General features: G+C 42.4%; 5 protein-coding genes and 1 long non-coding RNA gene across 13 annotated transcripts; 4 read left to right on the top strand and 2 right to left on the bottom strand.

The window, feature by feature from the left end:
* Positions 1 to 45,862: 45,862 nt before the first annotated feature.
* On the bottom strand, positions 45,863 to 106,844 carry LOC112252632 (ankyrin repeat domain-containing protein SOWAHC). Of its 4 annotated transcripts, XR_006083627.1 has the most exons (8): positions 106,653 to 106,844; positions 98,940 to 99,990; positions 90,552 to 90,839; positions 75,655 to 75,711; positions 72,406 to 72,528; positions 70,690 to 71,716; positions 69,047 to 69,049; positions 66,364 to 66,445 (listed from the first exon to the last, which is right to left on the bottom strand). XR_006083627.1 is itself a non-coding variant. In XM_024424054.2 (7 exons), exons 1-7 carry the CDS (start codon positions 70,756 to 70,758, stop codon positions 46,524 to 46,526), a joined length of 540 nt encoding a protein of 179 aa, XP_024279822.1. In that variant the 5' UTR covers positions 70,759 to 71,640; the 3' UTR covers positions 45,863 to 46,523. The 4 variants fall into 4 exon arrangements, 2 of the variants coding, with proteins under 2 accessions (XP_024279822.1, XP_042179260.1); XM_024424054.2 differs by lacking the exons at positions 72,406 to 72,528; positions 75,655 to 75,711; positions 90,552 to 90,839; positions 98,940 to 99,990; positions 106,653 to 106,844 and adding exons at positions 45,863 to 46,729; positions 47,004 to 47,099; positions 55,926 to 55,999; positions 62,009 to 62,013 and having other exon boundaries at positions 66,359 to 66,445; positions 70,690 to 71,640; XM_042323326.1 differs by lacking the exon at positions 66,364 to 66,445 and having other exon boundaries at positions 69,048 to 71,716.
* An 894-nt stretch (positions 106,845 to 107,738) lies between these two features.
* Positions 107,739 to 111,226, top strand: LOC112253383 (iroquois-class homeodomain protein IRX-5-like). The gene is made up of 3 exons (XM_024425364.1): positions 107,739 to 108,239; positions 108,727 to 109,129; positions 109,350 to 111,226. Exons 1-3 carry the CDS (start codon positions 108,000 to 108,002, stop codon positions 110,057 to 110,059), a joined length of 1,353 nt encoding a protein of 450 aa, XP_024281132.1. The 5' UTR covers positions 107,739 to 107,999; the 3' UTR covers positions 110,060 to 111,226.
* Positions 111,227 to 123,671: 12,445 nt separating this feature from the next.
* On the bottom strand, positions 123,672 to 160,052 carry LOC112252631 (ankyrin repeat domain-containing protein 27). 5 transcript variants are annotated; one of them, XM_042323322.1, is made up of 27 exons: positions 159,902 to 160,047; positions 152,539 to 152,661; positions 144,237 to 144,347; positions 143,649 to 143,805; positions 143,345 to 143,499; positions 140,129 to 140,188; positions 139,187 to 139,240; positions 138,987 to 139,052; positions 138,811 to 138,887; positions 138,350 to 138,471; positions 136,757 to 136,835; positions 136,416 to 136,554; positions 135,502 to 135,594; positions 134,816 to 134,940; positions 134,223 to 134,305; positions 133,909 to 134,024; positions 133,618 to 133,710; positions 132,997 to 133,194; positions 131,107 to 131,163; positions 129,128 to 129,244; positions 127,805 to 127,969; positions 127,350 to 127,544; positions 127,021 to 127,140; positions 126,582 to 126,755; positions 126,164 to 126,323; positions 125,830 to 125,911; positions 123,672 to 125,523 (listed from the first exon to the last, which is right to left on the bottom strand). In XM_042323322.1, exons 1-27 carry the CDS (start codon positions 159,986 to 159,988, stop codon positions 124,920 to 124,922), a joined length of 3,612 nt encoding a protein of 1,203 aa, XP_042179256.1. In that variant the 5' UTR covers positions 159,989 to 160,047; the 3' UTR covers positions 123,672 to 124,919. The 5 variants fall into 5 exon arrangements, with proteins under 5 accessions (XP_042179256.1, XP_024279819.1, XP_042179257.1 ...); XM_024424051.2 differs by having other exon boundaries at positions 127,350 to 127,547; positions 159,902 to 160,044; XM_042323323.1 differs by having other exon boundaries at positions 126,230 to 126,323; positions 127,350 to 127,547; positions 159,902 to 160,044.
* A 5,320-nt stretch (positions 160,053 to 165,372) lies between these two features.
* Positions 165,373 to 193,307, top strand: LOC112252630 (asc-type amino acid transporter 1-like). The gene is made up of 12 exons (XM_024424050.2): positions 165,373 to 165,539; positions 171,031 to 173,645; positions 181,001 to 181,205; positions 181,410 to 181,561; positions 184,342 to 184,467; positions 184,782 to 184,935; positions 186,258 to 186,381; positions 186,605 to 186,708; positions 191,464 to 191,560; positions 191,803 to 191,952; positions 192,189 to 192,366; positions 192,640 to 193,307. Exons 2-12 carry the CDS (start codon positions 173,474 to 173,476, stop codon positions 192,762 to 192,764), a joined length of 1,587 nt encoding a protein of 528 aa, XP_024279818.1. The 5' UTR covers positions 165,373 to 165,539; positions 171,031 to 173,473; the 3' UTR covers positions 192,765 to 193,307.
* Positions 193,308 to 218,213: 24,906 nt separating this feature from the next.
* On the top strand, positions 218,214 to 242,845 carry LOC112252629 (nuclear factor of activated T-cells, cytoplasmic 3). Its single transcript, XM_024424049.2, has 10 exons — positions 218,214 to 218,906; positions 219,697 to 219,834; positions 226,009 to 227,200; positions 227,574 to 227,736; positions 229,493 to 229,692; positions 230,477 to 230,649; positions 232,108 to 232,248; positions 232,639 to 232,694; positions 232,806 to 233,874; positions 241,524 to 242,845. The coding sequence occupies exons 2-10, from the start codon at positions 219,750 to 219,752 to the stop codon at positions 241,628 to 241,630; spliced, it is 3,186 nt and encodes a 1,061-aa protein (XP_024279817.1). The 5' UTR covers positions 218,214 to 218,906; positions 219,697 to 219,749; the 3' UTR covers positions 241,631 to 242,845.
* Positions 242,846 to 250,970: 8,125 nt separating this feature from the next.
* On the top strand, positions 250,971 to 254,234 carry LOC112252628. Its single transcript, XR_002953867.2, has 3 exons — positions 250,971 to 251,253; positions 251,407 to 251,517; positions 253,375 to 254,234. It is a non-coding gene; the product is annotated as an uncharacterized LOC112252628 (long non-coding RNA).
* Positions 254,235 to 288,358: the final 34,124 nt, after the last annotated feature.

The following is a 288,358-nucleotide window of genomic DNA, read 5'->3' as shown; positions in this document are numbered from 1 at the left end:
TTACTGCAAAAAACAAAATGTATAGCTGTTGACATTCTGAGTTATAGGTTACTTTAACTAAAATCTTAGTTTGCTCATCTTACTGTCTTTTGTTGTGTGGCCAAGTTGGGATAAGTAGCCAGTTCAACCATGCATAATAATAACAAAGTACACGAAGCAGCCCTGGCCTGATGATCTACTGTGTTGATAAATCTCACCATCGAATTACAAGATGTAATAATTTTGCACTCAAGTTGGTAATGAGGTCTAATATCGGTCCATGTGGTAATTCCCCTCCGGATGCTAGGCTTGATCAGATGTTGAGAGCTTTGTGATTAGACTGGCACAAAATCATTATTTGCTGTTCAAATAGAAAATGAAGTTGGTGGGAAGTCAATTTGGTTACGGTCTGTGAAGCGTAGACAAGAAATGAATGATTTAATTACAGTTGTAAGCTCTTTGGATGAGACTTCAATTGAGCTGAGTGTTTCCCCAGCCTCAGATTTCTGTGAAATGCAGGCGGGCACGCCAAGCTCTTGACATCCGTTTAGGATGATAGGGATGCCTGATGCTTCTGATGAAGGGGAAATTGTTGTCTTGTGATAAAGTCACAAATGATACTGAAAATAAGGTTAGATATTTATTCAAAATTAGGGAATCCTGATTTTTTGTATTATTTCTATAAACAAGTGAAAAATCTTGAAATAAACTTCTTCAGATCTTAGTGCTTAAAACAGTGAGTCTTGTATTTGCCATTAAACGTGACTGATTATTGCTTTTACATGTACACTCCCTGCATGTTTATTTGGACAGTGAAGCTGACTCCATTTTGGATTTGAGATGAAATGGTTGATATGAGGCGACAGTTCAGATTGTCACCTTTTAGTGACGGTATTATCATACATCCGTTTTACCATTTAGAAATAAAAGCACTTTATGTATCTAGTCCCCCCATTTGAAGGTGTCATAAGTATTGGACAAATTCACTTATAGTGTATTAAATGTAGTAAAAATGTTGTATTTAGTCCCATATTCCTAGCACACATTTACTACATCAAGCTCGTGACTCTACGCACTTGTTGGATGCATTTTCAGTTTGTTTTTTGTGTCCGAAAGACAAGAATGGTAAGTAATACCATGATTACTGATAATCATGAATGTATCGTGAATAATGATGAGTGAGAAAGTTACAGAGGCAGAAATATTGTACCCTCACTCATTATTTTTCACGATTATTGTGATTTTTTACTCAAACCACCCGCAGGCCAAATTGAATGGGCTCATGCACCGTATGTTTGACACCCCTGATTTAGACAGAGAGACAGTGGCTGCATCCCAAGTTGCACCTATGGGTCCTGGTCAAAAGTAGTTCACTATAGAGAATAGGGTGCCATTTGGGATGCGGATACAGTGTAACATATGAGGTAGCTCAGTCTGTGATCATGTGATGCAAATCACAGCATCATATGATGCAAAATGATATCGGCTGTATTTCTGTATTTTGAAAGTAATATATCTTGAAAACTTGATTACGGACATGCAAAACATTTTGGGACTATATAAACAGTGGACTAATGAAACAAGTACCAATATATAGTTTTTTGGGGTGGAGTTTTCATTGAAGCAAATAACATGAATTCCTGGTGTATGTACGTACAGATTAAAGATTTTTATGCCAATCATTCCAACAACAGAAACCAAGCAGTCATCCAGCTCTCGGAAAATAACCTGGTGACATTTTACCAAGCATTAGCCAGATTGGGTAAGCTAAGTATAATGGGAGCCGTGATTGTTTTCCCATCATTGGAATAAACTGTCTCATTTATTTCCTGTCACCTCTCATACATGTTAAAGCTGGCTGTGAGTGTGTTTGTGGGAGTCCAGTGTAGAGCTGACTGGCTATATTAGATCAAAACCATCCGTGTCAGAGCTAGCTTGGATCATTACAACAGACTGAAGACTGAAAACATTCTTTTTACCCTAAAACCTTTGACAATACAGATACTGTAGCTACTGACAACAAGCATTTCACTGAAATGGTACACTATAGTATAGACTAGAGATTTTTGAAATGCTAAACTCAAGGCATCTTATGAGCATCTTATGTTTAAAACACAGTGACAATGTTTTGAGGGTAGTTAAATGGATGGACATTTTATATCAATCCAAATTGACAAACATGAAGATGTATTTTGTTGATTATTTATCAGTTTTCGGGAGACCCCGATGTTGGTCTTATCACATGTGAACAGTAATACGGTGATATACACTTTTGCGTAAGTGTGAAAGGTTTTCACATTTTATCACAAAAAAGTGCAAACCTCCGCACCTTACAGTACCTTTCTCTCAGATAGAAGTACAGTAGATCTTACGTTTTTTTCTATCAACTACAAACAGTGTGATGGATATAAAGCCAGCATATCAAAGTCTGCATTTCACCAATGACCTTTAAATGTCTGCCAGGTACATTTTTTTAACCATGCCCAAATGGTCTCTCATAGCAACAATGGGACTCAAATGTAGGCTAAATGATAGTAGGGATACCCTAAGCAGGCATAACAACAGAACAGACTACCGTGGTTGCTTACACCACTATTAGCATAAAAAGCCTGCCACAGCTCCTAATAGTGAGGCCTTAACAGAAGCAGCTCTATTACAGCCTGGAGGCCTCTGCTTTTCTTTCTGGCCAAGATGCAGAGATTAGTGTGACATGGTGTGTTAGTTACACTAAATGCTATCTACTGTATATATCTGTGATGCTAAGGCCTTGATTCATCTTTGGGACACAAGAGAAATTCATCTTAAAAAAAATAAAATGTGTTCAATTTCTCTCTCGCTCTCTGGCACATGTAAACGCACACATACACACACACACACACACACACACACACACACACACACACACACACACACACACTGTATTTTTTCATTAGACAGAGTGATGCGGGTGTCCTCAATCTGAAGTGGCTTTGTGTTTCAGTTGTCGCCAGAGGGTTCTGTTTGTGGCCTGGAGTTCCCAGTCTCTTTTCTTGAGGTTCGTTTTCAGGGTACCTTTGTATTGTTTCTTATGCGTCTTTCTCCCCTCTGCCAGTTGCCTGTACAGTAGCTGTTTTCGTAGCCTTGAGTCTGGCGTGCGCCTTGTATACACAGTATCCCTTGTTCAACTTACACATTTCCTTTTCTCAGTGCCAGGAAACTCAACAGTCTAGTCACTCTGTGGCTAACATAAAAGCTAATTTCTTTAACCAGAAAGATAATATTATTTCCATAATATCTCAGTGAACATAATACAATTTTACGGGGTCTTTTATGGTTGGCGTACACTAGACAATTTTCTCCCCGATTTAGGTGTCCCAGAAAAGATTTTGAGATCAGAGACCAAAAACGAATCTCATGTAACGTGCATGGGTCAGAGACGCAATCTGAGGGCTACCGATCCCGTCATTGAGCCGTCATGACATTTTCAAACATTATTGGCACAAAATCTGCACTTCTCTTGTAGTGTGAAATGTGCATCAGCAAATTTTGAGAACTGTGATCAGCAATAGTCAATGAGAGCTCGCCAAAAAAGAAGCCAATGAGATGATGACGTATCGCATCACCCAGAATGTGTAGACTCTCGAAAAGCGCTATGACTCCCAATAGTATACGTTTGTACTTGCCTTTCACCAAAGTGTCAAATTGTTACAGCTCTGAAGTTCACAAGCAATGTTATTCAATTCAAAATGTATTTGCTAGATATTTCAACTCCGTATGGTAAGTGTGAATGTTGGACTGAAAACGTTTGAGGCAGCTTTGTGCCACAGATCATTCTACACTCTTGGAAAATAGGGTTCCAGAAGGGTTCTTTGGCTGTCCCCATAGAAAAGAACCCTTTTTGGTTCTACCTAGAACCCATTTGGGTTCTGTGTAGAACCCTCTGAAAGTTGTGTAGTGTAGGCCCGGTAATGTTCATCTTGGTTGAACAGACTATTTTGGTTCAGATCAGTAGCCAATTACAGTAAGAGAAACATAGTCAAGAAAGACTAAAAGGTAGACTCTGCATTATGAGGTTGCCACAAGCAGCACCACCGATATTGTGATGCAAGACTTTACTCTCACACAGTCATATGGAGTATCTGTGCATATGCACAGGTTCACTTCATACTGCTACAACAGTAGCTATGGGACCAAAATAGCTGAGAAGTTTAGCCTTGTACTTCAACGCTCTTAGTTGTTGTGGAAATTAACCCTCTTTGTGTTTACATTGTGCATGCAATGTCATCTTGCTGGGTCTACCTTTAATTTTGGCAACCCAGAACCACTTCCTGATCATTTTTACACTTCGGCCCACAAGAGCTTAAGGGTGAGTTCTAGAACAAGGGTACCTTTGAGGCACCTGTGTAGTTATCCCTCCCTGGCATGCTGCCTACCTCACCTGGAACAACATAACAGATACCTGTTTTTCTACAGTCAAAATATTTTTATTTTTTTATTTATTTTTTTACCTTTTATTTAACTAGGCAAGTCAGTTAAGAACAAATTCTTATTTACAGTTACGGCCTACCAAAAGGCAAAAGGCCTCCTGCGGGGACGGGGGCTGGGATTAACAATAAAAAAAATAGGACAAAACAGCACATAACACAAAACACACATCAAAACAAGACACCACAACACGACATAAAGAAAGGCCTAAGACAATAACACAGCATGGCAGTAACACATGACAACACAACATGGTAGCAACACCACATGACAACAACATGGTAGCAACATGGCAGCAGCACAACATGGTAGCAGCACAAAACATGGTACAAACATTATTGGGCAAAAACAACAGAGCAAAGGTAAGAAGGTAGAGACAACAATACATCACGTGAAGCAGTCACAGCTGACAGTAAAAGTGTCCATGATTGAGTCTTTGAATGAAGAGACGGAGAGGAAACTGTCCAGTTTTTTTTTTTTTTTGCAGCTCATTCCAGTCGCTAGCTGCAGCAAACTGAAAAGAGGAGCGACCCAGGGATGTGTGTGCTTCGGATAACTTTAACAGAATGTGACTGGCAGCACGGGTGTTGTATGTGGAGGATGAGTGCTGCAGTAGGTATCTCTGGTATGGGGGAGTGATGCCTAAGAGTGTTTTATAAATAAGCATCAACCAGTGGGTATACAGAGATGACCAGTTTACTTTTGAAAATGTTTATTTATCCGTTATTTTACCAGGTAAGTTGACTGAGAACACGTTCTCATTTACAGCAACAACCTGGGGAATAGTTACAGGGGAGAGGAAGGGGATGAATAAGCCAATTGTAAACTGGGGATTATTAGGTGACCGTGATGGTTTGAGGGCCAGATTGGGAATTTAGCCAGGACACCGGGGTTAAAACCCCTGATGGGTTAGCTGACAACATCACAAAAATGATGTGTGGGCTTCCAAGGGGCAGCAGTCAGCATGTTGTTGTGATTCTGGAAGGCCAGATTTCTAGCAAGAATGACAGGAAACTGCCATGTGGGGAATTGTAAGTGGCTCGTTTCAACTCCTTTCATCTTGTTTTTGGTGCCATGCCTTGTTTTGAGGTGTTTTCACTTATTTCATGTCAATGATAATATGGCAAAAAAAATTGCTAGCTAGCAATAAACAAACAACAACTCTAACAATTTATTTGAGAGAAAAAAGTGCTCATTGTATAAATGTTTTCAATAAACATTGGAGATGAAATATAGCTTACATGTGGTCAACAATCGAAACCAACTCTGTCTGTTTTGCCCCATAGTTGCGCAGGTGTCGGTTTTGTTACCAAATAACCATCCCATGTCACGAATCCCGCTTCCTGAGTCTGTGTTTGCCTGTGTTTCTGTCCTGGAGTGTGTTTCCGGTGTCCTGGAACGCATCCTGTCTGGTTGCCGGGCGAATTAGCTTGTTGGGAGATCGATGATCACCCGCACCTGTATCCCATCAGTAATCTGCACACCTGTCCTGATCATCACCTCTCCCCTTCAAAAGCTCTGACCTGACATCCATTCCCTGCCGGATCGTTAGCGATGAACAGTATGTTGTGCCATAGTATCAGCCTCAAGTTGGATAGAATTTGTTTTGTTGTTTTTTACGTATTGGTTGCCTTAAACTTACCTCCGTTTGTTCTGTCTTCAGTTACTCACCCGGATCATTTACCCCATTCCCGCCTGGTCGTCGGAGGATTCCGCTACCCCATTGGATCCACCTATTTACTCCCATCAACTCACCACCGCTGCCCGCTACGCCACCTGGATATATCTACCCATTCACATTCACTTGTAAATAAATACTCACCTTCTTCCTACTCTCCTTGTCCTGGTCTGCTTCTGGGTTCGATTTTGAAAGAACGTGACAGAACGATCCGGCCAAGGATGAACCCAGCGGACCTGGACTCCGTTTGCCATGCCATTACCCAGCAGGGGAAGACATTGGGACAACACAAGACGGCGCTACAGGAGATAGCGGGTTCAATCCAGAACTTATCTGCTAGCTTGACACAAATCCAGGATCAGCTCAGTTTGCCAGCGATTCATTCACCACCTGTTTCACCCATCTCACCTGCCGTGTCTGGTGCGGTTTCCTTCCGTGAACCCAAGGTACCGACGCCTGATAAATATGAAGGGGATTTGGGAAGATGCCGTTCTTTTCTTATGCAGTGTGGGTTAGTGTTTGATCTGCAGCCCCATTCTTACGCCACTGACAAGGCTAGGATAGCCTTTGTTATTGAACTGCTGTGTGGAAGAGCTCTGGAATGGGCTTCAGCCGTTTGGGAACGACAGGAGACCTGCATAGCTTCATACCAGGAGTTCACGGGAGAGATGAGAAAGCTTTTTGACCATCCAGTCCGAGGTAAGGACGCAGCTAAACATTTGTTCACTCTTCGCCAAGGAGCTCGCAGTGTGGCAGACTTTATGATCGAGTTCAGGACATTGTCTCTGGAGAGTGGTTGGAATGAGGAGTCACTACAAGCGGCTTTTTACCAGGGGTTGTCGGAGCAACTCAAGGACGAGCTGATATCCTATCCAGAGCCTAGTGATCTAGACAGCTTGGTCACCTTAGCTATTCAGGTAGATAATAGAGTCCGAGAGAGAAGGAGGGAGAAGCAGTGGGGTCCATCTAATCAATCTGAGACTCGGTTACCATTCGGGTCAGGAAGTGGACCAGAACGGGTTGATCATTTTCCTTCACACGGGATTAGTGGAGGAGTCCTGCCGCCAGATCCTGAACCTATGCAAGTGGGGCGGCACGGGTTAACTAAGGACGAGCGCCAACGTAGACGTGAGACCAACAGCTGCCTCTACTGTGGTAGCTCGGGACATTACATCTCCGTTTGTCCTCAGCGCCCGTTAAACTGCTCGGCTCGTTAAGTTTGGGAGGTTTGTTAGCGAGCCAGTTTCAACCTCTCAAGAGCCCTGTCAGACCTCGTTTTCCTGCTACCCTCATAAATAAGAATCAGAGTTTAGCGATTAACGCTTTCATCGATTCAGGTGCCGATGACAGCTTCATTGATGCCGACTTAGTGGAACAGCTGGGGCTTTCCAAGGAGCAATTACCGGAAGCCATTGAAGCAACCACTCTGAAAGGCAGTATTCTGGCACGGATCACTATGAGGAATGAACCGGTTAAGATGTTGTTGTCGGGAATCATTCAGAGGTTATTTATTTTTTCATTTTGCCTTCCCCCCATGTTCCTCTGGTTCTTGGATACCCCTGGCTAAGAGAACACAATCCTTCGTTCGATTGGGTGACTGGTAAGGTAACTAGTTGGAGCATTGAGTGCCATGCTAACTGCCTCAGGACTGCCTGTTCTCATGCTGTCCCCAGTCGGGTCAGTGAGTCTGCTCCTCCTGATTTGTCCCTGGTTCCTGAAACATATCACGAGTTGGGTGAGGTGTTCAGTAAGCAGAAAGCTCAGTCACTTCCTCCCCACCGACCTTATGATTGTACAATTAAGCTGTTCCCTGGAGCTGCCTTTCCCAAGGGACGGTTATACAGTATTTCTCGACTTGAGCGGGAAGCCCTGGAGAACTACATAAAGGAGTCTCTTGCTGCAGGTCTCATTCGTCCTTCGTCATCACCCCTGGGAGCTGGATTTTTTTTTGTGAGTAAGAAGGATGGCTCTCTTCGACCGTGTATTGATTATTGGGGGTTGAATGATATTACGGTCAAGAACAAGTACCCCTTGCCCTTGATGAGCTCCGCTTTCGATTCTTTACAGGGTGCTACTGTGTTTACGAAGCTTGATCTACGCAATGCGTATCATCTGGTTCGGATCAAAGAGGGGGACGAGTGGTTGACTGGATTCAATACACCTATGGGACATTTCGAGTCCCAGGTGATGCCGTTTGGACTTTCCAACGCTCCAGCAGTGTTCCAAGGTTTGGTGAATGACGTGCTGAGGGATATGATCGGTCTGTTTGTGTTCGTTTACCTGGATGACATTCTGATTTTCTCCAAGGAGCTTTCCAGCCACATCCAGCATGTTAAGCAGGTCCTGCAGCGGTTATTGGAGAACCGTCTGTTTGTGAAGGCAGAGAAGTGTGATTTTCACGCCCACACTACATCCTTCCTCGGGTACATAATCTCCAGGGGTGAGATCAAGATGGACCAAGAGAAGGTTCGGGCGGTTCGGGATTGGGCCCGGCCCGGTACGAGATTGCAGCTCCAGAGATTCCTGGGATTTGCGAACTTCTATCTGAGGTTTATCCGTGATTACAGCCGGGTGGCCGCCCCTTTAACTGCTCTGACGTCTTGCACCAGAATTTTCTGTTGGACTCCTGAGGCAGACCGAGCATTTCTGAACTTGAAGAGCCGATTCACCAACGCGCCGATTCTCTCTCAACCTGACACTTCCCGCCAGTTTGTTGTTGAGGTGGACGCGTCTGATGTGGGGGTGGGCGCCATCCTGTCCCAGCGTAGCTCCACTGACGGTAAACTCCATCCTTGCGCCTTCTACTCTTGTCGTCTTTCACCAGCTGAGAGAAACTACTATGTGGGTAACCGGGAGCTTCTCGCTGTGAAGCTTGCCTTGGAGGAGTGGCGTCACTGGTTGGAGGGAGCGGAGCAACCGTTTATGGTCTGGACTGACCACAAGAATCTGGCTTACGTGCAATCGGCTAAACGTCTCAACTCCCGTCAGGCCAGGTGGGCTTTGTTTTTTGGACGCTTCAATTTTTCCCTGACGTTCCGACCTGGGTCGAAGAACGGCAAAGCGGACGCCTTGTCCCGGATGTTCTCCAAGACGGATGAGAGTGGGGCCAAGACTGAGACGATTCTTCCCCAGAACCTTGTCGTGGGAGCCGTCACATGGAGGATTGAGGAGGATGTGATGGCGGCCCTTCGGACGCAGCCCGGCCCCGGTAACGGTCCACCCGGTCGGTTGTTCATGCCTGAGTCGGTCTGTTCTGCTGTTCTTCAGTGGTCCCACGCCAGCAAGATAGCTTGTCACCCTGGCGTTGCTCGGACTATGGCGCTACTGCGCAGACGATTTTGATGGCCTGCCATGGGAGAAGATACCCGGAGGTTTGTTGCTGCATGTCCTGTTTGTGCTCAGAACAAGAGTACCAATCGGCCCAGCTCTGGGCTTCTTCACCCCCTACCTATTCCTCGGCGACCTTGGTCGCATCTGGCCCTGGATTTTGTCACGGGATTGCCCCCTTCTGTTGGGAACACGGTCATTCTGACCATTGTGGACAGATTCAGCAAGTTTGCTCATTTTGTCCCTCTCTCCAAGCTTCCTTCTGCCACGGAGACGTCCAAGATCCTGGTTAGGGAGGTTTTCAGGGTCCACGGATTGCCCAGTGACATTGTTTCTGACCGTGGTCCTCAGTTTACCTCTGCTGTCTGGAGATCCTTCTGTTTGGCCATTGGAGCTACAGTCAGTCTCACTTCTGGATTTCACCCACAATCTAATGGTCAGGCGGAGAGAGCCAACCAGAAGATGGAGTCCACGCTGCGTTGTCTTGTCTCCTCTGATCCCACCTCTTGGTCATCTCAATTACCCTGGGTCGAGTATGCCCATAATACCCTTCCTTCATCTGCCACTGGGATGTCCCCCTTCCAATGCCTGTATGGATACCAACCTCCCTTGTTTCCTTCTCAGGAGAGGGATCTTTCGGTTCCTTCTGTCCAGGCCCACATTCGTCGTTGCCACCGGACCTGGCATCGGGCCAGGAAGGTCCTCCTTAGAGTTTCTGACCGGTATCAGATCCAGGCGAATCGTCGCCGTATTCCTGCTCCCGCTTATACCATCGGAGATAAGGTTTGGTTGGCTACACGGGATCTTCCTCTACGGACTGAGTCGAGGAAACTGTCACAAGTTCATTGGTCCATTTGTGGTGGAGAGAATCATTAACCCTGTTGTGGTCCGACTCAAATTGCCGGCAACGCTTCGAGTACACCCCACCTTTCATGTCTCCTGCCTCAAGCCGGTTCTCCTCAGTCCTCTGTTGCCCCCTCCTCCTCGGATGATCGGAGGTGGTCCTGCCTACACGGTGCGCCACATAATGGATTCCAGACGGCGGGGTCGAGGTTTCCAATATCTCGTGGATTGGGAAGGATATGGTCCAGAGGAGTTGGATTCCTCAGCGTCAGATCCTTGATGACGACCTGCTTCGTGACTTCTACCGCCTCCACCCTGGCGCTCCAGGTAGTCCGCCCGGTGGCGTTCGTCTGAGGGGGGGGTACTGTCACGAATCCCGCTTCCTGAGTCTGTGTTTGCCTGTGTTTCTGTCCTGGAGTCTGTTTCCGGTGTCCTGGAACGCATCCTGTCTGGTTGCCGGGCGAATTAGCTTGTTGGGAGATCGATGTTCACCCGCACCTGTATCCCATCAGTAATCTGCACACCTGTCCTGATCATCACCTCTCCCCTTCAAAAGCTCTGACCTGACATCCATTCCCTGCCGGAACGTTAGCCATGAACAGTATGTTGTGCCATAGTATCAGCCTCAAGTTGGATAGAATTTGTTTTGTTGTTTTTTACGTATTGGTTGCCTTAAACTTACCTCCGTTTGTTCTGTCTTCAGTTACTCACCCGGATCATTTACCCCATTCCCGCCTGGTCGTCGGAGGATTCCGCTACCCCATTGGATCCACCTATTTACTCCCATCAACTCACCACCGCTGCCCGCTACGCCACCTGGATATATCTACCCATTCACATTCACTTGTAAATAAATACTCACCTTCTTCCTACTCTCCTTGTCCTGGTCTGCTTCTGGGTTCGATTTTGAAAGAACGTGACATCCCATCCATATGGATAGCCTAACTATTGGAATGGTTTGGAGAGTGTATTGAAGCAGTGGGCAAATTTGTTTTGCATGGCCCGGGTAGGTGGAGATTTCTCTGTAGGATCAATGGAATGGTAAAAAATGAATAAACCCTGCACATGCGGTGCACCGGGCCATTCCTAGCGAATTTGCCTAAAACATTATTGGTCAAAACCATTTATTTTGGGGAGAGGGAGCTGCCAGGCTCTAAAATGCTGTCATATCATGCCATTTTAACATTTATAAAATGGTTATATATATTTTTTAATTGCAGACTAGCTCAAAAATAAGTGAAACTTTACAAATGATCCAAAGGATTATGGTAGTTTGCTGGTAAAAAAGGGGAGATACAACTGCACTGTTGGAACTAGGAACACAAGCATTTCGCTACACCTGCAATAACATCTGCTAAATATGTGTATGTGACCAATAAAATTTTATTTTATTTGAGGTGGAAAAACTTGTTTGCACCCCCTATTTTGATTTGCTCCATGGCAAGGTGGCCAAATGTAGGGTCGTCACTAGTTAACACAGCCACAAAGTCATAAACCCCATCTATTTCTACATTTTCTCTTCTTTTAAATCTAACTCTCACTTTAACCCTAACCTTAAGCACACTGCTAACCTTAGCCTAACCCCAGTGCAGTGGTGGACAAAGTATCCAATTGTCATATTTGAGTAAAAGTAAAGATACCTTAATAGAAAATGACTCAAGTAAAAGTCAGTCAGTGAAATACTACTTGAGTAAAATTATTTGTTTTTAAATATACTTAAGTATGAAAAGTAAATTGCTAAAATATACTTAAGTATCAATAGTAAAAGTATAAATCATTTAAAATTCCTTTTATTAAGCAAACCAGTCGGCACCATTCATTTTTTAAATTTACGAATAGCCAGAGGCACACTCCAACACTCAGACATAATTGACCAATGAAGCGTGTGTTATAGTGAGTCCGCCAGATCAGAGGCCGTATGGATGACCGTGGGTGTTCTCTTGATATGTGCATGAATTTAACCATTTCTTGTCCTGCTAAGAATTAAAAATGTAATGAGTACTTTTGGTGTCAGGGAAAATGTATGGAGTAAAAAGTACATTATGTTTTTTAGGAATGTAGTGAAGCAAAACATATATATAAATAGTAAAGTACAGATACCAACAACAAAAAAATACTTAAACTCTTAAGGATCTGACCTTTTTTTCAACTTTTGCCTAAAATGACATACCCAAATCTAACTGGCTCAGGACCTGAAGCAAGGATATACATATTATTGATACCATTTGAAAGAAAACGCTTTGTAGTTTGTGGAAATGTGAAATTAATGTAGGAGAATTTAACACATTAGATCTGGTAAAAAATAATACAAATAAAAAACATATATATGAAGTTTTGTCATCTTTGAAATGCCAGAGAAAGTTCAGTGTATTATTCCAGATTAGGCACAATTTAGATTTTGGCCACTAGATGGCAGCAGTGAACGTGCAAAGTTTTAGACTGATCAAATGAACCATTGCAATTCTGTTCAAAATGTTGTATCAAGTCTCCCCAAATGTGCTGAATTGGTTTATTGATACATTTTTTAAGTTCATAACTGTGCACTGTCCTCAATAACATGGCATTATTTCACTGTAATAGCTACTGTAAATTGGACAACGCAGTTAGATTAACAAGAATGTAAGCTTTCTGCCCATATGAGATATGTCTATGTCCTGGGAATTTTTCTTGTTACTTACAACCTCATGCTAATCACATTTGCGCACGTTAGCTCAGCCGTCCTGTGGGGGGGACACTGAGTGTTTTTACTTTACATGACTGTCGAAGTGTTGGCTACAGAGAAAAGCTGTTTGGTTCTCAATCGACTCACGAATAGGAAGACATTTGCAGCAGGTGTTTCTGATTAATAAACATTGCTATGCTGTTGACTGGTAACATTTAATTAAACCCAGCTCTGAAAGGAAACATAGACTGAAAATGATTTGCAAGTCATCTCTTAGGAACAGACACATTAGACTCACGGAAACATCCAAAGACAAACATTCGGATTTCGCACTTCAAGCCCAAATATATTATACTTTGACTGAAACAATTACTTAATGACTTACAGTGCATTCGGAAAGTATTCAGACCCTTTCACTTTTTCCAGATTTTGTTACATAACAGTCTTATTCTAAAATTAATTAAATTGTTTATTTTCCTAATCAATCTACACACAATAAGCCATAATGTCAAAGCAAAAACAGGGTTGTAGAATTGTTTTGCCGTTTACACTACCGTTCAAAAGTTTGGGGTCACTTTCCTTGTTTGTGAAATAACATCAAATTGATCAGAAATACCGTGTAGGACATTGTTAATGTTGTAAATGACTATTGTAGCTGGAAACGGCAGATTTTTATGGCATATCTACATAGGCGTACAGAGGCCCATTATTAGCAACCATCACTCCTGTGTTCCAATGGCACATTGTGTTAGCTAATCCAAGTTTATCATTTTAAAAGGCTAATTGATCATTAGAAATCAATAAAAAATTGCAATTATGTTAGCACAGCTGAAAATTGTTGTTCTGATTAAAGAAGCAATAAAACTGGCCTTCTTTATGCTAGTTGAGTATCTGGAGCATCAGAATTTGTGGGTTCGATTACAGGCTCAAAATGGCCCGAAACAAATGACTTTCTTCAGAATCTCATCAGTCCATTCTTGTTCTGACAAAAGTTGTAGAAACATCTCAAGGGTGATCAATTGAAACAGGATGGACCTTAGCTCAATTTCTAGTCTCATAGCAAAGGGTCTGAATAATTATGTATACCATGTATTTCTGTTTCTTATTTTTTGTCAATTTGCCAAAATTTCCAAAACATGTTTTCACTTTGTCATTATGGAGTATTGTGTGTATATTGATGAGGAAACAATTCAATGTAATCCATGTCATAATAGGGCTGTAACGTAACAAAATGTGGAAAAGGGGAAGAGGTGGATTTCTACAGGTGTGGGCATTTAAAAAGGTAGTGAAGTACAATACTTCATTCAAAACTTTAAGTAAAAAGACTGACAGAAACATACTCAAAGTCCACTCTGAGGAAGACATCAGCTTGACATGGAAAAGTCAGTCACCTGTTCACATCCTGTACAATGGATTAAAGTGAGCTAAAATAAATGTATCTCTGCTCCTTTTTTTCTGGAGTGCTCCATCTCCTTTCTACATCGAATTAGTCCCTTTGGAAGTTTTTCTTGGTAAGCCTCATCATTTCTCTCACTGTTGTATCACACCTCTCCTTTCCTTAATTTGCGGAACCGCGAAGAACCACCTGAACTCGGAAACGCTACTCGATTACAGTAACGAGAATATTTGTAACTCGTTACTTCCAGCCCTACATCTGACTACAAGTTGAGGACAAAGACATGGGGAGCAATGGGTCCAAATGTGTGGGAGAATGTGTGGGAGAAGACTTCTTTGCGTCCTCAAAAAAAGAGGTGAGAAGAGAGGAGGATTACTAAGGAGAGGAGCGTAACGAGCAGCAACCAAACGTGAGACTTCCCTGCTATGCATTAACATTCCGTCTTGTAACACCAGAGTGGGGGACACTGCATACTGATTTACCATAACCTGGCACAGACATAGGAGTGTAAAAATCTAGAGTAAAGAAAAGTGTTAACAAATGTTGATATAATGAGTGTTGTCTAAAGTTCTACAGCATAACAGGTCTCTCCAGGATCACAGCTCCAGCTGTATATCATATATAAACAGGTCACTCCAGGATCACAGCAACAGCTGCATATAATATATAAACATCATACATTAACAGGTCCCTCCAGGATCACAGCTCCAGCTGTATATAATATCTAAACAGCAAAAAGGCGGTAACTGCTCGTTTGGTCAAAAATGAGTTAATGTCATTTTTAGCTACATTAAATACATGCTTAATCACAAGGACAAATATCCTGCCTCTATTGTATTGTGTTCAGGAGAAAATGGGGGTCATGTTAGCAGTAACTGCATAAAGTTACTGTGAAACCAAGGTAAATAAAAGCCATTTTTCTCAGTTCCACGCTATGAGCAGTTACTGCTTTTTTTCTTGGTAGGGCAGAATGTACTAATAACAAAAACAAACTCCTGTGGCGTTGCATTTATTTTTACTTTGTACAAAACAGTAGACCATCCTGTCGAGGAACACAATGCAGCTCTTGTCTTGTCCTTAAGCTTCATCACAGCTGAGAAAAGGGAATTTACATTGTCCAACAACTCAACCAAAACACTATTGGAGGCGATGTGAACATCAACGTCTCTGTACCAGCTCAGAAGAAAGGTGAGTACATTATTGTGGCTGTACTGATCCCAGGAATCAATCAATTCACCTTCAGCACTTAGTGAAATTATCATGTAGACTCTGTAGGCTTACAATATTGTACAGCAAGCATCACTGTCTATCTTTTGCTTTCAAGAGGACACATCCTAGGCCCCAGAAAGCAGTACCATACAAGGCTAAGGTGCCCGACATTATTCCTATGACAGGAAAAATCTCAACAGCATTCCAAGATCTTAGATCTTATGAAGAGTAATACATGTTCATGTGTCCTTTAAAGCTAGAGTCCTTAGTTGCTACATCCATTTTTGGACTTATAAATGAATTGTACATATATTCTTGAAAAACATATCACTCATAAATGCCTCATGAGCTTAGTTCAACTGTCGTGTCCATTCGTAACCCCAACTATAAGCTTGTTTGACTCCAATGTTTGTAAGCAATTTAAATATAAATAAACACTGTAGGCCTATAGCCTCAAAACATGGTTACAGCTATACTTTAGAAATCATTGATGGTCAGTCCTTGCATCTGAAGCGCTGTCTATGAATTTGAAAGTGGTTACATTTTTCCATGCCCATCCCTCAGCTTTTTACCAGAACACAGTCGGCGTGACCGCTTTGTTATTATTTCAACTAAGGATTCTCGCTTTAAGCAGTCAGGTTTACATCTCCGGCAGGATAGCCTAGTGGTTAGAGTGTTGGACTAGTAACCGAAAGGTTGCAAGTTCAAATCCCCGAGCTGACAAGGAACAAATCTGTCGTTCTGCCCCTGAACAGGCAGCTAACCCACTGTTCCTAGGCCGTCATTAAAAATAAGAATTTGTTCTTAACTGACTTGCCTAGTTAAATAAATAAAAAATAAGTGAAATATCATTCTAAATTAGTTGTTTGTTGTCTAAAGTCTGTTTCTCACTCAGTTGAATTTAAGGGGCTTTATTGGCCTGGGAAACATATGTTTACTTTGCCAAAGCAAGTGAAATAGATCATCAACAAAAGTGAAATAAAAAATTAACATTACACTTACAAAAGTTTCAAAATAATAATAATATCAAATGTCATATTATGTCTATACACAGTGTTGTAATGATGTGCAAATACTTAAAGTAAATAAGCATAAATATAGGTTGTATTTACAATTGTGTTTGTCCACTGGTTGCCCTTTTCTTGTGGCAACAGGTCACAAATCTTGCTTCTGTGATTGCACACTGTGGTATTTCACCCAATAGATATTGGAGTTGATCAACATTGGAGTCGTTTTCAAATTCTTTGTGGGTCTGTGTAATGTGGGGGAAATATATCTCTCTAATATGGTCATACATTTGGCAGGAGGTTTGGAAGTCTCTCTCTCTATGCAGTGGGTGGAAGGGTAGGGTGTGTAGCATGTTTGCATGAACCAAGGGACCCTGTCTCTGTCACCTTTGACCACACAGAGTCTGTAGACAATGCCTGCCTATAGTGTCGAGCCAAGAAGCCAGACTCCCTGGGTTATTTGTTCAAATATTTTAGCTGGGCTTGATTGAGTTTGCCTGGTGCAATTAAACGAAAGGAATAATTCCAAATGTTCAAAGTATTTGAAATAAATAGTATTATGTTGAGGAAAATATATTTCATTTGAACCTACAGGACTATCTATGATCAATTTGCTTGATTTACATTTCATCCTGTAACGTAACTAAGTTGTGTTTTGGTTGCACTCTATCCTTAGCAGCGCATGATGTCATACAGAGAGTTAAAGAGGAACATACATCTTGTCTGAAGGAGTAGCTTGGACATGAAGGCACATCAACAAGAGTTCTACATTACAAAGGGAGAGAGAGTAATGGGCTTAATAAAGAACATGAGGTGTGACAGATCGAGGATAAATCCAGAAGTAAAACATCACCAGACACCCCAATCAACTGCAATGGCATCTTCAAATACGGAGAAGGAAACACATTAGAACTGTAATAATGAAGGGCATCACTGGCATTGGGAAAACATTTTCAGTGCAAAAAAAAGTTCATTCTCGACTGAGCCGAAGAAAAAGCCAACAAGGAGTTTGTCGGTTTCATATTTGTGCTGAATTTGATCGAAGATGATAAGTCTTTCTGAACTTCTTTCACCCTGCACCTGAATGGATAGGAGAATTACAGCAATCTAATGATCTGTTCATCTTATCAAGGAAATCAGATTTCCTCTGTCTGCTTCCAGCTCACACCCTCAAACACCTAGATCCCCTGAACGCAGCTCACTCCAGATCCCAATCACCTGAATTCTAATCACCTGTTCACACACCTGTATGTCATTATCGCACAATATTTAGTTCAGTTCTTTGCACCCCATCACTGTGAGGTATTGTTTGTTTTCTGACACATGTCTTTCAGAGCGCTTTTGCTCCTGTGATTTACTCCCGTGTATGATAGTTTTTGCCTGCCTCACTAACGACGCCTTTTTTCCTATTCCCTGCCTGTACTTCAGCCTATCGGATTTCCTGTTATTACCTATTGCCTGATCTCCCGGACTACGTTACTAACCTTTTCCCAGCCTGTACTGTTGCCCTTTTGGACCCCCTGTGCATGACCTTCTGCCTGCCCCTGGACCCAGCTACCTGCCTCCTCCTGTACATGACCTTCTGCCTGCCCCTGGACCCAGCTACCTGCCTCCTCCTGTGGTCCTTTGCAATAAACACCTGCTATGCCCTGCGCTTGAAACCAGCTCTCCCTCGTGTTCATTACACTCTGCCTGGAGGAAACCTGGCACCATCCATACAGGGAAGCATGGTGGTGGCAGCATCATGCTGTGGGGATGTTTTTCAGTGGCAGGGACTGGGAGACTAGTCAGGATCGAGGGAAAGATGAACGGAGCAAAGTACAAAGAGATCCTTGATGAAAATCTGTTCCAGAGTGCTCAGGACCTCAGACTGGGGCGATGTTTCACCTTCCAACAGGACAACGACCCTAAGCACATAGCCAAGACAACGCAGGAGTGGCTTCGGGACAAGTCTCTGAATGTCCTTGAGTGGCCCAACCAGAGCCAGGACTTGAACCAGATCGAACATCTCTGGTGAGACTTGAAAATAGCTGTGCAGCGACGCTCCCTATCCAACCTGACAGAGCTTGAGAGAATCTGCAGAGTAGAATGGGAGTAACTCCCCAAAAACAGGGATGCAAATCTTTTGGCGTCATATCCAAGAAGACGCGAGGCTGTAATTGCTGCGAAAGGTGCTTCAACAAAGTACTGAGTAAAGGGTCTGAATACTTATGTGAATATGATATATCAGTTGTGGTTTAAAAAATAAATTTAAAAAAATAGCAAACATTTCTAAAAACCTGTTTTTGCTTTGTCATTATGGGGTACTGGGTGTAGATTAATGAGAGAGAAAAAAATATTTATCAGTTTTATATTAATGCTGTAACGTAAGAAAATGGAATAAGTCAAGGGTCTGAATGCACTGTAAATGCATCAACCAAATCACAGCTCTACTTCAGTAGTAGAATCAATTTTGTTATTGTTATATACAAATATTTCTATTTCATTTTTATATTTTTTTGTTTTAGTATTCGGGGGAGAAAGCATGAGTGGGAGGATAGGATCAATTTGTGTTGTATAGTTTTTTGCAGTGTTAATTGGAAACTTTCTTGCCCATGTTAACACCAGTCTTCTTAAGTTTAGTACAGGGTTCCAAAGGGGTTGTTTTCAGAGGGCTAGAGTTGTACCAAGAACTGTTTTGATCAGTTCTACATAGAACCATATCTAATATTTCCCAGCATGCTCTATTGCAGTGATATTTTCAGCATGGTTTATTTTACTGTAATTTCTGTGTTTTTGCATGTACATTGCTTGTTTGATTAATTGTATGCTACACAAAGATAAAACCGTTTTCAAAACTGTTGAAGTTACTGCACCAATTACTGCGATGGTTATTCCAGTTTAGATGATTGAGAGTCTCACTATTCAATATTCCCTACACTGACAGTAATTCTGAATGCGGATGCAGGTGAATAACAATTCCACTTGTTGGATATCATAACTCTGTCTAGATTCCAATAGGAAATACACATCACCTTGCAAGACAGCATTATGTGACTTACAGGCCTTATGTGGCCTATAAACCAAATGAGCAATTACATTTTATGTTAACCAAATTCGACACTTGACCTCCATACAAAATATCCCCACTCCCTTTGCTTCTCGCTGTATTTTCGCTCAGACAGATTTTGATGCGGAGTCAAGCCTCTCGCTTCGCCTCTTCCTCTCGGTAGTAATTCACCAGCTAAAAGAATGCTGGCCCTTAAACTCCCCAAAAGCTTGAAAACCTCATTCGGTTGCCCAAAGTTGAGAAGAAAAAACTAAAACATAATTCATGATGGTTTTATTTTATTTGAGTTAGTTTTGGAGTCAAATATATTAGTTTCAGTATAGTTTGCATTTTTCCAATTGGGTTTGTTCATATGTTTTTCATGATTAGTTTTCGTTTTAGTGTCCATTTTCGTTTACTGTAATAACCTTGGTGCACAGAAATCTTCAAAGCAGAATCTGTGTTGTATAAAAAGGTGGTTTGTGCACCTGACCATTCAAGAAAGATTTAGCTTTCCTTCATGTGCTTCACTATCCTTGAAGAAGAGCCTATCGATCTTCCCTTGCATGAGTTGATGGATATTAATATGTATGACTCTGTGGAGAGAAAGAATGGACAGTTCGACCTGTTCCTCTGGATCCTTGTTGGTATCTCACTGGAGCCTGTTCAGATACTTCTAATAGGCCTACTGCCACAGACAGAGGATAGCTCAGAGACTGTAGAGGAAATCAAGACATACCTTAACGAGATGGATTTAAAAGATGTCTCCCCTGAAAGGAGCCCCAATCTTTTCCTCCGCTTGACTGAAGTGAAAGACGATTCCCTACATGAAGACATTCTGAGGTGCCTGAGGTCAGAAGATCAGACAGAAACGGGACTCTCACATGCTTACTGTTCAGTGCTGGCCAATGTGCTACTAACGTCAGACAAGGTGCATGATGAGTTCTACCTGATAAGATACAAAACATCAAGAAAGGGTTTTTATTTTTATTTGTACATATTCCAGCTGTGAGGAACTGCAGAAATGCAATGTATTAATGTAAAATTCACACTGTGCAAAATAACAACTGTTTGAATCGTGTCCAATTTCGCTTATACCGAATGTTAATGTAGGTGATTTTCTTAGATATGTTTAATGCACCTCTATGACCTTGAAGGTAGCTATGGGTCCACACTTTACCCCGCTATCCCCACACTTTACCCTGCTATCCCCACACTTTATCCCCACACTTTACCCCGCTATCCCCACACTTTATCCCCACACTTTACCCTGCTATCCCCACACTTTATCCCCACACTTTACCCTGCTATCCCCACACACCCTTTATTTACCCCACTATCTATCCCCACACTTTACCCTGCTATCCCCACACACTTCACCCCCTGCTATCCCCACACTTTACCCCGCTATCCCCACACTTTACCCTGCCCCCCACACTTTACTATCCCCACACTTTACCCCGCTCCCCACACTATCCCCACACTTTACCCCGCTATCCCCACACTTTACCCCGCTATCCCCACACTTTACCCCGCTATCCCCACACTTTACCCCACTCTGACCCTGTCTGACGAAATCAAATCAAAAAGCGTGTGGGTGTTTGCATGTAACCCTAATCCTCACGTGAATCGTATTTCCAATGCTTCTACAGAGTCACTAGTGTTTGGGATGGCAATTGGATTGGTGAAACTGTGGCCTCAGCTCTCCACTTTACAGAACTCTCCCCTGAGAGAGCTTGAGCTTAGAAACAAAGACCTGGTGGATTCAGGATGGAAGCTACACTGATGGACTGTTGAGGCCACACTGTAAACTGGAGGCTCTAAGGTCAGTACATTCACATAACAGATAAAAACAAGATGTTATGTCAACAGAGGGCCTTCAATGGGTCATCAAATGATGAAGAGCACATTACTGAGATAAAACTCACCCTTCTGCTGATATACTTTCATTTTTTTTTACTACCATGGTCGTTACATAACAATGTATATGCTAATTCTGCCTACATAGAATTGGCATACACATGACTTTGCACTTCGATTGAGGGTAACCATGTATTTTGTAACCATTGATATTCAAATGATTTTCTCTACCTTTATAGTCATTTTGGTGATGGACTCTCAGCAGATGGACATGAATACCTGGCCTCTGCTCTCAAATCAGTGAGTCCCCACCTGAGTGAGCTGGACCTGAGTGGCAACACACTGCAGGAGTCCACACTGTAAACTAGAGAAACTGAGGTCAGTGTTTTTGCTCTCACTTTTGTGTGTACAGTTATGGCATAAACCATGTATTCGCTCTTGTAATACTTACATATTATAACGAGGTCAAAATGACAAATATATTAAGTGTGTTTTAATGTTTTTAATGGATTATTTGCATTGTTGTCCCCCCCACCCCCATTTTACACTGCTGCTCTCTGTTTATTATCTATGCATAGTCACTTTACCTCTACCTACATGTACAGTACATATTACCTCAATTACCTAGACTAACCTAAATGACCTAGACTAACCTCAATTACCTAGACAAGCCCTGCGACTGTTATTTTGATGCTCTTTAACAATTTTATTCTTATTTTTATTTAGATTTTTTTTAACTTCAGTTTATTTTAGTAAATACTTTAACACTTATTTTTCTTAAAACTGCTTTGTTGGTTAAGGGCTTGTAAATAAGCATTTCACTGTAAGGTCTGTTGTATTTGGCACATGTGATGAATACAATTTGACTTGATTTGAACTGCTAGGCTCAACTCTTAACTTGAACTCCAAGAGAGCTGAACCTGAGTTCCAGTTACCTGAAGGATTCAGGAGTGGAGTTTCTTTGTGCTGGACTGAAAAGCCCACACTGTAAACTGGATACATTTAGGGCAGTAATGAATTTTTGTTCAAAATTTTGAATTTAATAACTAGGGCTGTCAAAATGTTACACGTTAAAAACACTTGAACTCATTACATGTTTAATGCTGTTTCTTCACCCTAAGGAAACTTTTAAGCACACGGGTTTCCTCACAGAACCTTTTAGGTGCAGAACACAATAATTAATATAACTACAGTCAATGCTTGCACCTTTACATCGCTGAAGACCGTGTGCCTTCAGCCAAAATCTTGTAAAGTTATGCTCAATTAGTTGTGGTGGGTGACGTTTAAGATGAGGGAGGACGATATTTTTTCTATTACAGCATATTGGATGACTGTCATTCATATTCCATTTACCCAGCTCAATGTAACATCAATAGGTTTAGGCTACTACATGATACTTCCATTTTTGCTACACCCATCATGAGGTTGCTACAATCAAGCCTACGAATGAAGTTTACAACGTAAGTGCACAGGTCAAGAGAAAATATGTGAGTAATCAAGGTGACAGACAGTGACACATTCAATAACACCTTGCACACTCTTGTCTGAATCTAGCTAATCTAGGGTGTAATCATTGGTCTAACAGTTGCAAACGAGAGTTTCTATTGGACGAATTCAGGTATGTTTTCCCCCGTTCTGTTTGCTTCCGTTTATGAAAAGTTTTTCAACAGAACCGGCGGAATGAATACACGCCTGATCACACGCAAACACAGTTCACTTTCATAGCAGCAACATACTGTAACGCTCTAGGCGTAGTGGGTGCGAAGTCAGGTGCAGGAAGCAGAGAGTACAGGGTAGTGCTATTTATTGCACACACGGCGAACATGAGCCACCCCACGAGACACAGGGCGCACACAAAACAAATGCCCCAAACACGGGGACTCAAACAGTCGGGAGAAAAACCCACGAACGAAACACGTCAACATCAAACGTGCTCAGAGCAACACAAAACAATCCGGCACAAAGACCAGGCGGGCCTACTGGCTAACATTGCCCGACTAATCAGCCTACACACAAAACAGGTGAAACCAATAAACAGAAAGGGGAAAAGGGATCCGTGGCAGTTAGTAGGCCGGTGACGACGACCGCCGAGCGCCACCCGAACAGGAAGGGGAGCCACCTTCGGTAGGAGTCGTGACACATACAAACAGCATGATCATTTTGCTCATTGTATAACTCCTTCTCGCATCTACCCGCTCTCCTCCTCTCACCATTTCCCTCCGCTTGTGGACTTCAGTGCACAACACATCAGCTGTCTGTGACCAGGCGAAAAAACCTTTCCAGGCCAAACCTTCATATCATAACCACTAACCACTACACAGAGACTATATCATTGTCACCATTATTAGCTAACGCCATAGTCAACATAGCTACTAGAACCAACGCATTAGTAAACCTGTTACAATCATGCTGTACAGTGTACAGTCACCAAGCAGTTTAGCAGTTACACACATAGGGCCCATCTGTGTGTGTGTGTGTGTGTGTGTGTGTGTGTGTGTGTGTGTGTGTGTAAGACGTGTGTGTGGGCTAGGGCTACTTAAACATTGGGAGCATTAATAGCTGTAACATTGACTGTTGTGTTGGTTATGGTGAAAATGCTATTAAAACATTCTGATGTAGATTATTGTGTTTCCATCCCTTACAATTAAAGCATAGTATGATTTTAACTCAATACACTGCTTTTTAAATGGACAAATCTTTATTTGGGGCCAATTTTTTGCAAATTCCAAAATGTTAAAACTTTACGATTAATCGTGATTAACTAATGCCATTAACTCTTAATTATTTTCATTATTTGACAGCCCTAGTAATTACCTGAATTACCTATATTACCTTATCTATTTTGATATGTTTATTTCTCATTTTGCCTAAATCAGAGGTAATGGCTTCAGCTCTCTGGTCAAACTCATCCTGCCTAAAAGAACTGGACCTGAGTAACAATGACCTATAAGATTCTGGAGTGAAGCTGCTCTCTGCTGGACTGAAGAATACATGCCGTACACTTGAGAACCTAACGTCAGTATTGATACAGATGCTCATGCTGTAAGTGACTGAAGCAAGAGTTTTGCCAAATAATCCCATCCCATGACTTTTCTGCACAGTCTGTCATTCTGTAGAGTCACAGAGGTAGGCTGTGCTTATCTGGCTTCAGCTGTTATGTTACACTCATCCCATCTGAAAGTGCTAGACCTGAGCTACAATCACCCAGGAGACAAAGGAGTGAAGCTGCTGTCTTCTAAACCTTGAGAAACTGAAGTAGGTGTAGTTGATGGGAAAATATATGAAGTACATGATGACGTGGGGTTTCACGTCTGTCTCTCTGTCTGGACCATAATGAAGAGTGCTGGGTGAAGTTGGAGCTACTGAGGAAGTGTAAGGATATCTGTCTATAAATTCTGAGCTGTCACGTCAAAGGCCACACACACAACCTAGTGTTGCGCTGTACACCGAAACGTCAGTACTTTTTCCGACACTACAACATGAAAAACGGTTCGTTACTAGAATTTTGTTTCTTCTGTCATATGTGTCTCGTTTGGAAATCAACTAAATCTATTGAACTTATTGGAAATATTAATAAATTAGCCTAATTGTATCATAAGACATTAAAAGAATGCATCAGTAATTCGTATACCCAGCAAACTTTCTGAAGAAGCAACGGCACGGGAATCCCCCTTCTCTGTGTGTGTGTGTGTATGTGTGTGTGTGTGTGTGTGTGTGTGTGTGTGTGTGTGTGTGTGTGTGTGTGTGTGTGTGTGTGTGTGTGTGTGTGTGTGTGTGTGTGTGTGTGTGTGTGTGTGTGTGTGGGTTCGCGTACGTCTACCACTTTGTGTAGCCGTCAGCGTGCTAATGATAACCGTCTTCGGGTAGGCTTTCCAAAAAAAAACTTTTCTATTAAAAGTTAAAGGTGGGTAACAATTCATTTCTGAGTAACATTTAACTATCTTTCTGTGATTGTTTTCAATTTTTTCAATTTTTTTCAAACAGCTCTTACACTAAAAGAGCATCATCATTTTCACAGTATTATTACAACCTCATCGTGTGGAAGTATATATAAAACACAGGTACGTACAAAGCAGCCTATGCCTAACTGTCAGAATCATGATTATTTGGCCATTTGTTTTGCAAACTCCATCACATGTGCGGTACAGAATCACCACTAACCAAACAACAGTGCTAATAGATTTTTCCCAGACCTCAAAAGTGGTCCCCTGATGAGGTTTAAGCATTGATGTGAACTTCAAATTTAGTTGTTTTTCCCCCCCAAAAAAAGATGTGATTTTGAGAGCAAAAACAGGGGGAAAAAATCACAGTCCTTCTCCCCGCTTTCTTTTTTTTGTTGCCATGGTATCGTTGTGGTATCGAGTATTGTGATACTAAACCTGGTATTGAAGTCAATGTTCAGGTATCGTGGCAACACTAACCACATTATGCGCGTTGTGTTCTAGCTGACTGCCAATTATGTTCTTCTTGTGTTCATCTTGTCTGTAGATACTTATAAACTCACATTATAAGCTCACAACTTTTTGCTTAAGGAGAAACATAATAAATAGTGCAAGAACATTTCCAATAATCTTTTTAAGGAATAGCAACGTTGCTTAACTTTCTTCTTAAGTCTTTATTTAAGGGAAAAAAATGCATTTAAGAATACATTTATTCTTAAGAAGGTTTTGTGAATCTGGACCCTGGTGTATAAGTCCCAATATGAATATGTACACGTTCCATTATGATGAACTTAAATATACTTTCAACAAATTGTGCGTGGTTCATGGAAAATGCAGAGTAGAAGTGTATCTGGACTCACTGGCCGGCCCTCTGTCCTGCTACATGGTACACTGATAGAGGCACACTGACCCACCTGTATATAACACACTCCATATTCTCTAAGGCCCTCTACACAGCATTTTATTTCTATCTCTACCTTGCACATTATTCCACTGTATATCTACCATTCCAGTGTTTTACTTGCTATATTGTATTTACTTCGCCACCATGGACTTTTTTTGTTTTGTTGCCTTTACCTCCCTTATCTCACCTCATTTGCTCACATTGTATATAGACTTATTTTTCTGCTATATAATTTTTACTGTATGTTTGTTTTACTCCATGTGTAACTCTGTGTTGTTGTATGTGTCGAACTGCTTTGCTTTATCTTGGCCAGGTCACAATTGTAAATGAGAACTTGTTCTCAACTTGCCTACCTTGTTAAATAAAGGTGAAATAAAAACATTTCAGATGAGTGTAAGGTCAGAATTAATGCTCAGTGATCTTAATTCCAGATGTTGACATTGAGACATCAATGATGGCACTGTGGTACCCAAACATGTATTTGTTGCCTATCCCAACCCTGTCACAAGAATAGCCTATGAGTAGCTGTGGAGCTGTGGATTTAATGTTGCTGGTTGTGGCTGTGGATTTGACTTGATTGATGACTGAAATTTAGAATGGACCTCTGTCAAATTGGATATTTTGTGTTTTTCCTACCCCGTCCCCTACAGTGGTGTAGTGGAGGGTAAACGCAAGTAAACACAATTTACCAACCTTTTGTGGGAAAAATGCATTAAAAGTATAACGTTACTTTTTTCACCGCGACCAGTGATTAGAGTTTAACTGCTCCCTGACCTTTGTTAATGATCCCAAATAAATACTTGAAGGGAATTTCTTATGTGATGGATATCACACTTCCAGATAAACTTTACTCACATCATCGTCTTGCCAATAAGTGTACATGGCCCAAATCTTCACTGGAGATCCCCTGACTTTTGTGTAAAACATGCATTGGGAGAATTGTGCAAAAACTCTAGTAGTCCAAAGGTTTTACTCACATTTAGGCCTACAAACCGACAAAGTAGCAATGCATGTAAATCGAATTCTCAACTCTACAGCACGAATGCTGAACACTAGCCTCAAGCTAAGTACACGGAGTGCACAGTAGGACACTGATGACAACTTTATTGAATCTCAGCCTTCCTCAATACAGCTAATTGTCAGTCTAATTCTTCACACAGACCATAAATCCATGTGGTTATTGGGGTTCCTGAGTGGGTTAGTATTGAAACCTGCCCCTGTTTTTGTAACTACTTCTTCACTAATGGACACACACACACACACACTTATATGAACCCCTGTGTTGAACAAGCCAGTGATCCACACTGACTCTACACCAGGATGCCTACGGTATAACCCTGCCAAGTTGCCGACGGCTACAAATAGATTGAGACCCCTGGTGAAGGCATTGTTTTGGGACCTCTGCTGTTCCTGGAGGAGGGGTGAGTGAGGACAGAGAGCAGCTAGGAGGGAGGTATCGGTGTCATACATACTCACTCTATACCCACTATTGAAACTGCAATCTTTCCACAACCTTCATTTTAACCAAACTGTGACAATATGGATGAAAGTGTGCCTACGTATTTGATTGTTATAATAGTATAGATAAGGAGGATAGTGGGAGGCTGCTGCATTGCAGGAGAGAGACCAGACGAGCACAGTGGCTGCTATGTCATTGTGGATTTGCTGTGGCGATCTGCGGGGCCCTATCATTTGCGTGCGATTTGTCACTCAACAGTGGAGTTTTATCCATATGAAAATATCAAAGATTTACATAGCAGCGCTGAGGAGCTCACTCACACGGAGATACATTACGTCACCAGTCTCCATCAGCCTGCATCTAATGCAATAGAACTGTGACAACAAACCATGGGAGGATTTGAATAATAATAATGAAGAGGAGAAGACTGTCACACGGCCGGGAGTGGCAAACCAATAACAAGGTCACTCCACCCAAGAGAAGGCTCTCAAGTCTTTCCAATATCAGTGTTCCAATTCAAATGAACATATAAGTCAAGCCACATCCAATACATATGATAATGGAAGCATACATTTGAGGTCACCAGCAAAATGATTGAGGGCCTTGTACTGAGAAGTGCAGTATGTTACAGCCAACACATTTTGTGGCTACCTTTGACATTCAGTGGCCTTGTGTGTTGTCTCCATAACATTGTGATTTAGAAAAATAAATACCAGGATCAAAAGTTAGCTATTTAGTAGAAGAAAAGATCAAACTACTCAGTTCATTTGTGCTGAATATTAAATGTGTCAAAACATGCTCTCTATAAAATCGTTATCTGTTATTTTGGCCCATTGAAAACTGACAGGACCCACACATACATACACACACATCTTGACAATAGAGGCATTCATTGCAATGCCCATGCAAAGACTAACACATCAGTGGACTCTTTGATGTGGCTTTTCAGCTCATTAGGCTCCATTTCCCATTGACTGGAAGCCACTGTGACAGCCATTTTGTGCCAAACAAAGGCCAGTGATGAGTTAACGCCTCTGTTTTCATTATCAGGCTTTAAACACTCTGTCCTCAATGGCCCGTAGACAGACCCTTACTGGCTGCCCTATTAATGGTCATTGTATCTAGTGACAGCTGTGGGAAAACACTAGGGTCAGAGTGCAGCCATGCAGAGAGGGAGTTCAGAGGTCACAGTGGCATTGTTGTAGCGCCACGGAGGAGTGCATTGAAGAGCCCATAAACATTACTCATCTCATTGGCTTCTACAGCTGCCTCCGCCGCCCCTTTGTGCTGCGACATAGATGCTACCAATTCCTATTCGGCTTCTGAATGGGGTCGATTTCTATCTGTTTTTGCACTAAATGGTCCTTGATTGGCTAAGGTCACAGAATTTATGATCAATGAGGACTGACAATTGTTTTTTAGGACTGGGGAATGGGTTTGTAAATGCAGACAAATGTAAAAATGTGTATGACACAGCCATTGAAAGGATATCTGGCTGGTAACCTTGGTACGGAGGTCATGACCAACGGAATAAAGAGTTGTGATGGACATTTACACAAACATGAACTTTTTATATGAGCAGGCATGTGAAAGACACATCTGCAGCTGCAATGGTAACGTCTGAAGTCTAACTGACATTTAATTTAGAGGGTTGAAGACTCCTTTTGAGGCATCGTGTGCTCGGTAACTCTCCATCGCTGGTTTGAGATGGCTTGAGAGAGACCGAGCACTAGCTAACTTTTTTAACGAGCTAAGTGACAGCTCCTTCAACTGTATAACCCGAGAGCAACCAGGTCTGATAAAGTTCTGACCATAAGAGAAGGGCAACAATTGAGATAAGTCTGCTGAAGTTTTGACCAAATAGCAACAACTGACATGGGTAGGGTTGACAAAGTTCTGACAAAACTCAAAGACAGCCACTAATCACTCCCCGTGATCTAGTGGACCTATGGCCCTCTCCTCTGTGGCACTCTCTCCTCTCTTCAATCTTAATTGAATCAGTCTGATAGAAGACTTGACACTGAGAGATGGCCTTAATCTAGGAGGCCCAGTCTAGGTAGAGAGAGAAAATGAGAGAAACCGTCTTCACGCCTCCATTCACCTGTCTGCTGTCTCCCACCCACAGATTCCCTCGTTATTCACTGTCTGTCACAGATAACATCACAGTGACAATCAGATAGCAGAGAACGTGGAAGACCACTCAGATCTCCTATATATGCACTGGAGCATTATGTTGTGCCAATAGGATTTAGTGGCTGTGGAGGACTGATTTAATTGCTTGTTGGCTGTGGGAGGGCCAATTGGATCTCCTGTATATACGGTGTCTCATGTTGTCAAGGGTCAATCAGAATTTACTCGGTCATACAAGATTTTAAGGCCCCGGCAGAGTTTTCGAGCACTCTCACTTAACATAACCAATTTCCTTATTGTGTCTTGAATTCATGAAACAAATTCTTAATAAGATGAAACACTTATTGAACTTACAGAATCATGTCAAAATTCCTGTAGGGTCCATACTAGTTGTAGTCTATCGCATGAATGTGATTATGAACCAGGGTCAGGATGTGACCCTAAGCCATTTAGTTACAATTAATCAATAACTGCAAGAAGATGTTTTGCATGAACTGGCTGATGGTTTCGGTCTAGTTGTCTAGCATCTAATCAATCAGGCCATAGATATCTGCTCATCATTAATCTTGGGCTTTCTTATCAGCTGTGTGTACCTGAATGGGTATCTGATCTATTCCACTGATAAAACTCTGCCCTATCAGATAATAGAATGCAGTGGAAATAGACATTATGCTATAGGCCTATGTTTTTATTCACCTGAATAGCAGATGAAGTACATATTTAATGTGTTGGATGATTTTCTTATTGTCCATCAAGATTGTACATTTAGCCTGCGTAGGGATATTTTTTTTTTTTTTTTTACTAGGCAAGTCAGTTAAGAACAAATTCTTATTTTCAATGACAGCCTAGGAACAGTGGGTTAACTGCCTGTTCAGGGGCAGAACAACAGATTTGTACCTTGTTAGCTCAGGGATTTGAACTTGCAACCTTTCAGTTACTAGTCCTACGCTCTAACCACTAGGCTACCCTGTTAAGAAGGTCCTTGGTTGTCTCTGAACCTTGATTGTCATATTAGTCTAAATCCATCTTCTTACCAGGTGGTATGACCTGGCTTCTGTTCCACCCTCAGTGACATTACACTATAGAACTATGATCAATGGCGCCGGATGGAATGGCTGCCGTTTTACAGGCTCCTAATTAACTGCTATTTTGTGTGTTTTTTTCGCATTGTTTGTAACAAATTTTGTACATAATGTTGCTGCTACCGTCTCTTATGACCGAAAAGAGCTTCTGGATATCAGAACAGTGATTTCTCACCTCGAACTGGACAAAGATTTTTTTTCATTAATGAGTCCGATGCGAGACCAGGCCCAAATCCCTGTCATTCGCGTGAAGAAAATATGGAAATACAGGGAGCGGAGATCAGTGTGCCTTGTTAGAAATAGAAAAACATACAATCACTAGAAAATAAACTGGATGATCTCCGTTCGAGACTATCCTACCAACGGGACATTTAAAACTGTAATATCTAATGTTTCACCGAGTTGTGGCTGAAAGATGACACAGATAATATACATTTGGCTGGGTTTTCCGTGCATCAGCAGGACAGAACAGCTGCGTCTGGTAAGACGAGGGGTGGGGGTGTGTGTCTATTTGTCAATAACAGCTGGTGCGCGATGTCTAATATTAAGGAAGTCTCAAGGTATTGCTCGCCTGAGGTAGAGTGCCTCATGATAAACTGTAGACCACACTATCTACCAAGAAAGTTTTAACCTAAGACTGTACTCAACGGGCTGTATAAGGCCATAAGCAAACAAAAAAATACTCATCTAGAAGTGGTGTTCCTAGTGGCCGGGGACTTTAATGCAAGCAAACTTGAATCCGTTTGACCTTATTTCTACCAGCATGCAACTAAAGGGAAAAAAATTCTAGACCACCTTTACTCCACACACACAGACACTCTCCCTCACCCTCCATTTGGCAAATCTAACCATAATTCTAACCTCCTGATTCCTGCTTACAAGCAAAAACTAAAGCAGGAAGTACTAGTGACTCGGAAGTGGTCTGATGACGTGGATGCTACCCTACAGGAATGTTTTGCTAGCACAGACTGGAATATGTTCCGGGATTCATCCAATGGCATTCAGGAGTATACCACCTCAGTCACCAGCTTCATCAATAAGTGCATCGAAGATGTCGTCCCCACAGTAACCGTACGTACATATCCCAACCAGAAGCCATGGATTACAGGCAACATCCGCCCCGAACTAAAGGATAGAGCTGCCCTTTTCAAGGAGCGGGACACTAATCAAGACGCTTCTAAGAAATCCCGCTATGCCCTCAGACGAACCATCAAACAGGCAAAGCATCAATACAGGACTAAGATTGAATCCTACCACACCGGCTATGACACTCGTCGAATGTGTCAGGGCTTGCAAACTATTAGGGACTATAAAGGGAAACCCAGCCGTGAGCTACCTAGTGACACGAGCCTACCAGACGAGCGAAATGCCCTTTATGCTCGCTTTGAGGCAAGCAACACTGAAGCATGCATGAGAGCACCAGCTGTTCCAGACGACTGTGTGATCACGCTCTAGCCGATGTCAGCAAGACCTTTAAACAGGTCAACATTCACATTCTGTAATACCTACATGTTTCAAGGAGACCACCATAGTCTCCTTGCAAAAGAAAGCGAAGGTACCTGCCTAAATTACTACCGCCCCGTAGCACTTATGTCGGTAGCCATGAAGTTCTTTGAAAGGCTGGTCATGGCTCACATCAACACCATCATCTCATCATCCCAGAAACCCTAGACCCACTCCAATTCGCATACCGCCCCAACAAATCCAGAGATGACGCAATCTTAATCGCATTCCACACTGCCCTTTCCCACCTGGACAAAACACCTATGTGAGAATGTTGTTCATTGACTACAGCTCAGCGTTCAACACCATAGTGCTAAACACCTCCCTCTGCAACTGGATCCTGGACTTCCTGACAGGCAACAACACATTTGCCAATCTGATCCTCAATACGGGGGCCCCTCAGGGGTGCGTACTTAGTCCCCTCCTGTACTCCCTGTTCACCCACGACTGTCTGGCCAAGCATGACTCCAACACCATCATTACGTTTGCTGATGACACAACAGTGGTAGGCCTGATCACCGGCAATGATGAGACAGCCTATAGGGAGACCTGGCAGTATGGTGCCAGGACAACAACCTCTCCCCTCAAGGTGAGCAAGACAAAGCAGCTGATCGTGGACTACAGGAAAAGGAGGGCTGAACACATTCCCCATTCACATCGTCAGGGCTGTAGTCCACGAGTTCCTTGTTGTCCTCATCACCAACAACCTATCATGGGCCAAACACACCAAGACAGTCTTGGGCTCGACAACACCTTTTCCCCCTCAGGAGACTGAAAAGATTTGGCATGCGTACAAAGACCCTCAAAGAGTTCTATAGCTGCACCATTGAGAGTATTCTGAATGGTTGGATCACCGCCTGGTATAGCAACAGTTATGCATCCTACCGTATGGCACTACAGAAGGTAGTGCATACAGTCCAGTACCTCACTGTGGCCAAGCTTCCTGCCATCCAGGACCTAAATTTCAGGTGGTGTCAGAGGAAGGCCCAAAAATTGTCAAAGACTGCAGTCACCCAATTCATAGACTGTTCTCTCTGCTACCGCACGGCAAGCGTTACCGGAGCTCCAAGTCTAGGTCCAAAAGGCTTCTTAACAGCTTCTACCCCCAAGCCATAAGACTCCTGAACAATGAAACAATTTGCCACCCGGACTATTTACACTGCTACTACTCGCTGTTTATTATCTTTATTATCTAAATTACCTCCAGTAACCTGTACCCCCGCACATTGACTCGGTACTGGTAACCCCTGTATATAGCCTCGCTATTGTTATTTTATTGTGTTACTTTTTATTAAATTTTTTTAGTTTCTCAACTCTATTTCTTGATCTGCATTGTTGGTTTAGGGCTTGTAAGTAAGCATTTCACGGTAAGGTCTACACCTGTTGTTATCGGCACATGTGACAAATAACATTTGATTTGATTTATAAATGTACCTTCTTATATGTACCATGACAGGGTTGTCAGTTTGTTGTCAGTGGTTTGTTATAAAATGCCATGACATATGTCAGACATTATGTCAGACGTTATGTCATGCAATTTTAAGTGAAGACTTCACAGCATATGCAATTCGTAAGTGATGATAGCGTTACACTCTGATGGATGTACATTAATGCTCTATGGGAATCTTAACACTATTTCGAGTCAGTCAGTGTTCATTAGCAGTGCACAGTGTCTCTAGCCACTGGTCGCTTCATTTCCCACTTATCGTTTATGCAAATGGTTTTGGCATACCTTATTAAACCACATAATGACCTTAATGCTATAAGGCAACCAATGAATTGAAACCAAATTGAGACTTTTAAGATATTCTGTGGAGGGGGAAACATGAAACATGCTTCTCTATTTCAAACAGAGCATTTTAGTTCTCAGTGGAAAGCTATAACACATCATGTTAATGCTAAATGAGTTTACATGTAAATTGATTATCAGGAACACTGAAATAAGATGTCCAAGTCCAGCTTTGAAATGTAATTTTCCAAATACCAAATCAGGAGAAGTTAGACTCTAGACTAAGGAGTCTTTCAGCAGCGGGTGTGTTCAGGCAAAGATCTAACTGAAGACCTTCAACAAAATACACAGCTTGTTCAACTGGATCACTCTCACACACACTCACTCTCACACACACTCACTCTCACACACACTCACTCTCACACACACTCACTCTCACACACACTCACTCTCTCACACACACACACACACACACACACACACACACACACACACACACACACACACACACACACACACACACACACACACACACACACACACACACACACACACTCAAACAGTCCGTAATTAGCAGTGCCATTTATGTACATGAGAACAGATGAAAACAAAGTGTGTTTTATTCTGTAAATGAAAGCAAAACACATAGCTACATAGGCATCCCAGAAGCATGGTTTCCATTTCAATTTCTACTTCACAGAGCAGATACAATCATAGAGGAGCCCAACCCAGCAGTGGGGAACCGTGAGGGCCTTCAACGCCATCAGAGAAAGCCAACTATAATAGTGGTAGTTTTCAAATATATATTTAGGTTTAATATTTTCTATTTTGTTTTCTATTTAATCTCTTCACTAAAATTTCAATGGTATTCTAATTCTATAATTATTTTCAATTATATTTTCATTTAATCTCTTCAGTATGGAAAGGGGTAACACTGAAAAGAAAAAAAGATCCAATCAGGATTTTTCTTTGGTGGTCTCTGGGTTAATCTAGCTACCTAAGTCCGCCATTGGCTAGGCCCTCAAAAGCTAGATAGAAGGCATTAGGGCAGAATTTTGGAGTGACAATGGAATCAACCAATCATACATTAACTTGGAATGTGTGGGACCATTTTACAAAAACGTATGGAAACTTCTGCCTTTTCGAAGGTTAACCGGTCACTGTGCCATAGCCAACAGTAGTTTTGTCATGGTCTAGCTAGCTGTGTGTAACGGATGGAAAGACGCAAGAAAACTGTTGTAACTGAAATAACTGTTGGCTGCAACTGTGTTAATCACGGTTACAACAGTGCACAGTAAGTGTGTATATAGCATTTCTGAAATTATTCTGATGTGATATGAAATTAAAGGGCTTTATATTTCTATAATTGTATCGCAATTGAGTCTCCCTCTAAACATAACATATAAGGTCAATGGACGTTAAGGAGCAACGGTAGGCTCCACCTACACTCCTTAACAGAGCATGTTTGGGGTAGGTGTTATTGTGATAGTCATGGTGTTAGGCTACCATACAGGACAGTGACCTTTCAGGGGGCAACTGCTCAAATAATTAATTCATAATACAGCTTAAAATTCATAATGTTCTAACTCATGATATACAGTATGGCTGGCTGGTTAGTTACTTGTGTGGATGGTTTAGCTAGAGTCTGGGCCAGTGTTCCAAAATTGGCGGCCCACGGGTGGTTTTAATTGGCCCCCCAAATTTTCTGAGCAAAAAAAGGTAAACAAATAATAATATACAGTTGAAGTCGGACGTTTACATTCACCTTAACCAAATACATTTATACTCCGTTTTTCACAATTCCTGACATTTATTCCTTATAAAAATTCCCTGTCTTAGGTCAGTTAGGATCACCACTTTATTTTAAGAATGTGAAATGTCAGCATAATAGCAGAGAAAATTATTTATTTCAGCTTTTACTTCTTTCATCACATTCCCAGTGGGTCAGACGTTTACATAAACTCAATTAGTATTTGGTAGCATTACCTTAAATTGTTTAACTTGGGTCAATATGTTGGGTGAATTTTGGCCCATTCCTCCTGACAGAGTTGATGTATCCAAGTCAGGTTTGTAGGCCTCCTTGCTCGCACACGCTTTTTCCATTCTGCCCACACATTTTCCATAGGATTGAGGTCAGGGCTTTGTGATGGCCACTCCAAAACCTTGACTTTGCTATCCTTAAGCCATTTTGCCACAACTTTAGAAGCATGCTTGGGGTCTTTGTCCATTTGGAAGACTCATTTGCGACCAAGCTTTAACTTCCTGACTGATGTCTTGAGATGTTGCTTCAATATATCGCCATAATTTTCCTGCCTCATGATGCCATCAATTTTGTGAAATGTACCAGTCCCTCCTGCAGCAAAGCACCCCCACAACATGATGCTGCCACCCTCGTGCTTCACGGTTGGGATGATGATCTTCGGCTTGCAAGCCTCTCCCTTTTTCCTCCAAACATAACGATGGTCATTATGGCCAAACAGTTCTATTTTTGTTTCATCAGACCAGAGGACATCTTTCCAAAAAGTACGATCTTTGTTCCCATGTGCAGTTGCGAAACGTAGTCTGGCTTTTTTATGGCGGTTTTGGAGCAGTGGCTTCTTCCTTGCTGAATGGCCTTTCAGGTTATGTCGATATACAGTAGGTCTCGTTTTACTGTGGATGTAGATACTTTTGTACCTGTTTCCTCTGGCATCTTCACAAGGTCCTTTGCTGTTGTTCTGGGATTGATTTGCACTTTTCGCACCAAAGTACGTTCATCTCTAGGAGACAGAACACATCTCCTTCCTGAGTGGTATGACGGCTGAGTGGTCCCATACTTGTGTACTATTGTTTGTACAGATGAACGCGATACCTTCAGGCATTTGGAAATTGCTCCCAAGGATGAACCAGACAGACTTGTGGAGTTCTACATTTTTTTCTGAGGTCTTGGCTGATTTCTTTTGATTTTCACATGATGTCGAGCAAAGAGTCACTGGATTTAAAGTTAGGCTTTGAAATATATCCGTTTGGAAACACCTATTTATTGAAGGGTTTTTCTTTATTAGTACTATTTTCTACATTGTAGAATAATAGTGAAGACATCAAAACTATGAAATAACACATGGAATCATGTAGTAACCAAAAAAGTGTTAAACAAATAAAAAATAATAATATATTTTGCTGTGTATGGGCTATTTGACCAAGAAAGAGAGTGATGCAGTACTGCATCAGATGACCTGGCCTCTACAATCCCCTGAGCTCAACCCAATTGAGATGGGTTGGGATGATTTGGACCGCAGAGGTGAAGGAAAAGCACCCAACAAGTGCTCAGCATATGTGGGAACTCCTTCAACACTGTTGGAAAAGCATTCCAGGAGAAGCTGGTTGACAGAATGCCAAGAGTGTGCAAAGCTGTGGCAATGGGTGGCTACTTTGAAAAATCTCAAATCTAAAATGTATTTTGATTTGTTTTACACTTATTTGGTTGCTTCATGATTCCATATGTGTTTTTTCATATTCTTGATGTCTTCGCTATTACTCTACAATGTAGAAAATCGTACAAATAAAGAACACATATGAAACATTCATGGACATTTAGCTAGCTAGCTTGCTGTTGCTAGCTAATTTGTCATAATATAACCATTGAGTTGTTATTTTACTTGAAATGTACAAGTATTTTTTTGTTGCTGGATCTTTGTAGAATATTGACAAATTTTTAGTCAGACAAAATTGTGTGTTCTCTACTCGGACAATTAATCCACAGATAAAAGGGGAAACCTAGTTAGTTTCTAGTAATATCTCCTAGTTCAGTCTCTTCTTCTGTGGATTTTATATGGCATTTGCAACCAACTTTAAGGTGCATTACTGCAGCCAACTGGACTGGAGTGTGGGACCTCGATCGTCTTTCAATCACCCACGTGGGTATATGCTCCTAAAAACAAATGAGGAGATCGGAGTGAGTATGTCGGTTGCCCTGTCTGCTACTCAAAGACCGAACAATATTAACCAGGCGCGCAAAGGATTATGGTAATTTGTTGGAAACTACAACTCCCTACTACATTGCACAGTTCAGGCTTGATCTGATTTATCTATGCAGAAACTGCGCACCGAGCTCACAATTTAAAACAATTTTTGATTGTTTCTGATCGATTCTGATCCAACCATAAATTCATACATTGTACCCCTGGCCTGAGTGGAAGTTCAACATATGTTAACGATCTGGCCTGGCATTGTACTTTATCATAGACCGTTTAGACAAAATTAAACAGGAGGATGGCAATGGCATTTCTCTATAAGAAGGGCAAGTCAACACATTTTTCTACTTGCACAACCCCCCCACACACACACACACACACACACACACACACACACACACACACACACACACACACTGATTGGTGGAGTGCTTCAGAGATGGTTGTCCTTCTGGAATGTTCTCTTATCTCCAGAGGAACTCTAGAGATCTGTCAGAGTGACCATCGGGTTCCTGGTCACCTCCCTGACCGAGGTCCTTCTCCCCCGATTGCTCAGATTGGCTGGGCGACCAGCTCTAGGAAGAGTGTTGATGGGTCCAAACTTCTTCAATTTAAGAATGATGGAGGCCACTGTGTTCTTGGGAACCTTCAATGCTGCAGAAATGTGTTGGTACCCTTCCCCAGATCTGTGCCTCGATAAAATCCTGTCTCGGAGCTCTACAGACAATTCCTTCGACCTCGTGGCTTTATTTTTGCTCTGACATGCACTGTCAACTGTGGGATGTTATTTAGACAGGTGTATGCCTTTCCAAATAATGTCCAATCAATTGAATTTACCACAGGTTTACTCCAATCAAGTTGTAGAAACATCTCAAGAATGATCCATGGAAACAGGATGCACTGAGCTCAATTTCGAGTCTCATAGCAAAGGGTCTGAATACTTATGTAAATGAGGTATTCCTGCAAACATTTCTAAAAAACCTGTTATGGCTTTGTCATTATGGGATGTTGTGTGTAGATTGCTGAGGAATTTTATGTATTTAAACAATTTTAGAATAAGGCTGTAACGTGATGAGGAAAAAGTCAACGGGCCTGAATACTTTCTGAAAGCACTGTCTATATCACAGTGTCAAGGGATATGAACTAACAGGTTATAGAGCACACAATGCAATAATCACAACACATAGGTTGTAATTGGGGCTGTTACGGTGACCATATTACCGCTAAACTGCAGGTCACGAGTCATGACGGCAGTCAAATTCCATGTGACCGTTTAGTCACGGTAATTAGGCTTCTGTAAGCTCTGATACTGCTGATGGTCATTATTAGCCTACCAACCTTGCTAACTGCCTGGTACTCAGCACTCTATTGTCCCTCTAATCACTCTGACATCAATGCAATCAAACACTTCATGAGAGCCCATGAGCTCATATTGCTCAACATTTCTATAGGATATGCAATTGTGTGAGAAAACAGAGTGATGGACTCTATGAACTTCTTCGGGATTGGTGTCCTGTCCACGGCACGATTGAGCTAGGCTAATGCGAATGGCATGAGGTTATAAGTAACAAGACAATTTCCCAGGACATAGACATATCTGATATTGGCAGAAAGCTTAAATGATTGTTAATCTAACTGCACTGTCTAATTTACAGTAGCTATTACAGTGAAATAATACCATGCTATTGCTTGAAGAGAGTGCACAATTTTGAACATGAAAAGTTATGAATAAACAAATTAGGCACATTTGGCCTTTCTTTTGCATTCCAAAGATTATGATACAAAACAAATACAAAAGAACGGTTGTTTTTCTCTTTGTATTATCTTTAACCAGATCTATTGTGTTATATTCTCCTACATTCCTTTCACATATTCACAAACTTTAAAGTGTTTCCTTTTCAAATGGTACCAAGAATATGCATATCCTTGATTCTGGGCCTAAGCTACAGGCAGTTAGACTTGAGAATGTCATTTTAGGCGAAAATTGAAAAAAAGGGGCGGATCCTTATTAAAAAGAGGAGGATCCCATCAGCTTTCTATAGGCTAGACCTACTATATTTATTTATCAATTTTCCTAATATTAACCACATTGCTTCTCTTTACAACAGGAGTATAACCTACCTGGCTGGCATGAAAATGAACCACGGAAAAAGTGTCCTCCGTTCGCTATTTAATTACATAGATTACGTATTTTTTTACACTGCCCAGTTCGAGACAGTACGTAATAATGTTCCCTTCAAAATAAAAACAATTTTCACGTGTATATTATTTAGTATATGTAAAGACAAGATTAAATCAAGAAGTGTGTGTGTTGGGTGACATTATTAGCCTATCACTGGTGAATGATATATTTTCACTTGTGAAACACGCATGCATTTTTAAAAACGTTTTCAAATCATAGTCGCACACCTCATGTGCACCCATAGGCCTATATGTTATGATAAGGTTTGAAACACAACTAAAGTGGCCAAATAACTTCTTAAAGTGAACCGCATTAATCTGCTTTACATGGGTGTAGAGCCTAATTGGCATACATACACAGCACGTTTTATGTTTCGGGCAGATAATTTTCACCCAAAAAATGCACCTTTATAATAAAAGCGTTACATGCATAATTGCATTTGTGGTCACTTTTGAGAATGGTGTTTTCCTGCTAATGGAACGTTCACACAGGAGTAATATCATTTTGTGAATGCATTTACATTTTTAAATGTATTTATCAGAGGTGCTGCAGCACCCTACCTCCCATATGCCATGATTGCTTTCCAACCCCAATGCAGCTCAGTGTAAACAAGCATAACGGTAGGGTCAAAATCTTCTGGCAATGCTGACACATTGACTGTGAATCATAATCTCGGATTGGCTATGTTCAACCGTGTATTTACTGTTGGCTTCCATGACTGTATGGTGACAAGTGTTGGGGAGGTAGTGAACTACATGTAGTTCAACTAGTAATTTATCTACATTTTGCAGTAGCTTGGTGGTAGTTCAACTAAATTCAAATCTAGGTAGTGTTTTGGGCGCTTGATTGCAAATAATGTAGAGGGAGTCGAAAAGAGAACAAACCGAACAAGCCTGTTGTATAAAACACCTGTCTACGGATTACATCTTCAAACTAAGGGCAACCACATGGCATCCATGACAGAGAGAGAGAGGAGCATTCATCCATGTATATGGGTAAAAGAGTCTGGCTAGCTACCTTTTCAGTTATTATACATTTCAAATTTTGTCAGAAGTCCTTTTCATTGCAAGTTAACGTGTACAGTTAGCTAGTTAGCTAACATTTGCTGGCTGGCTCTCTAGCTAATGTTACGTGTATGATCTGTGTAGTAATATGATTTGTATCTCAGAACCATTTGCATTGCTAGTTATAGCCTAATGTTAGCTAGCTAACATTGAACCCAGCTAGTTGGTTAGCCTTAGCTACCAGCAGGTTCATGCAGGCTACTAACATTATGAATTGGGATTATGGTTCATTGTTTAGCTAGCTAGCTTCATGTCTAAACAAAAGACTCCACTATGCAAGTAACCATTTCACTGTACTGTTTACACCTTCTGTATCCTGTGCATGGGACAAATAAACATGACTTTTATTTGATATAGTGTGTGTGTACCAGAGATGGTAATGTGAAGAACAACATGACCTGCACCAAAATCAAATTAGGATATAATGTTAGGCCAACGAGACAGTGTCCAAGTTCTAAAATTCTCAGGTAGAAAGCCCTGCTTATTTTCTGTAGTTAGCTCACCCTTAACTTGTAAAAAATTATCTTGTTGTGAGTTTATTTTCCTGTAATAATGAATACAAATTAGCTAAAGTTAAGACAGCTGTATGGTATGGTCATTATTTGAACTGGCTAGCCAGCTAACTTAACGTTCGCTAGCTAGCAAACAAGCTAGAAACTAATCAAAACATTGGTTAGAAAGTTGCTTTTAGTTGCCTGGTTTGCTAGATTGACATATACTAAATTCATTTTTAAACGGTTCGGTTTATTGGTGTTAAAATACACCAGTTATGCTATTTTGGACAACCAGGCTGCTGATGTCATGCATCCTGTCATTTTGTGTTTATACTTTTTCACAACATCAACTGCAAGTTTGATGTCGAGCGACAATAGAATGTTCATGATGTCACCACGACAAGTGTCTATAGACATATAGATAGAAGTAGTATAAACCAGTCTTTAGTCTTGAAATCTTTGGTTGTTTAGTACACTACCATACCCACTCTGAATAGCACATTGCCTCACATGTAAATCCTTAAGGAGATGGATGGGGCTAAGGCTTAAGATGGTGTGAACGATGCTGAATGGGTGTAAACGAAGAAGAGCTCTCCAGGAGGTGTACCAAAACAAGGTTCATTTTCTCAAAGGTGGGGTTACAAGTTTCAAAGCAGAATTACTTTCCCCTTGTTCCTCAACTGTCGTGCATGATATACCATTTTCTAGCTCTGTCTATACTTTTATCCAATGTAAAAAACACAATGTTATATATAAGACCGAATCGAGCCAGTTGGTCACATATTTTTCACTAAATGGTAACTTTTAACTAATGTATCTTTTTCATTGGGGTAGTTTATTGTAGCTTAACTTCTTTCGTTGTGAAGTAATTGGTAGCCTGGTAAAATATATTTTCGGAGTAGCTTCCCCAACACTGAAGGTGAGTCTCTCTCTCTCTCTCTCTCTCTCTCTCTCTCTCTCTCTCATAGGAGATGGATTGGATCTGTAAGTCAGGATCTTTCATGAGCAGTATCTGTGACGAGGGGCCTGGAGCTGATCTACTGGCACTGGAAAACACCTCAGACGGGACAAAAAGTGATTACTAAGAAGACAGGACATCACAAGTGTTTAGTAATATCAGAAACACCTTTATTCGCCCAATAAAATAACATCAAATTGATAAAAAATACAGTGTAGACATTGTTAATGTTGTAAATGACTATTGTAGCTGTAAATGGCAGATTTTTTTATGGAATATCTATATAGGTGTACAGAGGCCCATTATCAGAAACCATCACTCCTGTGTTCCAATGGCATGTTGTGTTAGCTAATCCATGTTTATAATTTTAAAAGGTTAATTGATCATTAGAAAATCTTGCTCAGTTGTGCCGCGGGACCTCAACTCCTCTTTCTATTCTGGTTAGAGCCTGTTTGCGCTATTCTGATTTTGATTTGTAAAGTACAATGTAGGCATACTGACATTTACAGCAGAAAACTTAACACAAACACATCCATCAATTTTTGTTGTTGTTGATGTATCTACACTCAAGCTGGGCGATGTTTGTGCAATGTCCATATGTAACCTACACCTGTAAGGTGATCTAACAGCGGACACAAGGAGAGATGAGACAAAACTAGCCAGTTATAGAGTATTTTGCTGTAGGACAGCTGAGCTGACTGAATACCCCGACATTCAACTTGCAGTAGTTGATATCATTTCCACAGTAACATGTATTTACATGTCATAATGAAACATTGCAACTAAGTTGCAAGCTACTTTCGTAGCAAGGTGTTGTAGAACAAGTTTCATTTGAAACACATTCCAGACACTGGCTCTTGCTATCTTGCCATAACTGATTTGACAGAGAAATATCAGCTAGATAGGACAGTCAGCTGCAGCTATCACCAAGCTTTGCTAGCTAGCTGCCGTCAGCTTGGCTAAACACAAGGTCGCACGCTTTAGCCTCCACAAAGAACTGAGAACTGAATTAGCTGACCATCTTGAGATGGTCAGTCGGGAAGGGAGAAGTCCTCAACTTAAAACTTTGTTCTCTCCATAGCAAAGATAACTTAGTTTGCCTCGCCATACTCACTACTGCACGTATTTGTTGTGATTGAATGGCAAAGACACACCCAAGAAACACCACATCAAACCACACCCCCAGACAACTCTTGTTTGCCTCCAGTCATGGGCCAAATCTGGAAGTGTAGTTCTCCTTTAAAGGAGGCTATCCCCTATTTTGACGTGTAACTATTTTAGCAGTTACCTACACTGTTTTTTGATATCCCAAGACATATCCCACATATTTAGATACTTTATAGGAAAATCATGTTATGCCATTTTCCCATAGGATCCCATTCAATTAAAAAAATACATCTGAAATACCTTATAACCCCACATATCCAAGTCCTAATATACCAATATTACCTAAATACCTTTATTTATACGTCACATGTATTGTTATTTTTTAAATACAAGCACGTAATTACAGTACTTATACCTTTGCTAAAATAAGGGGTATTTTTGTCAATTGCATTAAGATCAGTGACTTTATTATTATGCAAGTCATTTGGGATCAGTGTTGGGATTAGTTACTTGAAAAAGTAAAATATTACGTATTACCTGTTACATTTAACAGAAGTAACATGTTACTTTACAATATTACTTTGTCTGGAAAGTCATGCGTTTTATTTAAGCAATAAGGCCCAAGGAGGTGTGGTGTACCGCCAATATACCACAGCTAAGGGCTGTTCTTGCCTGGATACTGGTTACCACCGTATTTTTTTTCTTCATATCCGTGGTACACCGCAGATTTCAGACGATCAGCATTCAGGTCTCAACCACCCAGTTTATTATACCCGTTATATTACTTTGCATTACTTTCATGAAAAAAAAATCTAAAAATCGCAACGTTTGTTTGACAGTCGGAGCGAGCAACGCGAGCCGCATGCGCTCTACCAACGATAGTCTACTTACTAACGCAGGTTTGATCACGAGTTTCTCCTTTCATCTGTGACGCTGCTTTCCTGTGCTAGTCTACAAGGGCTGCACTGTCATATGGGCTGCTTAAGTAGCCATAGAACTACATGAGAAAACAGTTGGATGGGAGACCAAAGGGTAGCTGTAGATAGATACATTCTCCAGTAACAGGTGCTGCCCAGCCGATTGTTTTTTTTTGTCTGAGAGTGGATATAACGTTGAAGAACTGACGTTGTTTGAATGGTAGACATTCAACATATTTTATTCAAGGTTTGTCTATGTTGAAATGTAGTTACCATGATGACATAATCCTGTGGTCCCAATTTCATTCTCAAAACCGCAGCTGATTACTTTTTCAAATCCAACGTAGTTTCCACGTAGATTGTATGTCACAATACATTGACAAATTGCATTGAAACAATGTTGATTCAACGAGTTGGTGCCCAGTGGAATCCAATCATGAATGCAAGGAGAGCGTTCATAAATCTAATACACTTCTGAAAATATATATCAACAAAGGTAAAAGCGAGAGTAGCTAGCTATACTGAACACGCAACAATTTCATTGATATTACTGAGTTACAGTTCATATGAGGAAATCAGTCAATTGAAATAAATTAATTGGGCCCTAATCTATAGATTTCACATGACTGGGAATACAGATATGCATCTGTTGGTCACAGATACAGGTCTCCAATGGGCATCAGGATCTCGTCAAGGTATTTTTGTGCATTCAAGTTGACATCAATAACATGCAAGTTCTCTGTAGCTTATGCCTGCCCGAGTACCATAACTCGACCGCCACCATAGGGCACTCATTGACATTAGCAAACCGCTCACCCACACAACGCCATTCACGTGGTCTCCGGTTGTGAGGCGGGTTGGACGTACTGTTAAATTCTCTAAAACAACATTATGGTAGAGAAATGAACATTATATTCTCTGGCAACAGCTCTGGTGCACATTCCTGCAGTCAGCACGCCAATTGCACGCTCCCTCAAAACTTGAGACACCTGTGGCATTGTGATGTGTGATAAAAATCAGCATTTTAGAGTGGCCTTTTATTGTCTCCAGCACAAGGCGTACCTGTGTAATTTATTATAATGTTAACTATTATTTAACTAGGCAAGTCAGTTAAGAACAAATTCTTATTTACAATGACATCCTACCCTGACCAAACCTGGATAACACTGGGCCAATTGTGAATTATCTTGGCAAAGGAGAAATGCTCACTAACAGGGATGTTAACAAATTTGTGCACAAAATTTGAGAGAAATATTATTTTTGTGCATATGGAATATTTCTGGGATCTTTGATTTCAGCTCATTAAAAAAATGGGACCAACACTTTACATGTTGCGTTCATATTTATGTTCAGTGTACATGCTAAATTCCATAGTAAGGAGAGAGACCTGTGCCAGACAGTTGAACAACTTTAACTTTCAATCAATCAAATCCTTTTGTGCTTCTCTGAAGTGACCAATCATACTTTATAGCCATGATATAGCCATGATCGTAATAGAAAAATAAGATTACGTCCCAAATGGCACCCTATTCCCTACATGGTTCACTCCTTTTGTGTGTGTGTGTGTGTATATATATATATATGCACTATATAGGGAATAGGGTGCCATTTGGGATGCAAAATAAAATAATTATTATCTATCTTTAATCAGAAATGATCTCCATAGAGCTGTGGGGATTGGAAGCTGTGGAAGTCTATACTGGATGGGGAGCGGGGGGGCCGTGGGGTCTGAGGCGCAGTCCCAAACTCCAGGTTGTTGAGGTTCCCCTGGCTCCGCGAGCGAGAGAGGAGCAGAGAGGGTAGGTTGGTGTAGCGCTGGACCTTTCTTCCTCCTTTTGATGACCATTTCCCACCTGAGAGGGGGAGGACCAAAAAGGCATGTTTCATCAGTATCGGCATGCCATGGTCTACAGAAAGCGAGAGGACACATGAAAGGACACTTGCAACCCATTAATTACAACAGCTCTACTCAAACTATACCAAACTACACCATTAGTGGATGAGACGCCTGAAACAACACCACCCACTATGCCTACTACATGGATTGACTAACTGTTGTGGTGGATGTGGTGTTCCACTTAGCTACAAGAGGAAACCACAGGAAGGCCACACAGTAAAAGCACTTACATGACTGCGAGCCTGGTTTGTTGAACACATCAGCATTGCCACTCCAGTAATGGGCTGCAAGCTTGCCATGGTAGTCCCTGATGTTAGTTCTGGCATCTGATCAAATGGGGAAGAAGATATTTTCTGTATATCGATACTTAGACATACAGTGAGGCCCAAAAGTATTGGGACAGTGACAATTGTTTGCAGTTGTTTTGGGTCTGTACTCCAACACTTTGAAATTATACAATGACTATGAGGTTAAAGTGCAGACTATCAGCTTTAATTTGATGGTATTTTCCCCCGATATGGATGAACATCTCAAATTAAAGCTGACAGTGTGCACTTTAACCTCATAGATATTGTAGAATTTCAAATCCAAAGTGTTGGAATACAGAGCCAAAACAACACAAAAATGTGTCACTGCCCCAATACTTTCTGAGCTCACTGTGCAAGACACTAGATTTTGAACATATCTGACTTGCAAAGTCAGGAGATCATTTGATATGGTCCCAATAATTCATTTATTTACATATAAATCCATTCATAACATGCAAAATAGCAAATAATATGATAGTGTATTCCCTAAATCCCTCACTCACACACACACACAGTAGACTAGAAACTAGGCTAGAGGCAGTTCAGCTGGCTCATACTGTAGGCCAGCAGCACTAATGGTTTTGAGTCGTATCTCAAACTGTCAGTGAGTGAACAGGAGTGAAGGACACAGGAGCGACTTGCTCCTCAGCTCCTGTATCTGACGTTTTTTTAAAGAAGTACCTGTGGGGTGTCATTAAAACTCATCTCCACAGTGTGATGGGCGGGAGGTGGTGCGGTCTCTGGCTATTGGCCCCGTGTTTTCCCACAATGCTCATCACTGTTACACTCTTGTGTACGGAGGCTCTCAACTGGGAGGGGAGCCTCCACCACCAATACCTGAGAGCCTCATTAAGAAATAGCTTGTTGGCTAGCAGGAAGATGGGCTGAAAACTCCCCCTCCACTCTCCTTTTTACTTTCCTCTTTTCCTCCTCCATTCCCTTCCACAATGGAGCGGCTGAGTGAGAGGGAGGGAGAGAGAGGCCCCCAGGGACTCTGGAGAAAGGCGGCAGGTAATTATCTGAGATAACATGCAGTGGAGGAGAGGGAATTGTGCTTTTGAGAGGAGGGCGGGCAGAGAGAGAGTGACTGAGAGAAAGGTCAGCAGCTCCTCTATTCTTTCTGAAGGCAAATCAACAGCCTGTAATACCTCTTCAGAATGAATGACACAGGATCCACCGATTTTAAAACGTCTCATTCTGTATTCAGGTTCTCTCCCTCTCGCTGCAGACGCACAGTTACCATCTGCCAGCCCTGCCAATCCAATCTGAATGAATAAGGGTGTGCTGTGTCTGCTTTGATTGCCATTTTGGGGCTGCTTGATGCAAAACAGCATTTAAACCTCTCATGACCATATGCAGATGAGGGGCAAGTCCCCCCTGTCCATGTAATCTTATTAATTGTGATCTAAAAGGCAAAACTGATCCTAAAACAGCTCTCTTACTCCGAGATGCTTAATACATACAGTCCTAGGGCACTGTAGATAAAAACAGGCCAAGGGTAAACAATATGTCCATTGGTATAGTTTCAGAAAGGAATGCCAAAAAGTCAATCTATTGGATAATATAATATAAACATGAGTATTATGAAGATCATCCTGTCTGTGTAATTGATGCAAATTCCTGTTATTTGTTGATTGGACTGTGAATATGATACATTTACAATAGTTGGGTAAAAAAACTGTAAATTCAGTCAGAGTACTTATTTCCCCCCACAAATGTACATGATACTGTAGATGTACATATCTGTGTAGACCAAGCAATTATAAAGCAGTTTAAATGAGGTAGAGGGCCCACAGAGGTTGTTTTCTCGCTCACACAGAGACAGTAATGGATGTGTAACTGACTCTGTTCATTACCGACAGTTTCCTCCTACTGACACTCCCTTGCAGCTCTGGTAAACAAGAGTTAGACAACTACTGCTGCGTGTCTGTCTGCAGAGACTCACCTATCTCTCTACAGTGCCTTCAGAAAGTATTCACACCCCTAGTCTTTTCCCACATTTTTGTTGTGTTACAAAGTGCGTTTAAAATGGATTTAATTGTTGTTGTTTTTTTGTCAAAGACCTACTCAAAATACTAACATTTGTAAAGACAATTATGAAAAATAAAACGCTAATATATCTTGATTAGATAAGTATTCAACCCCGAGTCAATATACACTATACATACAAAAAGTATGTTGATACCCCTTCAAATGAGTGGATTCAGCTATTTCAGCCACACCCGTTGCTGATAGGTGAAAAAAACAAAGCACACAGTCATGCAGTCTACATTGACAAACACTGGCAGTAGAATGACCTTACTGAAGAGCTCAGTGATTTTCAACGTGACACCGTCATAGGATGCCACCTTTCCAACAACTTAGTTTGTCAAATGTCTGCCCTGCTAACCTGCCCTGGTCAACTGAAAGTGCTGTTATTGTGAAGTGGAAATGTCTAGGAGCAACAACGTCTCAACCGCGAAGTGGTAGGCCACACAAGCTCAACAAATGCGATTGGCGAGGGCTGAAGCGCGTAAAAATCGCCTAGTTCCAAACTGGCTCTGGAAGCAATGTCAGCACAAGAACTGTTCATCGGGAGCTTCAGATGCACACAAGCCTAAGATAACCATGTGCAATGCCAAGAGTTGGCTGGAGTGGTGTAAAGCTCGCCACCATTGGACTCTGCAGTAATGGAAACGCGTTCTCTGGAGTGATCTGGCAGTCAGACGGACCAATCTGGATTTGACGGATGACAAGAAAACACTACCTGCCCCAATGCATAGTGACAACTGTAAAGTTTGATGGAGGAGGTATAGTGGTCTGGGGCTGTTTTTCATGGTTCTGGCTAGACCCCTAAGTTCCAGTGAAGAGAAATCTTAACGCTACAGCATACAATTACATTCTAGACAATTCTGTGCTTCCAACTTTGTGGCAACAGTTTGGGGAAGGCCCTTTCCTGTTTCAGCTTGACATTGCCCCCATACACAAAGCGAGGTCCGTACAGAAATGCTGTGTCGGGAAGAGTGTGGAAGAACTTGACCGGCCTGCACAGAGCTCTAACCTCAATCCCATCGAACACCTTTGGGATGAATTGGAATGCCGACTGTGAGCCAGGCCGAACCGCCCTACATCAGTGCCCGACCTCACGAATGCACTTGTTGCTGAATGGAAGCAAGTCCCCGCAGAAATGTTACAACATCTGGTGGATAGCTTTCGCAGAAGAGTGGAGGCTGTTATAGCAGTAAAGGTGGGACCAACATTTTGGTAATGTAGTGTATGTTAGAATCCCTTTGGCAGCGATTACAGCTGTAAATCTTTATGGGTACGTCTCTAAGAGCTTTCCACACCTGGATTGTGCAACATTTGCCCTTTATTATTTTCAGAGTTCTTCAACTCTGTCAAATTAGTTGTTGATCATTGTAGGATGACCATTTTCAGGTCTTAACTTAGATTTTCAAGCAGAAAAAACTAACTCGGCCACTCAGGAACGTTCACTTTCTTCTTGGTAAGCAACTCCAGTGTAGATTTGGCCTTGTGTTTTAGGTTATTGTCCTGCTGAAAGGTGAATTCATCTTCCAGTGTCTGGTGGAGAGCAGACTGAACCTCCTCTAGTATTTTGCCTGTACTTAACTCCATTCCGTTTATTTTTTTATCCTGAAAAACTCCCCAGTCCTTAATGATTACAAGCATAGCCACCACTATGCTTGAAAATATGGCGAGTGGTACTCAGTAATGTGTTATATTGGATTTGCCCCAAACATAAGTTAAAAACGCTGCTGCTTCTTTATGGAACCAAACTCTTTCAAAACTTTTTAAAGAGACCGGCCCGTAAATGGAGGCAAGTCTGAATCGCGTGAGGGTGACAGACAGTCAATTGACAGTCATGTCGGGGAATGTTTGGAGAGTAATCTGGCGAGCCTAGCTATACATTTAGCTGGCTATCTACCTTGAAAGGCAATAACAGAAAAGCTTAAAAGATATGGACTCTGGTAGAAATCTACGCAGTGGTGAGAAAAGCATGGAGCCGAATTTATCAAAGAAAGAAAGTGCCAATAGCATGGAGCCGAATTTATCAAAGAAAGTGCCAATAGCACGGAGCCGAATTTATCAAAGAAAGTGCCAATAGCACGGAGCCGAATTCATCAAAGAAAGTGCCAATAGCACGGAGCCGAATTTATCAAAGAAAGTGCCAATAGCACAAAGGTGCCAGCCGAATTTATCAAAGAAAGTGCCAATAGCATGGAGCCGAATTTATCAAAGAAAGTGCCAATAGCATGGAGCCGAATTTATCAAAGAAAGTGCCAATAGCATGGAGCCGAATTTATCAAAGAAAGTGCCAATAGCACAGAGCCGAATTTATCAAAGAAAGTGCCAATAGCATGGAGCCGAATTTATCAAAGAAAGTGCCAATAGCATGGAGCCGAATTTATCAAAGAAAGTGCCAATAGCATGGAGCCGAATTTATCAAAGAAAGTGCCAATAGCACAGAGCCGAATTTATCAAAGAAAGTGCCAATAGCATGGAGCCGAATTTATCAAAGAAAGTGCCAATAGCATGGAGCCGAATTTATCAAAGAAAGTGCCAAAAGCATGGCTAATCTCATGACGGAGATAAGGAGTCTAGGTACAAAAATAAAAAAGATGATGGACGAAATGAAGCTTAGTATTGAAAAAGGAATGAAAAGTAAAGTTGATAATCATACACCTTTGCTGACTCAACTGGAGAATAATAACAAGTAGCTACAAGACCACATAGCTCTTGAAGTTGGATGTCTGGAGTCCCGTGTATAATTCCTAGGATCTGGGAGTATAGGTGCTGCCAAAACAACAAAGTTCTATCATGTTTGCTGGACTTCCAGCTGATGAAAACGAGGACCTAAATCTCCAAAGTGAACCAGTTGACGTCGGTAGGCCTTAGGATGCGAAACAGAGGTGATTGCAGTTGAGAGGATGAGGGGCAGAGGTAAAGGTCCCGGGGTTGTGAAGGTGGCGTGACGGTCCGTGAAGGAAAAAGTGTCTCTGTTATGAAACAAAAAGAAGCTGCGAGGCCATCCTGATTATGACAAAGTCTTCCTTCGATCAGCCAAGTCCCACACCGATCACCTGAACTTCAAGAAGCTGCTGAGGGAAATACCAGGAGGAAAGGACTATTTCGTCATGGGAAGCGGATGGGTCATGAAACGAGATCAACCAGAGGGACAATGTGGACAAGGACATGGGGTGGACAGACCTACTACATACTGAGGGGCTTCCCATCCCCTACGAGATTCGATTTCAAATCCGCATTGAAATGTTAACGGATGGACTACCTTAAACAATAAATTACAAATAACGATACTAAAATACTTAAACCCAGACAATATCTCAATAAATGAAAAGCATTTGCATCTGCAAGAAACTATTGATATTGGAGGGTATGTAATGGCATGGACTCAACATCAAAACTAATGTGAAATCCCCCAGAGGCTCTGCGGGAATGGGAATATGTGTAAAGTTTGATATGATGAATGCAAATAAAATTGAAATGATCAATAAAGCCATAGAAGGAATTATTGATTTGTGCTTTGAACATAGGGAGCCAGAATATTGTTTTCTTGTGTTTTCATGCAATTTGCCACCTGAACAGTCCACATGGGGTAGAGATGCATCCTCCCCCTATAGTAAATGGTTAAGTCAAGTACACCTATATACAGAAGCAGATGCTATTTACATACACTACTGGTCAAAAGTTTTAGAACACCTATTCTCATTTGTTGTTCTTTATTTTTACTATTTTCTACAATGTAAAATAATAATGAAGACATCAAACCTATGAAATAACACATATGGAATAATGTAGTAACCAAAAAAGTGTTAAACAAATCAAAAATATATTTTATATTTGAGATTCTTCATATAGCAACCCTTTGCCTTGATGACAGCTTTGCACACACTTTGCACAAACAGGTACTATGTCCATAACAGAGCAGTACGTTACTTTTTAGGTGTCCATACGTTTGCACCTGTACCTGCAATAACTGGGGACATGGGCTGGGAACCCTGTGAGGTGAGATGGAAGGCATGTATGGTGAGACTTTGGAATAGACTGTTGGACATGCCAACTGCCAGAATAGCTAGTCAAGTTTTTCAATGAGATCTATCCATAGGTGGAGCCTGGGGCAATTGAAATGTCTGACCTTTTTCAACAGTCTGACTGTGAACATCTGTACGAAAACCAAATTAAGGGAGACATAGATATGATTAAAAAACTGTTGATGCAATATGAAAAAAAAAATGGGTGGAGGAGATTAATCATAAACCCAAATTGAGAACCTTTTGTTTGATTAAGGGTGAATTTGTGTGTGAGAGATATGTTATGTATAACCTACCTAAAAGCAAGAGATCGCTATGTGCACAGGTAAGATCAGGGATATTGCCTCTGCGTATTGAAACAGGTCAGTATTGTGGTGAAATGGAAGAGAAAAGCCTATGTAACTATTGTGACCTCAAAAAAATAGAGAATGAAACTCATTTTATCCTCTATTGCCCTTTCTACCACAATATACGCTTGCTCTTATTCTAGAAAGAACACCAGGTATACCCTGGTATTCTGTGGCTGAGAGATGAGGAGTACCTGAAATGTTTTTTTGTCCATTGTGTATTTCCGTTTGCAGAATATTTAGATAAAGCATTCACACACATCGCCACAAGCTCACATTACCCTCAAAGTAATGGCCTTGCTGAAAAATCGATGCAGATTGCATGGACAAAGCAAATGCAGACAAGATGGACCCCTACTTCTGTCTCCTTGAATGCTGAATCACTCCAGCTGACAACTTCAAATCACCAGCCCAGCTATTGATGAGCAGCAGAGTTCGCTCAATCCTTCCCAGCACCAACCAGCAGCTGTAGTCTGAAATCATCAGCTACAAGGAAGTCCATGCAAAACGTGCACAGAAACAACACCACCAAAAGCGATCCTACAACAGGTCAGCTAGACCACTGCCACCACTGAACGGCGGAGAGTCAGTTAGAATCCAGGAGCATGGCCTCTGGAGGCCAGCAGTCGTCATCCAGCCAGCTGACACAACATTCATATCACGTCCGCACCGCAGAAGGAGCGGTGTACCGCCGCAATTTTCGTCACCTACTGAACACAAAAGAACAACACACTGACGAGATTAACTGTTTCCCTGAAAGAGAACGCGATGGACTAAACACACACACACACAGCACAACATACACCATACTTACCTGCAACACCACAAGAACTGTTGACTGACACAGAAGCATGCTCAGCTTCATATCACACAAGGTTCAGGAAGAGAGGTCAAGCCTAGAGCTGTCCTAAATCTGTGAAATGTCAAAGGGTGTAGTTTGATCGCTGCCCTAAAAGAGTTCCAGACTATAAACTTGTTTTTAAAAAGTTAACTTGAAATGCTTTGGTATTGAATTCATTTGAAACGTTTTGATGTCATTGCTACAGTGAAAAGCTGAGTTGCTGAGAAATCTTTATTTTAAAAGTAACAGTATGTTGAGTCATTGTTTCAGAGTCTGTTATGTTGATGCAGTTGGTGCAGTATGCAAAATAAATGGTTACTTACCTTGAGTTCAAACTACAGAGCATGCATTGGTTGCATTCTACCGTCGTATTATACTGTGATATGATTGGTTAAGACCACCCAGGTCATGAGGTCATTTTTTCCAGTTGATCATGGCCGGAGACACATGAACATGCCAGTTATAGCTAACTAATAAACAGCTATGTTTAGAAAGATCCTGTCGTCTTGTATTTTATTATTTTGTACAAAGCGTGCAAAACAAGACACAGCACACCTGGTCTTTCAGGTTAGTTCAATCAAAAACATGAAGTGCCCGCGGCACTCCAGGACCAGGGTTGCCTATCCCTGAGCTAAACTGTCACACAGCAACAGGAGCACTTGACTGACAGGCCAAACGCCCATCCTCCCTCCCTCCCTGCCTCCCTCCCTACCTCGCCTCAATCTCATTGACTCTGAAAGACACAAAAAAAAGGGATTTGTAGAGGGGGGTACTTGGCAGAGAGATACCAGACTCATTATTCTCATTGGCCATATGGAAACATGCTTTTGTGTACAGAGAGAGTGTCTGAAGACAGCGACGCTGAGGGCCTGTGTGTCTGGGTGAATGGTACAGGCTGACTCTAAGCATATGGCTGTCTATACTGGCAGGAGGGTTCCACAACCAAGGCCTCTGACCTGGCACACCACCACAGGGATCCTGCAGATTTGAGTCTGAGTCCCAAATGCCACCCTATTCCCTATATAGTGCACTACTTTTGACCAGGGCCTAGAGGAAGGGCCCATATGGCTCCGGTCAAAAGTAGTGCACTATATAGGGAATAGGGCACCATTTGATATGCACAACTTGATCATGAATTGCTCCACTGGGCTTCATAGCTTGGTTAGACACATTAGAGCCCATATGTACTTATCCGCCTCTCCTTTTGCTATCTTTTGAGAGTTGGCTCGGCAGCGTCTAGCCTTGTCGTCTGATGGAGGAGTTTGGTGCTCTGTTTCAGCTCTAACCAAGGTCATTTGGGATGCGCTATTCTTTAGATTGGCTTTCCGACAAGCCTCGAATGCATGATCTGCATATCCAGCCTTCTCTCGCAGTGTCCGAGCCTGAACCCATATGTCATATCCTGTGTGCAATACGCATTTTAAACACTTTACAGCAGCTACAATGTAACACATGTGCAAGAACAGTAGTCGTAGGCAAACAGTTGTAGGAACGCGTTTCTGGTGTGCGTTGAGGGTCTGATTACGGCAAAGATATCAGATAGACAAGCTGCATTATGATTAGAACAAAAGTAGAGTAAGCGAGTCAGGTCGGTGTAATCACTTACTGTAGATGTTGATCAGGAGCTGGATGACGTGCTGGTGTCCATGTATAGAGGCCAGGTGAAGCGCTGTGTAGCCCTAACAGTCCCAAACAAAACAAATCAGTGTTATGAACTCAACTCTCATTTTGCTCATGCTGTGTCATAAAATCCAACGGGGATCTTAGAGCACCAGGTCTGTGGGCAGTGCTTTGGAATATGGATTGCGAACGGCAGAGTGAAGTATTTGTTAGCAGTTTTTTAATTTTTTATAACCGGTGTGTCTCTCATTCTGTCCATCTGCATCAGTCTGAACGGTTCTATCTGTACATTCTGATATCATCCCTAACCAAATGACACGTCGTGCTTTGACGCGTGAGGAATCTGTGTGTTTACTCCCATCTAATGTGGGCTACTACCCCTGACTCACACCGAGTCATTCTCTGGCGCCATTATCATACGAAACACAGTGCTCCGAAACTTGAACGCCGTTTTCTTCGTCAGAGAGAAGTTAAGTGACAACCCGGGTGAGACTTTGATGTCAGTATTGATAGAGTAATGGGTCTGTGTGAGGCCCTGGAACACAGTCATGCTGAACTCTTATCACAACAGAGACTTTATACGGGGCCCGGGAGACTCTTTGATCTAGAGTGCATCTAGGGAGCTATCAGACAAGCTGAAACACCGTACTGTGACTGTTTCCTCTGTGTTTCTTTCTGGTCACTTTCCTTCCAAATGGGTCTTTAAATACATTTATCCAATTGTCCACTGAAAATAGGTGTGGATGGATGTGAGCGTGTGGATGTTGAGCAGATTAATTTGCTGTGCATAAACGTAATGCACTTAACATTCTGTACTGTGTGAGTATGTATTGTGAGGTCTACATTTGTATGGGTATTAAAGACATGCTCCGGTACTTTGGCGACTAAGTATGTTTTACACCTCTGCTTTGGGCTGGGATGTGTCAATGTGTAGTTCATACATGTAGAATTACTGTTTTAACTCAATTAGCCACAAAATCCCTAGTTTGAAAGCAACTGTTTTCTTGAAGTTGTGCCGCGCCATTTTCCCTACATGTCCCCCCACGTGGGCCAGCCCCCTAGCAATTCAAGTTCAAGCCAATGAGCTCCAGCCCCTCCCATTTGAGTGACAACTAGTTAGAGGCCTGCCCAGCTTTATCCAATGAGGTTGCAGGGGGGGCAACGGCTCAGTAGACACAGCAGAGAGAGAAAGAGCAATGACGTGATGCACATATCTGCACATATGTGACATGGTTAGAGCTGTTGCGGTGACTGTATTACCGCCACACCGGCAGTCATGACCGCAGTAAAATTCTACGTGACCGTTGAGGCAAGGTAATCTCCTCTTATGCACTCTGGACATCATCAGGTCGCTAATGGCCTGGTACGCAGGGCTCTATTGTCCCTCTAAAGGACTCTGTCATCGATGCAAATGCAATTGAAAATCACATCAAACACTTATCATCAAAACAGTTTGTACTTTTAAAAACTCACCTCACGGTGAATGATCAATTTGAAGAAAGATGTTCAATAATAGGTTAAAACTGAGTGGAAAACATGGTTGCTGTGGATGTTGTTTCAAAGCCTAACACAACGAAATGGACAGCGCTTTCTAAGGTGATGATTAATTCAAAACACCCATATGCATATTAGAGCTTATGTATAAGCATGGGCCTATATACAGTGCATTTGGAAAGTATTCAGACCCCTTTAATTTTTCCACATTTTGTTACGGTACAGCTTTACTCTATTATGGATTAAATTATTATTTTGTATTATAATGACAAAGCAAAAACAGTCTTTTAGGAACTGTTGCTAATTAATTAAAAATAAAACAGAAATGCCTTATTTACCTAAGTATTCAGAAACTTTGCTATGAGCCTCGAAATTGAGCTCAGGTGCATCCTGTTTCCCTTGATCATCCTTGAGATGTTTCTACAACTTGATTGGACTCCACCTGTGGTAAATTAGATTGATTGGACATGATTTGGAAAGGCACACACCTGTCTATATACGGTCTCACAGTTGACAGTTCCTCTTTGGAGATTGTAGAACATTCCAGAAGGACAACCATCTCTGAAGCACTCCACCAATCAGGCCTTCATGGTAGAGTGGCCAGACGGAAGCCACTCCTCAGTAAAAGGCACATGACAGCCCGCTTGGAGTTTACCAAAAGGTACCTAAAGACTCTCAGACCATGAGAAATGCAATTCTCTGGTCTGATGAAACCAAGATTGAACTCTTTGGCCCGAATGCCAAGTGTTACATCTGGAGTGAACCTGGCACCATCCCTACGGTGAAGCATGATGGTGGCAGCATCATGTTGCGGGGATGATTTTCAGCGGCAGGGACTGGGAGACTAATCAGGATTGAGGGAAAGATGAACGGAGCAAAGTACAGAGAGATCCTTGATGAAAACCTGCTCCAGAGCTCTCAGAACCTCAGACTGGAGCGAAGGTTCACCTTCCAACAGGACAACTACCCTAAGCACACAGCCAAGACAACACAGGAGTGGCTTCGGGTCAAGTCTCTGAATTGTCCTTGAGTGGCCCAGCCAGAGCCCGGACCTGAACCCGATCTAACATCTCTGGAGAGACCTGAATAGCTGTGCTACTTTCAAAATGTGGAAAACGGCAAGGGGTCTGAATACTATCCGAATGCACTGTATATTCAATTGATTTATTAAACTTTTTTAAATGTAGATGTTCCAAAGGCGCCCATCAGCGGCTTGTATGCGGCTTGTATTCGTTGAGGCCTGGCGATGCTAAACGTGTTTATGTTAATTAACGGTCAATTTAACACGAGACCGGCATTCTTTTGCATGACAATAATCGTCTGACAAAATATCATGACCACCACAGCCCTAGACATAGTACGCAGTTTTCAGGGACCACTTTTGGCTCGTGAGCGCTACTTTCAGAACTACTGGCTAAAAAGAATACAAAAGTACTTGAGAATCTCTTTACGGTGGGTAAAAGAAAAACAGTAAATATATGTGTGGTAGGAGCTAAAGCATACAGAAGGCATGTACTGTAGATACTGTATGCTGCTTTTTCAAGATAAAGGAGACCACCTTTCACTTCTACAATTTCCTGAAAGTTCAAAGCCCCTTTAATGTGTACTTTGAGCTTTACATTGAAGGTAAAGGGCGTTTAACTAGGGGTTCGAGGGAGCAGGGTGAGATCAAGGCACAGTATATGAATTCAGCGGGAATCCAACTGTCGTTAGTATGCTAGCTTGTTTTGTTACTTGTCCAAGACAACCCATAAGCTACGGATGTAAGCCCACTGACAAACAGGGAGACGATCTAAACAGATACAGAATACCCTCTCCTTTCACTGATACACGCTGACTTTGCCATGTCAGAGTACAAGTTTCAGTTCATTCTGATTGGGGACACGAACCCTCCATGTATGATAACAGTTAATTCAACGACCCAATGTAACTTCACCCCTCTCCTACTCCTGTCTGTTGAATGCCTATGGTGGGCAGACTGGTATTGGCCTCCTTCTGTATGCCTGTTCGTATGAGTCCTCTAGCCCACACATCCTGTCTCCAAACACACGTGAGGGATTATCGCTATAAGGCGTGACAGCTCTCCTTTACCAATTTCATGACCACTATAGTATGGACTCATTTCAAATGTGTATTAGAGTATTACAATATAACTTACCCCCTTCAGAGCAGAACGTGTTGACAGTCAAATCGCCAGGCATGGAGAAGGCCAGAGGAATACAGGGAGAATTAGAAAACATCAAGAGACAGAGGCACAACCTAATTTTACACTACCAACACAGGTCATTTGACTTAGTAAATTGTTTGTCAATGCTCAATTCATATTTTGGTATTTTTGGTATTTTATTAGGATCCGCATTAGCTGTTGCAAAAGCAGCAGCTACTCTTCCTGGGGTCCACACAAAACATGACATAATACAGAACATTAATAGACAAGAACAGCTCAAGGACAGAACTACATATATATATTTTTTAAAGAAGGCAAATGTAGCCAACATATCAATGCATACACACAAACTCTCTAGGTCGAATAGGAGAGAGGCGTTGTGCTGTTAGCTGTTGCTTTATCTGCTTTTTTAAACCAGGTTTGCTGATTATTTGAGCAAATCTGATGGAACAGAGGTCGATGCAATAAATGCTCTATATAAAACTGTACACTTTTTTGAAACTGTGAAAAGACCCCTGGTGGCATGTCTGGTGGGATAAGTGTGTGTGTAAGTTGACTATGCAAACCATTTGGGATTTTCAACACATTAATGGTTCATATAAAAATAAGAAGTGATGCATATAAAGTGCATATACAGTTGAAGTTGGAAGATTACATACACCTTAGCCAAATACATTTAAACTCGGTTTAGACCATTCCTGTCAATTAATCCTCGTAACAATTCCCTGTCTTAGGTCAGTTAGGATCACCACTTTATTTAAAAAATGTGACATGTCAGAATAATAGTAGAGAGAATGATTTATTTCAGCTTTTATTTCACTCAATTAGTATTTGGTAGCATTGCCTTGAAATTGTTTAACTTGGGTCAAATGTTTCGGGTAGCCTTCCACAAGCTTCCCACAATAGGTTGGGTGATTTTTGGCCCATTCCTTATGATAGCGCTGGTGTAACCGAGTCAGATTTCTAGGCCTCCTTGCACACACACTTTTTCAGTTCTGCCCACAAATTTTCTATAGGATTGAGGTCAGGGCTTTGTGATGGCCACTCCAATACCTTGAGTTTGTAGTCCTTAAGACATTTTGCCACAACTTTGAAAGTATGCTTGGTGTCATTGTCCATTTGGAAGACACATTTGCGACCCAGCTTTAACTTCCTGACTGATGTCTTGAGATGTTGCTTCACTATATCTACATAATTTTCCTACCTCATGATGCCATCTATTTTGTGAAGTACACCAGTCCCTCCTCCTGCAAAGCACCTCCACAACATGATGCTGCCACCCCCGTGTTTCACAGTTGGGATGGTGATCTTCGGCTTGCAAGCCTGGTCATTATGGCAAAACAGTTCTATTTTTGTTTCATCAGACCAGAGGACTTTTCTCCAAAAAGTACAATCTTTGTCCTCATGTGCAGTTGCAAACCGTATTCTGGCTTTTTTTCTGGCGGTTTTGGAGCAGTGGCTTCTTCCTTGTTGAGCGGCCTTTCAGGTTATGTCGATATAGGACTTGTTTTACTGTGGATATAGATACTTTTGTACCTGTTTCCTCCAGCATCTTCACAAGGTCCTTTTGTTGTTGTTCTGGGATTGATTTGCAGATGTCCTAACCGACTTGCCAAAACTATAGCTGGTTAACAAGAAATTTGTGGAGTGGTTGAAAAACGTGTTTTAATGACTCCAGCCTAAGTGTATGTAAACTTCCGACTTCAACTATAGCAGCCCTAGGGCTATTCATAATTCTAGCATTTGCATATACATTTTGCGGTACTGGCCACAGTGAGGTAAGGGACTACTTACATGCTTTGTAGAGATGGTGAGGATTGTGTGTCATAGGAAGGGGCAGGAGGTAAGAGGAGAGCAAATTTGTTTTTAATCTTGTTCACAATATCATTTTTCAAATAAATATATATACATTACCAGTCAAAAGTTTGGACACCTACTCATTCAAGAGTTTTTTTTGTGTTTTTTTTACCAAGACATCAAAACTATGAAATAACACATATGGAATCATTTAGTAACCAAAATAGTCACCTGGAATGCTTTTCTAACAGTCTTGAAGAAGTTCCCACATATGCTGAGCACGTATTGGCTGCTTTTCCTCCACTCTGCGGTCCAACTCATCCCAAACCATCTCAATTGGGTTGAAGTCAGGTGATTGTGGAGGCCAGGTCATCTGATGCAGCACTCCATCACTCTCCTTGGTCAAATAGCCCATACACAGCCTGGAGGTGTGTTTTGGGTCATTGTCCTGTTGAAAAACAAGTGATTGTCCAACTAAGAGAAAACCAGATGGGATCGTTTATCACTGCAGAATGCTATGGTAGACATGCTGGTTCAGTGTGCCTTGAATTGTAAAGAAATCACAGACAGTGTCACCATAAAAGCACCCCCACACCATCACACTACCTCCTCCATGCTTCACAGTGGGAACCACACTTGTGGAGATCATCAGTTCACCTACTCTGTGTCTCACAAAGACACAGTGGTTGGATCCAAAAATCTCAAATTTGGACTCATCAGACCAAAGGACAGATTAATTGCTCGTGTTTCTTGGCCCAAGCAAGTCCCTTCTAATTATTAGTGTCCTTCAGTAGTGGTTTATTTGCAGCTATTCAACCTCGAAGGCCTGATTCACGCAGTCTCCTGTGAACAGTTGATGTTGAGATGTGTCTGTTACTTGAACTCTGTGAAGAATTGATTTGGGCTGCAATCTGAGGTGCAGTTAACTATAATGAATTCATCCTCTGCAGCAGAGGTACAGTAACTCTGGGTCTTCCTTTCATGTAGCGGTCCTCATGAGAGCCAGTTTCATCATAGCGCTTGATGGTTTTTGCGACTGCACTTGAAGAAACTTTCAAAATTCTTGAAATGTTCCGGATTGACTGACCTTCATGCCTTAAAGTAATGATGGACTGTAATTTTTCTTTGCATATTTGAGCTGTTCTTGCCATAATATGGACTTGGTATTTTACCAAATAGGGCTATCTTCTGTACACCACCCCTACTTTGTCACAACACAACTGATTGGCTCAAACGCATTAAGAAGGAAAGAACTTCCACAAATTAACACACCTATTAATTGAAATGCATTCCAGGTGACTACCTCATGAAGCTGGTTAAGAGAATGCCAAGAGTGTGCAAAGCTGTCATCAAAGCAAAGGTTGGCTACTATGAAGATTTTCACATTTGATTTGTTATGATTCCGTATGATTCCGTATGTGTTATTTCATAGTTTTGATGTCTTCACTATTATTCTACAATGTATAGATAGTAAAAATAAAGAAAAACCCTTGAATAAGTAGGTGTGTGCAAACGTTTGACACGTACTGTATGTGTATATATACAGTCGTGGCCAAAGGTTTTGAGAATGACACAAATATTAATTTTCAAAGTCTGCTGCCTCAGTTTGTATGATGGCAATTTGCATATACTCCTGAATATTATGAAGAGTGATCAGATGAACTGCAATTAAATGCAAAGTCCCTCTTTGCCATGCAAATGAACTGAATCCCCAAAACACATTTCCACTGCATTTCAGCCCAGCCACAAAAGGACCAGCTGACATCATGTCAGTGATTCTGTCATTAACACAGGTGTGAGTGTTGGCAAGGACAAGGCTGGAGATCACTCTGCATTGCTGATTGAGTTTGAGTAACAGACTGGAAGCTTCAAAAGGAGGGTGGTGCTTGGAATCATGGTTCTTCCTCTGTCAACCATGGTTACTTGCAAGGAAACGTGTGCTGTCATCATTGCTTTGCACAAAAAGGGCTTCACAGGCAAGGATATTGCTGCCAGTAAGATTGCACCTAAATCAACCATTTATCGGATCATCAAGAACTTCAAGGAGAGCGGTTCAATTGTTGTGAGAAAGGCTTCAAGGCGCCCAAGAAAGTCCAGCAAACGCCAGGACCGTCTCCTAAAGTTGATTCAGCTGCAGGATCGGGGCACCACCAGTATAGAGCTTGCTCAGGAATGGCAGCAGGCAGGTGTGAGTGCATCTGCACGCACAGTGAGGCGAAGACTTTTGGAGGATGGCCTGGTGTCAAGAAGGGCAGCAAAGAAGCCACTTCTCTCCAGGAAAAATATCAGGGACAGACTTATATTCTGCAAAAGGTACAGGGAATGGACTGCTGAGGACTGTGGTAAAGTCATTTTCTCTGATGAATCCCCTTTCCGATTGTTTGGGGTATCCGGAAAAAAGCTTGTCCAGAGAAGACAAGGTGAGCGCTACCTGTGTCATGCCAACAGTAAAGCATCCTGAGGCCATTCATGTGTGAGGATGCTTCTCAGCCAAGGGAGTGGACTCACTCACAATTTTGCCTAAAACCACAGCCATGAATAAAGAATGGTACCAACACATCCTCAGAGAGCAACTTCTCCCAACCATCCAGGAACAGCTTGGTGACGAACAATGTCTTTTCCAGCATGATGGAGCACCTTGCCATAAGGCAAGTGATAACTAAGTGGCTCGGAGAACAAAACATCAATATTTTGGGACCATGGCCAGGAAACTCCCCAGACCTTAATCCCATTGAGAACTTGTGGTCAATCTCCAAGAGGCGGGTGGACAAACAAAACCCCACAAATTCTGACAAACTCCAAGCATTGATTATGCAAAGAATGGGCTGCCATCAGTCAGGATGTGGCCCAGAAGTTAATTGACAGCATGCCAGGGCGGATTGCAGAGGTCTTGAAAAAGAAGGGTCAACACTGCAAATATTGACTCTTTGCATCAACTTCATGTAATTGTCAATAAAAGCCTTTGACACTTGTAATTATACGTCAGTATTCCATAGTAGCATCTGACAAAAATATCTAAAAACACTAAAGCAGCAAACTTTGTGGAAATGTATGTGTCACTCTCAAAACTTTTTGCCACGACTGTATCTGTATATATATATATATATATATATATAATATATATATATATATATATATATATATATATATATATATATATATATATATATATATATATATATATATATATATAAAATGGACTAAGTACAACTGGGCAATACCATATCTATGTGATGCATTGCATGTCAACATTGTGTGTCCTCCCTTTCAAGTTCAGCTGACAGCGATGGCTCTTTAATGTCAGATGAAAGCTGACTTGGGGGATACACACACACATAGACACACACACATGAAATGCATCGGCAGTCAAAGAAAAAGTTACAAAACCCTCTAAACCGCCTCCAGAGAATGGAGTATGTTCAGTGAATCCAACAGTTTCACAGCACTTAAAGCCATTCTATGGATTATAGATTTTTGATTTGCTTTCTGCTTTGGCTGAAAAGTGCCATTACCACTGTAACGATTAGAGACAAAAAAAAGTGAATTATGTAATTATAGAGCCAATAACTGACTTGTCCGGTTTACTTTGCTCTGGTAAGGATTAAACATTATCTCTCCTGTGTGTGTACACATCGCATCATAACCAGGCATAACCAGGCAGCGGTCTGCGAGGACAGGAGATTAACACTTAGAGAGGCAGACACTAAATTGAATTCTACAGGCCCATGGCTGTCTGAGAAGCCATTAAGTAATCACAACATTGCCCCTTCAAATAAATCCACCACCCACCTGCCTCTGCTGCCTCTCTACATACAAGGCAGCAGGGTTTGTGTGTGGTATGGTTTTCCATTTTATTGACTGTGAAGGCAAACTTAGCCCCGGGCTGAGAAAATAACAAAACTCTCAAATGTCTATATCAGCCCCAAAATGAATGACAAAAAGAGTATGATGTGATAGATAAAAGAGAATTTTTTTTTAAAATAACGAAATGACAGAAAACAAACAACGAATATTTTCACACTACTTAAACCAGATAGGGAGGGATTGAGTGAAAATCCTCATGAGGTAATGCTTAACTGATATTTATTCAGTGCTGCACATTAGACAATGTCAGTTGTCTTGGGGACATTGACTTAGGGTGGAATGGGTTTAAGTGCAGCTAGAGACTGTACACCAGATAATGTAATATAACATAAGAGTTTTGGTGTAAAGCCCCATACCAACCGCTGCCATAGAATTTTCAAATAACCTGTATTTGGCGATACCTTTTTAGTTGTCGAATCGGGCAAAGAAGTATATTATAAATTATTGTGTCCAGTTGCAGGTGGTTCATTTGAATTTAGAAAATGCTCTGTTAGTAACCCTTTCCACTCACAGCCCGTGTCATCCCGTATACAGATTTTGTCATTGATAAGTGCATAAATTGGAATGCAGATGCTGTACAGTAACATGCTGTACATGACGTCAGAGCTCCTGTTCTCCGTTTCACAGCGCTGGATTGGTTTTGACTGCCCGCATCTCTACCGCTAATTGGGCTACTTTTGCACATTTGTTGTTGTTGTCTGATTGAACCAAAAATCTTTAGTTATATCAAATTTTCTGGTGTGCAAACTGTAGCTAGCTTATGTGGTGCACTGCTTTATCAAACCAGCAGCCCAGAGTTGAGGAGAAGTTCCTTCGGAAGCCTTTGGACTAAAACACCACAGGGAAATGGAAGTATAACCTCAGCGGGAATCTTAAAGAGTAGTCACACCTGTACATCTATATGTGTGTGTGTGTGTGTGTGTGTGTGTGTGTGTGTCTGCATCTGTGGTGGACAATTGACGGACATAGAAAAGGATAACTGCGTGAGGAGATGCGGTAGCTGTGGCCTGTATGAGATGCGAGTAAGGCGTCAGTGTGAACTGAAGTCATTGACCCTTCACAGCCCGACACCACTTGTCACTGCGGCGTTCGCTCACCGATCTGATGTTGACGTCCACGCCGGTGCGAGCCATCATGTCCACAGCCTCCACGCAGCCTTGCTTGGTTGCCCAGTGAAGCGCCGTCTGAGAAGACGCACAGACAGAGGGGAGGGGCTAGTCATTCAACACTGAGACTTCTCCTACCATACGCACCCACTGACTGAGTGACTGACTGGCTGGGTGGAATCCTGACTAGGAACTAGGCTACGTAACATGTAAATAAAGCACTGATGACAATGGAAGATTTGTGCAGAGGTTTGAGTTGATTTTTTTTTGTGTACATAACTAATAAGGTATTGTATGGTCACAGATACTATTCCAAATCTTTAATGAAGGCATATTTCTTGAGTAAAATTTCAGTTAGGACTTACTACGTTTCAAGGTTACAATAGAAGGGATCACTCAGGCCAACTGTCAATTAATATAAGAAGAATTGTACGTCTACACAGCCTCCACAACAGCAGTGACACAAAAATGAAAAAACATGAACGGCTCATTTAAATAAAATGTCCCTTTGAATTTAATTCATGCCTAATTTGCCTAAACAGATTTGGCTGTGAAGAATGGCCAGGCACTGTGTCTGCTCTGTAATAAACTGGCTTAATTCGGCCCAATGTTGAGTTTATTGATGCCTCACTAAAGAGCCAGATTCAAGGACAGTTATCCAATTTCTATTGTGTCGAACTGAATGAGTCCAAATCAGATCATTTCATATATTATATTGAATTGACTGGTAACTAGCTACACAATTAGGGAACACAACAGTCTAATGGGAGAGAAAGAGGAACACGTTGTACACACACCCACACAAACAGAGTCAATGAAGCCCATCTATAATATTGATGTTTAATTCTATATACTTACAAACTTGATGTCCAATTCACGGGGACAGAAGAAAAACAAGACGAAAGGAAGGAAGGAGTGAAAGTTTAATGTATGATCACTGTTCTAACCATTCTAATCAATCACAATGTGATACACGGTGGGCATCATAACCTGTGTATCCCTTTGTATTATGTCCGGATTCCATCCCTGTTCTGCCTTTCTCCAGAGCAGCTATTCTTATTGTCCGCGTGGACGTATTGATGTAGAGCCGGGACGCTAGCTATTCCCCTCCGTCCACATTCCCAGTCGAAGCACATCAAAGTAGAGAGAGGTGAGAGGAGAGGCATGCTTTGATGGGTTCACTCTCTGACATGTCCATTCATTGACACCTTTGGTCCTATTCTGTTCAGATTTGGCATGGGTTCAAACTAAACCCTTCAATCAACAAGAGTTCCCCGTAATCTTCCTTTTAAGATTAAGATAGTCCCCATAGAGCATGCAGGGAACTATAGTAACAGTAATCTTCTTGTCCTTCTGAACTGATTCTTTGAATCTTTTAACACAGAGATGGTTAAAAATCTGCACGTTTGAGCTTTCCACCCCGTCCCTTTCATAAGGGCACACAGCATCAACCCTGGCCTTTCCACCCCATCCCTTTCATAAGGACACACAGCATCAACCCTGGCCTTTCCTACCCCGCCCCGCTCCCTACCAACCTCACACTGTCACTACCATGTTGCGCTACAGTAGATTAGATTAAACAAATAGAACAGTGTTTCCCACTGGTTTCCAAGCGTTTAATTATCTCTCGCCAATATATATCATTCAGCCAACAACCGAGAGCACGGAAATCTAGCAGAAACCAATGGCTGGGAGGAGGGGGGGAAAAAATGTCTGTCTGCGGGATAGCTAACGGGAGTTATTTTTGGGTGCCTGCAGCAGCCCCCTTTAAGTGTGTGTGTGGGGAGCGCATGCATGCGTGCGTGTTAATGTAGACTGACCACTGCGCCCGTCGAGGCGGGATGCTGCCAAGCTGCTTTACCCAGGCCTGGTTTCATTACAAGGTGCTAACCGAGCTCTGTGATGCCTGTTGGGGTTCTTCCGTCACTCCGTCAGACTGTTTGGCCTCCCTAACGCTCCAGACACAAACTGATTTTAAAAAACGCTTCTCCATCCAGGTCTGGAGCTACTGTCACTCTCCATGTTATGATGAGCAACTGTGACCAGTATCTGACTGTCCACTTTACATCAACTATTTTTTTTAAATGTTTAAAAATGAAATAAATGTTTTGCGGTTACACTTATAGGATTAGTAATGATGCACATAGTTGCTGAATACAATACAATCGAACAGTATTATATTGTGTTTAAACCAGTACCTACTGTTTACAAAATGTCCCATGTTAGTTAGTATTATGGCACACTATAATTGCATTAGATTTACTGTGGCCATAAGGTACAACCTTTCTTTTTAACAGGGTGTTTTAAATCCGGCCCATGAATAGAGAGAGAAGCCTTCTGGGAGGTATCTGCCATGCATCATGGGACAGTTTGACAACAGTGACCCTGTTCAAACTGGTAACTGCCATCCGACCGTCTGCTACCATCAGATTGGCATCTGTGGCCCTTTAGTGGGTGGTATTCTGGTACAGGGACGAACAACAAAACCAGTTCCCAATGCCTCGCTGAAAGCAGCAGGAAAAAGCACATCAAAAAGGCGTAAATTCCACTTCTTCCATTTTGATCAAGTGAAGCATAAAAAGAAATGTAATAATCTCAAGTGGCAAGGGTTTACACCATTGATGTTGTTACTTCTGCATGGTGGGGCCCATGGAGCTGATATCGGGGGGGGGGCTATACAAACTGACTGAAGGAGGGAGAGTTTTAGGAGAGGCCATATGGACGAGGTCTTTTGCTTTGGAGCCTTGCAATAGACAGCTTAGCGCTTGTTTATGCAGTCTCACTCAACGCTGTGTGAAATTCCTGCTCTGGCTTCAGCAGTTGCCTTTCAAAGCCGGACTGCGGCAATAGGCTACCATATGCTCTGCTGGTTGAAACATTCTCAACAGACATACCTCAACAAAGTTTTCATAGCAAGTGAAATAATGCCTTTGTGTTGTAGCATACTGGTGTGGAGCCAGTTAGAGAGAAAGTATTGGTTGGGGTTCAACTAAACCAAAGTACTGCTGAATTTCTGTACAAATGACAGTGGCAGTGAAATGCTCTGTTTAAACACACAAAATGTTCAAACAAAAAACCTACATGAAAAAAAAAAAACACCGCAAAATTCATGGAATTGTTTCATTCTACGAAAAAACGATCAGTAGCTCTCATCTGGTGAGGACAGTATAGTGGTATAAATCTCCCTTCAGGCAGTGAAAGCTGTGTGTTTTTTCAACTATTAATTACCATTCAATTACAATATCATTACACACCATGATCATCTGGGCTCCGGCGTCATGTCTGCATCCCAAATGGCACCCTAGTCTCTTAAGTAGCTCTATGGGCCCGGATGAAAAGTAGTGCATTATATAGGGAATAAGGTGTCATTTGGGACCTAGCCCATGACTACAGAGTGAGCTAAACTCAGTGGATACAGTCATTTGGATTCTCTGGCCCATTACACTGACTGACCGTAATACTAAACAAAACCTCAGACGCCTGAAGAAAGGCTTGATAAAAAATAACCAGCCCTGTCTTGGCTGAAAAAATACATTGTGTATGTAGGACAGTACAGTGTGTGTGTGTGTGTGTGTGTGTGTGTGTGTGTGTGTGTGTGTGTGTGTGTGTGTGTGTGTGACTGTAGGGTGATAGGGAGAACCAAGGCATGTCAGAATGTATGGAGGGTGTGTTTGTGTGCCTTGCAAAACAATTTCAGCTTTTTGTTTGTTTTGTAGATAAACATATGCTGTCACGCCCTGATTTGTTTCACCTTTCTTTGTGCTTGTCTCCACTCCCCTCCAGGTGTCACCTATCTTCCCCATTATCCCCTGTGTATTTATACCTGTGTTCTCTGTTTGTCTGTTGCCAGGTTGTTTGTTTGTAGAACCTACCAGCGTTTTGTTTCCCTGCTCCCGCCTGTTCCTTACTCCTGTTTTCTAGTTTCCCGGTTCTGACTGTTCTGCCTGCCTTGACCCCTGCCTGCCTTGACCTGTCATTTGTCTGCCCCTGTTTAAAGAATAAACTTCAGTTTCTTCAACACTGTCTGCACCTGGGTCATACTTTAAAAGTTGATACATGTCAGAAATTGGATGTTGGTGTGAATCCCATTTAGTAGACTTCTGAATAAATGTTCTTCCTGTTTTAAAGAACAGCGAGACATCCAACCTTTGTCCAATCTTTGACACTGCCGGAGCACTATGAAAGAGCACTATGAATTGTCAATGCTTAGCTAATTGAAATAAAAGTTTGGGGATGTTTTGTTTTAGCTGTAAGCCAACAGCAACATGTTTGATCAGTACAGAAAGGAGGCACATGGACAACGTAAAAATACCACTACTCACCCCCTTGGTTTCCAGCAGCAAGGTTAACACAAAACAGTTGTAGAACGGCCATCGGGCAGTACAGTTCATAGGAGAAAGAGAATATTGAATATTATGGTTCTTGTTAGAGTATAAGACGTCATTCCTATAGGAGTAATAATATTAATATTGTTCAGTTTTGTCTGCAGAATTAGTCAATAATGTATTATTTGATCATTTGAATCATTTACAAAATTCAACCTATCATGGTTCACAACAGCTGGTTGTTGAGATTTTTTTAACACCTTCCACCTTAAATCTTGGATAGAATCATAGGTTTTGGAAAGGGGGATAACCTGTCCTTTTTTTGTCACATGTTCTTCTCTAATCTGGCTCTCCTGCCCCTCTGATAAAGGTGGGGAGTCTCTCTCCCTCCATCTCTCTGTCCCTACATCTCTCCATCCTCCCTCATTTCGTCATGCTAAGAAGTTTACTAACTGCTTGTTTGTTGTAGCTGAAGCGTCTGATTTCCTTTAGACCATTGTTTTGTAAGTGCTCCCACTCAAACGCCAGAGCTTCAGTGGGAAGGAAGGGATTGGTTTAACCAGCCAGCGGACCGGTCAGATAGAAATGAATACAGACGTGTTAGCCAATAGGTGGAGGAGAGGGGCTGTCGATGCACACTGGAGAGAGTAGTGCAGTATATTAGGTGGGGGTCTGAAGAATTGAAACCTGTGTCATTTGAGTCCACCGCCTGTTTCCCCCATTACACACGGGGTAAATCATGGAGGCCATTTGAAGAGTAGAGGATATACACTTAACATGTTGACGTCACACTATGTTTCCTCTTCATCTGTACAGTTTGGCATAGTACTGACTATTCAAGAAGAAACTATGTATTTGTTTTGGTAAAACATCAAACTGCAGAAATAAAACAAAAAAACAAAGCTATTGTATCTGGACTACTTTTCTATGTGAATCACCAACATAACAGATTAGGTTAGGGCCAGGAAAAGAGGAAGGGAGGATGGTAGGAGAAATACTGGAAACTACTTACAGTGATGAAGTCCTGGTGAGAGCGTCAAACACATGGGAATAGAGTGCAAATGTTAGGCATCTGGGGGGAAAAAAATGGGTCTAATTTATTACCCTAATATTTATTTAATATTTATGGTATGGTATATCAGAACTGTATTATAAGAAAATCCTTCAATATAAGTACCAGATGGCTTTCAGAGGATCCCTATCTGAAGATCTCATCTTTAAACAAGGTCAATGACATCAACATTGCGATCTGACAGCTTTTGTGGAGGTGAAATGGTCCATGAAAACCTGATGTCTCAAGAGAGGACGACAAGACAGCAACTATGGGCTGTTTCAATTCTGTGAGACAATGCTTGATGGGATTGACTGATAAGGGATCAAGCTACCTTTCCTGATGTTTGTTTTTTTGTCTTTCAATCTCAGTAGCCTCAGTAGCTAGATGCCCATCAACAGAGGCTCTCTTATCTGATCCTAGATGAAGAGAGGCAGCTCCTGGGTGCCATCATGCTGAATCCTATAGGAGGCCAGAGTCTGTGTGTTTAGTGTCAATCCTATGGGAGATGGGCTTGAAAATGTGCCAATCAAATGTATGGCTTTGGATAGACCAGATCAAACAGGTTTACCCTAGTCCAGAGCCTTATATTTGGTATCTTCTTGGAGGCCAGAATGGCACTGATGGCGAGGTAGAGGGTGAGGGTTAGGGGGAGCTAGTACCTTCTTTGAGGCCAGGCTGGGGTCCTGTGTGAGGAGCTGTCGGAGAGCAGCTGTGTTCCCCAGGGCACAGGATCGTAGCCAGTCCTTCTCCAGAGGATCCAACTGAATCCTGGGGAACACAGACTGAGTAGAGAGAGACAGAGAGAAAGATTATCAGTAGAAATGAAATAGAAATGAAATATTTTACGCTTGTCTACAGTTGCTGGTGGAGTCGGATTAAAACTACAACATGCTAATATTCCCGAAAAGCTACACAAACACAATGTTTGTTTGGGATTTCACACCAAGAAGAGCATTTCTGAACAACTCTTGTTATTCTTCTTGAGAAACAAAACAATCTCTTTCACTCAGCCTACCACTATTTCACATCATTGTCACTACGACCCTCAGCTTTCTTCCAAAGCACGCATTTTGTCATCCAGTCTGAAGACTCTCCCGGGCTGTGTCCCAAAGTACTCTATTGCCTACATTAGTGCACTACTTCGCTGATCAAAAGTAGTGCACTATATAGGGAATAGGGTGCCATTTCTGAGTCTTTCATGAGCCTCTTCTTACAAGGTGATGAGTAGGGAGGACAATCCATTTATCTTCTCAGAGTGGAAAGGCTATTATCAGTGGGAAGTGAGGGAATTATTCCCGATAGTAAACAAACAAAGCCAACTAATAAAGTAGATAAGGATCTATATGCAGGCAGGGAATCTGTGGTAGAAACGGCAGGTACTCGCTCCAGGGCTAAAGAGAGGCAACCAACCCAAATCTGGCTTAAGCTGGCAAATCAAGGTCAATGATTAACTTGAGGGGATTTTCAGCATTCGAGGCTGAGGCAAAGACGAATTGTCAACACTGCTACTCTGAAGAGTAAGAGCATCAATCTAACAAACAGAGCGACATGAGTACCTTTGAGTGCACTCGCTTGTGCAAACTCATCTAAAATATATATAATTTGTTTTAGGTTGTAGAATCATGTTGAACTTTTCTGAAATTAGGTTCAGTCCAACAACAGTACACTCAGGCCACAGACCAGCCCCACCACCTCCCTGTTATGTTTGACCTTTATCCGTGCCCGTGGGCTGAGTGGGTGGTCTGATACCATTAGTGGTGTTTATTGACCAGCGGGACAGCGTGAATGAGAGAGAAGCAGAGAGCCAGGCTTTAATCAGTGGCCTGCCAGGGAGGGCCTCTTCTTCACAGTTCACCTGTTTACACTGGCCATGCAGGTGTCAGCTCCACATTAATTATAAAACCCTGCCTCTCTACCTTTCGCCCTGGGAAGCTGTCCCTCAGCCTGACAACAGCACCACAGTGGGGGGAATGGTGGCAGCAGAGAGGCAGAGTTAGCTAGAGGATAGAGGGCGGGAGGGACACTGAAAGAAAGTGAGAGGACATACAGTATAATGCGGTATTGCAACGCCAGGGTTGTGGGTTCGATTTCAGAGGCGGCTACCCATACAGAGGGAGAATGAGGGAAGAAAAATGTGTTCAAATTAAAATGATGGTTTTCATACTGTTTGTGTAACTGGAGAAGTCTCCACGTTTTTCCAAAGCCAATATACAGTGAGATACTGTAGTAAAGTAGGTCTAATTATGGACACGAACCCCTAGTGTTATGATGAGCATCACTGTAGGGACCCATCTCTCTCCTACCTTCTTATGGGTACCGTTCTCTAATTACCCCACCCTCTTTCTCCCTCCCTCCATCCTTCCCCTCTCGTTCAGTTATAGGAGATACCCTGCTATTTCCACCGATGGCTCCTCTCAGGCCCCTGCTGTTTCCAGTCAGTGAGAGGTAGGAGGCTGTCACAGCCAATGCGCAAATGAGTCTGTGTCCCACCACGAAGGAAGACAGGAGTGATATCACCATGGGAACGGCGTGGGGGGAAAGAGGCTCCATTATCTCTCTCTCTCTCTCTCTCTCTCTCTCTCTCTCTCTCTCTCTCTCTCTCTCTCTCTCTCTCTCTCTCTCTCTCTCTCTCTCTCTCTCTCTCTCTCTCTCTCTCCATCACACTCCATCACACTTCTGTGAAATCAAACTGTCCACTTATGAAGCAACAGTGATTGACAATAAATTTCACATGCTGTCGTGTAAATGGAATAGACAACAGGTGGAAATTATAGGCAATTAGCAAGACACCCCAAATAAAGGAGTGGTTCTGCAGGTGGCAACCACAGACCACTTCTCAGTTCCTATGCTTCCTGGCTGAGGTTTTGGTCACTTTTGAATGCTGGCGGAGTCTACAACCCACACAAGTGGCTCAGGTAGTGCAGCTCATCCAGGATGGCACATCAATACGAGCTGTGGCAAGAGGGTTTGCTGTGTCTGTCAGCGTAGTGTCCAGAGCATGGAGGCGCTACCAGGAGACAGGCCAGTACATCAGGAGATGTGGATGAGGCCGTAGGAGGTCAACAACCCAGCAGCAGGACCTCTACCTCCGCCTTTGTGCAAGGAGGAGCAGGAGGAGCACTGCTTTGGCGGTGGATCAGTCATGGTGTGGGGTGACATTTCTTTGGGGGGCTGCACAGCCCTCCATGTGCTCGCCAGAGGTAGCCTGACTGCAATTAGGTACCGAGATGAGATCCTCAGACCCCTTGTGAGACCATATGCTGGTGCGGTTGGCCCTGGGTTCCTTCTAATGCAAGACAATGCTAGACCTCATGTGACTGGAGTGTGTCAGCAGTTCCTGCAAGAGGAAGGCATTGATGCTATGGACTGGCCCGCCCGTTCCCCAGACCTGAATCCAATTGAGCACATCTGGGACATCATGTCTCGCTCCAACCACCACAGACTGTCCAGGAGTTGGCAGATGCTTTAGTCCAGGTCTGGGAGGAGATCCCTCAGGAGACCATCCACCACCTCATCAGGAGCATGCCCAGGCGTTGTAGGGAGGTCATACAGGCACGTGGAGGCCACACACACTACTGAGCCTCATTTTGACTTGTTTTAAAGGACATTGCATCAAAGTTGGATCAGCCTGTAGTGTGGTTTTCCACTTTAATTTTGAGTGTCACTCCAGACCTCCATGGGTTGATAAATTTGATTTCCATTGATAATTTTTGTGTGATTTTGTTGTCAGCACATTCAACTATGTAAAGAAAAAAGTATTTAATAAGAATATTTCATTCAGATCTAGGATGTGTTATTTTAGTGTTCCCTTTATTTTTTTGAGCAGTGTATATATATATATATATACATACTCTCTTATATTCTCTTATATTGGAATAGAATACACGGCACCAGAATGCTGAGCATACCATGACAGAGGATGCAGCCACACTTCTTGTATCTTCTTCCTGGACATATCCCTCGCTCTAAAACAGAAGAAGAATCAGGAGTTAGCATGAGCATCAGAGATTTAGAGGAAAAAAATTTGCAACATTTGTGGCAAATAACAGTACCATTTCCATATTGTCAATTATCCAATATTTTGACAAAAACACCTCTGTGCTTACATTTTTGGGTATGAACAAACCTCCCTTAGGGAAAAGGAAAAGAGGGAATATATAATGAATCTATTAAAATCCTAAAATGATTCTCTAAATTCTCAAAGGCTTCCCAAAACACAGAGACAAAACTGTTTTCATCTTCAAACTGACATCTTTACTTCCAGTCTATAGTCAGATGAGCAAAGACTAAGGTCAGGTCTCTTGATTTTTGGTTTAATTCTTTCATTTTCTAAAATCGTTTGTTTCGTTTCTACTGATCAATGCTCCCTCTCTCTCTCTCTCATTACTATGCTGTGTGATTACCTTCAGAAACATTTTTTAAAAACTAGAGCACACCTTGCATTGTTGGGGTAAGCTGTCAATGAGGAGTTTAATCATGGTACTTCAAGATGGAGGACTTTAGTAATATACTTCTTGTAGCTTAAGTGAGCACACAGGGAAGGAAGAAAAAAAACCTACGGAGGACGTTGTGGTTTTCTCTGTTTGGTTGTTATTAATATTAAAGGGAGACTACACTCAAAAACTATCTTTGATATGATGCAAAACGCATCATCAAGCCAAGTTTAGCTCTGTACTGCAAGTGCTCCATTGTGAAAACTTGACTGCTGACATGCATACTTTTTTGGGATTGTATTAATAGTGGACTAATGAACAAACATTTCTGAGTGTAGCATTCCTTGAAACATGCCCACTCCTGCTCTACCCTACTGGGTGTTACCTTATCCCCCATCCTGTCAATTCTAACCCCTCTTTTCGTATCCTGAAATGTACAATTTTGGCATTGATGAACCCAGTTTTGGTAAACAGTATATTTATATATATATACTTTTATATAAACAGTAACAATACTCTATTTTCAGATGTGAAATGTACCAGCTCGATTTGGCATTGATGATGTCACTTTTTGATGATGACAGTTTTGGTATATATATATATATATATATATATACATACACACAGTCATATGAAAAAGTTTGGGCACCCCTCTGAGGCTGCATAATAATTGACTCTGTCGTCACAGAAAATTATCACAGTGGCATGCCATTCATTTTCTAATAAAAGCTGAGTACTGGGGTATTGTCCAGACAAAGATTTTTAGTGTAGCAATATTAAGTTGTATGAAATTAAATCAGATGTGAAAAATAGGCTATGCAAAAATGTGGGCACCCTTGTCATTCTGTTGATTTGAATACCTGTAACTACTTAGCACTGATTAATTGGAACACACAATTGGTTTGGTGAGCTCATTAAGCCTTGAACTTCATAGACAAGTGCATCCAATCATGAGAAAAGGTATTTAAGGTGGCCAATTGCAAGTTGTTGTTCTCTTTGACTCTCCTCTGAAGAGTGACAACATTGGGGGCCTCAAAACAACTCTCAAATGACCTGAAAACAAAGATTGTTCAACATTATGGTTTAGAGGAAGGCTACAAAAAGCTATCGCTGAGATTTAAGCTGTCAGTGTCCACTGTGAGGAACATAGTGAGGAAATGGAAGACCACAGGCACAGTTCTTGTTAAGGCCAGAAGTGGCAGGCCAAGTAAAATATCGGAGATGCAAAGGCGAAGGATGGTGAGAACGGTCAAAAACAGCCCACAGACCACCTCCAAAGACCTACATCATCATCTTGCTGCAGATGGTGTCACTGTGCATCGTTCAACAATTCAGCGCACTTTGCACAAGGAGAAGCTGTATGGGAGAGTGATGCGGAAGAAGCCTTTTCTGCACACGCCACAAACAGAGTCGCTTGAGGTATGCAAACGCACATTTGGACAAGCCAGCTTCATTTTGGAATAAGGTGCTGTGGACTGATGAAACAAAGGTTGAGTTATTTGGTCATAACAAGGGACGTTATGCATGGCGGCAAAAGAACACAGCGTTCCAAGAAAAACACTTGCTACCCACAGTAAAATTTGGTGGGGGTTCCATCATGCTGTGGGGCTGTGTGGCCAGTGCCGGTACTGGGAATCTTGTTAAAGTTGAGGGTCGCATGGATTCCACTCAATATCAGCAGATTCTTGGGAATAATGTTGAAGAATCAGTCACAAAGTTGAAGTTATGCCGGGGTTGGATATTTCAACAAGACAACGACCCAAAACACTGCTCAAAATCTACCTGGGCATTTATGTAGAGGAACAAGTACATTGTTCTGGAATGGCCATCCCAGTCCTGAATATCATTGAGAATCTCTGGGATGATTTGAAGCAGGCAGTCCTTGCTCAACCACCATCAACCACCTAACTGAACTGGAGATGTTTTGTAAGGAGGAATGGTCCAAAATAACTTCATCCAGAATCCAGACACTCATTAGAGGCTATGGGAAGCGTCTAGAGGCTGTTATTTTAGCAAAAGGAGGCTCTACTAAATACTGATGTGATGTTTCTATTGGGGTGCCCAAATGTATGCACCTGTCTAATTGTGTTTTGATGCATATTGCACATTTTCTGTTAATCCAATAAACCTAATTTCACTACTGAAATATTACTGTGTCCATCAGTTATTTGATAGATCAAAATGAAATTGCTGATCCAAACACCCAATTATTTATAAATGGAAATCATGAAAATTGTCACGGGTGCCCAAACTTTTTCATACGACTGTATATAAAAAAAAGACCCAAGAGCAGTGGCGAAGACCAAGAGTTATTGAGAAGCCCACCATAACACTCCCTCCCTTATCCATCCCCCAATTCTCTCCACAGCATGACAGTGTCATCGCAGAAACCCCTAGTGTTGTGATGGACACTTGCTTGCTGTTTTGAGATGGACACGATGGCAATGCTTTGGAAGAGAGGGAGGGGGAAGTATCCCAGGAGAGAGACGTTTCCTCATTAGCAACCTGAAAATTACATTTATTTTATGGTGATGGGTTACCAGGACATCATTAGACAGTCAACCACAAATGAAAGGGTAAAATATTCACCAAACCAAGGAATGACGAAATAGAAATACTAGAAATGACCTCGACTCCTTTTCTCCATACAACATCACCATCCAGCCTTCCTTCCTTTCACATCCACAGCCTCTAAATATGGGCCAATGAAATACAATAAAAATAAAAACCTTCTCTGTGTTGATAAATGAATGGGGCTCCTCTCCTCTACCTCGGCTGAATAAATTGGCGTATGAAAAAGGAGGGACTTTGTAGAATACAAAAGAAAGAAGAATAGTTAAAGGACACAGAGAAAAAGAGAGCGAGATAGCAAGAAAAAGAGAAAGAGTCAGGGTAGTGTTATGATCATATTATACAACTGCAATCTGATCAGGAAAAGAGCCTGGTCCCTTCCTGTATAAAAGAGGTGTGTTATACTGAGTGTACAAAACATTAGGAACGCCTGCTCTTTCCATGTGAAAGACTGACCAAGTGAATCCAGGTGAAAGCCATGATCCCTTATTGATGTCACTTGTTAAACCCACTTCAATCAGCGTAGGTGAAGATGAGGAGACGGGTTAAAGAGACAATTGAGACATGGATTGATTGTGTATGTGTGCCATTCAGAGGGTGAATGGGCAAGACAATTGAGGCTGTTCTGAGGGCAAAAAAGGGGGGGGGGTGCAATTCAATAATAGGAAGGTGTGCTTAATGTTTTGTACATTCAGTGTATATCAGTGTTGTGTGTCCCCTCACCAACCTATACAGAATAAAACAATATTGACCCAAAGGAGCCTGAGAGATCCACATCCCTTTTCCATCACCAAAGCAAGTTAATGACGGATGCGATTGTTTTCAGCTTTTCTCATCGTCAAAAACAAGAGAGAAAACATCCGACAAGGAATACATTATTTCACAGTAACAAGAGAGATAAAGGCTAGCTATGTAATTTCAGCAACCTGAAGTTCAGGTTTTTATCAAGAGCCTCAAAAGACAAGCCTTTGATCATCCAATTAAATGTAATTAACGGTCTCGTCCATCATCATGTTTTCATCTTATTTGATTAAGGTTACTGGGCAGCAACATTAATGCAAAATAATTTGCCTACGTCCCAAACCAGATTCCCAACATAGAGCTCATAGGTCCCTGGTCAAAAGTAACTATTGGACTGTGTAGGGAGTAGGGTGCTAGTTGGGATGCAATCAATAACAGAAACCCACAACTCTCTGGTTTTCGCACTACTTCCATTTTAATTACTCTTAACCCTTTTTCACCCCAATTTCGTAGTTACAATCTTGTTCCATCGCTGCAACTCCCTTACGGACTCAGGAGAGGAGAAAGTCGAAAGCCATGCGTCCCCCGAAAACACGACCCTGCCAGACTCTGCTTCTTCACACAGTGCTTGCTTAACCCGGAAGCCAGATGCACCAATGTGTCAGAGGAAACACCATCCAGCTGGCAACCGAGGTCAGCCTGCAGGCGCCCGAGCCTGCCACAACGAGTCGCTAGAGCCAAACCCTCCTCTAACCCGGACGATACTGGGCCAATTGTGCGCCGCCTCAGGGGTCTCCTGGTCACGGCCGGCTGTGACACAGCCTGGGCTCGAACCCGGGTCTGTAGTGATGCCTCAAGCACTGCGTTAGACCGCTGCGCCACTCGGGAGGCCCCTATTATTAAAATCTAAAGTTAGCCCTGCAGTCATGATTTAATCATTCGGTTTGAAAATTAAATGGCCTAAATAGTCTAGTGAGATTGAAAGGAACAAGTGGGGGCTTACAGCCTACTCTCTAATCATACAGTAGTTAGGGAAGTACATTTTTGCTGATGCATGTCTAAGCTACTAACGAGGATATCAACATGAATTCTCACACATTTCCTTTGGCATAACGTCCAAGGTGGTGGCACTGGCTCATTTGCCACATAACAGCTAAGAATGTCAACGGAGCACCATTTATAAATAATGAATTTACAGTGTTAGTAAAGGAAAGGAGGTTTACTTAGAAACATTTGAGTTCCTTCTGAATACTGAGTCGGATTTAACTACAATAATACATCAAGGTAACAAGTTATAAGTTGAAGATGTATCGGCACAAGGACTGCTACGAATCAAGCATATCAACGGTAGTTATTCTTTCTTGGTTGAGGATTTCAATTTATGATTTGTAATTGAAAAACCCCTCCAGCACCAACAGGCAATATAAACAAAGCAATGCCCCCCCCCAAAAAAAAAAAATCATTCCTGAAAAAAAATGACGCCAATAACTCTTCTGGTAACTAATGAAAAATCTCAGAGACATTAACATATTAATTGAGATTTTGACAACAGGGCTGCAGCAGTGATGAGCATATTCAAATTGGGCTTTCAGGAACGCTCAAGGAGCTAAATTAAATGAGAGGGGGAAAAGAAGATAACAGTACCGTCAGCACGTACACTAGGGTCAGACCACACGCTTCTGGAGTGTAGAAAAAAGCACTTAACTCAAACCAGAGAACCCACAGCTTATGTCATCTGCCCTTCCATTCAGAGGATCGAGCGTATGATTGTTTGAGGAATGAAAAAGCCATTTTGGCGTCGGCGGGCGTGAAAGAGAGTGCCTGTCCTGTAGCATGGCCCCGCGTTGTCAAAGCCTCCGAGGGTCACCAAGGTCAGGGGAATTATGATTTGACGAGCGCTCTGCCCGATGTCTGAAACAACGATACAGCCTCGCTGCTCATTGGAGAAGTGCCATGGTTCCATATTCCCGGCTGACCTCTGGATAAAGCGGCCCTTTTTTTCTGCGATAATGAAACTGGATAGCTCTGAGGTGAGACATGAATGTTTTGTTAACAGAGGAATATCGGTGTCGTTTGGTTAGAGAGGTACATCTTGGGAAGATGAGGGTCTTGGTGTATGAGAGCCTCACCTAGGCCAATCTCTTACAGCTTGTCGTGGCTTTATCAGACTGGGCCCAGGTGCCATAAATGCAATAGGCTATCAACAAAATGGATGCTGTCAGGAAGAAGGGAATCGAAAGGCAGAGAAAGCATCTTAATGCTATTCTGATATGTGCTTCAGAGCTCGCTTTACATAACACTAATGGCAATGACATATCACCTGTCAAGACAAAGTCACCATGAGAGTAGCTGGAGGGGTGCTCTCATTTTATCTATCTGGGCTCTAACTCCTCTAGCTCCATAATGAGACAGGGTGCAGGACAGGAAGCAGGCTCTTAGCCAGCCTGCCAGCTTTATGTTGGCCCCTAGCACAGTCAGTGTGGTCAGCTCAGCTTTTCCCATTGAGACTATGTCTGAGCCTCGACCTAGGTCGGGCAAAATTAAACATGGCGGTGTTCGCCTTAGCAATCTCACTGGCATAAAAACTTCCATTCCTTTCATTATCCCCCGACAGTTGACTGACACACAGTTGACTGACACACTGACACATCAAAATCAGTTTAAGCTAGAGATATGTTTTTTGTTGTTGTATTGGATGGGTCTTAATCCACCACATCCGCCAGTGTTGCACTTCCGCATCTGTAGTGAAAGGTGGCAGAGCTAAAGCAGTGTTTGTCAGACCATGAGACACGGTTTGACTGACAGGAGGAGACTCTCACTATGGTGTCCGGAGTCTCGCCTGAAGTCGATACCTTTGATGTCAAATCAAATGTTATTGGTCACATACACATATTTAGCAGGTGTTATTGCGGGTGTAGAGAAATGCTTTTGTTCCTAGCTCTACCAGTGCAGTAATATCTAACAGTTCACAACCATACACTAATCTCAGAGTAAAAGAATGTAATTAAGAAATATATTAATATTTGGATGTGCAATTGGCATTGACAAGAATACAGTAGAAGGCAGTATATACAGTTGAAGTCAGATGTTTACATACACCTTAGCCAAATACATTTAAACTCAGTTTTTCACAATTCCTGACATTTAATCCAAGTAAAAATTCCCTGTCTTAGGTCAGTTAGGATCACCACTTTATTTTAAGAATGGGAAATCTCAGAATAATAGTAGAGAGAATGATTTATTTCAGCTTTTTCTCATTCATCACTTTCCCAGTGGGTCAGAAGTTTACATGCACTAAATTAGTATTTAGTACCATTGCCTTGAAATTGTTTAACTTGGGTCAAACGTTTCGGGTAGCCTTCCACAAGCTTCCCACAATAAATTGGGTAAATTTTGTCCCATTCCTCCTGACAGAGCTGGTGTAACTGAGTCAGGTTTGTAGGCCTCCTTGCTCGCACACAGTTTTTCAGATCTGCCCACACATTTTCAATAGGATTGAGGTCAGGGCTTTGTGATGGCCACTCCAATACCTTGACTTTGTTGTCCTTAAGCCATTTTGCCACAACTTTGGAAGTATGCTTGGGTTCTATGTCCAGACCCATTTGCGACCAAGCTTAAACTTCCTGACTGATGTCTTGAGATGTTGCTTCAATATATCCACATAATTTTCCTACCTCATGATGCCATCTATTTTGTGAAGTGCACCAATCCCTCCTACAGCAAAGCACCCCCACAACATGATGCTGCCACCCTCATGCGTCACGGTTCGGATGGTGTATGATCTTTGTCCCCATGTGCAGTTGCAAACCGTAGTCTGTCTTTTTTTATGGCGGTTTTTGAGCAGTGGCTTCTTTTTTTCCGTTTTTTTTGAGCGGCCTTTCAGGTTATCTCGATATAGGATTCGTTTTATAGTGGATATAGATACTTGTGTACCTGTTTCCTCCAGAATCTTCACAAGGTCTTTTGCTGCTGTTCTAGGATTGATTTGCACTTTTCGCACCAAAGTACGTTCATCTCTAGGAGACAGAACGCGTCTCCTTCCTGAGCGGTATGACAGCTGCGTGGTCCCATGGTGTTTATACTTGCTTACAATTGTTTGTACAGATGAACGTGGTACCATCAGGCATTTGGAAATTGCTCCCAAGGATGAACCAGACTTGTGGAGGTCTACAATTGTTTTCTGAGGTCTTGGCTGATTTCGTTTGATTTTCCCATGATGTCAAGCACTGAGTTTGAAGGTAGGCCTTAAAATACATCTTCAGGTACACCTCCAATTGACTCAAACAATGTAATTAGCCTATCAGAAGCTTCTGAAGCCATGACATCATTTTCTGGAATTTTCCATGCTGTTTAAAGGCACAGTCAACTTAGTGTATGTATAGTATAGTTGGGGACGGTACCAGAGGTAACAGGAGAGAGCTCAGTTTTGATCCCCACGGGACACAGCAAGACCCTGAGCTCAGAAGACGGGATCCGGAGAGGGACCCGGAAGCCCTGCTGAGTGGGAGCCGGAGCAAGTCGGCGACCCATTCGAGGAGCCGGAAAGACAGCCCCACTGCTGGGTATCCTGAACCGACAGTCGGCAGGGCCAAAGGACCGTAAAACCCATGTAGAGACAGCCTGGGTAGGTCCGACCCGCCAACGACAACCCCAGGTAGATGGAGACCAAAGGAGGTTTGAGAGGAGTCAATGCCATCAGCAAGCCCCGGAAGCGAGGTGGGTCACGCAGTGGACTACGTCACCTCCTGTTGGGCACACCACGAATCAACTGCACCCATGGTCCCGGTGAAGGTTGACGGACACGGAAGCTCTATTAGACTCCGGAAGTATGGTTACCCTCGTAACCACGAGTCTGCTGAACCAGGAGACCGAACGTGGTAGGGAGACGTCAATTTCCTGTGTTCACAGGGACACAAAGCGGTATTCAACCGTATGGGCCAACATCGTGACGCCACAAGGGAACTGCCAGATGATGGTGGGTGCAGTACCAGACTTACCGGTACCTGACATACCGGTACGCTCAAACAAATGCTGCGGAAGGTCATCGATCAGGACCGTAAGAACTGGGACCAGCTACTACCCCACCATATGTTCTCAATCTGAGAAGTACCCCAGTCCTCCACAGGGTTTTCCCCTTTTGAACTCCTCTACGGGAGGAGGCCACGCGGCCTACTGGACCTCGCCAAGTAGGTGGGGGAAGCCCAACCGACCCCCTTACGCAATGTGGTAGAGCACATGGAGACGATGAGGGAGCGGATGACAGCCATATGGCCAGTCATGAGGGAACATATGGAGAAGGCCCAAAGCGCCCAAGCCCAGGTCAAGAATCGGGGAGCCCAGCCCTGGGAATTCCAGGTGGGGGACAGGGTGTTGGTCTTGATCCCCACGGCCGAAAGTAAGTTCCTGGCTACATGGCACGGGCCCTACGAGGTGATTGAGAAGCTGGGACCTGTCAATTACCACGTATGGTAGCCCGGGAGACGGAAACCCCAACATATTTACCAAGTGAACCTGTTGAAGAAATGGCACGAGAGGACAACCTTGGCCGTGTTATGGTCGGGACCCAGGATGCTAACCGCACCAGTGGTGGTCCCGAGCAATGAGGATCTCGATCGGAACACAGCGGTGTTCTCCGAGAAGGCGGGCCGCACAACCCTCGGGGAAACAGTAAGAAAGAGGCCATATCGGGTTCCGGAGGCCCGAAGGAAGGCAGTTAAACAGCAAGTGGAGGCTGTGCTGAGGATGGGGGTCGTTGAAGAGTCTCACAGTGCATGGTGCAGTCCCATTGTGTTGGTGCCCAAACCGGACAGTAGCCTGTGCTTCTGTAATGATTTCCGGGGTGTGAACGACATAAACTTGTTCGACACCTACCCCATGCCGAGGGTGGACGAGCTCATCGACCAATTGGGAAAGGCTCGGTACATCAGCACCCTTGACCTGAACAAGGGATATTGGCAGGTATCATTGGCAGCCTCCTCCCGGGAGAAGACTGCGTTTTCGACACCAGACGGATTGCATCAGTACCGGGTGCTCCCGTTCGCTCTCCACGGAGCCCCACCCACATTCCAGCGACTGATGAACAAAGTACTTCGACTACACCAGCAGTACGCAGCGGCAAATTTGGATGATATCATCATCCACAGCCAAGGTTGGGAAGAGCACCAGGCGGTGCTGGACGCGCTCAGACAAGCCGGGTTGACCGCGAACCCCAAGAAATGCAAACTAGTGTTCGAGGAGGTGGAGTACCTGGGGTATTTGATCGGACGGGGCAACGTCAAGCCCCAGGAGAGGAAGGTTCACGCGGTATGTGACACAGCTGCTCAACAGCTGTACAAGTACCATAAAGCTGCCAGAAGGGCAGCACACAGGGACGAGACTGGGGGAGGAAAGGACTTGTATAGTTGGGAACGGTACCAGAGGTAACAGGAGAGAGATCAGTTTTGATCCCCACAGGATACAGCGAGACCCGGAGCCCAGAAGACGGTATACCGGAGAGGGTCTCTTGGGGGAGACCTATTTTTCTTTTGGACTATTATTTTAATAAACACCTTTGAAACTGAGCTATTTATACTCTGTCCGTGTCTGATCTGTGTAAACGTTTTGAACCAACCCCCTGGTCTGCCACAGTATGTAAACTTCCGACTTCAACTGTAAATAAAGTGCATTCGGAAAGCATTCAGACCCCTTCACTTTTTCCACATTTTGTTACGTTACAGCCTTATTCTAAAAAAAATTCCCTCATCACTCTACAAACAATACCCCATAAAGCAAACATTTTTGCTACATTTTTCCAAATGTATCATAAATACATAACTGAAATATTACATTTACATAAGTATTCAGACCTTTGACAGCGATTATGGCCTCAAGTTTTCTTGGGTATGACACTATAAGCTTGGCACACCTGTATTTGGGGAATTTCTCCCATTCTTCTCCGCATATCATCTCAAGCTCTGTCAGGTTGGATGTGGAGCATCACATCTTGTTTCTCATGGTCTGAGAGTCCTTTTGGTGCCTTTTGGCAAACTCAAAATGGGCTGTCGTGTCTTTTACTGAGGATCGCCTTCAGTCTGGCCTTTCTACCTTAAGGGCCTGATTGTTGGAGTGCTGCAGAGATGGTTATCCTTCTGGAAGGTTCTCCCATCTCCACAGAGGAAGTCTGGAGCTCTGTCAGAGTGACCATCGGTTTCTTGGTCACCTCCCTGACCAAGGACCTTCTCCCCCGATTGCTCAGTTTGGCCGGGCAGCCAGCTCTAGGAAGAGCCTTGGTGGTTCCAAACTTCTTCCATTTAAGAATGATGGAGGCCACTGTGTTCTTGGGGACCTTTAATGCTGCACACATGTTTTGGTACCCTTCCCCAGATCTGTGCCTCGACACAATTCCGTCTTGGAGTTCTACGGACAATTCCTTTGACCTAATGGCTTGGTTTTTGCTCTGACATGCAGTGTCAACTGTGGGACCTTATTTAGACAGGTGTCTGCCTTTCCAAATCATGTCCGATCAATATAATTTACCACAAGTGGACTCCAATCAAGTTGTACAAAAATCTCAAAGATGATCAAAACAGGCTGGACCTGAGCTCAATTTCGAATCTCATAGCAAAGGGTCAAAATAAATTTGCTAAAATGTCTAAAAACATGTTTTCACTTTGTCATTATGGGGTAATTAATCAATTTTAGAATAAGGTTGTAACGTAACAAAACGTTGAAAAAGTGAAGGGGTCTGAATAATTTTCCGAATGCACTGCATGCTACCTCTTTGTGATGTAATTCAGAAACACAATGTCAAACTTTCAATGCTATTGCAGACGACACATACATTGCAAATAAACGTGGTGAAGCCCCAAAACTGCCTGGCATGGCGGTAAATGTTTTATTTTTAAATTCGGATAAAACAGAGATGCTAGATCTAGTTTTCTTGAAACAACGACATCTGCTGTTGGATCTGACAATGAATCTTCATGGATTGTACATTTGTCTCAAATAAAACTGTGAAGGTCCTCGACCTTACTCTTGTTGGGTTCGACACTTGGACCCGTGCCACGTCTTCTGTGAGAAAATGTTGTACTCTACGGATGTTGCAAAGCATGAACCTGCAGGAGCGATTCCCTGTTTTGATGTTTGCAGAGAACGACAGGGATCTTTGTTCCAGGGATCTTTGCACTTTGGGAGTTGTCAACCGTGATGAAGAGGTCTTAGAGTGGGCAGGCTTTCCCCAGGAGGAAGAGCAGCTCCGTCTTGTCGAGGTTGAGCCTGAGGTAGTGGGCCGACATCCAAGCTGAGATATCTGCCAGGCACACAGAGATGCATGTCGCCAACTGGGTGTCTGAAGTGGGAATGAGAAAAGTAGTTGATTGTCATCTGCATAGCAATAATTGGAGAGACCATGAGAGGATATGATGGAGCCGAGTGACTTGGTGTATAGAGAAAAGTGGAGAGGTGCTTAAAACCGAGCCCTGGGGGACACCAGTAGTGAGAGCACGATGTGCAGACACAGATCCTCTCCATGCCAGCTGGTAGGAGCGACCTGTCAGGTAGGATGCAATCCAGGAGTGTGCACAACCTGAGATGCCCATCCCTGAGAGGGTGGAGAGGAGGATTTGATGGTTCATGGTGTTGAAGGCAACAGATAGATTTAGGAGGATGAGAAAAGAGGAGAGAGTCAGCTTTGGCAGAGCAGAGATCCTCCATGACACAGAGGAGAGCAGTCTCAGTTGAGTGAATCATCTTGAAGGTTAAGGTTAAGAAGATTGTTCTGAGTGAGATAACGAGAGAGCTGGTCAGAGATAGCCAGCTCAGGTTTTTTGGAAAGAAAAGAAAGAAGAGATACTGGTCTGTAGTTCTTTGATCAGAGGGGTCAAGTGTTGGTTTCTTGAGGAGGGGAGCGACTCTGGCCATCATTACATCAGAGGGGACGCAGCCATTGGTGAGGGATGAGTTGATGAGGGAAGTGAGGAATGGGAGAAGGTCTCCAGAGATGGAGTCTAGAGAAGGGGATGGTGTTGAGTGGGCAGGTTGTCGGGTGGCTGGACATCACTAGTTGCAGGATTTAATCTGGAGAGAGAGGGGAGAAGGGGTAAAGGTGTAGGGCAGTTCTGTGTGAGTGAGACCAATGGACTCCGTAAGCTGAGTGAATGAGGACCGGATGTTGTCAACCTTTTTTCCAAAGTGGTTGACACAGTCGTTCACAGAGAGGGAGGAGGGATGGGGAGAAGGTGGAGGATTAAGGAGGGAGGATAAGGTGGAAAATAGTTTCCCAGGGTTGGAGAAGAAGAGCATGTAGAGAGGAGGGAGTGGAAGGGTGATAGGTCCTCTGGAAGTTTAGTTTTTCCTCCATTTCCACTCAGCTGCCCACATCCCTGTTCTGTGAGCAGGAGGAAGGGTCGAGCCAGCCGGGAGGAAAGGGGAGAGTGGGAGTTAAATGAGGTGGAAAGGAAAGGAAGTTCGAAGAGGCAGTCAGGAGACAGGAGGGAGAAGGATTTAGCAGAAGGGAGAGATGATAGAATAGAAGAGGAGAGAGTAGTGGGAAAAAGACAGTGAAGATTGTGACGGTGCATGACCATCTGGGTAGGGGCTGAGTGGGTAGGGTTGGGCGAGAGTGGGAAGGAGAAAAAAATAAACAAAATAGTAATTAGAGACCTGGAGGGGATTGGAGTGAGATTGGTAGGCTAACAGCCTCTAGTAAAGATGAGGTCAAGCTTATTGCCTGCCTTGTGAGTGGGAGGGGACTGGGAAAGGGTGAGGTCAAAAGAGGCAAGGAGAGGAAAGAAAGAGTTTGAAAGAAATGAATTGAAGTCAGGCTTCGGGACGTTGAAGTCGCCCAGTATGATGAGCGGTGAACCATCATCAGGAAATGAGCTTATCAAGGTGTCAAGCTCATTGACAAACTCTCCAAGGGCACTTGGTGGACAATAGATGACAACAATGTTAAGCTTGAGTGGCAGTGACAGTGTGACAGTGACAGCATGGAATTCAAATGAGGAGATGGGCAGGTGAGAGAGGGGGAAAATTGAAAATCTCAGTTTAGGAGAAATGAGTAGTAGCAGTGTTCTCATGGGTAATCTATGTCTCAGCCTTGTTGACCACCGATTGGTAGTTCCAAACACTGCCAGAGACTAGGAATTGCACATGGGTTGTGCGGGAAGGGTACACTAGATTAGAAGGGTTGCAGCCACAGAGTGGGGAGTTTCTGTAAAACCTACAGGTAGAGGAGTGAACAGGAAATCACACATACTTGACAAAACTACACAATAGCAAAATCTGATCATCTGAAATATCTTGTTTCGGCGACAGTCTTCATTTTGGGCAACAACGCAGTGAAAAACTAGGGGAGTTTGAAGTACTCACACTAATTGCTGATTGCCTAGCAGAGGTGAAGAAAAATACCCCCTCCAACAGACATACCCACCAATTATCAGAAAGCTCTCACAAATTCCCTTGAAACCAGTTGAAGTCAATGGTCCAACACTTCAAAGTCACAAGTACTGAGCATTCAGCAGCTCAAAAAGCAACGATTAGGCTACTAGCTAGAAAGAGGCAGCATTTAACTAGAAAGGTCTTAGCCAGACTATATCAACAACAACACTTATTGAAAGACAAAAATCAACTTTGGCTACTCTTGCAGAGATGAGTTGTCTTCCCAGGCAATAGATGAGCACTGATCAGGTGACAACCCTGTAATGTATATATGTAATGTATGGGAGACGTTACTCACCCTCCCTGTAATGTGTGTGTTTGGGAGAAGCTACTCACCCTCCCTGTAATGTGTGTGTTTGGGAGAAGTCACTCACCCTCCCTGTAATGTGTGTGTTTGGGAGAAGTTACTCACCCTCCCTGTAATGTGTGTGTTTGGGAGAAGTTACTCACCCTCCCTGTAATGTGTGTGTTTGGGAGAAGTTACTCACCCTCCCTGTAATGTGTGTGTTTGGGAGAAGTCACTCACTCACCCTCCCTGTAATGTGTGTGATTCGGAGAAGTCACTCACCCTCCCTGTAATGTGTGTGTTCGGGAGAAGTCACTCACCCTCACTGTAATGTGTGTGTATGGGAGAAATCACTTACCCTGGCCAGGGACACAGTGTCACTCTTCAGGGACAGCAGATCACAGCAGGCCAGTAGGTCCCCCCCTTCAATGAGGCTGGGACTGAGGTCTGCACTGAGAGGGCTGGGGCTGAGGTCTAAAGTGGTCACTGGAATCATGGCTGCGATTGCTAGTTCTTGTGGTCTCTCTGGTCCTGTTGGTATCTCTGGCCTCTCTGCTGGTGTCTGTGGACACAGTGGTCCAGCCTCCACTCTCTCCGTTACCTCTGGCGCTGTCTCTCCACCTTGATTCACCACTGGCCCCCGGCTCTGATAACACACAGGAGAAAATACATTAGTCAATGGGGAAACACACACGCACACTTGGATACAATATTCCAAACGTTTTGTTTTTAAGAACCGCCCTATCTATGGAGTAGTGGCAGTCAGTGCCATTTAAGATGACGGAGGATGATAAAACAAATATGTATGAGCATAGACTATGACGAATACAACTGGTGTCGACCTTACAGTGAAACACTTTCTTCACAGTAAATACCTGTTGTATTTGGTGCATGTGACAAATAAAGGCCATGCTCAAAATTTTTTTAAGAATCATCCTCCGTCATCTCATCTTAAACGGCACTGACAAACACTGCTCCAAAGATGGGACAGTACTTAGAAACAAAAAGTTTAGGATATTGCATTCAAGTGTGATTCTATGTTTTTCTATTACAGCTTATTGCATGACAGTCAGTCATATTCCATTCACCCAGCTCAATGTAACATCGATAGGTTTAGACTACTACATTGATACTAACATTTTCCATATACCCATGATGAGGTTACTACAACCTAGAATGAAAGTTTATAATGTAGGGGCACATGTCGAGAGTATTTTGAGTAATCAAGGTGACAGACAGTGACACATTCAAGACCGCCTTGCACACTCTTCCCTGCATCTAGCTGATCTAGGGTGTAATCATTAGTCCAACAGTTGCAAATTTGAGTTTCTATTGTACAAATTCAGTTATGTTTATCCCTGCTTCGTTCTGTTTGCTTCCGTTTAAATGTTTTTCATTACAATCGGTGGAATGAATACACCCCGATCATACGCAAACACAGTTCACTTTCATAGCAGCCACATAAAAACAGCATGATCACTTTGCTCGTTGTATATACAGTGCATTCAGAACGTTTTCAAACCCCTTGACTTTTTCCACATTTTGTTACGTTACAGCCTTATTCTAAAATGTATTAAATTAATTGTTTTCCTCATCAAATCTACACACAACACCCCATAACGACAAAGTGAAAACAGGTTAAGACATTTCTGCAATTGTATTAAAAATCAAAAACAGAATTACCTTATTCATTTAAGTATTCAGACCCGAAATTGAGCTCAGGTGCATCCTGTTTCCATTGATCAACTTGATTGGAGTACACCTGTGGTAAATTCAATTGATTGGACATGATTTGGAAGGCACACACCTGTCTATATAAGGTCCTACAGTTGACAATGCATGTCAGAGCAAAAACCAAGCCATGAGGTTGAAGGAATTTTCCGTAGAGCTCTGAGACAGGATTGTGTCGAGGCACAGATCTGGGGAAGGGTATAAAAACATTTCTGCAGCATTGAAGGTCCCCAAGAACATAGTGGCCTCCATCATTCTTAAATGGAAGAAGTTTGGACTCTTCCTAAAGCTGACTGCCCAGGCCAACCTGAACAATCGGGGGAGAAGGGCCTTGGTCAAGGAGGTGACCAAGAACCCGATGGTCACTCTGACACAGCTCCAGAGCCTCTGTGGAGATGGGGGTACCTTCCAGAAGGACAACCATCTCTGCAGCACTCTACCAATCAGGCCTTTATGGTAGAGTGGCCATCGGAAGCCACTCCTCAGTAAATGGCACATGACAGCCCACTTGTAGTTTGCCAAAAGGCACCTAAAGGACTCCAAGATTGGACTTCAAGACTCCAACTGTTTGGCCTGAATGCCAAGTGTCAAGCCTGGAGGAAACCTGGCACCATCCCTATGGTGAAGCACGGTGGTGGCAGCATCATGCTGTGGGGATGTTTACAGTGGCAGGGATAGGGAGACTAGTCAGGATTGAGGGAAAGATGAACGGAGCCAAGTACAGAGAGATCCTTGATGAAAACCTGCGCTCAGGACCTCAGACTGAGGCGAAGGTTCACCTTCCAACAGGGCAATGACCCCAAGCACACAGCCAAGACAATGCAGGAGTGGCTTCGGAACAAGTCTCTGAATGTCCTTGAGTGGCCCAGCCAGAGCCCGGTCTTGAACCCGATCGAACATCTCTGGAGAGACCTGAAAATAGCTGTGCAGCGCTCCCCATCCAACCTGATAGAGCTTGAGCGGTTCTGCAGAGAAGAATGGGAGAAACTCCCCAAATACAGGTGTGCCAAGCTTGTAGTGTCATACCCAAGAAGACTTGAGGCTGTAATCGCTGCCAAAGGTGCTTCAACAAAGTACTGAGTAAAAGGTCTGACTACTTATGAAAATATGATATTTCCATTTTTCTTTTTGATAAAAACCTGTTTTGCTATCATTATGGGGTATTGTGTGTAAATTGATGAGGGGAAAAAACAATTTATTCCATTTTAGAATAAGGCTGTAACGTAACAAAATGTGGATAAAGTCAAAGGGTACCGAATACTTTCCGAATACACTGTATGATTTCTTCTTGCAACTATCAACAGGCTCTCCTCCACTCACATTTTTCCTTCACTTTTGGACTTCAGTGCACAACACATCAGCTGTCTGTGACCAGGCGAAAAAAAACTTTCCAAGCCAAACCTTCATATCATGACTGCTAACCGCTACACACAGCCTACATCGTTGTCATGTCATAGTCAACATAGGTATTAGAACTAACAGGTTAGTAAACCCGCTACAATCATGCAGTACATTGTACAGTCAGAAAGCAGTTTAGCAGTTTCACCGGCGGGCCCGGTGGCAATAACTGAATCAATCCAAAAACTTACCTTGACTTGGAAGAGTTCCAGTGTTGGATACCCATAGCCAGCTAGCTAAAATAGCATCCCTCTCTGTTTGAGCCAGGTGTTTGAGTAGGCTAAACCAGCAAGCTGCATTTGCTAGCTAAGTAAGTGAATGTGAAAGTTAAAAAAATATATAACAAAATCTCTCTCTCACTCTTGCTTCTTAATTTTGGAGGAAATTCATTTGTTCAAAACTGTTAAACTATTGTCTTTCTCTGTCTTTGAGTCAACTACTCACCACATTTTATGTACAGCAGTCCTAGCTAGCTGTAGCTTATGCTTTCAGTACTAGATTCATTCTCCGATCCTTTGATTGGGTGGTCAACAAGTCACAGTTCATGCAGCAAGAGCTCTGATAGGCTGGAGGACGTCCTCTGGAAGTTGTAATAATTACTGTGTAAGTCTATGGAAGGGGGTGAGAACCATGAGCCTTCTGGGGTTTGTATTGTCAATGTACCCAGGAGGACAGAAGCTATCTGTCCTCCGGCTACACCATGGTGCTACCCTACAGAGTGAGGCTACTGAGGCTACTGTAGATTTCCATTGTGACATGAATACATTTAGTATAGTTTTCCCCTAAAATGACAACTTCTTTAATGTTTCACTCTTCTTATTTTCATTCAATTCACGGAGGAGGATGGTCCTCCCCTTCCTCCTATGAAGAGCCTCCACTGCTGTGGAGAGCTATGGTTATTTTGTGAACTTCAAGGGCTGTTTTGCAGACATAATATGTAGGCCAATATCTTCTATTCTAATCCTGCTCAGATATCTTGAAGTCATTGTAATATTAACTTAAATTCCAGATGCTAGGCTATGCAAATCTGAATTAATCATCTCTTGCTCCACACAATTGTGTTTGTCTTGAATGAATGCAAAACTAATTTACCAAAAACAAACAATGGAGAGAGAAACCCACTGTCGGCACTCAGCACGATACGATCTACCCCCATCAATTCCAATAAGAGACCTGTCTTTCAAATGTGCTTTTGTGTGCCACTGAATTATCATATGAGAGAGTGTTTACAACTCCACAAAATATCAGTCCGTCTGCTTGCGTGAAAGTCTCTCATTCCTGTGAAGCTACAAAGTGAAGCACCTGCCTGGCCTGTAGAAAACAATTAGGTCGCAGTAAAAGACAAAGGCAGCAGGCAGCAGTTTAACATCCCATAGTGCTATGATTGTCCTTTAACTGTTCCGACTGTCATCCCTCGAGAGCTAATTATCCAGACGAGTCTGTAGCATACACACACACGCATTGACACTTTACACAGATTCCTTGTTCAATCACGGCGTAAAATGCACTAAAATTGGCATTATAGAGGATACTGCTCCAATCAGTTTGATTTCAGTTAATTACAGTATGTCTAAATGCTCGAGTGTTACTGCGTTCCATAGCTATGACACCATTTGAAAAGAGACACCATGTAATAGACTGGCGTCTGTCTGCATTGTAATTCAGATCTAATAGTCAGATTAAAAGTCAGGAAAAACAAGTATTTTCCAGGCTGCTGGTAGGGAGCATACAACAAAGCTGGGTTTAAAAGCTTGGCCCTTCTGAGTTTCAACTAGGGATATATAGGGATATACTGTAGCTAGTACAATACAGTGATATAAAATCCACATTTGGTGAAAGAGCGAGAGAGTTATAGTACTCACCATTTGCTTATTTAGTTTTCATGGCAGGTAATGACCAGGCACACAAACACAATGTTATCCTCCTACTGTTAAAGAGTAACGCTGGTGAACTTTTCTGTGGAAATCTGTGGTGAAGATACGAGTTGTCGTCATGTACAACAATTATTTTTAATTCACAACTGAGAGCATGTAAATGATCAAGTGGGTTTGAATTGGGAAGACAAACGCCAACAGAAACAAGATGGGAGACATTTCTACATATATGACACGAGGGGGGAGTCTAATTGGTACAGTGACTGACGAACAATACACATCAATGTTTCTCTATTACACAAATAGCACCACATAGACCATTAACAAGGACACGCAAATGAAGTGTGAAGGCAGTAAGAAACCATAGATGTGAAGGGCAGTATGGAGATGAAGAGGCAAAAGGAGGGGAAGGAGATGACGTACACGATGTCGCCCAATCAAAGGCAATAGAAGGAGAGCAGTGATTTGCGGTGCCTTGACAGCCAGCAGCACAAAAAGGGAAGAGAACTCCGACAACTAAATGTCAATCGCAGGGCTATTGCTAATCCCCTCTGTTGTCGAAATGTATGTTGACACTGTTTTGTATGGCTCACACTTGTAGTACTATTGTGGGACCATAATTGAATTACATTTATTGTGAAATCAGATGCTATTGCTCTGGGTATAAAGATCAGGGGTACTGGGAGATCTCTTCGGATTAGGGTTTGGTGCCATAGCAGTTGCTAGCTATCTGCTCATATGATTTCTCCTTATATTTGATTTGTCCCACAGAAGTTGAGTAATTAAACGTTGAGTCATATCTGAAGTCACAGTGTCCATGGAAAATCAGTCTTTACCCCGGCTTACACTATTTATTTGCTCAAAATGTGGTTGCTCTGTTAATCTCCTTCATGAGTCTTAAAAAGTTCCAAATTGAGACTTTTTTCAATGTTGCCGTAAAAACAAATCACACACTTCACCAAGCATATGTCTAACGTTATGGCATTCCAAACACTATTTTTCACTTTAACCAAACCTTAAGGAAGTCGATGAGCTGAAAATGTGGATGATTCTTTTTAAAGAGCCACCGAATACGCCGATTGGCAAGTGTGTATTTAATACGAGAATTCAGTCTTGGAGGTGTGTTTCCTGACCGATTCTGCGTTTGGTTAATGATGTTTGTCCCCCATGAGACACTGTAGACGTGGAAACCGATTTCACTTCCTCAAAATCCCCAGAAGGAATCTAAGACAACTTTGTTCATTTTGATGTTTTTGCTGAGGATGTTTTAGTTGCCTAATTTTACATCTAACTAATGGTGTTTGGTGCAGTATTTCTGAAGTAAAAAAAAAAATGTGCGACGTGTTGTCGGAGCTGCTGGGCAGGTCTGTCTCACTGTCCATGCTATTGCATGCTAGTGGGCAAATGGACAACATCAAATCCAAACCCAACCTTAATTTACCCACTGTGATTCACAGATGTTCCAAACTCTATTTTAGACAAAACTGACTTCATGATCAAAATTATCCTATTTGCACTAAATGTTGACACTGCCACAGAGGCCATTTTCAAAGGGATTCCTTTTTGTTTCTATTTAAAGGAAGTCACTCTTTAACATTGAAAGCAGGAGGAGGCAGCTGTAAGACAAAAATGACTTAATTCGGACAACAACAACAAAAATCACTAAAGACAAAATGGCCAAATACCATGGGAAATGGGAGGAATACCTACGGTAAAAAGGACATCCAAAAGAAATGACAACTGTAGATACACTACATGACCAAAAGTATGTGGACAGCTGCTTGTAGAACATCTAATTCCAAAATCATGGGCATTAATATGGAGTTGGTCCCTCATTTGCTGCTATAACAGCCTCCACTCTTCTGGGAAGGCTTTCCATTAGATGTTGGAACATTGCTGTGGGGACTTACTTCCATTCAGCAATCAGAGCATTAGAGAGGTCGGGCACTGATGTTGGGCGATTAGGCCTGGCTCACAGTCGGCGTTCCATTTCATCCCAAAGGATTCGATGGAGTTGAGGTCAGGGCTCTGGGCAGGCCAGTCAAGTTCTTCCACACTGATCTCGACAAACCATTTCTGTCTGGACCTCGCTTTGTGCAAGGGGCATTGTCATGCTGAAACAGGAAAGGGCCTTCCCCAAAACAGTTACTACAAAGTTGGAAGCACGGAATCGTCTAGAATGGAATTGTATGTTGTAGCGTTAAGATTTCCCTTCACTAGAACTAATGGAGATTTCCTATGGAGAATGCATGGCTGTGTGCTTGATTTTATAGACCTGTCAGCAACGGGTGTGGCTGAAATAGCCGAATCCACTAATACGAAGGGGTGTCCACATACTTTTGTATAGCTAGTGTATTTCATGCTTAAATTATACTTCATGCTATATAGTTCATTGTGCTAAAATGTAACAGGGTGGTCTGATCTAGTTGTAATGATTCCAGAAGCTCAAGGGGTTAATAGAGATAAGGACGTCTAAAGAAAGGGGATGCTGGAACAGACCCTCTCTCTCCAGATTGGCATCCTCCCCATCTCCTCCTGTGCGCGGGGGGGGTTGTGTGTGTGTGTGTGTGTGGCCAGGAGAGTGTGTATTCCCCAGTGAACACTGAGGCCTGTAAATTGTTTATCAGACACTAATACAGGAGGCTAACCCTATTTGCATTCATATTAGTTCCCCCGTACCGCCATCTGAGGGAATTACTTATTCCAATTCTTCAGAGGAGTAAATAACTTTATGCATGATATCGGTATCTTCATAATTCAGATCGGTATAGTCAATTTGGTTTAAGTGCTCCTCGGCTCCGCCGGCCGTGTGTGAGGGAGAGGCTGTGAGGGGAACTTATTTGGAGGCGGTTTGGATCACTGGACATGAGAGCAGGAAATGGATTCTGTCATAGGAGCGCTGGCTGTAAGAGAGTTCAATTCTCACATGTTTACCCCCTCGGAATCCTTCCGCCTCTGATTATAGCATCTTACAGTCTATAACTACAGTATGTGCGGCTTGGTTTAAACATTCTGTTCCACTGTGCTGAATAGCTACTTAAGAAACGGACCTGGACTCATTTGTAGGCCTACTTTAATATTGTTTTATTTTTGAAAGTGGAGTTATTGCCAGAAGGGCAGGTGAAGGTAGTATAAAGACAATAGTGCAAACTAAATCAAGATGGAAAACGCAGGGTCGGATAGGAAATGGACGACAGAGAGATGTCCTTACCTAAACACATACAACCTATTCACTAAGGAGGGTTTTGTGAAAGCATTTGCTTGAATAAGAAAATCCGCTGCAGTAGGAAAATCATCTATATTATGAAGGAAGTTCAGATCATCTCTAATCAACATTGTGATGTGTGGAACCAGGACAAGAACGCCTTATTTACCACCCTAAACCTATAAAAAACATGTACAATGTGAACATAGAGAAACAGATTTCAGTGGAAGAAATAAAAAATGGTTCGATGAAACAGGATAAAGAGAGGAGGGGTGAGAGAGGAAAAAGCTGTCAGAAAAGATGGGCTTTGAACATGATCAGAGACATCGTTTAAACAAAGAACAAAGAACAAATACGGAGAAGAAAGGCCTACCTGCGAGTTGGGAAAACAAAGGGGTTGAGGAAGAGAAGACATTTGGCAGTGTGAGCCATGTGGCAGAGCTCTAGTCTAGAGTGGTGTGGAACAGTACAGTTGAAACCCATGAATATCAATGAGTGCATATTATTATTTTCCATCGGGTATTGTATCTTTACTCACCCCTTCTGTCTGAGTGATCACCACCGCTGGGATACAGGCGCCTTGTTCCCCTGCCGCATCTTCCCCACAAGCCTCATCTGTGGTGTGGTCATGGTTTGGGTTAACTCGTCTGTCTGGGTCCACTAGGGCCTGCTCCTGGTCTGTCCCAAGCAGCTTCTCTTGGTCCTGTTTTGGGGTTGGATTTGGATCTGTGCAGTGTGGTAGATCCATTCCACCAGCTAGATCATGGATTGAGTCCTGTGTTTGGTTCTGGTTCCTAGCTGATACCAGAATGGGGATGTCATGAGGGCTGCTGTGGTCTTGTGTGGGACCAAAATATACTGGATCCTGGTTCACACCACTCAGCCTGTTTTCACCCTGTTCTGCGCTATGAGCTGTGCATTGCTCCAGGTCTAAATTACATTGATAGTCCTGGTTCCCTGGTGGATCCTCATCCTGGACTGAGACCTTTATGGAAGGATCCTGTTCTTCTGTTGTGCATTTATTGGAGCCTAGTGAACGACCCTGATCCTGGACTTGATGGAAGTAATTCCGACTCGCCTGGTCTTGTGCTGGTCCCTGTTTAAAACCATGCAGTGTTTCCTTGTCTTGTGCTGGACCCTGGTCTAGACCTTGCGGTCTCTCCTTGTCTTTTGATAGACCCTGTTCTAGACCAGGCAGTGTTTCCTTGTCTTGTGCTGGACCCTGGTCATGACCTGGCAGCGTTTCCTTATTTTGTGCTGGACCCTGGTCATGACCTGGCAGTGTTTCCTTGTCTTGTGCTGGACCCTGGTCAAGACCTGGCAGTATTTTCTTGTCTTGTGCTGGACCCTGGTCAAGACCTGGCAGTGTTTCCTTGTCTTGTGCTGGACCTTGGTCAAGACCTTGCAGGTTCAGTCTATCCTGGTCTGGTGCTGAAATCTTGCCTAGACTATTCCGCCAGTCCTGAAACTGTCTCGGTGTCATGGGCTGTTGGTGATGTTCTGAACGCCTTGACTTCCCGTCCATGTCCTGCTGGGACTCCTGGAACTGAGGTAACACTGAAGAACACTGTCATAGGGAACAGAGTCACCTGCCAGTGGAGAACAACATGAGGCAATAGTTAAAACATACAAGTATACAAATGTGTGCAGCTGGGCGTCTTGACACAAACACACACGCACGTACGCACAGACATACACACATTTGAATTCTAGACTAAAAGTCTTGTTCTTAAATACTGTGGTTAGTGGGATATCTAGTCTATACCAACAGAGGCGTCATGCCCATAGGGGGCATGTGCCCCTTCAGATGTGTCCCGTTAAAAAAAATACAATAATAATAATAAACAATAATAATAACAACATTGCGGTTACAAATTTGTTGTGGTTTCTCTGTAATATTACTAGCCACCTGGTAATTTTATGAAATTGGCTTTAGCTAACCCAGATTGGGAACCTATCTCCCAACCACATAGCTACCTACCAAGAAGCAATTTCAGGCTTTAAATCAAGTTAGAGTATCTAGCTTGTCTAACTATCTTAGCTGGCATGCCTGCTGACAAGATTGGTAGACTTTAGAAAAGCAAACAATTACTACATTTACTGAATAAGTCTCAAATTCTTTCAATCTTTTACCCAGATTTTAGCAGAGCATATTTGCATATAAGCATATTTAGTTTCTTAAAAAATATAACCAGATGTATCCTCCTGACTAGGCTACCTAGTGCTACCTACACCTGGGGCGGCAGGTAGCCTGGTGGTTAGAGCCTGGCAGAATCCTTTTTTTAATTTTACGAGTCTGATGAGTCCGACGCAAACGATATACTGCTTTCTTGGGAACAAGCCCAGATCCCCGTGATTTGCCTGAAGAGGTGGAGAAAAAGGGTCCAGAAGAGGGCAGGCTGCCTTCTGAAAATTCCTAGGCGATCGAATAAACCCCCACTTCCTTCCATTCTGCTAGCAAACGTGCAATCTTTGGAGAATAAAATCGATGACCTACTGGCAAGATTAAACTACCAACGGGATATTCAAAACTGTAATATCTTATGCTTTACGGAGTCGTGGCTGAACGATGACACTATCAACATACAGCTGGCTGGTTATACGCTGTACCGGCAGGATAGAACAGTGGCGTCTGGTAAGACAAGGAGCGGTGGACTAGGCATTTTTGTAAATAACAGCTGGTGCATGATATCTAAGGAAGTCTCAAGCTATTCCTCACCTGAGGTAGAGTATCTCATGATAAGCTGTAGACCACACTATCTACCTAGAGCACCTATCTACCTGTATTTTTCATAGCTGTTTACATACCACCACAGTCAGAGGCTTTCACTAAGATAGCATTGAATGAGCTGTATTCCGCCATAAGCAAACAAGAAAGCGCTCACCCAGTGGCGGTGCTCCTGGTAGCCGGGACTTTAACGCAGGCAAACTTAAATCTATTTGACCAAATTTCTTTCAGCATGTTAAATGTGCAACCAGAGGAAAAGAACTCCGGACGAAAGTGGTCAGATGAAGCAGATGCTAAGCTACAGGACTGTTTTGCTAGCACAGACTGGAATATGTTCCAGGATTCCTCAGATGGCATTGAGGAGTACATCACATCAATACAGTATGTGCATCGATGACGTCGTCCCCACAGTGACCGTACGTACATACCCTAACCAGAAGCCATGTATTACAGGCAACATCTGCACTGAGCTAAAAGCTAGAGCTTCCGCTTTCAAGGAGCGGAACTCTAACCCGGAAGCTTATAAGAAATCCTGCTATGCCCTTAACAGTTAACAGGCACACCTGTGACACCAGGTGACTACATCATGAAGCTGGTTTAGAGAATGCCAAGAGTGTGCAAAACTGTCATCAAAGCAAAGGGTGGCAATTTGAAGAATCTTACATATATTTTGATTTGTTTAACAATGTTTTTCGTTACTAATTACATGATTCCATATGTGTTACTTCATAGTTTTGATGTCTTCACTATTATTCTACAATGTAGAAAATAGTTGTTGTTTTTTAAATGAAAACCCCTTGAATGAGTAGGTGATCTAAAACTTTTGACCTGGTAGTGTATATATATATATATATATTTTTATTTCACCTTTATTTAACCAGGTAGGCTAGTTGAGAACAAGTTCTCATTTGCAACTGCGACCTGGCCAAGATAAAGCATAGCAGTGTGAACAGACAACACAGAGTTAGACATGGAGTAAACAATTAACAAGTCAATAACACAGTAGAAAAAAAGGGGAGTCTATATACATTGTGTGCAAAAGGCATGAGGAGGTAGGCGAATAATTACAATTTTGCAGATTAACACTGGAGTGATAAATGATCAGATAGTCATGTACAGGTAGAGATATTGGTGTGCAAAAGAGCAGAAAAGTAAATAAATAAAAACAGTATTGGGGATGAGGTAGGTAAAAATGGGTGGGCTATTTACCGATAGACTATGTACAGCTGCAGCGATCGGTTAGCTGCTCAGATAGCAGATGTTTGAAGTTGGTGAGGGAGAAAAAAGTCTCCAACTTCAGCGATTTTTGCAATTCGTTCCATATACAGTGCATTCAGGAAAATATTCAGACCCCTTGACTTTTTTCACATTGTGTTTTATTACAGACTCATTCTAAAATGGATTAAACAAAAGAAAATCCGTCATCAATCTACATACAAGAGCCCATAATGACAAAACAAAAACAGGATTTTAGAATTATTTTTTTAAATTAAAATTGTATTAAAAAAAAAATAAAAAACTGAAATGTTACATTTCCATAAGTATTCAGAGACTTGAAGCACCTTTGGCAGCAATTATAGCCTTTAGTCTCTTCCTAGCTATGACACTACAAGCTTGGCACACCTGTATTTGGGGAGTATCTCTCATTCTACTCTGCAGATCCTCTCAAGCTCTGTCAGGTTGGATGGGTAGCGTCCCTGCAAAGCTGTTTTCAGATATCTCCAGAGATGTTCGATCGAGTTCAAGTCCAGGCTCTGGCTGGACCACTCAAGGACATTCAGACACTTGTCCCGAAGCCACTCCTGCGTTGTCTTGGCCATGTGCTTAGGGTCGTTGTCCTGTTAGAAGGTGAACCTTCACCCGCAGTCTGAGGTCCTGAGCGCTCTGGAGCAGGTTTTCATCAATGATCTCTCTGTACTTTGCTCTGTTCATCTGTCCCTCAATCCTGACTAGTCTCCCAGTCCCTGCCACTGAAAAACATCCCAACAGCATGATGCTGCCACCACCATGCTTCACCATAGGCAGGGTGCCAAGTTTCCTCCAGATGTGACATTTCGCATTCAGGCCAAAGAGTTTAATTTTGGTTTCATCAGACCAGAGAATCTTGTTTCTCATGGTCTGAAAGTCATGGCTTCTGTCTGGCCACACTATCATAAAGGCCTGATTGGTGGTGTGCTGCAAAGATGGTTGATCTTCTGGAAGGTTCTCCCATCTCCACAGAAGAATTGGAGCTCTGTCAGAGTGACCATCAGGTTCTTAGTCACCTCCCTGACCAAGGCCCTTGTCCCGCGATTGCTCAGATTGGCCGGGCGGCCAGCTCTAGGAAGAGTCTTGGAGGCCACTGTGTTCTTGGGGACCTTCAATGCTGCACACATTTTTAGGTGCCCTTCCCCAGATCTGTGCCTCAACACAATCCTGTCTCAGAGCTCTACAGAAAATTCCTTCAACCAACAATGATGGGCGCTGCACACTTCAGCAGACTGGGATACAATTGGTCAGCCCCATGTGGATTTCTTGTTGTCTATTGTTAGCAAAGCATCCAGGACTTATTTTTCTGCAAATAACCTAAAACAAAAGCTTTGAATGTCATTTCTCTGCTCATTCAGCAAGGTTCCCCTATCAGCATCCAGCCCAACATCATTGTGAAGAGGCTTAGAAGTTTTTTCAGAGATAGCCCGCTGAAATAAAAATGGTGATTAAATGCATCAATGAAGGCATTTTCTTCCCATAATGAGTGTCTGAATTAATTTGTTGTGGCAGAGAGGATGAAGTAGAACTCTTCAGGGACTTGACGGTTTTCCTAGAATTTCGCCGGGTTACAATCGGAAAGAGCGGTTACATAATAATCAGATTTAGCCTTTCTTATTTGTCTTACACAATGATTCCTCAGTGGCTTAAAAAGCTTGCCAGTTCGTGCCTAAGCCTGTGTTCCTGGCCTTGACCCAAGCATCTATCTATTTTATGAATGATTTCTGATGATCCTGAAGTGTACCAGGCATTCGATCTGCCTTCAACCCTTCATTTTTTTGAAGGGAGCATGATTATCCACAATAGTATTGAAGACATCTGCAAAAATGCTCAACGCTAAATCAGGTTCAGGGATATCTTAAATACAATCAAGGACACTAAAATAAAGATAATGTAAAAAAGTATGTTCCCTGACATTTTCAAAGTTCCTCTTTGTGATAACACGAGCCTTAGATTTTTGTATTCTCACATCTCTAACACAAACAACTGGGCAATGGTCACTAATGTCTTGGGCAAAGACACCAGTAGAAACATATTTCTCTGGTGTATTTGTTAAAATAATATCAATAAGAGTTGACTTTGAAGGATCTTTAGGGTTGGGCTGTGTGGTCTTAGTCAACAGACGGGTTAGTTTTAGATCTTTACACGTCTTTCAGATTTTCTGAAGCCTGCGTTTCCCAATCATAATTTAGGTCACCCAAGATAATAACTTCTGATTTAATAAAAGAAGACAAACTAGTTAATTTCTTGAGTGCACAAATGTTAGCCGAGGGAGGACGGTAAAGACCCCTATAACAGTTATGGATACATCTTCCCCAGACAAAGCCTTAAAGATAGTAGCTACAATTTTGGGACAAGGGAAACGGATTTCTGTAAAGAGACAGAGAAATGATGTTTAATTAGACTGGCCACTTCAACACCACTACCCTGTCTGCCAGCTCTGAACACATTCTAACCCTCAATATTAACGAAGGTGCAATGATAAGTATGACTGTATTTACAAATATAAAGTGAATTGTGTCTTGGTCGCGCAGTAGAATAAATAGTATATACTAGAGCAGCAGTGTTGAATGTGTGTGTGCTTGTGTGTGTGTGTGCGTGTGCATGTACTTTTGTGTATGGGTTGGATGAGTGGAGAGTAAGTGCAAATAGTCTAAAGTGCAGAAAGTCTCTAGGGTGCAAATAGTCACTAAGGTGCAGGTCTGTGCAGGGAGACAGATACTGCAGGGTTAGTTGCTCAGCAGTCTGATGGCCTGGTGGTAGAAGTTATCTCGGAGTCTGTTGGTACGGGACCTGATGCTCCGATACCGCTTGCCAGATGGTAAAAGAGTGAACAGTCCGTGGCTCGGGAGACTGGAGTCCTTGACGACCTTCCGGGCATTACTTAAGCACCGCCTGGTGTAGATGTCTTGTCATATCATAGAGCTGCTGATTAGAAATAGATCACCAGCATACCACATGCATTCATGGCCTCTAATATGATTATCATGCACTCCACACCTACCAACAGTGGTTATAAGATGCAAGCCTACGTTATGCTGCACCTCCCCAACTGTAATCAGTACAGTGCATTAGTGAGGGATGCTTAAAGGCATGAAAATGCCATCTCTAATCTATCCAACCTATCTGTAGTCTATAAACTGAGAAACTGCATATGATCCACAAATGATCATGCCCAACAACTGCACCATTTCCCGCTGCACACAAGCACACACACACACACACACACACACACACACACACACACACACACACACACACACACACACACACACACACACACACACACACACACACACACACACACACACACAAAGACCATAAATTGCACCAATAAGGAGTGCGGTCATGCTTATGATGTGATGAGAGACTCCTTAAGGAGAAGTGTTTTCACATTGTTCAGGCTTCATTATGCTCAATCAATATTTTTTTAGTGTTTCAGGTTATTGACTTATTTTCATATAAAAAGGTACTCTTTCTTCAGGCTCGCTCTGGTAATTTTTTGTGTAATTGAAAAGGGAATATTATCCCAATCCCTTTCCCAGGTGTATTAAAAGTCTACTGTTAATCATGCTGCTGTTGCCTTTTAAATACTGTTTATGAAATGTTGTAAAGTCAACTTATTACTGCTATCTGTCACAGATAAATGGATGGGAGAACAGATTCATTTCAGAATATCAACACAGCATTCGTACCTTAAAGGCCCAGTGTCGTCAGAAACGTGATTCTAATGGTGTACGAGCTGACTGAAAAGGCTGCCTGAAATTTGGTGGGATGGACTTTTCACCAGGCTGTAAATGAGTTAGACCAATAAGAAAGGGACATCCAAACCTGGTGGGTTGGTGTGGCTGTCATCTAAAGAAAATCAGAAACACTGAGCATATCAATATGCACTGTTGTTGCTTTTTCCTCATAAGACAATGACAGAGACTGACCACACACCATGGGCCAGTGCGAAAGTGAAGTCATAAGCTACCCACTCTAATTATAGTAACAACAAATAAGATTAACTCTGTCCATGCACACAGGTCTAAGGCCAGACTAAGCAGAGCTGTTCAGGGTTGTGTTTACAATAGAAGCTTACAGTAAGCACGGGCCATATCAATCAAAACGTGTTTAGGCTATGCTTTTAGGCAAATATAATGTAAACAAATATTAAATTGCATGTTACTTGTATGGCTACCTGAGGTGTAAAACTATCCCCCCACCATTGGTAAACCTTTCCTCAGAACTCAATAGCCAAGACGTGAATTAGGATAGGACTAGGCTACTCACCTACTGTATCTGCTCTTGTTTGAGAAGAAAAAAATGCCAGGTGTAGGCTATATGGTCCAGAGAAATACTGTCCCTTTCTTTTTCTGCTGATAAAGGGTGGTCAAACTATTTATCAGGCTTCCATTGATGTCGATGTATAGCCTATTCATTGCCCTATTGGCGACAGCGAGAAGCATGCATGTTCAACTGATAGCAGAAACGATCTGTAGAGTATGAGGATGATCTAATGTCTGTTTTCTAGCCAGCTTTCAGCACGTCACGCAACTCACAGATCGTAGATTGGCCTAATCGTCCACTGAGACGTTCCTGAGCTTGAAAATGTGACGTCACTACCTACAGTGCCAACATTCAGCACTTGGACAGTTCCCCACAAGTTATCCGTCTGTCCATTCGACTATTTCTTCTATGCCTGATTGGCTATATTGTTGGCAACTGTATTCAGGGGCAAGAAGTATTATTCACAAACATCTACTGACAATACAAATAACTAATTATTTGAAACCACAACAGCCAATTAAATTAAACCAAATGGTAAGACTGTACAATTATTCCTTTGTTTTTATTAGGCTATCTGCTTTTACTTGAGTGTTTTTAAATGTATTTCTCTGGTAAATAACATATTTAGATATATGCAATTGTGATATAGCCTATATACCTGCAATTGTTACAACTGAAGATCAGGTTAGGGATCCTGTTAGCAGTGCATACAGCGATCCCGCTCTAGTTAACGAGGAGTGTAGTTGATAATAAAATAATCCATAATTGGGTCTAAATTATATAGATTGATATCATTTTGTGTGTTGGGGTACAGATAGCCTTCACAATACCAGCTTAATGATTTGCTAATAGTCTAATTCGATCTAAATTATAGCATAACGTGTGTGTGTGTGTGTGTGTGTGTGTGTGTGTGTGTGTGTGTGTGTGTGTGTGTGTGTGTGTGTGTGTGTGTGTGTGTGTGTGTGTGTGTGTGTGTGTGTGTGTGTGTGTGTGTGTGTGTGTGTGTGCGCGCACGGGGGTGGAGCTGACAATCATAGAATGAGGTTGGCTATTCCTCCGCTGACTCTCCCATATCCAGAGCCTGGCAGGTTGAGCATCGACAAAGCGTTCCGTTGGAAGGCTACATGCAGACAACTTTCCCTGACAAATTGCTGCAGCAAACAACAACAAACCAACCAACGCAACAGTTCGCAATGTTATTGAATGGATTAGTTGTTTTTCAAATGCGAACATTGAGGGAAGGGAACTGTTTTCAGATGTGAGTTTTCATGCGCTTTTCTTGTGTGTGTGCATCTAAGGTCGAAAGTGCACAAGTGGACATAAGTGACTGACTTTAGGAAGTCACTCGCCATGGCCTATCCTCAAGGCTTTCTCTTCCAGCCGTCGGTGTCTCTAGCTCTCCATTCCTGTCCCCCGTTCAGTTCCAGTGTGGTTTTAGGAGGACCAAGGACAGAGGAACTGGGCCGGTCGTCTTCAGGCTCAGCCTTCGCCCCTTACGCGGGATCACCGACGTTCAATGGTTCATCCCCTGGCTTCAATTCTCACCTCCAGTATAGCGGAGAGCAGACGGCGGCACTGAACTCATTTGTGGTAAGTGAATACTGTACAGTTTAACAATTACGCACTGTTCGATTTCGGAATAATTATTGGGGAAAAAATGCCTTTTGTTTCTTTGAAAAGGCCTATTTGTCTCCAGATTTTGTAACGAGTAAGCTGAAGTATAGCTTTCTGATACAATTAGTGCACAATCAATAGAGGTTAAATAAAACATGTATAAAAGTTAAGTCATTTATAATAAGAGCTTATGCAATGATTAGTCACAATTATTTTTTCAACTTTGCAAAATAAAACCTTTTTTTGTTGTTGTTCAAATTGTGTCCAATATTGTATCTGTCATAAGTTGTAAAGCTTACGTATAGGCCTATAATATAAATACATTTTGAACTCTAAATATGATCAATACAATTGGAAATTGAAGGTCTAGAAATTACCAATGTCTACCTTTAAGCTTTCCAGTCTTGTGAGGTCAAACTGTTGAGAGAAATTCGTATCTATTGACTTTCTATTGACTTTCTAGGGCTCCGCGTACGATCCCTCAGCGGGTATCGCTGGCTCTTTAGAGTATCACCCGTTCGGTGTAGCATTGGGCTATCCATATGGAGACCCTGCATACAGGAAAAATGCTACAAGAGATGCGACTGCCACTCTCAAAGCGTGGCTCAATGAACACCGTAAAAACCCCTACCCAACCAAGGGTGAGAAGATCATGCTGGCCATCATTACTAAGATGACCCTTACCCAAGTGTCCACCTGGTTCGCCAACGCCAGACGGCGGTTGAAGAAAGAGAATAAAATGACGTGGACCCCGAGGAATAGAAGTGAGGATGAGGAAGAAGATGACAACATTGACCTGGAGAAGAATGACGACGAAGAAGAGCCACTTAAGCCCACGGCAGAAATTGGGTCGAAAAATGAAGCAGGTAAGTTTAAGTCACTTTTTCTATGCTACAGGTTTCTATGCTACAGTATGTCTAAAAATACTTTTTTTTCCCAGGCGTTTCATTAGTTTTAAAAGTATTGGCCAATTTTTTATGTAATTCACTGCATAGACTTAAAAATGTTGTTGCTTTCGTTAGACCTTGACAGGGTGATTAGGCCTAATCCTTGGAACGCTTTGGTCTAATTTATTATATCTTGCAGTTGGGCAGCATCCAAATCCAGTGGGAATCCCCTGTGAGAAATACAAAGAAGACAATAGCGGCAATGACATGGAACCTGTCTTAATTGATCCGAATGCAAAGGACCACGGGGACAGGAGAGTGCCCGAGATGCCACGGCCCACCACCGCAGCATCTCCCCAAAACGCGGACCTTGGAGTGGAAAGGGATTCAGACTCCGCAGCCTCGGAAAGTCCACCTCCACTGAGGCGTAATGACTCAGGCAACTCCAGCAATGCTACATCAGTAATTCACTCGGCCCTTCCGGCCCCGAAACCAAAACTGTGGTCGCTCGCGGAGATTGCAACTTCTTCGGATAAATGTAAAGGATGTAGTGATGCCGCTCAGACCGTGCCCAGACAATTACGTATAGAGATTCCGGGCGGTAGGCCTATGTCATCTCCATTACGAGACGCTTCTCAGAATCTTTTCCCTCACAGTGCAGCCCTATCCAGACATGTCTATTATACGTCTCCCTTTTTCCAGGGTTACTCGAACTATCATGGCACTTTTGGACACCTGCAGAGCCCCGGATCCAACATGGGGTCAGCGACGCATTTAAATGGATTACATCAAACTATGTTACACAGAGCCGAGGCTCTGGCAAGAGACAGCCAAGCCAGGAGCCAAACACAGATAGATATTTGTAAAGACTTGAGATATGAAATTAAGAAAGGTATGACACATGTCTAGTAGCCTGTGTGACATTTGGTAAGCTATAGGCTCCATATAGACATTTTATTTATTGTCCAACTGGGAAAATAAACTATATTTTCAGTGGGGAAAAAAACATATTGAGATGCAAATGGAACAATGACAAAGAATATTCCTGGGAGTCCCTAAAAAGGCAACAAACAATTATTTAGGAATGTGAATATTCAATTAATTACATTTAGAATGTTTTAAAGGATATTGTGGAGGGAAAAAAAGTGGATTCCTTTGTCAAACCACGTGGTGAATAATTATTAATTAAAGAAGACTAGTTTTATTGTAGTCTTTTTTAGAAGAAAAGTGTGTTACTTTGTCATTTCTATTGACTTTGGTCGTTCATTACGCAAAAAAATGACCTATTTTTACCAGGTTAATTTCGTGTTGCATGGCTGCAATAGTTGACATGTGTGCTTTGCCAAATAATCACAGCCATGTGAAGCACACAACTCCACACAGAAAGTTGCCAATGCCGGCAAAAGTATTGGATTATTGGATAAAAACTATTCATCATTGCATTGACTGCATTATCGAAGCACCATTCCAATACGCAATATGTCCTGTATTGCAATAAGCCATACATTACTCTCGAAATTCCCTCTGCATGTAGTCTAGATTTTAGTAGCCATTACTTGAAGCAACTGTGGAAAATGTAATCCTTATATCAGAAATGCTGTAGTCTGTTTTTTAATTTATTTTTTAACTTGAGCAGAGAGGAAATTACATTTGATCAAACCACAAAATATTCCACGGTAACCAGGCATATATCTGGGTTTTTAAAATATCAACACTTAAGAAGCTTACATTTTCCGAGGCCAATCTTCGAGGAATTAAGTGTGTAAATTCGAATTTATGTTCTCCTGAAGGAGGGGATTTCTCTTAATCATGGAATTGCAAGAGCCAAACAGTAACAAAACATGCAGAGAAAGGTGAGGAAAAACGCGCCACTGTGTACTAAACTTTGTGTAGGCCTACTAAATCCACAATGACTTAAAGGGCTATGTAATCTCTAAAGTATGTTTTCTATGTTAGAGATTTTTCGTTGCTTTCTGCATAGGCTATATTTTGCTCAAAAGCCACTTGGACAAACAAGTATTTTTTTGAAGCTGATAACTAACAGAGAAAGTGTGAATAAATATAAACACGTTTGTCTATGGATGTTTAAAGATTTATCGATATGTTCTAGGCCTACAGTCAACTCAAAGACGCACCATGATCTTATTCAAACCTTTAATAGATTTTTTTTTTTAAATGGACAATTTACATTTTCAGTAAGCTACTTAATTTTTGTATACAAATCTCTGGTCTTGGTTTCACTTTAAAAGAACTCAGGCTACACAAAGGCCATAAGAAGAATACATGGTATCCTTTTAAACTTTAAACTCAAATTGATAGTATATGGATAATTTTATCACAATGGCAAAATATGACAATTTCGTTTTTGAATAGTGCAGAATATATACCCATTTAGTTTTATAGAATTACTTCTAAGTGCCAGATACACAAATGGCAGCCCATGGGCCAAGTCCAGTCTACCACAATGTCTAAAAAAGGAGTTCAAATATGATAAGTAACAGCAAAACAAAGGCTTATAAATCCTCAGATAATCAAGCCGTAATTGATGGATGAGTATTATTATGCCTGGCTAGTGGCTACGATATGTTAATATTGCTAAATTGGTCCATATAACGCATTCAAATGATTGGCCCATGACCACTTCCTAAAAGAAAATGATCTGCTTCATAAAATCTAAAGAGTCTATCTATGTAGTAACTCGATCATACCAAAGATATACCCTCAGAATTTATTTAAGAGCGGTCCTCTGTATAAATTGTCCAAAGTTGCATTCAATAGATAAACTAAAACGTTAACATTTGCAGTTAAGCAATTGTTTGATTGACTTTAGGGCCCATATGTCTCGCTTTCCCAACTGTGTTGTGCATCGGAGCTAAACACCACCCGACATCCGACACCGTTGGGACATGTCTCTCAACCAGTGTGAGGTCCACTCTGCATGGGATAACCCCTAAGACTGACAGATGTTAGGATCCGATATCATCTAGCCCCCTGCCATGCAGTACACCTTCACCATCTTCTCTCCCTTATGCCTCCTCTTCTCTCCATCTCCTCACCTTCTCCCGCTCCTCTCCCTCTCCACTTCTCTCCAGGACCTCTATAGAAACATCTGTTCTCAGTGTTGATCTTTCAGAGGTAGAACACCAGGGTGAACGGCCCAGTCTCTGGTCTCTGAGGGCTGAGGTAATGTTCTGCCTCAAAACAAGCTCTCTCCCCCCACATCACATGCAGTACTTTTCATATAAAAATAATATAAACAAGCCATTTGTAAGTCTTGCATTTCAATAGCACTTTCCCCAAAGTTTTAAAGTGCTTTAAAGTGCTGTATGTGTCATCCTCATTTAACATATAGCTTCATGTGGTGTTCAGAGCAGGGGGCTACCCTCCTGCAAAACAAACTCCATCCCTTTTACCTCAGGACCTCGATTAGCTGAATCAGGTGTGTTAAGAGTAAGGTTGGAACAAAAGCCTGCAAGCCCACTTGCTTTCTAGGAGGGTAGACACAACAGACTGAGGCAGACGTGTAGAATAGATTCATGTAACCATAACTTTGCCTGGAGTGCCCTCTTGTGTGAGTAACACTACACAGCAGCCAGAGAGACACCCAATCAGAAACCACTGCCTACATTCCCTACTGAATGTGGGCTAGGCAAAGTAACTGTAGACGAGAAGCATTCTGTAGCATGCAATATCGCTGCCCCAAAATGTTTATGTTCTCCTAAAAAAAAATGTCAAACAAACGTCAACGCTTGACATTTTTCATCATAAAGGTTTGCCTGATGTAGCATGAGACCAGGTAGAACATCCTAGATAAGCTTTCACAATATTATATAGACTTTCCTCCAGTGTTGCCATCCTGAGCCTGTGATAGTGTGTGTCGTGTCCAGGTGGTGCTGTTTGCTTAGAGTCATACCTCCAGTGACCCTCACTGTTGAATATCACACAGCAGGACATGCCTTCCGTGGGTTTGGCTGGTGGCATTCTGTCAGGTTCATCCGTTTTCACTGTAACTCTGTTTTTCCACCATCCCTTGTTTGGGAATTACCTTAAAGCAGAGGCGAAAAGGCAAAGCAATAAACTTGTCAAACGATAATATCTTTGCCACAGCCCTGAGTTTGTGTTGATCAAGCCCTTCCTGTCACTCGGTTTGGTACAAAGCTAAAAGATGGGTCTGGTAGATTGTAACCACACTTAAACCACACTCATAGATAGAGAATACAAGGACTGACCATGAGTCTGTGGAAGACACCTTGCACTCATAACTGTCCCCTGCTGCGAGCAGGGAGGCTGAAGTTCGTAATGGCACCTGTCCTGAAGTACTGAACCTCCTGCCTCCCCTACATCCCCCTAAGCAGACGGCCATGGAGTACGCTTCACCTGTTTCAGTCAGGACCATGCAAAGAGAACGCCCAGGGTGTGCCTGGGATGCCTTGAACACATTGGCACTCCACACTCGAGGCCAAGTTGACAGTGTCATACATGAACAATATGGACTCCATGGTGTCATAGCAGAAAGCAACATTCTTAGACTGAGGCTCAGCTGTTGTCTCTGCTTGCTACTTACTCTTCTGGTAGCGCCTAGGGCCCCGCTATTGGATCGCCTGTGGCGGAAGGCAACACGAATTGTAGGGTAAACACCGCCATCTAGTGGTGGATACCATTCAATTAAAATGAGTAGGACGAGCTTACTTAAAAGTACCACAACAGCGGAAATTAGCTTTTGTTCAACTGAAAGACGATGACCTGAGCTTATCCATGATATTGGAAATTGATTTAAGTCAGAGTCATAGTTTTAGTCAAAGTATGATCTATTTGGGCTATAAATGGGAAATCCGAAGTGGGACATTCATGGAAATCTGTGTCAATGCTGTTTCCCTTTTATAGATGACGTGCAAATACTTTTCAGACTACGTTTCATTTCAGGGCTGGGTCTTATTTGAATGTTTACCACCCACCTGCTGCAAAGTTCTTCCTCTTCGTGACTGAGCTGAGCAAGAGAGTAGAAGGCGAAGGAAGACGGGTAACTCGGCCTAAAAAATGTTCACCCACCAAGTGAGGAATTTTTGTATGGAGGTCAATGAGAGTGTCGAATTTGGTCAACAAACAATTGAATGGCTTATTTATTATATGATTGAATATAAGTTTTGTGATGTTTCGGTTGTTACAAAAGTACCAATATAAGTACACACGAGGCATACCGACAACTTTGAGGAAAATTATTTTATATACGAGTTGTGCCTTTTGTGCACAGGATATCTGCCTTCTCATTGGCTAGAATGGTCCCACGTGATCTTGCTTCATCCCTCCTGCCTCTTCCTCTCTGAGGACAGCGAATCCCATTGTTAGACATGAAATATGACCAATGATGTCTGTATATAAACCCTGGTTTGCTGATGCTTTGTACTGGCCATTGAATCCTCCTATCTGCCATATTGGAACTTCCCAGGAGCAGTCCTCTACAGGAATGAATGGAATTCTACAGTATTTCAAGGACAACATTACATGTATTCAAGTTTTTTGTTGTTGTAGCGGGGATAGTAGCATTAGTAATCACAAAATGTATATACAAATAAAAAAGTTTGTTTAGCTCACATAATACAATGAAAAAGTATGCATTAAGATGTCTGTAATAGAATACATGTCAAAAACGTATGTAGACATTAATAACTGTATTTCCATAGCTTCCCCCCCAAAAAAGTATTCTAGAGTATATATCATTGGACATGACCACCTCATCATCGTATACCTACGGTTCCGTCGGAAAGTATTCAGGCCCCTAGACTTTTTCCACATTTTGTTACATTGCAGCCTTATTCTAAAATTGATTACATGAAACATTTTCCTCAATCTACACACAATACGCCATAATGACAAAGCAAAAGCAGGTTTTTAGAAACTGAAATACCTTATTTACATAAGCATTCATACCCTTTGCTATGAAACTTGAAATTGAGTTCAGATGCATCCTTTTTCCAATGATCATCTTTAATCTACGACTTGATTGGAGTCCACCTGTGATAAATTCAATTGATTGGACACGATTTGGAAAGGCACACAACTGTCTATATAAGGTCCAACAGCTGACAGTGCATGTCAGAATAAAAACCAAGCCATGAGGTCAAAGGAATTGTCTGTAGAGCTCAGAGACAGGATTGTGTCGAGGCACTGATCTGGGGAAGGGTACAAACATTTCTGCAGCATTGAACATCCCCAAGAACACAGTTGCCTCCATCATTCTTAAATGGAAGAAGTTTGGAACCACCAAGACTTCCTAGAGCTGGCCACCTGGCCAAACTGAGCATTTGGTGGAGAAGGTCCTTGGTCAGTGAGATGACCAATAACCTGATGGTCACTCTGACACAGCTCCAGAGTTCCTCTGTGGAGATGGGAGAACCTTCCAGCGGGACAACCAACTCTGCAGCACTCCACAAATTAGGACTATATGGTAGAGAGGCTTGATGGAAGCCATTCCTCAGTAAAAGGCACATGACAGCCTACTTGGAGTTTGCCAAAAGGCACCTAAAGGACTTTCAGACCATGAGAAACCAGATTCTCTGGTCTGACGAAACCAATATTTTACTCTTTGGCCTGAATGCCAAGCTTCATGTCTGGAGGAAACCTGAAGCATGGTGGTGGCAGCATTATTTTGTTGGGATGTTTTTCAGCGGCAGGGACTGGTAGACAAGTCATGATTGAGGGAATGATTAACGGAGCAAAGTACAGAAAGATCATTGATGAAAACCTGCTCCAGAGCTCTCAGGACCTCAGACTAGGGTGAAGGTTCACCTTCCAACAGGACAACGACCCTAAGCACACAGCCAAGACAATGCAGGAGTGGCTTCAGGACAAGTGTCTGAATGTCCTTGAGTGGTCCAGCCAGAGCCTGGACTTGAACCTGATTGAACATCTTCAGGAGATACCTGAAAATAGCTGTGCAGTAACACTCCCCATCCAACCTGACAGAGCTTGAGAGGATCTGCAGAGAAGAATGGGAGAAACTCTCCAAATACAGGTGTGACAAGCTTGTACAAGCTCACCTCTTGGGGATGTTATTCGAAAACATAATGTAAACTTTCAATGCTATGCGGATGACACACAGCTGTACATTTCAATGAAACATGGTGAAGCCCCAAAATTGCCCTTGCTAGAAGCATGTGTTTCAGACATAAGGAAGTGGATGGCTGTAAACTTTCTACTTTTAAACTCGGACAAAACAGAGATGCTTGTTCTAGGTCCCAAGAAACAAAGAGATCTTCTGTTGAATCTGACAATTAATCTTAATGGTTGTACAGTCGTCTCAAATAAAACTGTGAAGGACCTCGGCATTACTCTGGACCCTGATCTCTCTTTTGAAGAACATATCAAGACCATTTCAAGGACAGCTTTTTTCCATCTACGTAACATTGCAAAAATCAGAAACTTTCTGTCCAAAAATGATGCAGAAAAATTAATCCATGCTTTTGTCACTTCTAGACTACTGCAATGCTATACTTTCCAGGCTACCCGGATAAAGCACTAAATAAACTTCAGTTGGTGGTAAATACGGCTGCTAGAATCCTGACTAGAACCAAAAAATTTGATCATATTACTCCAGTGCTAGCCTCTCTACACTGGCTTCCTGTCAAAGCAAGGGCTGATTTCAAGGTTTTACTGCTAACCTACAAAGCATTACATGGGCTTGCTCCTACCTATCTCTCTGATTTGGTCCTGCCGTACATACCTACACGTACGCTATGGTCACAAGACGCAGGCCTCCTAATTGTCCCTAGAATTTCTAAGCAAACAGCTGGAGGCAGGGCTTTCTCCTATAGAGCTCCATTTTTATGGAACGGTCTGCCTACCCATGTCAGAGACGCAAACTCCGTCTCAACCTTTAAGTCTTTACTGAAGACTCATCTCTTCAGTGGGTCATATGATTGAGTGTAGTCTGGCCCAGGAGTAGGAAGGTGAACGGAAAGGCTCTGGAGCAACGAACCGCCCTTGCTGTCTCTGCCTGGCCGGTTCCCCTCTTTCCACTGGGATTCTCTGCCTCTAACCCTATTACAGGGGCTGAGTCACTGGCTTACTGGGGCTCTCTCATGCCGTCCCTGGAAGGGGTGCGTCACCTGAGTGGGTTGATTCACTGATGTGGTCATCCTGTCTGGGTTGGTGCCCCCCCCTTGGGTTGTGCCATGGCGGATATCTTTGTGGGCTATACTCGGCCCTGTCTCAGGATGGTAAGTTGGTGGTTGAAGATATCCCTCTAGTGGTGTGGGGGCTGTGCTTTGGCAAAGTGGGTGGGGTTATATCCTTCCTGTTTGGCCCTGTCCGGGGGTGTCCTCGGATGGGTCCACAGTGTCTCCTGACGCCTCCTGTCTCAGCCTCCAGTATTTATGCTGCAGTAGTTTATGTGTCGGGGGGCTAGGGTCAGTTTGTTATATCTGGAGTACTTCTCCTGTCCTATTCGGTGTCCTGTGTGAATCTAAGTGTGCGTTCTCTAATTCTCTCCTTCTCTCTCTCAGAGGACCTGAGCCCTAGGACCATGCCCCAGGATTACCTGACATGATGACTCCTTGCTGTCCCCAGTCCACCTGGCCGTGCTGCTGCTCCAGTTTCAACTGTTCTGCCTTCTTATTATTCGAACATGCTGATCATTTATGAACATTTGAACATCTTGGCCATGTTCTGTTATAATCTCCACCCGGCACAGCCAGAAGAGGACTGGCCACCCCACATATGCTCTCTCTAATTCTCTCTTTTTTTCTCTCTCTCGGAGGACCTGAGCCCTAGGACCATGCCCCAGGACTACCTGACATGATGACTCCTTGCTGTCCCCAGTCCATCTGACCATGCTGCTGCTCCAGTTTCAACTGTTCTGCCTTATTATTATACGACCATGCTGGTCATTTATGAACATTTGAACATCTTGGCCATGTTCTGTTATAATCTCCACCCGGCACAGCCAGAAGAGGACTGGCCACCCCACATAGCCTGGTTCCTCTCTAGGTTTCTTCCTAGGTTTTGGCCTTTCTAGGGAGTTTTTCCTAGCCACCGTGCTTCTACACCTGCATTGCTTGCTGTTTGGGGTTTTAGGCTGGGTTTCTGTACAGCACTTTGAGATATCAGCTGATGTACGAAGGGCTATATAAATAAATTTGATTTGATTTGATTTGGTGTCATACCCAAGAAGACTCTAGGCTGTAATCGCTGCCAAAGGTGCTTCAGCAAAGTAAAGGGTCTGAAGACTTAAATGTGATATCAGGTTTTTTATTTTATTTTTATAAATGGGCAAAACAATTATTTAAAAAAACAGTTTTTGCTTTGTCATTATGGGGTATTGTGTGTAGATTGATGAAAAAACAACTGAATCCATTTTAGAATAAGGCTGTAATGTAACAAAATGTGGAAAAGGTCAAGGGGTCTGAATACTTTCTGAGTGCACTGTATCTCTGGCTGAGTCAAACAGCCTTTCTTCCACCTGAGCCATGGCACAAATTAAAATAGGGGGTGCAAACATATGTCTTTCCGCCTCCACTTTTTTACCCTAAAATGTAATAATTTGTCAATTTTCCCCTATTTTTTAGCTAGCCTGTATATAAAAAAATATATACAGTATATATACAGTACAAGTCAAAAGTTTGGACACACCTACTCATTCAAGGGGTTTTATTTATTTTTGTTATTTTCTACATTGTAGAATAATAGTGAAGACAAACAAATGATGAAATAACACATATGGAATCATGTAGTAACCAAAAAAGTGTTAAACAAATCAAAAATATATTTTATATTTGAGATTCTTCAAAGTAGCCACCCTTTGCCTTGATGACAGCTTTGTACACTCTCTGCATTCTCTCAACCAAGTTCATCTGGAATGCTTTTCCAACAGTCTTGAAGGACTTACCACATATGCTGAGCACTTGTTGGCTGCTTTTCACTCTGCCAAACCCTCAATTGGGTTGAGGTTGGGTGATTGTGGAGGCCAAATCATTGATGAATCCCTCCAGCACTCTCCTTCTTGGTCAAATAGACCTTACACAACCTGGAGGTGTGTTGGGTCATTGTCCTGTTGAAAAACTAATGATAGTCCCTCTAAGAGCAAACCAGTTGGCATGGTGTTGCCATGCTGGTTCAGTGTGCCTTGAATTCTAAATAAATCACAGACAGTGTCACCAGCAAAGCACCATCACACCTCCTCCTCCATTTTTCACAGTGGGAAACACACATGTGGAGATCATCCGTTCACCTACTCAGCGTCTCACAAAGACCCGGCAGTTGGAACCAAAAATCTCCAATTTGGACTCATCAGACCAAAGGACAGATTTCCACAGGTCTAATGTCCATTGCTCATGTTTCTTGGCCCAAGCAAGTCTCTTCTTATTATTGGTGTCCTTTAGTAGTGGTTTCTTTGCAGCAATTCGACCATGAAGGCCTGATTCACGCAGTCTCCTCTGAACAGTTGATGTTGAGATGTGTCTGTTACTTGAACTCTTATCTTCTGCAGCAGAGGTAACTCTGGGTCTTCCTTTCCTGTGACGGTCCTCATGAGAACCAGTTCATGCGATTGATAGTTTTTGCGACTGCACTTGAAAACGTTCAGTTCTTTAAATTTTCCGGATTGACTGACCATGCATTAAAGTAATGATGGACTGTCATTTCTCTTTGCTTATTTGAGCTGTTCTTGCCATAATATGGACTTGGTCTTTTACCAAATAGGGCTATCTTCTGTATACCACGCACACCTTGTCACAACACAACTGTTTGGCTCAAACGCATTAAGAAGGAAAGAAATTCCACAAATTCCACTTTTAACAAGGCACACCTGTTCATTTAAATGCATTCCAGGTGACTACCTCATGAAGCTGGTTGAGAGAATGCCAAGAGTGTGCAAAGCTGTCATCAAGGCAAAGGGAGGCTACTTTGAATCATCTCAAATCCATGTGTGTTATTTCATAGTTTTGATGTCTTCACTATTATTCTACAATGTAGAAAATAGTAAAAAAAGACATTTAAAAAACTTGGAATGAGTAGGTGTCCAAACTTTTGACTGGTCCTGTATATATTTGATTATTTTGTAAATATTATATTAGTGGGTAGATCATCTTTAATATTGTAGATAGATTGTAGCTTCCATCAATGTAATTGTCTGCATCATTTCCAATCCCCCATTGCGTTGTTATTATTAGTGACTAGTCTTTTTTAATATTGAGAAATATTTCACTTTCTCTGGTCATAGGAGTAACAATATGAATTGGTGCATGAGACAGAAATAATGTAGTGCGTCCCAAAGCCACTCCTGCGTTGTCTTGGCTGTGTGCTTAGAGTCCTGTTGGAAGGTGAAACTGAAGCTGCCACCACCATGCTTCACCTTAGATATGGTGCCAGGTTTCCTCCAGAAGTGACGCTTGGCATTCAGGCCAAAGAGTTCAATCTTGGTTTCATCAGACCAGAGAATCTTGTTACTCATGGTCAGAGTCCTTTAGGTACCTTTTGGCAGACTCCAAGTGGGCCGTCATGTGCCTTTTACTAAGGAGTGGCTTCCATCTGGCCACTCTACCATAAAGGCCTGATTGGTGGAGGGCTGCAGAGATGGTTGTCCTTCTGGAAGGTTCTCCCATTTCCACAGAGGAACTCTGGAGCTGTTTCAGAGTGACCATTGGGTTCTTGGTCCACCTCCCTTGTCCCGATTGCTCAATTTGGCCCGGCGGCCAGCTCTAGGAAGTCTTGGTGGTTCCAAACTTCTTCCATTTAAGAATGATGGAGGCCACTGTGTTCTCGGGGACCTTCGATGATGCAGAAATGTTTGTACCCTTCCCCAGATCTGTGCCTCGACACAATCCTGTCTCTGAGCTCTACGGACAATTCCTTCGACCTCATGGCTTGGTTTTTGCTCTGACATGCAATGTCAGCTGTGGGACCTTATATAGACAGGTGTGTGCCTTCCAAATCATGTCCATTAAATTGTGTTTACCACAAGTAAACAATCAAGTTGTAGAAACATCAAGGATGATCAATGGACACAGGATGCACCTGAGCTCAATTTCAAGTCTCATAGCAAATGGTCTGAATACTTAGGTAAATAAGGTATGTTTTTTATTTTTTATTAAATGTGCAAACATTTCTAAATATCTTTGTCATTATGGAGGATGGAGGAAACCGGTACAAAAGTATCTACATCCACAGTAAAACAAGTCCTATATGGACGTAACCTGAAAGGCTGCTCAGCAAGAAAGAAGCCACTGCTCCAAAACCGCCATAAAAAAGCCAGACTAGTTTGCAACTGCACATGGGGACAAAGATCGTACTTTTTGGAGAAATGTCCTCTGTTTTGATGAAACAAAAATAGAACTGTTAGGCCATAATGACCATTGTTATGTTTGGAGGAAAAAGGGGAATGCTTGCAAGCCGAAGAACACCCTCCCAACAGTGAAGCACAGGGGTGGCAGCATCATGTTGTGGGGTTCTTTGCTGCAGGAGGGACTGGTGCACTTCAAAAAATAGATGGCATTATGAGGTAGGAAAATTATGTGGAAAAATTGAAGCAACATCTCAAGACATCAGTCAGGAAGTTCATGCTTGGTCGCAAATGGACAATGACCCCAAGCATACTTCCAAAGTTGTAGCAAAATGGCTGAAGGACAACAAAGTTAAGGTATTGGGAGTGGCCATCACAAAGCCCTGACCTCAAAAAGTGTGCGCGAGCAAGGCCTACAAACCTGACTCAGTTACACCAGTTCTGTCAGAAGGAATGGGCCAAAATTCACCCAACTTATTGTGGGAAGTTTGTGGAAGGCTACCCAAAACGTTTAACCCAAGTCAAACAATTTCAAGGCAATGCTACCAAATACTAATTGAGTGTGTGTAAACTTCTGACCCACTGGGGATGTGATGTAAGAAATGAAAGCTAAAATAAATCACTCTACTATTACTCTGACATTTCACATTCTTAAAATAAAGTGGTGATCCTAACTGACCTAAAACAAGGAATTTTTACTAGGATAAAATGTCAGGAATTGTGAAAAACTGAGTTTAAAGGTATTTGGCTAAGGTGTATGCAAACTTCCGACTTCAACTGTACACACTCTCCACTGTTCCCCCAAAAACTACCACAAGCGGAGATATTCAACGGTTGTTCCATCCCTGAGCCCAACTCAAAGGACTTGATGTGCAAATGCGTCTACAGTTGTAGCTGTTTGAGAGGCATGCAAAATTGAGCAAGAATGGGGAGATTTGATTAACCAATGTCAAGTCCTAGCTGATGGAGCTCCGATACACCCCCTTCCCCTGAAACAGACACACACTGGTCCCCCTTTGTGATCATTTTCCCAAGCATCTCTGTGCAGTCAGACCTTTGATTATTTTGTGCCACCACGGGCACAATCATTTTACCCCTCTCTGAATGTCCAAGTTTGAACCCCTCCCCATGTGTTACTGCACCTAGTGTTGCCAGCACTGCCATTACCTGGGTGGGGGCACCGCACTGGAATTCCCACCGGCTAGGTACAAGGTCATCAAGGTTCGCATTAGCAGCTCTGAGAAATTCCTTGTATATTATGCTCACTCATTCAGGGGCTTTGGCCTTGTAAGACCAACCCTGACAGGCAGGCTCAGAATCTTGAGGGGGCAATGCTGCTTTTAGTGGGTCTCTGACCACATTTATCCTGTCTTGGCTGGGTAAAGGCTAATTGCAGTAGGCCTATAAAACAGATAAAGACTAATCAGTGTATGGGTCGCTCAGGTGGGTGTCTAGGGTATAGGATTTGGGACGTTCCATCATGATTGGATAACAAATAAGCTATATTTATAATTTATTTTCAAAATGTATATCCCATATCTGCACAAAATTGAAAGCTCTCTCGGTCACAACTCCTGCTCGCAGACCAGTGGCGGATTTAGGGGCGGCACTGGGCACCCGCACAAAAAAAATCTAAAACTGCAACATAACGTTAGGTAGCTAGCTACACTATGTGTCTTGCTAACGTTAACAGCTGCCAGTGCCCCATTTGAGGTTTCTCCACTCAACGTGAAAATGACCGACGTTCATTCCCACCTCCAATTCGTGAATAAGTAGCCTGTGTCATTCTTCTGAGGTTGAACCTAAACGAGCATTTCCGCTCTAGAACAGTGGAACCGGGCTGCCTCACGGTGCCACGTTCAAAGCCGGCTCAAAACAAAAGTGCCGTAATTAAGTATTTGGTATAATGGAGTAGGATTTTGAGTTTTTGCTTTCCTCTTTTGTTCTGTATTGCTCCTCAAGCAAGGGGGAGGCCAATGACAGAGGGCACCATCAGACCAACTCATTGAATGGCCTCCATATTGTCTAAAACCCTTAAGTGTATGTTCCTACACTGTATTTATGCATGGAATATTGTTTTTCAACTAGAAAAGCTCAGAAATAGCTGGAGTGCGTCTTTAAAACAATATTTTAACAGTAGAAAAATCACAACATTAACCAATTTACCTAGCCTATCATAAAGCACAATATTTGGAAAAATACCAACAATAATCCAACTCTTGCAAAGAACACAATAGTCAAAACAAATGACCTCTTGATCATGAGTTTATTACAGGTTATTTGACAAATTAAATAAGGCATGTTCACTGCATCTAACATTTAAAAAAATGTAATAAAATACTTTAGTACGAAAATAATCAACATTGAGATTGGAGTAGACAACTGCTACTGTATAAACCAAAACAGTAACTTTGAAATAAACAATACATCTGTACGCTGATGCTAGTCATCTGTGTTCAATGTACTGTATGTGCTGGATAATGATGAGTTCAATAAATGTCAGTTCAAAACTACTGAGTTTTCAGAGTGTTGCTAATAAAACATTTCCCCCAAAAAAAATGGTACTTGTAAAGTGCAAACTCCCCATAGAATTGGTTGGGTCCTATTTGGCCTCGCTTTGCAGGATTAGGATCAACTGCCATAGAGGTGAAATTGAATTATCAGTTGAATGCTAAATTAAAACACTTTTGTTATTTTCTACAGGATAAATATCAGAATAGAGTAAAGGTGATGGATAAACAAATTAAATATGGCAATTGTGTTATTATATTCTCAAAAGCAGTATTTAGCGACAGTACTATCCATTCGTGGAGTCAGTGGATTGAGCTACCGCATATAGATTTGTGCGTATACACTGTTATGGTTCTCTCTCTACCTACAAAGCAACCAAGATAACTATTCTAAGTGTTTTGACATTCACTGGGATACAAGTGTGGCCTCACTATGCATAGTCATTCAAATGCCACACACCAGGGAGGTACATTGTGTTATAGATAGAAAGGTTAGAAATGTCCATTTATGGTTATGTCAATTTATGGTTTTCTAAAGGGAATAACTCAGTAAATAAAATAGAATCCAAACCGCGGGACTGTAATCAAATTAAAGTACATTTTTAAAAATAGAGCCCTGATTTTATGTTTAAATTTAAAAAAACATCCAGATGTAACATAATCATAGATATTCAGATTAGCATTTCTGTCAAGTAGACAAAACAATAAAACATACTGATATGCAATGTCACTATCCACTGTCAGAATGTTCTATCGACCATCTCTTTTATAAGGGTGAGCAACAAAACTAAAATAAGCTAAAACAGAATTACATTCGCATCAAGTTGAATTAACATGTTTTGCATCCCTTTTTTGTGAAGGCAAGGAGAAAAAGTGCTTAAAATAACAGTCAGGTCAACTAACTAAAAGTAGGCCCCACTCGTCTCTGGTTAACCCACACTGTGCAAGTTCTCCCTTGACTGGGGTCTTCCTTGGCCTCTGCGCCTCAGAGGACCTCTATTTCTTCTACCAGGTCCTCCATGTCTTTGGGTGGGCTCTCAGTCTCAGGACAGTTCCTCTTAGACTCTACTTCGGTGTCTGGTGAGGTGTGGACATTCTTTTCCTCTCCGTTTCGGTCTTCGTCTCCATTGACTTGGCTAGGTGTGTGTGATGGATCCTCGCGAGTGTGTGACGGGTCGCTGCTGGGGGTTTGTTGTGTATTTGATGGGATGTCAGGTGTGCGTGTACTTGACGCGTCGGGTGTGTGCATGTCAGGTGTGCATGTATGCAAGGGTTCACCTGGAGTGTCTGAAGGGTCTTTAGCTATGTTTGTGTCCTCATTTGCCTCTGCCTCTCCTGTGTGTCTCCGGTCCCGGCCCCACTGAGGAGACCGGGGGTGCACTGTGTCCACGGTGTGACTGCGGCTCAGGGCCCTCTCTCTGTCCCTTTGGTCACCAGGCTTGGGGCTTCCCTCTGGGCTGGAGCAGATGCTGAATGGCCCACTGCTCTCCAGGGTCTCCCCGCGCCTCAGTTTCCACCTCTCAGGAGTGGGGGAGTTGATGGAAGGCACACTGGTGTCCCTGGGAAGACCTTTCTTCATTTGCTGAACACTGAAAAAAAACATCAAACAACATCCACAAGCTCAGAGGAATTGCACCGAAGCATAGCAGTTCCTTAAAATGTACGTTTATTGAAACTTATGAGTAAACTATGACAAAAGTTGTTCTGCATCGGCTTTGTGTACATAGGAACACATTTTCTATCTAGGAAACGTTTAACATCTAACTAAACAAACAAACCGCACATTGTCTCAACTGATATTTTTGCAAACTGTATCCAAATTGAGATTAACTTCACTATGAAGGACAGCATACATTTTCCACAAAGTGGCACACAATATTTTCCATGGTACTGACCGGTTTATTGACTGGGCCAGCTTCTGACGTCTCCCACTGACATTAACCTGCTGATGCTTGAGCCGCTGGACAAATGAGTGTGCTGGGATTGGGAGAAAGAAGTAAGAAAGACTGTTCCATATCCACAGCAGCATACCATAGGCATGCATTCTAAGTGGTATGACGGTATGGACAGTAGAACATAGTTTGAATTATTGGGTGTTGGAAAACAAACCCCAATAATCCAAAATATGGCAGTAGTAGATTGGTCCCCAAAAAGACCAAGAGGATTATTAGGTGACAAAGTTGGTGAGAAGACATTTCATTGTGTGTTACTTGCAACATATCGCTGTACCTTCACGCTCTAGCAGGTAGGTGGTCAAGGAAAAACAGTGGCTGGTGTCTATACCGACTCTCTTACCCAGAGCCCCCTTGGGCACAGAGAGCAGTTTGATTGGTTCAGCATTGTGAGAGTCTCCAGATGCCTTCTGAAGAGTCCTCAGGATTTCAGTGTTCTGAAAGTGGAAAAACAAAAAGCCCAATTCATAAAGAACTCATTATTTCCCCCAGCTCTATAGTTGTTGGTTCAGATCTGCTACTGAAAAGAATGACATGTAGACCCATACACAAAACAGTTGGTGAGGTGCTGACGAACAGAAAGTTAGCAAATCTAAGAAAAATAAAGTTGCACATACTGTACATCTTTGTGCAACTCTGTTTAACGAGGTCACCTTGACCCTGATCTAACCCTTCAGTGGCTGTTAGATTCTCACTTTTCCCCTGGTCTCCACGGCACAGTCCAGTGCTGTCCTCTGTCTCTTGTTCCTCATGTGGACCAAGGCTCCAGCCTGCAGTAACAGCTCCACCAGGGCCAGGTGGCCCCCTTTCACAGCCTCGTGCAGGGCCGTGTTGCCCTGGATGTTGGACAGGTTCACTGAGGCGTTGCTCTGGAGGAAGACAATATAGAAACGTCTGATCGCACACCGTTCTGCTGCTCACAATAGGCAGCCTTTTTAATGAAGCTTAGGTGGTATGGTTTACAAGGTCTGGACCAACATGGTCTTTGTCAGGTGATTGCCCTGCTATCATTTTTCTACTTTTTGGTCCCTAGCAGCTAGCTATAAAGAACCCACTTAGCTGTTTATTTCTCCAGTGTGATGGTGTTGGCCTGTTTGACCCACTAGGGGGCAGCAGTATCAGTGTTCTGTTCACCTGCAGCAGGATGGTTGCCGTGTCCAGGTGACCTCTGAGGCAGGTGTGAATCAGAGGGGTGTTGCCATAGCGATCCTTCTTATTCAGCTTGGCGTTGCACTCCAGCAGTGATGTCACTACCTGAACATAAAACCAATGAGAGATTGAATCTTTTCCCATCTTAGCCCCAGACAATCTGCAGCAGACCTGCGTGTTCTTTCAAACACTTCAAACTTCTGGGCGAGTCTGCCTGGAGTCCTAGATGGAAGGGTGCTGGGACTATTCCGCAGTTTCTGATGAGCCAGGGAAGATCAATCAAACACAGCTAAATTATAGTACTGTGTGCCCACCTGTATGTGGCTGTTCTGGCTGGCCAGGTGCAGTGGCGTGGCACTCTGGCTGTTGCGTGCGTTGACGTTGGCCCCGTTGCGGCTGAGCAGGGACACCAGCGCCGTGTGACCATGGAGCGCCGCCACGTGGAGGGGAGTGAAGCCATCCACACTACTGCTGTTCACACCCAGACCACTGGCCTGCAGGCACACAAACTTCTGGAGGCAAACACGCACACACACACACACACAAACAATAAAACAGACACAGACATTAAGTTAGCTGGACAGCTCTGCAGGAACATTACAAAAAAGCTCAACAAAATCTCCATTCACCATAGCTTTACTACTACCAGTAAGGCCCTGTGTGAAGACTGCTGTTTGCTCATTGTACATCAGAAAGAGGTTTGGTTAGTGTGTTTGTCAGGGTATGGAGCCTGCAGTGGTGAGGAGATATGAGAGGGTTGTTGTCTGACCTTCTGTGACGGCCCACAGTGTGGACACTGGCACAGTGGGTGGCACAACTTAGTCCAGGAGGGCAGCCCTGCTTCCTCCTCCTCTGGCTCCTCGTCCAACCACTCCAACAGGTACCGCACCATCTCTATGTCTCCATCGGCGGCCGCACGCAGCAACTTCTCCACCTGTCAGTCAAACAGAGAGGCGCAGCCTATTAGAACACCAGACAGTAAACGCAGGGCCTTTAGAAACTGCCAACATGGATTACAAATTACAGATATAGTCAGTCCTACAAAAACTTTGTGAAAGCTCTAAATATTAGCATCCCTCAACAAATAGAAAAATACTGCATCTAATTTCACCTACATTCCCTCCCCATTTCTGTTCCCTAAAATGTTAAGTCCCCTATTTAGGGGACTTTGAGCGGTTCTGGACTAGTTCCGACTGATATTTCTGTGCACAGTGTGCTCTGTGAAAGGCGCAACATCAATTGCTTTACATTCCCTAAAAGTTCTGGTTGTCTTGATTCAAATGCGCTATTTGCAAGCACAGCTGTGAGGTTCACAGACATATTTGCATAGGGAGCGACATGACATTTTCTGGCCTATCCAGACAAAGGAACGATTTCCAGTTCCTGTGACCCTCGTAGATGCACATGGAATAGCGCATATGAAAACGGGAGAGTCTAGCAGATGTAACAGATAGAAAAAACAGAAATTAATTTTGCAGAATTGAAACAAGACGACTTCTTCTAGGTCACAGATGCACAAAATCTCTGTGCTTAAAGCAGAAGTTGTAACAAGTCTGCACACATTTGAATGGTGTCTGAGTCGCTCAGAGGACGTTTGGCGGAAAAAGTTGTCGGTTCTATGAAAAATGGTGCCAATATTGTACTGTCACTAAGTATGATCATATTTATTTGACAGTTATAAAGCTGACATCTTATAGTAAGTCGTTTATAATTTGATTGTTACTATACTTAGAAAGCACTTCAGTCATTTTAAGCCCATTGCCCTACTTTTGTTGAATAGGGGGAGAAAAAAAAATCGTATGATTTCTCATATTTGTACTATGTTCTTCAGCTTGTGTCATCAAAAGTGAGTACACCTCAGTAATTTATAACCACTTACCAGAAGGGTGAGTCCCAGACCTTTCTAAAACTATGCAGCATTACCAGTTATTGTTTATGGCCATCTCATGAAAATAATTACTTTTGGATATGTCTTTTTTGGCAGAAATCTACATTTTGTCCTAACGCTCAAGAATTGAATTAAGAGGATGGTACTCCTCAGACATTTTCAGGGTCAACTGCCTAAACCAGGGGTACTGAGTGCTCTGCTCACCTCTTTGTGGAGGACCCTGTCGCAGTCGGGCCTGGCCTCAGAGCTCTGGGAGGTGGTGCTGGAGACAGAGGAAAGGCGGCTGCTGCAGTCAGAGGCCTCGGGAGAGCGGTTAGGGGACTGGCAGGGACAGCAGGGGGAGAGAGAGAGCCCCGTCAATCAGCTGGCCATACCACACCCAGATCATGATCCGGTTTCCCGATAGAACTTAAAGTCACCAGTGTTTTAACGATGCATCGTTACTATAACGCCCAAAGATGTCACATGCTTTTCCCAAAACACCACGTAGACCATGTTAGCTACAGTGCCTTGCGAAAGTAGTCGGCCCCCTTGAACTTTGCGACCTTTTGCCACATTTCAGGCTTCAAACAAAGATATAAAACTGTATTTTTTTGTGAAGAATCAACAACAAGTGGGACACAATCATGAAGTGGAACGACATTTATTGGATATTTCAAACTTTTTTAACAAATCAAAAACTGAAAAATTGGGAGTGCAAAATTATTCAGCCCCCTTAAGTTAATACTTTGTAGCGCCACCTTTTGCTGCGATTACAGCTGTAAGTCGCTTGGGGTATGTCTCTATCAGTTTTGCACATCGAGAGACTGAATTTTTTCCCATTCCTCCTTGCAAAACAGCTCGAGCTCAGTGAGGTTGGATGGAGAGCATTTGTGAACAGCAGTTTTCAGTTCTTTCCACAGATTCTCGATTGGATTCAGGTCTAGACTTTGACTTGGCCATTCTAACACCTGGATATGTTTATTTTTGAACCATTCCATTATAGATTTTGCTTTATGTTTTGGATCATTGTCTTGTTGGAAGACAAATCTCCGTCCCAGTCAACATTGGATCGTTCAGAGATCCTCACTGAACTTCTGGAGAGAGTTTGCTGCACTGAAAGTAAAGGGGCTGAATAATTTTGCACGCCCAATTTCAGTTTTTGATTTGTTAAAAAAAGTTTGAAATATCCAATAAATGTCATTCCACTTCATGATTGTGTCCCACTTGTTGTTGATTCTTCACAAAAAAATACAGTTTTATATCTTTATGTTTGAAGCCTGAAATATGGCAAAAGGTCGCAAAGTTCAAGGGGGCCGAATACTTTCGCAAGGCACTGTAAGTGCTTAGATGGAGCATGTGTCGATACTGATAGCGCCGCTCTCAGATCAGCTTTCTCCATTCAAATCTCATTCAAATGATTCCACAATTCTGACGACGGATCAGCTCCTAAATAGATATTACATGGCTGCAAATGTTGAGGCGGCTTATTCCAATGCTTACCCCATAATAATGCACTAAATCATAGATTTGGCACATTATTGCGCTCGTTGTTTCACAACATTAAATATATTGAGGCAATTTAAGACAGTACCCTAAAATAAAATAAAACGTAATTGATTGAACATGAAATGGAGTTCAACATCATTCAAATACATAGGCCTATGTAGCATATACTATATTATTTTAATGCAGTGATCTCGGTTTGTATTTGAAGCATCTTTGTATCATTCGCTTGTTTGTAGCAATTGCAAAGACATTGGCCACTTTTAAGTTCGTTCTGAAGTTATCTGCAGTTACAGAGAGACAGAAACATCTTGATTCTAAGTTTAGCAGAGATTTTCTAACGACCCACTTAGCTTGTTCTTCGAGTGGTCTGAGGTAGTGAGTAAACAACTAGCGTTTTCCAGTGAAACTCCACCAACGACGGTTTTGGGGAACAGCTCTGCGATTTAATGATGCTCCTACGAAGGTTTTAACAATGAACTTAGCCTTGAGATGCTTTTGGGAAACTGGGCCCAGGCTGCTTCTAGCAGAGCAAGTAAAGAGATTTCTTTGGAATATTTAGGACAATACACCTACAGGATTCTGGTTAATGGTATTTTAACAGCCTGGCTGGTTAGAGCCATTAGTTTATCGAATTAAATGCTGTAGTTCCACTATTCTGAGTCAACTCTTCTCCTATGTGATGACATTTGACTTACATCATTGCCATCTCTTCTGTGAGAACTGTTGTGTGTCAACTCCAGCAGCGTCAAAATCTGCAAGACAGACATTGGTACACACACACTTACATACATATGAGCACATACAGTGCATTGGGAAAGTATTCAGACCCCTTGACTTTTTACACATTGTTACATTACAGCCTTAATTCTAAAATTGATTCAATTGTTTTTCCTCCCCATCAATCCACACACACAATACCCCATAATGACAAAGCAAAAACAGTTTTATTACTTAGTTAAAAAATAAAAATAAAACAGAAATATCACATTTACATAAGTAGTCAGACCCTTGCTGAATCAGAATTAGTTAGATAAATAAGATGTTTTATTTACTTTCATAATATGCTTATGTGAGATACTTGTCATTAGAATGTCTCTTTTTGGACTATACTGTCAGCGGTTGCATTTTCCTTTCTTCTCTAGGGAAAAGTCACTTGGGCCCAGAGAGGGGAGAGGTCAGGCTTGTCTTCATATGTGAATGTATCTGTTAAACCATGTGAAGGGATGATTAAGGGGGAACCAAATTATCTCTTGGCTCCACAATGTCTGTGCACAAGTCACTCCCCTCAGTGAGCTTGTCCAGGGGTGGGTTGTATTTGAGATGGGAGTATCTAAAGTTAATTGATATATGCCATTGGATGAGGTAATGTTTTGGTACTATGAAGTACCAAGAACGAGATTAGAACCTCGTCTTAGAGAACAAACTGAACGATAATTTATAGCTAATGCTATCTGGCTATGGGATACTCCTCTCTCAAGTAAAAGGCCCTTTGTGAAGTTTCTGAGATCTGTGGTTCGTCATGAGAGTTGAGGGGTGTATCCTGGCTATAAAAGATACTAGAATTCTTTTGTAAGCACTTTCAGAATTCATTTATAGACACTGAATTGATCTGAGAGTCAAAGGGCTATGGTGAAGCTCATATAATTAAAGGATTAAGTTTAAAATATAACTGACTTGTGTGTGATTTGTAAGCTCTCCTCATTTAGTAATACAGGAAATTCCCACGACACCCTTTACTCAGTACTTTGTTGAAGCACATTTGGCAGTGATTACAGCCTCTTGGGTATGACGCTAAATGCTTGGCACACCTATATTTGGGAAGTTTCTCCCATTCTTCTCTGCAGATCCTCTCAAGCTCTGTCAGGTTGGATTGGGTGCGTCCCTGCACAGCTATTGAGATGTTAGATCATGTCGAAGTCCTGGCTCTGACTGGACATTCAGAGACTTGTCCCGAAGCCACTCCTGCGTTGTCTTGACTGTGTGCTTAGGGTCGTTTGCCCCAGTCTGAGGTCTTGAGCAGGTTTTCATCAAGGATCTCTCTGTACTTTGCACCGTTCATCTTTCCCTCAATCCTGACTAGTCTCCCAGTCCCTGCCACTGAAAAACATGCTTCACTGTCAGGATGGTGCCAGGTTTCCTCCAGACGTGACACTTGGCATTCAGACCAACGAGTTATATCTTGGTTTCATCAGACAAAGAATCTTGTTTCTCAGGGTCAGAGTCCTTTAGGTGCCTTTTGGCAAACTCCAAGCGGGCTGTCATTTGCTTCCGTCTGGCCACTGTGGAGTGCTGCAGAGATGGCTTTCCTTCTGTAAATTTATCCCATCTCCACAGAGGAACTCTGGAGCTCTGTCAGTGACCATCGAGTTCTTGGTCACCTCCCTGACCAAGGCCCTTCTCCCTCGACTATTCAGCTTTCAACTTTCCGAAACACATACTTCATTTAAAAAAAAGAAATGTAAAGGGCCCATCTGGGTAGGTGGTAAAATGTTTGCATGTGACTGACTAAGGTGCTTTGGATAAAAGCGTGTGCCAAATAGCATATATTAGGTGGTTTTAGCAGATCAGGGGGTCTCACTCCTCACCTTAGAATTCAAAGCACACTGTAGTGGAGAGTCCTTGGCCTTGTTGTAGATGGTGGTGCTGGCTCCGTTCTCCAGCAGAACCTCGATGATGCCCTCGTAGCCCCAGCGGGCCGCGATGTGCAGGGGGGTGTCCCCCTTGTCGTTCTGGATGTTCAGACGGCACGTGGGCAGGTCGTAATACACCAGAGCCTTAACACACTGGGACACGGATGGGATAACACCGTCAGACTAAAAGCAATCTCCTCTGAACTACCATAGAGCGCGACACTGTCAGTAGAGGCTGTCGTCATCATCCTCCATATACCTGTACTCATTTACAGCAGAAAGGACGGGCTCATAGTATTGGCTGGAATGGCATTGAACGCAAACACATGGTTTCAATGCGTTTGATACCACTCTATTCACTCCATCCAAGCCATTATTATGAGCCATCCTCCCCTCAGCACCCTCGTGTGATACAGATACTTTCATTTCTATCCCATGTACTGTGACTGGTTGCACTTCCTCAGCTCTATCCCTCAGATTATCAAACACATTGGCACAGTCAAAAGCTGTTGAAATGACAGATTGTGACTTTAAAAAGACAGATTTACACTGCAGTTGCTCCCCAGACTGACTTACATCTTCATGTCCATACATACAGGCCAGGTGCAGAGGAGTGTTTCCATTGTTGTCCTGGGCATCTGTGTTCGCCTTATAGTGCAAGAGCAGCAGCTGGGTGGGAGAGAGAGTGAGAGAAAAATATGTCAGAGAGATTGAACAGTTTGTGTAACAGAAGTATCCTTTTTGTATACAGTTTCTGTGATAGTGTAGCTCATCTTAGCCTGGTTCCAGATCTGTTTAGGAGTAGGTAAGGCAGCACAAAAAGATCTGGAACCAGGCTATAACTGTCCTGCTAGCATCCCGTCTCACCGTGACTCCCTGGTAGCCCTTCTGACAGGAGAGGTGCAGGGGTGAGAGGGCGTGGTAGTCTGTGGCGTTCACCAGAGCGCCCTTAGACACCAGCAGGTCGATCAACAGGGACTGACCTGCCATGGCAAAGACAGGCCTTTTACTTTATTTAGACAGTGGGGAATGAGAACGGGAGACAGACGGAAGGGGATGAAAAGTACAGAAAGTGGCAGATCGGGGATTTCGATTCCCCCTGCCTTTAGGGTCTATGTGTAGTCCCAAGGAAGATTTGTGGATCAATAGGCCACCCTCAGGCACTTATTAGCATCACCTACCACAGATAGCAGCGACATGAAGTGGCGTGTATCCTCTATCGTCTCGAGAGAAGGGCGTTACAATGGACGGGTCATTCAGTCTTCTGCGCGAAGCAGACACAGTAATAGAAAAAAGGGAAATGAAACTTCAAGGGGAATTACAAAAGTAGGAGAATAAATCACGTGTTCGGTTTCTATCCACTGCATTTAATGACAATAACACAGAAAGATAATATGATTCCACTAGGAGTGAGAGAGGCAGAAAAACAGACAAGTGAAGTGTCTGAGACCTACCTGATGGGTGGGGGAAAGGGGATATCTAGTCAGTTGCACAACTGAATGCATTCAATTGAAAAATGTCTTCCGCATTCCTCTGAATCAGAGGTGCGGGGGGGCTGCCTTAATCGAAGTCCACGTTATCGCCGCCCGGGGAGTAGTTGTTGTGGGGGGGTTAACTGCCTTGCTCAAAGAAAGAACAGCAGATTTTTCCACCTTGCCCGGCTCGGGTATTCGAACAAGCAACCTTTCGGTTACTGTCCCAACGCTCTAATTGCTAGGCTACCTGCCGCCCCGTCATAACAAACCTATGTGTGGTATTGCGTGCGTGTGCTCACCCAGAGACCCGGAGCTCACAGTGATCACAGGAGCAAAGGGGGTGACACATCTTCACCCCGTCCTCATCGCTTTCGTTTTCACTCAACACACGCTTGACCTCCGCTTCGTTACCGTTGGCTATGTGCTACAGGACACACACACAATCAGTAAAAAAAAAAAATCATAAATCATACGGATAATAGATTTTTTTGTAAACCCAAAGAAAGTTGGTTAAACAATGTTTTCATGTGAACAAATTCAATTGTTTAATGAAGTAAGGTATCCATTTAGCCAATAGACCATGATACCCAGTCAGTGCTGGGGAAGCTACTCTGAAATCATAGTTTACCAAGCTACCAATAACTTCACACTAGAGGTTAACGCTACACTAAAGTCACTTTGAAAAATGTCACAGACTACAAATTGCAAGAACAGGTCACTCTGGGGTCAGGTGTTAACAGACTGTGTAATTTAGCCTACTAAACACGAAAACTGTTTCAAGAGAGAATTAGGCAGGTCTGATGCCCTCATATTTTTGCAAAAAAAGCTGTGTGTAGTTAACTTTTTTGCCATGTAGCTATTAATGACAGAAACCACTACCAAGAATTGAGTTCAACTATAAATTACTAATTTACAACATGTAGTTCACTACTCCCCAACACAGAGTAAAGCTTTCCTCCCCCCTAAAACTTGGTCATGTTCTCACCTCAAACAGACAGTTGATGGGGGTAGCATCGTTCTGAGAGAGCAGGTTTATTTTCTGTGTGAAACGCACCTTGTCGTTCAGTTCCCCTGAGCCCTGCAAACAGACACAGTCACTTACTCTGCACACAGGACTTTTTTCCTCACTCATTTCGGTCAAGTTCGCTCACTACTGTGGCCTGTTATGACAGGTATTGCAGTGATAAAGTGGTGTATCTAAGTCAACAGCGCTAGGATATCAGCTACAACAATGTTGTATAAAGCTATTTTCACAACATTGAGCCAAGTCAAGCTAGCCAGGGCCCAGGTACACTGAGTGAACAAAAACATTAAGAACACCTTCTCTTTCCATGACAGACTGACCAGGTGAATCCAGGTGAAAGCTATGATCCCTTATTGATGTCACTTGTTAAATCCACTTCAAAATCAGTGTATATGAAGGGGAGCAGACAGGTTAAAGAAGGATTTTTAAGCCTTGAGACAATTGAGACATGGATTGTGTATGTGTGCCATTCAAAGGGTGGATTGGCAAGACAAAAGATTTAAGTGCCTTTGAACAGGCGCACCAGTTTGCGTCAAGAACTGCAACGCTGCTGGGTTTTTCACACTCAACAGTTTCCTGTGTGTATCAAGAACAGTTCACCACTCAAATGACATCCAGCCAACTTGACACAACTGTGGGAAGAGTCTATGCCCCGACCAATTGAGGCTGTTCTGAGGGCAAAAAAGGAGGGTGCAAATCAATATTAAAAGTTTTGTACACTCAGTGTAGTGTAACGTAAGGAAGGAGCCACCCTGTGTGAGTGTTACTGTACTTTGTTGTGCTCACCATTTGTCTCTGGCTCAGGAAGTTGACCTAGCTGATGACTGTGTGAGTTCTTACTGTGCGAGTACTACTGTACTGTAATGTACTGTCACCTTTCGTTCCTGGCTCAGGTTGAGGTTGCCCTGGCTGATGAACTCGACGGCGGCCTCGAACGACGTCAGCCAGTAGCTCAGCTCGTCCTTGGTGGAGCTACAGAAATGGAAGTTCTTGATGTAGCTCAGGTTGGCCATCCTGGAAGAGTATTAGTTAAACAGAACACTGGCTTTTAATACATTATTTACTAGTTAATGAATCAATCAATGACTCGGTTTAATTACTAGGTCACTTTAGTAATTCATTCATTCATTCAACTAGTTTACTTGAAGTAAATCAAGTCATTCCATGGTCAGTGGTATTAGTAGGTTGAAGGTTTTCTGCTGAACATCTTCCTCACCAATTGGGGATCTCCGTCTTCACAAGTAAGTACAGAATGACAGAGAGAAGATCGTCTGCACATACGGCCTCAATGCTCACTGCATGTGAAGGAAAAAAGGAAGAATTCAATTACGGTGGTTCCTTCGGTAACTGTAACCTGTTAATGTGACTGAGGTTTATGGCAGGGGGCACACAGTAGACTAGAGAGAAGGCTCTTTAAAATGAATACATCAAAACCGCTTCATCCTACAGACACATGAGCGTTGCTTTACAGAGTTGCTTTACCTGTGAAATGCCCACACAGTCGTCTAACCTCTGTGAGACAGACACTCTGCCTCTTTCCTTGTCGTTTAGGCTTTAAATTGGTCAATTGGCTGTTTGGCCAACAGAAATTACGAGTGGATCACACCACGCCACAGAGACAGGGTAAGGGTTGTTATGTGGCCAACAAGGTTTTATTTCCAAAACAAACTGGACAAACACATTCGGCCCTAAGAGTCAGGACATTGTTATGCGTAAGTACAGAGTTAATTATATTACCAGGCAGGGAGTGAACAGAAATTGAGGAATGGAGGACATTATGTGGGACTGTGCAGAGTTCAGTCAACTTTCCAACACACCCTGACCTGGGTAGTTACAATGACCAGCCTTGTAAGCTACTTATAGTAACTCAATGTCATCGTAAAACAGCCACTTGTGCACATTTAACATTTCTACCTGTAACTTTCTGGATGAAAGCTAAAATTATATTTGACTCCAGAGGCCGAAGCATGACCTTACATGTGGTAAAGAAGTCAGTGGAACACAGGCCATTGGGGGGGGGTAGAAAAGGGATGGCGGATTGGCACACAACCAACCAATCTGATCTAACAAAGTGACAATCCGTAATGATTTATGTATTGTAACAGGCCCACAACGCGGTTACTACAGTCCGATTTGGATATAATTGGCTGTTTCGATGCATAACATTTAGAAGTAGCCGCTTTTCAGGCTTCGAAAAAGTGACTCCTAAATGCTCTTATAATCTGGTAAGCTGGTAGCATATTATAAGCTGGTAGCATAGCTAGCGTGGAGAAATGGGCCGTGGTAGACAGTCGTTTTTAACTGGAATGCAGTTGGTGACAATAACATGAAATTGTATTGGGGTTGACATCCATACGAGCATTATACTCAAGATTTTTACCTCAACACAGTGTGAAATATACATATAAACAATAGCCTAAATGTAGGCTAATTTTGCTGAGGGGCAATGAGGAGATTCGGGATCTTTCCCCCACACGTTTCCATGGCATTTCCACTGTTTCGGTTTTTTAAACCTTTATTTAACTAGGCAAGTCAGTTAAGAACAAATTCTTATTTACAATGACGGCCCACCGGGGAACGTGACTGGCCCAACGCCCTAACCACTAGGCTACCTGCCGCCCCATGGTTGTGTTTCTTTGATCTCTTTACCGCATCTATAGTACCATAACAAACAGTCCAGAATCCATTTTAAGGCACATTTACGTTCCAGTCTCAACGGTGCTGTTTGTGACACAACAACACTGTGTAAACTTCTGCCGACGTGACATGAAATGCAGACAGAGAGACAAGAGACAGACAGATGGTATACCTGAGCTGCTGGGGGACTGCATGATGGCGAGTCCCACCTTTCTGAGGCAGAGCAGCTTGTGTAGAGGAGAGGTGCAGTGGTTCAACTGGCTCAGCTCTCTCTTGGCCCGGGGTATATTTGTACTGTATTTGGTAATAGGGAAATACAACTGGGTATTGATACTATAGTAGGATTCAGGGACACACTACAGGTTATAGTAGTGAATGGCTAGGTGATATTGATACTGGATGAGACAGGCAAACATACTCCTATAGTCTATAGACACAACGGAACAGGTTCTCTTATATCAGACCTATTCGATATGATGATCAGTTTGTATTAGAAGTGGTATATGAGCGATATGGTGGTGTGGCCCCTTTTTGTTTGTGTTGTATGCAGACTTGCAAAGTTTCTATGTCCAGCATCTATGATGTGATGTCTGTATATGGTTAATTTGGACTGTAAGCATAAAGGCGACCAACCTAAATTCAGATTTGACCCCCACGTCTTTCTGCTGCAGGTCCTGCAGACCTCTGGTGGTTTTGTTGAAGGCAGAATCCTGTTGAAACAGTGATAGTTAACGTGGACATTAACCTTTACCGCATGGGGATTCTGAGGCTATAAAAAGACTGACTGTAATATAAAATACTGTACAGACCTGGCTGGCTTCAAGAGTTCCCACAAAGTTAAAGATTAAATCATGGATACCATGATGTATATACATCTGAAAGATAAAACAGAAAATATGTATACTGACAACATTTCATAAAAACAAATGAAGCATTATAGCGTCACACAACTACTCCATAGGGCAGTTTTCAAATGTTCAATACAACACAATAGACAGAATTCTCTTACTTCCACCGCTTGTTTAAGGAGAGTCATCTGGAGCTCCTGTTTGGCCAGCACTTTCTGAAAAACAGGAGGTATAACCAATCTGGTTCATATCTCAGGAAAGACAACTGGGTCGTGGTCCAGTAGGCACGTAGAAATGGAAAACCTGAACTTGTCCAATAAGAAACATTTTAAAAACATTGCTACAGTGTGACCTACTGAACTGAACATGACTCGAGATATGTAGATAATCAGGCAGTGTTGCCGACTTAGCAACTTTGTCACTAGATTTAGCGAGTTTTCAGACCCCTCCAGATACTTTTATTGGTTAAAGAGTATAGCAACACGTTTAGCTACTATTCAAGGCTACCCCAGCAACTTTTGGTTGATTTAGTGACTTCCCTATTTGTGTGAGTGTGTGCCCACTTGGCTGAGCCTAGCTGTGCTGCTCTGAGCACTGCTACCTCTCTACCAGCTGCTGCTGCACGTGTGCACCTTCCCCCACCTCTCTCGCTCCCTCCCGCGTCTCTCTCCACTCTAGCCTCTCGACTCCCTCTCTGCTGCTACAGCGAGAGAAATGAATTTATTAAGTTGTTCCTTATTGTTAAATAAGCTCTCTAGCATACTTTTTTTTTAATATTGCAAAAAAATAATCATTCTAAATAAGTTAGCTACCATGCATTTGAACAAAAATTACTTTTTTAAATACAAATTAATTTATTCCTTTTTGTTCTCCTTCAAACATTCTATTAATTTTTGCTTTGGAGAATTTTGCATTGCATGAGAGACTGAGGGACAGCACAAGTATTTGTTATTTTTTAGGTGCAAAATAACATTATGACATCGCTATTACTTCATAACGACATCTAGTGACTTTTAGCGACAAATGGAGCAACCAACAGCTACCTTGCTAGAAAAATAGTTGGCAACCCGACAATCTAACAGTCATGTTCCTACAGTACTTACCAGGCTTGAGTCTCTCAACAGGCACTGAAGACATTTAGTATAAAGGGCATTCACTGAGTCCTGAGGGGAGAGGACAGTCACAGGTTAGAGCAGTGGTCACAGCAGAATAAATATTATATTTCGCATAGAGTCCGGTCCAAAATTATTGGCACCATTGATAAAGCTGAGCAAAAAAAAACAGAAAAAATGTAATTTACAAATACTGAGCTATATTGTAGGCTCCCATTTTATTTTTTTTTATTTTTTTTACATGTAATTATACTAACACAATTGGTCAGAGAAAACAATTGTGTTTAAAAAGTAATAAAAAAATAAAAATAGGGGTCTAAATTATTGGCACCCTTGTTTTCAATATTTTACCTTGAGAGGATGATGCCACTGAGCCTTTATCTAAAATGTTTAATGTCTTCACTGACATTTGCAACCTCTCCCTGTCCGAGTCTGTAATACCAACATGCTTTAAGCAGACCACCATAGGGCCTGTGCCCAAGAACACTAAGGTAACCTGCCTAAATGACTACCGACCCGTAGCACTCACGTCTGTAGCCATAATGTGCTTTGAAAGGCTGGTCATGGCTCACATCAACACCATCATCCCAGAAACCCTTGGCCCACTCCAATTTGTATGTTAGCCCAACAGATCCACAAATGATGCAGTCTCTATTGCACTCCACACTGCCCTTTCCCACCTGGACAAAAGGAACACCTATGTGAGAATGCTATTCATTGACTACAGCTCAGCGTTCAACACCATAGTACCCTCAAAGCTCATCAATAAGCTAAGGACCCTGGGACAATATACCTCCCTCTGCAACTGGATCCTGGACTTCCTGACGGGCCGCCCCCAGGTGGTAAGGGTAGGAACCAACACACCCGCCATGCTGATCCTCAACACAGGGGCCCCTCAGGGGTGCGTGCTCAGCCCCCTCCTGTACTCCCTGTTCACTCATGACTGCACGGCCAGGCACAACTCTAACACCATCATTAAATTTTCCGATGACACAACAGTGGTATGCCTGATCACAGACAACAACGAGACAGCCTATAGGGAGGAGCTCAGAGACCTGGCTGTATGGTGCCAGGACAACAACCTCTCCCTCAACGTGATAAAGACAAAGAGGGTGATTGTGGACTACAGGAAACAGAGGCCCGAACACACCCCCATTCTCATCGACGGGGCTGCAGTGGAGCAGGTTGAAAGCTTCAAGTTCCTTGGTGTCCACATCACCAACAAACTAACATGGTCCAAGCACACCATGACAGTTGTGAAGCGGGCACGACAAAACCTATTCCCTAAGAATTGTCAAAGACTCCAGCCACCCTAGTCATAGACTGTTCCCTCTGCTACCACACGGCAAGCGGGAACCGGAGCGCCAAGTCTAGGTCCAAGAGGCTTCTAAACAGCTACTACCCCAAAGCCATAATACTCCTGAACATCTAGTCAAATGGCTACCCAGACTATTCACATTGCCCCCTCCACACCACTGCCACTCTCGGTTGTCGTCATAGTCACTTTAATTAACTCTACCTACATGTACATACAACCTCAACTAACCGGTGCCCCCGCACATTGATGCTGTACTGGCACCCCCCTGTATATAGTCTTTATTTTTTACTGCTGCTCTTGAATTACTTGTTACTTCTATCTCTTATTCATATTTTTTGAAACTGCACTGTTGGTTAGGGGCTCGTAAGTAAGCGATTCACTGTAAGGTCTACACCGGTTGTACTCAGCGCATGTGACTAATATAATTTGATTTGAGAACACATTGGGAGTGATCTTAGACCCTTCCTTTATACAGAATTGTTCCAGATTGTTGATATCCTTCATCTGCACTTATGGACTGCCTTCTTCAATTCAAACCACAGATTTTCAATGGGGTTCAAGTCCTGAGACTGTGCCATCTGTTGCAAAATGTTGATTTTGTGGTCAAACCATTTATTTGTAGATTTTGATTTGTGCTTGCGGTTATTGTCTTGCTGGAAGTTCCACTTGCGGCCAAATTTTAGCCTCTTTGTAGCCCAAAACATGGTTGCCTCTGCAATGTCCTGGTACTGGGTAAAGTTCTACTATAAAGTTCCAAAGGGCCACAGGACCAGTGGAAGGGAAATAGCCCCAGAACATCAAAGATCCACCACCTTTATAGAGTTCTTTTCTGTATACGTATATTTTTTTCCGATGCAAAACACTACTGGTGTGCGTGGACTAAGAGCTCTACTTTCATATCATCCAACAAATGTAAACGCCTGGAGTTTGCTTAAATGGTATTGGCACTTGGATTGGAACCGGTGCTATGGTCAGATGACATGAAAATAGAGCTCTTTGGCCAAGCACAACAGTGGTGGGTTTTGCATCCTGGGGCCCTTGTTAAGGTCAACAGCATCATGAACTTTACCCAGTAAATCATTTCCCAATTTTTGGAGCATACAATTGAGCTCAGTATTTGCACTTATTTTACACAGTATTTTTTGCTCAGCTTTCTCAAGGATTCCAATAACTGGCTCGGACTATGTTACTCTGTCTTATACAGTACTATGTGTATTAATAGTATAGTATCTATCACATTAGAAATGAGTGCACTAGCTATGTATTTCAGTATACATAGTGTACAAAACATTAGGAACACCTCCCTAATATTGAGTTACACCCCTTTTTCCCCTCAATTCGTCAGGTATGGATACTATAAGGTGTCGAAAGCGTTCCACAGGGGTGCTGGCCCATACTGACTCAAATGCTTCCCATAGTTGTTGTGTCAAGTTGGCTGGAGGTCTTGTGTGTGGTGGACCATTCTTGATACACACGAGAAACTGTTAAGCGTGTAAACCCCAGCAGCATTGCAGTTCTTGACACAAACGGGCGCGCCTGACACCTACTACAATAGCCCATTCAAAGGCACTTAAATATTTTGTCTCACCCATTCCCCCTCTGAATGGCACACATCCACAATCCATGTCTCAAGGCTTAAAAATCATTCTAGAATTATTCTCCTCCCCTTCATATACACTGATTGGAGTGGATTTAACAGGTCACATCAGCAAGAGATCATAGCTATCACCTGGTCAGTCTATGTCATGGAAAAAGCAGGCGTTCCTTATGTTTTGTACACTCAGTGTAGGTTATCATGCGTGGAAATGGTTTTACTCAACCCTTGTGAAATTAGCTAGCTAGCTAGCAATGAGCTAGTAGTGTCCATCAGGATTAGGCACGGTGCTTACGATGTGGTGTCGCAGTCCCTTCCTTTCCTGCTCTTTAAAGGAATGGCAGAAGCTGCTTATGAACTTGTCCAGTTTCTCCGCATGGCGGCCCAGAAACTCCCGGACATCCTCCACATTCTTCAGACAGTACAGGCATGGGCTGGGGGTCACCTCCACTGAGAGAGGGAGACAAGAAAGGTGAGAGTGAGAGAGAAGGTGAGAGTGAGATGGTGGCTGTAGGCTGTTTGTATCTGGTGGTTCAACATCAACTAAAATCGCACACCCACTTAAATAGACTTTCACGGCTTCTGGAGGAGAGCAGTACCTGGGCTTTGGTCTGTGTCGATGGGCCTGGCGATACAGAGGATGCTGTAGCTCTGCTCCTTCTCATTGTAAAAAGTCTCCTCAAACAGGATGGGCACGTTGGCTGGGGCCTGGAACCCTGCGCCCAGTCTGACCTGGCTGTCCTGGATGGTCAGTTCCTATCAGAGAGGAAGAGGAGGAGCAGACCCCAATATCCTCCGTTATAGCAGAGTAGAATCAACCAAAGAGATACAGTTAGGCCAGAGAATATGAAATAGTCTGATGTTTTGGTGTAGAAAACCAATGATTCAACACATATTTTACCATGTTAAAATAGAGGAATAGAGGACAATAGTACACTAGTATACAATTTCTCAGTGTAACAACTGTAGAATCAAGAGATAGCTAATACTTTTAAAAATGTTCTCTTTATTTAACTAGGCAAGTCAGTTAAGAACAAATTCTTATTTACAATGACGGCCTACCCCGGCCGACACTGGACCAATTGTTTGCCGCCCTATGGTACTCCCAATCACGGCCGGGTGTGATACAGCCTGGATCGAGACTGTGGCGTTTCCATATGCCGTGGTACTGGTCTGATGGAACTTACCTTCCCATCTACAGTCTGATATCCCTCTCCAGAGGGCTGTAAAACGTAGGTTTCAAACTGGGCTGCTGTGTACGCCCCAAGGGTTAGACTTCCACGGCACGGCACTAAAACCTGGGGGCACAGTAATATGACCATCAAGGTTTTACATTTAAAAAAAAAACATGTTTCTCATGACTCTAAGAATGGATTTATCAATGGTTTCATTGGTAAAGTTTCTACAATAAAAAGCATCTGATCTTACTGTGACATTGCTACTTCGCCCCAGGAAGTAGCCTTGATTTCTTTATGATATGGCCTACTGCCCAGTGCCCACATGCAATCCAATACCCATGACCGTAGTGTCAGCACAAACTCTTTGCTTCTCTTTTAAAGCATTTAATACCAGAAGGGAAAAAATCTGACATGATTCGAACACTGTAAATGGAGAAATATACACATTCATCTAACGGTTTCATGTTGTATTTGTTGCAATTTAAATCAACTCAAAGTTCTCTCAAAGTCACCACAGTATTTTGTCGATGTAGCCTTGTTTTAACAGGCTTATGCTTGTTGGCGAACTGGTAAAATATTTTTAGGTTATTACAGTCTAGTGAAAATTGCATTAGTTTTAACTTATGTTTGACTGAAAGATGCAGCGTGGTCATTTTCTCTCCCCTTGCACCTGGCTATCGGGAAAAATGTGGGAAGTTTGTGCCTGTTTTTACTTTGCATATTAGAGCTTATGCATAGGTCTATATTAGCCCAAGCCCCCCCAAAAAACAGAATTAAAATAATGATTGAGGCGTTATACAATACATAGCCTACCTTATATTACGCATGGCAGAAAAACATCGTCTTTGGTACATAATTAGTCTGGCCTATACTCCCAAATTAAATTACTATAATTAAATCACCTTTGAGTGTGTACCATCTTATTATGCATACTGGATGGACTGGTTACCTTATGCTACGCTCAAAACGTTCTATTCATGAGTCTGGGAAAGAACGTATAGGCCTAGGCCAGTGGTCACCAACCCGTCGATTGTGATCAATTGGTTGATCTCCAAGGCATTCCTAGTCGATCACCAAACATCTCTGTAAAAAGAACAATTATAAAGCCTTGCACTCCAATTATCTTTATTAGTTTTGTTCTATTGGAGGTAGATGCACTTGATTCAGCAGCCAGTGCGCCAGGAAGGCACTTATTTTTTCACAAAAAAAATATAAATATTTTCCTTTATTATTTTGCCCTAACCCTACCACCCCTCCCATAATTGGAGTAAACTAATCAACAACAACAGTTAGGCTTCAGCTTCCATACTGTCATGACTCCAAGGCCTCCGATCAGCTTGGCAAATAGCCAGACCCCCCCGCTCTCCCACGTAAATCTTATGCAGCTGAGAACCCAAAACCCCTAAATGTCAAAAAGTGAATATTGGAACCATATTTCTAGGAATGGTCAGTGGGGATCTAAAGAATAATCATGTCAAATTGTTTTTCATTTTGTGATGTCATTAAAAACAGTATAACACAAATACTGTAACTTGACATACACAGTGTGAAAGCGCTTCAAATTTACATTGTGTAGGAAATATGAAGAACAATTACATTTTTTTGTTAAGATAGGAATGTGATTTCAGTTTTCTAACGAGAACATAGTTCATGTGCAAAGGACATGAAAACTAAGCCACACACCAAATGAGGTCAGAAGAGCGTGTCAGTGTGATGGAACCGCACTTTTCGGCTAGAGTGCTTAAAAGGACTCGCTAAGAATTAACATGCAGACCAACAAACGTGAAGAGTGAGCTAAAAGATGTGAGAGCGTGGTCCACACGTTGAAATGGTTAGAAACTGGAAACTCCACACAAGGTGAAGATAAAGACTAGACCTTAGCATTGCCAGTCTGCAGCTGGGCATGTAAAAGTGGTCCTAGAACTTTGACTAAAGACACAAGGTGGGAAGGGAAAAGAATCCCATCTCAGACAACCATTAGTGCATCTGAAGATCTGTTCTATTTGAACACAAGACCAAGACAACTATGAAGAAGGACATTGTGACCTCGGGTGTAAGGCTCTGGTTGTCCACTAATTGAGCCATTCCCCATACAAAGATTGATTGGTTTCAACAGAGACGACGAACAAAGCCATCTACACATAAATACATTGCATTTCTTACCCAAACGGGTGGCAACTTGTGTGTAAGGTATATGGTTACTGTGAGCGTTGTTTCCAAATGTACGATAAATGTCCCTTTTCCCCCCTCTCTATTTTCCACACCTCCTTTTTCATATGTGCAACAAGCCATCATATCTTGTCAGTCCACTAGAGAGGACACGTACATTAGTGTCTAGTTTGAGAAACAGACACCTCATAAGTCCTCAACTGGCAGCTCTAATAAATAGTCCCCGTACAACATCAGTCTCAATGTCAACAGTGAAGAGGCGACTCCAGGATACTGGCCATCTAGTTGCAAAGAAAAAGCCTCATCTCAGAATGGCCAATAAAAAGAAGATTAAGATGGTCAAAACACAGACACTGGATAGGGGAACGCTGCCTAGAAGGCCAGCATCCCAGAGTTGCCTCTTCACTGTTGAGACTGGTGTTTTGCGGGTACTATTTAATGTTCTGTTATAATCTCCACCCGGCACAGCCAGAAGAGGACAGCCAGAAGAGGACTGGCCACCCCTCATAGCCTGGTTTCTCTCTAGGTTTCTTGCTAGGTTTTGTCCTTTCTAGGGAGTTTTTCCTAGCCACCGTGCTTCTACACATGCATTGCTTGCTGTTTGGGGTTTTAGGCTGAGTTTCTGTACAGCACTTTGAGATATCAGCTGATGTATTTATATAGCCCTTCTTACATTTGATTTGATTCTATTCTGGTTAGAGACAGTTTGCGCTGTTCTGTGAAGGGAGTAGTACACTGCGTTGTACAAGATCTTCAGTTTCTTGGAAATTTCTCGCATGGAATAGCCTTCATTTCTCAGAACAAGAATAGACTGACGAGTTTCAGAGGAAAGTTATTTGTTTCTGGCCATTTTGAGCCTGTAATCAAACCCACAAATGCTGATGCTCCAGATAGATAGGTCTAAAAGCCAGTTTTATTGCTTCTTTAAAATCAGAACAACAGTTCTTAGCTGTGCTAACATATTTGCAAAAGAGTTTAATGGTCAATTAGCTAATCCATGTTTATCATTTTAAAAGGCTAACACAACATGCCATTGGAACACAGGAGTGATGGTTGCTGATGATTGGCCTCTGTACACCTATGTAGACATCCCATAAAAAAAATTAAAAAGCCATTTCTAGCTAGAATAGTCATTTACAAAATGAACACTATTTTTTGATCAATTTGATGTTATTTTAAATGGACAGCCCTTAGCTGTCTCAGGGCTGTCTTGTTATGTTCATACAAGTATTTACACACGTTCAGTTTGCTGAAAATAAACGCAGTTGACAGTGAGAAGACGTTTCTTTTTTTGCTGAGTTTAGATATCTTTTAGAGTTGAATTTGGGCATTGGTAACACCTTCTTACGTTGTTCCCCAAATTCCTAATGAGTTAATGGTGATATGATTAATTAAATCTGGTAACAATTAAACATAGTTAGTTGATACGTTAAATAACAGTCATCACAAGTCACGCCAATACTATATACATTTTACAGACACAGTATATTTAAGCAATAAGGCCAGAGAGGGTGTTGTACATGGCCAATATACCACAGCTGAGGGCTGTTAAGTACGATACAATGCGGAGTGCCTGGACATAGCCCTTAGCCGTGGTATATTGGCATATATATCACAAACCCCGAGGTGCCTTATTGCTATTATAAACCGTTTACCAACGTAATTAGAGCAGTAAAAATAAACTGTTTTGTCATACCTGTGGTATGCGGTCTGATATATAAGTTAAAAGCCATAAAATGCAGTTTGTCTCTTTTTTACTTGAGATTCACCATCAGCTGGAAGACTGTCCTCATTTCTCAGTGGAGGGAGGGACAGCGGAGGGACGGTGAGACAGGTGAGGCAGCCTCACCGCTGCTCTTTCCCGCCCCTCAAACTGAACATCAGTGGCAGGCCATCGGTCCAGTAAAATAAAAAGCTCATTATTATGCTCACTCAGCTGTGCCTCAAAAGTAATACAACAAATGATCCATTATACGTGTGATCATATACCTAACATTTCAAAATGGTCTGAAAAGAACATTGGCAGGGCAATTCAAGCACAGCCAATCTGCAGTGATAATGTATTGGGCATATTAGCCTACTTTACAACCCTCCTTGCGACATAACTGTTTTTAACAGGTTAATGTTGCAAAGGATTATGTTTTTTTAAAGTCATGATTTAAAAGAATCGGAGCAGTAGATAGGGCTGTGGCGATCATAACATTGTCAGCTGGAGATTGTCAAGCAAATAACTGCCAGTCTCACGGTAATTGACCGTTAATTAACAAAACACATTTATCATCTCCTGGCATCTACGGCACCCACTGACCTTTGGAACATCTACATTTAAAAAAGTTTGTGGCATTATTTTATAGTATGAAAAAAAAGAGGAAAAAAAAGAAACCCACACACTGCTCGATCGTATCACTGCCCTTTAACAAGCTTTTACGTATCAGCCTCACAACAAATATTCAAAAACAAATATTCAAATAAAGAGTGTACATAAAACAAATTAAAAACACGTCTAAAACCACAACACTTAACCAGCATGGCTACCACAGCATTCTGCAGCGATATACCATCCCATCTGGTTTGCGCTTAGTGAGACTATCGTTTGTTTTTCTACAGAACAACGACCCAACACACCTCCAGGCTGTGTAAGGGTTATTTGACCAAGAAGGACAGTGATGGAGTGCTTCATCAGATGACCTGGCCTCCACAATCAACCGACCTCAACCCAATTGAGATAGTTTGGGATGAGTTGGATAGCAGAGTGAAGGAAAAGCAGCCAACAAGTGCTCAGTATATGTGGGAACTACTTCAAGACTGTTGGAAAAGCATTCCTCATGAAACTGGTTGAGAGAATGCCAAGAGTATGCAAAGCTGTCATCAAGGCAAAGGGTATCTACTTTGAAGAATCACAAATATAAAATATTTTGATTTGTTTAACACATGATTCCATGTGTGGTATTTCATATTTTTGATGTCTTCACTATTATTCTACAATGTAGAAAATAAAGAACACACCAGAATGAGTAGGCATGTCCAAACTGTTGACTGGTGCTGTATAGCTGGCAAACAGTAGTGAATTTCATACAACTGTAACTTGATCACCTCACTTAAGTTGCTCTTTGTGATTCTTTGTAAACAAACACGTGACTGGCTCAAACAGCTGTTTTGGGAAACTAGTAAGCATAGATTATTTCTTATTAACAGGCAAAATTATGAACATAATCTGCTTTATCTATTACCTAGTGCACAAGTTGACTGCAGGCATCTATAAACGCTTTTATTTTTAAGTACTAATATTAACATTTATAACCAACACTAAAAGTGTATTGGAAACTCATACTGATGATATTTCGAAATACAGTATACCGCCCAACCAAGAGTTTCTCTCTACATTTCCTTCATAACGCTAAGTTTGATAATTATTTGTTAGGAGATAGCTAAGCTAGTCGACATGTTTCAGCTAGCTAAGCTACCTAGCTTGAAGATGTGCTAACAGTGCAGTTCATGTTTATTCATGTCACTGAGGGTGAGAGGGTAATGTATAACGTTTACATTATATCAGGTATCCTATTGAAATATTGAGTGCAGGGAAGCAATCACGTGGCAGGCATTGATAAGGGGAGAGAGCCATGGATTAGTGATGAGGAAGGGGGATGACCCTCTGGGAAGAATTAAACTTGGTTAAACTTTCAGTGTCCATTGAGTTTTTCACTCAGAATTGGAACCTAACAACAGTAAACAACTAGTCAGCTATGATGTTGACAGCCCAATCAAAGACCTTAATCAAAGACATAAGACCTTGATTTATGTGGCCAATTACTTATTAAAAAAATTAACAGGCAATGCTTTGATTATATGCAACGCAGGACAAGCTAGTTAACCTAGTAATTTCATCAACCATGTGTAGTGAACGAGTGATTATGTGAAGATTGATTGTTTTTTTATAAGATCAGTTTAATGCTAGCTAGCATCATACCTTGGCTCCTTGCAGCCACAAGGTCCTTTTGATGCTGCACTCGGGTAACAGGTGGTCAGCCTGCCACGCAGTCTCCTCGTGGATTGCAATATAACCGGCGTCCAAAAAGGCAGATTACCGATTGTTATGAAAACTTCAAATCAGCCCTAATTAAATCGGTCATGCCGATTAATCAATGACACACCGAAGATGGACTTTTGCTGGCTAGCTCACCAGCAGGTGCTGAGACAATCACGCGCAACCACAGAGAAATCAATGACATCTACGCTCTGTAATTCATTTTCTGTCTGCCCCTCCACCACAGAAAGCACAGAGTGAGGCTGAAACGGCTGCATTTTGGAGCTGCCTTATTCAACGAAAATGTACCAAACCAACAATGCAATGGGAAAGCGACCACATATGCTTTATTAGGTCAATCAAATGTTAAATAAAATGTTATTATTTACTGATATGATATATTGTTGTGACGTGAAATAACAGAATTGCATGCACATTTCCTAGATATTGGTGGGGCTCCACTCCACCTGCCACAACACCACTGCTTGTCTGAACAAGCTACTATTCTACTGAACGTAGTCCCTAATACATAATAGTGGGCTCCAAAATTACTGGCACCCCTGACTGGCAATGCACAAACAATACTTTAAAATGATAAACTCAATACCAACATGTGAGAAATACTGTACTTTATTAATGTTTCAATGCAACCAACCAAAATAATTTATTGATTTCATTAAAAATCAATGTCCTCCAAATCAAGGTTTCACAATTAATGGCGCTCTTAAAGATTGTAAATAACATCTAGCAAAATTAAACCAAATTAAATTCCACTTATTTAAGTTAATCTAAGACTTAAGGAACTATATTGAGCCATTACATCACTTCCTGTTTCACTAGTGTATAAAAATGAGGTAACACACATGCAATATCCCTCTGTCATCCAACACCATGAATAAAACAAAAGAACTAGCAGTTAAAAACCGACAGATGGTCATAGACCTTCATAAATCTGGAAATGGCTACAAGATCCACAAACGATTGAATATACCACTGAGCACTGTCAGGGCAATTATTAAAAAATTCAAAAGATATGGAACAGTTAAACCTCACGGGTAGAGGACGCAAAATGCATTTTGCCCCCCAGGATAGGGAGGAGGATGGTGAGAGAAGCAACAAAATAGCGAAGAATCACTGTGAAAGAATTGCAGGCCTTGGTGGCGTCTTGGGGTCACCAGGTTTCAAAAGGCACAGGCTCTTTGGAAGGGTTGCCAGAAGAAAGCCCTTTCTGACCCCAAGACACAGACACAAGAGCTTGGAGTTTGCCAAACGTCATTTAAATTATGACTGGAAGAAGGTGCTCTGGTCAGATGAGACCAAAATTGAACATTTGTCAGATACAGCATCGGCATGTTTGCCGTCGAAACAGAGATGCATACAAGGAGAGGCACCTCATACTCATGGTGAAATATGGACGAGGGTCAGGGATGTTTTGGGGCTGTTTTAATTCCAGAGGTCCAGGGGCACTAGTTAAGATTGATGGCATAATGAACTCGACCAAGTATCAGGCAATTTTGGCCTGATTGCCTCTGCCAGAGGCTGGAACTTGGCCGTAGGTGGACTTTCCAACAAGACAATGACCCGAAACACACCTCAAGATCCACACAGAAATGGTTCTGTGACAACAACATCAATGTTCTGCCATGGCCATCACATCACGTCACCGGACCTCAATCCTATCGAAAACCTGTGGGCTGAGTTGAAGAGGGCAGTAGATAAGCGCAAACCCAAGAATGTGAAGGCTCTTGAAAGGATCTGCAAAGAGGAATGGTCCAAAATCCCTGCAAATGTGTTCCTTAACCTTGTCAAACATTACAGGAAAAGACCATGCTGTTATCCTTGCAGAGGTGGTTGCACTAAGTACTAAATGAGGAGTGCCAATAATTATGAAACCTTGATTTTGGTTCAATTGATTTTGGTTCCATTGAAACATTAATAAAGTACAGTATTTCTCACATGTTGGTATTTTGAGTTTCTCTATTATATTGTTTATATTTCTTTAAGTATTGTTTGTGCATTGCCAGTAATGCCTGTAATTTTTTAGCCCACTGTACATAATGTAAAAGGCTGAGCTGAGCACTATATGTAGCCCCACAGCCATAGCTGTCAGTCACTCACGATGCCATGGAGCTCTGCCACTCTGCTGCACAGGTCAGGACGCTGCTTCTCCAGCGCCAGATAAAAAGGGTTGTTCTGGAGGTTCTCATCATACAGAGCCATAAGGAACTGGATCTCTGGCTCCTGGGAGGAAGAGAGGACAGTTTACAGTAAATATGTGGTGGGAGGGAAGGGTTCCATACCAGGAAATTCAGCTGACAAAACATGCATTCATGTTGCTCCAAAAGAGACTCGTTTCAGGAAACTAGGTGTATGTCACGTGTCACTACTTCACAGGAGAGCCATTTGAACGTAAAGGTTTTTATTTTTATCAAAATTAAGTTTTCGGCAGAAAAGTCTTCTGGAACATGTGAACTTTCATGCGCCATAATAACAAACATGTCATCTGTAAATATAAATACAATTGTTAAAATACAAGCCTAGTTGGTTTAGCCCCGGAAAAAAGGCTGGAACATTCCCGCTAGCCATGCCATGATTGGCTGAGATATGCCGAGAGATGATTGGTCTGCCATGTAGCGAGCTGGTCAGTATGTGTTGGTAATCCTTTCTAACACAGCTTTTTTGAAAAATATCACGTAGTAGAACTGGCTGAGTGTTGCTCTCCACTTTCTGGAGGACCAACTTTTGAAATCAGTGGAATTAAAGTATGATAGCTGAGGAGATGGAGACAATTCTGCCGTTTGATTGCAAATTGTCGAAAAGAGAACACATAGGCTGTTGTAGAAAACACCCGTCTCCGGATTACATCTTCAAACTAAGGGAAAGGAAAGGGAAACCATGGCAACCGTGACAGAGTGGGAGAAGCGTCCATCCATGTATTACAGGTAAGACAGTCTAGCGTGCTACACTTTCAGATATAATACGTTTCTAATTGTCAAAAAGTAGTTTTCATTTCAAGATGTGCTAGCTAACGTTAGTTGGCTGTGTAGTAATATTATTCGTATCTCAGAGCCATTTGCATTGCTAGTTATAGCCTAATGAAAACATGTTCACTACATCTTCTGTATTATGTGCATGTGACAAATAAACTTAGACGCAAACGATATCAAATCAAATCTACCAGAGACGGTAATGTGATGAACATGGCCTGGACCAAAGTCAAATTAGGATATCACGTTAGGCCAACGAGTGTCCAAGTTCTAAAATCCTCAGGTAGAACGCCCTGCTTTTATTTCATCACACTCACAATTGTAAGCTATTTTCTGTAATTAGCTCGCCATTAACTTGGCGTGAACTATGCTGAATGGGTGTAGACAAAGAAGAGCTCTCCAGTAGGTTTACCAAAACATTCAAAGGGCCATTTTCTCAAAAGTGAGGTTACAAGTTTGTCAACTTTCAAAGCAGAATTACTTTCCCATTGTTCCTCAACTGTAGTGTATGATATACCATTTTCTAGCTCTGAGTCTCTACTTTCATCCAATGTAAAAAACAATTTCAAATTTCGCTACATAAGACTGAACCAAGCCGGTCTGTCACATATTAGAGTTGTTGACATGAAGTAGGTTAGGACTAAACTGCTGGTTGGCTAAGAGGGGTTTCAATATCAATAGTGTCTGCCAAGAGGACAGACTAGTGTTGATGGCACCGGCATGTGATTTGGTTGCACAAATGTTTAGTGGCTTGACTTGTCTCCCACAGTGTACCTGCAATCCATACAGAACCATACTAATAATGACTAACCAACTTTTAAATGAGCATGCCCCTGCAAGGCTTGACATTCCAGGTAAATTTGCAAGTGGCACACCGGTCCAGTGCCAACTGAAAGCTACTGGCACGCATTCAAAAGAATGAAGGCCAGGGAAAGCGGATGTTACCTTTACATTTTCCTATAATGATCTACCCTCCATGCACAAACAATTACATTTTAACTTGACAATATGATATTTAAAGTGATTATTTGGAGAACAAAAAACGTTTGCACAATATTTAGCGATTTTGAACAGTCAGTAGCACAGTAGGGCCCGTGTTTTGTTTTTCCAGGTTTCAGAGTTCAGGTTTTTACTGAAAATCACACTTGTTGCTCTCAGTCCACAACAATTCTTAAACCACATCAGGAGACCACTTTTGAGGTCTTTAGTTGACCTTTAATTCCATTACGCACCTAGCAAGAGACCGTTGTTTGTACTGCACAATGTACAGTGTAGGCTACATGTGATGGAATAGTTTGCTAAACAAATGCCCCGCGATTGATACAAATCATGATTTCATTCTGCCAGGTAGAACCTACTTTGCAGTCAACAGTTAATTGGGAAGGTATTTTGGGAAAGCCTTTAGAAATGTTGATTCAAACAGTGCACAATGACTGAACTGCGCAACCCGAAGATTCAACCAAGACGTCAAACTTTTTGAAAACCTGGTTTGCATACGCATTGCTGTTTGAAAAAATAAATCATTGTGAACCAGAAACTAATCTGACCAGCTAACATTTTTTCACTGGCACCCTAGCAACAATTAAAATGTGGTGTGTGTCCATCAAGCTTCCTCAAGCTACAGAAACAGGAGATCCTGCTCCTGCCCTATGGGCTGCTCTGGCTTGGTCAAAAGCTTAGGCCTACTCTACTTGAAGAGGACAAAGAAGCAAAGACGGGAGCAGCTAGGTCCAGAAGCTCGCGCTCCTCTTTCCTGAGGCATCTTAAACCACAGCAGGAACAACAGGAAGATTGTCTCTCTCTCCAGGGTCACTTTTCACCTCCCTCACCTCGCCAGCCAGCTGCCTCTCGGCTGAGCTTGTTAATGTTTTCGGGAAATTAAATTACTTAAAGTTGGTTCACCACATAATTGCATGATCCCCCAACGTGGGGCGTTAGATTTTGTCTCTGTATGACATGCTTGGGAGACCTTGCAACAAGGTCAATGAAGCAGTCAGTCGCCCACAAAGACACACGGGAATGATCTAACTAACAGGCTGTTGGGGGCGGCAGGTAGCCTAGTGGTTAGAGCGTTGGGCCAGTAACAGAAAGGTTGCTGGATCGAATCCCCAAACTGACAAGGTAAAAAAAAAATCTGTTGTTCTGCCCGGTAGGCCATCAACATAAATAATAATTTGTTCTAAACTGACTTGCCTGGTTAAATGAAATGTTTAAAAATAACGGTGAGGTGTGACTTTTCTTTCGAGTTCAGTCTCATTACTGGTTGAACCGGCCTAATAGGAGAGAGGAGATTGTCTTGTCTGGTTGGTCTCTGCTTTGTCCCAGCTATTAGTGCAGATGGTAGCTTTGTAGACGACATGGTTGTGCATAAACAACAAATTGTATATAATAAGCTATATATATAATAAGCTAGCTCTATTTTATAATAAGCTAGCTCTATTTTGTGTGCACTGTCTTGTCTGCATCAGGGGTACTCAAGTATTATTTGAGAAGGTCTGGTCACACAGATGTCCTAGGTGACAAAAGTCCCGGATGGATAATGTAATTTATCGGCGTAGTAACAAATCCCCACTTCACAACCATCTTGTTGGCGGAGAGAAAATGTTGCAGTTTTAAAAGACAATTTCCGCCAATTTTACATTTTTTGCATGAGGCAGAGATTCATTTTAGCTGTTTGAAGCTAAATACCTGTAATTCTATGCATTCTTCCATGGCTTATGTGTGTTTATATGATATCAGGGGTCGAAGCCCGACCGAGTAAATTAGAAAAATAAAATGACAAAATTCGGGACCTGCAGCCTGTATTGAACCCGTTCTGGGTTCGGAGCCGGTCTGCCAGTTTGGGGGCTCTACATCTCTGCTTGTTGAGTCAAGTTATAAATGTTCCGATGTTAGCCTCATCTCCTTTTGAATCAAAACTATAATCTCATATACAATGTTATTGGTCACATACACATATTTAGCAGATGTTTTTGCAGGTGTAGCGCAATGCCTGTAAATATGAAATTTAGCCAGGTCATATGGCAGGCACTGTGTCGTCACATGTTCTTCTGATGTAAGATTCCAATCAATCCATTGAAAACATCATAAAAACATGTGAGCATCATCCCCAAAATGGGGAACAAAAGAGTATGAAATCCATTCAAGTCTCATCTAAGATCAGTTCATCAGGCTACTCACGTGATTGCGCCTCGTATACAGGCCTTGAAACGCTGAGATCCACATCATCTTTACGAATCCTAGGAATGATAATGCCATGGGAGGGGGGGGAGGGGGAAATAGGGCTCATCTAAACCTAAACCAGCCTCTCTGGAGTCTGACTGGGCTTCATAGTGAAGCAGTAACTGTCTTAGCGTGAAGGCAGCAGCTCCACCTCCACCCTCATCTCACAGTGCTGCTGCCTCCTTGGTATCAGATGGATGCTGCCTGCTGGCCTGAAACCCTGAAGAATGTGCCATCTAACCATGTGACCGGTCAGCTGGGTCTGAACAGCCCTGTTGGGGGGTAACCTTCCTTCACACGTGTGGGGAGTGAACGCCACGGCTTACAGCACATTTTCCACTTCAGGAAAGCCAAGGCAGGCATTTCACGATGGGTGAGTTGGTGATGGGGTCTGGCCTTTGTGAGCATAAATACAAATGTCCGTTCTCTTCAAGATAATGGGAAATAACGTATTCTCAGTCTGGCCTTTCATCCTGTTTGGTCAAACTGAATCCATGGTGGGATGAGTGTCTGCAGGTTTTTGCTCCTCTCGTGTACTTGATTGATCAATTAAGGTCAACGATTAGTTAGGAACTCCCCTTACTTGGTTGTCTAGGTTTTAAATTGGACACACATCGATAGGAAATAACAAAAACCAGCATACAGTCGGCCCTCCATGGAATGAGTGACACCCCAGCTGTACATCAATCTAATATTGATGACAAAAGGTTATCTTGAGACTGTCAAGTGTTCTACTTATATCTGTACACTCGTAACAACTTAAGCATTATGAAACTTCTATTAGATCAAATAAATCTTAACTAGCAAATAAGCCATTCATTTTTTGGTTGGACAAATTCAACACATTGACCTCCATACAAAAACTCCTTGCTTGGTGGGCGAAACAATGAAAAGAAAACGGTATTATCAGCGAGTTGTGCCTCTCACTTCCTCTCTGAACATACTGATAGACTCCAGGTTGAGCAGAAACAATCATTGTAATTCAAACACAAGGTTTCAAACTTACCGATTCAATTGCACTTTAAAAAAATAGGAGAAAACATAATTTCCTCTGCCAAAGCCATGGCAATGTTTACAGAGTCAGACTCTCGTTTTGATTCCTCAATACAGCCAATATCACCATCTGTAACATCCATCCTGTTGTTTCCATGGAAAGTTGTTTTCCCAACAACATTGCAGAGTAGGGCTATGTCATGTGCTTGTCCAACAGAATAATAAAATAACTGCAATTGATATAATGTAATTTAGAGTTTTGATCACTAGCTCAGTATCCCACGGATAACATTCCAAAACTGGATATCGTTTTATGTGCCCACAAATCAAATTTTGTGGATGACCATCTTAAATTGTGCTCATCAAAGGCTTTTAAATACCACTGTTTTGTGTTCTACTTATAGCCCTGGTTGCCCTGAAAAGAAAATGGCAAAACACTTCATTGTGAGGCTAAATATATGGGCTGGTCATGTAGATAAATTAAAGTCAGATAAATGAAAAGTCAATTTTTGCTGGGACTGATGGGGTTAATCCTCGCTAGCGATACGGTTTTGGAAACCCTATCACATAAGCGAGAAAGAATCTTCCAAATACAAAAGATACACTTACCGTACACAATTTAGTGAAGTTGAACCAGGCTGTTTTCACAACGACACATCCACTCACCATGCGCTCTCGCATTTCCATTTGACACTAAAATTCAACATTTCCAGATTTTTGGACAAATCAGGATTGGACGAAGGCAGTGGTTGAACTGGTGATTTTCAAGCCCGGGTGCAGATGATAAACCAATTTCCACTAGATTCCATAGCCACAAAGTCAAAATTGTCTGTATTGTAAAAATTCATTAAAAGAAAAATGTTTTTTTGGGGGGAAAGGGAGATACCTAGTCAGTTGCACAACTGAATGCATTAAACCTAAATATGTCTTCCGCATTTAACCTAACCCCTCTGAATCAGCGAGGTGCAGGGGGCTGCTTTAAATTGACGCCATCTGTGCCAGTTGTTGTTGAGGGTTAACTGCCTTGCTTTCCCCATAGAAATGGCTGAACGAACCAGAGGTAACTCATTTCTGGTTATTAGGACTACAAGCTGACGAGCTCTACTGCATTCCGCCCAGCAATAAAACAGGAAGTGACAAACTTTCATGAGAGAAGAGAATTTTACTTCTGGGTAACAGAGGTTACACTACTGACCTCATGGTCTAGGAATTCTCAAGACAGACTGGTGACCTTTGACACATTGGCCAAGGAGTCTGTAGCCTATACTACTAAATTAAAAACTGGTCTATTATATAGGCACTGTAGTATATGGAGGTATACATATTTAACACAATTGTCCACAACTTCCCAATAGTATCAGACTCTCACGGTTTATTAAGGTCACTGTTTGAGTTTTATCTGCAAGCTCTGTATTATTTTACTACTCTTTGGTTTGATATTCAAGTATAGAGTAAACGGTAAGTCAGTTTCCATTGCCAAGTTAATACTACAGAGCATGACAGGCCCTACATATACTTTTTTCTGCATTCTTGGGGGAACTTCCATGTAGGTCTCAACCATTTTTGCATGTACAAGTAAGTAGCCCAAATCACATGTTGCTCTGCACCCACTCATGTGCAATTGATCATTCGGCCTATGTTCTTATTAGTCTTCCCAAGACCTCACTGTGGATAGGCTAGACGGACATGGCTAGAAAGAATACAACTTTTGTTAAATTGACGTCAAAAGTCGTTTGTTTTTAGCTAACCATAGCCGAATTCTCCTAACCTGCTATGTTAAATTCTAACCTGCTACAAAAAGTCCAAAATGACAAAAGCTGTATTCAGTCTAGTCTCAATGGACAGGCCAGGTGCCCCAGGGATACTACAGTGCCACATGTTGAGATCTTTCAGGTCATGGCTAAACAAGGTTGCCCGAAAATTGTGAAATGTGGTAGCAATTTCCTGTAATAAGCTGTAAGTGACAACCAATGTCAAACATATGCTTGTTTTGAAAGTGGAATCAAGCAAAACAGAATTTAAATTCATAACAGCTGCCCGGATCGAGAGGAACACTTCACTCAAAGTCGTAGCAATATATAGCAAATGGATTGCAGCATCTACATGGGTCGAGGTTTCAATGCCAAATATTTGTGTTCTTACATTGGCTAGCTTTTAGCTAGCTAACGTTATATTAGCTGCTCATCTTTTAGCTAGCTAACGTTTTCTATCACAACAACAGCAACGTCGGCTTGGATGGACATTCATACAAACACAATATAGCTATGTCCATAACGTACCTCTTTATCTGCTAAACACTCCGGAATCGCATTGCAAATAGCACTTCTTGAAAAGCCTGACCGTGTAAACAGAAGAAAGTCTACCATTTGATGCCTGCCTGGCTGTCAGCACTACCGGTCTCTCTAACTTGATGACGAGGAAAACGATCGCTAATTTGGTGTAGTCAACCAATCAGGCGCAGCAAACCAATCCCTCAGGTCCTAACATGTCGGTCGGTGTTGAGGGTTCGTGAAAACGTCAAAGGAAAGGATGACACCACCGTGCAGTGTATGAAATCAAATTACAGTATATGGCAAGTCAACATGTGGTCCTAAAATAATATATGACTGCCCTGAGAAATCTATTTGGATCACCATAAATTGATTGAATAAGATTGTCAAAGGTGGTTTGTCCCCCCCACCCTACCACTGACTATTGTAATGGCTTAAAATGTTGCATTTGTTTGGTAGATACAGAAGTTATTGTTACAGAACAACGTGATCTATATTTAAGTGTGATACAACAACAAACATGTAGGCCACAAAAAAAAATGCACTGGGGTCTAGTTCTCCTCAGGACTTCATCCTTCAAAAAAAAAACATTTCCTACCATCTCCTTTAAAGGGATAATGCTTAATTTGGTCATCAGTAAACATAGCGCTGATCTGTATTGCAAAAATAGCTCTGATTTTGCTTAACTAACTGGTCCACATAACATTTCCCCATTTTGTTTAGGTGGGGTATGGCAAAGTTCAATTCGTGTCTCCTCAGTAGTGGGGTCTTCCTATCTTTACCAACAAATTAGAGAAGTTTGCAGCTGAATAGTGGAAGGTGCAGCAACCTCATTGATGGTTACAAAAAAAACTGTTTTTTGGGGGCAGTTATCTTTGGGGGCAGTTATCTTTGGGGGCAGTTGATCTCATTGTGAAACACAGATTGGCTAATGGCCAACAAGCTGTGTCAACCATAAACTAAAAGTACAGCAATCATGCTTGGCAACAAATTATAGTGTTTGAAAACCATATGAATATATTCACAGGAGGTTGGTGGCACCTTAATTGGGGAGGACGGGCTCGTGGTAATGATTAGCGGATTAGGTGGAATGGATTCAAATACATCAAACACATGGTTTCCAGGTGTTTGATGCCATTCCATTTGCTCTGCTCTGGCCATTGTTATGAGCCGTTCTCCCCTCAGCAGCCTCCTTTCTTTTTTCCTTTTGCATTTAACTGCTGACAATGCTGTTATCAAGGTCATTTCCATAGTAGGTGACGTCAGAGGCCAGCATGTGAAGGAAGTTGTGGCTCAGGGATGATGGACAAGTTTTCCACTAGTAATTACCAGTTGGTGGGGTGTTCAAGTGGATTCTTCTTGGTCGTAAAAAAATTATTAGGTGTGCTTGGAAAGCAAAATAAAACTCTAAATTTCTTACATAGTCCTATTATTATTATTCTGTGTTATTGACTGTACGTTTGTTTGTGTGTAACTCTGTGTTGTTGTTTTTGCCGCACTGCTTTGCTGTATCTTGGCCAGGTCGCAGTTGTAAATGAGAACTTGTTCTCAACTGGCCTACCTGGTTAAATAAAGGTGAAATACATTTTTTATATATCTATATATAATTTATTCGCCCACTCGAGAGCTTAAACGATTTAAGCTATTAACACAAAACAAACTGCCTAATGTCTAGACTCGATTTTTGATACGATGTGTACTTTATGAACTATAACTGTTTTAAATTTGCAAAAATTAACATGGGTTTAAATGAGAACCATAGGAATACAGACATAGCTTTTCAAAATGGATCTGTTCTTTGGCCAATTAAGCTACAAGACAAACTTTAAAACATTCAGGCTTTCCCAACTTCAAATTCTTTCAAATCTTTATTAAATGTTAGTTGAGGTAATATGTACATGTAGGTAGGGGTAAAGTGACTATGCATCGACAATAAACAGTGAGTAGAAAAGGGGCTCAATTAAAATAGTAAGGGTAGCCATTTGACTCTGTTTAGCAGTGTTATTGACATCGCCTGGTATAGAGGTCCTAGATGGCACGAAGCTTGGCCCCAGTGATGTACTGGGCCGTATGCACCACCCTCTGTAGCACTTTGCAGTCGGATGCCGAGTAGTTCCCATACCAAGTGGAGATGCAACAAGTCAGGATGCTCTCGATGGTGCAGCTGTAAATCCTTTTGAGGATCTGAGGACCCATGTCAAATCTTTTCAGTCTCCTGAGAGGGAATAGGCGTTGTTGTACGCTCTTCACGACTGTCTTGGTGTGTTTGGACCATGATTATTTGTTAGTGATGTGTGTACCAAGGAACTTGAAGCTCTCGACCCCCTCCACTACAGTCTTGTTGATGTGAATGGGGGCGTGCTCGGCCCTCTTTTTCCTGTAGTCCACGATTAGATCCTTTCTCTGGCTCACGTTGAGGGAGAGGTTGTCTTCCTAGCACCACACTGCCAGGTCTCAGACCTCTTCCCTATAGGCTGTTTCATTGTTGTCGGTGATCAGGCCTACCACCGTTGTGTCATTGGCAAACTTAATGATGGTGTTGGAGTTGTGCGTGGCCACGCAGTCGTGGGTGGACAGGGAGTACAGGAGGGGACTAAGCACGCACCCCCTGAGGGGCCCCCGTATTGAGGATTAGCGTGGCAGATGAGTTGTTGCTTTCCCTTACCACTTGGGGGCAGCCCATCAGGAAATCCAGGATCCAGTTACAGAGGGAGGTGTTTAGTCCCAGGGCCCATAGTTTAGTGATGAGCTTTGATGATGAGGCCACTATGGTGTTGAACACGGAGCTGTAGTCAACAAACATGATTCTCATGTACAGTTGAAGTCGGACGTTTACATACACTTAGGTTGGAGTCATTAAAACTCGTTTTTCAACCATTCCAGAAATTTCTTGTTAACAAACTATAGTTTTGGCAAGTCGGTTAGGACATCAACTTTGTGCATGACACAAGTAATTTTTCCACAAGATATGTGGAATTTCACATCTAAAACAAGGATACTCATCATTGTGGCACAATGCTAGGCCATGGATTTTTTTTATTTAACCATTTTGACAAACATATCAAGAATATTTTAAGGGCTTCTTTTTTACATCTTTGTAACATTGCAAAAATCTGAAACTTTGTGTTTATTTTATTTTTCTCCCCAATTTCGTGATATCCAATTTCGATCCAATTACGATCTTGTCTCATCGCTGCAACTCCCCAACGGGCTTGGGAGAGGCGAAGGTCGAGTTATGCATCCTCCAACACTTGACCCACCAAACCGTGCTTCTTAGCACCTGCCCGTTGACCCGGAAGCCAGCAGCACCAATGTGTTTGAGGAAAAACCGTTCAACTGATGACCGAAGTCAGCCTACAGGCGCCTGGCCCACCACAAGGAGTCACTAGAGCACAATGAGCCAAGTAAAGCACCCCCCGGCCAAACTCTCCCCTAACTCGGACGACGCTGCGTGCTGCCCTATGGGACTCCCAGTCACGACCGGTTGTGACATAGCCTGGGATCAAACCCAGGTCTGTAGTGATGCCTCAAGCACTGCGATGCAGTGCCTTAGACCACTGTGCCACTCGGGAGGCAATCGGAAATGTTTTAGCAAAAAATTATGCAGAAAAGCTCATCCATGCATTTGTAACTACTAGATTAGACTACTGCAATACTCTATTCTCTGGCTATCCTGATAGCCTAAATAAACTTCAGTTAGTGCTAAATACGGCTGCAAGAATGTTGACCAGAACCCAAAAATGTGATCATATTACTCCAGTGCTAGCCTCTCTTCACTGGCTTCCTGTTAAGGCTAGGACTGATTTCAAGGTTGTACTGCTAACCAACTAAGCATTACATGGACTAGCTCCTACCTCTCTCCCTGATTTGGTCCTACCGTACAAAACCTACTCATACGCTACCATCACAAGACGCAGGCCTCATTATTGTCCCTAGAATTTCATAGCAAACAGCTGGAGGCAGGGCTTTCTCCTACAGAGCTACATTTTTATCCATGTGAGAGACGCAGACTCTGTCTCAACCTTTAAGTTTTTACTGAAGACTCATCTCTTCAGTAGGTCCTATGATTGAGTGTAGTCTGGCCCAGGGGTGCGAAGGTGAATGGCAAAGCACTGGAATGACGAACCACCCTTGCTGTCTCTGCCTGGCCGGCTCCCCACTGGGATTCTCTGCTTGACTCTATTACGGGGGATGAGTCACTGTCTTACTAGTGCTCCTCCGTGTCGTCCCTAGGAGGGGTGAATCACGTCGTGCCAGGCTTTTTTGAGCTATACTCGACTTGAGTGGGTTGTGTTACTGACGTGATCTTCCTGTACAGTCTTGCGTCCCCTTGTGCTTATGCGGTGGAGGAGATAGTTGTGGGCTAAAATCAGCCTTGTCACAGGGTAGTAAGTTGGTGGTCTACTGATATCCCTCTAGTAGTGGGGGGGCTGTGCTTTGACAGTGTGCAGGGAAATATCCTGCCTGGCCTGGTTGGCCCTGTCCGGGGGTATTGTCGGATGAGGCCAGTCCCCCCCCTGTCTCAGCCCCATTATCTATGCTGCAATAGCCTATGTGCTGCAGGGCTAGGGTCAGTCTGTCCTGTCTGGTGTAATTCTCTGTCTTATCTGGTGTCCTGTGTGAACTTAAGTATGCTCCCTCTAATTCTCTCTCCCTCTAATTCTCTCTCCCTCTCTCCTTTCCCTCCAGAAGGACCTAAGCCCTTGGACCATGGACCCTCAGGATTACCTGATGACTCCTGGCTGTCTCCAGTCCACCTGGTCTTGCAAAGCTCCAATTTCATGCTACCTTGTCCTGGACCTGCTGTTTTCAACTCTCTCTCACTCCCTCCTTCTCTCTCTGTCTATAGCACCTGCTGTCTTGACCTCTGAATGCTCAGCTATGAAAAGCCAACTGAAATTTACACCTGAAGTGCTGACCTGTTGCACCCTCTACAACCACTGTGATTATTATTTGACCCTGCTGGTTATCTTTAAATGTTTGAAAATCTTGAAGAACAATCTGGCCTTAATGGCCATGTACTCTTATAATCTCCACCTGGCACAGCCAGAAGAGGGCTGGCCACCCCTCAGAGCCTGGTTCCTCTCTAGGTTTCTTCCTAGGTTCCTGCCTTTCTTGGGCGTTTTTCCTAGCCACTGTGCTTCTACATCTGCATTGCTTGCTGTTTGGCATTTTAGGCTGGGTTTCTGTATAAGCACTTTGTGACATCTGCTGATGTAATGTTTATGTTTATGTTTATACTGTAACTGTCTGTTGTAGGAAAGACTGTATTCGTATAAAATAAGACATTGTTTTGAAACGCACATACCCATTTTCCCAGAAAAGCCTTTCTCCGCGATAGACCGGGGAGAGAGAGAAAACGACAGATTCCAGTTCGTTAAAGGGTGAGATATAGCTTTAATACCCTTTATTTAATTCTAAATCTTTAGTACAGACCTTTTAAAACATGTTATAATTAATTAAACAATTTTACTATTCCTTTCTTACAGATAAAGGGCCCGGTTATAGGTTTACCCCTGACATCCTGCCGTTTCCAAATCACCGCCGTCAAGACAGGCTCTCTTGCTCGCAGGATATCCCACACAAGCCCCGCTCCATAAGTAGTTCACATCCAGACAGGCTTTGGAAAATACATACGAACTAGCAGGTTTTGTAGCATTTCTACTATATCTGACATGTTACTGTGGTCGTTTTTTTAAAGTCAATAAACATGTGTGTAAAGTGTACACTTTTGTTTCAAAATAGATTTGTTTAAGACCACCAAAAAACACCTGATTTATCCCACTGCATTAATTAGTAAGTGGGGTAGAAAATGAATCTGTTTAAGTTATAAGTAAAGGGCCCAACTTAAAGAGTACAATTACCCTTTCAAAAAGAGGCTGGCATGATTGACTGTGACCGCCACCCCCTGGAGAGCAGCTCTCCTTTGATCCCCAACATAGGAAAAATCACCTGTGGTTTGGGTATCTTTATGTATATATGCCCTCCTGTTGTTGAATTGTTTAGATAAAAAACATTGTTTCAAACACCCCTGCAGAGACATATATACACACACACACACACACACACACACACACACACACACACACACACACACACACACACACACACACACATACACACACCCTAGGATAGATCAACTGCACACACATGCTTTAACATATGCAGATGCACTATCTTGTTAAATAAACACCAACTAAAATGTGACAGCTTTAAAGGAATAGATGCACTATATGCATAAATTAACACTCACTCTTAAGGCGTGAGAACAGGAACAGGAACTAGGGTACCCACCCTAGTCAAATCAAATCAAATCAAATTTATTTGTCACATACACATGGTTAGCAGATGTTAATGCGAGTGTAGCGAAATGCTTGTGCTTCTAGTTCCGACAATGCAGTAATCACCAACGAGTAATCTAACCTAACAATTCCAAAACTACTACCTTATACACACAAGTGTAATGGGATAAAGAATATGTACATAAAGATGTATGAATGAGTGATGGTACAGAACGGCATAGGCAAGATGCAGTAGATGGTATCGAGTACAGTATATACATATGAGATGAGTAATGTAGGGTATGTAAACAAAAGTGGCATAGTTTAAAGTGGCTAGTGATACATGTATTACATAAAGATGCAGTAGATGATATACAGTACAGTATATACATATACATATAAGATGAGTAATGTAGGGTATGTAAACATTATATTAAGTAGCAGTTGTTTAAAGTGGCTAGTGATATATTTTACATCAATTTCCATCAATTCCCATTATTATTAAAGTGGCTGGAGTTGAGTCAGTGTCAGTGTGATGGCAGCAGCCACTCAATGTTAGTGGTGGCTGTTTAACAGTCTGATGGCCTTGAGATAGAAGCTGTTTTTCAGTCTCTCGGTCCCAGCTTTGATGCACCTGAACTTGCCTCGCCTTCTGGATGATAGCCTGGGTGAACAGGCAGTGGCTCGGGTGGTTGTTGTCCTTGATGATCTTTATGGCCTTCCTGTGACATCGGGTGGTGTAGATGTCCTGGAGGGCAGGTAGTTTGCCCCCGGTGATGCGTTGTGCAGACCTCACTACCCTCTGGAGAGCCTTACGGTTGTGGGCGGAGCAGTTGCCGTACCAGGCGGTGATACAGCCCGACAGGATGCTCTCGATTGTGCATCTGTAGAAGTTTGTGAGTGCTTTTGGTGACAAGCTGCTGCGCCTTCTTCACCACTCTGTCTGTGTGGGTGGACCAATTCAGTTTGTCCGTGATGTGTATGCAGAGGAACTTAAAACTTACTACCCTCTCCACTACTGTCCCATCGCTGTGGATAGGGGGCTGCTCCCTCTGCTGTTTCCTGAAGTCCACGATCATCTTCTTTGTTTTGTTGACATTGAATGTGAGGTTATTTTCCTGACACCACACTCCGAGGGCCCTCACCTCCTCCCTGTAGGCCGTCTCGTCGTTGTTGGTAATCAAGCCTACCACTGTAGTGTCGTCCGCAAACTTGATGATTGAGTTGGAGGCGTGCATGGCCACGCAGTCGTGGGTGAACAGGGAGTACAGGAGAGGGCTCAGAACGCACCCTTGTGGGGCCCCCAGTGTTGAGGATCAGCGGGGTGATGATGTTGTTACCTACCCGGGCGGTAAGCAAATTGGAGTGGGTCTAGGGTGTCAGGTAGGGTGGAGGTGATATGGTCCTTGACTAGTCTCTCAAAGCACTTCATGATGACGGAAGTGAGTGCTACGGGGCGGTAGTCGTTTAACTCAGTTACCTTAGCTTTCTCGGGAACAGGGACAATGGTGGCCCTCTTGAAGCATGTGGGAACAGCAGACTGGGATAAGGATTGATTGAATATGTCCGTAAACACACCAGCCAGCTGGTCTGTGCATGCTCTGAGGGCGCGGCTTGGGATGCCGTCTGGGCTTGCAGCCTTGCGTGGGTTAACACGTTTAAATGTTTTACTCATGTCGGCTGCAGTGAAGGAGTGCTACGGGGCGAGTCCGCAGGTTTTGGTTGCGGGCCGTGTCAGTGGCACTGTATTGTCCTCAAAGCGGGCAAAAAAGTTAGTCTGTCTGGGAGCAAGACATCCTGGTCCGAGACGGGGCTGGTTTTCTTTTTGTAATCCGTGATTGACTGTAGACCCTGCCACATACCTCTTGTGTCTGAGCCATTGAATTGTGACTCTACTTTGTCTCCATACTGACGCTTAGCGATGTGCCCGTCTCCGGAGCCTGACCAGAAGACCGCTTCGTTTCCCTCTTTTACGACGTCATTGTTTTGGGTCGCAGACTGGGATCCATTCTGTTGTCCTGGGTGGAAGGCAGAACACAGGATCCGCTTCGGGAAAGTCATATTCCTGGTCGTACTAATGGTGAGTTGACGTTGCTCTTATATTCCGTAGTTCTTCCCGACTGTATTTAATGAAACCTAAGATTACCTGGGGTACCAATGTAAGAAATAACACATAACACACACAAAAAAAACAAAATACAGCATAGTTTCCTTGGAATGCCAAGCGAGGCGGCCATCTCTGTCGGCGCCGGAAGTCACACCCTGACCTAACCAAAATAGAGAATAAAAATAATCTCTACGGTCAGGGCGTGACAGTACCCCCCTCCCAAAGGTGCGGACTCCGGCCGCAAAACCTGACTCTATGGGGGAGGGTCCGGGTGGACATCTAGCCTCGGTGGTGGCTCTGCTTCGGGACGTAGACCCCGCTCCGCTCGCGGATCCCTCCGCCTCCGTGGAACCAGACTGTGGATAGTCCCCGGAGGCTCCGGACCGTGGATCATCGCCGGAGGAACCGGACCGTGGATCGTCGCCGACTGGGAACCCTCGCAGGAGGCTCCGGCCTGGGAACCCTCGCTGGAGGCTCCGGCCTGGGAAACTTCGCTGGAGGCTCCGGCCTGGGAACCCTCGCTGGAGGCTCCGGCCTGGGATCCCTCGCTGGAGGCTCCGGCCTGGGAACAGTCGCTGGAGGCTCCGGCCTGGGAACCGTCGCTGGAGGCTCCGGACTGGGAACCGTCGCTGGAGGCTCCGGACTGGGAACCGTCGCTGGAGGCTCCGGACTGGGAACCGTCGCAGGAGGCACCGGGCTGCAGACCGTCGCTGGAGGCACCGGGCTGCAGACCGTCGCTGGAGGCTCTGGACTGCAGACCGTCGCTGGAGGCTCTGGACTGCAGACCGTCACTGGAGGCTCTGGACTGCCGACCGTCGCAGGAGGCTCTGGACTGCCGACCGTCGCAGGAGACCTGGTGCGTGGAGCTGGCACAGGACGTACCGGGCTGGGGAGACGCACAGGAGGCCTGGAGCGTGGAGCCTGCACAGGACATACCGGGCTGTGGAGGCGCACAGGAGGTCTGATGCGTGGAGCCGGCACAGGACGTACCGGGCTGTGGAGGCGCACTGGAGGTCTGGAGCGTAGAGCTAGCACAACGTGTCCTGGACAGATGACAACCGTTGCACGGCAAGTGCGGGGAGCTGGCACAGAATGTACCGGGCTGTGGAGGTGCACTGGAGACACGGTGCGTAGAACCGGCACACAAAATGTGAACGATAACGCGCCAGAACGATAACACGCTCCTCAAAGCGAGTGCGGAGAGCTGGCACAGGACGTGCAGGGCTGGGGAGGTGTACTGGAGACCTGGTGCGTGGGGCCGGCACAGTCTTCACCAGATGGCTAGCACGCTCCTCAGGACGAGTACGGAGAGCTGACTCAGGTGGCGTTAAACTGAGGACACGCTCCTTAGGGCGAATGTCGTGCCTCATGCACCAACACAACAGCTCTCTCATAACTCTCTTCTCCAATTTTCCCATCAACTCCTTAACTGTCTCTGATTCACTCCCTTCACTCCAAGTTCACCTTCCTCTCCCAGACTGGCTCTGGTTCAACCTTCGGCTCCGCCAACCACCCCATGTGGACTGGCTCTGGTTCACACCTCGGCTCCGCCGACCAACCCGTGTGCCACCTCCAAAATTTGTTTTTGAGGCTGCCTCTCGGGCTTCTGTCGTGGCCGCGAACCCCGGTGTCGTCGTTGTTGCTCCTTGGCTGCCTCCGCCTGCTTCCATTGCAGGCTTCTGTCTCCTGCCATGATTTCGTCCCACGTCCAGGATGTCCTCCACTCCTGGCTTTCCTCCCAGGCCCAGGATCCCTGCTCCTCCTGGGCACGCTGGATCAAGGCGCAGCGTATTTGTTTAATAAATATGAAACTCACCAAAAACAATACAGAAGAAAACGAAACGTGACGTTCTGGGCTGCTCACAGGCAGCTAACCAAAAACAAGATACCACACAAAACAGGTGGAAAAAGGCTGCCTAAATATGATCCCCAATCAGAGACAACGATAGACAGCTGCCTCTAAGGTCAGGGCGTGACACAGACCGTAATCCCATTGAGAACTGTGGTCAATCCTCAAGAGGTGGGTGGCCATCAGTCAGGATGTGGCCCAGAAGTGGCCCAGATGTTAATTGACAGCATGCCAGGGCGGATTGCAGATGTCTTGAAAAAGAAGGGTCAACACTACAAATGTTGACTCTTTGCATCAACTTCATGTAATTGTCAATAAAAGCCTTTGACACTTATGAAATGCTTGTAATTATACTTCAGTATTCCATAGTAGCATCTGACAAAAATATCTAAAGACACTGAAGCAGCAAACTTGTTTGTGACATTCTAAAAACTTTTTGCCACGACTTTATGTTGTTTTCTTTATTTTTGCACTTACCTTCACATCCTACAGCCTAATCTAGTTCAGATCGCCAGTGTTGTATATGGCTGAACTACTGATATATAATATTGTAGTGTATCTATATACGGCATCTGTTTTTCCATCGTGGTGGTGGTGGAGAAGACCCGGCTCAGTGAACAGTACTTTCCTGTCATGCAGTAGTTTGTGGTGTATGAGCTCGGTCTCAAACTGCTACCTGTTGCCAGCCAGCTGGAAGCCTCCCAGCTTCTCATACAGATAGTAAGTCAAACTTTCACACATGCGAGAAAACTAGCGAAGAGTTTGGTCTAGCATTGTCACTTTGCAAAGATGATCCTGATTCCACAAATATATGTTAAACTCGAACTAACATACAGTCAGATCGACCATAGTCTAACTGTGCGTGACGATTGACTGATGAATTGTGTCCTCTCCTCTGCAGGTACACGGAGAGAGTAAAGACAACCCGTTCCTCAGGAGGAGTGTGTCTCAGCTGCTGGACCCCCTGGTCATGTCCCTGGTTCAGCAGATCCCTGGAGTAGGGATGGTCAAAGCAATGGCCCTGCTCCAGCACTACTCTAGCATCCACCAGCTGTACAACGCAGGGACCCATGAACTGGAGCCCATCGTGGGCCAGGCCATGGCTCAGCACATACGCAACTTCTTCCACAACCCATTAGTCTGACTCTGACAGCACGGCACAGCTCATTGACAAATCATTACTTGTTTATGTTCAAGTGTGTAAGGAGGGGGCACACGTGAACCTGACACAATGTTGTAAAGCTAAAGACTCCCTAGTTTGGAATGTATATTTTTTTCACATCTCGATGGAATGTGACTGACTGACCACTAGATGGAGTAAGATGCCTTTTCCTTATCCAGAACAATTCATAAACTTCCATTGGAACAATACAACCTTAAGCAAGGCCTGTTTTACTTGAACTGATAGCGGGTGCCAACGGAAATACTATATGACAACCTTTTTCCAACCCATGTCAGGGCTTCCTTGGAACTCAAACAGAAACCACAGATCCCCTGGCTTAGTTCAATCCATTTGCACTGAATCATTTTGTCTCAATGGAGGAGTACTTTCTTGGCAAGGCTGTGGAAGGCCTTCTTTCCAAATCCACAGTCAGGACTGCCTTTTATTCCAGTCTGACCATGTGACCTGGGCTGGCTGCATGGAGCTTTCCCTGGCCAGTGACTTCCCCCTGTGACACTCCATTCCATCCCAATCCAACAAGAAGTAACATTGGCATGCTGGCCAAAGCATGAATTGACTGAATTAATTAACTGCTACCTCAGCTCATATCCATTCTTAATAACTGGAACTTACATTTTTTTTATATACTGGACCTAAAAAAAAATGTAAGTTTACTAATTTGGGGATTTTATTAATGTTATTACATTTGGTCTGGACAGTCTTTGTTTGCTTTATTTGTTTATGTATTATTTCATTTCAGAGCGTCATCTAAACTTTTGACACAGTGTAATGCTGTGAACCTTTGCACTCCACAATGAGATAACACCCTGCTGGCAGTTAAACACTCCTTCCCTCTGTCCACATTTCCTCAGTTACCCAGAGTGGCTCCTGTGACGTATTGGTTTTCTGCTCGGCCTCCTCCTTTAAGCGTCGCAGCACACTGCTGGCAGTGTTCGTCTTTCCTCACTCCCTGCACACAAAGCAGCTGGCCGTTTTATTGGCCTTCTAGCAGGATCAGCTGAATCCAGGCCCTTTATTGGGCAGTCTGTGGTGTTAGCGAGAGAGGCAGAGAAAAGGCCTGGTACGAGCGCTCAATTTGACTTCCTAAATTCCACCAGGGTCCTTTCAGAGACGAAGGGAAACATGAAGAAGACCCTCTTTGGGAAGCATGCGCTGGTGGGGCAGAGGAGCAAGTCTGCCTCTCTTTGAGTTTCTTCTTCCGAACAGTTCATCAGGAGGCTGTTCAGAGTTGCATCAATAACATGACTGGGGCCTAATTTTAGATACAAAAGGAAACATAGGGGCGGAGTTGTGTGAATGGAAGTGTATCCGACATGAAACGTATTTGCCAAAATATGTTATGTTCACAAGTAAATGATTTAAAAGCAGGTACATGATTCATTTTTGTTTTGTTTTGGGGAAATCCCTGTCATCCACATGTTTTGTAATCTATTTACACTTTCTCTTTCCCACAATTCAAAATAGCAATTTTGTTGAAATTGATTAAGCTACTTTTCTTTGGAGTCAGTTTGAGATCAATTTTCTCCTATACTGTAGTAGATATAGGCCTGCAATGCATGGTGTGCATGCTCGTTAAATGTTGCTTTGATGGACTGAAGATAGTTCAATCAAACCTTGCATTTGCTCTTTCACTCTCTTTGAAATATTGATTAGCTGGTCAATCATTTAGTATGTTCCATAATGGCGTGCACTTGTGTTTACTGTGGTCACTGTTGAATCATTTTCTTGAACATGTATTTCTTTTTATTGGACGGCCTGGTTGCAATTCACAAGATGAAATACCTTCAAATTCCCTATCAATAATATTTGAGAAGATTAAGTGAATTGGTGTACTCTGAAATGGGGGCCTGAACACTGAGCAATCGAGATTATGCAGACACCGTTGTGTTCAAGATGGGGGGCTTACTCAACTAGGAGAGTGCCCCAAACTCTGATGCACGCAAGCCTCAGCTATTATCGTCGGTATTGAAACAGTTCGAAAGGATCTCCGCGTGAGATTTAGTGGAAAACGTCCAGCGACGCTCAAGTAGTTGATGGCACGAGAGTAGGGTAGTTAGCATTCTACCCTGGACAGCGACAGATTGTTGCGCATGCGCACCCTATTGAGTGTGCATCAATACCGTGTGTGAGTTCAAGAGAGGAATTCGAGAAAGCCTTTGATATGGTCGCAGACATGGATGGAGAAAAGCGGAAAAGAAGTATCTGCTCACGGCAAGAGCCAGCAGCTGCACTGAAGATCTTGAAAGATGGGAACAACAAGCGTGACGAAATCCCTGATAGAGTGACTCTGAAAAAAGAAATAGGACTTTTAAGCGCCTGTACAATAATCATAGGTAAGGTTGGTAAAAGTGTATTGCATTTTAGAATCTATTACTTGGGGGTGTTTGGTCATGGCTTTATTTGATAAAATAACTTTGATGTAAGTTTGCCATTTACAGGCAATTTGATGAAAACATGCGTTTTCCATTGATGGATTATGTGCCATTAAAGTCAGTATCCTATATTTGTAGTGGTTAGAAATAGGCTCATCTTCTCACCTCTCATGATAAGATGATGGTCCTATTTCAGATGCCATGCGAGTGCGACTACATGAGAAATCGATGTGCATTAAATGTCTACCTCAATGCTTACGTGGCCAAAATATATTAATTAGTAGCACATTGGTTGTCAAGCAGAAGGAAATTGTCTGCTGAAGCAGAGGAAATGGCAGGGGCTGCTATAATAAATCTAATCCACTTGCTGAAGGGTGCAAATGAAGATATAGGCCCAAGTTACACCTACAGCAGGGTAAATACCACTATACAGTTTGGAAGAGGCATATTTATCATGACTGATAAATGTAACTTTAGTTGGTTTTGATATTCAGGGCCCCCAGACTGCTGATGAAAGTCCTGGGCTGTTTATTACATATGTTCTGACTTTAGTTTCAGGGTTACTGTAAAATGATTATTAAACTAAAAGTTGTATAAGAATAGGCCTATGCTCTTTATGTCATTTATACAGACAGTGATGCTTTTAATTTACATTTACTCCCCAACCTACTCTTGTGGCTTTTAGTTAGTTACACTAGTGCAGTTTTTGATCAAGATCAGTCCTGAATTAAGACCTCAAACACGAGCAAAGAGTCAGAAATCCCTTTGAATCAGGCTCCTGCCTCCTTGTGTGTGTGGAAGAGAGTACAGACTGCCAACTGTTGAGCAATCCAGACCAGGAAGCTCATGCTAGCATCCACCCTGTTGTTTCAAAGTTATACATCTTACTCCCCAACCTGGACTCAGGGGTAGACGTAACATAGTAAATGTAAAACCGACCCACTTCAGTTAGTATGATATGTTAAGTTTCGTATGTATTCATTTGTGGATGTCCATTAGGGAGTGAACATTATTTATAATAAGTGTTACATGGAGATAATCGGACCTCTCTGAAATGAAAATGGATGGCCCTCCCTTTAACAAATATATTTTACTTAAATCCTGAACCTTTGGGAAAAAAACAAGTGACCCTCCCCATACCAAAAATAATAATTAAAACAAAAGGTGACAGCAGAGAACATGTTTACCGTTTACCGTACCTTCTTGGACAGAAACGGTTCTTTGTCCTGTAAGCATTACATGGCAACGCAAGAGTTTTGATTCACAGACCATCGTGGACAAGATTAGGGGTAGAGAGATCTCCTTTATAGTAAAATCATTGCATGAATCTATCATCGTATTTGCAGATCAGAGAAAACATTGCCGTTTATAAAAAAGTCATGCAATTCTACGTCATTTTACATATTAGCACAATATTTTTTAATACCACACAAATGACCGAAATTACAGGCAAAACATTGACAGAGAGATATTTGTTCATCTTATCATATTTCTCCAATGACAAATCAGTGTGTCTTGTTTGCAACTAAACTGTCCCTGTTTGCAAATAATTACATCTGAGACGTCATTTGGAATCTGAGCATGGTACTTTCAAAAGTTGGGCCGACCTTTCCACCCCAGACAGAGTAGCCCTACCAATGCAGAAAAATGTCAGTTTTAACTGCTGGCTACCCTTCTTCCGTGGCTTAACCCAACGAGAGAATGTCACAAGTATTTTCCTAAAAGCTGTCTGGGTTTAAACATTTTCTATTGCACAGAAAGTGACTAGCTTAAGCAAGTGATATTGACATAATTAGATTACAGTGCATTCTGAAACTATTCAGACCCCATGACTTTTTACACATTTTGTTACGTTACAGCCTAATTCTAAAATTGATTAAATAGTTTTCCCCCCTTAATCAATCTACACACAATACCCCATAATGACAAAGCCAAAACCTTTTATTTTTAAAATTCTTTTGCAAATTCATTTAAAAAAAACGGATATATCACATACGTATTTAGACCCTTTACTCAGTACTTTGTGGAAGCACCTTTGGCATTGATTACAGCCTCAAGTCTTGGCTATGACGCTACAAGCTTGGAACACCTGATTTGTGGAGTTTCTCCCATTCTTCTCTGCAGATCTTCTCAAGCTCTGTCAGGTTGGATGGGAAGCATTGCTGCACAGCTATTTTCAGGTCTCTCCAGAGATGTTAGATTGGGTTCAAGTCCGGGCTCTGGCTGCTGAGCCAATCCTGCATGGTCTTGGCTGTGTGCTTAGGGTCATTGTCCTATTGGAAGGTGAACCTTTGCCCCAGTCTGAGGTCCTGAGTGTTCTGAGGCAGGTTTTCATCAAGGATCTCTTTGTACTTTGCTCTGTTCATCTTTCCCTCGATCATGACTAATCTCCCAGTCCCTGCTGCTGAAAAACATCCCCACAGCATGATACTGCCACCACCATGCTTCACCGTAGGGATGGTGCCTGGTTTCTTCCAGACGTGACACTTGGCATTTAGGCCAAAGAGTTCAATCTTGGTTTCATCAGACCAGAGAATCTTGTTTCTCATGGTCTGAGACCTTTATGTGCCTTATGACAAACTCCAAGCGGGCCTTAGTCACCTCCCTTCTCCCCCGATTGCTCAGTTTGGCCGGGCAGCAAGCTCTAGGAAGATGTGAGGAGGTGGTTCCAAACTTCTTCCATTGAAAACCAGTTTTTACTTGTTTTTACCGTTTTAGAAAAAGGCTGTAACGTAAAAACAAAATGTGTAAAAACTCAATGGGTCTGACTAGTAAACGGAAGATTGCAAGATCGAATCCCTGAGCTGACAAGGTAAAAATCTGTTGTTCTGCCCCTGAACAAGGCAGGTAACCCACTGTTCCTAGGCGTCATTGAAAATAAGAATTTGTTCTTAACTGACTTGCCTAGTTAAATAAAAGGTACAAAAAAAATAAAAAATCCCAAGTGAAGTCAATTTTTTGTCTCCTTGCTATAGAAGGTTGTAGCTCAGCCTCTGAATGTCAAACAAACTAAACAATGATATCCCCATATGCATCCAAGTCACGTCTTTCCCGGGTATTTTACAGCTTGTATCCAGCATAAAGCATCATGGACCAAAGCACTGTTATACTGTAGATCACTTTATATAATCGGATCTGTTTTATTTTCTTCAAAATCTTCTTTAATAAAATGTAACCTTATTGCTGCGGTTAGATGGCACGAGGTAGGCAGTTGACTGCAAACCGCATGTCATTGTTTTTGATCAGGGAACGATAGTAAATGCGTTGAGGCTGGCGGTGAATGCTTTCAGCCGCCACGGTACATAGAGGACTTGCCGCCAGAGTCCAAATATTTCAACCTTTGCCGTCTTCCGTAGCGTTGTTTTCTGCCAGATGTTTATTTAAAATGTTTGTTTACTGAAATCCCAATGGTAATTCATACCGTCGTGCTGGCTTGCTTTTGCATTAAACATCTTTCTTGCTTTCTTGTCCGGCTATGCCGACTGGTATGTCGTTTTTTGCATCCCTCGTCTAAATGCAGCGTATGGCATACCCTCTCATACACCCTTAATTTGAGTCTTGGGCTGCATTCCAAATACTTAACTGACACACCCTCTCCCTTCAGCCCTCAAATTAGATGGATGCTTCTGATGACATATCATGAAGTCTGACGAGTTTACACTTGCAGGGCAAGGGGCGAGGGAGGAAGGAAATCATTTTAAATGGCCCGCCCTTGCCCGGAAATTCGTGTTTTCAGCCACTGGTAGCTTGTGCTTGCTTTATATGCGCTACAGTCAATTATGATTGCATGTCTACTTATATTAACTATATATTTATTAATATATGCCTACTCTGTGATAGCTAGCAAATGAATTAGCTGACTAACGTCCAGCCTAGCTGGAACTTCTGAAGAAGGAAAATGTTTTATTTCTACCATTTCCAAAAGCTAACCAAACAAAAACATAATTACTTTTACGAGATGTTTTTGTGCATTAGTAGCACAATTTTTAACTTATTTACATTTGTTTTTACTTATATGTTTACTCCATATTGACGTTGAGGTTTTAAGTGTTGGCGCATGTTTCTTAGCGGATGTGCAATTGTCGCGGATTGAATTATGGGGCGTTTCAGGCCCCGAAGTGAACAAAATTGTACACTCGCAAACTCCATGAAAAACGAGGGATGAGGGGCTTACGTTGCAAACTTCCCTTGCTTGGCTAATCACTTGGACCGACGACAAATATGGCCGCAGGCATTCCCCCAAAGTCATAAGGCAAGTGGACGAGGGTATGTCTTTTATGAGTTTGAAACGCAGCCTTGGTTTTAACCTAGCAGCCCTTCACTGACATAGAAGTAGGCTAATTAAAGAGTGCATGGTGGGTGGAGGAATTGACCGACAAATCTATGGATATAGCAGCCTATAGCCTAATTTTGTCTGTCAAACAGGTAGGCCTACCTCTTATTTCTTCAATAGGAAGAAAAAGGTTCCAACACAAAGCCCTCTTGTTGTTAGTAAAGTCTAATTAAAATGAAGATGGTTTAAATGAATTATGCCTACTCGAATTTGCCTACTTTCAGCACCATGAGCTGTCCATTTCCAACTGATTGTGCTGCGGCTGCTGCTTCAAGTTTCAGCACCACAATGTAAGTTACTTGAATCTGACTTATTGTGAGGTCAATATCAAATCAAATCAAATCAAATCTGATTTGTCACATGTGAAGAATACAGCAGGTGTACCTTACCGTAAAATGCTTTACTTACAAGTCCTTAACCAACGATGCAGATTTTTTTTTAAAGTAAGTACGAAGATATTTGCTAAAAAAAACGTTTTTATAATAAACTATAGTAAAAAATAATAATAATAATAAATACTAAACAAGTAACACAATAAAATAACAATAGTAAGGCTATATACAGGGGGTAACGGTACCAAGTCAATGTGCACGTGTACAGGTTAGTCGAGGTAATTGAGGTAATATGTACATGTAGGTAGGGGTAAACTCACTATGCATAGATAATAATTAGCTAGTAGTAGAGGCGTGAAAAAGGGGGTCAATGCAAACAGTCCGGGTAGCCATAACTGTTTAGCTGTCTAATGGATTGGGGGTAGAAGCTGTTCAGGAGCCTTTTGGACCTAGACTTGGCGCTCAGGTATCACTTACCGTGCGGCAGCATAGAGGAACAGTCTATGATTTGGGTGGCTGGAGTCTTTGACCATTTTTAGGGCCTTCCTCTGACACTGCCTAGTAGAGGTCCTGGATGGCAGGAAGCTTAGCCCCAGTGATGTACTGGGCCGTACGCACTACCATCTGTAGCGTCTTGCGGTAATAACTCTGATAAAAACATAATGGGCAATAAACGTACTGTTTTTAATTAAATCTATTATAGTAGTAGCAAGCTATCAAAGTTGACCATAGGCTATAGGCTAGTCCACACGCAATATTGTGCATTATTTGGATTAGGCCTAATAAAAGAAAAAAGAAACGGAAGAAGCCTTTGACTCTCCTCCTGAATTGCCACTATAGACTTACACAGCACAGCACACAAAACAGTTTTTGGTCAGCAAGAGCAGAGCAGGCTGGGGCTCAGGGTTGCCATATCCATTGCAGTGTGTAATGCAGCCTAGTTGTATTTACACCATCCCAGCAGCTATCTTAGAAATATGACTTTGCTCTGTGCTTCTCCGAGCATGCACTTTGCAGCCTATAGTCTACAGTCTATGGATCATTTGATTGAGACCACACTAAATAGCCTTTAGGCGCACTTGAAGGCTATTTATGCGTGCCCAGCTGAGAATCAGAGATGAGGGGCGGCATCGGGCACACATCGATATGTAGCCTAATAAGCCATGAATTCTAAAAGACGGACAAATATAGAAATTTCATCAATTAAAAATGACATGACACTCCTCTGGACTAGATGAAAAAAATACTAAACCCTCCCCTTGACTGAAATTAAAAAAGCATGACCATCCCCCATTTTCCTCAAGGTACCTTTTCTGTAAATGTTAATCCATCCCTTATCCATTTTGTATGATATGTTACAAATTAGAATTTGTATAATATGTTACGAATTTGCAAAAAATATTATATGTTACCAATTCCAATTTGTTGTGGCTAACATTGGCTAGGTGGATAATGCTAACGTTAGCTAGGTGATTAGTGTTGACTAAGCTAGTGGTTAAGGTTAGGCTTAAGGTTAGGGGAAGGTTTAGCTAACATGCTAAATAGTTTCATAGTAGCTAAGAGTAGTAAGCAGTTGAACATTTGTTAATTAGCTAAAATACTAAAGTTGTCCATGATGAGATTCGAACATGCAATCTTTGGGTTGCTATATGTTCGCATTAACACCCGGCCAACCACCCTACTTTAGTTTTTCCCTTAAGTAGCCTTCTGTGTTATGTAACCACACCAAACTTATTTACTTTCACTATGTTACGTCTATTCTATGAGACCAGGCTTACTTCCAGTGTCAGCATTTCTGACAGGGTCACAAACCAAAGGGAAAGCCGGTACAGTCTAGAAATAATGTAATAGATGAGTTGAATTGAATTCCCAAGGGCGACTTGACTGAGCTCGACAGTTATAAGTAAATCATTTACGTATGTCCAGTTATGTAATTAAGGTCTGTGCCACTTGGCTGCCTTCTGCTGTGCTACTACCCTGAATGTGTTGGTTGGGATACTCTTGATCTGCATCTGAAATGGCACCCTATTCCATAATGCCACTACTTTTCAACAGGGTGCCATTTCTGATACACCCTTGGACATGGTACAGCCATATTGGAATCCAGATCATTGTATTACTTCAACAATGTGTGTGGTTGATGTTGAAGCCTCTTGGGTTTGATGGTATCACTTCCTACCGTGTGACTGCTTGATCTGTTCGCTCACATCAACAGTATGATTGTTCAATTTCTGAAGTCCTCTATGGACGATGTTGTTAACTTGCGATGATCATCAGAGAAGGTTTATTTTTGTCACGTATATTTGAAGAGAGAAAGCTATGTCGTTTCGGGGTTTTCTCTTAGCTCAAAACGGGCTATGGCGAGCTACCCCCAGCTCGCTCAGGGGGAAGTGTACAGAGCAGATGATATCACATCCCTCCCTTTCCACACACCAATATATCTAAACAGTCCAGCTAAAGTTCTTCTGCTTTATTGTTTCCCAAACCTTTTCAACATAACTGATTAACACATGATACAGTTTCTGTAAAGATTTACCTGCAAATAGGAAGATTTTTAAATAGTCATATTGTTTTTAGCAATATTTTCATTTTGCTTGTTTTGTGTGTGTGTGTGTGTGTGTATTCTAGTAATACCTTCTCCCTCTCCACAGGGAACATAATTGGTTCTGGAATCTTCATCTCTCCTAAGGGGGTTCTAGAGCACTCGGGTTCAGTGGGTCTAGCACTGATTGTGTGGGTACTAGGGGGCTGCATAGCTGCCCTGGGTTCCCTCTGCTATGCTGAGCTGGGGGTCACCATCCCCAAGTCAGGGGGGGACTACTCCTACGTCACAGAAATTTTTGGAGGCCTTGTTGGGTAGGTACCTCTCATCCAATGTGTATAGTTTTGTAAGCTTATTATGAAACGTCACGAGGTTGGATTTGCTTGGTATTGGGGGTCAGAAGAGTTGGTTGAATGTTCAATTGACTGTTCAGTTTATGCGATAAACAACTTGTTCATTAAAAAACACAAAGTTGGACCAAAGCAGTGACATATTTGACTGTTTTTCTCCCTTCCCAGGTTTCTCCTCCTGTGGAGTGCGGTGCTCATCATGTACCCCACAACCCTGGCTGTCATCGCCCTCACCTTCTCTAACTATGTCCTTCAGCCTGTGTTCCCCGACTGTGTCCCTCCCTACATGGCCACACGCCTGCTGTCAACAGTCTGTCTCTGTTAGTACCATGTTCCTGTGCCTGAACTCACTTATGTAAAGGAAATGTGTTAAATTAACATTAAGGTAACCCCAAAAAGATATACTGTGCACCCCACCTGAGAATTCGTCTTTTTCAGACATATATTTCCGGTGTATGAGGGGTTCCAAAATCCACTTGTCACATTAATCTCGCCGGATTGATTGCTTTCATTTTACTCCTGCGACTAGATCATAGTCTTTCTTGTACCTGTCATTTTTTCCCGTTAAAGTTACCACCTGTCAAATTATCTGTCAAACACACCCTGGTAATGGCTGAAATAAGCTCAATGGAATACATTATTTTTCCTTTGATTGGGATCTCGCAAAAAGAAGCATTCTTGCGTTTTTACAACCCGCTATTAAGTGTGCTCGGAAGAAATTCATTAAGGGAATCGTTGACAAACATTCGATGACAGTATCAGTCATGTGTTTTCGAGCCTTCCTTTGTTTGTATTCTCGCGGGGCAGAAACCTCAGAGAACAATTGGTAAACTCTGATTTACCACCCCAAAATACCCCTGCACAACGTCTATTTGCGCCTCTACTAGATGGAAATTACAAGTGTAATGGCTGTGCTCAATGCAATGGCACTTACAAATGTAAATCCTTCATACACTCCCAAACAGGGAAACAGGTCCCAATCAAAGGTGTTATCACATGCTCTACTAAAGCAGTTCTTTGTCTTTTACCTTGTCCTTGTGGTAAATATTATGTGGGTAAAATGAAGCACGAATTAGAAGTACAAATCTAAAAACTTGATGTACCCCGTTGCAGCCCACTTTTTGGAAGGGAACCACTCGATTTCGTCCCTACGTTATATCGGCTTCGAACACGTTACCCTCCCTAGAAGAGGGGGTGACCTCAACAATTTATTGTGAAAACGAGAGGCTGACTGGATCTTTAATTTAAAGACCCTTGCTCCCTTCGGTCTCAAGGTAGACTTTGATCTGAAGCTATTCATGTGATTTTACTATTCAATGGAAATGTTTGAAGGCTTATGTAGCCAAATTGTATCTATGATCGTATGCTATCCATTTCTGTTTTTTATATGTTCTATTTATATCTGTAAATTAACCAATGATATCAAGCCACACCCGGCCATGATTACAGACACCTCTGTGTGTCCTTTGACACTATATAAACTAGTGACGCGCAGTGTCTGTTAATATACCCTGATGAAGACAGTTTGTCTGTCGAAACGTTGGTTATTAGGTTATTAAATGACTGCACCTGAGCTCCTAGAGGGCGTGCCTCTCCTTCCCTTTTTCAAGTGTTCTACTCCGCTAGCCAGCACCTCGCCTAAACAGTTGTGCGTTTCTTTCGACCTCAAGTTTACCTGGTACAACAGAGTGAAATATCTCTTGCATAACCATTGTCTGGAAGCCTTTTAAAACTTTCAGAGTTGGAGACAGGAATATAAAAACAATGCATAGGTGTGTCAAATAGAAATTGGAAGGGAGGGACAGGAGGAAGGAGTGAGCAGTGAAGTTAGGGAAACAAAGACCGATGAAGTGTAGAGTTTCTGAAGGATGTAGGGAATCATCCCAATGGACAAACGATTCCTGTGGTCAAATTGGGCCATGGGATGTCAGGGTGACCTAACTTTCTGGTTCCTAATTCTTTTTCAGTTCGTTTCCAGAATATTTGATTTTTATCTGTTTGTAGACTTATTTATTGGTTCGCTTAAAAGATATCAAAAAAACATAATTTTACAACCAACCTGACCGTCATGCCATAAAGACGTCAGAATGATATCACTGCAGCCAGTTCTGTAAACCTGAGGAAACTTGTACTTAGGGCTCTATTCAATCAGATCCACTTTAGCAGACATCGGCATAGCAGTTGCTTTGGCAGTGTCGGAGGTGGAACTGCGTTAGAGCTGTCAAATCCACAAGCGGCTCCTAGCATTATACCAAAAATGGAGTCACGTTAACAGAAATCCCATGCAGCCATGTGTACAAGCTGGAACACTGGAATGTGAGATGAAATCTACACCTTCATTAAGACGATAGAAACCCTCATTATTTAGTTCAATAATTATTTCTATATAGCCTACACTTTCTCGTTCTGAACTTCTAACGCGAGCAGGTGTCTGCTTTTGCTGGGTAGCACTTGATCTGATTGAGCCTAGGCCTCAGTTTCAATGTCAAGTACAGTGTCTGTCCCATTTGTTGAAGTTCGAGCCAATTTTGTCGCCTGTGATTTGTGTGTTGCTTTTCACTGGGTTGCATCCCTCACTCTATTGACCATGTGGTCGTGCTACTATTACTAATTACTTGGAACCAAGCCCAAGAGTACCTGCACTGTACCTCCAATGAACCCTCTTAAGTAGAGAAAAAAACCACACAAAAACCACATTGTACCATGAGTGAGCAAAATGTACTATGAGTGAGCAAAATGTACTATGAGTGAGCTGCAGAAAAGCCAACACCGTTATGACCCATGAGGTGAAACAACAGTTTTTTTTCCCACGCGTAATCCCTGCTTTTAGAGGACATTATTCACACTTGTCTTTGGGGAACTGGATGCCAATGACCTGGAGAAAATGTGAGCTTTCTGCCCACCCCTTCAGGGACCTGCCCACCTTTCCTTTCTGGGTTTTGTTCTGTTGCGTTGGAAGCGGTTTGTTTTGAGAGAGAGAGGCGAGCCAATGACAGTGATGGATGAGGATTGTACATAACTTGGGTTTAGGGTTTAAATAGTATTTTGTTTTCTCAATGAAACACTTAAAAGTATTGTGTGTGTGCATGTGTGTTTGCAGTGTTCCTGACCTGGGTGAACTGCTCTAGTGTGCGTCTGGCCACCAGGATCCAGGATGTGTTCACGGTGGGGAAGCTGGCGGCCCTGGGTCTCATCATAGTGGTCGGCCTGGTGCAGATCTGCAAGGGTGAGACACACACTCACCTTCTCTATAGAATGATTTTCATTAGCGCAACCTGTAGCAAGACGTTTTGCGACTGAAAGCGAAAATGAGGGTTTCTTATTTAGCAAGTTCAGATAATACCTCCCAGTTTCGGACTGCTTTCTTCCATTATATGCCTACTGAACATGATCCAGGTGCCGAAGGTTAATAGCACCTTCAACAAACCAATAGGAACTTGCACGTCTGTAACATTTACCAGTTTTTATTGATCAAAGAGGCATCATGCTATTTCCCTAAAACATCACCTCAACATTGATGGTGAATTTGTATCCCTTCAGGCAACTACGAGGGACTGACGCCTCATGTGGCTTTTGAGTTCAGCAGGACTCCCTCAGTTGGGCAGGTCGCTCTGGCTTTCCTCCAGGCCTCTTTCGCCTTCAGTGGATGGAACTTCCTGAACTATGTCACAGAGGAAGTGGTTGAACCGCGACGGTGAGCTTCTGGTTCACCAAACATTATTTTACTTTGCATTCTATTCTACTCTATTCGCAATTATCTATCCAATGCTGTGTACTGTATAACCAGTCCGGCATGAAAGCAAGCATTGTGGGGCGATGCACAGTTGTATGTTGTGATCTTGCGGTGGTATATCAATTAAAATTTTGATAAGAAATGTAAGTGATATAATGCAAAATAAATATATATAAAGAGTTATATTTTTTTATATACACAAGATAAAGTACACTACATGACCAAAAGTATGTGGGCACCTGCTCGTTGAACCACTCATGACAAAATCATGGCCACTATTATGGAGTTGGTACCCTCTTTGCTGCTATAACATCCTCCACTCTTCTGGGAAGGCTTTCCACTAGATGTTGGAACATTGTTGTGGGGACTTGCTTCCATTCAGCCCAGTCAATTGCAGACCATTCAGGTCCTTCCACACCGATCAAACCATTTCTGTATGAACCTCGCTTTGTGCACAGAGGAATTTTTATGCTGAAACAGGAAAGGGCCTTCCCCAAACTGTTGCCACAAACTTGGAAGCACAGAATCATCTAGAATGTTATTGTATGCTGTAGTGTTTAGATTTTCCTTCACTGGAAGTAAGGGGCCTAATCAATGAAAAACAGCCCCAGGCCATTATTCCTCCTCCACCAAACTTTACAGTTGTCATGCTTCGGGGCAGGTAGCGTTCTCCTGGCATCCGTCAAACCCAGATTCAGCCGTCGGACTGCCAGATGGTGGAGCGTGATTCATCACTCCAGAGAACGTGTTTCCACTGCTCCAGAGTCCAATGGCAGCGAGCTTTACACCACTCCAGCCGACGCTTGGCATTGCACATGGTGATCTTAGGCTGCTCGGCCATGGAAACCCATTTCATGAAGCTAGGGCAGGGCAGAAACGGGTGTGGCTGAAATAGCCAAATCCAATCATTTGAAGGGGTGTCCACATACTTTTGTGTATATATAATGTATATTGCATGTCAGCTGCCTTCTTACTTCCCCAACAATGCATGATTTATGAGACTGTGTTGATTGCATGGTTTGTATGCTATGTGGATTACCTCATCAGTACTTTGTGTACCTTGTGGATGACCTCATCAGTCATTTTTGTACCATATGGATTACCTCATCAGTAGTTTATGTACCTTGTGGATGTCTTTATCAGTAGTTTTTATAACGTGTGAATTACCTCATCAGTAGGTTATGTACCTTGTGGATTACCTTGTGGATGAACTCATCAGTAGTTTGTGTACCTTGTGGATGAACTCATCAGTAGGCTTTGTACCATGTGGATTACCTCATCAGGAACCTACCTCGTGCCATTTACATCTCAATTCCATTGGTGACCTTTGTGTACACGCTCACCAACATCGCCTACTTCTCCGCCATGTCACCCGAGGAGCTGCTCTCTTCCAACGCTGTGGCCGTCGTGAGTAACGCTGTTCGCTTTGCTTTGCAACACGACAAACATTGCCTGGAGTACTGTACTTTAATGGTGTCATTATTTGATGTATTGACCTTTAATTAATGTTCAACACAATGCATGTTCACATAAAGATGCCATTAATTTATTAAAAATACTTTCTCTGCATCGAGCTGTCAAGCTATTCTTGTTTTTTTGTCGTAAATGTATAAACCTTGTGCTGCTGCAGACGTTTGGAGAGAAGCTCCTGGGGATGTTCTCTGTCATTATGCCAATCTCGGTAGCCTTGTCCACGTTTGGAGGCATCAACGGCTACCTCTTCACCTCCTCAAGGTATTTGTATTTATTTTGGATCCCCATTAGCTGCTGCCAAGGCAGCTAATTACAATACATTTATAACAGATTTCACAACACACTGTGTGCCCTCGGGCTCCTACTCCAAAACCACAACACAAAATCCATGTGTGTGTATGCATGTGTCTGTGCCTATATTTGTGTTGCTTCACAGTCCCTGCTGTTCAATAAGGTGTATTTTTATCTTTAAATAGAAAAATCTGATTCTACTACTTGCATTTTTTTTTTTAAATGTTCCACCTTTATTTAACCAGATAGGCTAGTTGAGAACAAGTTCTCATTTGCAACTGCAACCTGGCCAAGATAAAGCATAGCACTTCGACACATACAACAACACAGAGTTACACATGGGATAAACAAAACATAGTCAATAATACAGTAGAACAAATGAAAACAAAAACGTCTATATACAGTGAGTGTAAATGAGGTAAGATAAGGGAGTTAAGGCAATAAATAGGCCATGGTGGCGAAGTAATTACAATATAGCAATTAAAACACTGGAATGGTAGATGTGCAGAATATGAATGTGCAGGTTGAGATACTGGGGTGCAAAGGAGCAAGATAAATAAAAACAGTGTGGGGATGAGGTAGGTAGATAGGCTGTTTACAGATGGACTATGTACAGGTGCAGTGATCTGTGAGCTGCTCTGACAGCTGGCGCATAAAGCTAGTAAGGGAGATATGAGTCTCCAGCTTCAGAGATTTTTGCAGTTCGTTCCAGTCATTGGCAGCAGAGAACTGGAAGGAAAGACGACCAAAGGAGGAATTGGCTTTGGGGGTGACTAGTGAGATATACCTGCTGGAGCGCGTGCTACGAGTGGGTGCTGCTATGGTGACCAGTGAGCTGAGATAAGGCGGGGCTTTACCAAGCAGAGACTTGTAGATAACCTGTAGCCAGTGGGTTTGGCGACGAGTATGAAGCGAGGGCCAACCAACGAGAGTGTACAGGTCGCAATGGTGGGTAGTGTGACAAAACGGATGGCACTATGATAGACTGCATCCAGTTTGTTGAGTAGAGTGTTGGAGCCTATTTTATAGATGACATCACCGAAGTCGAGGATTGGTAGGATGGTCAGTTTTACAAGGGTATGTTTGGCAGCATGAGTGAAGGATGCTTTGTTGCGATATAGGAAGCCAATTCTAGATTTAATTTTGGATTGGAGATGCTGAATGTGAGTCTGAAATGAGAACATTGATGTATACAGAGAAGAGAGTCGGCCCGAGGACTGAACCCTGTGGCAACCCCATAGAGACTGCCAGAGGTCCGGACAACAGGCCCTCCGATTTGACACACTGAACTCTATCAGAGAAGTAGTTGGTAAACCAGGCGAGGCAATCATTTGAGAAACCAAGGCTGTCGAGTCTGCCAATAAGAATGTGGTGATTGACAGAGTCGAAAGCCTTGGCCAGGTCGATGAATATGGCTGCACAGTAATGTCTCTTATCGGTGGCGGTTATGATGTCGTTTAGGACCTTGAGCGGGGCTGAGGTGCACCCATGACCAGCTCTGAAACGAGATTGCATAGCGGAGAAGGTACGGTGGGATTCGAAATGGTCGGTAATCTGTTTGTTAACTTGGCTTTCGAAGACCTTAGAAAGACAGGGTAGGGTAAATATAGGTCTGTTTGGGTCTAGTGTCTCCCTCTTTGAAGAGGAGGATGACCGCGGCAGCTTTCCAATCTTTGGGAATCTCAGACAATATGAAAGAGTTTGAACATGCCAGTAATAGGGGTTGCAACAATTTTGGCAGATCATTTTAGAAAGAGAGGGTCCAGATTGTCTAGCCCGGCTGATTTGTAGGGGTCCAGTTTTTGCAGCTCTTTCAAACATCAGCTATCTGGATTTGGGTAAAGGAGAAATGGTGGGGGCTTTGGCGGGTTGCTGTGGAGGGTGCCAGGCAGTTGAGCGGGGTAGCCAGGTGGAAAGCATGGCCAGCTGTAGAGAAATGCTTATTGAAATGATCAATTATAGTGGATTTATCAGTGGTAACTGTGTTTCCTAGCCTCAGAGCAGTGGGCAGCTGGGAGGAGGTGCTCTTATTCTCCATGGACTTTACAGTGTCCCAAAACTTTTTTGAGTTAGTACAACAGGATTCAAATTTCTGTTTGAAATAGCCCTAGCTTTCCTAACTGCCTGTGTATATTTGTTCCTAACTTCCCTGAAAAGTTGCATATCACGGGGGCTGTTCGATGCTAATGCAGAACGCCCCAGTATGTTTTTGGGGCATGGGGCATGCTTATTTAAGATGGTGAGGAAGGCACTTTTAAAGAATAGCCAGGCATCATCTACTGACGGGATGAGGTCAATGTCATTCCAGGATACCCCAGCCAGGTCGATTATAAAGTCCTGCTCACAGAAGTGTTTTAGGGAGCGTTTGACAGTGATGAGGGGTGGTCGTTTGGTTGCAGACCCATTACGGATGCAGGCAGTGAGGTAGTGATCACTGAGATCTTGATTGAAAACAGCAGAGGTGTATTTGGAGGGCGAGTTAGTTAGGATGACATCTATGAGGGTGCCCGTGTTTACGGATTTGGAGTTGTACTTGGTAGATTCATTGATCATTTGTGTGAGATTGAGGGCATCAAGCTTGGATTGTAGGATGGCCGGGGTGTTAAGCATGTTTAGGTCACCTAGTAGCACGAGCTCAGAAGATAAATGGGGGGCAATCAATTCACATATGGTATTGAGGTCACAGCTGGGGGCAGAGGGAGGTCTATAGCAAGCGGCAACAGTGAGAGACTTGTTTCTGGAAAGGTGAATTTTTAGAAGTAGAAGCTCGAATTGTTTGGGTACAGACTTGGATAGTAATACAGAACTCTGCAGGCTATCTTTGCAGTAGATTGCAACACCGCCCCCTTTGGCAGTTCTATCTTGGCGGAAAATGTTAGTTAGCAATGGAGATTTTTTTGGTGGTTTTCCTAAACCAGGATTCAGACACGGCTAAGACAACCGGTTTAGCAGAGTGTGCTAAAGCAGTGAGTAAAATAAACTTAGGGAGTAGGCTTCTAATGTTAACATGCATGAAACCAAGGCTTTTACGGTTACAGAAGTCAACAAATGAGAGCACCTGGGGAGTGGGAGTGGAGCTAGGCACTGCAGGACCTGGATTAACCTCTACATCACCAGAGGAACAGAGGAGAAGTAGGATAAGGGTACAGCTAAATGCTATAAGAACTGGCTGTCTAGCATGTTCGGAACAGAGAGTAAAAGGAGCAGGTTCCTGGGCACGATAGCATAGATTCAAGGCATAGTGTACAGACAAAGGTATGGTAGGATGTGAGTACATTGGAGGTAAACCTAGGCATTGAGTAATGATGAGAGAGAGATATAGTCTCTAGAGACGTTTAAACCAGGTGATGCCATCGCATATGTAGGAGGTGGGACAACATGGTTGGTTAAGGCATATTGAGCAGGGTTAGAGGCTCTACAGTGAAATAAGACAGTAATCACTAACCAGGACAGTAATGGACGAGGCATATTGATATTAGAGAGAGGCATGCGTAGCCAAGTGAACATATGGGTCCAGTGAGTGGTTGGGCTGACTGGGGACACGGCGATTCAGACAGTTAGTAGGCCGATGCTAACACGCTAACCGTTAGTAGGCCGGTGCTAAACAAGCTAGCAGTTAGCAGACTGGGTCTGGAAAGCTAGCAGTTTACAGACTGGTTTAGCAAGCAAACAGTTAGCAGGAGCTAGCAGTTAGCAGACTGGGGCAGGCAAGCGAGCAGTTAGTTGACCGGGGCTAGGAAGTTAGCCTTTGGGGGACGTCGCGATGGGGGTAAGTCTGTTTTTGCCTCTTCTACAGTGACGTCGATAGACCAGTCGTGGAGTTAGTAGGGTTCCAAGTAGCTCTAGGTAGCTAGCAGGCCTAGCAGGTTAGCAGAATGGGCCTTCAGCTGACGTTGCGCCTGAGGGGCCTGTTGGAATCCTCGGGCAGATTATGTCGGTATTCCAGTCGTAGAGGAATGGTGGGGTTCCGTGCCCCGTACCGGCAATAGAAGGAGTCCGGATATTGTAGCCCAGGAGTGAGCCGGGAGATGGGTCTAGCATGGGCTAGCCCCAGGCTAGTTGGTGCTAGCTCCGTGACAAAAACTTTAGCCAGTAGTAGTCAACGCCGGGTTGCAGTTAGCTAGCTGTGATGATCCAGATGAAAAGGTTCAGAGTTTGTGGAAGGAAATCAGGGGTATGGAGAGAAAAATAGGTCCGGTATGCTCTGGTTTGAAACGCGTTGTACTAACTGGCGAGAGCTTTCTGAGTTAAAGGTTAGCTGATGACCGCTAGCAGTGGTTAGCTGACTGATAGCTGGTAGCTAGTTAGCTAGCTAGCTTCAGTTGAGGTATTCTAGTTCAGAGGTAAATAGAAATACTTTAGGAAAAAAGAAAAACAGATCCACACCACATTGGGTGAGGCGTGTTGCAGTAGAGTATTTTGAAGTTGAGGTTTAGGAAAAATATTAAAAAGAATGCGAAGAAAAATATATATGCACATGGGACGAGACAAGACAAAGACGTCTGACTGCTACGCCATCTTGGATACCTGATGTGTTACCTGATGTGGAATAGAGTTGAGGAGCTCAACCCTGGGAATGTCCTCTAGGCCGTGTCACAATCCACAAGGATGCTGCCTTTGGATTGAGATACGTCCTGGAAACGGATGTGCATGCATGTTTTTAAAGTTCGTTAAATGATTGTACATGGGTCTTTACATCCTCTATATTTTTATGGGTCTTTCTAGATTGTGTTTCTCTGGGGCCAGAGAGGGACATCTACCCAGCTTGCTGGCCATGATCCACTTTAAGAACTGCACCCCCATCCCAGCTCTCCTCTGCTGTGTAAGAAACAAATAATTCATTTCTACTATTCTATTCTACTATTTCTAGTGCACACTCAGTGGCCAACTCAATGCCGCTGTTACATCCCTTAACCACTGTCTACGGTAGGCTTCCTCTGTATTCCATACCTCACTCAGGTATTTATCAGTTGTCCTCACCTCTCTTCTCTCCCCTCCTTCCCCCTGTCTGTCTCTTGTCTATTTATCTCTCTCACTCCCTTTCTCTCTCTCTTTGTCTTGCAGTGTACTGCCACCATTGTAATCCTGTGTATAGGAGAGACACACAACCTGATCAACTATGTGTCCTTCATCAACTACCTCTCCTATGGAGTCACCATCGCAGGCCTGCTCTACTACCGATGGAAGAAGCCCAAACTTTACAGACCAATTAAGGTATTATTACTCCGCTCATGGTTCAATCATGGCCCCTCTGACATTTCTGTAAAGTTTACAACTGTTTTTATATAGCAAGATGTCAGTTAAATGATTGACACAGTAATTGACAAATAAGAGCAAGCTACAGCAATACATTGAACCTGTTCTCACCTACTTGATTCATTGAAATGTGGAGCGGCACGTGACACTCTCTCCATTATAAAAATTAATCTGTTCTCATCCCTGCTCATCAGGTAAACCTCCTTGTCCCTGTCACCTACCTGATGTTCTGGGCCATGTTGCTGGGCTTCAGTCTGTACTCTGAGCCAGTGGTGTGTGGTGTTGGGCTGGTCATCATGCTCACTGGTGTACCAGTCTATTTCCTGGGGGTGCACTGGAAATCCAAGCCAAAGTGTATCTATGACTTCATCGGTGGGTGTCCTCTTCAATCCTGCAAATACATGTTTGTCTTAATAATCACGGGCTCTTACTTTCCCCCAAACGTGTCTGAATTTCTGAATTCAAATTCAACCGAGTGTTTAATAGTATCCAACGTCCCTAAACACTGTATACTGTATATGACAAGTATCAAACCATTCTTTATTTCAGTAGACCCAGATATATGGCATTTAAAAGGAATCATATTTTAGTTGTCTGGTCAGACACCTTGATGTGATGCTAAAAGTGGGCTCTGTTTTCTCACAGAGTCAGCAACCTACGTGGCACAGAGGCTGTGTTTCGTGGTCTTCCCCCAGTTCGACCCCATCGAGATCAGTCCAATCGAAGAATGGCCTGACAAATCTTCCAACATTCTCTCTGGGAAGTCTTAAACTCTTTTTGCCTTCTGAAGTATGTTTCTTTTTGTATATTCTGTCACTGTATGATGACATGGTCCGTTCCTTTTAGTGGAGCCCCTTGTCTGGTCTTTGGTCACCTGAGACTCATATCCATTTCTTTACTGCTAAGTGGAATTGCCTGCGTTTTGATGCATGGGCCACTTGCAAATGTTTTTCTTCTCTTTTTCTACTAAGTCGTCAAGTACAAGCTAATGCCAACAGTATCACGTTTTGAAACAGACTTCATATTCCCTAAGGAACTGTTTGTGCCTTTTCTGTAACTTTTCAACATTGGCAATATTTTGGTTTTGACCTGAGATTTACTGTGTATCACTGTGCCTTATAGGGAGAAATGTGTTCCTTACATGCTGACCAGAACGGACACGTCGCGTGCGCGAGCGTTGCAAAATAAATTTAGAAATCCATTTTAATCAATTATTGTACCCACACTGCTCGCCCGCACCAACGAGTGTCTGCGTTGCCAAGGGCTGTCTAAAATAGAAGTCATTCCTATTTCTGACGCAGATCGTGCTTAAAGTCCTGCCTCTCCCATCTCCTCATTGGTTTATAGAAGCAGGTACCCACGTGCCATCTCCTCATTGGTTATACCCGCGTGGGTGATTGAAAGACAAACTTTGTTGCCGGTTGTCGTGGTAATACAATGAAAGTTTAGATGCGATCACCATATAAGTTCAAAGATGAGAAAGCCTGGAAGGAGGAGAGATGACTAGAAACGATTCGGTTGGCCGTTTTATGTGTAGATTAATTGTCGGAGTAGAGGTCCTTGTGCATTTCAGGTAAAATAACAACTCAATGTTTATATCCCAGGACAAATTAGCTAGCAACAGCAAGCTAGCTAAATAGGACAAATTAACGTTAGCTAGCAAGTGCAAGCTAACTAGCTAAATTGCCATACATGTTTAATGCTTTTCGACCTGTCCCCAAATTAATGTAATTGGTTCAGAGTTTGTTTTGATATTTTAACCTGCGTGTCGTGATCGCATTTGGTGTGGGGGGGGCAAAATACATTTATGCACGATGGTGCAGCCGGTTTGGGTTCCGTGTTATTAATTAATATTATCTCTTAGTGTATTTTGGAACGCTTAACGCTTTGTGTGTTCCTTATGAGAATTAGAAAAAGCACTGGTCTTCCATATTCTGCTTCTTGCCAGTTGTTAATTTGCTACATGAAATGGGTTCCTCGGATTTGTGAACATATTCAGAACTATCTGTGAACATAGACTTCAGAGCCTTTGACTTGATTCCTTTAGAAGTTAATATTTTTAGCCAGCAGCAGCAAACAAGATAGATTTGTTCTGATTGTATACTACTGAATGATAGATAGGCTGTAGTTGAGGGTCACTGTGTTTTTACTTAGCATAATGCTTGCCATTGCCTTTTACACTACTGATTCTATGTCATAGTATAAATACACACAACTGTAATGTTTACAGCTGACTAAATGACCCAAACTCCAGTTTATACGTGGAAGTAAAACTCCTCACAAAATGCTTGCTGCACTTTTCTAATGTTTGTTTCTAAACTAAGATTGTAATATCAAGTTAACTTATTTTATGTTTTATTTCTACCACACTTAAAACTAAACATCCTTACATGTGCTGGGAAACTGACAAACATACAAAAGGCATTTGCTTTTCCAGGGGAGTACTGGACTGCCATTGAATTTCTCGGCCCCAAACAGAGTTCTTTAACAACTATGTGTTCTTCATTCAATACAACAAACTTGTGATTTGTTGTATTTCTTTATAAATAGATGTGAATTGGCATACCTTGATTGTACTAAATGGATAGGTACAGTGGCAAGAAAAAGTATGTGAACACTTTGGAATTACCTGTAGTTCTGCACAAATTGGTCATCAAATTTGATATTATCTTCATCTAAGTCACAACAATAGACACACACAGTCTGCTTAAACTAATAAAACACAAACAATTATATCATGTCTTAATTGAACACACTGTGTAAACATTCACAGTCCAGGGTGGAAAAAGTTTGTGAACCCTTGGATTTAATAACTGGTTGACCCTCCTTTGGCAGTAATAACCTCAACCAAACATTTTCTGTAGTTGCGGATCAGACCTGAACAACGGTCAGGAGGAATATTGGACCATTCCTCTTTACAAAACTGTTTCAGTTCAGCAATATTCTTGGGATGTCTGGTGTGAACCGTACTCTTGAAGTCATGCCACAGCATCTCAATCGGGTTGAGGTCAGGACTCTCCAGAAGGCGTATTTTCTTCTGTTGAAGCCATTCTGTTGTTGATTTACATCTGTGTTTTGGGTGAATGTCCTGTTGCATCACCGAGCTTCAATTGGCAGACAGATAGCCTTACATTTTCCTGCTAAATGTCTTGATAAACTTGGGAATTCATTTTTCCGTCGATGATAGCAAACTGTCCAAACCATGATGCTCCATCCACCATACTTTATAGCTGGGATGAGGTTTTCACGTTGGTGTGCTGTGCCTTATTTTTCTCCTCACATAGTGTTGTGTGTTCCTTCCAAACAACTCAACTTTAGTTTCATCTGTCCACAGAATATTTTTTCCAGTAGCGCTGTGAAACAACCAGGTGCTCTTTTGCGAACTTCAGACGTGCAGCAATGTTTTTTTGTTGTTGACAGCAATGGCTTCTTCCGTGGTGTCCTCCCATGAGCACCATTCTTGTTTAGTGTTTTACGTATTGTAGACTTGTCAGCAAAGATGAAGAGTCACTCTACGATTCTTATTAACCTCATTGAGTATTCTGCGCTGTGCTCTTGCAGCCATCTTTGCAGGACTGCCACTCCTAGGGAGAGTAGCAACAGTGCTGAACTTTCTCCATTTATATACAATTTGTATTACCATGGACATCAAGGCTTTTAGAGATACTTGTGTAAACCTTTCCAGCTGTAAGTCAACAATTCATAATCTTAGGTCTTCTGAGATCTCATTTGTTCAAGACATGGTTCACATCAGGCAATGCTTCTTGTGAATAGCAAACTCAAATTTTGTGAGTGTTTTTTATAGGGCAGGGCAGCTCTAAACAATATCTCCAATCTCGTCTCATTGATTGGACTCCAGGTTAGCTGACTCCTGACTCCAAATAGCTTTTGGAGAAGGCATTAGCCTAGGGGTTCACATACTTTTTCCAACCTACACTGTGAATGTTTAAATAATGTATTCAATATAGAAAATAAAAATACAATAATTGGTGTGTTATTAGTTTAAGCACACTGTGTTTGTCTATTGTTGTGACTTAGATGAAGATCAGATCACATTTTATGACCAATTTATGCAGAAATCCAGGTAATTCCAAAGGGTTCACATACTTTTTCTTGCCACTGTAGATAATTATATACTGTAGATAGATAGATAGATAGATAGATAGATAGATAGATAGATAGATAGATAGATAGATAGATAGATAGATAGATAGATAGATAGATAGATAGATAGATAGATAGATAGATAGATAGATAGATAGATAGATAGATAGATACAGTTGAAGTCCGAACTTTACATACACCTTAGCCAAATACATTTAAACTCAGTTTTTCACAATTCCTGACATTAAATTATCGTAAAAAATCCCTGTTTTCGGTCAGTTAGGATCACCACTTTATTTTAAGAATGCGAAATGTCAGAATAATAGTAGAGTGATTTTATTTAAGCTTTTATGTAGCATTAAGATTTGCCTTTACTGGAATTTAGGGGGGACTCACCCGAACCATGAAACTGCCCCAGATCGTTATTCCTCCTCCACCAAACATTACAGTTGGCACTATGCATTGGGTCAGGTAGCGTTCTCCTGGCATACGCAAAACCCAGATTCATTCGTTGGACTGCCGGATGGTGAAGCGTGACCCATCACTCCAGATAACGCGTTTCCACTGAGAGTCCAATGGCTGTGAGCTTTCCACCACTCCAGCCGATGCTTGGCATTGCGCATGGTGATCTTAGGCTTGTGTGCAGCTACTCTGCCATGGAAACCCATTTCATGAAGCTCCCAACAAACAGTTTTTGTGCTGACATTGCTTCCAGAGGCAGTTTGGAACTTGGTAGTGAGTGTTGCAACCGAGAACATACCATTTTTACGCACTATACGCTACAGCACCTGGCGGTTGCCTAGACGTTTCCACTTCACAATAACAGTACTTATAGTTGACCGGGGCAGCTCTAGCAGGGCAGAAATATGATGAACTGACTGGTTGGAAAGGTGGCATCCTATGACGGTGCCATGTTGAAAGTCACTGAGCTCTTCAGTAAGACCATTCTACTGCCAGTGTTTGTCTATGGAGATTGTATGGCTGTGTGCTCGATTTTATACACCTGTCAGCAACAGGTGTGGCCTACGTAGCCGGATCTACTAATTTGAAGGGGTGTCCACTTACTTTTGTATATATATATATATATATATATATATATATATATATATATATATATATATATATATATATATATATATATAGATATAGATATATAGATATATATATATAGATATATAGATAGATATATATAGTGTATCATTATTTAGTTTGTAAGTACAACATTAAGTTCTCTCTCTCTCTCCAACAGCTGCCATAACCATTAAGCCCCAGTCAGGTAAAACACACTGCTTATGCAAGGTTTTATTACTATTTTATATGCAGTTTAGTTCAGATTTCTAGAGCAGTCTTGGTATGAAGAGATTTTACACTAAGTTATTTGTAAAGCATCAGGTGTTTACAATGGGTTCAGTACTTGGAATGTTAACTGGAATGTATTTTAGTGCACTTTTTGTAAATGAGAAAATAACAATAATAGCACAATAAATCAAATACCTATCGGAAATGCTTTTTCTCATTGCCATTCTCATTTACCATACACTATATAGTATTCAACTGTTTAAATGTGCCAATAGTGTACTGGTAACTGCCAGCCAGAGACAAGAATAAAAAAGTATTTACATCACTTTGAAATATTTTAACCATCGCATTGTTGAGTACATGTTTCTCATTGGCTTGAAGGGCATTCTAGAATGTGTATTATTTCCATAAAAAGCACGGAATATTTGTACGCTAGAATTCAATGGCCATAGTTCATTCTTATGTGAATGAATGCCAAGAGTGTGCAAAGCTGTCATCAAGGCAAAGGGTGGTGTCATGGTTGTCATAGTGAGGAGACCAAGGCGCAGCATGGTAAGCGAACATAACTCTTTAATTAAAGAGAGAACACTGAACAGAACTAAACAAAGTGTGACGCAATATGGCTAGTGCAGCACAGGCAACTAAACATAGAATAACAACCCACAAACTATCCAAGGAATATGGCTACCTAAATATGGTCCCCAATCAGAGACAACGATAAACAGCAGCCTCTGATTGAGAACCAATCTAGGCAACCATAGACTAGAAAACACCTAGACTAGAAAACCCCCATAAACATACAAAAAACCCTAGACAATACAAAAACAACACAAACCACCCTTGTCACATCCTGACCTAACCAAATAATAGAGAAAACAAAGTTAACTAAGGTCAGGGCGTGACAGGTGGCTACTTTGAAGAATCTCAAATATAAAATATGTTTTGATTTGTTTAACACTTTTTTTGGTTACTACATGATTCCATATGTGTTATTTCAACGTTTTGATGTGTTCACTATATTATTCTACAATGTAGAAAATAGTAAAAATAAAGAAAAACCCTGGAATGAGTATGTGTCAACTTTTGACTGGGACTGTATATTTTTGGGGGGGCCTATTTTGTATGTTATTTTTGGCATTAATATGTGTCACATATCAGTTTGCAAACAGTGTAAAAGCTGCATACCAACATGGTCTCTTTTTTGCTTTCTTGAGTAAGGCAGCTCCAAAATGCAGGTGTTTCAGCCTAGTGCTTTCTGTGGTGGTGGGGTAGGCAGCGGAAAATGCGGAGTGTAGGGGTTGGTAATGTTCTCTAGTTGCGCTGTAATTGGCTCAGTGTTCTATCACTAATGGGGACACTACGTCACCTCAAAATCTAAGGGTTGAGCTCGAAAATTCCAGCTCCTTGGGTGCTGCCATAGAGTTACATTAGAAGTGCCCATCCAAGAAGGCTCAAGGTCACTAGCCACAGATAAAATTACGTCAAATCATGTTATATCTACAGTAGCTTTGATTGGACTGATCATGTCACACCATACTTTCAAAATCTTAGCTAGCAAGCTAGCAGTCATCATCATGAATTAAGTCGACAAATTACTGGCAAATCCTTTTCAATCCTTGTCATATGAAGATAAATAATGAAGAAAAATTATAGATAAAATGTATCGGAGATAAAATAATGGTGCCGAAGGGGATGGCTGCCGTTTTTAGACAACACTATCAACCAAGACCCCACTCAACGTGCTGTATAAGGCCATAAGCAAACAAGAAAATGCTCATCCAGAAGCGGCGCACCTATTGGCAGGGACTTTAATGCAGGCAAATTTAAATCCGTTTTACCTCATTTCTACCAGCATGTCACATGTGCAACCAGAGGATAAAAAAAACTCTAGACCACCTTTACTCCACACACAGAGACATGTACAAAGCTCTCCCTGGGAAATCTGACCATAATTCTATTCTCCTGATTCCCGCTTACAAGTGAAAATTAAAGCAGGAAGCACCAGTGACTAGATCAATAAAAAAGTGGTCAAATGAAGCAGATGCTAAGCTACAGGACTGTTTTGCTAGCACAGATTGGAATGTGTTCTGGGATTCCTCCGATGGCATTGAGGAGTACACCCCATCAGTCATTGGCTTCATCAATAAGTGCATCGATGACGTCGTCCACACAGTGACCGTATGTACGTACCCCAACCAGAAGCCATGGATTACAGGCAACATCTGCACTGAGCTAAAGGCTAGAGCTGTCACTTTCAAGGAGCTGGACTCTAACCCGGAAGCTTATAAGAAATCTTGCTATGCCCTCCAACGAACCATCAAACTTGCAAGGCGTCAATACAGGACTAAGATCGACTCGTACTACACCAGCTCTAACACTCGTCGGATGTGGGAGGGCTTGCAAACTATTACAGACTACAAAGTGACGTACAGCCGAGAGCTGCCCAGTGACACGAGCCTACCAGATGAGCTAAACTACTTCTATGCTCGCTTTGAGGTAAATAACACTAAAACATGCATGAGAGCACCAGCTGTTCCGGAAAACTGTGTGATCACGCTCTCCTCAGCAGATGCGAGTAAGACATTTAAACAGGTCAACATTCACAAGGCCGCAGGGCCAGAAGGATTACCAGGACATACACGGACCAACTGGCAAGGGTCTTCACTGACATTTTCAACCTCTCCCTGTCCGAGTCTGTAATACCAACATGTTATAAGCAGACCACTATAGTCTGTGTGCCCAAGAAAGCGAAGGTAACCTGCCTAAATGACTACCACCCCGGAGCACTCACATCGGTAGCCATGAAGTGCTTTGAAAGGCTGGTCATGGCTCACATCAACACCATCGTCCCAGAAACCCTAGACCCACTCCAATTTGCATACCGCCCCAACAGATCCACAGATTACGCAATCTCAATCGCACTCCACACTGCCCTTTCCCACCTGGACAAAAGGAACACCTATGTGAGAATGTTGTCCATTGACTACAGCTCAGCGTTCAACACCATAGTGCCCACAAAGCTCATCACTAAGCTAAGGAGCCTGGGACTAAACACAGGTCCATGATGATGGTCCATTCTAAATCAAAACAAATATCACACATATATTATTTAGTATATGTAAAGAAAAGATTAAATCAAGAATAGTCTGATGGGTGACAATATTAGCATATCACTTGTGAATTATATATTATCACTTGTGAATGATGCCCAGCATAAGAAACTGCCTTTCCCCCCGATTTTTTTAGAACCTTAGTCGCACACCTCTTTTAGCCTAGCACATAGACCTATATGTTTGTATCACAACTAAAGTAGCCCAATAACTTCTTAAAATTAAACACATTAATCCGCTTTACAGGGTGTTTAGAGCCTACGTGGCATACATAAGCAGCGCATGAGTTTTGAGTTTGGGGAAGATACTTTTCACCATAAAAATGCACCTTTATAATAAAAGCATTACATGCATAATCACGTGATGGAGAGCCATGTGAGTGAGAAGAAAGGCACAACGACCACAGGCTGCAAAAGGCATGGATTTTTTTAGGGTTCATTACGGCCACAAAGGGGATGCCACCGTGAAATTCGAGGAATTATCAAGTGCTTGTCAAACTGTGAATGAGAGACTAATGAAGTGTGTACAGCCTGCTCAAAAAACAAAGCAGAGCTCATGCCTTTCAAGCACCTTTTTTCAAATCATCATTAGTCACATCATGCAGCCTTACAATGTATTAAAAATCTAAACATATAGCCCAATGTTTGTAGAACTGAAGTTACATTAATAACTCTAATTGAAGCATATAGGAGTAGCTATTTCTTTGTTAACCGCTCAACACAGAATAGCCGCATGTGCGCACTCCCTCAAATCGCTTGGACTTCAACTTTGTTCAATTATTTTCTTCATACTATAAAATACTATAAAATAATGCCACGGAATTCTAAGCAAATCTGGTCTGCTAAACGAACTAGTGTAGCCCACAGCCATTTGGCATAGCCACATCAGGACCTAACATAAGGACAACTCAGAGTATGATATTCATTTATTTTGAAATAGACTATATTTTCTTCATATCATGCTTCTTTAGACCTGTCTAAAATAAATAATGGATTTATTGTGAAGGTGTAGGCTATATTACATGGATTTATTCGATTTTTTAAAATGTAGATGTTCCAAAGGTATGTGTGGAAGCCAGGAGATGCTAAATGTGTTTGTTAATTAACGGTCAATTATTGTGAAACTGGCAGGCATTTGCTTGATAATCACCGGCTCACACATCCCTAGGCCTGATCACCGACAATGATAATAGGGAAGAGGTCAGAGACCTGGCAGTGTGGTGCCAGGAAGACAACCTCTCCCTCAACGTGAGCAGGACAAAGGAGATTATCGTAGACTACAGGAAAAGGAGGGCTGAACACGCGCCCATTCAAATCGACAGGGCTGTAGTGGAGCGGGTCGAGAGATTCAAGTTCCTTGGTGTCCACAACACCAACAAACTATCATGGTCCAAACACACCAAGAAAGTAGTGAAGAGGGCACGACAACGCCTATTCCCCCTCAGGAGACAGAAAATATTTGGCATGGGTACCCAGATCCTCAAAAAGTTCTACAGCTGCACCATCAAGAGCATCCTGACCGGTTGCATCACCATCTGGTATGGTAACTGCTTGGTATCTGACCGTAAGGCGCTACAGGCGGTAGTGCGTACAGACCAGTACATCACTGGGTCCAAGCTTCCTGCCATCCATGAACTATACACTAGGCAGAGTCAGAGGAAGGCCCAAAAAATTTAGAACAGTTTAGACTGTTCTCTCAGTCACCAAGTCTATGTCCAAAAGGCTCCTTAACAGCTTCTACCCCCAAGCCATAAGACTTCTGAACAATTTATCAAATGGCCACTTGGACTATTTACTATTTACATCGCCACTGCTTACATGTTCTATGTTTGTGGCTGCTTTTGAAAGCAAAATTCAATTTGAAAACAGTATTGGCATTGTTGAATTCGATTTACATTATGTCAAACTAGGACTGATGGTTTGGTTACCATGGCAACTACTGTAGCTATCTCGTAAACTTGCTAGCTACTTCAGTGGATGAAACACATTTCTACCGGCAAATTAACACATTTCTAGCGACAAATGTGTTAAAGTATAGCCATGGTATAAAAGGGTAATCAACTCAGGGGTCTCCGGGAAATAATATAATTCCTTGGAAGGACAGTTTTATCCCCGCTAGCTGTTCTTGGAACACACCTTCCATGTCATTCATTGTTTTCCATAGAATGCATAGCCCATCGTTGATTATCCCTTACATAACTTATGTTTTTTTTTTAGGTTCGCCTGGTTTATAAACAATATACAGTGAGGTATGCTGCACACAACACACCAGGGACTTATTCAATTGAATTATTATATTTAGAACACATTACTCTCATATTGGGTATACCTGTTCTATGCGGTATATTTCGATACTGAGTCGACTAGGTTTGATGACCCAAGGAAATAGCGAGTCAACACGCGTCTTTGGAAGTTTCTAATGAAGACCACTGCAATGTACTTTCTGTAAATGACGGTGAGTTATTATAATTGTGGATTAAAAACTTCATATCGTAAGTGCCAGATGTGTGTCCTCCAATTATTTTACGAGCAATAAATGCCACTCGCTGTTTATTATCAATGCGTAGTTACTACACCCCTACCTACATGCACAAATTACCTCAACTAACGTTTACCCACGCACACTAACTCGGTACCGGTACCCCTATATGTTATTGTGTTACTTTTGATTATTTTTTAAATCTTTGGTAAATATTTGCTTAACTCTTCTTGAACTGCACTGTTGGTTAAGTTAAGGGCTTGTAAGTAAGCATTTAACTTTAAGGTCTACACCGCATGTGACAAATAATGTTTGATTTGATTTGACTTACACGTTTCTCTAGTTGAACACAAGCAAACTGCTACACTACTATGGAAGGTTAATTCGTCTTTCACTTGCAACGATAGTTTTTCACTTGCTTTTTTCTAGTGTCAAATGTAATTTATTGAACACGTGATTTTTTTCACCTGTCCAGTGTGTGTTTACAGGCGATTTGAACACTTGTTTTGGGCATTTTTACACGCGTTCATTACATCTGTTCAATGTGCAATTACAGGTGATTAGAATGCTTGTTATGGGCATTTTACATGCGTTCATTTACACCTGTTCATTGTGCATTTGTGACTCACAACCTGGATTCGGTTTCATGTAGCAACATTTTAATTTCAGTTTTTTCACATTGAATAAAAGTAGAGACTCAGAGCTACAAAAGTGTATATCATACACTGCATTTGAGGAAACAATGGGAAAGTAATTCTGCTTTGATAGTTGATCAACTTGTAAACTCTCTTTTGAGAAAACTGCCATTCAGTGTTTTGGTACTACTATTGGAGAGCCCTTCTTTGTCCTCACCCATTCAACATTGTTCACACCCTCTTAAGACTTAGCACCACCCATCTCTTTAAGGGTTGATCCATGTGTTCTGTACTAACCTGTCAGCTACTTCCAGACTTCTAAGAGACAGAGAACAGCTCACTGAACATTACTTGCCCTAGCAGAGCTGGTTAGGCTGTTATGTTATCCAGAGCGTTGGTGACTGCAACTGTGCTGTCAGATTGTCCATTTGTAAATTCATAGCGTTTCACGTTCTAAGCGCACACTGGGCACTCTGGCCAACAAGTAGGGTTGTTCCGAAAGCTCTGACCTCACAACGACAGTCAAGCACCCAAGCTAACTGCCTAACATTGGCTAGCTAAACTAAGCAAAAAAAGAAACGTCCTCTTACTGTCAACTGTGTTTATTTTCAGCAAACTTAACATGTGTAAATATTTGTATGAACATAACAAGAGTCAACAACTGAGACATAAACTGAACAAGTTCCAAAGACACGTCACTAACATACATGGAATAATGTGTCCCTGAACAAAGGGGGGGTCAAAAGCAAAAGTAACAGTCAGTATCTGGTGTGGCCACTAGCTGCATTATGTACTGCAGTGCATCTCCTCATGGACTGCACCAGATTTGCCAGTTCTTGCTGTGAGATGTTACCCCACTCTTTCACCAAGGCACCTGCAAGTTCCCGGACATTTCTGGGTGGAATGGATCCAGAACGTCTGGATCCAACAGGTCCCAGACGTGCTCAATGGGATTGAGATCCGGGATCTTTGCTGGCCATGGCAGTACACTGACATTCCTGTCTTGCAGGAAATCACGCACAGAACAAGCAGTATGGCTGGTGGCATTGTCATGCTGGAGGGTCATGTCAAGATGAGCCTGCAGGAAGGGTACCACATGAGGGATGTTACAGGATGTCTTCCCTGTAACGCACAGTGTTGAGATTGCCTGCAATGACAGCAAGCTCAGTCCGATGATGCTGTGACACACCGCCCCAGACCATGACGGACCGTCCACCTCCAAATCGATCCCACTCCAGAGTACAGGCCTCGGTGTAATGCTCATTCATTCGACGATAAACTCGAATCCGACCATCACCCCTGGTGAGACAAAACCACGACTCATCAGTGAAGAGAACTTTTTGCTAGTCCTGTTTGTTCCAGAGATAGTGGGTTTGTGCCCATAGGCGACGTTGTTGCCGGTGATGTCTGGTGAGGACCTGCCTTACAGCAGGCCTACAAGCCCTCAGTCCAGCTTCTCTCAGCCTATTGCGGACAGCCTGAGCACTGATGGAGGGATTGTGCATTCCTCGCATATCTCGGACAGTTGTTGTTGCCATCCTGTACCTGTCCCACAGGTGTGATGTCCGGATGTACCGATCCTGTGCAGGTGTTGTTACACGTGGTATGCCACTGCGAGGACAATCAGTTGTCCGTCCTGTCTTCCTGTAGCACTGTCTTAGGTGTCTCACAGTACGGACATTACAATGTGTTGCTTTGGCCACATCTGCAGTCCTCATGCCTCCTTGCAGCATGCCTAAGGCACGTTCACGCAGTTGAGCAGGGACCCTGGGCATCTTTCTTTTTAGTGTTTTTCAGAGTCAGTAGAAAAGCCTCTTTAGTGTCTGTGACGTTAATTTCCTACCATCTGTAAGCTGTTAATGACCGTTCCACAGGTGCATGTTCATTAATTGTTTATGGTTCATTGAACAAGCATGGGAAAGTGTTTAAACCCTTTACAATGAAGATCTGTGAAGTTATTTAGATTTCTAGATTTCCAGGTTCTATGGCCATAACTAGTCAAGCAAATGTGTCTGAGATACGAAGAATAAGATCATACACATAACGTTAACTAGTGAGCCAGCCAGCTAATGTTAGCTAGCGAACAGTACACTTGAAATGAAACCACTTTCTGTCAAAATTAGAAATGTGTAATATTTGAAAATGTAGCTAGCTAGACTATCTTACCAGTATACATCATGGTTGGACGCGTTTCCTGTCTGATGCCATGCATGGTTGCCCTTAGTTTGACGACGTAATCCAGACTGGCTATCATACTCAAATTCCACAAATTTCAAAACTCGGTCCTTCAGAAAGGGGAGAGCATACACATAGCGTTAGCTACCGAGCCAGCCAGCTAACATTAGCTAGTGAACAGTACACTTTAACTTGACAGGTTTGTGTAGTTTTACTACACAATACATTAAAAAAGCCACATTTGACACAATTACCAAGACATACCGACCAGCTCCAATAGACAGACACATGCTATATGGTAGACCAATCCAAACTCATCTCTCGGCATGTCCAGCCCACTCATTATCTCAGCCAATCATGGCTAGCGGGAAGGTTTCTCACTTTTCCAGTGGCTAAACCAACTAGGCTCGTAATTTAACAATTTTATTCGTATTTACAGATGGCTTGCAAGTGTGATATTAAGGCATTTCTGCCAAAAAACAAACGTCAAATATTTTTCCGTTCAAACATCTCTCCTGTGAAGTTGTGACTTGCGACATACGCCTCGTTTCCTGAATCGGGTCACATTTACAGGTGATTAGAATGCTTGTTATGGGAATTTTTACACATTTTCATTACACCTGTTCAGTCTATTGGGTAAGGAATGGCATTTTTGTAGTTTTTGGATAATTGCCGAAAACATATTTGATAGCTAACTTCGCATTTAAGTATTGAAAAAAAGGACAAAGGCTTCGTAATTCAAAGGTATTTTTTCTTTTTAATTAGCTATCCATAATGTTTCTTTGTCTCTAATATAAAAGTCTATGTGTATATAAAAACAATGACTGTTTCCATCCACCAGATGGGATTGTTTTGAGAAGTACCTACTTTTCCAAAACCCCATTTGTTTGATAAATCAATTAAAGCAATAGTCACTACACTTTCAAAACCACAAAGGCTGTATTTAAATATTTTCTAAAAAGGAATTTATACATTTTTACAGAAGCAGCGGAGGAAGGGCCAGGGTGCACAACATTTGAGATAAATAAGCTTCTTGTCTGTATGGAAAATGTCTGGGATATTTTATTTCATGAAAACACTTTACATGCTGCATTTATATTTTTGTTCAGTATTGAATGTACGTCCATGTGAACATGTGGTGTAAATTGAGATGCCACCGCTGAAGTTGGTAATCCAATGTTTTGAAAATATTTGGCTAGCCGTCTGTCCAGTACGTAACATGCACATATCTAATGTTATCTTAAGGCTACCTCTGCACAGTTTCTTTTGTCATTGATACTGCAGGCTGTACATTTACCTACTTAATTCCCTGACATTGTCCAAGTTCTGATTTCACATTCATTCTCCCTTCCTCCAATGTATTTCATATTGCTCACTTCCTCAGACAGTAGCAACAAACTATTAGAAACGGTGCTAATTTCATTCATCAGCAACATTAAGGGTAGTAGACATTTCCCTGATCATAGTCTAGCTCAAAACTAATGACTGTTTCAGCATGTAAAAAGTAACAGTACAAACATACTTATTTTATGTTTGCTAAAATAATGTGAGTTTTGACTGAATAGATAGTTAATAAACAGTTAAACATTTCAAAACAATACATTATACAATAGACCTGCTAAATTACCCACATCCAGCATAAAAAACATTAAACAGAATAAACTAAAATAATTCTGTATTTATTTCAGATGTAACAATTGTTCATGAAGCAAACATTGCATGACTTGGTGAAGGTATGGTAGATAGAAGCTGTCTGTTTTCCTCCGCCTCCTTCATCCGTGGTGCTCTTTCAACATAGCATTTGGAGATTCCTGTGAACATCAACAGTCATAAACATGTCATTCTGTATAGCAACATCTTCCTAACAAGAATTTGGACCAGTTGACAATTCAACAGAATTCAGTATTGTTAATGTTGATGATCGGTACAACATGAGACAGATGGCAAGATAGCAAGCCATGGTATATCAGACCATATACCATGGGTATGAGTCAATATTACTTGTTTACTGTTGTAATTATTTTGGTAACCAGTTTTTAATAGCAATAAGGCACCTTGGGGGATTCTGATATATGGCCGATATATCACGACTACGGGCTGTATCCAGGCACTCCGTGCTGCGTCGTGCATAAGAACAGCCCTAAGCCGTGGTATATTGTCCATATAACACAGACCCCTGAGGTGCCTTATTGCTTAAATATAACAAAAATACATGCGCATGTGAGGTTTCAAATAATAATGTTACTACTACTAGCTTGAACATGTTTATCTGGTACAGCTAGTTGTTAGTTCTTCCTTGCTCATCCAAAGCAGGCGTTTCTCCTCCTCGCTAGTCTTCAGATGCTTGACTACATGATCATGTTGTGGCTGTAACATGGACATTACCTTAGAACAGACACTCCATTAGAACAATTAGATACACTCTTAGAAAAAAAGGGTTTCCTAAAGGGTTCTTCAGCTGTCCCCATAGTACAACCCTTTTTGGTTCCATGTAGAAACCCCTTTCCACCTGTAACGGTTGTCTTCTGATGAGGAATAGGAAGGATCGGACCAATGCGCAGCGTGGTAAGTGTTTATGTTATTTTTATTTCAACTGAACACAAAATAGCAAGAGAATGAACGAAAACGAAACAGTCACAAAACATAGTGGGAAAACAGGCTGCCTAAGTATGGTTCTCAATCAGAGACAACGATAAACAGCTGCCTCTGATTGGGAACCATACCAGGCCAAACACAGAAATACAAAAACATAGAACACATAGAATGCCCACCCCAACTCACGCCCTGACCAAACTAAAATAGAGACATAAAAAAGGAACTAACAGGACGTGACACCACCAAAAGGGTTCTACCTGGAACCAACAAGGGTTCTTCAAAAAGTTATTCTATGGAGACAGCTGAATAACTTTTAAAGTTCTAAATAGCACCTTTTGTTTAAGAGTGTAGCTTTAGAGACATTTTCAGGAAAAGCAACTCATTTAGCAAGCCAATACAATGTCTGATATAACTAGCTAGTAATTGTCCGACAGGTTTTCCTCCTCGCTGTACTTGACATTGCATAAGAACAATAACTAGAGCTAACAACTTTATCAGATAGAGTTTCAGGAAAAGCAGCTAACTTAACAAACTAATAAAATACCTACTGCATTGGTTCAACCTTGAAATATAGCTACTCAAGATATAAATATTACCTTTTTATCTCTGTAGCAGTTTGCTCTCACCTCATCTGGGCACTGCAATAGCCATATCTCATTCCCCATTCTCTATTGTCTAGATTCTGCAGGGAGCTAGCCTGCTCTCCTAAAACATTAGCTTACAACGCAAAGGTCAAAACCAGTTCGGAGTCCAATAGATACCGAAGGGTAGGCAGATTCAAGGTCAGGGCAGGCAGGATGATCAGGCAGGCGGGAAAGTAGTCCAGAGTCAGGCAGCGGTCAAAACTGGGAAGACTAGCAAAAGAGAATAGAAAGGGAGTACGGGGAACACCACGGTGGTTGACTTGACTAAACATACAAGACGAACTGGCACAGAGAGACAGGAAACACAGGGATAAATACACTGTCGAAAATAAGTGACACTTGGAGGAGGTGGAGACAATCACAGGAACGGGTGAAACAGATCAGGGCATGACAATATTTGACATAGACAGGACTCATGTCCTTATGTATTCAACATGTCAAAGATGGGACCCAACATGACTGTAGCTATGTTGTCATGAACTTGTCCAGTAATTTGTATTTTGTCGACATTTAGAATGTTCGCATAGAAATTTGATGTAAAAATTATGTGGCGCAAGTGTTTCCATTATCCTATTAGGCAAATTGCGCATCAATAAAGTGGCGACAGTCTGTATACCCTGCCCAGATATCTTTAATGTCTCAGGTAGCCCGCAAAAGCCAGCATGGATTGAATGCAATTGACTATTTGCCATATTCTAATAATTCTCATGTGCCTTCTTATCGAGCCGTCACTAACTTCCACAGCCACAAAGTGGCAATGATGGTTAAACCCCGCCTATTTATACAATTTATCTTCTTAAAATTTTATTTTAAATCTAACCCTAACAGTGTTGCAGCCATTGAATGAATAGAGCTGATGGGTAGCCTACCAAACTTGCTAACGGCCCCCGCTATTGGCCTGTTATTCAGCCCTCTACTGTCCTGCTGAGCTAATCAGTCTCTAAACGCTTCATGATTGAATTTGAATAATATGAATGATGAAGACAAATGGTGATGGGAGTTAGAGGTCTGTTCCAAAATGGATACGCAAATCCCCGGACCTGATATGAATAAGTTCATTTTTACAACCCATTCCTAAAGGACAACCAGACCCATTCCCCTTTTTATTTAACTAGGAAAGTCAGTAAAGAACAAGTTCTTATTAACAATGACAGCCAAACCCGGACAGCACTGGGCCAATTTTGCACTGTCCCATGGGACACCCAATCACGTCCAGATGTGATACAACCTGGATTTGAACCAGGGACTGTAATGACACTTCTTGCACTGAAATGCAGTGCCTTAGACCGCTGCATCACTCAGGAGCCCTTGTGGACCGGTCCGATCAGAGTGAGGGATGCAGCACAAAAGCCAATTGTTTTGTTACTTTATTTAACCAGAGCCGTGGTGAAAAGGGAGAGAGAGAGGCACAGAGCAAGCTGCTGTAGGCTATAGGGAGCGGAGGCCGTGCAGGGTGTGTGTGAGCCTTGGAACAGCAGAGCAGGCACTGAGAGACAGCAGGCATAGAGAAAGAGACCGCAAACCCTGTTAACTCGCGCTAGACTAACTTCTTGCTAGTTATTTATCATCCCATCCGATTATATAGTACCTGTCTTTACTGCATCGACCTGAGAGAAGTTAGCTAACTAGGCTAATTCTAAAGTTAGCCTACACATAATGACTGTGTTCAGATCATAGCCTAAATAGCATTCTTTGCATTAGCAGCTTGTATGCATGGAAGCCTGGAGATGCTAAACATGTTTATGTTACTTAACGGTCAATTACCGTGAAACTGGCAATTACTCAATCACAAAATACAGAGGGTGTAAATCAGAGATTACTTGCTATATACCAACTTTACCAAGCAAATGATAAATTGTGTCATCTTAGAAGTATATTAAGAAATGCCTTTGGTTTTTGTATTTGCAGGCCATCCGCTATGACAACCATGCCTGTACTGCCTGTGTCAGATGCTGAGGAATTAGGTGGAGTGTCCACTGGGGAAGCAACTAAAGTTTGCCCAAACAAAGAGATCTGGCACACGCCTTTTGAATCATGATGTCCGAGAACTTGAACTGTGAATTCCAGTTAATTTCCAATTAAATGTAGTTATATTTAATATATTATTTGATTTGTGAACTTTTTTTGGTAAAAGGTACTCAGACATTGTAGTATTGGTATGGTACTCAACTTTGATGTTTGGGTATTTAAATCTACACCTATGTTTTCCAGTGAGGGCTATGGGCTGCAGGAATACCACAAGAACTCCCAGGCAGAACTACTAGCCAGAAAGGAAGCCATCCAAACCAACCTTAATCACCTGGACCACCCTGTCCTAGACAGTGATGTCGCCACAATGTGTGTGAAATTTGAAAGGTTTGCCCTATTTACAGTACAACTGCTTTTCCTCATCACTCTTTTTGGGGATGCCGGTTGTCACTTGGGGGACATTCAGACCAGTTTGTAAACATTTGTTTAGGTTCCATATGATTTCAATTACTTTCTGACTACACCGCTTTTGATTTTAACAAAACATTTCATACATCCTTTCCCATGGTGGAAGTGGTCAGAAAGTTACTTTTTGGAAAATATTCAGGAGATGGAGGTGCTCAAAGTTGACCCATTTTGCATACCCTACCATAAGAATATAAACAGTTGAGTTTGATGTCATTTAAAAGCTTACAAACTGTCACGACTTCTGCCGAAGTCGTTGCCTCTCCTTGTTCGGGCGGTGCTCGGCGTTCGACGGCACCGGTCTTCTAGCCATCATTGATCCATTTTCATTTTCCATTGGTTTTGTCTTGTCTTCCCACACACCTGTTTTCAATCCCATTCATTACCTGTTGTGTATTTAACCCTCTGTTTCCCCTCATGTCTTTGTCAGAGATTGTTTATTGTCAGTGTAGTGTTTTTGTTGTATAGGTGCGTGACGGGTCTTCGTACCCGGGTCTTCGTACCCGGGTCTTCGTACCCGGGTCTTCGTACCCGGGTCTTCGTACCCATGTTCTTTTTCCTGTTTAGTGTTATGGAGCATGTTACTATGACATTATTAAAAGACTCCATTTTACACTCCGTTTGACTCTCCTGCGCCTGACTTCCCTGCCACCTATACACATATGCCTGAGACAAACAGGGTTGTCAAACTATTCTTTGATTTAAAAAAAATAATAATAATAATGAAGCTTTAACTTAAATTACAGTGAGCTCCAAAAGTATTTGCAAAGTGACAATTTTGTTGTTATTTTGGCTCTGTAATACAGACATTTTGAATTGAAATGATACAATGGCTATGAAGGTGCATTCTGTTAGCTATAATTTGAGGGTATTTTTAATCCATATCGGGTAAACGTTTAGAAATTTCAGCATTTTTTTGTACATAGTCCTCCCATTTTAGAGGACCAAAAGTATTGGGACAAATTCACTTACGTGTATTAAAGTAGTAAAAACGAGAGGTACAGTCAGAAAGTGATTGAAATCATATGGTACGATCCTACTGTACAGGAGTGGGCAACATACGGCCCACGGAGGTTTGATGTTTTTGGGGGGGAAAAAACACTCAAATCAAATGTATTTTGTCATTTGCTTCATAAAAAAACAGGTGTAGACTAACAGAGAAACGCTTACTTACAGGCCCTTCCCAACAATGCAGAGAGAAATAATAAACAAGTACTAAATACACAATGAGTAACGATAACTTGGTTATATACACTGGGTATCAGTACCGAATCCATGTGCAGGGGTACGAGGTAGCTATGTACATATAGGTAGGGGTAAAGTGACTAGGCAACAGGATAGATTAACAGCAGCATATGTGATGAGTCAAATGAGCTAGTGCAAAAAGTGTCAATCCAGGTAGTCCGGGTAGCTATTTGGTTAACTATTTAGCTGTCTTATGGCTTAGGGGTAGAAGCTGTTCAGGGTCCTGTTGGTTCCAGACATGGTACATCAGTTCTGCTTGCCATGCGATAGCAGAGAGAACGGTCTATGACTTGGATGGCAGGAGTCTTTGTCAATTTTTAGGGCCTTCCTCTGACACCGCCTGGTATAGAGCTCCTGGATGGCAGGGAGCTTGGCTCCAGTGAAGTACTGGGCCATGCACACTACCCTCCGTTGTGCCTTGCAGATGCCAAGCAGTTGCCATACCAAGTGGTGATGCAGCCAGTCAAGATGCTCTCAATGGTACAGTTTTTGAAGTTGAGGAGGCCCATGCAAAATCCTTTTTAGCCTCCTGAGGGGGAAGAGGTATTGTCGTGCCTTCGTCACAAACTATGTTGGTGTGGGCGGACCATGTTAATTCCTTAGTGATGTGGACACCGAAGAACTTGAAGCTCTTGACCCGCTCCTCTACAGCCCCGTTGATGTGGATGGGGGTATGCTCGGCCAGCCATTTCCTGTAGTCCAGGATCAGCTCGTTTCTCTTGCTGACATTGAGAGAGGTTGTCCTGGCACCAAACTGCCAGGTCACTTAGTGCCTTGCAAAAATATTAATCCGCCTGTAACGGTTCTCTTTTGGTGAAGGAGAGTCGGACCAAAATGCGGCGTGTAGATTGCTATCCATGTTTAATCAACAAACGTAAAACACGAATCAATACAAAAACTACAAAAACAACAAACGTGGAAACGTAACGAAAACCGAAACAGCCCTATCTGGTGAAAACACAGAGACAGGAACAATCACCCACAAACACACAGTGAAACCCAGGCTACCTAAATATGGTTCCCAATCAGAGACAATGACAAACACCTGCCTCTGATTGAGAACCATATCAGGCCAGACATAGAAATAGACAAACTAGACATGAAACATAGAATACCCACTCAGCTCACACCCTGACCAACCAAAACATAGAAATATACAAAGTAAACTATGGTCAGGGTGTGACACCGCCTTACCAGAGTTTTTCCTATTTTGTTGCATTAGAATCTGTAATTTAAATGGATTTCTATTTGGATTTCATGTAATGGACATACACAAAATAGTCCAAATTGGTGAAGTGAAATGAAAATAATTACTTTTACTGAAGTGAAATAAAAAAACGGAAAAGTGGTGCATGCATATGTATTCACCCCCTTTGCTATGAAGCCCCTAATTAAGATCTGGTGCAGCCAATTACATTCAGAAGTCACATCATTAAATAAAGTTCACCTGTGTGCAATCTAAGTATCACATGATCTGTCACATGATCTCAGTATATATATATACACCTGTTCTGAAAGGCCACAGAGTCTGCAACACCACTAAGCAAGGGGCACCACCAAGCAAGCGGCACCATGAAGACCAAGGAGCTCTCCACAGGTCAGGGACAAAGTTGTGGAGAAGTATAGATCAGGGTTGGGTTATACAAAAATATCCGATACTTTGAACATGCCACCGAGCAGCATTAAATCCATTATTAAAACATGGAAATAATATGGCACCACAACAAACCTGCCAAGAGAGGGCTGCCCAACAAAACTCAAGGACCAGGCAGGGAGGGCATTAATTACAGAGGCAACAAAGAGACCAAAGATAACCCTGAAGGAGCTGCAAATCTCCACAGCGGAGATTGGAGTATCTGTCCATAGGACCACTTTAAGCCGTACACTCCACAGAGCTGGGCTTTACGGACGAGTGGACAGAAAAAAGACATTGCTTAAAGAAAAAAATAAGCAAACACGTTTGGTGTTCGCCAAAAGGCATGTGGGAGACTCCCCAAACATATGGAAGAAGACACTCTGGTCAGATGAAACTAAAATGTTGTTTTTTGGCCATCAAGGAAAACGCTATGTCTGGCACAAACCCATGCTATGGGGATGTTTTTCATCAGCAGGGACTGGGAAACTGGTCAGAATTGAAGGAATGATCGATGGCACTAAATCCAGGGAAATTCTTGAGGGAAACCTGTTTCAGTCTTCCAGAGATTTGAGACCGGGACGGAGGTTCACCTTCCAGCAGGACAATGTCCCTAATTGTGCCAAAGCAACACTCGAGTGGTTTAAATGTCTTGGACATTTAAATGTCTTGGAATGGCCTAGTCAAAGCCCAGACCTCAATCCAATTGAGAATCTGTGGTGTGACTTTTGCTGTACACCAGCGGAATCTGTGGTATGAAGATTGCTGTACACCAGCGGAACCCATCCAACTTGAAGTAGCTGAAGCAGTTTTGCTTTGAATAATGGGCAAAGATTCCAGTGGCTAGATGTGCCAAGCTTATAGAGACATACCCCAAGAGACTTGCAGCTGTAATTGCTGCAAAAGGTGGCTCTACAAAGTATTGACTTTGAGGGGGTGAATAGTTATGCACGCTCAAGTTTTCAGTTTTTTTTGTCTTATTTCTTGTTTGTTTCTCAATAAAAAATATTTTGCATCTTCAAAGTGTTGTGTATGTTGTGTAAATCAAATGATATAACCCCCCCCAAAAAAAATCTATTTTAATTCCAGGTTGTAAGGCAACAAAATAGGAAAAATGCCAAGGGGGTGAATACTTTCGCAAGCCACTGTACCTCCTCCCTAGAACCTGTCTCATCGTCGTCAGGCCTACCACAAACTTAATGATGGTGTTGGAGTCGTGTGTGGCCACGCATTCGAGAGGGAAACCGGGAGTAAAAGAGGGGACTAAGCACGCACCCATGTTGAGGGTCAGTGTGGCGGATGTGTTGTCTACCCTCCACGATCCAGTTGCTTAGGGAAGTGTTTAGTCCAAGGGTCCTGAGCTTAGTGATGAGCTTGGAGGGCACTATGCTGTTTAATGCTGAGCTGTAGTCAATGAATAGCATTATCACATAGGTGCAATTACAGCTGCCCAGGTGGGAGAGGGCATTGTGGAGTGCAATTGAGTTTGCATCATCTGTGGATCTGTTGGGGCAGTATGTAATTTGGAGTGGGTTCAGGGTGTCTGGGATGGTTGTGTTGATGTGAGCCATGACCAGCCTTTCAAAGCATTGCATGGCTACAGATGTGAGTGCTTACATGGCGATAGTCATTTTCGACAGGTTACCTTGGCATTCTTGGGCACAGGGACTATGGTGGACTGGTTGAAACATGTAGGTATTACAGACTGGGTCAGGGAAAGGTTGAAAATGTCAGTGAAGACACTTGCCAGCTTGTCAGCGCATGCTCTGAATACGTGTCCTGGTAATCTGTCTGGCCCCGCTGCCTTTTGAATATTAACCTGTTTAAAGGTCTTGGCTACGGAGAGCGAGATTAGTCTTCCATAACAGATGGTGCTCTCATGCATGGTTCAGTGTTGCTTGCCTCGAAGTGAGCATAGTAGACATTTAGCTCTAGCTCGTCTGGTAGGATAGTGTCACTGGGCAGATCGCGGCTGGATTTCCCTTTATAATCTGTGATAGTTTGCAAGCCCTGACACATCCCACTCGCGCCAGAGCCGGCGTAGTAGGATTCGTTCTTAGTCCTGTATTGACACTGGCTCATCGGAGGTCGTAGAGGGATTTCTTATAAGTGTATGGATTAGTGTCCCGCTCCTTGAAAGCAGCAGCTCTAGCCTTTAGCTCAGTGCAGATTAGAGCCCTGCACGGGCATGATTTTTAAGCCCAAGCCTTACCCATGCCTGCGATGTTCAGGCCGTACCCTACCCAATTGCTTCTGCCAAATTCAAGGCCCGGCCCTGCCCTGCCCGAAACCCGAAATCAGATAACTTCCTCCGTTAGTAAATCCATTAGTTGCTCCTCAATGTCCATGTCTGTCATTTGCACCCTGCATGCACTCTGCTCATGGCGGTTCTGAGTCTGTGTAGCCATAGCAATGGCTACGCTTTGGTTTCGCTGCCAAATGAAGAGATATGAGAGAGCAGTTAGCTGTCAGCTGCTTTATCACTCTAAACTACAACAAAACTCAATACACATTTATTTTCTGCGAAATAATCTCTCCTGTGTTATATTTGACAAGGTTGAAGCACTTCTGACACCATGTAATGGTGTTAGATATGACTGCACTGCACAGCAGAGCATGAGCAAATGGCTCAGCTTCAAAATGTTAATGATCAGTTTAGTGATACCTGAGCCCTGCCCGTACCCTAGTTATTGATGAAGAAAACAGGACCCTACCCGGCCCTAACCTGATTTAAAATGTCAGGGCTCGTCGGGCTTGGGTCGGGTAGCTCTAGTGCGGATGTTACCTGTAATCCATGGCTTCTGGTTGGGATATGTACATATGATCACTGTGGGGATGCCCTCGTCGATGCATTTATTAATGAAGCCGTTGACTGATTTGGTAAACTCCTCAATGTTATCGGATGAATCCCGGAACATATTCCAGTCTGTGTTAGCAAAACATTCCTGTAGATTACCATCCACTTCATCTGTTAAACACGTTTTTGGTTACTACACGATTCCATATGTGTTATTTCATAGTTCTGATGTCTTCACTATTATTCTACATTGTAGAAAATAGTAAAAATAAATAAAAACCCTGGAATGAGTAGGTGTGTACAAACTTTCGACTGGTACTTTGTGACGTTGACTGTAAATATGACATATTGTACATTATGATTGTACATATTACTATGACTGTACATATTATGACAGTAGTGTGATGTTTGTGTGTTAGGGGGGAGTACCCTGGTGAGTTTAGCCCTAAGATGTTCCCGGTAGAGTGGAGCCGCAAGAAGAAACTGGCGCAACCACGATATGAGATGGTAAGTTGACTACTTTATATTAGCCATGGTTGGGATACCATGCTGCCACCACCATGCTGACATTCCAAATATATTTTCAATACATTTTCTAAAAACATGTTTCCACTTTGTCATTATAGGGTATTGTGTGTAGATGGGTAAAAATATATATATATTTAATACATTTTGAATTCAGGCTGTAACAACAAAATGGGGAATAAATCAAAGGGTATGCATACTTTCTGAAGGCACTGCAGTGAATGTGTTAGTCACCCAGGGAGTGTCCCAAGTTAAACCCTGTGAATGTAATGCTTAATAACACTGTTATAGTAATGCATATTACGTAACAATGCTATAATAATGTTTAATAGCTGTGTAATTCACTCATAATAATGCCAAATGACTTAACACAACACTTTCTCTTTTATTATATCCATGCAGGGTGAAGTCAAAGAAAAATGCAGAACAGGCTGCTGCTATAGTATGTCTACGTGTTCTGGGACTGCCAGAGGGGCGGGCGGGTGAAGAGTACTCTGGGTTGGTGGGCAAGAGAAAGAGGGAGGAGAAGAGGAATGAGAAGCCAGATGACGAGGACACCACTGTAGAGTATGGAGCCAGGAAAAGACCCCTGTCTAAAAATCCAAAGGAGCAACAGCTGCGGAAGACAACAGGGCACCAGCTATTCCAACTGGTGTACAGCACCAGACAAGCACAGAGTGATGCTGCACTGTGTAAAATGACTAATGCTTTACGACGGTATGCTCCTTTTTATATTAAATGGTGGCGGATTTGCAGCAGGGGTCAGCTCTTGCCAGGGGGAGTGATTGATACAGTAGCGGCCATATTGTTGTGAGTTTGAGACATTGCCTACAAGAGCAGCGTACTCTGAGTAACTGAGACACTGAGTAACTGGAACTGTCAGCTCTCACCCCAATAGTCAAACATCAATTAGCATGAGGCGTTCCATGCTATTTATTTTCTCTCCTGGATTATTTTGTTTATAGACAACAAGCATGTTTGGTGTTTGTGTGAAGAAGGCATGCTCTACAGGGGATTAAGAAATGGCCCTATTCTTATTTTTTTAAAATTTGATAACCAAAACCGATAATTTGATTTTTTTTTTTTTATCTGGTCAAATACGTAACAAGACAGTATGGCAGTCTACTTGAAATCACACATTCTCCTTATGCTTGCAATACTGAATGTATTCTGCTGTAATGTCACGATAGAAAACCACTTAGCAACTTTCAGCACCACATCATATTGACCAGAAGCAAGGTAATTATTGGTTTTGTTTTATTGTTATTGACAGGAGTGTGTAATAAAAGGTGCCAGAGGAGGGCAGTACAGGAGCTGTATAAAGCTAGTTAGAATTATCAGACAGTATTTATTTTGTAAGGCCCCTTCTATGGGGCCTTTCACAATTGGTGAAAACGTACTTTTTTTGTTGCAGTTTTCATCCTTATAAAGTGGTTGTTGCTCTATCACTGTTAAACTATAAAGGTTGATGATTTGATTGTGGTATGAGTGGTGTGTGTGTCTGCTGTTGGATCACGGATGGTTTATTTGTTTTTAAAACTGTTTGCTTCTAACGAGATAAGTATTCGTATCGTTGATTGATTGCAGTCTCTAGAAATACATTAATTGTCTTGTCAGGTGATTTGATACTCTAAAATGGTTTAGTAGCTTGTAGGCCTACAGTACTCTCTCACCATCTACTTACAGTACGCGGGGTGATGCCGGGTGTAGTATTTTGCTGACGTCATGAACCAAGCTGTCTGTAATGCTTTGTTTGTAATGTGGAAGTTTGGAGTAGACTACCAGCCTACTTTACCAGTCATCAAGAGTAACTACGGTCGAACCATTGTCTGCGTCTTTTCTAGTCCGAGAACTGAACTGGTGATGTATCAAGAGAATATAATAGATTCGTAATAAATGTCGCCTGGAGGGGACACGCATTTAGGAATCGCTTTAGTTATTTACAACTTCGGATAGGCTTCTTGTTGCTGTTTATAGTGTAAACTAAACACATTTTCCTCCTGTTGTATCGTTAACCTTTTGAGTCCAGTTTTGAAACAACCCAGGAATAAAGAACTGTAAAGAACCGACTCGTAAGACCGAATGACTACTGTAAATTGTAGCGGCAATGAGGAACTGGACTTCAGACTTATTTTCGGAGAGGACGCGCAACAGCTAGGCCCCGCAGGTGAGTTTTTATTTTTGTTATTTTTTACAATGTATCCGTATTCCACAAAGCTTTAATAGAATTTTACAAAGTTACCAATTTGGTGCAAATGTTCTGTTTGTGTCGCCTTGGCTAGATTGCGGTATCTGGTCATAGAGCCGAACCACGACTGTAGGCTGCATTCATTGACCAATATCAAATCATATTTTATTGGTCACATACATGGTTAGCAGATGTTAATCTGAGTGTAGCGAAATGTCTGTGCTTCTAGTTCCGACAATGCAGTAATATTTAACAAGTAATCTTAACAAATTCACAACAACTACCTTGTACACACAAATGTAAGGGATGAATAAGAATATGTACATATAAATACAGTGGGGCAAAAAAGGATTTAGTCAGCCACCAATTGTGACAGACAAAATGAGAAAAAAAATCCAGAAAATCACATTGTAGGATTTTTAATGAATTTATTTGCAAATTATGGTGGAAAATAAGTATACTGAAAATAAAGTATGATAAATTACAGGCCTCTCTCATCGTTTTAAGTGGGAGAACTTGCACAATTGGTGGCTGACTAAATACTTTTTTGCCTCACTGTATATGGATGAGCGATAGAGCAGTATATACATATGAGATGAGTGATGTAGGATATGTAAACATTATTAAAGTGCCGTTATTTAAGGTGACTAGTGATACCTTTATTAAGAACATTTATTAAAGTGGCCAGAGATTTGAGTCTGTATGTTGACACAGCCTCTCTATGTTAGTGGTGGCTGTTTAACAGTCTGATGGCCTTGAGATAGAAGCTGTTTTTCAGTCTCTCGGTTCCAGCTTTGATGCACCTGTACTGACCTCACCTTCTGGATGATAGCGGGGTGAACAGGCAGTGGCTCGCGTGGTTGTTAGCCTTGATTATCTTTTTGGCCTTCCTGTGACATCGGGTTCTGTAGGTGTCCTGGAAGGCAGGTAGTTTGCCCCCGGTGATGCATTGTGCAGACCGCACTACACTCTGGAGAGCCTTGCGGTTGAGGGCGGTGCAGGTGCCATACCAGGCACCGTACCAGGCATCTGTAAAAGTTTGAGTGTTTTAGGTGACAAGCCATATTTCTTAAGCCTCCTGAGGTTGCGTCTTCTTCACCACGCTGTTTGTGTGGGTGGACCATTTCAGTTTGTACGTGATGTGTACGCCGAGGAACTTAAAACTTTCCACCTTCTCCACTACTGTCCCGTCGATGTGTATGGGGAGGTGCTCCCTCTGCTGTTTTCTGAAGTCCACGATCGTCTCCTTTGTTTTGTTGACATTGAGTGAGAGGTTATTTTCCTGACACCATACTCTGAGGGCCCTCACCTCCTCCCTGTAGGCCGTCTCGTCTTTGTTGGTAATCAAGTCTACCACTGTAGTGTCGTCTGCAAGCTTGATGAGTGAGTTGGAAGCGTGCATGGCCACGCAGTCATGGGTGAACAGGGAGTACAGGAGAGGGCTGAGAACGCACCCTTGTGGGGCCCCAGTGTTGAGGATCAGCGGGGTGGAGATGTTGTTTCCTACCCTCACCACCTGGGGGTGGCCCATCAGAAAGTCCAGGACCCAATTGCACAGGGCGGGGTCAAGACCCAGGGTCTCGAGCTTAATGACGAGTTTGGAGGGTACTATGGTATTAAAACCTCTCTGGGATCTAGCGTCCCACCTCGCCAACAGCCAGTGAAAGTGCAGGGTGCCAAATTCAAAACAACAAAAATCTCCTAATTAAAATTCCTCAACCATTCAAGTATTTTACACCATTTTAAAGATACACTTCTCGTTAATCCAACCACACTGTTCCGATTTCAAAAAGGCTTTTCGGCGAAAGCAGAACATATCATTATGTTAGGTCAGCAACAAGTCACAGAAAGCATTCAGCCATTTTCCAACCAAAGAGAGGTGTCACAAAAAGCAGAAATATAGATAAAATGAATCACTAACCTTTGACGATCTTCCTCAGATGACACTCCCAGGACTCAATGTTACACAATAAATGTATGTTTTGTTCTATCAAGTTCATATTTGTATCCAAAAACCTCAGTTTACATTGGCGCCATGTTCAGAAATGCCTCCAAAACATCCAGAGAAATTGCAGAGAGCCACATCAAATAACAGAAATACTCATCATAAACTTTGATGAAAGATACATGTTTTACATAGAATTAATGTTAAACTTGTTCTTAATACAACCGCTGTGTCAGATGTCAAAAAAGCTTTACAGCAAAAGCACAATATTCAATCATCTGAGAACAGCGTTCAGCCACAAAAGCAAACCATACACTTACCCGCCAAGTTGTGGAGTCAAAAAAAGTCATAAATAGCATTATAAATCATCACTTACCTTTGCTGATCTTTGTCTGAATGCACTCCCAGGACTTCCACTTACACAAGAAATGTTTGTTTTGTTCAATTACGTCCATATTTATGTCCAAATACCTTTGTTTTGTTTGCGCGTTTAGTTCACTATTCCAAAGGCACAATGCGCGATCGCAAAATCCAGATGAAAAGTCAAAAGAGTTCTATTACAGTTTGTACAAACATGTCAATGTCAGTGGACCTATTGGGGCGATAAGCAAATTGGAGTGGGTCTAGGGTATCAGGTAGGGTGGAGGTGATATGCTCCTTGACTAGTCTCTCAAAGCACTTCATGATGACAGAAGTGAGTGCAACGGGGCAATAGTCATTTTGTTCAGTTACCTTAGCTTTCTTGGGAACAGGAACAATGGTGGCCATCTTGAAGCATGTGTCGGCTATTGTAGCCCTCTACATAACCTAGGCTATCAATTGAGTAGCCAAATAATCCTAGAGTAGCCTACAGATTAAGTTGAATAAGAATGTACTTTTTATATCTTTAAATGTTAGGATTAAGTTCTAACATAAAATACCACACTAGTATTTTATTATTGTACTGTAATCAATGTGCATAACAAGCAGTGATGATTTTAGCATGTAAATCTTGGTGGGGCAATTTTGATTTACATGCATGCCAGCAATGCATGCCACAATACTAAACAATAGATTCATTGCATTATAACGGTGACAAACAGTGCCCACAAACTGTTAGGACCTACATAAAGCTGTCCCAACACCTTACCACTGCTACACCTGGCTATCAGCGGAGCCTTGTCTGGCAGCGAAACAGTTCATTCAGCCTCTTTTACTGCCTTTTAAAAAATATAGCTGATATGGATGACTTGCTTAAACAAATGTGTTTTCTACTGACAATTGAGATGTACAAACTATGGCATAAGGGGACGAAGAGCGGATAAGAGGCAATCCGTAATATCGATTAAGACACGGGCGTAGTCAATATAACGGTTTGTTCAGCACTTTTGAAATGTACAGCGACAGAATTCAGACCAAGTCACAACCATAGGATAAATAAAGGGGGCATAGCTGTAGTCTAGTGGTTAGAGCATTGGACTAGTAACCAAAAGGTTGAAAGTTCAAATTCCCGAGCTGACAAGGTACAAATCTGTCGTTTTGCCCCTGAACAGGCAGTTAACCCACCCTAGGCCGTCATTGAAAATAACAATTTGTTCTTAACTGATTTGCCTAGTAAAATAAAGGTAAAAAAATATAAAAAAATAAGCAGGCAATGGAAGCTCTTACAATATTCAATGATGACTTTTCTCTAAAACAGAATATAGGCTAAATTTGCACCACCAAGTCAGAACAGTAAGTTATGAGGTGAAAAGGGAACAAATTATTAGGGTGAGGAACATGGTCTAATAACAGCTTACTACACAACATACACTTAGTATTACTTTCTTAGCTACAGTTTTCATATCTCCCTGGCATATTACATCATTTATGCAGCAGCATACAAAACGTTTTTGGACTCACCTTGTTGTGCTGTGCTCACTTGAACAGGAAGGTGGCGCGGCCCGAAATCCCGACTTGGAATTCAGAGTTGGATGACCAATTCCGAGTTTGCAGTTGTTTTGAATGTGGCAGAAGTCATGCTGGATTGACAGCATGGCCAATGTATTCAAACTTTTCTGGCCCATGGCGTTACCCCTTTTTTCGTGATATCCAATTGGTAGTTACGATGTTGTCTCATCGCTGCAATTCCCCTACGGACTCGGCGAAGGTCGAGAGTGAAGCCGCACTGCTTCTCGACACACTGCTCGCTCAACCCGGAAGCCAGCCGCACCAGCTTGTTGGAGGAAGCAATGTGAAACCACCACAGAAAGCACGGAGCTAGGCTAAATCCCCTTCAGTTTGGAGCTGCCTTTCTCAAGAAAGCAAAAAGAGACCATGTTTGTATGTGGCTTTATTAACTCAATTATATATTTAGGATATGTGACACGTATTAATGCCAAAATAACATGCAAACAGAATATAAATATATATAATTATGATCTTTTTTATATATATATTTTTTATATTAGCTTAACAGCCCTGAATGACGTGTCACCACTGATAATGACATACCAGACATCTTGAATGACATGGAGTTTATTACACAGTTGCATTTGATTATATTTAATCAGATCCTGGTCCAGTTTACATTTGGATATATGCAAAATCTGAATGTCTCAATATACATTATCACTGTGTAATTTGTCGAGTAAAACACTATTGTATTGACAACTGCCCATTTTGTAATTTGGGGGGTCTTGCACAGAGATTTCAGGAGAAAGGCCTGGGGAAAGGGTCAAATGTCAGTGACATTGGTGTTTGTTTCACCTTGACTAGATTGTGGTATCTGGTCATAGAGCCGAACCACGACTGTAGACTGCATTCATTGACCAATGTGTCGGCTACTGTAGCCCTCTACATAACCTTGGCTATCAATTGAGTAGCCAAATAAGCCTAGAGTAGCCTACAGATTAAGTTGAATAAGAATTTAATTTTATATCTTTAATATCTATTGTAATAGAAGAGAATAAAACATGATAGCCACCCACTCCCTGTTTTCCATTGGCCATTTCTCTTGTCTGTTTCCTTCCTTATTTCCAACTCCTGTAAATGGCACCCGCATCTCAGTCAGGCGCCAACACATTCTACCACCCAGCCAGAGGGGCAGCCAAGCCGGTGTTACATCAGATAACATTTATATTCATTACATTCATTTTGCAAATAAGTCAAGGCGAAGGGCCGTTCTTTTATGTGCTCCATATCGTGGCATCACACAGCCCTTTGACATCTCACCATCTTTGCATTTTGTGTGCAGACCAAGCCAGAGCAGGACAGTGTGTGGTTACGTTTGTCCTTGTGTGAACTAGTGTAGACAGTAGGCTGTGGAGTTTAAAAGTATCGACACGACCACTTATCGCAGGCATTTTCCTGATATTGTTCATGAAGATAGGTAGCCTATACTAGAGAAATGTGAAGTTTGAGGTGAAATAAGTTTGCTAATATGGGTAATTTGGACCATTGATGGCTACAATCATGAAACTAGTAGTAGTAGGATGACTTAGAAAAACATGGTGCACATGAATGTTATAAATGTATCATTCTATTTATTGTTACGGAATAAATGCAGGCAATTTATCATGATATGGACTTTTGTCCATATTGCCAACCAGCTCTAGAAGGCCGCCGCTTTTGTTGCTGTTGCTCAGTTGACACCGGTGATAACGTACAGTTAGTTAGTTGTGTGATTTAGACTGGTGAGCGAGCGCTGCTGTTGTTAATCTATCCACTGCCAAACCGCAGGAGCCCCTGCCAAACAGGTCAATCTCTATGTCTAGTCTTCCCCACAATTTGTGGAGAGACTCTGAAATGGCATTTATGACAACATTCCTAGTGGGTTATGGATGACTAGTCTAGGCTGTCTGTGTTAAAGGATCGATCAAAAGACAGAGTAGTAGATGGTGAGTAGTTGATCAGAGAATTATCATTTGTTTGTCTGTTATCTCCTCTCTGGAGTAATGCAGGGAGCAATGGCACCAATTTTATCTGCTGCTGTATGCCCTAAAGACTAGACACTTTGCATTGAAAATGAACCTCCCCCTCAATTTGCCTACACTCCTATCTAGAACCAAAAAGGGTTCTTTGGCAGGCCCCAAAGGAGAACACTTTGAAGAACCACATTTGGTTCCAGGTTCCCTTTCCAGAGGGTTCTACGTGGAACCCAAAATAGTTCTATCTGGAACCAAAAAGGGTTCTCCTATGGGGACAGCCGCAGGAACACCTTTTTCTAAGTGTCCTTTTTTTATACCCAGGTCCAGACCCTGGTGACAGCACGCCATACTATACCACCCAGTCTATGGTCAATCAGCCTATTGGCCAGGCCCAAGACTTACAACAGAGCCAGCAGCACCACCAGGCTGCTTCTCAACAAGCTCCTCTCCAAACCTATGGTAACTACCACCCCAGCTCCAGCTATGAAGTTCACAGTTCCAGATACTGTCCCATGGGACACCTCCCCAAGGCGTTCGACTGCCCAAGCATCCAGATCACATCTATCAGTCACAGTCACCAAGAGCTGGGCTCCAGCCAGGATGCCGTGCCCATCAGCGGGGCAGACGGCGGGGGTGAGTGCGGTCGTGAACGGTCCTGGTCCAGGGATCACCTCTACCTACCCCTGGACCCCTGTTACAGGGACTCATCGTCCCTGAACCCCAGCCCTTGCAGCAGCCTGTCCTCCAGGAGCTGGCTGTCCGACGTGTCCTCCTGCGAGTCCTTCTCGCACGTTTACGACGACGTGGAGGCTGAACTGAACGAGGCGGCCGCCCGATTCACCATGGGTTCCCCGCTGGCCTCTCCCCTGACCTCCCCTGGCTGCTCCCCACAAGGCCAGGTCGCGGGGGGATTCGGGGTAGAGCTGTGGCAGCAGCAGTACTTCATGAACACCCACTCCCTCTCGCCCCACCAGTCCCCTCGCCAGTCGCCCCGTCAGTCCCCCTGTCACTCTCCGCGCAACAGCGTCACAGACGAGAACTGGCTTAACCCGCGCCCCACCTCCAGGTCCGGCTCAAGGCCCACATCACCTTGTGGTAAGAGACGACACTCCAGCGCAGACGTCTATGGACAGGGACCTTCCCCCTCCCCATCCCCTCATCAGTCCCCCTGCCCCACCCCCAGCCACTCTCCCAGGGGCAGCGTAACAGAGGACACCTGGGCGGTTGGAAGCCCTGGTGCCATGGGGGCCCTTCTGTACAACCTCCCTGAGGTAGACGTTCCCTCCAAAACCAGGAGGACCTCTCAGCAGGCTCACATGGGTTTACTGCATGGACAGGGAGACTCAGGGCTGGTGCCCGAAGACCAAGGCGTCGTGTTGCCTCACCTGGACTCACCTGCAGATGAGTCTGGGTCTACTCTAAAACAGGATGGCCTTTTTGAAGAACTCTTTCTCTCGGTTCCCTCACACTTCACCTGGAACAAACCCAAACCTGGCAACACACCCCTTTTCAGGTTTGTTATTCATAATTACATAAGCATCAATTCTCACGTGTGCTTCATCATGCTATCCACCAGGTGAACACTCATTTCTGCGATCACTCAGCATGGTGCAGACATTGTACTACCATAGCAACCCTAGCAAGGCCAAGGGCCAGGAGATCATAACTAGAGGTGAAGAACAAGATACCAACCCCTATACTGAATGACAGTATGTTTATGAGAAATGATGTCTGGGTTGTAGTCGTTAACGCACACTGTAGCAAACATTCTTGCAATGGAAAATTATAATTTCTTATTGGGCAAGTTCAGGTAATCCCTCCCTGTTTGTCTGTTTTCTTCCATTTGCTACCTAAGTAATATGACCCTGTGTTGCCTTCCCACCCAGGACCTCCTCCCTACCCCCACTGGACTGGCCCCTGCCCAGCCAGTTTGGCCAGTGCGAGTTGAAGGTGGATGTGCAGCCACGGGGCCACCACAGGGCCCACTACGAGACAGAGGGGAGTCGGGGGGCCGTCAAGGCTGCCTCAGGAGGACACCCTGTAGTCAAGGTTAAGAGAAAGTCTTTCCCAACCTCATGACACCAGACCTGGGTCCAAATAGTATTTGCACTTGTAAAGCTCAATCTAGCACAGCTAAAGTATTTAAAGACATACTATTTGAATCCAGGTCTGCATGACAAATGTACAGTTGAAGTCCGAAGTTTACATACACCTTAGCCAAATACATTTAAACTCAGTTTTCACAATTCCTGACATTTAATCCTAGAAAAAATGCCCTGTTTTAGGTCAGTTAGGATCACCACTTTATTTTAAGAATGTGAAATGTCAGGGCTCTGACCAAGAAGATCAATAGTATTGCGCTAAACTTTATGCCTGGTTCACATAACAAGTTGTGTTTTGATAAACTGCTGTTTGCAATTGTAACCTTGAGGTGTCAATCAACGTGTGACATCCTGACATATCAAAGGAGGTGTTCTTGTTACAATGAACTGTCTTGAGTAGGCGTTTTGTGCAATTACTCCCTCCCTGTTATTACTTGAAATTGACATTTATTGAACAATGTTATCAGGGGTTTGTGACACTTGTTCATGTATTAGGCTCAGTAAATATGGGGGGTGACGTAGCTTATTCAAACCCAACCAACCACAAGAGCACTGGCGGCCCTAATCTCGCGCGGTAGTTTCTCGCTCTCTTGCTCTCCTTCTCTGTAAACGACAGATACATGGTAACCCTCAGACAGACAGCCTGTTATTGTAGCCCAACAGCTCTTCATTTAACACAGGCGCGTGCAAGCATGTGTGTGTGTGTACATGTGAGCTTTGTGTTCTGTATATTCAAGTCCACATCAAGCATGGCCTTGGAAGCCATAACTCTAGTAAACAACTAGGCTGTGCTGTGACTCACTACATGAGAGAGGAGGGATCCAAGGTGTATGCATTTAAACCCATGGATGGTCACAGCTCGTACTCTAGTTACTCCAAAGTGCTGCACATACACCAACAACCACACCCTTTGATCTTTTACCATTTTAAGTAGTCTGTGCTCGGGGTATCACACTGGGCATCACACTGGGTATATAACCAGAGCATATCACCTAACGTTTAGCAGAGCACTACTTGCCAGTGGGGCTGGAATACAATCCCTGGATCAGGGCTTAGAGTATCACCTAACATTGAGCAGAGCTCTATTTGCCAGTGGGTACCGTCTAGCAGAGCACTATTTGCCAGTAGGACTGCAGTGGGACTGAACTACCATCTATGGATCAAGGTGCAGCCAGGCTGGAACAGATGCAGGCTGAGATAAGCAAAGCTTCATTGAGGCCTGGCTCTCATGTAATATATACCAGCTAGTTTATTTTGGGGTGGCTTCATTACTCTAGTGTTAAAGCCACACAGCTTCACACTCTAGTCCTCTGTAATGCCACAAGCAGTGTTTCCCTGTACATTGCATCACGTAGGTGTGTTGGACATTCCTCAATCTCAGGCTGGCTCTTCAGGGGCACAACTTATTTTTGGTGACCTCAAATGGTTTGAATTGGGTAATTTCATTGCAGGCAATCCAGGATGTACATTGCATAGCGCAGGTCACATTTTTAGACATTGTCTGGGTGTATTGCTATCAGTACAGAGCTTTGGCATTGGTTTTGCATACTGTTTCTAAACAGACCCAAACACACTTATTCAAATGTACAGTGCAGAGAACAAGAGTGCTCATAAGAAGAAGTGAAACATGGTGTATTCGTGTATTTGTAAATCAAATGTGGTAGAATGCGTATATGATTTCTATGGATTGGTGTCATTTTCAGCTCATTGGATACAACGAGAAGCCAGTCAACCTGCAGATTTTCATTGGAACGGCAGACGATCGGTACTTGAGACCACATGTCTTCTACCAGGTGCACAGAGTAACGGGGAAGACGGTGGCTACTGCTTGCCAGGAAAGCGTAATAAGCAGTACAAAGGTTCTAGAAATCTCTCTCCTCCCCGAAAACAATATGTCCACCAGGTACGGGTCATAACCATGTCATATTTATGTTTTCAAAGCATCACAAGGCTAAAAATAAAACATTTGTGCTTGTGATTTATTGGTATTATGATCTAAAATGCAAAATGGCTTCCACTGTGAATTCTCATCATTTTTGAACGATTTAGAACAGATGATAGCATGTTAAAAATGGGAATGGGTTTTTGTCTCAGAATAAGCATATTTCTACACCTAGAACAAATAGAAACAGACAGAACATAACTATTTTGTCACGGAAATGTGGCATCCTTACATAATAGAAGAATTCAGGCATTATTTTCTTGCACTATCTGATACTTATTGGTCACTATTCAACAAACGACATAACATCATAAAATGACATGTGAAGAATGTGAACTATTTAAAGCATTATGGTCATTCTTTATTAAGGGCGGCAGGCAGCCTCGAGGTTAGAGCGTTGGGCAGTAACTGAAAGGTTGCTGGTTTGAATACCGTTGGGCAGTAACCGAAAGGTGGGGAAAAAATCTGTTGCTGTGCCCTTGAGCAAGGCAATTAACCCTAATTGCTCCAGGGGGGCTGTACAATGCCACCCTGGACATGACCCCACACCCTGCGGGTGTCTCAGGGGGAGTTGGGACAGGCAAAAAAAAAAAAAACATTTCCATTACACACTTGTGTATAACAGGAAAAATATAAGCACCCCCAAAAGTAGGATTATTATTAGCTTACTGTAAATATTAAAATGGAAATGTTTATATGGGCCTTTATATAATGTTGTCTCATGGTTGTATTTCTCCCTCTACAGTATTGACTGTGCAGGCATCCTGAAGCTGAGGAACTCTGACATTGAGCTCAGGAAGGGGGAGACTGACATCGGGAGGAAGAACACGCGTGTGCGAGTGGCATTCCGTGTGTATATCCCTCAGCCCAGCGGCAAGGTCCTGTGTCTGCAAGCTGCCTCTATTCCTGTGGAGTGCTGTGAGTACCTTTTATTCAGTAGGCCGGCCTACATACTGTAGTAATAGTAACAGTCCAAAGTTTGGACACACCTACTTATTCAAGGGTTTTTCTTTATTTTTTACTATTTTCTACATTGTAGAATAATAGTGAAGTCATCAAAACTATGAAATAACACATATGGAATCATGTAGTAACAACAAAGGTGTTAAACAAATCAAAATATATTTTATTTGCGACTGCACTTGAAAAAACTTTAAAAGTTCTTGAAATTGTCTGGATTGACTGACCTTCATGTCTTAAAGTAATGATGGACTGTCATTTCACTTTGCTTATTTCAGCTGTTCTTGGTCTTAGTCTTTTACCAAATTGAGCTATCTTCTGTATACCACCCATACCTTGTCACAACACAACCGATTGACTCAAATGCATTAAGAAGGAAAGAAATTCCACAAATTAACTTATAACAAGGCACACCTGTTAATTGAAATGCATTCCAGGTGACTACCTCATGAAGCTGGTTGAGAAAATGCCAAGAGTGTGCAAAGCTGTCATCAAGGCAAAGGGTGGCTACTTTGAAGAATCTCAAATATAAACTATACTTTGATTTGTTTAACACCTTTTTGGTTACTACATGATTCCATATGTGTTATTTCATAGTTTTGATTTCTTCACTATTATTCTACAATGTAGAAAATAGTAAAAATAAAGAAAAACTCTTGAATGAGTAGGTGTGCCCAAACTTTTGACTGGTACTGTACATGCGTTCAAAGATCCACATACATTATTCATATAGTCCTGAGTTTTTCCCGATTATTGGACTTGACCAGAAATAATCTTTATTTATATAATCTATATTTAGTGTTTGGTATAATAATTAGTTAAAGGCTATAACTTGTGACCAGATCTCCTCTTAAGGATCAGACCCTTTTTTTTCAATTTTCATGACATACCCAAATCTAACTTCCTGTAACTCAGGACCTGAAGCAAGGATATGCATAATATTGATACCATTTGGGAAACAATTTGAAGTTTGTGGAAATGTGAAATTAATGTAGGAGGACATAACACATTAGATCTGGTAAAAGATAATACAAAGCAAAAAAAATTGTGCCATCTTTGAAATACAAGAGAAAGGCCTGAACGTATTATTCCAGCCCAGGCACAATTTAGATTTTGGCCACTAGAAGGCAGCAGTGCATGTGCAAAGATTTAGACTGATCCAATGAACCATTGCGTTTCTGTTCAGAATTTTGTATCAAGACTGCCCAAATGTGCCTAATTAGTTTATTAATACATTTTCAAGTTCATAACTGTACACTTTCCTCAAACAATAGCATGGTATTATTTCACTGTAATGGCTACTGCAAATTGGACTGCAATTTGATTAACAAGAATTTAAGCTTTCTGACAATATCAGATATGTCTATGTCCTTCACTGTTCAATATATGTAATAGTTAAATGTAATTGACTTGCAGCCCAGCGCTCGGCCACAGACCTTCCCCAGATGCAGAACTGCAGTCCCCTCAGCTGCTTGGTCAGTGGGGGTGGGGAGATGGTAATTACTGGCTCCAACATATCCCCCGAGTCAAAGGTCATCTTCCTGGAGAAAGGCCCTGGTAAGAGACGCTGACGCCGCCTTGACTTTATAGAGTTCATAGAAAGGCTAGAGGATACGTTTGGTTTATCCTTGTCCCGAACCATACTCACTTGGATATGTTCTTTCTAGCACCATTCCAGCAACTATAGTAAAGTAGCTTTGCCTTGTGCGAGCCGAACCGGCTCATAGGAGCAAGAGCTCCTATGATCTCAGGGTGAATACTGTAACCACGAGTCCACCGAGTTGGTCCAACAACTATGGTGGTGCATAACCAGGCCAGCACAGTGCAGCTTTACGTGACTTGGCTCAGTAGTGTGAAAAGGGTATAAAAACGATGCCAAAAAAAGGAAAATATTCTTCCATTAACACAATACAACAGTGTGTTAATTGTGATGTTTTATCTCTCCAGATGGACGCACACAGTGGGAAGTTGACGGAAAAGTTATTCGAGACAAGAGTAAAAGAGTAAGTAGAAACCTAAATTATATGATTAAAGTTAGCCTACATGAAATCAACCTCCCAAACCCTGGATCCCTTGAATATATGATAAATCATTTGGAAATATTCTCTTTGCAGTCCAGAATCGTGGTTGAGATTCCTACCTACCACAACACCACTGTGAGCTCTGCAGTCCAGGTGCAGTTCTACGTGTGCAACGGGAAGAGGAGAAGAAGCCAAAGGCAAAGCTTCACATACTTGGCTGGTGCTTCTCCACACCATTATCCCACTGCCAGTGACCATGCAGTTGTGGCTCCTCGGGTGAAGCAGGAGCTCACTGACTCAACCTATCTGTCTACTTGCAACAATCTCCCTGGCCTATATCCAACAAGCAGCAAGCAGAATTCTTCTGACGGGGCCTTCTCTCAGGACAGGCCCTTGTATGGTTCCTCTGGTGGTCACCCTGTGCCTTGTGGTCCGCCCTCCCAGCCAGCATACACTCCCTCAGGCTCCTCGCCTCTTCAGCACTCCCCTCACCTCCACAGCTACAGTCCCAGTATGGGATACCAGCGGATAAGCCCTATGCATACACCTGATTCAATGCCACCCCCTCGGACAAAGCCTGTCTACCAGGCCACACAACATAATGTGCCTTATAGTGGCCAGGCCAGCTCTCCCATGAGACCTGGTCCTGCCGCATTCCAGGTCATTCGACCTCAGTCTGCCCAGCCCAGGCCAGCTGTCTCCAGCCCTCATAGGGAAAGTGTGATGTACCAGAGCCTCATTAGACCTGATCTCTCTGTTGCCACTCTCCAGTCTGCCAGAACCCACACCCAGAATGCAACCCAGCTGCAGTCTCTAAAATACCACTTTTCCCACTCAGACTCTGACCTAGCGGCTCTACAGGCTGAATATAATCTGAGCTACCATTCTGACAAAAACTTGCCTGCTTCGTATTCTCCCACTCCTGGAGTAGTAGCAACCTGCTCCACCTCCCCGTTAGCATCAGCCTCCTCTGGGGGTCCCCTGAGGCACCTGTCCTCCAGCAGCGCTCAGGGGCTGGCCTCTGGTATCGACCCCCAGGAGTGTCCCCCGGCACCCCATTCCCTCTTCTCAAACGACAGAGGGAGGGTGAACATCAAGCAGGAACCAGAGGAGAAGCTGCCTCTTGGCTCCATGGGACTCCAGGAGATCACACTAGATGATGGTAAGGGGCTCATATGATACTTCTGGCCATGTAGTGTATGTGGACACCCCTTCAAATGAGTGGATTCGGCTATTTCAGCCACACCCATTGCTGACAGGTGTATAAAACAAAGCACACAGTCATGCAATTTCGATAGACAAACACTGGCAGTGGAATGGCCCGTACTAAACCAAATCAAATTGTATTTGTCACATGCGCCAAATACAACAGGTGTAGTAGCCCTCACAGTGAAATGCTTACTTACAAGCCCTTAACCAACAATGGAGTTTTAAGAAAATACCAAAAAACTGTAAGAGATAAGAAAAGCAAATAATTAAGGAGCAGCAGTAAATGACAAAAAGCGGGGCTATATACAGGGGGGTACCGGTTCAGAGTCAATGTGTCAATGCGGTGGCACCGGTGTCGAGGTAATTGGTGTAATTATGTACATGCAGGTAGGGTTAATAAAGTGGCTATGCATAGATAACACAGAGTAGCAGCAGCTTGGGGGTGGGGGGTGTAAGTAGTCTGGGTAGCCATTTGATTAGCTGTTCAGGAGTCTTATGGCTTGAGGGGAGAAGCAGTTTAGAAGCCTCTTGGACCTAGACTTGGTGCTCTGGTACCGGTTGCCGGCGATCTTATCGTTGTCGGTGATCAGGCCTACCAATGATCTGGCCCCCCTGAGGGGCCCCTGTGTTGAGGATCAGCGTGGCGGATGTGTTGTTACCCACCCTTACCACCTGGGGGCGGCCCGTCAGGAAGTCTAGGATCCAGTTGCAGAGGGAGGTTTAGTCTAGTCATTAGCTTAGTCATGAGCTTTGAGATCACTATGGTGTTGAACGGTGAGCTGTAGTCAATGAATAACATTCTCACATAGGTGTTCCTTTTGTCCAGGTGGGAAAGGGCAGTGTGGAGTGCAATAGAAACTGCATCATTTGTGGATCTGTTGGGGCAACATACAAATTGGAGTGGGTCTAGGGTTTCTGGGATAATGGTGTTGATGTGAGCCATTACCAGCCTTTGAAAGCACTTCATGGCTACAGACGTGAGTGCTATGGGTCGGTAGTCATTTAGGCAGGTTACCTTAGTGTTCTTGGGCACAGGCACTATGGTGGTCTGCTTGAAACATGTTGGCATTACAGACTCAGACAGGGAGAGGTTGAAATTGCCAGTTGGTCAGCGTATGCTCAGAGTACACGTCCTGGTAATCTGTCTGGCCCAGCTGCCTTGTAAATGTTGATCTGTTTAAAGGTCTTACTCACATCAGCTGCATAGAGTGTGATCACACAGTCATCCAGACAAACTGATGCTCTCATGCATGTTTCAGTGTTACTTGCCTTGAAGCGAGCATATAAGTTATTTAGCTCGTCTGGTAGGCTCGTGCAACTGGGCAGCTCTCGGTTGTGCTTCCCTTTGTAGTCTGTAATAGTTTGCAAGCCCTGCCACATCCGACGAGCGTTGGAGCCGGTGTAGTACGATTCGATCTGAGTCCTGTATTGACAGTTTGGCTGTTTGATGGTTCGTCAGAGGGCATAGCAGGATTTCTTATAAGCTCCTGGGTTAGAGTCACGCACCTTGAAAGCGGCAGCTCTGCCCTTTAGCTTGGTGCGAATGTTGCCTGTAATCCATGGCTTCTGGTTGGTGTATGTACGTACAGTCACTGTGGGGACAATGTTCTCGATACACTTATTGAAAAACCCAGTGACTGATATGGTGTACTCCTCAATACCATCGGAAGAATCCTGGAACATATTCCAGTCTGTGCTAGCAAAACAGTCCTGTAGCTTAGCATCTGCATCATTTGACCACTTTTTTTGAAGAGCTCAGGGACTTTCAACATGGCCCCGTCATAGGTTGCCACCTTTCTGACAAGTCGGCTCATAAAATGTCTGCCCTGCTAGAGCTGCCCCGGTCAACTGTAAGTCCTGTTATTGTGAAGTGGAAATGTCTAGGCGCAACAACGGCTCAGCTGTGAAGTGGTAGGCCACATAACAGAACAGTACCGCTGAAGTGCGTAGTGCAACTCTCATTACTAAGCTCCAAACTGCCTCTGGAGCAAGGTCAGCACAAGAACTGTTCGTTAGGAGCTAATGAAATGGGTTTCCATTGTCAAGCAGCTGCATACAAGCCTAAGATCACCATGCGCAATGCCAAGCGTCGGCTGAAGTGGTATAAAGCTCGCCCCCATTGGACTGTGGAGCAGTGGAAACACGTTCTCTGGAGTGCCCGAATCACTCTTCACCATTGGCAGTCCGACGGCTGAATCTGGGTTTGGCGGATGTCAGGAGACCGCTACCTCCCCAAATGCATAGTGCCAACTGTAAAGTTTGGTGGAGGAGGAATAATGTTCTGGGACTGTTATTCATGGTTCGGGCTAGGTCCCTTAGTTCCAGTGAAGTGTAATCTGAACGCTAAAGCATAGAATTACATTCTAGACGATAATGTGCTTCCAACTTTGTGGCAAAGCGAGGTCCATACATAAATGGTTTGTTGAGATCGGTGTGGAAGAACTTGACTGGCCTGCACAGAGTCCTGACCTCAACTGACCTCAAAAAGTTGTTTTATAGTCTTATATGCATAATTTTAACCAAATGTTATTGTTCACAATGCATATTATTGCCCACAATATTTGTTTAGTAATGTCAATGCATATTGTTGTCCACAATACTTCTTTAGTAATGTCATCCATGTGAATATCGAAGACCCCGTGAAACACAGCCTTGGGATTTATACATAGGCCTCCATCAAACCCGATCATTCTCATCAAATCCCATATTTCTTTATTTCTGTAATATTTCACTAAAAGGTGTTCTAAATTCTGTTCATCATGACAATTGGGCATAAGACACAATTTACTTTTGTCAAAACAACTCCAATTTACTACAGCATGCACTGGTAAACATCGTATGGAAATCAACCAGAAAAAAAGATCACTTTATAAATAGTTTTGTTCAATAGACTGTTCCAGTTAATATTTCATTGTCTGAGAGACCCGATCATTGTCTGAGAGACCAGATCATCACCACACCGAAAATCCCCACATAATATCGCACACATAAATAGCCCCTAGTTTCATAAATAATAGCTTTTTCTTAGATGCTGTGTATAAATTTATCCCTGTTATTTTCGTTTCCTCTAAAGAAGCAGTCCAGTATTAACTAATCGATGTCTGCCAAAAGCTAATATTCTCAGCTCATTTAGATTATTTGCTTACCTTCTACTGGGGACTTGGTTTCTCATTTTTCTTTTTAACTTGGCTTTGGATTGAACTGCGTTTGGAAGTGTAAACGGCGTAACTAACTCTTGCGGGGAAAGGGAGCAGGGGTTGGAAGGAATCTGTCTCTCTCTTTCAGGGGTCGGGGGATCAGTACTGAAGTCTGACTCGTTCGCGTCCTCAAAGGATTCTTCTTCCTTGCTCTCACTGCAGCTGGACCTGGAGGATTGGATACTCTAGTTGACACCTTCCTGGGAGACCTGGTCTCCTTCACTTTCGTATTCAGCTCCCTCAGCTTCTCTTGCATTCACTGGCACTTGCCTCTCAGCTGTGCTTTGACCTGTAGTGGTGACCTCGCGCTCTGCCGTGGCGTGGTGGATGGAATTCACTGTTGAGGTTGGTGGCTATGTCTCCTCTTCCGGCTCTTCCTCTGGGCTGGATTGGGGACCAGCCCTCGCTTTGTAGGCATAAGACTGGGGACACTTGCAGAAGTCGTGGCCCTCTTTTCCACACAAGGTGCACTTGCTTGGAGACTCACAGTCCCTGGATTTGTGTCCAAGGTCTCCACATCTCCCAACACTTCACCTCTGGGCAGTCCTTGACATGGTTGTCCAGCCCCTGGCAGATGTAACACCGAGGGGTTTGTCCAGGGAAGGAGATCTTCCCCTTGTACGGGTCAAGGGATATTGAGTTAGGGATTGTTATCGACTGCCCACTTGTGGTTTTGCGCACTTTGTACTTGCGTACTCCATACCATATCCCGAACTTATCCACCAGTTTCACTGCAGGTTGTAAAATAGTGCAATACCCATTTAGAAACAGTTCGACGTCATGATCTGGAACTCTTCCCGTCCAGAACTTTACAAAGACCATCTTGACGTCCAGCACAATGGAGGACTCCACTGTCCCGTCCTTCTAATTTGTGGCTGTCTCTTGGGCTAAATGGACTCCAGGAAGCGGCGTAATGGGGGTTCTTCCTTAAAGACGGGCTGTAAATCTCTCCTGTTCGGAAATGCAATGAATCAGTAAACATCAACTGCACAAATCTAATTGGATTGGAATAAGAGTGTCTCTCTAACATAGTCGCAACTTGGTGCATCGAGATTGACGGTGTATTTTAATCTTGCCCAGTATTGACCAAAACGAGCAACATATGTCGACCACGGATGAGCCATACAGCTCTGACAGCTCGGGACTACAAAATGATTATTATGGGAGATAATTGATCTATACTTTGGTTTGTCATGGACAACCGCGATGATCGGCCAGACATCGTGTGTTCATCCAAAATCGAATCCAAGTGAATCCAAAACATTACACTGTTGGTTTCATGTGTCTCCAAGTGGCCACACGCCTCTCCGAAAGTGTGCACAGTTCCTAAGTCATTTCAATGCACTTTTTTTTTGTTCTTCTAGCTGTGCCGTTGAGGAACTAGCGCACACTTGTAGTTGTTTTGTTTGGAACACAACCCTGCAATCACACAATCACTGTTGTTTTCCCAATCCAAAAAAACGGCCCATTATAAATCACAATTTGGGTCAGGTGTTCTGCTGCAAACTTTCTTTACAATAGACAAACATAGGCACATTCTGTTCAGAACAACCCAGGGCATGAAGCCATGTCATCTAGTAACTGTACATTGAACATAGTGATCATAAACGCTGACACTGTATAGGACATGAGTTTTATGATTATGGAAATGTGAAGTGCACATTTGGACTCACGGGTGTTTGGCTTGCTTGTATTGCATCATAGCTGTATTTATTATAATCCCCAACGTCTCATCTTTCAAAGTACATCGAGTCCTCTTAATTTACAGCATTTTCCTCACTCTTTCAACAGTTTGCTAATGTTGTCCAAATAGCGGGAGAGATGGAGGTAACTTCTAGTCATGTGCCGTGCTCAAGTTCAGAACGGCTGTCAGTCAATAACCATACAGCTCTGTGAAGCACAGAGCCTGAGCTTTGACATCATTTATAGCATGTTCCTGTACAGCCACTGTCTAATTTAGGTTCTGATCAGTGCCCCAATCTGCCATTTTCAACCCGTATACTGGTAGGAATGTAAAGGGGAACTGTCAATTATCTAAAAACTAGTAAAACCCACATGTTTTCATATTGTAGCTTAGATCCTACTTTACATCACCTAAGGTTTTTGTTGTGCCTGCCATCGGTTGAGACACTTGCTCTTGAATACAGGTTTGATGTCATTTCAATCATAGAAATATAATTCTTAGAATGGACCTATCCATTCAGACCACTGCAATTTAGCTGGTACACCATTGAAATTGTAATTGAATTAACATTTTATCTTCTAATTACTACCACAAAGATGGCCGCCAGTCCACCCACTGTCGAATGTCAACTTCAATGGTCATGTGATTTCTATTATTTATATTTCGAGGATCGTAGTAGGTTTCTTATGGAGGATGGACAGTATAATTTAAAAGAACAGATATTCCCATTCAAGTCAACATTCTCTGATGTGTGGACCTCCCATCAGCTTTGTGGTACCATTTTAGTACATTTATGAGCCAAAACATGACACCCACTCTGTATTCAAGAGTATGTTGTGTCTCCGCCGATGGCAGGCATAACAACCTCAGATTATGTAAAATAGGGTCTAAACTACAACATATGTGAATTATGAATAAATCTGAGTACTCGTTTTTAGATAGTTGACGTTTAAGTTTTTTTTAAATACCACAAAAAAAAATGTCTTCAATAGTATGACAACTCTTGTTTGTAAGCTTTTAAATGATATCAATCTCAACCATTTATCTTTTCCAGTGATGTAGACATGGACGCCTCGTGGTATGGTGGGGTATACAAAATAGGTCAACTTTTAGAACCTTTATCTCCAAGAAATCACTTTCTGAGCACTTCTACCTTGGGCAAATATGTATGGGAGGTTTCATTCAAATCAAAAGAGGTGCTGTCAAAAAGTGATTGAATTCATATGGATTTACCCAGCTTAAAAGTAGGGCTGGCTGTAATTACAGGCCTTTAGGGGCCAGGCGATGAACCATAAAGCTCTCAGGATCTCACCATGCCGACCTGATTTTTTAATTAATCACCTCGCGCTGGCCGGACTGTGTTTGTCCCGACAACACAGTCACTGTGGCCCAGTATTCTTGTCACCATATGCCCACTAGGTCTTTGTTTGCTCCTCTACAGGGCTGCATGGCTGCCAGCCCATGTGTGTGCATTTGTGTGTGCGTGCATGCATACGTGTGTGTGCACTTGTGCACATACTGTATGTGTGTATGCGTGCATTATGATGTAGGTTAATTATAGGCAGAGGCCCGGATTGCTAGCTAAGGAGATGACACTTTTTACTGTGTGTATGTTAGTATAGCCTACAAACTCTAGTCACATAGAGGAGGCTAAAGATACCTTGCATGCTAATCTCCTTCAGTTACCATCTGTGGCACAGCTGTTACAGGGCAGTAATGACAGACAGGCTTTCATAAGACCCCCCCCCACTACATACGGCTTGAAAATAGGACCCCTGGCCTGAGCTGGGTGGAAGGGTCCTCTTTGAACTTGACTTTCACCCTACAGTGTTTCTGCAACTCTGATACTTAAATTAAGAAACAGCGAGTTTATGTCTCATTAGGTGAGATAGGATAATCATTTAATTGAAAGGATTTAATCAATTTGTAATTTCAAATTAAAGTGATTTTATTGATGTACAGTTGTGGGATCTTTTAGTTTCAATGATTTTGTTTTTCTTAATGACTAATTAAGAAGCTGTCGGAGTTCCTGTTAGTCTATTGGTTGAAAAAAAACAGGGACTGGTTATTTCCGTTCCCTCAGTGCTAGCCTGTTTGTTTACATGTGTTGTCTATCATCTACCCTCATACACGGCTCGGGTTGCAAACACACCTTTTCATGGAAAGGCTATGAGTACGGTGTATATGTGACCATTTGATCCATGTGTTTTTGTTGCACTGTAGGGAATATAAATAGACATCACAAATGCAGACTGGAACCTCAGCCTTCGACATGGATCCCACCCTTTGATAAAGCTCCAAAATGTGTTCTCACCATTCAGCCATCTCTAACCTTTAGACCAGGCCTCAATCCTTGTTGTTTTTTTCATCATGCGTGACATCTGCAGAGGGAGACTGTTAAAACTAAAAGAAAGCAATGTGTATCAACAATGCATGGTATTCAACGTCTGTTCCACATTGGTTCATGTCAAAATAAGTAAATTATACATTTAGCGTTACAACAAACTGTGCACACACACTGGTTGAAACAACGTTGATTCAGCCCGTGTGTGTGCCCAGTTTTTTCGTACTGCAAAAATGTATAATTGACTTATTTTGCCGTTTTCCGTTTGGTTTAGATTTAGAAGATTGGCAATGCTGCCCTCAGATGGCTGAAACAACTATAAAGTAAGACACGACAAGAGCCTTGAAACTAAACCCCGGTGTGTCTGTCTTTTGCAGTGAATGAGATCATCGATAGAGACATATCTCAGCTCGGTGGCGGAGCAGCAGAGTCCAATCAACCAGAACAGGATACTTATGGATGGGATACTGTGATACTCCAGTGATAATGTTCTTCCATTCTGTGGCCTTCATTCGGTTTCTATTAATCATCATCATTACTCAGGACAGGAGTTGAATTGTGTTATCTATGCATTTGGCGGTTCTATTACTAACTGATCACAATATTGACGGCAAAACCCGTTGTGGTTTAACTGGTGCAATTAATCCAGTTGCTGGTAATACATACACCTGTGGAGGTGGTTAGGCTGTAGAGAATGTAACCACTGGGCACAGATGTCAATTCCACGTCTATTCCACGTTGGTTCAATGTCATTCCATTGAAATGACGTGGAAACAACATTGACTCAACCAGTGTGCCCGGTGGGTATGGCTGTTTGTTTGCTTATCTAACAGTTCAGGATTTTCAAGTCAAACTAAAATATATTTTAAGATGGAAATACTTCTCATACCAAAGATGTTTTATTTGTTGCCCTTAAGGCACAGCTGAAATATGACAACTAATTGTCTGTAAATGCATGAAAATTACGTATTTGGTGTTGAAAGAACATTGATGTCAATGAAGAGGCTGAAAAAGGCCAAATACCAAATGCTGTGTTAATTTAATATTTATTGGTGAAATACATTCGATTTAAATTTATTTTTGATACTGTAGCTCTTGCAGTTGTATGATTCTTTAGAATAATGATACATTTTCATAACCTTCTAATGCCTGGTATTGTATGCCTATTTTCTATTTTAGTTTCCAAAGAATGTACAGTATATTATCCAGATTTATATGATACTTTGGCAGTATGCTTAGGTGTGAAGTAGCTATATCAAAGTCAAAGTTATAATGAACAAAAATATAAACACAACATGCAACAATTTCATTGATTTGACCGAGTTACAGTTCATATGAGTATATCAGTCAATAGAAATACAATACAATTGTTTGTTGTCCGTAGCTTATACCTGCCCATACCATAACCCCACCACCATGGGGCACTTTGTTCATAATGTTGACATCAGCAAACCGCTTGCCCGCATGACTCCATACACATACGTGGTCTGCGGTTGTGAGGCCGGTTGGACATACTGCCAAATTGTCTAAAAGGACATTGGTGGCTTATCTTGGCAAAGGTGAGATGTTCACTAACAGAAATAGGATTTTTGTGTATGGAACATTTCTGGGATCTTTTATTTCAGCTCATGAAACATGGGGGACCAACACTTTACATGTTGTGTTTATATTTTTTTCAGTGCATTTCATCAGGTTTTTGTTCAATTAAAAAAAAAAAAGCAATTAATAAGCCTATTCTCTGTGTATCTGTGAGTGGTTTTGAAAACATACAAAAGGAGGGGGTAGGTGTGGTTATACATTTGAAGTTGGACATTTACATACACCTTAGCCAAGTACATTTAAACTCAGTTTTTCACAATTCCTGACATTTAATCCTAGTACAAATGCCCTGTCTTAGGTCAATTAGGATCACTACTTTATTTTAAGAATGTGAAATGTCAGAATAGTAGTACAGAGAATAATTTATTTTTAGCTTTTATTTCTTTCATCACATTTCCAGAGGGTCAGAAGTTTACATACACTCAATTAGTATTTGGAAGCATTGCCTTTAAATTGTTTAACTTGGGTCAAACGTTTCAGGTAGCCTTCCACGAGCTGGGTGGATTTTGGCCCATTCCTCCTGACAGAGCTGGTGTAACTGAGTCAGGTTTGTAGGCCTCCTTGCTCGCACACGCTTTTTCAGTTCTGCCCACAAATGTTCTATGGGATGGAGATCAGGGCTTTGTGATGGCCACTCCAATACCTTGACTTTGTTGTCCTTAAGCCATTTTGCCACAACTTTGGAACTATGCTTGCGAACTATTGTTTGTACGGATGAACGTGGTACCTTCAGGCATTTGGAAATTGCTTCCAAGGATGAACCAGACTTGTGGAGGTCTACAATTATTTTTTTGAGGTCTTGGCTGATATCTTTTGATTTTCCCATGATGTCAAGCAAAGAGGCACTGAGTTGGAAGGTAGACCTTGAAATACATCCACCAATTGACTCAAATTATGTCACTTAGCATTGTCATGTCATTAAAGCCAATGACATAATTTTCTGGAATTTTCCAAGCTGCACAGTATGTAAACTTCTGACCCACTGGAATTGTGAAACAGTGAATTATAAGTGGAAAAATGAACAACACCTAACCAAAAAAAAAGAAGCTAACATGAAATTTGTGGAGTGGTTGAAAAACGAGTTTTTTTTTTTTTTTCCCCCCCTTTTTCGCGGTATCCAATTGTTGTTAGTAATTACTGTCTTGTCTCATCGCTACAACTCCCGTACCGGCTCGGGAGAGACGAAGGTTAACACTCCAACCCGGAAGCCAGCCGCACCAATTTCTCGGAGGAAACACCGTGCACCTGGCTACCTTGGTTAGCGCGCATTGCGCCCGGCGATGAGACAAGGATTTCCCTACCGGCCAAACCCTCCCTAACCCGGACGACGCTAGACCGATTGTGCGTCGCCCCATGGACCTCCCGGTCACGGCTGGCTGCGACAGAGCCTGGGCGCGAACCCAGGGTCTCTGGTGGCACAGCTGGCGCTGCGATGCAGTGCGCCATCCGGGAGGCTCCGGAAAACGAGTTTTAATGACTCCGACCTAAGTGTATGTAAACTTCTGACTTCAACTGTACATACTCTCTCAGCCATTTTTCCCACTGGATCAACACATGCACGATGTTGCAACACACAGGAATGGGAGAACATTTAGGTATCATGCATGACCCTGAAGGAGAGCCCTGTGACAACATGTTAACTAGAGAGCTCTCTGATCCAAAGGCTCCGAAACCGGAAGTATGTCAACATTCCAGTACCGGAAGATGGAAACTCAAAGAAATTGTTAATTGCAAGGGAGGATGGTCGACACTAGACGGCAATCCTGTGTATATTAAGACAGCGCGGACCCCGGCGTGAGATATAGCTCGGGAAAAGAACCTCAATCCAGGAATGAGAAATGTGTTGTACTCCAAATAGCACCATAACCCAACTGTTACACTGAGAAGATTGAACCACTGCTATTTGCCGATAACGTTATCAACGTGAACGAGTTGTCATATTATGTTTTTAATCCTCTGCCTGGTAGCTAGCTAGCCCCTTAGTCTTGGGTTGCTAGCTAAAATGTTAATATACCTGTGGTCCATACCTACTGTACTTAGCTATCCAAGGATGATACATATCAAACGTTACCACTTTATTACCTACAAACGAGCTAATATAAAGTTAACGTTAGCTAGTTTGAATAATGATTGACAAAAAGCTTTCAAAATAGTAGGGGTTGCACTCTGATCCCTTCAATCAAGTCTAAAACTCCCCAAAGTAGTGGTTTGTCGATTTTGGCAAACTTCCGACAGATCAACAGGCCTTGCTGTTTTTGGAGCGATCCTCATGGCCCAGTTTGCAGACATACATGGCTTTGTGCATTGTATTGCTTGCCAGGATACTCTTGAGTAGCTACTCTACTGTCTCAGACACCTGGCAGTACTCCTGTAGAAAGTGGTGATGTTGTCGATGATGACTAATTCACCTGCCTTGGAGATGTGGCAGCAGCTATTGTAGCCTACCTGGTTTGGGTACATTTGTAAACTTAGCTTCTGGTTTGTTGATCTTCAGGCTTTGAATAGTACTGACTTGTCTGTTAATTGTGTTGAATAAGAACAAAACCATTGCAATTGAGACTTTCACCTCACAACCCGAGGGAAACTTTCACCTTGATATTAAAATAATGGATTTGGGATTGTGTTCATTTGCTGTGTTTCATTTGATGATGAACGTTTCAGTTCGATATGTCATGCTGCTCATGTGATCGTGAATACAGCCTGCTGTGTCCTGAAGCTTATTGCAAAGTAGATACATTCCATTGTCTTTTGGCTGTTCCGCATCAGTGAAAAACAGGTTAGCAGGAATGTGTTCTGTGTTTCTCAATGTCAATCATCAGGGAAAATGGCCAATTTGGATTAGGGCAAAGTTGAAACATTTCAAACAGAATGACCATTGTTACCAATTGAAAGAGAACACTTTGGAGATTCAGACCAAAAGTGAGGGCAGAACAGTTCACCTGACACAAGACTGAATCCAAACATTACACGGTTGATATTAGTGCCTTAATTTGTATACATGCATATTTACAGACTTTCCCACATTTTGTTGTGTTACAGCCTGAATTTAAAATGTATTAAATTGAGATTTGTCACTGGCCTACACACAATGCCCCAACATGTCAAAACTGTATTTTACATTTTTTATTAATAAAAAAAACAAACAACTGAAATGTCTTGTGTCAATAAGTATTCAACCGCTTTGTTATGATAAGCCTAGATAATAATAAAAAAAAGCCTAGGAATAAACATTTGCTTAACAAGTCACATAATAAGTTGCATGGACTCACTGTGTGTGCAATAATAGTGTTTAACATGATTTTTTTTAAATGACTACCTCATCTCTGTACCCCACACATAGAATTATCTGTAAGGTCCCTTAGTCGAGCAGTGAATTTCAAACATAGATACAACCACAACGACCAGGGAGGTTTTCCAATGCCTTGCAAGGAAGAGCACCTATTGGTAGATGGGTAAAAACTCAGAGCGATTGTTTTGGGCCCTGTACAAGGCCCATTGAGTTTGGGGGGTCCCCCTCCCCCTCTCTTATGTCATAAGAATCTCCCCCCAGCCCCCCATCCTCTGTTTAGTTAGATCATTGTTTACAGTAGGAAAGGGAATGGGAAAAGACGTTTGAAGTGTCTTCACCTGTCTGTGTGTTATTTCAACAACAACAAAAAACGTGAAAACTCGGATTGCTAAGGTAGTTAGCCCTGATTGCTAAGGTAATTTTAAGATGTCAGGCTTGAAAACCATTTCAGCCATTTTGGCACAGTAACTCACTACCAAGACCAGACACAACTGGTTTGAAGTGGCCAAGAGACATCATGTGATCTACTACTGCCATCTAGTGGATTAACTGGGAATCAGACAAGTGATATATTTATTTACGTCAATGGATAGCTAGACTTCAGCTTTCTCTTCATACAGTATGTAAATCAATCATGTAAGACAAAAAATGAAGGCATAGCAATGTTGCACAAACCCTGCACTTTTAAAATGTCTGTGATGCTATGGGAATTTGCACATGTTTAGAGTGCCACTATTCAGTAGAATACCTGACAAAATATGTTTCTTGAATTTCTTTAAAATCCTTTTGGAACAGTAATTGGTGACATATTTTATCGCAAACCTAGACTGTCAAATATCTTCTTCAAGACATTTAATATCCCTTTGAGCATGGTGAAGTTATTGATTACACTTTGGATGGTGTATAAATAAACCCAGTCACTACAAAGGTACAGGCATCCTTCCTAACGCAGTTGCCAGAGAAGAAGGAAACCGGTCAGGAATTTCACCATGAGGACAATGGTGACTTTAAAACAGTTACAGAGTTTAATGGCGTTGATAGGAGAAAACTGAGGATGGATCAACAACATTGTAGTTCCTCCACAATACTAACCTAACTGACAGAGGGGAACGAATACAAATATTCCAAAACATTCATCCCATTTGCAACAAGGCACTAAACTAATACAAAGTGTTATGTCTGAGGCAAATGCAATACAATACATTACTGAGTACCACTCTCCATATATTCATGCATAGCGGTGGCTGCATCATGTTATGGGTATGCTTGTCATTGTTAAGGACTGTTTTTTTCTAGGATAAAAAAGAGACAGAAGCTAAGCACAGGCAAAGAGAGCTAAGCACAGAGCTAAGCACAGGCAAAATCCTAGAGGAAAATCTAGTTTAGTCTGCTTTCCACCAGACACTGGGAGATGAAGTCACCTTTCAGCAGGACAATAACATAAAACACAAGGCAAAATCTACACTGGAGTTGCTTACCAAGAAGACAGTGAATGTTTCTGAGTGTCCGAGTTACAGTTTTGATTTAAACCTGCTTGAAAATCTATGGCAAGTCCTGAAAAGTGTTGTCTAGCAATGATCATTAACCAATTTGTCAGAGCTTGAAGAATTCTGAAAAAAGTAAAAGGGTAATATTGCACATTTCAAGTGTGGAAAGCTCTTATTTTAGACTTACCGAGATAGACTCACAGCTGTAATCACTGACAGAGGTGATTATAACGTATTGACTCGTGATTGAATACTTATCTAATCAAGATATATTAGATTTTTAATTTTCCATAATTGTTTTTAGAATTGTCCCTACACTTTGACATTACAGAATATTTTGTGTAGATTGTTGACAACATTTTTTTTTATTAAATCCATTTTAATCACACATTGTAACACCAATTTGGGGGGGAGTCAAGATGTGTGAATACTTTCTGAAGGCACTGTATGTGCATTTGACATTTTTTGTACTTTTCGCGGCATTTGTCTATAACACAATCAGAAAATACTCTGGATACATTAGTAATGTAAAAATATTCATGTACACTTGGTGGCAGGTGCAACATAATAAAAAACGATTACAAGGGTTGGAGTGAATGGTCTAACTGGTGTTTCTAAGTGGCAACACACCTCTTCAAAATATGCATGGTTCCTAAGTTATTTCAATGCACTTTTATGACTCAAGGAAAGAGCCTTCAACTATAAGGTGCTTTTTTGAGCTTTCCTAGCTGTGCCGTTGAGGAACTGAAGCAATCACACAATTACTATTGTTGTTTACCCAATCCAAAAACATTCCATAATAAATCACAATCTGAGTCAGGTGGGCATCATTTTAAAGCTTATTCTATTGCCAACATGACCAGCTAAGTTATAAAATACAATCTTACAGTGTTAGGCTTTCATAAAACCCTTCAGACAAACAGATTGTAATTTTGGTGCGCACAGAATGGAGTCATGAGTGTCATTCAAGTGCGTGTTCTGCGGCAAATTGTCTTCACAGTATGACAATCAAACGCTCAGTCTGTTCCAAATATGCTCATGTGAAGTGCACATTTGAACCCAAGGCTCTGTGGTTTGCTTGTATGACATCAAAGCGGTATTATTAAAAAACCCAACATCTCATCTTTCAGAACACATTGACTCCTCTCGATTTACAGCATTCCCCTCACTCAGACAACAACACATTTGCTAAAGTGGCCCAATTAGCAGAAGGGATGGGGGAATGTTTTTGTTGCGCAAGGTACACACGTACACATGAAACCCATACAGCGATGTAAAGAAGAGAGCCAGAGCTCTGGCGTCATATACAGTGCTTTCAGACCCCTTGACCTTTTCCACATTTGGTTAGGTTACAGCCTTACTTTGAAATGGATTATTTAAAAAAATCCCTCATCAATCTACAGACACTACCCTATAATGACAAATTGAAAATCAGGTTTTTAGTAATGTTAGCAAATTTATAAAAAAACAAAACAACAGAAATGCCTTATTTACATAAGTATTCAGACCCTTTGCTACGAGACTCGAAATTGAGCTTAGGTTCATCCTGTTTCCATTGATCATCCTTGAGATGTTTCTACAACTTTATTGTGGTAAATTCAATAGATTGGACTTGATTTTGAAAGGCACAAACCTGTCTATATAAGGTCCCACAGTTGACAGTGCATGTTAGAGCAAAAACCAAGCCATAAGGTCGAAGGAATTGTCCGTAAAGCTCCGAGACAGGATTGTGTCGAGGCACAGATCTGGGGAAGAAACAAAAAATGTCTGCAGCATTTAAGGTCCCCAAAAACACAGTGGCCTCCATCATTCTTAAATGGAAGAAGTTTGGAACCACCTAGACTCCTAGAGCTGGCCGCCCGACCAAACTGAGCAATCGGGGGAGAAGGGCATTGGTTAGGGAGGTGACCAAGAAGGACAACCATCTTTGCAGCACTCCACCAATCAGGACTTTATGGTAGAGTGGCCTGACAGAAGCCACTCCTCAGTAAAAGGCACATGACAGCCAGCTTGGAGTTTGCCAAGAGGCACCTAAAGGACGCTCAGACCATGAGAAACAAGATTCTCTGGTGTGATGAAACCAAGATTGAACTCTTTGGACTGAATGCCAAGTGTCACGTCTGGAGGAAACCTGGCACCATCTCTACGGTGAAGCATGGTGGTGGCAGCATCATGCTGTGGGAATGTTTTTCAGCAAAGATGAATGGAGCAAAGTACAGAGAGATCAGTACAGAGAGATCCTTGATGAAAACCTGTTCCAGAGCGCTCAGGACCCCAGACTGGGGTCAAGGTTCACCTTCCAACAGGACAACGACCCTAAGCACACATCCAATACAACACAGTAGTGGCTTCAAGACAAGTCTCTGAATGTCCTTGAGTGGGCCAAATAGAGCCCGGACTTGAACCCGATCAAACATTTCTGGAGAGACCTTAAAATAGCTGTGTAGCAACGCTCTCCATCCAACCTGACAGAGGTTGACAGGATCTGCAGAGAAGAATGGGAGAAACTCCCCAAATACAGGTGTTCCAAGCTTGTAGAGTCATACCCAAGAAGACTCATGGCTGTAATCGCTGCTAAAGGTGCTTCAACAAAGTACTGAGAAAATGGTCTGAATACTTATGTAAATGTGATATGAAAGTTTTTTTTAAATATATACAATTGCAAAAATGTCTAAAAAAACAGTTTTGCCTTGTCATTAGAGGGTATTGTGTGTAGATTGAGGGGGTGGGGGGACAACTTAATCCATTTTAGAATAAGGCTGTAACTTAACAAAATGTGGAAAAAGTTAAGGGGTCTGAATACTTTCCGAAATGCACTGTATAGAATGTAAATGTACAGCCACTGTGTTTAAATGTAGGTGCTTATCAATGACAAAATGGTTACCGGGTGGTTTCCGACGCGTTTTAATGTAGAGACAACTTTAAAAATTCTGTTGGATCCTCTTACCTTTGTTGCTCTAATGTATATGGATCAACATGTTTAGTGAAGTGCTTCTCTATGTTTTATGTGTACAGCATCAACTTATCTGATGATGCTCCCTGCTTTCATTGTTTTCTCATGTTTCCTTTCAGTAAGTACTGGTGTCCATTAGAACTGGACATGTCATTATCCGGTAAGTGATTGTGCTGGCAATTACCAAAATAATGCATATCTTGTACGAACCCATTACCAACTGGTGGTACATCTGAAAAGGGTACACACACACACACACACACACACACACACACACACGCACGGAACCACATGTTCCTGCTCCCTCCAGGTACTCTATCCACCTGTGGGACCTGAACCATGAGGGGACTAGAGTAAGGTATCATACATCTACTCCACTGAATTTGTGATGGAGCTGGCTCTGCTGGGGCTGGACCTCCACGCACCACATCCACAGTTCAAAACCCCCGTCCTCAGACGTTCTGTCACATCTGTTATTACTATTTGCATTACTAGCGTTGTTGCTAAGGTCCTTCCATCTTTAGGTCCCTTCTTGTTGTAACCGTAAGGTCTTCTTTCTCTCCCCTTCTTACCCCTCCAACCTCTCAGCTGTTGGGTGCCATCTGTATCTCCATGGCTAGCGTTGTGATCTCCGTTGCAGCTACGCTACCTGCTTGACGAAGTCCGTCGCCACAAGAACTACCTCCGCGTCATCCACAACATGGAGAGGCCCGGTTTGTTGCTCAATCCGCTAGCTTTATCCGTCTTCAAAGAGCGTGGCAGTACGTATGTAGCCTACAGTACGTGTTTCAATTACCTTTTATACGGTGTCTATCTGTGCTCTGAGGCACATTTGAAGGCAAAATGGAAGCAGAAAACGGATTTCCGTGATCTAAGAAGAAATTGGACAGAGTGTTGTTTGTCTAAATATGTTGCTGATTGGTTGATTGCAGGTTTGCCGTGACCACCTCTGATGAGCTTGTAGCCAACAATGATGACTGTGCTATCTGCTGGGACTCCATGACTACAGAACGCAAGCTACCGTTTGGATATCTCTTCCACAAGTGAGCAGCTGTCTGTAAACTGTAACAATTTTTCCTCCACCGCCGTGCACATTTGAACAACCGCAACATCTATCTGTTTTCGTTTGCAAAGGCTGTTGGATATGTATATATTGATGTTTAAATGGCTGGGTAAAATATTTTGGGCTGGTGGGCATCAACTGATAGTGAATGAATGATGTGAGTCCTCCACCATCCAATGTGGAAGTGCTATATAAATGTATAATATACACAGTACCAGTCAAAATTCTGGACAAACCTACTCATTCTAGGGTTTTTCTTTCTTTCTTTTTTACTATTTTCTACATTGTAGAATAACAGTGAAGACATCAAAACTATGAAATAACACACATGGAATCATGTAGTAACCAAAAAAGTATTAAACTAATCAAAATATATTTTATATTTGAGATTCTTCAAAGTAGCCAAACTTTGCCTTGATGACAGCTTTGCAGACTCTTGGCATTCTCTCAACCAGCATCATGAGGTAGTCACCTGGAATGCATTTTAATTAACAAGTGTACCTTGTTAAAAGTTAATTTGTGGAATTTCTTTCCTTCTTAATGCGTTTGAGCCAAACAGTTGTGTTGTGACAATGTAGGGTTGGTATACAGAACATAGCCCTATTTGGTAAAAGACCAAGGCCATATTAAGGCAAGAACAGCTCAAATAAGCAAAGAGAAACGACAGTCCATCAAGGTCATGTCAATCCAGAACATTTCAAGACCTTTTAAAGTTTCTTCAAGGGCAGTCGCAAAAAACATCAATCGTTATGATGAAACTGTCTCTCATGAGGACCGCCACAGGAAAGGAAGACCCAGAGTTACCACTGCTGCAGACAATAAATTCATTAGGAGTTACCAGCCTCAGAATTCCAGCCCAAATAAATGCTTCACAGAGTTTAAGTAACAGACACATCTCAACATCAACTGTTCAGAGGAGACTGTATGAATCAGGCCTTCATGGTCAAATGGCTGCAAAAACAAAAACACTACTAAAGGACACCAATAAGAAGAAGAGACTTACTTGGGCCAAGAAACACAAGCAATGGACATTAGACCTGTGGAAATATGTCCTTTGGTCTGATGATTCCAAATTTGAGATTTTTGGTTCCAACCGCCGTGTCTTTGTGAGACACGGAGTAGGTGAACGGATGATCTCTGCATGTGTGGTTCCCAAAGTGGAGCATGGAGGAGGAGGTGTGATGGTGTGGGGGTACTTTTCTGGTGACACTGTCAGGGATTTATTTAGAATTCAAGGCACACTTCACCAGCATGGCTACCACAGCATTCTGCAGCGATACGCCATCCCATCTGGTTTGCACTTAGTGGGACTATCATTTGTTTTTCAATAGGACAATGATCCAAAACACACCTCCAGGCTGTGTAAGGGCTATTTGACCAAGAAGGAGAATGATGGAGTGCTGCATCAGATGACCTGACCTTCACAATCCCCCGACCTCAACCCAATTGAGATAGTTTGGGATGAGTTGAACTGCAGAGTGAAGGAAAACCAGCCAACAAGTGCTCAGCATATGTTGGAACTACTTGAAGACTGTTGGAAAAGCATTCCTCATAAAGCTGGTTGAGAGAATGCCAGGAGTGTGCAAGCTGTCATCAAGGCAAAGGTTGGCTACTTTGAAGAATATAAAATATATTTGGATTTGTTTAACACTTGTTTGGTTACTACATCATTCCATATGTGTTATTTCATAGTTTTGATGTCTTCACTATTATTTTACAGTGTAGAAAATAGTAAAAATAAAGAAAAACCCTTGAATGAGAAGGTGTGTCCAAACCTTTGACTGGTATTGTAAATGTAGAATATATGTAGAATATATAAATGCCTTTGTGTGCCCAGCTCCTGCCCGCGCTCTTGGTCGGAGCAGTACACGTCGTGTCCCACATGCCATATGTCTCTTAACATCAGTGAGGGGGCCGGAAGGGAGAGAGAGAAGATGCAGAGGGAGCCCCTGCTGGAGGATAACATGGGCCCTGGAGGCCCCGGGCCCAAGGCACGGCAACACCTCAACCAGCACAACCACTTTTTCCACTTTGACAGTGATGCCCCAAAACTCATCCAGTATCTTCATTTCTCTCCTAGCTGTCAGAACTACTCCATTTACGTATGTATGCATTTTATTTAACTGGGAAAGGATACATTAATCAACAGTTTGGCTTCCTCATCAATGTTAATGTTCCTATGAAAATAAATTACATCAGTAGTCCCTACTAGTTTTGTTGTTGTTTTCTGCATCAGGCCTTAGTATCTGTTGGGCTAAGAGCCTGCGCGAAAGTAACACCCATACAATATGCAGATAGACATCCCCTCAGCGGTTACGCTGAAACAGTTAGCGACTCTTCAGGCTTTTCTCTAAACACAAGACACCCGAATACAGTGTAGAAAGTATATCTCTCATGACTATTCTATGAGCTTGAACTTACATGTATTTCACCCTTACAAGGTTCTCGCATTGCAAGCTGGCCGCCCAATTTCTCATCCCAGCTTAATGCCATGGTCCATTGATCCATGACTTGTGTGCTTCCAGTGCCCTGTGCACTTAGTGAGAGGGGGGGTGAATGGTATCACAATATCTTTAGGACCATCAGATCGGCAGATGTTTCCTTGGGTTCCCTACCATCTGGTGCTCCAGGACCTGCAGCTGACCCCTCTGTAGAGGTCACCACTGACAACTTCCTGGTGGGACGAATCGTGGTGCCTTTCCCCACACAGGTCAATCCAGTCCCAGTCCCAGTCCCACCACAAACCCTTTCTCACACAGGTCAGTCCCACATCTCCACCTCTTCATAAGATGTTTGTGTCTGCTTATGTGAGCTTATGTGTCTTCTTGGATGGTAGATTAACAAAGGGAAGTACTGAAACAGAATTCAGGGTCAATTCTTCCTATGAGCCAATATCACAAATTGCTTATAAAATGTTTTGAGTGGGATGCCTGACTTCAACAGTAAATTTGGACAGACCCAACTTCCAGGATAGTCCCTAAAAGGTCTGCTTTGCTCCTCTTCCTCTCCAGCCTGTGGATCGCATAGTCTCCCAGGTCAGCCTCTCCCCAGAGGATGTGGGTGGGGCCAGCGGGACTTCAAAGGTTGTGACCCCTGAGGTGGAGGACTTTGGAGCTCAGGTGCTGCCGCTTCTCCAAGTCAGCCGAGAAGAGATAGAAGATGCTGCAGTAGAGGAAAGATGAGATACTGCTACGGTCATGCAGGTACTGTGTCTGCTTATTTAAAAGCACTGTTTTCTATAGACTTCAATGGAACACTTCCAGGTTCCTAATCTGCTAGCCTGGATTTTCAAATTGCAGTCTATTATGGACAGTGTGAATGATGCCAATTTAAAAGGTTTCCTCCTATTTATTACCAATGCTCTACTTGTGCACACTTGACTATGGATGTTTTTGTTTGAATATTTTGTCCTGTATGTTACCCTGTTTTTTTTTCATTTAATTTTCTCTATTCCATCGATATCCATTTAGCTCCTTCTGTTTCTCATGCTCCTATTAATGGTAGTAATCTATTAGCAGCGCTGGCTAATCAGCCCTAACTGTGATGAGGCTCTGGGCAGCACGGACCCCATTAGCACACCCATGTCCTCTGGCCCCATAACATTAACACGTCCGGCTTCAAAAAGTACTTGTCTTTCAAATACTTTGGCCAGTGAATTTGACAGACGGGCAGGGTTTGCAGTTGCACTTTTGGGAATATTCCATTGGTTCCATTGCACCAGGCAAGCTAAATCAACATGAGCTAAAGGATACCAACATTAACCACAAGCCTAACCCTAGCTTAATGTTCACATCCCTGTTCAACCCTGACCCTAGCCTCAGCCAGAACCCTAACCCTTTTCGATGTCTCCTCTCGCAGGAGATATCTGAGCAAGTGCCCTGCTGCCATGAACGACGATAATGATGATGAGTACGATGAAGGTATGCCCTTCAGTAAGAGTTAAAGGATTATAAGTCAGCCCCAGGTTTCCCAGCACCACCAAACCTGCCCCCTCTAGATCCCAAAGTCTTTCTAGGGCTGAAGTAGTCTACTGAATGGACTGTCTCAAATCAAATCAAATGTTATTTGTCACATGCTTTGTGAACCACAGGTGTAGACTAACAGTGAAATGCTTACTTATGGGCTCTTCCCAACAATGCAGAGAGAAAAATATAGAAACAAGGAATAAATACACAATGAGTAACGATAACTTGGCTATATACACAAGGTACCAGTACCAAGTCGATGTGCAGGGGTATGTATAGGTAGGGGTGAAGTTACTAGGCAACAGGATAGATAATAAACAGTAGCAGCAGCATTTGTGATGAGAGAGTTAGCGCAAAGAGGGTCAATGCAGATTGTCCGGGTAGCTATTTGGTTAACTATTAGTAGTCTTATGGTTTGGGGATAGAAGCTGTTTAGTGTCCTGTCGGTGCTGCTTGTCGTGCGGTAGCAGAGAAAAGTATGTGACTTGGGTGGCTGGAGTCTTTGACAGATTTTAGGGCCTTCCTCTGACACCGCCTGGTATAGAGGTCCTGGATGGCAGGGAGCTCGGACCCAGTGATGGACTGGGCCGTACACACTACACTCTGTAGCACCTGGTCGGATGCCAAGCAGTTGCCATACCAAGTGGTGATGAAGCCAGTCAAGATGCTCTCAATGGTGCAGCTGTATAACTTTTTGTGGATCTGAGGGCCCATGCAAAATCTTTTCAGCCTCCTGAGGGGGAAGAGGCGTTGTCATGTCTTCTTCACTACTGTGTTGGTGTGTATGGACCATGTTAATTCCTTGGTGATGTGGACACTGAGGAACTTGAAGCTCCTGACCCGCTCCACTACAGCTCCATTGATGTGGATGGGGGCATGCTCGGCCCGCTGTTTTATGTAGTCCACAATCAGGAACTACTATTTATCCATTGAATTATCTATCCATTGAATTAGTCTGGCAGACAAGAAATGTGCATAGTAACATGCTACGTTTTAAATGTTCTGTTTGGGAGCTATAGCCAGACCAGGGACTGGGTTCTGTCATAGATATTACAGCTTTAATCAGTCTCTCTCACCCCAGGAGTACAGAGCATTAATTCCTGGCCTGAATTAAGTTGATGCCCCTGCCGCTTTCACACTTTGGCATTAAATCTATCCACGAGTCATTCTGTCTGTTTATTACTTGATCCAGTGATCCTCAAACTAACAATGTCTTACTAATGTGAGTCATGAAAACAGGACACGATGGATTCTAAAGTGGGTCTATTGAATTCAGGCCTTGAAAGATTCTAGTCGATTATGGCTCTGCTTATACCAAAACAGTATTTGCTTTGGTTCAAAACAGCAGGGCTGGGACAGGTAGCATGTCCAGTGAACAGTTCAAGGTTCCATAGCCGCTGGCAGAACAGTTGAAACTGGAGCAGCAGCACGGCCAGGTGGACTGGGGACAGCAAGGAGTCATCAGGCCAGGTCCTGAGGCATGGTCCTAGGGCTCAGGTCCTCTGAGAGAAAGAAAGAAAGAAAGAGAAAGAAAGAGAGAAAGAATTAGAGAGCGCATACTTACATTCACACAGGACACTGGACAAGACAGGAGAAATACTCCAGATATAACAGACTGACCCTAGCCCCCCGACACATAAACTACTGCAGCATAAATACTGGAGGCTGAGACAGGAGGGGTCGGGAGACACTGTGTCCCCGTCTGACGATACCCCAGGACAGGGCCAAACAGGCAGGATATAACCCCACCCACTTTGCCAAAGCACAGCCCCCACACCACTAGAGGGATATCTTCAACCACCAACTTACCATCCTGAGACAAGGCCGAGTATAGCCCACAAAGATCTCCGCCACGGCACAACCCAAGGGGTGGCGCCAACCCAGACAGGAAGATCACGTCAGTGACTCAACCCACTCAAGTGATGCACCCCTCCTAGGGACGTCATGGGAGAGCACCAGTAAGCCAGTGACTCAGCCCCTGTAATAGGGTTAGAGGCAGAGAATCCCAGTGGAGAGTGGGGAACCGGCCAGGCAGAGACAGCAAGGGCGGCTTGTTGCTCCAGTGCCTTTCCGTTCACCTTCACACTCCTGGGCCAGACTACACTCAATCATAGGACCTACTGAAGAGTTGAGTCTTCAATAAAGACTTAAAGGTTGAGACCAAGTCTGCGTCTCTCACATGGATAGGCAGACCATTTCATAAAAATGGAGCTCTACAGTATAGGAGAAAGCCCTACCTCCAGCTGTTTGCTTAGAAATTCTAGGGACAATTAGGAGGCCTGCGTCTTGTGACCGTAGCGTACGTGTAGGTATGTACGGCAGGACCAAATCGGAAAGATAGGTAGGAGCAAGCCCATTTAATGCTTTGTAGGTTAGCAGTAAAACCTTGAAATTAGCCCTTGCCTTAATTAGCGCACAGATCCCGTTAATCGATTTGGTGAAGCTGGAGCGCGCCAAATTCAAGTTACAAAATTGTCATATTAAACATTCATGAACATACAAGTGTCCGAAATCATTTAAAAGCTTAACTTCTTGTTAATCCAGCCGCTTTGTCAGATTTCAAAAAGGCTTTACGGCAAAAGCATACCATGCGTTTATCTGAGGACATCGCCCCACACACAAAAGCATTAAAAAGCAATAAAATAAATCACTTACCTTTGAAGATCTTCCTCTGTTTGCAATCCCAAGGGTCCCAGCTACACATGAAATGGTCATTTTGTTCAATAAAGTCTTTCTTTATATCCCACAAAAGTCAGTTTAGTTGGCGCGTTTGATTCAGTAATCCACCCGTTCCACTAGTTCAACATGCATACAAAGAATCCCAAAAGTTACTAATAAACGTTGTCCAAACAAGTCAAACAACGTTTCTAATCAATCCTCAGGTACCCGAATATGTAAATAAATGATCAAATTTAAGACAGAGAATAGTATGTTCATTACCGAAGATAAATAACCGGAGATAAATAACGAAGTGCGCATCCTCATCCACTCGCGCCACAACATTACAGTCAAAATGAGATCCACCAAGAAAAACTACAAATTCTAGCTCAGTTTTCAAAAAACAAGCCTGAAACCCCTTCTAAAGACTGTTGGCATCTAGTGGAAGCCATAGGAACTGCAAACTGGGAGGTCTTTGGATGGATTCTCCTCAGGTTTTCACCTGCCATATCAGTTCTGTTATACCCACAGACATTATTTTAACAGTGTTTTCTATCCAATACTACCAATTATATGCATATCCTAGCTTCTGGGCCTGAGTAATAGGCAGTTTACCTTGGGCACGTCAGTCATCCGAATTTCCGAACACTGCCCCCGGCCCTTAAGAAGTTAACAGGAAGCCAGTGTATAGGCTAGCACTGGAGTAATATGATCACATTTTTTGTTTCAAGTCAAGATTCTAGCAGCCGTGTTTAGCACTAACGGAAGTTTATTTAGTGCTTTATCCGGGTAGCCGAAAAGTAGAGCATTGCAGTAGTCTAACCTAGAAGTGACAAAGCATGGATTAATTTTTCTGCATCATTTTTGGAAAGTTTCTGTTACGTAGATGGAAAAAAGCTGTCCTTGAAACAGGCAATTTTGAGCTTCACCATGTTTCATCGAAATGTACAGCTGTGTGTCATCCGCATAGCAGTGAAAATTAACATTATGTTTCCAAATGACATCACCAAGAGGTAAAATATATAGTGAAAACAATAGTGGTCCTAAAACGGAGCCTTGTGGAACACCGAAATTTACAGTTGATTTGTCAGAGGACAAACCATCCACAGAGACAAACATATCTTTCTGACAGATAAGATCTAAACCAGGCCAGAACTTGTCCGTGTAGGCCAATTTGCGTTTCCAATCTCTCCAAAAGAATGAGGTGATCGATGGTATCAAAAGCAACACCAAAGTCTAGGAGCACGAGGACAGATGCAGAGCCTCAGTCTGACTCCATTAAAAGATAATTTACCACCTTCACAAGTGCAGTCTCAGTGTTATGATGGGGTCTAAAACCAGACTGAAGCGTTTCGTATACATTGTTTGTCTTCAGGAAGGCAGTGGGTTGCTGTGCAACAGCTTTTTAATTTCTTTTGGAGAGGAATGGGAGATTCGATGTAGGACGATAGTTTTTTCTAGGTCAAGGTTTGCCTTGAATCGGGTCCAGTTACCAGTATTTCCCTGGGTTAGTTATGTGTCAGAAGTTTAAACAGGAAGCATGGAAATCCTGATTGACCATATACTGGCATGGCTATATACAGAAAAAAAGATGTAAGTGAGCTTCCCTGGTGGCGAGGAGGATAAAATACCTGGCTTGGAAACAAAACATTGCAGGTACAAACCCCAAATGTGCAGATTGTCAATATATAAAGTATAACAACTATGGTTGTGTTTGTATGATTTAAATGATGTTCAAATGTCCTATGAGTTAAATAATGTACAGATTGTCAACACATGAAGTGTAACAAATGTGGTTGTGTCTGTATGATTAAATGCTGTTCAAATATCCTATGAAGGAAATAATGTGCAGAATGTCAACATATGAAGTGTAAAGAATATAGTGTTCAGCTCCGGATTAATGTAGAGGCTTACCGGGACCGTGGGGGGCCCAATAGGCAAAAACAACAACATATCATATACATATTTTTTTCTTACACTACAACCGCCAACTACAGGAGGTTTCAGGAGCCCACTCTCAACGAGTGTAGCCAGCCTGCTGCTGCTGCACTGCTACTCATCAGATGGGAAGAGGAGAGGAGGTAGGGGGCCCACGTGGGTAACTGGGGGGGCCATGCCTTGATTGGGAAATGGATTAATTAAAAATGCTGCATATACTGCATAATAAATACATGTGACTGGTCAATTGTGTGAGTCGGGCTCAAGTGGCAAACAAACTAACAAAAATAGGCATAATCCATAGTTGGATTTTGGAAACTCTTACCCTGGCATTTTTTTGTGTTAAACTCATGGGTTCACTAGCAATAGCTGTCAGTCCTGATTTGAATGGGAACTATCATCTATGGATTATATTTTCATGCTTGGTTGGGGCTGTCTGTTTGCCTTTTGCTATTTTCTAAATATAATTGAAGACCCAATAGAAGAAAAAAAATCTCAACAACTCCCAATTTCTGGCGAAGAGCAGTACTGTTTTTCTAAGTAGCTCATTGTGAGATAGGCTATTGCCAACAGGAGCACATCGGCCATCAAAGCCCCAGGGCCAATGATTTCTTAATCCGGCCCTGGTTGTGTTTGTATGATTAAATGCTGTTCAAATGTCCTATGAATTTAATTATAATGCCATGTGTCTCTAGATCACCTTCAAAATGCGAATTGCCATTAAATATGGAGAGAAACATAATGGGGATGTATTCCAATGGGGATGTATTCCAATCTGCTTTCTTACGCTTTAAGGAGCTCCACATTTGTATGCTGAGAATGTTGTGATAATATTAGGTAAAATATAAAATAACATTTTCTAAATGTTCTTGAAATGTTCTGAGGACCTCCAAGGCAAGGTAAAATGTATATACCGTGAACATCAATGGAGCATTATGCTAAACTTGAAACATATGCTAATGTCAGAAAAACGTACTTATTTGCAGTGGTGTAAAGTACTTAAGTACAAATACTTTCAAGTACTAATTAAGTTGTTTTTTAGGGGGTATCTGTAGTTAACTATTTATATTTTTGATAACTTTTCCTTCACTACATGTATTTTTCCTGACACCCAAATGTACTCGTTACATTTTAAATGCTTGTCAGGATAGGAAAATGGTCCAATTCACACACCTATGAAGGAACGTCCCTCATCCCTACTGCCACTGATCTGCAGACTCACTAAACACTCATGCTTCATTTGTAAATTATGTCTGAGTGTTGGAGTGTGCCCCTGGCTATCAGTAAATAAAATAAAAAAACAAGAAAAAGTGCCATCTGGTTTGCTTAATATAAGGAATTTGAAATTATTTATAATTTTACTATATGTATCAATAGAAATTACAAGTACAGTAACAGTCAAAAGTTTGGACACACCAACTCATTCAAGGGTTTTTCATTATTTTTACTATTTTCTACATTGTAGAATAATAGTGAAGACATCAATACTATGAAATAACACACATGGAATCATGTAGTAACCAAAAAGGTGTTAAACAAATTAGTGATGCACCGATATTACATACCGGTATCCGATATTTTCCTTGCAAAAAATAAATATACAGAGAACCGATATTTACAATTTTTGTGGCCTTTTAAGCATTATAGTACAGTTAAATAGTTAACACACACACATGGATGCAGCGGTCTAAGGCACTGCATCTCGGAGCAAGAGGCGTCACTACAGTCCCTGGTTTTATTCCAGGCTATATCACATCCGGCCGTGATTGGGAGTCCCATAGGGCGGCACACAATTGGCCCAGCGTCGTCCGGGTTTGGCCATTGTAGATAAGTTGGAAAATAATACTTATTTTCCACCATAATTTCCAAATAAATTCATAAAAAATCCTACAATGGGATTTTCTGGATTTTTTTTCTCATTTTGTCTGTATTAGTTGAAGTGTACCTATGATGAAAATTACAGGCCTCTCTCATCTTTTTAAGTGGGAGAACTTGCACAATTGGGGGCTGACTAAATACTTTTTTGCCCCACTGTATAACAGAAAGGGGTTTTAATAATTAATCAGTGGTCCTACAAGGGGTTGGAGGTCACAAATGAACGTTTTGGGACATACACATTGGTTGGGCTGGCACAGTTCATGATAGCCATGTGCTTGCCAACTCAGCACTATTTACCAAGGGTCAGGAGGGGAGACTCCTCCCAAGATGGACAGACCTTTCATGGAGTGAATGTGCCACTTGTAACATTAGGAGACGCTGCCTACGTATTTCTTCCGTGGCTGATGAAGCTCTACTCTGAGAGAGAAGGGAATCCCACCTGTGCTTGACCAACTTTAATGAGAGGCTCAGTAGTTCTTGCATGACTGTATAGGGCTTTTGCTCGACTGAAGGGAAGATGGAGGTGTTTGCTTCAACGCAATGACTCTCACATTGACATAATAAACACACTAATTACAGCACGTTGTGTGCTGCATACATTCTGTGAAATTCATAATGAGACTTGAGGATGATGAAGTACAACAACAAAGAATTCCCAGCAATGCAATTGGAAGGGAGGGCAACTCCCATAACTTAATTAAATGTTCTGGGAACCTTTAAAGAACTTAGAGCAGGTGTTCTGTCAACAGTATTACAACATTGTAGGAATGCAACCTATCGTAAATTAAACATTGTATGAATGGCATCACAACTGAGCATATTGTGTGTTTTGGTACAGTACCTACAGTGCTGGGAAAAATTATTTGCCTCCTCCTTGATTTTCTAAATGTTTGCATATTTTTGATACTGAATGTTATCAGATCTTCAACCAAACTTAAATATTAGGTCATGGAAACCTGAGTTTACAAATAACTAAATACAAAAAGTATTTAGTTATTTGTGAAAAAAGTAATTGCACCCTTACATTCTATAACTGGTTGTGCCACCTTTAGCTGCAATGACTCCAACCAAACGCGTCCTGTTGTTGATCAGCCTCTCACGCCACTGTGGAGGAATTATGGCCCACTCTTCCACGCAGAACTGCTGTAACTCGGCGACATTTGTGGGTTTTGAAGCATGAACTGCTCATTTCAAGTCCTGCCACAACATTTCAATTGGGATTAGGTCTGGACTTTGACTAGGCCATTCCAAAACTTCAAATGTGTTGCTTTTTAGCCATTTTCATGTAGACTTGATTGTGTGTGTTGGGATAATTGTCTTGCTGCATGACCCAGCTGCGCTTCAGTTTCAGCTCACAGACGGATGGCCTGACATTCTCCTGTAGAGTACTCTGATACAGAGCAGCATAATGGTCCCTTCTATTAAGGCAAGTGGTCCAGGTGTTGAGGTAGCAAAGCCTCCCCAAAACCATCACACTGCCACCACCATGCTGGACCGTTGGTATGATGTTCTTACTGTGGAACGCAGTGTTTGGTTTTCGCCAGGCATAATGGGATCCATGTCATCCAAGAAGTTGACTCAAGTTTGCCAAAAAACACCTGGATGATCATCAAGACTCTTGAAAGAATGTTCTATGGACAGATGATTCATAATTATAACTTTTTGAACATTACAGAGAATTACGTAAAAAATTAAGTCAGTCCAAATCCCTATCTCAGTCCATGGCTAATTTAGGAGAGGGACAATTTTAAATAGCTAGCCACCGGAGGACAACAACACAACAAAAAATGGTTTGTCAGTGACATTTGGCTTGATGTGATTGGTGTGAAGCCAAATCTAAACGGGCTTCCATTGACACTTTTTTGGTGCACAATGACCATTCACAGTTGAGCTCACTCAGTTTAGCTCAACGCTGATTGGCTATTACTGTCTAAAAAAAATATCAAGGAGGCCTAATGCTCACTGGCTTCCCTTGCATTCAATGCTGCGGACGACAACAATTTCAAACCATTTTTGACCAGAAAGCATCAGATAGATGGGCTACACATACAGGGACAGAGGGGCACTGTTTTGCTCGATCCGGTGAGATACATTCAGCCTCTTGCGAATTGAAAAAAAAAGATGAAACACAAAGAGATGAAAGATACATTATTTTATTGGTAAATTTTTTGGGGAAGCCTGGCTTCCCTTGGCATACATGGTATTCATGGAGGCCAAGGGAAGCCAGGTTTCCCCCCCCCAAAAAATGACCAATAAAACAAAAGATAATTTGATAAGAGAGACGTAAATATAATTAATTGAATGTTCTTTTTCTTTAGTTGGTGTAAAAAGAAATATAAATGTATACATTTTAAGGTTGTATCATTAGATTTGGGGAGGGGTCATCAGAAATTCTGGCGAAAAAGCAAATGGGGTCACCAGAAATTCTGGCAAAAAAAAACGGGTTCCCCTCTGGAAAACTTTGAATACCACTACTGTAGATATTACTATTGTACTCCGATGGTGACTTTGTGTAATTTGTCACTAGAGGGCAGTAGCAGTACACTACTGTTTACAAGGGAACATCAGCTGTGTACATCTTATGTCTCAATCATCACAAGGTAAACATTTTCCTGAGACTTCCTCAGACTGCCTTTACACAGGCAGCCCAATTCTGATATTTTTTCACTAATTGGTCTTTTGACCAATCAGATCTTTTGACATTAATTTGACAAAATATCTGAATTAAAAATCCATGAAGTTTATGTGTCACGGGCGGGATCTGAACCTTGGTCTCCCACGGGAGAAACCAACATCTGATCTTTAGACCAAGAAAACATTTCCCCTTGGGCGACACTGATTTTGAAGTCACAGGCAGGAATACCTCTGCATGAGACAATGAGCCTGAGTCATGTCCACTACATTCGCTCTCTTTGACCTCCTCCCCCACGAGAAACCGTCCAAAGTTGGGCACCATTGTCACGGGAGGGATCTGAACCCAGGTCTCCCACAGGAGAAACCAATGTATTGATCATTAGACCAAAAGTAAATGACCTTTCGGGCCTAGAGTGACACAGATTTTGAAGTCCAAGCAGGGCTACGTCATCACTAGACCATGAGCCCGACTCATGTCCACTATGTGTATGTGTGTGTTATATGAGGCATGTTGCAATACCTGACTCCTGACCTTTACAGAGCCCTGTCCAGTAAAGAAGACTGATTGGGATGGCCTGTCTTTGTCTGAACAGGTCATGAGAGGTCAAGGCATGTATGTCACCACTCACTGACTAACACCCATTCATGCCACCTCTGTAAAACACAATACAATAACTTTACATGGACATTTTGTGTAGCTTCCTCTCTCACACTAGGGTAAGGGCAAGACAGAGGAAGAGAAAGAAAGAATGAGAGGAGGGGGAAAAAAGAGCGAGAAGAGGGGGAGCAAGGGAGACAGAGAAAACAATTGGCGGAGGGAGGAAGTGAATAAGATTAGAGATAGAGGCCTTTGGGTCCCAGGCTGCATTATGTGTTCCGGTGAATTCCCTTGGTGAGATAAGTGCCAAGAAAAAGAGACTCAAATATTTGCTTGTTTTCTCACTGTGTACCAGGAATTCGGAAGAAAAGCAAACCCAATCAACAACTTGATCTGACCACTGTGTTATAGCCTAACAATATTTAGAGAAATACATCTAATAAATGTTTACATAATTTACACATAGATTACCTACACCCTTGGATACACCCAAACATGTTGTGAATTGTGTGATAACAGAAAACATACACTGAGTTGTATTAGCTAGCATAATTAGCCTCTAACCTCTGTAAATTGTCTGTTGATGACACCAGTTTTAGACATAGAGATAGCACTGGGACAGATAAGTGTGACAGCTCCAGTTGTAGAACAGCCTGGTAATGCTGCTGGTATAACATGTTGCTGAGCCTCTTATCAGGCTGACCGGCCTGTCACTCTCTCTGCAGGAAAATGAGCGGCTGAATTGAGTGTTAATTGGTTCTGCTCTATGCTGGGGCTGGGGCACCAGTCCGTCGCTGAGGGTGGCATTTGAGATGCCTGTTGGGGCCAGTAGTGTAACGTACTTAAGTAGTATTTTTTACTTAAGTCGTTTTTTGTGGTATCTGTACTTTTACACATTTACTTTTTTCCTTTTCCTTTATTTTTGGGGCTCCCGGGTGGCGCAGTGGTCTAAAGCACTGCATCTCAGTGCACAACCGGCCGTGATTGGCCCAGGTTTGGCCGAGTGATTGTCATTGTAGTTAGTTATTTGTTCTTAACTGACTTGCCAAGTTAAATAAAAAATAAATCTGGTCGACACACTAAACACACCAGCTTCATTTGTAAGTGATGTTGGAGTGTGCCTGTGGCTTTCTGTACATTAAACAAACAAGAAAATGGTACCATCTGGTTTGCCTAATATAAGGAATTTGAAATGATTTATACTTTTACCTTTGATACTTAAGTATATTTTAAACCAAATGCTTTTAGACTTTTACTCAAGTAGAATTTTACTGGGGGAATTTTACTTGAGTAATTTTCTATTAAGGTATCTTTACTTTTACTCAAGTGTGACAGTTGGGTACTTTTCCCACCAATGGCTAGGGCTATAACTAGTCTAGCGCTATTTGCCAGACTAATGGCACTCCAGTGGCTGTGGGAAGAGACTACTTGGCTATAGTATCTGGTTTGGCAATCTGGACTCGGGGGTAGACGTAACACAGTCAATCCGGGACACTATAATTAGTATGATATGTTACATTTTGTGTGGTGTGTATTCATTTCTGGATGTCCATCATTCATTTTGCATTAAGGACATGAATATGTTATGAATTGCAACTCATACAATATGTTTTTGAATTTGCAAAATGTATGATATGTTATGAATTACAATTTGTTGTGGCTAATGTTAGCTAGGTGGTTAATGCTAATGTTAGCTGGTGGCTAACATTAGCTAATGCTAATTAGTTGCAAAGTAGCTACAAAAGTAGTAAGTAGTTGCAAAATTGTTAATTAATAAAAATTCTAAAGTTGTCCATGATGAGATTCGAACACGCAACCTTTGGGTTGCTAGACGTTCGCGTTACACACTGACCCCTCCACCCTGACTTTAGTTTTTGTCTTAAATAACCTTCTGTCTTATTAAAGCTCTATTGGCAAGGGACTAGTTTTACTACAAAACGTAGGTTACGTAATTATTACCCCAGCATGTCCGTTTTTCCAGTGGACGATTCAGACGGGATTAGTTTGACCAAACTGCCCCGGTAATTATTTTTTCCCCTCATTCACAATTGAACATTATGATGGAAGCCTGAAGGCTCTTCTAGGTATAGCCTAATACTGGCCTAATGGCCTTCAGTTTGGAGAAAGTCAAAATAATAATGCATACGAATAAGAACCATGAACAGTAACCTATGCTGACATTTAATTACCTGACATATTTGGCAATTTATCAATTAATTGGCACAATATTGTCCACTTCATATTTTACAAGAGAATTATGGCACTAGGAACGTTGATATATGAGAAAAAAGATCATTCATCTGCAGGCTACGTGCGTAGCACTTTGTTATAAGCATTTGTTCCCATGTTCTTACCCTTACTGGTTAGACTGTAAACTCTCCTTCCAGACCCACATCAAACATCTCCAATCCAAAGTTAAATCTATAATTGGCTTCCTATTTCGCAAAAAAGCATCCTTCACGCATGCTGCCAAACATACCCTTGTAAAACTGACCATCCTACCAATCCTCGACTTTGGCGATGTCATTTACAAAATAGCCTCCAATACCCTACACAACAAATTGGATGCAGTCTATCACAGTGCCATCCTTTTTGTCATCCAAAGCCCCATATACTACCCACCATTGTGACCTGTACGCTCTCGTTGGCTGGCCCTCGCTTCATACTCGTCGCCAAACCCACTGGCTCCATGTCATCTACAAGACCCTGCTAGGTAAAGTCCCCCCTTATCTCAGCTCGCTGGTCACCATAGCATCACCCACCAGTAGCACGCGCTCCAGCAGGTATATCTCTCTGGTCACCCCCAAAACCAATTCTTTCTTTGGCCGCTTCCAGTTCTCTGCTGCCAATGACTGGAACGAACAACAAAAAATTCTGAAACTGGAAACACTTATCTCCCTCACTAGCTTTAAGCACCAGCTGTCAGAGCAGCTCACAGATTACTGCACCTGTACAGAGCCCACCTTTAATTTAGCCCAAACAACTACCTCTTTCCCTACTGTATATATTTTATTTTATTTGTTTAGCTTCTTTGCACCCCATTATTTTTATTTCTACTTTGCACATTCTTCCACTGCAAATCTACCATTCCAGTGTTTTACTTGCTATATTGTAATTACTTTGCCACCATGGCCTTTTTTTGCCTTTACCTCCCTTATCTCACCTCATTTGCTCACATCGTATATAGACTTGTTTCTACTGTATTATTGACTGTATGTTTGTTTTACTCCACGTGTAACTCTGTGTCGTTGTATGTGTCGAACTGCTTTGCTTTATCTTGGCCAGGTCGCAATTGTAAATGAGAACTTGTTCTCAACTTGCCTACCTGGTTAAATAAAGGTGAATAAAATAAAATAAACTGGGTGCAACACCTGTTCAACTCTGTAATATCCCTCACAGTGGTGACAATGACGATTCGGGGATGACGATTCGCACCGGATTATTATCAGAGGACCTTGGAGTTTTTAGGGCTGGGATAATAACCTTCCTGCCAATTAGAAATGACTGACATGGCCCCCCTGTAAAACTTATCCTGTCCAAATAGGGCTTTATGTAACCATGCCAAACGTAACACATCATTCTAATTTGAGTGTCACGGATTTACGTTTACTATGTTATGTGTAGTCTATGAGACAAGGCTGGGTTTGGCTGTGATACTAGGAGATAACATACCATAAATACCCTGGGGTTATATAATGAAGCAAGCCAGGGGTCCAGGGCTCCCTGGCTAGACTGAGGCATCCTATCTAGGCATTAGGTATGCTCTGTTTTACTGTGTGGACCTTTGACTTGGACTGGGTTGGGTTGAGTAGCCATATCAGAATCCATAATTCTTTCCAGAAGAGGCTATGGTTCAAGAACTGGTGACCCATGTCTCCCAGCAGCACATCCTTTATCATGATGTCTTGAATAATAACATGTCATGAATATTAAAGCTGCCCAAATATGAAATGCAGTCAGAGAATTTTATTCCACCCTTAAAAACAAAAACAAAAAGTCCAGACCCTCCCTGAAAACAAACCAATTTGCTTAATTAATTCTGTGACTGGCTGGTGAACCATTATGCAGTGAATCTACATTGCATCCATGATGTAAATGAACCATCGCTACTGCTGTTTACAAAATCAATAGATCAAGTTTAGTCTTATCTACACTATATTTCAACCTTAGGAGCTAGTGGGGTGTGCTGGAGTCAAGGCCGTCTCTCACACCTCCATGGTTGAAAGCTCCCCCACATTTGGAGGTAGCGCACCTCCAAGCGCAGGGGAATTACATTTCAGATGGGCATCGCTCACAGCGCCATGACCTGTACTCAGTTTAGACATCTTGCAGCATGAATAAGAAGTAGAGTGTGAAAGAAAATAGCTCAAACTGCCAGGCCCCAAAAACCTTCCTGTAAGTGATTTTGACCAACAACAAAAAAAGTTTATCCGCTGGAAAAGCCACATTCTCTTCACTCGGTTTTATGAATTCAATTTACCATTTAATTTCTATTGCTTTCTATTGCTGTGTTGGTAATATGATTGTCGTGTTCAATAAGAGGACGATGCTCATCCAAGGGGCTTTCTGGAGTATTGGAATAAGGAGCTATGACAGTGGCTGTCCTCGAGGTCATTCTTGAACAGATTAAAAGCTTATTTGAACGATATGTTTTCTTACAAACAAGACAGCTTGTTTACTGGGAAGACTGGATGAGCCATTTTGAACGGTTACAAGCTGTCATGTCTGGAGGCCTCCATCGTGTGGAAAGATATGCAAATTGAATACACGGAAGTGAAATGAATTAATCTTTTGAATTGCTATTTAGAACAATAGCAATAGAGTAAACATCAATCTATTGGTATGTGCTTCTTATAGATCCAGTTGAAGTATGATTTTCACCCCTAGAACTGCCACCTTCAACAGACATAGCCCCACGGCATGGCAGTGCTTACCCTGTGATAATCTAATAACAAATTAAAATGTAATTATATAAATAATTGTCATTATTTTTGCATGTCTAATGTTTTTTTTCTCAATGGCTCTGTTGTTTTTTTATGCTCAAAATCTCAAAATTTGCTTAACTGCATCAAAACCTCAGCAAAGGTGCCATTCATCCATTTCTTTCCATCCATTCAAATCATCAGATCCTCAAAAGGTTCTACAGCTGCATCATGGAGAGCATCCTGACCGGTTGCATCACTGCCTGGTACGACAATTGCTCGGCCTCCGACCGCAAGGCACTACAGAGGGTAGTGTGTACGGCCCAGTACATCACTGGGGCTAATCTGCCTGCCATCCAGGACCTCTATACCAGGCGGTGTCAGGGGAAGGCCCTAAATATTGTCAAATGGTAAGCGGTACCGGAGTGCCAGGTCTAGGACAAAAAGGCTTCTTAACAGTTTTTACCCCCAAGCCAGAAGACTCCTGAACAGGTAATCAAATAGCTACCGGGACTATTTGCATTGTGTGACCCCCCCAACCTCAATTTTACGCTGCTACTACTCTCTGTTTATCATATATGCAGTCACTTTAATTATACATTAATGTACATACTACATACTACCTCAATTGGCCCAACCAGCCAGTGCCTGTATATAGCCTCGCTACTGTATATAGCCTCGCTACTGTTATTTTTCACTGTCTTTTTACTGTTGTTGTTATTTCTTTACTTATCTATTGTTCACCTAATGCCTTTTTTGCACTGTTGCACTGTAAACTATTCACTGTTGTATTCGGCGCAAGTGACAAATACATTTTGATTTGATGCGTGCTGCTTTTCCTGACTCCTGTCATTACTTTGCCTGGCTAGAAGTAATATAATTTGTTGCATTGAACCGATTTTGCCAAAACTCCACCACGTTATTCAGAGGGACGTTCTACTACGCTCCCATTGGCTAGCTAGGGTCGTCTCACTCACAGGCAATCAGCGCAGAGACAGTGACCTTCCAAGGTAAGGATGGAAAGTATAATATAATAATTTATCTGCCTACCGTAATGCAGGCCTATTATCATGATGTTTGGGAACATTTTCCCATGTATTTATTTTCAGTTTCAATGAGTTGTAAAAATGTCTCAGAGAACTCACATTGCTGAATTCCTTCAATTGAAGGTCAGCTAAATTAACTTAGGCTACTTAACGTTACTAGCTCTGTACTAGCTCTTTGAAGTTGTAACATTATCATTGAGTCTATTATCAGGTAAAAGCATATGCTTATTATTCATAATTTCTCAAATAGTTATTAGCTAATCATTCAGTCGAATATGCTATGCTACAGCCATTGAATCTGTCTTTGAGCATTAAGGGACGTTAATGGCTAGCTCGGTCCACGATATTATGTTATTATATTTTTCAATCTTGAAAAACAAGGGCACATGCTATTAATCAGTGACACGCCCTCTGAATAACGGGACGTGGTTTATGCCTAACCGCGTTGGGAAAAAGAAAGACGGGGTATTGCCTGGGGTAAACACTGCACATTTGGGCGTCTACATGCTCATCCCTTGAACTGAACAATGCTAGCAAAAACAACCAGACACTACTGCACCTCAAAAATTTTCCAAGTTGGAATAATGTAAAGAGTCGTTTGGTGGGTTCGAAGAGTGGAACGTCAACTATAATGAAAGTTTAGACCAGACAGAGTCAGCATACAGGAGCTCTACAAGACATGACTTTATTCATGACAGGCAAGATAGCCACCATCTCCCATACTGCTACAGTAGCTGTCAGGAAGGCTAAGTACTGGACTGTCCACTTGTCTGAAACGTCATTACCAATTAATACTTTTTACCCAGACTTTTACACTCATTTTCTTTGGCTGTGTGGACGTAGTGGGAATGGGGGCTTCTCCCGCCACTCAATACGGGCCCGAGCCTTGGCTTCTACAAGATAGATGCGACTAAATACACTACAACAATTCTAAGTGCGTGGTTGCATGGGGTTGCACTGGCGTGGGATTATTCTGCTTTCTGGCCGCCTGGATGCCCTAATGGATGGAGCTGCCTACATGTGTGCTGCATGGGAGAACTTTGCTACTAGCTACTGTTTGTGTGTGTGACTTTTTGTGTCACTATGAAAATGGAATCAAAAGAGATCTCGGGATGCGTCTTCCACAAGACGGTGGGCCTGCTGTGTGTATGCTGAATGAAATAATTGACATAGGGTTCTGCTGTGACTTCAACAATGCTGACACTGAGAGGTTTACCTTTAAGGACAGAAGAATGGACTTCATTTACTAGAAGTAAAGGTAGGCCTAAATGCATTTTCCTCTGCTATTTGCGGGTTAACATCCCTTTGAATGCATTTGATTTATCAAGCTAGAATTTTGTTTTGATAAGACACTTTTTTGATGATTTGAATTGCATTTTTCGGTCATTTTGATTGTTGATATGGAAATGTCATTAGAACCTTATTTATTATATAAGTGTGTGTACTAATATTTCACATATTATTGTGTGAATGTTTGTGCGCGCAGTGTGCAGTGCATTGGAAGAATTGTAAATCCATTGTGAAAGGTTATGGAGTTTCCATTGCAAATTATTCTGATGAAATGTGCACATTGGTATTTTAGTGCCACCTCTCAGTTGTAACTGTGGATGCTACATCGGCCTATGGCTGAGTTGAGTAGTGTGTCATTTTGTCAGATGATATGAAATATGCCACAATCGGAGGCTATCACTTGTGTATCTTGGCTACATTGGGATTTATATATTTGGTGGAAATATTTGTACATTTCTGTTAATAGCTTATGTCACTCTGGTTGTATGGTGAACTTGGGCTTGATCAAGGTATATTTGTTGAGTAAATCTGCCTTTGATAATAGCCAGTGCCTACCCAGCCACCGACCTCACGTCACTGAAGTAGAAAATAGATGCAACAACTGCCTGCTATGTTGCGTTTCCATTTAACTGCCTTGGGTTGATGAAAACAGCTGGACATAATGTCACATTGTGAGAAAAGAAATTCTCGCAAAAACCTAGTGTCGAATAAAAATGAAGTGGTTGAATTGTTTCCATGATCCATTTAGGCAAATTGCCAATTAATAAATTGGTTACAGACTGTATGCCCTCCCATCTATATGTTTCATGTCTCAGGTGGCCCGCAAAAGCCAGCATGGAGAGAATGCAAGAAATTACTTATATATTTGCCATATTCTAATAATTCTCTGAAACGCTGGGCGGAGCAGGTGAACCCAAATGCAGACTCAGATGAGGAGACAAGGATATGTAACCAATGTATTTATTGAAAAGTGGGAAAGGAGATGGGGTGCAGTCCAGGGGAACCTCAGCTGGGTAGTAGGGAATCCAGACTGAGGCTGGGGGCAAGGAGATTAGGAACTGGGTAAGCAGGTCTGGAGCGGAATCCAATGAAGCAGTAGAGCAGGGATCCAGGGCAGGGAAGCAGGACTGAGGAGATGAGGGACTGGAGACGGGTACCAGTGTCAGAACAGACGGGACTGTAGTGGAGAGAAAAAGCAGTGTGAGGCTAGGGAAAACAGGCACAACAGGATAACAAAATCTATGCAGGAACAAACAGCTAGAAATGCAGACTGACTGAGTAGAGGATACGATCTGGCAACGGCAGGGCTGAGTATTTGTAGGGTTCTTGATTATGGAACAGGTTGCAGCTGGTGGGAATCCGCTCTGCTTCCAGCACACCTGTCTCCACACACACAATCACATACACACAGAGGGAGAGAGCACTGGGGGAGTGGTGGCAGGTTTAGGGAGGTTCAGGATGAGAAGTAGAGGGCATGGCAGGAGCAGATGTAACGTTTTCATGTTCCAATGTTTTGCCACAGCCTGTGCATGTGGTGAACATTGCACTCCTGTAGATCTGAAATAATTGGATGATGAAACATCCAGCCAACCAGTAAAACAATTCAGGCATTCCTGAAAGTCAAGACAATCCTTGTCCTGCAAATAAACATCATTTTTATAGTTGAAAGAAATGTATTTAACAAGCAGTGGGCATTTAGAATTATATGTGGAGTTGAGCCACAGAATTTCTAAAGAATCTTTGGGGGCGCTTTATACTGTAGTTTGTTTACGCGATGACATCACACGCCCAGTGTACCTTCAAAATTATTCTACAATCATAATTTATTCGAAAAGCACAGCTTCTATCATCATTTGTTGTAATAAATAAAGTTTGACAAAGAAAAATCCCCAATCGAACAGATAAACATTTTGTTGATCTTTAGAACATTTCTCTATAGCTGCCATTTACATACACATGTCACAATGCTTTTTTTGCGACATTGATTTTGTTGAATAAACCTGGGTCAGGACAGAATGAGATTATTTTTTTGGCCAAATTTCTCATTAATAGCCCTTTTACAGCTCCTTTAACAGTGTCGAACAGTAAGGGCCTTCGGAGAAGGCCTACAGATTCATAAAATGATTTATTATATTTTAAATAAACATTTATTTCTATTTAATATTTTCTATAATTTAAATGATATTCTGATTTAATCTCTTCAGTTGTGTTGGAAAGTGAATGGTTAACACTAGCTAGGTTTCCATCCAATTGGCGACAGATTTTCATGCGAATATTCTAAAATCTGCATAAAAACATTTTCCCACCAGAGATGTTGTTTCCATCTAAGTGACTTGTTGCGGACAAAAGGATGTGTGTGATGATGTTGTGCACATAAAAATAACTTTTGCGGTTAAATACCCATGTACCGAATACATTTTTTAAGTTAAATGAGATTCCATCGCATTTTCACCTCTGCTGATGATTTTGCCAAATATACACTACCGGTCAAAAGTTTTAGAACACCAACTCCTTCAAGGGTTTTCTTTATTTAAAAAAATATATTTTTACTATTTTCTACATTGTAGAATAATAGTGAAGACATCAAAACTATGAAATAACACAATCATGAATCATGTAGTAACCAAAAAAGTGTTAAACAAATCAAAATATATTTTATATTTGAGATTCTTCAAATAGCCAACCTTTGCCGGGATGACAGCTTTGCACAATCTTGGCATTCTCCTTGAATGAGTAGGTGTTCTAAAACTTTTGAACGGTAGTGTATATTTCTTTGCAATATATGGCAAATGTGCCCACTCTGGTCTTGGCACGTGTGCTCTAGCCAACAGCTGGCAGATAGGCTAGCCTACATGATGAGATTATTATGTACAAAAGAGCAGCCAAGGATCGATCATCATGTGACCATAATAAGACCCTTGATATTTATTGGAAAGGAGCATCAAGCTCATTGCCGTGCACTTTCACCCTACTGAAGTTCATCAAAACTTATTTCATCTGTAGGTTACAGTGGTGTGTATTCATGGATCCCAAGTGAACTCAGGCTTCCCAAAAAATCTGACCAAGAAAAAAAGAACAGATATTTTGCCTCTGTGTTTCATAATTCTACTTCAATTCGTAAGTGGCTGAATGTATCTCACCTGAGAACTCATCAGAGTAAGCAAAACAGTGTCCCTCTATCTTCGTACGTGTAGCCCATCTATCTGATGCTGTCTGAGAGTATGACATTGTTGCTGCCCGTAGTATTGAATTCAATTGCAAGGATAGCAAGCGACCATTTGGCCTCCCTTTATTTTTTGTTGTTGTTGAAAAGAATAACCAATCAGCATTGAACTAACCTGAATGAGCTCAACTGTGAATGGTCCTGGCGCACCCAAAAAAAAGTGTCAATGGAAGAAAGTTTGGGATTTGTGTGAAGCCAATTCCAATCACATCAAAAATGCAATTGACAGAAAAATGTGAATTGTTGTATAGTTGTCCTCCAGTGGCTAGCTAGCTAAAATTGTCCCTTTTCAAAATGAATCATTGATGGAGATAAGGATTTGAACTTGTGTACCGGCCAACGATTATAACGGCAATTCTGATCCAACCATAAAATCATACATTGACTTCAGTGTGGCTTTTGACATTATCAATCATAGTCTGCTGATGGAAAAACGTATGTGTTATGGCTTTACACCCCCTGCTATACTGTGGATAAGAGTTACCCTGCAACAGAACACAGAGGGTGTTCTTTAATGGAAGCCTCTCCAACATAATCCAAGTAGAATCAAGAATTCCCCAGGGCAGCTGTCTAGACCCCTTACTTTTCTCAATCTTTACTAATGACATGCCACAGGCTTTAATAAAAAAAATTAAAAAGTATATATTTTTTATTTCACCTTTATTTAACCAGGTAGGCTAGTTGAGAACAAGTTCTCATTTACAACTGAGACCTGGCCAAGATAAAGCAAATCAGTTTGACAGGTACAACGACACAGAGTTACGCATGGAGTAAAACAAACATACAGTCAATAATACAGTAGAAAAATAAGTCTATATACAATGTGAGCAAATGAGGTGAGATAAGGGAGATAAAGGCAAACCAGGCCATGGTGGCAAAGTAAATACAATGTAGCAAGTAAAACATTAAAAAATAAATACTGGAATGGTAGATTTGCAGTGGAATAATGTGAAAAGTAGAGAGAAATAATGGGGGAGCAAAATAAATAAATACAGTAGGGGGAGAGGTAGTTGTTTGGGCTAAATTATAGATGGGCTATGTACAGGTGCAGTAATCTGTGAGCTGCTCTGACAGCTGGTGCTTAAAGCTAGTGAGGGGGATAAGTGTTTCCAGTTTCAGAGATTTTTGCAGTTAGTTCCAGTCATTGGCAGCAGAGATCTGGAAGGAGAGGCGGCCAAAGTAATAATTGGTTTTGGGGGAGACCAGAGAGAGATACCTGCTGGAGCGTGTGCTACAGGTGGGTGCTGCTATGGTGACCAGCGAGGTGATACAAGGGGGGACTTTACCTAGCAGGGTCTTGTAGATGACCTGGAGCCAGTGGGTTTGGCGACAAGTATGAAGCGAGGGCCAGCCAACGAGAGCGTACAGGTCGCAGTGGTGGGTAGTATATGGGGCTTTGGTGACAAAACGGATGGCACTGGGATAGACTGCATCCAATTTATTGAGTAGGGTATTGGAGGCTATTTTGTAAATGACGTCGCCGAAGTCGAGGATCGGTAGGATGGTCAGTTTTACAAGGTTATGTTTAGCGTGAGTGAAGGAGGCTTTGTTGCGAAATAGGAAGCCAATTCTAGATTTAATTTTGGATTGGAGATGTTTGATGTGAGTCTGGAAGGAGAGTTTACAGGCTAACAAGACACCTAGGTATTTGTAGTTGTCCACATATTCTAATTCAGAACCGTCCAGAGTAGTGAGGTGGACGGGCGGGCAGGTGCAGGCAGCGATCGGTTGAAGAGCATGCATTTGGTTTTACTTGTATTTAAGAGCAATTGGAAGCCACGGAAGGAGAGTTGTATGGCATTGAAGCTCGTCTGGAGGGTTGTTAACACAGAGTCCAAAGAAGGGCCAGAAGTATACAGAATGGTGTCATCTGCGTAGAGGTGGATCAGAGACTCACCAGCAGCAAGAGCGACATCATTGATGTATACAGAGAAGAGAGTCAGTCCAAGAATTGAACCCTGTGGTACCCCCATAGAAACTGCCAGAGGCCCGGACAACAGGCCCTCCGATTTGACACACTGAACTCTATCAGAGAAATATTTGGTGAACCAGGCGAGGCAATCATTTGAGAAACCAAGGCTATCGATTCTGCCGATGAGGATGTGGTGATTGACAGAGTCGAAAGCCTTGGCCAGGTCAATGAATACGGCTGCACAGTATTGTTTCTTATCGATGGCGGTTAAGATATCGTTTAACAAATATCAAAACGAACTCTGAACCAACTAAATTAATTTGGGGACAGGTCGAAAAGCATTAAACATTTATGGCAATTTAGCTAGCTAGCTTGCTGTTGCTAGCTAATTTGTCCTGGGATATAAACATTGGGTTGCTATTTTACCTGAAATACATAATTAATCCACAGATAAAAGGGTAAAAGTTTGTTTCTGGTAATCACTCCACCTTCAGGCTTCTTCTTCTTTGGACTTTATATGGCGGTTGGAAACCAACTTTAAGGTGCATTACCACTACCAACTGGACTGGAGTGTGGACCTCAGCTCATCTTTCAATCACCCACGTGGGTATATGCTCCTAAAAAGGACATGGCATGTGGCTATATGCTCCTAAAACCCAATGAGAAGATGAGAGAGGCGGGACTTGCAGCGCATCAAGGATCACAAATATAACCAAGTTTTATTTTAGCACCTGGCTACGCAGACGCTTCTTGAAGCGCGCGAACTGTGTGGGTGCAATGATTGAATAACATGTATGTATCCATTTATCTTGTGACGCGAGCGGTGTGGTCAGCATGTAATCCACGTACATCATGTGTACAGTATATGACTAATAAACAAACTTGAACTTGTCCAATTGCATTGACCTACTTTAGCTACAGCATAAGCGGTTGGCGACACCTTAATTGGGGAGAAAGGGCTCGTGGTAATGGCTGGAGCGGAATAGGTGGAATAGTATCAAATACATTAAACACATGGGCTCCATGTGTTTGATACCGATCCATTTACTCCATTTACATTATTATGAGCCGTCCACCCCTCAGCAGCCTCCGCTGCATTGTTATACCTAATGAAAGGATCACCATTTATCCCAACTGCTAGCACAACAAGAGGCCCAAAATATGCTTCCTCGGCTACACAAGGAGTTCAACAAGGCTTATTGCCACAGTGATTAGGTAACACTGTACTCAGTTTAAAATCGTTTTTTACCTCAGTTGTATGTCGATCCAATACAGCAGGTGTCTTCAACCTTTTCTTGCCCAGGGACCTCCTCCCATCATACATTAACAAAAAATAATACAAAATCACCTATTTTGTGTTACCAGGTGAATGATAATAGCACGGATAAGAAATCAACATTTATAGATTTGTCGTTTTTCATTACTTTGACTTCTCCAAATTATAATTGGAAGAGGAAGTGTAAACTCTAACATAGCCTATTAACTAGAAAGGTAACTCCAAACACATTTTTTTCTAAGAGCAGCTGTTTAATACCATCTATTGCATCTGTGTTGGCAAAAATGTATAGCCAAGTCAAGAAAGCTTACCAGCAGCCAGCGGCACTTGTAGCAATGGTAGCCTATTTCCTGATGCTTTTTCAAAGCCTGTGTCAGATACTCCAGTGAGTGTAATATGCTCAATATTATGAGTTAAGAAATAGTAAGAAGATATTCTCCTCTTTTTGACAGTAGGTATTTCATCCAAAATGTGTTAATTAGATTATTGGTAGTGATATTCATAAAAACATTTAAACAAACACGAACATACAGTAGAACCCTTCATGAGACCTGGAGAATTTTGAAACCCCACAGGATTTTCTAGAATTTTTCTAGAATTTTCTAGAATTGATATCCTCAAATATCAGTTTGTCAACTTGTGGATTCATGCTTTAATGGGATAATAATACTGTGTTTTAATCTCACTCTAAATACATCATTATCTTTAAATATTACATTATTGGATCAATTTAAGATGACACATGCATGTTAAAAGATACTTTCTTGATAAAGTATAAAGGTTGTGGCTTATGGAGGAGATACAGATCCATTGAAGGTTAATTCAAAATGGCTGGTGATACTGCAATTTGAATGTTATCGTTACAGTTTTAAATTGCAATAAGAGCATAACATAAAAAAATAAAAAGACATTATCTTTCAAGATGAGAACATCGCCTGCAGATAATGAACTTTTTGTCCAAGGCTGCAATAATCTTAGCATCATGCAACTCTAAATATGCAAAAAGCAGTCGTTATCTCACGGAATCAATATTATTGTCATTGTCAGAGAATAATTTATCCATCACCGAGGAGAAAAGTGTTGGACATGGGCTCTCTTGTGCTAAAAAGCATTATTAACAAGTATCAGAACAGCATATATATAGCGGCTTGGATTTTGCCAGTAGCTTTGCGAAGACAAAGGGCTGACTTAACCTTCCAAATACATTTTAGTCATTGAGCAGACTCTCTTATCCAGAGTGACTACATGAGCCATTAGGGTTAAGTGCCTCGCTCAAGGGCACAGACAGATTTGTCCCTAGTCGGCTCGGGGATTCGAACCAGCGACCTTTTCGGTTACTGGCCCAACACTTAATGGCTATAGGCTACCTGCCGCCAATACAGCTAGTTAGTTATTATGCTGTATACATATTTGGTTGTCACATTCTGGCACAGGAACTTGTCAGACTTCTATATGACTCCTGGAGCAACCGTCTTCCTTTTGACCCACCTCCGGTTTGAACTCTGGCTCAACTCTCACAGTCTCTCTAGCATCAGCCATGGCCGAGGGCAAAGTCTTGGTGTCATATGCAACTCTAGATTTTCAAAATGGAGGACATCTTTTACCAGGCCTAAAGCACCCTGCCCTTGAGTACGGAGTCAGCAGTAAAGGCAAGAACTGGAGGTGAAGGGGACATAGATAGACCACCAGTGTGTAGATGAAGGTCAACCAATACAGCTTCAGGGCAGTTCATGATGTATGTGAATAAAATGGACCTAGAGATGCTGACCTTGAATACTGTTGCACTTACGATTGTTATCGGCTAATGATATAGGTTTTAAAGGTCTAATTATTCTTTCAGTGTGTGTTAACATTCCACTGACCAATCTCTATGACCGTCGAAATAAAAAACCAACACTCGTTTTTAAAATGGTAACTTTTGCTTTTAGACTGACTTCTATCCTGATCTCCTGCTTGGTGTGAAGTGTTGATGAGGATCAGAAATAGCAGGTTAATGGCTGCTGAATGCTCACACTGACAAACCATATACAATTATCCCAGAATAGACTAGTGAGAGGAACTCTCTAGGTTATTATATCAGCGTGAGCCCAGGGCAAATTTATTCCATGCTTCTAAACACACATCTGCCGCCCTCTTCCGCTCCGCCCAAAGTCCCGTAGCTCTGTAAACAATACAGTATTAATATCTCACAGTAAACACTCCTACTCATCATTAGGGGTTAGACCACTTGTTAGGTATCATACATGATATAAAGGATTTTGGTTGCTTCTGCTGCTTTGACCTTCTGCAGCCTTTATGAAGGAGTACCGCGGGCAAAAACCATCACAGCAAGGTTCATTTAAAGTCAAAGAGACAATCGCTCTGCTCCTAGCCCCCTTTATTTACATTTTTTAAATTTAAGCTTTAACTGGCAAGTCAGTTAAGAACAAATTCTTATTTTCAATGACGGCCTACCTCGGACAAACCCGGGCCAATTGTGCGCCACCCTATGGGACTCCCAATCACGGCCGGTTGTGATACAGCCTGGAATCGAACCAGGGTCTTTAGTGACGCCTCTAGCACTGAGATGCAGTGCCTTAGACCGCTGCGCCACTCGGAAGCCCTCACGAGTGAGGGAAGGTTCGTTCCACATTCCACTCAGTTTAATATCCATTACTGGGCCAGATTATACGCCCTTTGATCACCCAAACGCCTTCGGAGTATGGGGGTAGGGAGGAGAGGGGGTGTGGGTAAGACATTCTGAGGCAAGGTATGAGCCCCAAAGTGCTGTAGTGACCCTGGACCGTGCTCCGATTGATCATAATTGCATTTCAAACTGGTCAAAACCGTAACAAAGAGACCAATCAAGCGGCCAAATGAGGCATGGCACGTCACAGACTGCCTCAAGACTTCATTACAGAGTAGGGAAAACCGACAGAGGGCAGTACCAGGGCAAAAACTATTGCAATATGTATGAACACATGACATTGTGAAATGGAGGATTTTTATTCCCTTCTGCGTTGTGTAACGTTCAGGGTCTAGCAATGACTCATCTCTTTGTTATTGTTCGCAAGGTGTTCTTACTTTAAGATTGGCAGTAGCACCTTGGTGTAAGGTAATACTACTGTAGGTACAATATTGTATTGTAATGTCACCCTCGGTGGACTCAGGAACAGTGAGAATAGACAACATGAGCAATAACATACTAATAAGCGGGGGGAACTGGGGAGCAGTAACGTCATACTGACATATGGCTGACTGGTGGGCCTATTAGCTTGGGATATACCATTGTCAGAATTCTTAAATCACTTCATGCATTACATTTCCCTTCGTATAATTTAATGTATTTCCAAGCAACACATCCTGAACAAGCCATAAATTGTGGATAAGACTAAGTCTGAAGGAGGCCGCTCTCTCTCTCTCCATCCGCTGACAGCAGAAGGATGGGCCTCTCTCTGTGCAGTGTTTGCTAAGATGTTCTTCTAAAGAGAATTCCATTGCTTGGAGTCTGAGTCAGTTGGTTGCGTGCCTAAATAAGGGCATATCTCAACAAGAGGACCAGAGTATCTTAGCAGCTGCAGCGTGCATGGTTTGTTGGCAAGGTAACGGAATATAAATGTATAAAGAGGTCAGCCTTTTCAGCGTTTTTGTAAACTTTGTAGATGCAAGTAATAATTCAACATTTCAGAGATGCTTTATTAAGTCCTCGGACTGTAGTTACCAGCAACATCTTGGATATTCATTCTTAACTAATGCAATGAAATATGGTAGACACAATCTCAAATGTGTCCATTATAAACAAGCATTGGGACAATTTGTTATGCCATTGGTGTGCACACAAATCCTTGTGTTTGCATGCGTTTACAGAAAATTAAGGTCTTGGGACTGGAAATCTTACAGTGTTACATTTCAGACTATTCAAATATAATTCTCTTAATTATGCATATTTTATCATCACAGCATTGTGTGTGTGTTGACTCAGTGGGCGGGCAGAAGACTGATTCTCTCTCATGCTAGACTGACACAGCTGTTCCCATCCCACAGTCAACAACCACACTTCTCAATTCGCTACATTTACCAGAAGAAGAGTTTCTGGCTCCAAAATGCTTCTATAAAATCTCAGTAGTAGTGAACTTCCTCATTCTCTGTTGCAGTCTATTGAAGTCAAATTACGAGTTCAAACAAATGTGTCATGTGGAGGACTCAACATGGATCAGCAGTTTCTAGAGGGGATGGGAGTAGTGTTTCCTACTAAAGAAAGCACGCTCGCGATGAGTTCTCGCATAAAGAAAACAGCCTACTCACATGAAGCTAATTAAGATCTGCTGGCAGTACACGATCATCATCACGTCAGCATTGTCACGTAAAATGTTAAAAGGTACACAGCAAAACTACATCATCATAGACACACAACTGGGGTCGACTTCCTACTTACAGAAACCAGCACAAATGACATAATTAAAGTCTGAAACACAATTTGCTGATATTGTTTTCTGTAAGTAGGATGCCCCTCTGAGTATGACGACGTCATCTTGTTGAGTGTGCCTTTTAAGGTGTACTGGTATGTTGGAAATGAACCCCATGGATAGAGCTAAATTGAAATGTTTCTTACAGAGGAAATTTGAAAAGCATATGTATAACCATGGCAGTGGTAGCAATTGAAAGGGAACTGTTTGGGGATTATGGGACAATTATTATTCCGAAGTTGAGGACACAGTTCACCTGACACAAGACTGAAGTCAAACATTACACTGTTGATTTTATTAGCATTTTAGAATTACTGTACTTTTCGCTGCATTTGTTGATAACGAAATCTGAAAATACTCTGGATACATTCAGTAACATGATAAGAATATCCCTAGAACATGTGGAGTAGGTGCAACATAAGACAACCAATTTACAAGGGTTTAAGTGAGAGAACTTAATTGGTGTCTCCAAGTGGCCACACACCCCAGCACAGTCATTTCAATGCACTTTTATGACTCAAAGAAGAGTCTTCAACTATAAGGTGTTTTTTGGAGCTCTCCTAGCTGTGCCGTTGAGGAACTAGAGCGAGCACACTTGTAGTTGTTTGGAACACAACCCTGCATACCCGCCATCATACAATTACGGATGTTCACGTAATCCAAAAACGGTCCATTATAAATCAGTCTGGGGCTTGTGGGCATCGATTGAAAGCTGGTTCTATAGCTAACGTGACTAGCTAAGTTATAAAATACAATATTACACTGTCAGGCTTTCACAATGCAATTCGGGGAAACGGATCATAATTTTGGTGCACATTGAAAGGAGTCATGAGTGCATTGAGGTGCGTGCTGTTTCTTCGCAATAGACAAGCATAGGAACATTCGCTTCAGAACAATCCAGGGCATGAAGCCATGGCATCTTGTAACTGTACATCAAACATAGTGATCATAAAATTGACACTGTATAGGACATGAATTTTATGATATGGAAATGTGAAGCACATCACATCATTGATTCCACAGAATACAATTAAACGCCATGCTGATTTCAACTTCATCTGGAATTGCACTTAGAATGTACTGTACAGCTTTAAACGTGTACTGTAGGACATTGACATGCAGTCAGGGTAGGCAATGCTAATCTAATAAAAAAATATGTTATGAAAAAGGTGTTATGAAAAGCCATCCTCTGGGACGTCCCCAGGACAAACCGGGAACTAGACAAAACCTCCAGGGGACAATGACACAACACAAGAACGTCTTAAACAGCCTCAGGGATGTCCCCGGGACAAACCGGGATCCAGACACCCAGGGAACCATGGCACAACGTCACAAGAACATTCTAAAAGTGTCTTCGGGGAAGCCCCCGGAACAAACAGGAAACTAGAAAAAAGATCCCCAGAGAACATTACCTTTGGGAACATCACACGACATCCTAAGAACTAGTCAAATGAAAGTCCTGAGAACATCCTAAAAAGGTTTAGACATGGTCCTCAGTGATTTTGTGGGAACTTAGAGGGAACTACCCTGCAAACAACAATGAGTCCGTAGGATGTCCCCGGGACGTCACGAAATGGTGGCCTGAAGTTGTCAGGACGTTGTGTCACGGTTTTGTCTAGTTTCCAGTTTGTCTTGGGAACATCCCCCGAGGACGTTTTTAGTACTTTCTTGGGATGTTGTGTCAGGGTCCCCTGAATGTTCTTTGGACATTGTCATGATCCCATGGAAGTCTATCTCCAGTTCTTGGTTTGTCACCTGATGTTTGCAAAAATAATCGTACATTTTACCCAGGGCATTCACAACCTAGTTTCATTACACATCACCCCTTGTTACTTTTGCCAAGTCCATCAAGGCCCTGATTGGTGAACCACTGATCCAGTCACAGCTCTTTGTCTTTTGGATATGCTAGGGCCACCAACACCCCCACACAAACAAACACTGCTTTTCAACTTACATATTTGACACACTGACATATAGTGCCTCATAAAGTATTCACACCCCTTGACTTTTTCCACATTTTGTTGTGTTACAGCCTGAATTTTAAATGGATTACAATTAGATATTTTGTCATTGGCCTACACACATACCCCACCCATAATGTCAAATTGGAATTATGTTTTTTGAGAATTTTACAAATTAATAAAAAATCCAAAACTGAAATGTCTTGAGTCAATAAGTATTCAAACCCTTTGTTATGGCAACCCTAAATAAAAAATCTGCTCAACAAGTCACATAAGTTGCATGGACTCACTGTGCAATAATAGTGTTTAACATGCTTTTTGAATGACTACCTCACCTCTGTAACCCACACATGCTATTACAGTGCATTCAGAAAGTATTCAGACCCCTTGGATTTTTCCACATTTTGTTACGATACAGCCTTGTTCTAAAATGGTTTAAATTAAAAATGTTCCTCACCAATCTACAGACCATACCCCATAATGACAAAGTGAAAACAGGTTTTTAGAAATTGACAAATTTATTACAAATAAAAACCTTATTTAAATAAGTATTCAGACCCTTTTCTATGAAACTCGAAATTGACCTCCGGTGCATCCTGTTCCCATTGATCATCCTTGAGATGTTTCTACAACTTGATTGGAGTCCACCTGTAGTAAGCTCATTGTCATTGGTTACACTAATTGCACAGTGTGTCTATATAACCTGGTTCAAGTATTTATGACGTTACCCTGAGGAAGGCACAGTGATGCCGAAACATTGCCCATTAAATTGTTGGGAGATTATACATGGAGTGTGCGACTTTCTTTATTTTGATAGTTTATTCACCGTTAGTCAGCACCTCCACACTAACTATTTTCTGGGTGTGCACCAGCTCATGTTTTTATTTTAATTTTTTTAAGTTCAATTGATTGAACATGATTTGGAAAGGCACATACCTGTCTATATAAGGTCCCACAGTTGACAGTGCATGTCAGAGCAAAAACATAGCCATGAGGTCAAAGGAATTGTCCGTAGAGCTCCGAGCAGGATTGTGTCGAGGCACAGATCTGGGGAAGTGTACCAACACATTTCTGCAGCATTGAAGGTCCCCAAGAACCCAGTGGCTTCCATCATTCTTAAATGGAAGAAGTTTGGAACCACCAACACTCTTCCTAGAGCTGGCCGCCCAGCTGAACTGAGCAATCGGAGGAGAAAGGCCTTGGTCAGGGAGGTGACCGAGAACCTGAAGGTCACTCTGACAGAGCTCCAGAGTTCCTCTGTGGAGTTGGGAGAACCTTCCAGAAGGACAACCATCTCTGCAGCACTCCACTAATCAGGCCTTTATGGTAGTGGCCAGATGGAAACCACTCCTCAGTAAAAGGCACATGACAGGCCGCTTGGAGTTTGCCAAAAGGCACCTAAAGACTCTCAGACCATGAGAAACAAGATGTTCTGGTCTGACGAAACCAAGATTGAACTCTTTTGCCTGAATGCCAAGCGTCACATCTGGAGGAAACCTGGCACCATCCCTACGGTGAAGCGGGTTTGTGGCAGCATCATGCTGTGGGATGTTTTTCAGTGGTAGGGATTGGGAAACTAGAAAGGATTGAGGGAAAGATGAATGGAGCAAAGTACTACACAGAGAGATCCTTGATGAAAACTTGCTCCAGAGTGCTCAGACTGGGGCGAAGGTTCACCTTCCAACAGGACGACCCTAAGCACACAGCCAAAACAACGCAGGAGTGGCTTCGGGACAAGTTTCTGAATGTCCTTGAGAGGCCCAGCCAGATCCCGGACTTGAACCCGATCGAACATCTCTGGAGACCTGAAAATAGCTGTGCAGCGACACTCCCCATCCAACCTGACAGAGCTTAAGAGGATCAGCAGAAAATAATTGGAGAAACTCCTCAAATACAGGTGTGCCAAGATGGTAGCGTCATACTCAAGGCTGTAATCGCTGCCAAAGGTGCTTCAACAAAGTACTGAGTAAAGGGTCTGAATACGTATGTAAATGTGATATCAGTTTTTTATTTTTAATACATTTGCAAACATTTCTAAACCTGTTATTTTTTTTATTTGGGGGTATTGTGTGTAGATTGAGGGGAAAAAACGATTTAATCCATTTTAGAATAAGGCTGTAACGATAACAAAATGTAGAAAACAAATCAAGGGGTCTGAAAACTTTCCGAATGCACTTTATCTGTAAGGTCTCTCAGTCGAACAGTGAATTTCAAACACAGATTAAACCACAAAGACCAGGGAAGCCTAAAATATTCCAATGACCTTGTCCACAGATTAAATGACGTCAAATAATGTTATATCTACATCCAAAAACGTTATATCTACTTTTCAAAATCTTAGCTAGACAAGGAGTCATCATAAATCACGTTGACAACCTACTGGCAAATACTTTTTAATCTTTGTTCATCTGAAGAGATATTATAGATAAAACGTGCTTCTACATCTGCATTACTTGGAGGTTTTAGGCTAGGTTTCTGTATAGCACTTTGTGACATCTGCTGATGTAAAAAGGGCTTTATAAATACATTTGATTGATTAAAGATGTCTTTTCAAAGTGTAAATGGGTTCAAATTCACAAGCAACACCATGGTTCAGAAAAGGTTGAATACATTGGCCCTTCTGTCAATCCAGCATGACTTTTGCCATGTTCAAAACAACTGGAAACTCTGAACTGGGAAATCTCAGGATACAGTGAGTTCAAGACAACTGTGAACTCCAAGTCGGAATTCCAAGTCGGAAACTCGGGCCTCTTTCGAGGGCTCCGACCTGAAGATCACTGATGTCATGATTCAAACTAGTTTTTTTCCCAGAGTTCTCCGTTGTCTTGAAAGCATCATAAATCCAGAGTATGCCAGACTTTGATGACAAGGTTTCATGAATTTGCCCACAAGGACCACCGTGCCACCTTCCTGTTCAACTGAACACAGCACAAATGTGAGTCCAAAAATGTCTTGTATGCTGCTGCATAAATGATGTAATATGCCAGGGAGATATGTACACTGTAGCTAAGAAAGTAATACTAAGTGTATGTTGTGTAGTAAGCTGTTAGAAGCACATGTGCCTCACCCTAATAA

The sequence above is a fragment of the Oncorhynchus tshawytscha genome, linkage group LG06 (assembly GCF_018296145.1).
Source record: "Oncorhynchus tshawytscha isolate Ot180627B linkage group LG06, Otsh_v2.0, whole genome shotgun sequence".
NCBI classification, from domain to species: Eukaryota; Metazoa; Chordata; class Actinopteri; order Salmoniformes; family Salmonidae; genus Oncorhynchus; species Oncorhynchus tshawytscha.
The sequence above is the reverse complement of the archived record's forward strand: the minus strand, read 5'-3'. Positions and strand labels throughout refer to the sequence as shown.

Excerpts from the sequence above, each read along its gene's own strand:
- LOC112252632 (XM_042323326.1), bottom strand. The coding sequence starts at position 99,926 with ATGGACGGGAAGTCAAGGCGTTCAGAACATCACCAACAGCCCATGACA. Across the intron at positions 90,840-98,939 it reads TGATCACTCAGACAGAAGGG|AGCCGGGGGCCAGTGGTGAA; the intron begins GTGAGTAAAGAT and ends GTGTGTTATCAG. Across the intron at positions 72,529-75,654 it reads TGGCTGCATCCTCTGTCATG|TCTGTGTTCCCCAGGATTCA; the intron begins GTATGCTCAGCA and ends CTCTCTACTCAG.
- LOC112253383 (XM_024425364.1), top strand. The coding sequence starts at position 108,000 with ATGGCCTATCCTCAAGGCTTTCTCTTCCAGCCGTCGGTGTCTCTAGCT. Across the intron at positions 108,240-108,726 it reads CGGCACTGAACTCATTTGTG|GGCTCCGCGTACGATCCCTC; the intron begins GTAAGTGAATAC and ends TTGACTTTCTAG. Across the intron at positions 109,130-109,349 it reads TGGGTCGAAAAATGAAGCAG|TTGGGCAGCATCCAAATCCA; the intron begins GTAAGTTTAAGT and ends TATATCTTGCAG.
- LOC112252631 (XM_024424051.2), bottom strand. The coding sequence starts at position 159,988 with ATGGTAGACTTTCTTCTGTTTACACGGTCAGGCTTTTCAAGAAGTGCT. Across the intron at positions 140,189-143,344 it reads AGGGACTGCGACACCACATC|GACTCAGTGAATGCCCTTTA; the intron begins GTAAGCACCGTG and ends CTCTCCCCTCAG. Across the intron at positions 134,025-134,222 it reads TCATGTCGCTGCTATCTGTG|GTCAGTCCCTGTTGATCGAC; the intron begins GTAGGTGATGCT and ends TTGCCATGGCAG.
- LOC112252630 (XM_024424050.2), top strand. The coding sequence starts at position 173,474 with ATGGTCGCAGACATGGATGGAGAAAAGCGGAAAAGAAGTATCTGCTCA. Across the intron at positions 184,936-186,257 it reads GAAGTGGTTGAACCGCGACG|GAACCTACCTCGTGCCATTT; the intron begins GTGAGCTTCTGG and ends TTACCTCATCAG. Across the intron at positions 186,709-191,463 it reads TACCTCTTCACCTCCTCAAG|ATTGTGTTTCTCTGGGGCCA; the intron begins GTATTTGTATTT and ends GGGTCTTTCTAG.
- LOC112252629 (XM_024424049.2), top strand. The coding sequence starts at position 219,750 with ATGACTACTGTAAATTGTAGCGGCAATGAGGAACTGGACTTCAGACTT. Across the intron at positions 230,650-232,107 it reads CTCTATTCCTGTGGAGTGCT|CCCAGCGCTCGGCCACAGAC; the intron begins GTGAGTACCTTT and ends ATTGACTTGCAG. Across the intron at positions 232,249-232,638 it reads CTTCCTGGAGAAAGGCCCTG|ATGGACGCACACAGTGGGAA; the intron begins GTAAGAGACGCT and ends TTATCTCTCCAG.